Source organism: Sarcophilus harrisii, chromosome 3 (assembly GCF_902635505.1).
Source record: "Sarcophilus harrisii chromosome 3, mSarHar1.11, whole genome shotgun sequence".
NCBI classification, from domain to species: Eukaryota; Metazoa; Chordata; class Mammalia; order Dasyuromorphia; family Dasyuridae; genus Sarcophilus; species Sarcophilus harrisii.
In genome coordinates this window covers 15,734,931-16,023,288 of record NC_045428.1, presented here as the reverse complement: position 1 = coordinate 16,023,288, position 288,358 = coordinate 15,734,931, and the positions used below count along the sequence as shown (strand labels likewise).

At 38.3% G+C, this 288,358-nt stretch overlaps 2 protein-coding genes across 4 annotated transcripts; one reads left to right on the top strand and one right to left on the bottom strand.

Annotated features, from left to right (window-relative positions):
• The first annotated feature begins 72,895 nt into the window (after window positions 1–72,895).
• Window positions 72,896–278,846, top strand: VEPH1 (ventricular zone expressed PH domain containing 1). Of its 3 annotated transcripts, none has more exons than XM_031957564.1 (14): window positions 72,896–73,019; window positions 83,426–83,721; window positions 94,893–95,108; window positions 115,785–115,959; window positions 138,767–138,933; window positions 145,581–145,790; window positions 167,418–167,638; window positions 183,143–183,355; window positions 184,713–185,110; window positions 217,834–217,973; window positions 225,894–226,028; window positions 254,285–254,402; window positions 270,062–270,198; window positions 273,822–278,846. In XM_031957564.1, the coding sequence occupies exons 2-14, from the start codon at window positions 83,584–83,586 to the stop codon at window positions 274,056–274,058; spliced, it is 2,505 nt and encodes an 834-aa protein (XP_031813424.1). In that variant the 5' UTR covers window positions 72,896–73,019; window positions 83,426–83,583; the 3' UTR covers window positions 274,059–278,846. The 3 variants fall into 3 exon arrangements, with proteins under 3 accessions (XP_031813424.1, XP_031813425.1, XP_003766243.1); XM_003766195.2 differs by lacking the exon at window positions 72,896–73,019 and adding an exon at window positions 78,136–78,585; XM_031957565.1 differs by lacking the exons at window positions 72,896–73,019; window positions 217,834–217,973; window positions 225,894–226,028; ... (1 more) ...; window positions 270,062–270,198; window positions 273,822–278,846 and adding exons at window positions 78,132–78,585; window positions 195,809–196,531.
• Window positions 125,962–134,399, bottom strand: PTX3 (pentraxin 3). Its single transcript, XM_031957566.1, has 3 exons — window positions 134,109–134,399; window positions 132,898–133,254; window positions 125,962–127,187 (listed from the first exon to the last, which is right to left on the bottom strand). The coding sequence occupies exons 1-3, from the start codon at window positions 134,239–134,241 to the stop codon at window positions 126,574–126,576; spliced, it is 1,104 nt and encodes a 367-aa protein (XP_031813426.1). The 5' UTR covers window positions 134,242–134,399; the 3' UTR covers window positions 125,962–126,573.
• Window positions 278,847–288,358: the final 9,512 nt, after the last annotated feature.

Genomic DNA, 288,358 nt, shown 5'->3' with positions numbered 1-288,358 from the left:
AGGAGCTGTCACCAGCATCAGTTTATTTTTCTGGAAAAAAAAAGTAGCTGATGCTATTTCTTCTTCTGAAAGTGAATGCCTTATACCACTCAAAAAAGCCATAATCTACACTCTCTTGTTCCCATTACTCTGGAGGTCCTGGCTCATGGAAATCACATGTATGAAGTAGTATTAATAACTTCTATAACATGTTTTTTTGAAGTCTTGAGGTAAAGTATCAAATAATCATTTATTTTTGTTTCTTTTTTCTGTTTTTTTTTATTATAGTAACTTTTTATTGACAGAATCCATGCCAGGGTAATTTTTTTACAACATCATCCCTTGCACTCACTTCTGTTCCGATTTTTCCCCTCCCTCCCTCCACCCCCTCCCCTAGATGGCAAGCAGTCCTATTCATGTTGAATATGTCCTAGTATATCCTAGATACAATGTATGTGTGCAGATCCAAACAGTTCTCTTGTTGCACAGGGAGAATTGGATTCAGAAGGTAGAAATAACCCGGGAAGAAAAACAAAAATGCAAACAGTTTACATTCATTTCCCAGTGTTTTTTTTTCTTTGGGTGTAGCTGCTTCTGTCCGTCATTGATCACTTCTATAACATGTTAAGGAATTAAGAAGAGATAAACAGAGACAGAGAAAGAGACAGAGAAACAGAGACGGAAAGACAGATGGAGAGTTTGAAAGAGACAGAGAAAGACACAGTCAGACACAGAGATAATTAGAGAGACAGAGACAGAAACATCTGTCTCAGATGGAGAGAAACAGATAGAGAGATAGAAAGACAAAGATAGATGGAGAGAGACAGAGATAAAGAAAGGGAGGAAGAAGAGAGAATCACAAAGAGATTATTGGCTTCAAATTCCTTGGAGGAGGATGGTTTGTCTTTCTCCTCTTAAATTTGATCACTATCATCTTTACATTGGGTGCTTTAATCAAATCCTCTGATATCTCTATTCTGTTGCTCATCCCCTTGTCATTTTTTATTAAGGCTGCCATGGAATTAGGTAATTGCGTTCTCTCTTCCCCAGCTCTCATGTTGCAAGCTTTCTTGGAAGGCTGAGCTCATGGCTCTTGCTTCATTAATATAAGAGTGATTTTCTGAACTCATAAATACTTGACACATCCCTACTTCATCCCCATATAGGATTAAATGACTTAATGGTCACTTGCAGAATTTGGTTTTGAATCATGTTAGAAACTCTTTATTTTAGTTTTTGAGGATGTTTCCCCAAAATAACTACAGCAAATCCCCTAATTCAATTCAATGCTTATCGGTGAGATACTAGGACAGTTATTAGAGGATAAAATTGTCTTGATTGGTGAGAGGGCCAATTCCACTATTCTATTCTATAGAGATAGCCCCAGAGCACAAGACCAGACTGTGCTTTCCTTCCCATGGGAGCTCTCTCCTGGGGCCATCTTGCCATCTGCCCTTTCACAGATGCCCCGTTTGTCTTTCCAACCCTTAACTCTGGCCTCAGGAACCAAATCAATTCTACCTACCCCATTACCAATGTTTCTAGAAAAAGACATGTAAATTGATGGCTTTATGCATAAAATCAATGTATTCCTGTAACTTCTCTACCTGACCATCCCTCCTATATGTTATCTCCTCACCCTTTGCCATTATTATATAGATTCCTTGAGGAGAGGGGCTCTCCTTTTTGTCTCCAAAGCATAATTCAGTGCCTGGCACATAGGAAGCACTTTATAAACATATTCTAATTCAGTCATTAATATAGAGATTTTTAAAATATAGTCTCGGCCCTTAGAGAACTTATATTCTACTTACAGACATAATAGCCAATATCAGTATATATGACTGAACTCTGCCAGGTTTATCTTCTCTGATGTCAATTCTTTTGATTCTGATTAACTTTTGGCTAATAGGATCCAACCACAAATGGTGAGGAAGCTGGAGCTGCTCAATAAAGTCCTGAAATGGCGAGCCATCTCCCTCAAGTTCCCCTGGACTCCCTCGCTACCAAAGCTCCCTACTCCCTGGTCAGGGTAGCTCCCTAGCTACCTTATTCCACTGGATCCCTCACAGTAAACCCTTCATGTTCAATGGAAGTTGTTGCTTTGAGAGCTTTCAAGGCTTTCTACTTTTCCCACTCCTCTCTACCCCCATCATAGGAGCACCCATGTCCCTTGGAGTTCATGGAGCCCCTTTACCTTCCACCCCACCGTGAGAACTTTATGAAAGGCTCCTCCTTCCTGTCTACTGTACTCCCTTTCACTCATGTCTCCTTACAGAGACCTCAGAAAGTGGGATGAATAATGGCCACACTGGAAAATACATACTTTTTTCTGTAGATCAGGGTGGGGCTCTTGATACTGGTTTGGGACTGGAGGAAGCATTCCTGTCCCCCTTGGAAATTTAAATGCATTTACCTATAACAGTCATGGGAGCCAGGACGGTGAAGTGGATAAAGATCCTCCCTTGGAGGGAGGCTCTAGGCCAGAGATGTCAAGTACACAGGGACCTACAATTCATTACAGACCCTCATTTTCCAACTGCTGGAATATATCCTTGGCTAGCAGAGCCTTTTAAATGACCCTCCGTGCCATATTAGAACTTCAGAGAATGACTCTGGTGGACAGTAGCTAAGCTTCCTCATGGGTTATTTGGACTTTCGGAGGTTGAAAACACAATGGCGTGAGGGATCTCGGTCCAAACTGCAAACACTAACAAAAGAACTCTTGGTGTGAGACTCGTATCCAAAGTGGCCGTGATGTGAAGCTTGTTGCATGTCTTGGTAGAATTTAAGGCTCATAATGCCATATTTTGGACCAATTTGGGGATTTTATTAGTGTACAGTAGGATCAAGGAATCACAGTTTTAGAAATGGAGAGAGCCATAGAACTCGGTTAGTCTATAATCCCCTCATTTTATTGATAAAGAAACTGGGGCTTAAGGTCATACAAGTCATTAGTGTCAGGAGTGAATTCTGAGACCAAATCCTCTGGCCGGAAGTGGTAAATGATTGTTAACTGTATAAATGATCGTTAACTGCATAAACAAATAACTCAGAACCTTACCAAGACCGCCAAGATGTTAACTTTGATGAAAGAGACTGGACCCTCACTGTGTTCTTTTTCTCTCTCCTGCCAAACCAACACAACTTCCGAACCAGATTGTCTTTTTTTCCACCAGCTTCATGCAGATCGTTGAGAGTGGTACTGCCAGACCACTCACGATGATTAATCAGATGTCAGGTTGATGTAATAAGAAGTACTGGATGGCAAAAATTTTCAGTAATCCGTGGAAGATTCAAAGCTGAAAAGCCTCTTCCCCATTACCAGCCTCCTGAGCAATCTCAGCTTCTATCAATAAGTAAAAGTTAACAAAATCATCTCGGGAGCTTCCCCAGCTCCCAGGGTAACAAAGGCAGCCAAGGATGTAATTAGGAGTCTTAATAGACTGGACTTTTGGATTCCATTAAGCTATCAAGTAGAAAGCAGGAGCCCATTAGAGTTCAAGCAGGGGCTATTTGAAGAAGAGTGGGCAGGCGTGTCCCAGGATAGTAAGTAGGTAGATAGATAGATAGATAGATAGATGATAGGTAGATATATCAATGGATGGATGGAGGGAAGAATGGAGGGAGGGAGGGAGGAAGGAAGGGGTAGATAAACAGATAGATGATGGAGGAAGGATGGATGGATAGATGGTTAGAGACAAAGATGGATAGATAGATAGATAGATAGATGGATTGATGAATATATATATATATATATATATAGAGAGAGAGAGAGAGAGAGATGATAGGTAGATATATCAATGGATGGATGGAGGGAGGGATGGAAGAATGGAGGGGGGAAGGAAGGGATAGATAGACAGATAGATGATGGAGGGAGGGAGGGAGGAAAGGGAGGAAGAGAGAGAGATAGAGGAAGGGAAGGAGGAAGAGAGGGGAGGAAGGAAGAAAGGATAGATAGATAGATGGATTGATGAACAGATAGATAGATAGATAGATAGAGTTAGATGGATGGATGGGTGGATGGATAGATATATATATATAGACAGATGGATGCATTTATGGACCCTGGACAAGTCACTTAGCCTCTGTCTGCATCTATGCTTTGTAAATCTTAAAGTGCTCCATAAATGACATTTAGCTACCAATGGAGTTTGCACTAGTCCTGCAAAGTGAAGGATTCTTAGGGATAAGTGAGTTAGTCAAGTTTACATAACCACAATGTAGAAAAGACAAGATTTGAATCCCCATCATCCTGCCTTGCTGGTCAGATCTTGTTCACTGATCTATGCTGCCTATTATTGTTGTTGTTGTTGTTATCCCAGATAGATGTATATCAGAGATGCACATTCTTTAAGGGGTTGTCCAACTCCATGGCATGATGGGTAAGGCTGAGTCAGGAGGGGATTTTCCTCAACTAGGGAAAGGCCATCAAATGGTGATTAGGCAGTGATTAGATCAGGGGGAAAGAAAAAAGCAAATGGGCAACCATGCCTCGAGGATAAAAGTGGGCATGACTTAGGAGCAAATGCAACTCCAAAGCCCAGATCCTAGTGCTTCTGGGGCTCCTGGAGAAGGCTGAAATACAAGGAGCTGGAACCAGTTAATGCCTAAAGAGGAGATTTAGGCCAAAATGTCAGGAGGCAGGTCAGAGCAGGAGGCAAAATATGGGAAAGGGGACAGAATCTGGTCATTCATTTGGCTGGAGAACATCCTCAAACTTCAGTCTTTGTTGGGGACTGTGGACTTCCTTCAAAATTTAGCTCAAAGCTCATCTTGTACAGTTTCCTCTTTGCTTATCTTTCTCTTCCAGGGTACCTTCCTTCCCTCTGACATCACCTTCCATTTACTAGATAGATAGTAATTAATTATATATACATATATATATATATATTTGGATATATATTCAACTTTGGATATCATATATCCAATTCTCTCATTGGCAAATGAAGTCCCAGGGAGGTCAAGGGATTTGTCCATACTCATCCTGCTAACCATCCTGCATACAGAGTCAGAATTTGAACTCAGGTCTTGTAATGTCAGATTCATTGGTCTTTCCACGACATATCCCCTAATGCATTCTCTCATTTTCTCCAGTCTTGCCCTTCTTAACTCAAGTCCCTTGTCCTCTGTGAAGCCTTCTCTTGTAATGCCTTTTCCCACCCTCCTGGCTTTATTTTAATTTTTTAATTTTATTTTTTAAATATATGCATGGATAATTTTTCAACATTGACCCTTGTGTCCTGAATTTTCCTCCCTTCCACCCACCCTATCCTCCCAGATGGTAAATAATCCAAAATGTGTTAAATATGCGCGCAATTCTTCTATCCATATTTCCACAATTACTATGATGCACAAGGAAAACCAGATCAAAAAGGGAAAAAATGAGAAAGAAAACACCATACAAGCAAACAGCAACAAAAAGAATAAAAATGCTATGTTGTCAGTTTCCACAGTCCTCTCTCTGGGTGCAGATGGCTCTCTCCATCACAATACCATGGGAACTGGTCTGAATCATCTCATTGTTGAAGAGACCCACGTCCATCAGAATTGATCATCATATAGTATTGTTGTTGAAGTATATAATGATCTCCTGGTCCTGCTCATTTCACTCAGCATCAGTTCATGCAAGTCTCTCCAGGCCTCTCTGAAATCATCCTACTGGTCATTTCTTACAGAATAATAATATTCCATAACATTCATATACCACAATTTATTCAGCCATTCTCCAACTGATGGGCATCCACTCAGTTTCTAGTTTCTGGCCACAACAAACAGGGCTGCCACAAACATTCTTTCACATACAGGTCCCTTTCCCTACTTTAAAATGTCCTTGGGATATAAGCCCAGTAGTAACACTGCTGGATCAAAGGGTATGCACAGTTTGATAACTTTTTGGGCATAGTTCCAAATTGCTCTCCAGAATGGCTGGATGTATTCACAATTCCACCAACAATGCATCAGTGTCCCAGTTTTCCCACATCCCCTCCAACATTCCTCATTATCTTTCCCTGTCATTCTAGCCAGTCTGACAGGTCTGTAGTGGTATCTCAGAGTTCTCTTAATCTGCATTTCTCTGATTAGTAATGACTTGAAGCATCTTTTCGTATGTCTAGAAATAGTTACAATTTCTTCATCTGAAAATTGTCTGTTCATATCCTTTGACCATTTATCAATTGGAGAACGCCTTGAAGTCTTATAAATTAGAGTCAGTTCTCTATATGTTTTCAAAATGAAGCCTTTATCAGAACCCTTGAATGTAAAAAATTTTCCCAGTTTATTACTCCCCTTCTAATCTTGTCTGCATTGGTTTTGTTTATACAAAACTTTTTAACTTAATATAATCAAAATTATCTATTTTGTGATCAATAATGATCTCCAGTTCTTCTTTGGCTGCCTTCATTTTTAGCAGTCTTTGTGTGGACTCCTTGCATTTGGGGCCTGCTGCTCCAGTACTTCTGCTCCCCAGCAAACCCCCCGGGCCACAAAGGAAGCCACTGGCCCACCACCAGGTATACAGTAGGCGACTTAAGAAACATCTGTCATGTGAACTCCACATTCGACGTCTCGTTCTCTGTGCTCTGCTGGCTTTTCCACCAGCACGCTATTAATAAAACAGAGCAGCCCGGCTGCCTGGGATTTCTCGAACATGCAATCAGCCCCCCAAATTGCCTGTCCGATTGTGGCGGGCCAGCCAGCCTGCGGGAGATGTTTAGGAAATTCAGACTTGAAAGGAACATGGTGTGAAGCCCTGCTAGCTTAGCCACACTCCTTCCAAAATTAGGCCTTTCCTCCACTCCATCATTACGCGGCGAGGCAGTCAGAGCACTTCCTGAACACGAACCACACATCACAAGTGATTTATAGAAGCAGCCAAACGTTCGGAGGGGCCTCCAAGGGAAAGAGGTCCAGAGCTGGCTCCCGGGCGGCCGCAGACAGCCCAGGCTTCTGCCTCCTGAAACGGGGAAGGGCCCTGGGCTTGGGGGGAGCCGGGATTCTTCTGGTTCTGGGGCAAAAGCCTCCTTGGTCAGGTCAAGCTGAAGTGGATAAACTGAGACAGACCAAGTTCCAATCTGGCCTCCGATACTTAGCAGCTGGGTGACCCTGGGCCCGTCACTTCATGCAGCCCATCACCTTATACATCGCATTTAGAGAATGAGCCAGAGAAGGAAATGGCAAACCACTTGGATGTCTTTGCCAAGAAAAGCCAAATGGACTCATGAAGAATCAGACATGACTGGAATAAGCCAATAGCAACAACAAAATCTCAGGATGTAGCACAGTGCTGGCCACATTGAAAGTATTAATTAAGAACTTACTCTTTCTCTTTTTCTGTCTCTGTTTCTGTGTGTGTGTGTGTGTCTGTCTGTCTGTCTCTATGTCTCTTTTGTCTTTCTCTGTCTCTGTCTACCTCTCTCTGTGTGTCTTTCTGTCTCTCTCTCTCTCTCTGTCTCTCTCTCTCTCTCTTTCTCTCTTTGTGTGTCTCTCTCTTGTTTCTCTCTCTCCTTTCCTACCTATCAGTCACATCTAGCTGGCTATCTGATACTTAGGGTTAGCCAAAAGGAGCCCAGGTGGTTTTAGGAGGTTCAGAGCCCCTCATCCTTGTGTGGCTGAAGGATGTCCTTTGGGGAGCCCACAGTGTGTATGTGGGGGATTGCCCTAGGTCTCCTCCGAGAGGCCTTCCGGCTGGCAAAGGCCATTCAGGCCCCTTTTAGTGTTGAATTTTTGAAATAGAAGTTTCTTGAGGGATTCCAGTCTGCTCACTTCTTTGGATCCCCTCCCACGGGCCTTTAACTAGTGCTGGTATTAATCACTCTCTGCAGAAAGTGGGACCCCGGGTCAGGCCGGGACCAGTGAGGCACAGCAAGGGCCTCCCTGGCTCTCCCCACCGGCCCTGGGGTTTGCCTCCAAAAGCAGCTTGTCCGGGGGATGCCGCCCTCCGGGGCTGCCGGCTCTTGCTGCCCACCCTGCCAAGAGCAGATTAAATGGTTACACGGATGGAACCCCGCAGGCCGCTCAGAGACAGATGGTTGGCTGCACTAAGTCAGCAACAACAACTTGCCAAGTCCTGGCCTGGCGGCCACATCGATGGAAATCCTGACAGAGCTGGATTTTCACCCGGGCACAATGGTGTCTACCTGGGCCCGGTGGGAGCCCAAGCGAAAGCCTTTACCTGCCACTTATCGATCCATTATCATTTCACGATTCAGCTGTTTCCCCGCTTTGATTTACAATGCGCGCTGCTGTCTGTCTCATTCTGGACTCATCTAAGAATGGGAAAGTTGCCTTATTGGGGTTGCTAAATGTCACCCCCAGAGTGACAGGTAAGGGTCTGAGAACCCGAATGACTATTACAAATAGTTCTTTATTTTCAATCCAACTGAATCAAATTCTTTCCGATTGTGCTTATTAAAAAAATTATTATAAACTTGATGCACTAAAAAAATAAATAAACTTAATGCACTAAAAAAAATACAAATAAATAAACTTAATGCATGCAACTAAGCAAAACATCGATGGTATTCTCAGCTTAGGTAATTCTGAATCAAATTCTTTCCTACTGTGATTATAAAAAAATTCTTTATTATAAACTTAATGCATTAAAAAAATAAAATTAAAACATGAACTTAATGCAGGCAACTAAACAAAATATCAACAATATTCTCAGCTTAGGGAACTCCTGGCATGGGAACCTCCTCACCCAAGACAGATGGTTCCCAGATATGACTTATTGTCAGAATACATTAAGTTTGAGTAACTTGATGGGCTCATGGGAGCCAAGGGGACCTTACTGAGTATCTGATTCAACACCCTCATCTTACAGATGAGGAAACTGAGACCCGGAGGATTTTCACACCTCATGCTATTATTAAACAAGAGATTCTTGTTCAGATGTGAGTGGGACTGAAAGGTCTCCTTTCCAACTCTGAGATTCAGAGAAATCCACCATTAAACTAGACAAACTAGGTAAATGGAACATGGTGTGAAAGCCAGACGTAACCTTAGAAACAAGCTTTCCCGTTCATCTCACTAAAGAATGAAACTGCAGCCAGAGAGAGAAGACTAGTTCAAAACCATGGACCAGGAGCAGAATGGGAATGAGAAGAGATGCTAAATCTGAAGTCCAGTCCTTTCTTGGTTCCTCCCTGGCTAAGGGCCTAGGCTAGGGCCTAAAGGATGTCAGACATTAAATCTAAAAATATTGACTCGTTCTCTCCTTGAGTTAAATAGATTCTCTGTATGTACCTATTTACATACATGTTGGCTTCCCAATGAGAGTGTAAAGCTTTTGAAGGTTTGAATTTTATTTTTTCTTTGTCTCCTTAGGGTTTCGCTTAGAATCATCTCAGCAGGTGTTTATTAAATTATCGTATAGTTGATTGATTGATGTACTCTGTCTCTGCCTCCTATATCCATTTTCTTTTGCTTTCATGAGAATTTGGACTGGGAGGAGGTTGAGGAGACAGAGCTAGGAGAGGCCACGAACCAATCTCCATGAATTAATCCAATCACACTCTCTGGCCCCTCAACCCTTCCAAATTTCAGTCTCTTCCTCTGGAAAGTGAAGCGATTGGAATGATTGACCTCTAAAATCACTTCCAGCTAGAAATCCATGAGCCATTCTTTATCTTGGGATTTTTTTCAGCAGTGGACAACATTTAATTTTGCTTGAGAGAGCTATAAAGATAGAAATTAAACAAGGTTCCACACAAATGTGGGAAATTTCTAGATCAGTAATAATCATCTATAAACTCATTAATGACTCCTATAAATTGTGAATATCATTCTTAGTAGCACCTGCCAGAATGCAGGACAAGACAACATTTAGGATGGCGGGGGTACCATGGATGCTCTCCCTTGGGTTCAGTTGGACCCATCTTTGGAGGTCTGCAAGAAGAGGCTTTTCAAAGAAGAAACCAATTTGGAATTAAATAAATCCCATCTTATGAATGACACAAAGTTGTTTTCTCAGTCTGGGCAAGGAACTCCTTAACAACAGGATTGGTTAGTTGGAGAGGACCAGCTTCTTTTTTTTTTTTTTTTTTTTAAGAACAGGTCTATTGTGAATCAAGGAAATCTACTCCTTTGAATAAAGGATTCATTTTCTCGACTGAGAAATATGACTCAGGGCCCACTTTGCTGAGACTTTCTTGTTTTGGTTGAATTTAAATGGGGGGATCCTTGAAGAGAGTAATTCTACCTCCATTACAAACAGCTAGATGGTCCCTTGGTTATCAATTGTAACAGTGACATTATTGGGGATGGCGAAACAGGCAGAAGCCCAACAATACTCTTAAACTTGCATTAAGCAGTAGACTCATTTGCAAATGTCCTGCTTACTTCAACTTGGGTTTATTTTCCATATTATTTGTCCTGAAGCTTACTGTCATCTTTCTCTGACAGCATTAAAACAGTTGGTGAGAGAGACTCAAGGAACTCCAATGGAAAGGAAAATCCAACAGTCATTTCTATAATGAGGCCTCCAAATAAAGTATTGGTTTCTGGTAATGAAATAGGATAGCAAATTCTTGGAAATCTGACGATGGCTTTTTAAAAAATCCCAGAATTCACCTGCCAGTTTTGGTGACAGTTATTATTTTTATATTAATACAAAAGCAAAACAGATGAGGGAAGCAATAGGAAGCATAAATTTATTGTTACCTTTGTCAACAGTTGGTGGAGCTAAAAAAAACCTCAACCAAAGATGCAATGATTTGATCAGCCAAATCATTACAGGGCATCAGATGAGGTAATTACCAATTATTACAGCACCCCCTGCACAGGCCCTGTCATTAAGGGACTGCTGGAGCTTCTTCCTTAACTTGCTGTCTTTGGAAAATTCCAACTGACTTAGCTAAGACGCTCTAGTGGTGAACAAGTCCTTTTATCTCTTTATAAATAAATCAGAGCGCAACTCTTGATCCAGATCGCATGCACAGAATACTTGGGAACTTGAGGGGCTGGAATCAAGTAGATTTTGCTTCTGATGAAATATTTACCTAAAATCAGATGGAGCTTGAATTCCAAATTAGAAATATGCTGATAAAAATCATGACAATTTAGTAACTTTAAATGATGCATTTTTAAATTCCAAAATAAAACAAATCTGCTGTGTTCTTCTCCTTTTTTTTCCATGCCCTCTTCTGCCAAGGCCTTGCTGAGCTGTGATGACCATGTTTTTAAAATGTCAGGAGCCAGACATTCCAAAAAAGTAAATACAATTCAGTTCAACAATCAATCACCAAGTAGACCTCCTATGTACCAGGTACTGCACTATAACCAGGTACGACCAAGCAAAAAAATAATAATAATAATAACAAATTCAACAGCCCCAACTAATGGATTGTCTTCACTTCCCTACCCAGAAGAATGTGAATTTTTGAAGGGTTTCAATTTGCCTGAAACATAGTAAATCCACAAAAACACTTGCTGATTGACAACGAGGCATTAATAGAGTATCCAGGACCTGACACATAGTAGGCACTTTATAAATGTTTATTGATTGATTGATTCCAAAGAGAGAGAAAATGTGCATTTTGATGAGTGAAGATGATGTTATTTTATAGAAGACACGGTCCTTGTGGCTGCTGGCCAGTCCCTCTCTATCTGTATCACTCCAGCCTAAGTCTGTGTCCTGTTTTCCTAAAGCCCCTACTTAGCCAATCAACAGCTAAATGGGCTCTTGATCATTCTATTAAAAGTGAACTTCTCACACTTCCTAACTGTGTGACCCTAGGCAAATCACATAATCCCAATTACCTCAGCAAACAAATGAACTCTCTCGCCATGCTTTGGAAAATAATAATAAGGAATAGGTCGTCTTTGCAATTCCATTCTCATTTCCTTGATTTTATTAATTTTGCTGGGGGAGGGGGAGATTGAAAGGAAATAAATTAATCAAGTAAAGCATGTGAATGCAAAAGAATCACAGAGTGGGCTGTGGTCCATATAACAAAATTTTCTGCCTTTTTGTAAGTGATTTATATTATAACAAACAAAAGAAACCTTCAAACAAAAACAATGAAAATGAAATTATGATTAGAACTGTAAATTCCAAACTACTTACCATTTTTTAAAAAATATGTATGTTTTAAAGCTAGTGTGGGAGGGGGTTGGTCTGTCTGGAAGAAGCTGGGTTCAAGTCTTCCCTCTAACATTCATTGACTATGAGCCCCTGTGCTGAACACAAGTCTCTAAGACTCCGGATAGTAATGGGAGCCCATCTGTTCTGTGGGATATATTTTCCTCACTTAACTCCATTAGAGTTTATCCATTTCTCCAGCCCCAAATGTTATTTTTAACAAAACATATTTTCAGATTTCTTGGGACACTTCCCAATCCTTCTGCCTCGACCCTAAAAGTCTATGACCCATGATGGGAATGGTGGTACCAATGCTTTGGAGGATAACTAAAGGACTGCTTGTAAAAACCATCGGTTTTCATGTAATATTAATAGATTACAAGATCTCCAAAATAAGGACTGATTCATTCTAGATGATTTCTGGAAAACTATATTTTCTTAGGATAAGCAGCCAAACAGGGGTTGCCATTTATTTTCATGAAAGAAAATTGCAGATTCTTTATTATTTTTCTCCCTAACCACTTGAGAACAGGGAAGGTCAGTGGATAGGGCACTGGAGACTTGAAATCAGGAAAACTCATCTTCATGAGTTCAAATCTGGCCTTGGACACTTACTGGCTGTATGACCTTGGGCAAATCATTTAACCTTATTTGCATCAGTGTCCTCATCTGCAAAATAAACTAGAAAATGAAATGGCAAACTGCTTCAGTGTCTTTGCCAAGAAAACCCCAAATGGAGCTACAAAGAATCAGACAAAATCGAAACGACTCAATAACAACAATTGAGAATAACTTCCAAATTTCTTCTGCTCTTGACACAGAACAGATGCTTAATAAATGCACGTTACCTTAACTGGACTTGAATAAATATTTAGATTTTAAAAATCCACATTTTTCCACATAAAAAATAACAAAACTCTTAGTGTCTATACTTTACTTGGAAAAGCCACCCAACTTTTTGAAGGTGTATTTTCCTAATCAACAAAATGGGGATTTAAGGGTTGGGATTATCTCTAAATTTCAAGAAAATAGGTCAGAGAAGCAGTTGCCACTGCATTCTGGCCAATCACAACCATTAATTAATAATCATCAATTCAATAATCATTAAAGACAACTGGTAAATAAGTGATTAAGCAAGAATGGAGAGAAGAGGACGTCTTTCTGATAATGGCTACGCTAGATAAGTGAGGCCGGACCAAACTTAAAGACGCAATGTGGATAATCAAAATATTAACCAATGTTTACTTTTCCATTTCATGGAAACTTTGTTTCTGTCACCATGAAAAGCACCAACTATAGAAATCAAACCAAGATTTCATGGAAAAAAAAAGATGGGCTGTATTCTTTTAAATTCAAAATTCTATGACCTTTTAGTAAATTTCCTTAGAGGTTGACATCAGAATTGGATCTCCAAAAGGAAAAAATGAAGGAATTCAGCATGCAGCTGTCTCCAACTGTTTCTGAGTAAATGACCAATTGGAAGAGACAAGATATGTCACTTGAACATCATAATTTGGGGCCTAGATAGCTTTTGGTATATTGCTGATGGAAATTTGATTCACGAAAATAAAACTGAACAGCCAATTATTTCTGAAGACTGACAGATATCATGATAACCAAATCAAGAGTCAATACCTGCACCATAAATAGTGATATTAAAGATAAATCTAGATCAGTAAATTAAATAAATGAAATGTTGGCCACAAAAATTTAAGCACTTTTGATTTTACTTGAGGGTCAAGTGCAGAACTAAAATTTCATACTCAATCAGAAAAAAAGATGAAATCCTCTACTGGATAGAGCTCTTTAAATTTTCCAAGTTAGTTTATTTAGCAAAAGGAAATGTACTTTTAAAAATCAGAGCACTAATGGCCCAGTGGATAGAGTGCTGGCCCTGAAGTCAGGAGGATCTGAGTTCAAAATCCGAACTCAAAGATTTAACACTTCCTAGCTGTGTGACCCTAGGCAAGTCATTTAACCCCAATTTCCCCAGCAAAAACAAACAAATAAATAAATAATCAGAGCATTATAGAGCACTGGCTGTTTCAGGAAAAGGGTTCTAGCTTTATAGCTCTTCAGAAAGTTTTGTTTTCTGTTTTTTTTAATTACCCTCAAATGTCACATGCAATAATAACTTTCAATTCACCCAGCTACAGTGAGAGGGCTTATATCTTGATTTGTATTTTTTGGTATATTCCTTACATTTTGTTTTAAGGAAATCACTCTTTTGCAGTTCTATGATGTGTCCTTAATTCTGATTGGTCAAAGGAAGGCAAGATAGGATTGTCTTATTATACTCCCCCCCCAAAAAAAATGAAAGCAGAAGCTAATCTTCAGAATATAAGCTTGAAAATTTCATAGAGAGCTCTGAAGGACCAAAAGGGCCATGTTTCTCAATATTTTTCTATTCTGATTTGGGGATGGTGTGACCCTCTCCATATATGTATATAAATTTAGAGACATGGATAGAAAAATAGCTAGATCATGATTGTGATTTAGGATTTGTATAAGTACAAATACAACCCTTCTTTTATGACTGTGAACAAATGAGCCAAATGTACTAGACAATATATACTTGCATATTGACACTTGTCATTGACTAATGGTCTATATCTTGGTTGGCAAGCTTGGTCATGGGTTAAATCTGGCCCACCATCTGTTGAGTGATGGAAAAAGAAGGGAGAAAGAAATAAACAAAGAGAAAGAGTCATAGGAAAAAAGAAAGGGAAAGAAGAGGAAAGGAAGATGGAAAGAAGAGAAAAAGGAGGGAGGAAAGAAGAAAGGGAGGGAGGGAGGAAAATATGGAGGGAAAGAGGAGGATGGGAAAGAGATAGGAGGAAATGAAGGATAGGAGGAAGGAAGGGAGGAAAGAAAAGAGGAAGGGAGGGAGGGAGGGAGGAGAGAAGAAAGGGAGGAAAATGAAAGAAAGAAGGAAGAAAAGAAAGCAAGGGGAAAAGAAGGAGTGAAAGAAAGAAGGAAAAAGAAAGAAAAAGGAAAGATAGGAGGAAGGGAAGAAGAGAGAGTGACAGAAGAAAAAGCATCATTTATTAAACATTGGGGATACATCCTGTACAATTCCACTAGCAGACAGGAAAACAGAGGTGACAAATGACATCCTATTCCCACAAGAATTTGAGTTCCTCTGCCATGTTACTGTATTTTGAAAAGTTTATATTCCATACAGCTTGAAGATTATAGTCCTTGTTAGGGTGACATTTATGAAAAAACTTGTTCTAAGTGTTTACGGATCAATGTATGCCATCATTCTATCTGTGATAATCTTCTAATTCTAGCTTATTGGCCAATTCCTCTAAGATTTTTTGAACTTTAAATTTGTAGTTCAGAGATCTGTTGTGTCAAGCCATGAAATATAGAGACCTTCAGATGTCTAATTCTAGCTCCCGGGTTATGTCTTACTCAGGGTTTCATAAATGCTAAATATTTTTGTGACATTGCACAGTTTCTACTTTTTCTTTGCATAATTTGCATTGATCACAAGAATGAAATTACCATATATTTTATTGATTTCACTTACATCAAATATATTCTGTAATTTATAATGATCTGGCCCCGAATTATCATCATCAATCTCTCTGTTGCCACAAACAAATCAGCATGAGCCAACCGTATATTTGATGATTCTCTCTCAACTTAATGCTCTTGGATTTCATGTGAATGTTGTCCATGGAAGGCCCTTTGTTTCTGTTCTTGGCTCTTAACTGTTTAATGGCCTCCATCTCGAAGTAAATCACTTTACTAAATCACTTCTAGTTGATAGAACTGAATCAATTGGCATCTACCTGTTATTAGTCTTTCCTATATTTCTGTGAAGTGGTGACCATTTGGTCCAAAAGCATTTCTGTAGGGTTTTTTAATCAGTTTACCTCATGATGATGATGATGATGATGAAGATGTTTACTGAATGACTAATCAACTGTCAAAGCATTTTTAAGCATCCACATTCTGCCAGGCTCTGTACTAGGCCCTGGGGATAGCTACAAAGACACAAATGAAGACTCTGCCCTCCGAGAGCTTCCGTTGTATTTGTAGAGACAATATGCTCAGATATAAGGACCTATACAACAAATTCCTACAAATTTCAGAGATAAGTTAGAAGAATCTCGAACTGTTCATCTCAAAAAGGTCCAAATCTTTCTTAAGCTAGAAAACACTTGAACTCAAGGAATCATGTCCTAAAATGTCCGTCTGATTTTTCTTAGTTTATAGAGGACACAGTAAGGTTCTTTTTTCTACCTGACATTTTCTGAGCTAGCAATAAAAAGGGAAAGAGAAATAAATACAATATTTTCTAGAAGCTCACAGGCTAATTGTACAATATTTCAGAGTCCGATTCTTTTTGTACAGCAAAATAACGGTTTGGTCATGTATACTTATTGTGTATCTAATTTATATTTTAATATATTTAACATCTACTGGTCATCCTGCCATCTGGGGGAGAGGGTGGAGGGAAGGAGAGGAAAAATTGGAACAAGAGGTTTGGCAATTATCAAAGCTGTAAAGTTACCCATACATATAACCTGTAAATAAAAGGCTATTAAAATTAAAAAAAAAAAAAAGAAAAGAAAAGAAAAAGAAAAAAATAAAAATAAAATACAATACAATATTTTCTAGAAGCAAGCTTTTTGAGAGCTGAGATGGGGTGTGTTATCATTGCAATTGTTGTCATCCTCTTTGTATTCATGGCACTGCGTCCAGCACATAGTAGGTGCTCTTGATATGTTTGTTGATGGATTGATTGATTGATGTGGCTTCCTTCTACAGCTTGCAGATTCCTCCCAGGAAGAAGGTCCAACTTTCTTTCACTCTTGAACTGATTACAAATACTTAGAGGTTTCTACCGGAGAGACTTGGTTTGTGGGAAGCATATTTCTTTCGCAGCCTCTCCAAGACTGCCTGGAGACATCTGTTTTCAATCGAATTTGAGTTTGAGAACTAATTTCTGGTGAGATTAGATTCAGTCTCTAATCAAGTCTGAACTGGGAGCTTCCTGCTTATAGACAGATACTGAAATTTAGAAGTCTGTCGTCCAATGAGAATGAGAGTCCTGACTTAAGCAGCTGGCGGGGATATTGACAAAAACAATGGGAACTGTCATCTTTTTCAAGGACGGATTCCTCAGGACAGATAATTTGCTGATTTAGATTACAGGTTCTCCACTTGGAGAAGGCTGAGTGAGGGACAATAGCTTGACACAGGCAGCTAAATGGTTCAGTGGGTAAAGAGCTGGCAATGGAGTTAGGAAGATCCCGCTCCAGTTCAGCCTCAGATACTTAGTCACTTCATGACCTGGACAAGCCACTTAACTTTAATCTGCCTCAGTTTCCTCATCTGTAAAATTGGGATGATAATAGGATCTGTATCCCAGAATTCTCGCATGAATAAAATGAGATATTTGTAAAGTGCTCTGGAAACCTTAAAGTGCTACACAAATGTTGCTATTAAAGATGAGGGTTCTAGACTCAGCATTCCCAAGAACTCCGTTCAAGACCCAGCTCTGTCATCTCCTAGGTGTGGAAATGATCCTAGCGAGCAGCCTTCTTCACTGGGTTGGGAGGAGGATCAAGTGAGCTACAGCACTTAGGTAAGAACTTTGGGAAAATAGAGTGTCATGAAAATTGATGTTATGGATATTTTAATTCATTTTAGCAGATTGGGCAAGTAGTGGAGAATCCAATTTCACAGAATAAAGCCAACTTCCAATCTGTAATTCTGGTAAACAGAAATTCTAAGATTCCCCAAATGGATGAGAGATTCTCAATCAAAACTCACTGATCTCCATTCAACTGTGAGGGGGAAGAAGATATTTCTTTGGCACAGTCTATTGATTTTTTTTTAATTCACAATAGGAGGACGATGAAGCATAAGGAAAAATACTGGAGTTTCAGATCAACTAATCTCTTCTATTTACCAGAGGAGCGCTTCTGGGAAAGTGATTTAGTTTTGTCTGAACCTCAGTTTGACCATCTGTAAAATGGAGGAAATACAGTAACTACCTTATAGAACTTTGGGGAATCTCAAATGAAATAACGTCTATAAAGTGTTTTGTGAAACTGAATATGTTATATCCTGTATCATATTATATTATTATTAATAATTATAAGAAAGCACTGGGGCATACTAAAGGTTTGACAATTACCACTCACATAGAATCTGTTCTAGTTGCTGCAACAATTACTTTTTAGGTCTATGGTGCTTTAATACTTACAAAGCATTTTCCCCCAGAATAATTCATTCTACAAATAAGTAAACTGAGTCTCAGAGAGATGAGGTGGTTGGATCAGAGTAACAAAGCTCTGGAATACAATTTGCTACATGAAACTAAAGGAGTTTCCTTGTGTCGGGGCTTTGCCTCAATATATCAATTTGTAAAATGATAAATCCATGTTCCTCCTTCCCCCAAGATCTCAGTCCCCCCCCCCAGTTAAAAATCCTTTTGATTTTCCTCTTATTTCTACATTTACTGCTGCTGCCATAGGAGGGCAAGGAATTGTGGGAAGGCTACTAGATTGCCATTTATTATGAAATCTATGAAAACTATGATTTATTTGTTTCTCTGGGCTTCCATTTAGTCATCTGTGAAATGGGGGTGGGAGAGGGCGAGACTGAGCACTCGCTCCTAAAATCTCTTATAGCTCTAATTGGTATAGTCCAAGAGATCTGATTCTAGAGTCAGGGGATCTGGATTCAAATCCTGCCTCTTTCCTTTATTTTTTTTTTGTGACCTTGGGTAAGCCTTTAACCTTTCTCAGACTCAGTTTCTTTACTTGTAAAATGAAGGTTTTAAGATCTTAGACCAAAAAAGAAGGGAAAAAATCCCCAAACTTTAAAAAGACTTAACAAGAGGCAGCTAGGTGGTGTAGTAGATAGAGCACCAGCCCTGAAGTCAGGAAGACGTGAGTTCAAATCTAATCACAGAAACTTAACACTTGACCCTGGGCCAGTCACTTAACTAACCCCAATTGCCTCAGAAAAAAAAAGACAACAAATTCTTATAAATGGAGCTTTTGAAGTTCTTTAGAGTCTAAATTTCCCCCATGAAAATCATTTCTTGCAATAGGGGCGACTGCAGCCATTCCCATCAGTAGCACTATTCTGGTTCACATGCTACTGGAGGAGTCGGGGTGGGGAGGGAGAGGTCCAGGCACCCCCCTGTGACTTTTAGAAAAACATTTCATTTCTCTGTGTATAAACACATTCGAAATATCTAAGATCTCTGTCCAGCTTGAAAGCATCATTTAATAGTGAGTTGAATCTAGAGTCAGAAAGAATTGAGTTCCAATCCTGCCTAAAATATATATGATTAAGGGCAAGTTGCTTAATTTCCCCCAACCTCAATTTCTTCTTCAGCAAAATGTGGGTCACAATAACACCTTCTTTCCAGAGTTGTTTGAGGATAAAATGAGCTAATATTTGTAAAGGGCTTTGTAACCCTGAAAGGGCTATGTAAATGTGATTACAATTATTATTGTTATAATTCTGACTCTATGAGTCTATGAATTTGGGCTTTCTAATGCCAATTTCCAATCTTGAATGCACTAATGACTAACTTACATAGTGAACGCCAGACCTTGGATTTGAACTCGGATCATTTTTAAGAGGAGCAAGTGGGCTACAGATGAAACGGATTCTCTGCGATGGAACATGCAATGTGAAACTAAAGGAATTTCCTTGGGCCAGGAATTTACTTGCCTCAATGTATTCATTTGGAAAATGAGAAATCCACGTTCCCCCTTCGCCCAAATACTTTTGGAACAATTCATTAATGATCTCTGACAACTGTAAAATATTAAGCATTCCTCCATGCAAGATGTCATTAGCAAGGGCCCCGCTGCCAAAAGGCACTTAGTAACTTATTATTTGACGCTAGAGATGGTTTTCTTATTTGTTTGCCCTCATTTTTGTCAATGGTTAACACCTGAGTCCAGGAAATCAAAGAAAACTAGCATTTATGCCAAAATACGCTTTTCCAAGTCTACAACATCCTTAAAAATTCTGAAGTCACCCATTGACGTTTTGTTTGGCGTTCCAGGAAATTCATTTGGAACGGAGCGGAACACAGTAACTTCCCGCTGATCGCTTCTACTTTCGACAGAGAGAATTGCGGAACGGAGCTCCCCGATACTCAGATGTTCTGGTTTACTAGATCCTGAGCCCATGCATCCTCTCAAGGAGAAAACTGGAGTGAAACAAGGACGTATTTAAATAGAACTATCTCAATCTGTTCTTGGTAAGCTAACGCACGGAGAGCGGGACAGCCTTGTACAGTGGGATGACTGACTGTGGGATTTGAAATGAGAGAACCTGACTTTGGCCCCTGAAACTTGTATGACCTTGGGAGTCTACTTCATTGACCATGGGCATTCAAGTTCCCTTTTCTTCCTACTCTGTAAAGAGTAGGAACTGTATGGCCTCCAAGTTCCTTTCCAGCTCTACAATTTTTTTTATCTCTGCTTAAGTGACTTTCCACACAGCCAGGGTATATTAGAGACAAGATTTGAATGGAGGTCCACCTGACTCTGAAGCCAGCTCTCTCTCTCTCTCCCTCTTTTTTTTTTCCTGAGGTAATTGGGGTTAAGTGACTTGCCCTGGGTCATACAGCTAGGAAGTGTTAAATGTCTCAAGCCAGATTTGATTGGCTTCAGGGGTGGTGCTCTATCCACTGAGCCACCTAGCTGCCCCCTCCTCACTTTTTTTAGATCACAGTGCCTTATTCTTAGCAATGGTATAGATAATATCTATCCTATGTTTTTGCTCATCTAATTAACCACTCAAAAGTGGCCAGGTCTCTTTCCTTAGCCAATGTGTGAAAAATCATGGGGAACTTTAGTTCCTAACCGATGTGAAGTGAATTAAACTTTTAACTGTTCTTGATGATTTTTTTTTACTCAAAGGGTTAAATGTTCGTGATGTCCTTGTACTCAAAGGATTAAATGTTCTTGATGCCCTGGTACTCAAAGGGTCGTTTTCCCCTCCTTCTCAAATGCAAATTCTGCAACTTTGTTCTACATTTAATTCCTTCCTAGGACACTGACATGATAGTTCTAGAACAAGAATAGACATTTAAGGTTCCTAGTCCAACCCCTCATTTTTCAGATGAAGGCCTAGAGAGGATAATGACTTCTCCAAGAGCAAGCAGAAAATAAATGGCAGGACCTTGGAATTGGACTAGTTCATTGCTGTTGCCGTTGATGTTGTTGTTTGTCTTTCGGTCTCAAAGAGGTCCATGACATCAGAGAGGTGAGCCAGGGCATGCTAGTGAATTGTATTAGAGGGAGGGAGGCTGGGCAAGGTCACCTGCCTCACTTTCCTCTCCAGAGCCATCTGAGTCCAGGTGCAAGATATAGATCAATGGGAGATGGCAATGGGAGACCTTGGCTTTTTTTTTAAGTTAAGTTCTTCAATAGGTCTCAGTTTCACCGAGATGGAACCCACTCAGTGATAATTTAGAGGAATTAAAATGCAGATGTTGCCAAACACCTTTGGTTTCAGAATCCAGCATATACTGCTAATAGCAGCAAGGTTTTAGCCATTTCACATTCTCAACTGATGCAATATTAAGACTCCAGGATTCCCCCTTTACTCTGATCCTTATAATGGATACCAAAAAATTCAGGAATAAGACTCCCAAAAATCCAGTAACCAAAGAAAGTGATATAGAAAGTAGATTTTTCTGTAATTGTTGACAGAACCTTTAAAAACAAGGCTAAACCCGTAAGTGCAATTCCTTATTGTGACCAAAGTATATATTAATAAGAGCTTTGTGGATCTTCTTTGGAACTGGAAATACAAGAAACTATAATTATTTTAGCAACATATGAAATATTATTTCACAGATACATTATAAAGCTCTTTAAATATAATGTTATATTCCAATCAAAGCACGGCCTAATAAACCTCATGCTCGCAACATCAGGTTAGAACAACATTAAGTTTTGACTCAGGAGTCAGAAGATGAAAGATTTAGTGCTGAATGGTTCTCAGAAGTCATTCAACCCAAGCACTACAGATGGGGAAGCTGAGATGCAGAAAAATACAATAATTTGGCTCAAGTCAGAGGATCATAGATCTAACACTGAAAGGGATGGCAGAAGTGGTTCTAGTTTAACCCAGTCATTTTTCAAATTAAAAAAAACTAAAGCCCCCAAAGGTTAAAAGTTGTGATTCCCTAAAGTACACAGAATAAACATCAGAAGTGGGATTTGAACCTGGGTTCCATGTTAGGTGCCAATGATTTTCTCATTGGATCACATGGTCTCTCATGAGAAATAGCAAAGAGTCATATAATGCATTAGAATTATTGTTACCCTGGTGATCTGCACTGCAATTAAAGTTTAATAGTGGATATTTTGTTAGAATATCTTGATTAGGTCAAAACTTCCTTTGTAATCCAATTCAGTTCCATAAATCTTTATTAAGCATCTATGAATATACTGTGTTGGGCTTAAGGGAAAGGTGAAATTTAGTTTAATATGAATAGATGATCTATTGTCTTTAGGAACAAAGGGATTCCCTGTAAGCCCATGCTCTGGATTAATCATGAATAAAACAGGCACTCACAAGCAGGGTCAGACAATATGCAAGAAACTAGGTACAAAGAAGACATATTGAAGATAATATTAAAGGGGAGTCACCTGCATGTAAGGGAGACTGAGAAAGGCTTGTAGAAAATAGCATTGAGCTGAGACTTGAAGGAAACCAGAAATGGAAAGGGTGAAGAGGAAAAGGAAGAACATAAGTTCTAGGCACTGGAGATATCAAGAAAGGCACAACCCCTCGAGGAGCTCACATAATAATAAGGAAGTCAATATACTAGAGAACAGTTCATTCTGTATGCACCAAAACTAACAATACGGCTTATGTGGAAGCCTTTCAGTAATTAAATTTCATTTTCACAAATATTTATCAATTATCAATTCTGTGAGAAATCCATAGTCTTGGCCTTTACAAAGATTAAATAATCTCATTATTCCAACATTATGACATATGTGTTTAAGAATTCCTCCCATAAAGAGAAAGATCGCTCAGTCAAGTAAATAGGTGGTACAGTGGACAGAGTGGTGAACTTGGAGTCAGAAAAATTTGAATTCAAATCTGATCTTATTTATTTATTAAGTGTGATACCCTGAGCAAGCCTATCTCAGTTTCCTCATCTGTAAAATGGGGCTAGTGATACTGACTGCATTGGTTGCCATGGGGATTAAAGTGATAACATGTGGAAAGTGCTTTGCTAACCATAGAGTGTGATGTAAATGCGAGCTACTAGAATTATTTTTTGTGGATGGAGAAAATGAAGATATTGAAAAGCAATGAATACTGTGAAAATCATCTGTATTTGGAATAATCAAGGGAGACAGAGGCAAAAACGTCTTTTCTAATATTTCCATCATCCAACTTATAAAGTGCCCGGGAAATTGAGAAAATTTAGAGAAAATCTAAGTCATCACTTTTTTTTCCGTACTAGAATTCCCTCAGATATTACTCCAATTTCTAAATCAGTTTCCAAAGGAAGATACAAAGAGAAAACAAGAGCTATTCTGTGATTGATCAGAACGTGAAAAATTAATAATATACTTACCTTTTTATACAGTTTGGGGCACAGAGATCCCAAGTAAAATATACAAGCTATGTAGCCACAAATAAAGCCTGACATTTCAATTACATCAAATGTATCATGAGAGTGGCAGCACAAACAAAATAAATTTTCTGTTCTGTAGATAGCTGAACGTTTGGATTTAAATGTTTTAGGAAGAACAGGATGAACTCACTAACCACAAAAATATTATGATAAAGGAAAATCTGAGACTAATTTTGCTTCTGTAATGTTTAAGAGATGAATAAACTTCAGTGTGTATGGTACCGTGCTTAACTCCCATAAGGAATGAAAGATATTTTCCAACCAGTTAAAATCAAAATCATAACGATGTTTAGAATAAAACTAATCTGAGATATTCTCTATGGAAAGATATGTTTCCTTTACATGACTTCAAAGTATGTTTTGAAGTATGTATGTATGTTTTTTTAAATCCTTATGATTGTATAGTGCAAGAGCACATGTATTATTGAAGAGGGGACCTCAAAACCCTAAAAATCCTCAAAGGAGAAAATCTCCTATTTCAGGACTGAGCCGACCCCACCCAGATAACAAGGATGAAACTGTTTGTCCTTTGGGGCAGGGTCCCTCACTGAGGCAGAGTTGGAGGAGATTTTTAGAGTTTTGGGGTCCCCTCTTCATTATTATATGAGAAACTAAGCTAAATCACAGAAGGGGATGTCTTCATGCTTCGCCACTAGAGTAAGGTGCTTAAGGCTTTCTGCAGAATCTTGTATGTATCAAATAATGTTTTGGTCATGTATACTTATTGTGTATCTAATTTATATTTTAATGTATTTAACATCTACTGGTCATCCTGCCATCTAGGGGAGGGGGTGGGGGGTAAGAGGTGAAAAATTGGAACAAGAGGTTTGGCAATTGTTAATGCTGTAAAGTTACCCATGCATATAACCTGTAGATAAAAGGCTATTAAATAAAAAAAAAAAGAATAAACTGATACCTTTTTTCTAGTACATTAAGCTGTGCTAAAAAGAGTTTTAAATAGATCATTACGAAATTAAATCCATGGTTACATGGAAAACTAAGTTAAATGGGGAATTACTAATCAAAACCATCATATAAGTGTTTTATCTAATGGCAATAACTATGTATAAAAATTATTATTATAATTTTGATTGCTATAACTACTATAGATTAACTTTCACTGAATAGCAACTCTCATGATTATTCCTGATGTAGAGGTGACCTTTGAATTTTTGAAGGGCATTATCTTTGGTAGGTTGTACCAAAATATATATGTTTCAAATGAACCAAATGAGAACTATCTTCTCATATTCTCATATGAATATAAGGCCTCTACCTGATGACCAATCTAGTACAATATCACCATAGTTGCTATGAGATGAAGATTTTTATCAGCCATAATAAATATCTTTATTTTAAAAATCTTAAAAAAAAAAAAAAGAATCTTGTATGTATCACTATTCCCCGTGAGATGGCTCCTTTTGGTATCATTCAGTAGAAAAATTATGGATCCTTTAAATCATCTGGAATCACAGAAGCCTAGAATTCCAGAGTTAGAAGAGAAGAAACTCCCATCTCCTTAAACAGTCCATGTCAGTTGTGGTCAGCACTGATTATCAGTTTTTCCTGATATCAAGCCTTTATTTGTCTCTTTTTTATTTTCCTCTGTGACTTCTAGTTAATATTAGCTAGTTTTGAGGTTTGAAAAGTACTTTACATACATCATTTTATTTAATTCTCACAGCAATTCCTAGGAAGTAGGTATTATTATCCCATTTTACATATGAGGAAACTGAGACAAATAGTGACTTGTTTATGGTTACACAGATAGTATTTGTCTGAAGCTGGATTGGAAGAGGTCTTTCTGACTTCAGATCTAGTGCTCCGTCCACTGAGCTCCCTGTAGTAGTAAACAAAATAAGTCTAATGCATCTTTCATGTCATAGACTCTCAAGTTTTTGAAGACATCTACCCTGTCCTATTACCATCTCAAACAGTCCAATACCTTAACTTTGTAGGTGAGAAAAAGGAAATCTAAGGGGCCAAAGCAATTAGCTAAAGGTAATATAGATAGTAAGTGGAAGAGTAAGGATAATGCATCTCATCTGAGAAACTTGACAAATCCTTGAAATATGATATGGGGGCTTTTTGTTGATCATGGCTTTCAGGTAGTTTAATAAATCTTACGTCTCGATCTATTTTCTAGGCTCATTGGTGTTAATTTTTTCAATGAGGTAATTCACATTTTTCTTCTTTTTTCATTCTTTTGGTTTTGTTTTACTGTTTTTTGATGCTTCATAAAATCATTAGCTTCCACTTGCCCAATTCTAATTTTTAAAGAATTGTTTACTTCGGTGAGCTTTTGTACCTCCTTTCCCATTTGACCAATTGTACTTTTTGAGGCGTTCTTGTCTTCTGTGGATTTCTGTACTTCTTTTACATTTGGCCTATTCTGTTTTTAATGTTTTTTTTCTTCAGTATTCTTGTGCCTCTTTTACCAACTTGCTGAGTTTTTTTCCCTATGATTATCTTGCCTCTCTCATTACTTTTTCCTATTTTTTCCCTTTGTCTTTCTTATTTGAGATTTAAAGTCTTTTAAAGTTCTCCCAGGAATTTTTTTTTTGTCTTACCCTATCTTTTTATTGGTTCTGCTGTTCCAGAATTACTTTTGAAACATTGTTTTAATATTGTTTGGAAGTGAATTTGGGAGAACTCAGATGAGTCCCTGTCTTTGCACCACTACTTGGCTATCCCCCATGGAGAGTGTTGATGAGACTTTGTCATGGGCAGTTTGTATTTCAGTGGATAGAGTGCCAAGCCTGAAGTCAAGAAGACGAGTTCAAATCCGGTCTTTTACCAGCTTCTAGGGAAGCCATTAACCTCTGTTTGTTTCAATCTCTTTCCCTGTAAAATGGGGATAATAATAGCATCTACCTTCTAAGATTGTTGTGAGAGAATCAGTTGAAATAATATTTGTAAAACATTCCTGACACAGTAAAAAAAAAAATTATTGAGGACTTTTATTTAAAGAGGGAGATCTGAATATTTTCTCCCCATTTCCCATGAGCAATACAGCTTTTAGAGTTCTCCAGAACTTTTTAACAAGCCTCTGAGTTAAGTACATCCCCCCATCTCTTTTCAGTTTCCTTTTGTGTATTATCTTCCTCTATTGGATTATAAACTCTTTGAAAACAGATCTGTATTTTTTTATTAGTTCAAATTAGTAGTAATAGTACTTATTTAGTATTAATAGTGTCTAGTATTAATTAGTACAAATTAATATTTATTAGTACATTAGTATTTTTTAATAGTATCCCTAGCACTTAGTACAGTGTCTGACCCTAGTACTTGATACTTGATAAGTGTTTATTGACTGACAGCATTGCTGACCTTTATCAATTCATATCTAGAAGGTAGCCCTGTATGTACAAATTCATAGATAGGAGTTTGCACTGATGGAGAATCAGAGTTCTAGATCTTTAAAGATGAATAGAACCTTGGCCAAGCTTGAAGAGAACATTGCAAGAGACTTATTTAAATGTGTTTTAAGGATATGGAAGAATTCATAGAGTAGTGGGTAGAGATCTAGCTTTGAGGATTGGGGTTCAGATACTTCTTCTGCCACCCATTGGTTTTATGACCCCAGAAAAACATTTAACCCTTTCAGCTCTTTAAGATTATAGGTGGTCACGAAGCTTCCAGCCTTCATGATAGAGGGAGTTTCCTTGCCCAGAAGTTGAAATCCCAAGTCTACTCTCTCTGTCCTTTTAAAGGAAGAATAAAAGCCTGGTCCTTTTCTAATTGTTTCCCACCAACAACAACATAGTGTCATTTGTGGATTAAAAATAATTATTTTTATGCCAAATAATAAATATCAAAATAAAATTATCATTTCAATTTTAACACTTTTTTTGCTATTTTTTTTGGAAGTCTGAGTACAAGCAACAAAGACAACCAGAAATTCCAAAAAAGACCATTGAGAGGTTCATGGTCTTAGAAAAAGAAAGTGCCTTCTGGTGAGCTCTTAGCAGAAAACCAGCTGGGTACCGTCACTGACAGCACATCCCACACCAAGATCTAGGTCCCACAAAAGCGGTTTGAGCTTCCATTCCCTAACAACAGAAAGCAAAGCCCCTGGAAAACCGCTGCTGGCTCTTGAAACAATACGCATCTGACGGATTAAAAGAAAGCTTGCCAGGAAAGCCGAGCCAGCTAGCCAGCCAGTCTTCTGGAACTCTCAGCCGCAGAAACTTGCTCCAGACCCAGAAGCCATTAAAAAAATATCCCTAGCACCGAGCAACTGAGGACCCCGGGATTAGCACTGATGAACTGTGATTACTGAACCGGCCATAAGGGAAGAGGAGTGCTCCGACTGAATGGCAATGTCCATTATAAGATCAACCTTTTTGAAGCCATGGTTTGCTTTTTTGCATCAATGGAATGGAGTCAGCCTGGTATTGTGCAATAAGCCCTGGATTTGGAATCAGAGACCCTGAGTTTGAATTTCAACTGAATTTCAGAAAATTGAATTTCAGTACAAATTCAGTTGAAATTCAGAGTCAGAATTTCATGCTATTATTATCTGAGTGGTCTTGGTAAGTCACTTAAACTCAGCTTAAATGGAAAGGTTAGGCTAGATTACATTCAACGTACCTTTCCACTCTAAATGCGATGATTCTATGACGTGACAACAGATGCAAGGGAAGAGAAAAGGAAATCTCAGAAGCAAAAGAAGGTGATGGAAAGAAGCATCAATGGCCAATGGGGAGTAGAAGAAGCAATGAAGGAAGTCAGTTTGAGATAGTGTGAAAACCAAAAAGATAGACAAAAGATACAGGTCTGGGATCTGAAGAGCCAACCATCACCGGCAGAGCAATTTCCCATTGAGATTTCAGTGTGCAAAGCTCATGAAAAACTCCCTCGATAATTCAGGAATTATTACATTCAAGGGTGAGGGGCAAGACCAGTCACCCAGCCTGTACCTTTGGTACTGTTAAATAATTTAGCCACGTTAGAATACATCGAGTCCGGTTTAGAAATCCATGCAAAACCCATGCCATCAAAAAAAAAAAAATCAAAATCATACATCTTAAGAAGGACATGAGCTGGAGAGCCCAGAGAAGGGTTTCCAAGATGATGAAGAGCCTCGAGCTCATATGTCAACTATTTGAAAGAATCGGGGGTACTGATTTAGCTTGGAAAGAGAAGGCTTAGAGGGGATGTGAAAACTGTCTCCAAGTGTTGGAAGAGCTGACCGACACAAGATCAATGAGAATTGTGCCGGTTTGTCTCACGGCCAGAGCTAAAAGAAATAGGTAGAAATTGCAGAACCAAAGTTAGGCTTGATTCTGGCAGGACAAAAGAGAGAAAACCCAAAATAAGCTTCCTAGTGGCAAGAGCTGGGCTGAAGTGGATGAATGGTTGTTCTCCATTCATCCACTGGGCAGAAGTGAGCTCCGCCTCCCTGGAGGTCTTAGGCAAAGGCTGGACAACCGCTTTTTTGGAATGTTGTAGAAAAAGAATCTTATTCAGCTGTGGTTGGGACAAGATGGCCTCGACTCAGCGGGAAGGTATAAAGCATGGCTCAGAAGCGCCCAGCTATCTGCGACTCTGCCCGGCTCAGAATGCCTCGTTTCCCTTGGGTTCATAGGAGACACGATTGATGTTTATTGGATTGTAGTGGACAGCTGGGCCTCCGTACTAAGATGAACTTACAGCAACTAATCGATGAATCAATTAATCAACAAGCTTTTGTTAAGCTCCTACTAGGTTCCAGGCCCTGTGCTGGGTTCTGGGGATTAACAATAGAAAAATCAAAGAAAAGTCCAAAGCAACTTACGCCACCATCATATGCATAATACATTTATCAAAAATACATGATGGTAACCTTGAGGGAGAGGACACTAGTGGCTGGGGAGAACGGGAAAGTTTGCATGAAAAAGATGGCATTTAAGCTGAGAAATAGACCAGAGATTTTCCAGAGGCTAATATGAGAAGAAAAGGGAACAAATATCTATTAAACAACCTACTATGTGCCAGGTGCCATGCTAAGGGCTTTGCAAATATGATCTGGATTGATCCTAACAGCCCTTTGCTTTTTATTATTTTTTGTTTGAGAAGTAAGTAAAGGATAAACCCAAAGGAAAAAGGAAGTTATTTAGGGAGAGAGGCACAAACAAATCAGGGAATAAGAAATATTTGGGAAAGTGGGGAGGAGGAAGGGGGAAGAGGAAAACATTGAGAGAGACAGCGACAGAGATAATAAAAATAAAGCAATTTCTTCTTAACAACCACAAGTGCACCACCATCTTCACTGCATTAATGGAGGAACTCAGATTCGGAAAGCCGAGTTGATTTGCCAAAGCCACCCAGATGGTGAACAGCAAAGCTGAGATTTCATGGAATCCTTCAATGTCAGAATTAGAAATGGCTTTTGAAGTCCGTTATTCCAACTGCCTTCATGGGTATGGAAACATAAACAGAAATGGTGTGATGTGTTCTCAAGGCAGAAGCAGAGTTTGAAGCCTGGTCTTCTGATTCCAGACTCAACACTCTTTCAATTATACTACGACAAATGAAATAAAAACAAAAATACAGGAGCTAGAAAGAGTGAAAATGGTCAACAGGACTCCAAAAGGCAGTATAATTTAGAGGGAATAAATAATATAACAATGATCATACCATTTTTATTTTTCCTCTTCTCCTTTTATTATTTGGCAGGGGTAGGGGATTGGCTGGTATTGACTAGGAAATGACTTATCAAATATGAAACACCAAAGTCTCACTATTTACAACCAATCCAAAGAATGTTCCTCCATTAATGCAGTGATGATGGTGCACTTGTGGTTGTTAAGAAGAAATTGCTTTATTTTAATATTTCTGTCTCTGTCTCAATGTTTTTCTCTTCCCCCTTCCTCCAACCCATTTTCCTAAATATTTCTTTTTCCCTGATTTGTTTGTGCCCCTCTCCCTAAATCACTTCCTCTTTCCTTTGGGTTTATCCTTTACTTACTTCTCAAACAAAAAGTAGTACAAAGCATAGGGCTGTTAGGATCAATCCAGATCATTTATAAAGCACTTAACATGGCACCTGGCACATAGTAGGTGCTTAATAGATGCTTGTTCCCTTTCCTTCTCACATTAGCCTCTTAAAATCCCCAGTCTATTGCAAGACTTAACATAAATGTCATTTACAACCAACCCAAAGGACCTCAATGCAGATGAAACAATCATGTCTAAAGAGATCTCTGGAATCCTAATCTCAATAGTAACTATAGTTTCAATCCATTGATCAATCAATAGTTTCCAGCCTAAAGCACTGCATGTTCTGAACCATCCTGGTGAGACAAAGGAACAAAAATCACCTTAATCAGAAAATAAACTTGAAATATCATTTTTACATTGGATGTTTTACTAGCTTCCTCCTAGGACCATGTTGAATTCATAAGCAATTGAACACACGTTACTGAAGCAAACTAAATATTAGGCTCTGCACTGACCTTAAATGCAACAACACTCAAAATTAAGCCCATGTCACCGTCACAAGATACCGCGGTTAAATATAGCCCTCCACTGGAGGACACAGACTGGCAAGGAATGTCATAAACCAGCTGAGCAGCCCAAGATGGGGTCCAAGGAAGAAGGTCAAGGGCAGGATGTTTTCCAAGGGCTTCTGCCTTATTTGGCCCTGCTTGTTGCCTTTTGGGATTTGAGACTTGCTCCAGAAGTGCAGAAGGCCTGACGGCCCAGTCTCCTCTTACTCTAAGCAGCTGTTCAGAAATGGTTGTCCTCCTTTACATCTTGACAGTATCTTATTTGTGAAAAGCAGAAAATGTTGCACAGAACTTCCAGATCAGTTAACTACCTCCCCATCTCCATAGTTTTTAACTACTTGAGCAAGCAGTTTTCTTTTCCATAAAATGGAAATAATAATAACATTGACCTCATAGGTTTGTTCTGAGAATCAGATGAGATTAATATATGTAAAACACTTCTACAAATGCTATATGAGTATTAACTACAGTGATAAACCTATGCTAACTAGTGTTATTATTTAATTTTATGTGTGTGTGTGTGTGTGTGTGTGATAAACCTCATGATGGAACTAATAGAAAGCTTATTTCATTCTTTTTTAAAAAAAAATATTCAATAATAAGGATTAGATCCCTAGGAAAGGAAGAGTCTAGGTTACAGAGGGAAATCCAGGTGATATAAAGACAATGTCAGTAAAACTCTTTCAAAATGACTTGTTGCATCGGATTATATTGAACTGGACTGGAATGAATCGGATTGGGTTGGGATGGATTGTGTGTAGGTTGTCTGTTATTGAACAAATCAGCAAGCTTATACTATTTTGTATTGAAAGCAAAGTAACAGATTGGCCTAATGTCAATATGGAAGTTCAACTCTTGCCCTTTTTATTTTCTCAAAAATAAGTAAAGGAGCTTGAATTTTCATCATTCCCTAATTTTGCAAATTCATTTTATTAACGAATACTTCAGGCAAGAAGAGTTGGGTATCATTCTAAGGTGGAACTGAATGGGAAAGGTAGACCTTAGATATTTTCTCATGCTGTACAGCCCAGTCAAACTGACATTTCTTCCTGTTATTCATGCATGCTATTCTCTCTCCTTCCTTCCCTTCCTTCCCCTCTCTCTGTCTCTGTCTCTATCTCTCTATGCTTCTCTGCGTCTCTGTATCTCTGTGTCTTTGTTTCTCTGTTTTATGTCTTTGTGTTTCTGTCTGTCTGATTCTCTCTTTCTGTGTCTTTGTCTCTGTCTCTGTCTCTGTTTCTATCTCTCTCTTTCATTTATAAGGATGATGGAAGAAATCCTGAACTTCTTTCACATATTGTGTTTTCGTATTTTATAGACACACACCAGCACCACTACCACCAGTAGACTTCTGTACTCAAAAGGTTAAATTAAACAAAAACACTGGATAAGGTTCTTGTAAAAGAAGCGCTTGTGCTCTCTATTATTCATCTACAAAAATATTCCCACCCAGACTTCCATGCAAACCATCAACATATCCTGTAATAATGATTTCATTGACTTTAATCTTTCAAATATTAGAAATTTGTCATGCAAAAGAAAATGGGATAAAAGACAAATCCACTTTTTGACCCTCCTCTTCACAGTAGGGATGCATCTGAGGCTCAAAGAATTTCCTCTTCTAGACCATGAAGAGAAACAATTGAAAGCTTAATTGATGAAATTAACTGAAGCAGTTTTCTAAGAGGCATAAATTTATCTCTAACATGCAAATACAACCAAGTCTGCTTGTTAGAACAAAGTTTTAAAATGCTAAATTCCTGGCTATATTTAGGTATTCACTGAATACTGATTTTGTTATAGGCTTCATACATTGGTATAATTAGGCAATGGGAGGAGCCTGAGTTCTCATTTTCATTGCTTTTAATTATCAATTCAAATTACTTTGCAAATGAAGGAACTGCAAATATAAAGGAACTCGAGAACTGCTTCAACCCTTTTTTTTTTTATTAAAGCATGTGCATGGACAATTCGTCAACATTAGCCCTTGCAAACACCCCTTCCTCACGCCCTCCCCAGATGGCAAGTAGTCCAATATATGTTAAACATGGTAGAAATATATGTTAAATGCAGTATGTATATACCTATTTATACTATTATTGTGCTGCACAAGAAAAAAAAAGAGAAGCAAAATAAAATGCAAGAAGAGTGAAAATGCAATTTGTGTTCCACACTCTGTTCCCATGATTCTCTCTCTGAACTCTTCATCACTGAACAACTGGAACTGGTTAGAATCATCTCATTGTTGAAGAGAGCCATGGCCACCAGAATTTAAACCCACCCTTTTGGAGAGCAATTTGGAACCTACCCCCAAAAGACTATAAAACTGTGCATACCTTTTGATCCAGCAATTCCAGTACTGGGACTGTATCCCGAAGAGATCATTAAAAATGGAAAAGGACCCACATGTACAAAAAATGTTCTTAGCAGCTTTTTTTTTCTTTGATGGTAAGAAACTGGAAATTGAGAGAGAGGACTGTGGCAACTGAGTGGGGATCACCACTGCTTGCATTTTGCTTTCTTTCTCATTTTTTTTTTCCTTTTTGATCTGACTTTTCTTGTGCAACAAGATAATTATATAAATATGTATACATATATTGGATTTAACATATTTTAACATGTTTAACACATATTGGTTTACTTGCTATTTAGGGGAGAGGTTATGGAAAGGGGGGAAATTTGGAACACAAGGTTATGCAAGGGTCAATGTTGAAAAATTATCCATGCATATATTTTGAAAATAAAAAACTTTGATTTTAAAAATTGCTTTACAAACCTTTAAAAAAGTTCTTGTTGATTGATTGATAAGTTCTATTCAGTACATAATACATACTGCATAGAGCTATATTGCCTAATACTAATTAAGGCCTCTGGAATTAAATTATACTCTTTGTAATTTATAATATTATATAATATGTAAAATATATAATAATAATAATATAAAAACTCTCTATAAGAACTAAAAAAAGTTAGATGATGTGGTGGAGAGCACTGGATTTGAAACTAGAAAACCCAGATTCAAATCCTGGCTCTGTTACTTTCTACCTGTGTCATCTTGAAGAAATTGTTTCACTTCTCAATCTCTCCCTCCCCCAAAGTCCTTTCCAGCTCTAAACTCTTTGAACTCTAGTAGAATGCTAATAGTCAGTCTCCCTTGTGTTTAACTTGAACCTCGAATCATAGAATGGCATTTCCACAACTGAGGGTGTTCTTTTCTTCTCTATTTGGACTTCAAATATAATTGTCTTCCCTTCTCCGGAAGAATAATTGGCCATTTACTTGTTCGTTGGACGGTAACCCAAGGCATTAAAACACAAAGAAAGAGAAGGACCAAAAGGGCAAGACAATTTAGGAGATTACTTGGGAGTTGCATTAGGGCATTAACAGGAAAGATAGAAGATGACAGAAAGGAAAGACGCCATCACTCTGAATGGTCACTTGGAAATCCGCCATCCTGAAATATCTTTCGCTATCGTTCCATTTGGTGGATGCTTCCCTGGGCTGACTTCTTGTGTTTTATGCTAATTAGTCTAAGCCAACATTCCTTTTACCTTTGAAATTAATAGGCAGCCTAATAGATGCAAGGTTAATGGAAGATCTTCTCCACCTTCGATTTGGGACTTGGCAACCCTCCTCCGACCCTACTTTTGTCGGCAGAGACAATCGTGTTTCCGAAGTTTCCTGAAATGGGCGTGATGTCTCTTCCTATCAACCAATTTGTGAAATCTCCTTACCGGCCATAATTTCATTGTCATTGCAGAAACTGTATGCGTCTTTGTAAGTGCCTCTGTAGCCATCAGGTTCACTTCTCTCTTAGCGCTAAACGAGAGAAAGATGAATATGAGCATGAGTCAAGTGCTCTTCCTCAGTCGCTACTGCAAGCCATCCTTAAACTCCTCCATCTTATACACACACACACACACACACACACACACACACACTGTGTCAATTGGGGATATAGAGGAAATGAGATTATATCACATTTATTTGAGTGCCTACTTCCATCTTGCACTTGTTTCTGGCTCTGACATGTCCTAAAATGATACTTTTACCCAATTTCCCCTCTTTCTTTTAATATTCCCACAAATATCATAATTCTTCTATTGAGAACAAAAAGACAGAGGCTCTGTATCTTTCCTTAATGTTATGAAAGACTCTCTCTTAGAAAATGACCTCCTTTTCTTGGTAATCAGAATAACATGTTTTCTTTAGTCTTGGGTCCCTTAAGCTCAGCCCACTTTTGTTCTTGCTATGTTGATAAAACAGAGTCTGGTTTCTAACACTTATAAAGTTCTGCATCAAGGATGAAATTCAGATGAACCTACCTGCATGCTAATAGAAGCCAGCTACTCTTCCTGAGGATATAAAAAACTCCCATCACCAAAAAGTAAGCTGCTTTCTTAGAGCATTCCTCCAAGAGCTGTGTGTGTGTGGGGGTGTATTTTCAGTGTTCCAAAAATAAAACTTCTACTGACCTCACTTTAAATTGCAAGATGTGGTCCCCTTTGGCCAAGACAACCCTTTGCCCTTACTTCCATCACTATATATTAGGAGTGCAATTATAGTACATGGCAAGTAACCATCTGGTTAAGATAGCAGCAGAGAATGCAAGTTTAATTGTGGAACCACAGCTCAAGATAAAGGGATGATGGAGTTGTGGTCATGGGTGGAGTGCATTGAGCAAAATCCTGAAGAACTGAGACTCTGACAAGCAGATTTTAAAAAGAGAAAGGGAAGAACTGCTGATATACATGAAATCGGATACAAAAGGGTAGATCCAGCATAGGAAGAAGACTGTCAAAGGAACAGCTCAGTAATTCTTAGGAAACAAAAATAAGGAAAAGAAATAAATACCTCTTCGATGTTTCCATCCCAATCCACAAAGTGTTGGCAATAAATAACTTGAACTAAAGGCTACGATTCAAAGATATACATTCAACCGTCCAGGGCTCACGAATTCTATCAAAGATGGTGGAAAGATGGGGCTTTGCATCAGTTTACCAAATTCAGAGCCAATTTTTTGCCAAACTTCAGCAGCATAAAAATGTCTATCAAGTTGAATCAACATTAGTACCAACTATGGGTTAGGCACTGTATTAAGTATTGGGAAAACAAAGAAAGGCAAAAACCAATCTCTTGTCTCAAGGAACTCATAATCTATTAAGGGAAATAATATTTAAACATGTTTACTCAAACAAGCTATACATAGATTAAATCAGAGAAGATCAACAGAGGCAAAGCACCAGCATTAGGAGGGACTGGGAAAAGGCTTCTTGCCAAATTTAATGCCCTTTCCCCTGTACTAGGCTATACCTTTCAGGGTCTCAATATCCTCAACTGTACAATGGGAGGTTATACTCTAAGCCTCCAAAGGTCTCTTTTATCTGTAAAATTATGAGCCTCTGAGGTCACTTAATGAGGTTTATACATTGGAAACAAGAGATTGAAAGAGATGGAATACTGACTTTCAGGGTCATTAAATAATGAGTTCGGATTTGAGTCCAGTTCCCTTACATAAAAACCTATATCCTTGCTGCTACCATATAATGTCTAAGGATCTAGAAATATAGTCTTTCCCACAAAAGTAGGTATCAGGGCCAGCTGAATTCCCAATTTAAAGTCTTTGGATAACACAGTTAAGTGATTTATGCTTGCTCACCCCAGAAGGCAGGGCTAAGGGTGGGTGGCTGGGGAAATCAGGGAGAGAACCCACTTTTCCTGGATGTTGTCCAAATCTTTGTTTAACAGATCTTTCTGTGCAGAAGATATTCCCAAAATAAAGTATGAATGAAGGGCCTGTATTTTAAGTGATCAGAATGATAACTGGCATTTCTATTGTGACTTAAGGTCGTCCTTTGGTCCTTACAGTAATGCTATGAGGTAGAGGTATGATAGTCCCATTTTATAAGTAAAATGATTGAGGTCCAGGGATCTGTCCATGGTCACACAGCTGGTGAATTTCACAAGTGGGATTGAAATTCAAAGCTTTCCTGACTTCAAGTTCAGAAGCTTTTATGGCTTAGAGACTAAAGTCTTAGAAAAATCAAGTGACTTGTTCAAAATGGCAAAACTCATTATAATTTATATTAATTTTGTTTTGTTTTCCTTCCTCCTCCTCCTTAATTAATGAAAACAGCACCAGATGAAGATTTAGGAAAACAAAGCAGAAAGTGTCAGGCTTGACATTCCCACTAGCTCAGGTGCCTATATTGAGCCTTTCCCAGTTCCCATAGTGGCTAGTGCCTTGTTCCCAGATTGCTGTGTCTGTGTGTGTGTGTGTGTGTGTGTGTGTGTGTGTACATATAATCTAGTCTCACTCTCCCAGAGCTAACTAGCCATCTGTGTCTTCCTCTTAGAATCCAGGGTTAGGGAGCACTTTGAGAGACTGGAGACTATATTTTCTTTTATGCCATCAGTTCTAGCCCCCATGATTTTGTTCCTCTCCCTATCATCTTGCTAGTGACTAGTTCCTCAATTCCATTTAACCACTCAGAATCAATTAACTTGGACAAGGGGATAAAGTAATAGCTATATTATGTATACTATTGTGGACTATATATAACACTGATGATATAGTAATAACAAGATTGTAGGAGCAAATTGCTCTCCCACTTGATCTCTGGTGAGAGTGGTCTCACTTTTAGGACAATTTTTATGTGTTATTGGTCCCCTTAACTTCATCAAATATAGCCCTTGTCTTAGTAGATGGACTGGGCCACTCCTAAAAGTCATTCCTTGATCCTCAGGATGTTGACACTGAGCTGGCTGCAAAACCCAGGATCCTAGGACACGACTCTTGATCTTATGAAATTTACAAAATAAGAGTCTCCAACTCTTTAACTAAAACAGAAAAAAAAATACATGAAAGGTGAAAGGACTGAGACTTATTCGCAGAGAACCACAGGACATCAGCAAGTAGAAGACCCAAGAGTTCTCTCCTTTGAATGTTGTTTTTCACCACAGGCCATCATCAAAGCAGTCAAATCAAGACAAGCAAAAAGGGACTGAAGTAAAAGTAGACAATAGTCTGATTGCCAGAGCTTTTTAAAAGCACCCCCACATCTGAGTGGGCAGCCATGCACCATAATTCCTGGAGTCAGGAATACTCATCATCCTGAGTTCAAATCTGACCTTAGACATACTAGCTGTGTGACCCTGGGCAAATCATTTCACTGTTTGCTTCAGTTTATCATCTGTAAAATAAGCTGGAAAAGGAAATAAATCCCTCCAGTAACTTTGCTAAGAAAACCCAAATGGGGTCACAAAGAGTCAGACATGAGTGAAAACAACTGAAAAACATATAGCAACTGCCATATTTGACTATATTACCTATGGAAAAAGGCTTCATCTACTATTTAATTAGCAGACCAAAAGCTAACTACAGAATGTTTATAAATGCTTAGTTCTCTCCATGGCCATGTTATATATATAGTATTAGCATAATTACATTTATGTAATAATGTATAATGTATTTTTAATTTTATGCATAATATTAAATATTAATATGTATAATATTAAGTATTATATATTTACATGTCTACCTTTGTAGCATATAAGACTTCCTCTTTGTTCCTTAGCACCTTAGCTATGTTTCTTAGCACCTAACTGAATGAATGAATGATTGAAAAGACTTTAAGTTTTTTCATTGCACAAGGAAAAGCAATTTTGTTTTCCCCGTGATCTTGGAGACATGGTCCCTGAGTTTGAATCCCAGCTCTGCTGCGTACTACCTGCATAGCCTCTGGCAAGTGACAATTTCTCAGAGCCAGTTTTTCCATATATCCCATGAAAGATTTGTGCTAAACAGACTCTAAAGTCATTTCCAAAGCTATGATTTTATTTATTGTATTTATCCTTCTCAATTGTACTTATCTTCTTCAATCTAGAATTGACTGATTAATTAACCCAAAGTAGATACCGTGATAGTTGGCCCCCAACCCAGATTAGAATGTCCTTATTGTTACAGAAAGGATTATAGAAACTGCTGCAACTTTCCTCACAAAATTCAGGTGGCAAATGAATTAGATACATATTTTCCTGATAGAATCAAGCCCAAGGATATTGCAAAATACATTCTTTAAACATGATCCATTTTCATTCTAAAGTAAGAGTTCTTAACCTTTGGGAGCTCATGGAACCTTCTGACAATCCAGTGAAGTCTATGCCCCCTTCTCAGAATGAGATCTTTTAATTTTATTTTCATCATATTTTCATTTTCAAACTGTCTCCCCACCCCTCACTAAAGAAGACCACCATTTAACATACACATGTGTGTATATGTATATATACATATAATATACATATATATGTATTATATGCATATACAATTATCCCATCCATCATGATTTTTCCTGTCATGGTTTTGGTTTATCATGAGCCAGCATAAAAAGTTAAATGGGAATTTTTTAGGTGTTGACACATGAAGACCAGCAGACAACACAAAACTCAGAAATGCAAGATTGTTATTGTTTTAAAAGGCAACCAGTAGTTTCTGGTATCATATGAAAAAAAGCTAATTCCTTATATGATCTCCAAAAAGAAAATAAAGGTGAAAGTTCTACCCCTATGGATTTCTACCCCTGCAGATTTTCCAGATCATGGGGTCCCCACATTCCTAACCCCTGTGATAAGTATGGGATCACTATATATGTATCTATATATTATATTTTATTACTATATTAATTATATTATATTAAATATAGAATTATGTATTATAAATATATTATATTAAATATTATACATATTTCTATTTATTAGTTCTTTCTCTAGGTATAAAAAGCATTTTCTTTTATAGGTCATTTGAAGGTGGTTTGAGTATTTATAATACTCATAATATTGTTGTTTTGTTTGAGCTTCATTTCCATAGAGGACCAGAGATGAGACTATGACATGCAAGTTAATTGAATTTAAGTGAGGGAGGGTTGTGTAAGGTCACGTGTCTCACTTTTCCCTTCAGAGCCATTTGGTTCCAGTGGTCAGATACAGATCGAGATGATTGGAGATGGCATGCAGTGAGAGATCTTGGCTTTTTTTTTTTTTTCTGAGGCAGTTGAAGTTAAGTGACTTGCTCAGGGTCACATAACTAGAAAATGCTAAGTGTTAAATGTCTGAGGCTGGATTTGAACTCAGCTCCTCTTGACTTCAGAGCTGGTGCTCTGTCCACTGCGCCACCGAACTGCCCCTAATCTTGCCCGTTTTAAGCTAAGATTGTCAATTGATCTCAGTTTGACTGAGGCCGTTTAGTGGTTCAGGGTAGATAGAAATTGAGACAAAGAATGAACTTTTTCCCCTATCAGAAAGAAAAAACAAAACAAAAAACCACAACTGAATATAAATAAATAAATCTGGGAGGGGAAGACCCTCAGGATTTCTGGCCAAAACAGAAATGACTGCTATTGGCATTCATTCTGAGTCAACTGGGACTCCAACAATGACTACTTGGGGCTTGGCCTGGGACTTATAGTTGGCCAATCTATGAGAGTCAGAGTGGTTTTGATTTAAGGCATAGTCCTTAAGAAAGAAATCTAGCCAGAAAATCCCAAGATATCTTGGGATACTCAAAATAACTTAGTTGTTCACAGTTGTCATTTGAACAATATTGCTGGTACTGTATCCAACATTCTCTTGGTTCTGGTCATTTCACACTTCGTTATTTCATGCAAATCTTTCCATGTTTTTCTAAAATCAACCCATTCATCATTTCTTACAGCACAATAGTATTTCTTCACAACCACACACCACAACTTGTTAGCCATTCCCCAACTGATGAGCATTCCCTCCGTTTCCAGTTCGTTACCCATCACGAAGAGCTGCTATAAACATTTTAGAACATATAGCTTCTTTTTCTTTTTTTCTGATCACTCTAAGAACAAACCTAAAAGTGGTATTGCTGGTCAAAGGATGTAAACAGTTTTATAACTCTTGGAGAATAATTCCAAATTGTTCTCCAAAATGGACGGACCAGTTTACAATTCCATACATTAGTGACAATATTTTCACATCCCTTCCATTTGCCATTTTTCCCTCTATCATTTTAGCCAATCTTATGGGTGTGACATAATATTTCAAAGTTGTTTTATTTTGTATTTATCTAATCAAAATGATTTAGATAATTTTTCCATCAGAATGATATTTTCAAATGCATAAAATAAAATACATAAGAATATAAGAGAAACTAATTATATTGAAATATTAACTTTTTTAAAAGAAACGAGTTTATAGAATCCATCCTAACTTAAGCATGCCTGCTCTAAAGAGCTTTGTCTGATTTACTACATTAAAAAAAACAAAACATGAGGAGAAAGAATGCCTGTTGTTTAGACAATTGCAAAAATTATGTGCAGATAATTGATCATATTTAGTATGTCACATTTATACAGGAGGGTATATATATTAAAGAGAGAGAGAGAGACAGAGACAGAGACAGAGACAGAGAAAGAGACAGAGAGAAGGGACAGAAATGAGAGAGAAAGGAGAGAGAGAGACAGAGAGAGAGAGAATGAGAGAGAGACATACAGAGAGAAGAGTCAGAGATGAAAGAAAAAAGAGAGAAAGAGAGAAACATACAGAGAGAAGGGACAGAGATGAGAGAGAAAGGAGAGAGAGACAGAGAGAGAATGAGAGAGACATACAGAAAGAAGGGACAGAGATAAGAGAAAGAAGAGAGAGAGAGAGAGAGAAAGAGAGAGAGAGAGAGAGAGAGAGAGAGAGAGAGAGAGAAAGAATACATATGTATAAATATATGTAGATGTGTGAGGATGGCCTTTTGGACATTTCAAGTTTCTTCTAATGACCAAAGCTTTTCCCTTAAACAAAGGATCATCTTTTAACAGCAATATTCTTTGGTATTGTGATATGGCTGGGAGTCCTAGAACTGTACAGTCTAAAGAACTGAAAATGAAACAGCCAATTGCAAATGGCTCATGGTGGTCATCAACAGGCTGCTATAGCACATATCAATAAAGAATTACTCAGGAAGAAGAATGTAGAGGGTGTCTTTAATGAAGCAAATAACAGAGAAAAAAGAACTGCTTAACTGGTAAGAAAGAGGTCCGGGGAGCCTCAGGGCTCCATTGAGGTTCTCAAGACATCAGGAGACCTCAAGAAAAAAAGCTTTAGCAATTTGCTTGAACCTCCTGTGGCAAAGCGATGGGAGATTATGGACCAGAGGATGGGCAAATGTGGAAAGTTTGATTGGTATCCCTGGCGGGCATACTACCCACGTCAAGGACCCACTGAAGTGTAAATACAAAGCTACAAATCTCTCAGGTTTTCTGAATTTAAATTCTGTCTTTGACAAAAGGCTCAGGAATGACTGTCATCCATTTGATTAACAGCAAGACATGTTTGAGCCAGGTTTTAAGATTTTTATGTCGGTTAAAAATAAAAATAGCTCATATTTATTTAATAAGAATTATGGTCTGTGTTTCCATTCGTAAGCTTCAATATCCTATTTAATTGGTTCCATACATTTCGTTGAGTTTGGGGAATGAATTATAACTGAACCACTTCACTGAAGTTACATGGTTTCCTCGGTCATTGTTTCTCCTAGCCCCACTTCATAAAATAACAATAAAGTCTCTTCCTGTAACAGGATGGATACATTAAGACTCACTGGGCAAGAGCCATAAAGACATTTTGGTCGTGCCCTGCCCCCTTGTGGAATATGGGAATAGGAACACGATAGGACTGTATCCCAGTTACTCAGGCGCATCAGAGAGAACCAGAGAAAGAGACCCAGAATGGCGCTGATAGGGATGGAGTTGGGGCTGGCCAGCTTTCATGGAAGAAAAACAATAGAGAAACTTTCTGAATAGATTTATGTATTAGGGGACAGAAAACAAAATAAAGGCTGGTAGGTAAGAGAAAATCGATGCTATGATTCATCAAATTAGCATTTGAAGCCAGATATGGAAAGAAAGCTGAATTTGCACTCAGAATAATATCAGAGATTTGTGAGGTACTTTAAGGTTTGCGAAATGCTTTATAATATAGACGTATGTAGATATTATAGATATAATAATATATAGATAGAAATGTTGATCCTTGAAACAACATTGGGAAGTAGGTGCTATTAAATACCCATTTTATAATTGAGGAAACTGCGGTAAATAGGTTAAGTGATGACTTTCCCAGGAGCACACAGCTAGTGTGTTCTGAGTTTTAAACTCGTTTTCCCAATTGCAGGTCGGAAATTCTAGTCACTGAGCTTCCTCAAAGACCTTTTTTGGGGTTCTAGACAGAATTTTCTAGCTATATCATTTATTCATTCACTCATTTGTTTGGTTGGAGGGTACGGGATGTCCGAGAAGGAATAGCACCTCTGGTGTGAAGGTTTGCTGAGCTCTCCTCAGAGCTGCTCGTCTTTCTGTTGTCCACTTGGCGCTTACCCATGTTTCCAAGAAGCAGAACCACACCCCGGTAAAAACCACCTCAGCAGATGAGCTAGACCAGATTGATGGTAACTAACAAGCCTCAAAGTCATTGGTGAGTTGGGGGGATGTCTCCCCCAAACAGGGTAGGAAAAAAATTTTTCCTCTTATCCCAAGGGCCGTGAGAGTGGCTGAAGCAGATGCTGTGGAGCTCTTAGAACTTGGTCGGGCAACAAAGATGCAAAGGTCATCCACTGCATCTAAGACCATTGCCAGTTATTTTGACATTTGTCAAGCCACTGGACTTTCATGCCTCTGAAAGAGAAAGTAAGGCTGATGACATTGTGCAATTCTGCCCCACTTAAATCCAATTCACATTCAAATCAGAACATTATCCATGATTGTATGTCATTGGTCCTCTTTGAAAATAAAGGACAAACAATATTTGTTTACTCACATTAATTCATTCATTCTTTAGTCAGGAAGGAATTAAAATTTTAAAAGAATATTTGAACAAGTAATTAGAAACATTACTTAGAGTGAAGAGATGTTGAAATAGTTTGTGACTCTCAAGTTGGACAATATCTCAGAGATCACCAAGTCTAATTTCTGCCTTTTACAGGTGAGGAAACTGAGATCTGGGGGCCCCAACATGCTCTAAATTACTAATAATCAGAGAAATGCAAATTAATACCTTTTGAAACTCTACCTCATACCCAACAGATTGGCAGAAATGACCCCCCAAAATAAACAAATGTTGGAGTGGCTCTGAAAAAATAATCATATCAATATAATGCTGATAGCTCTGTGAATGGGTACAATCATTCTGGAGAGCAATTTCAAATTATGCACAAAATATTATTAAACAGTTTGGTGCCCTCTGAACCAGTGTGAGAACATTGTTAGGCTTAGACTTCTGAAAAATCAAAGAAAGAGAAAAGGATTCTACATGCACCTGTATACACATATCTATATGTTTGTAAAAATATTTATAACGGCTCATTTTGTCATGGCAAAAAAAAAAAAAAATCCACAACCCTGCAAATGAACAGTATTACAGCTGAGCAAATTGTGGTATGTGATATATGAGCAGGCCTTTCTAAAATCAGTTTGATCATCATTTTATAGAACAATAATATTCCATTATCTTCATATAATATAACTTGTTCAGCCACTTCCCAATTGATGGGCCTCTACTCATTTTCCAATTCTTTGCCACCACACAAAGACCTGCTACAAACATTTTTGCACATGTGGGTCCTTTTCCTCTTTTATGATTTCCTTAGGATACAGACCTAGTAATGATGCTGCTGGGTCAAAGGATATGCACAGTTTTATAGCCCTGTGGACATACTTCCAAATTGTTCTCCACAATAATTGGATCATTTCGCAACTCCACCAATAATGCATTAGTGTCCCAGTTTTCCCACATCCCTTCCAATATTTATCATTATCTTTTCCTGTCATTTTACCTGGAACATGTGGTTTCAAGGAAAAAGGAAGAGAATTCACGAACTGGTGCAGAGTGAAATAAGAATAATCTATACTCTAACAGTAATATTATTAAAAAGAACAATTCTAAAAGACTTGACAACTTCAACCAAATGATCACCCATGATTTCATGGGACTGATAACAAATCCTGCTCACGTCATGATAAAATTTTATTTGTGATCAATGTGGAAATGTTTTGCTTAACAGTATTTATATGTTGTGTTTTTGTATTTCTTCTCTTTCTTTCTACCTTCCTTCCTTTCTTTCTTTTTTCTTTCTTTTTTTCTTTCCTTCTTTCTTTTCTTTCTTCCTTCCTTTTCAATGGGTTGAGGGAAGAAGGTAGGAGAAAAATATGATTGCTTGAAAGTTTTTAAAACAGATAAAATATATAATGTAAAAAAGAAACCCTTCCCTCTCGCCTTTTCCAACACTGTTTATAGACTTTAAAAGATCCTGGAGCAAGATAGGTAGAGTGTCATGACCTAAAATTATATGGGGAAAATCAACTTAAGAGCTATGGGACAATCTATAAAATGAATTTTTGAAAACAAAGAGAAACAGTTCCAATAAAGAGGGAAAGGGTGAGATGCCTAAAGAGATCTATGTGGATGTCTAGGGAACTCATTAGCTAACTTTGATTTTTAAAAGACATGTATGGAAGATAGAAGCAAGGACAGATAACAAAGGATGAATACAAAAGCATAGCAAGATTAGTGTCAGGAGTGATAAAGCTCAGAATGAACTGCTCTAGTGCTGAAAGGTAGGCTGCTACTATTTTGCTGACAAAAAGAATGATCTATGGACTGGAAAATGGAGAATTGAATCTAAAATTAAGGAAGATAACAAGAGAACTTCCTAGTCAACCTTGATGAGAACAAGTCATGGTAGTTTAGATGCTATTTAATCCAATCCCTTCATCATATGGATGAAAAAAACTTTCTCCAAAGGGTTGGGTGACATAGCCAAAGCCTTAACAAAGCACAGGATGGATTTGCAGAGCTGCGATTGGAACATTGTCTTCCAATTCATGGTTCTTTCTACTGTATCACACTGCCTTTCAAGCCTGATGAAATGCATCAAAATATACTGAAATAATCGTCATGTGTGATTGTTGGGTTATTGTTGTTGATGTTTGAAAGATCATGGAAAAAAAGAAAGGTCCAACAGGAGCATGTTAATGGTCCCTCCCCAAGTTTTCAGTCTTTTTAACTTCTATGGCCTACTTCGTCATCTCCATCTTAAATACCAGAATGGCCATTTCTTCGAGTTTGTCATCACCTTTGCTCCCATATTAAAGAACTCCTTTGTCCAATAATATTTTTAATTATTCCATCTCTCCTAAAGTCTTACCAAGCCTCAATCTGTTCATTGTCCTCATCATGACCTCCAAACAATCCAAATCTCAGTTCTTTTCCAAGTTTTATACCCAAGCTGTATTCTCTTCCCTTATTTACAACCCATTCCTATATCCTCTACCATCAAACCACCTGTTCTTCACTCATAACACTTCATATCCTATCTTTGTAATATTATATGACCGACTTTCTTCTGCGCTCAGAATGCTCCCTTTCCTTAACTCAGCCTCTCACAATCTCTGACATTTTTCAGTGTTCACCTCAAAATCCACCTTGTGGCCATCCCAAGCTTACCTCCTTCTGCCCTGACTCTGAGTGTTTCTCCCTCAAAGATTCCATCTATTTCATGTGTATCTTGTGTGAATAGCTAGCATATATATAAAATGCCTACTATGTGCCAGTCACTGTCCTAAATGTTTTATGAATATTCTCATTTGATTATTATAACAGCCCTAGGAGGGGTTATTATCACCCTCATTTTGCAATGGAGAAAGCTGAGCTAAACAGATGTTAATGCCTCCAAGTTATGACTTAGGCTGGATTTGAATTCAGGTCTCCCTGACTCTGGGCCCAGCACTCTATCCACTGCATCATCTCCCATCTCTTCCTTTAGAATGTTAGATCCTTTGTGACTCTTTCCAACAATGAGATAATTGAGGCCAGTTCCAATGATCTTGTGATGGAGAGAGCCATTTACACCTAGAGAGGACAGTGGAAACGGAGTATGGACCACAACATAACATTTTCACTATGTTGTTTGTTTGCTGGCATTTTCTTTTCTTACTCATTTTTTTCCTTTTTGATCTGATTTTTCTTGCGCATCAAGATAATCATATAAATATGTTTACATATGTTGGATTTAACATATATTTTAACATGTATAATATATATTGGATTACTTGCCATCTAGGGGAAGGGTGGGGGAAGAAGGGAAAAATTTGAAACACAAGGCTATGCAAGGTTCAGTGTTGAAAAATGATCAGTCCATATGTTTTGAAAATAAAAAGCTTTAATTAAAAAAAAAAAGAAGAAGAAGAATGTTAGATCCTTGCCAATTCCAGTGGACTTGTAATGGAGAGAGCCATCTGCACACAGAGCGGGGACTGTCAGGACTGAATGTGGAGCACAACATGGTGTTTGCACCTTTTTGTTATTGTTTTCTTGCTTTTTGTTTTCTTTCTCATTTTTTCCTCCTTTTTGATCTGATTTTTTCTTGCACAGATAATAAAGGTAGAAATATGTGTGGAGAAACTACATGTTTAACCTATATAGGATTGCTTGCTGTCTAGTGGAGGGGAGAGAGAAAAAAATCGGAACACAAGGTTTTGAAAGGGTAAATGCTGAAAACTATCTTTGCATATGTTTTGAAAATGAAAATCTATTATCTAAAAAAAGAATGTCAGATCCTTGAGAAAAAGAACAATTTTTACTTTTGCTTTTTTGATATCTCCAGCACTTGTTATGACTCTTGGTACAGTGTAAATACAGAATAAATACTGATCGAGTGAGTAGATGATTTGAGAAGGACAAATATCCCAATTTCCAAGAATGGGAAGAAGGCAAATCTTCAAAATACAGACAAGGGAGCTTGACTTTGATTCCTGGCAAAAATTCTTGAATATATTATTAAAAGGGCGGTTAATGAATATTCAGGAAAGGAAATAGAGATCCCAAAGAAGCAGCATGGTTCAATAAGACCAGGTCATGCAAGACTTACCTCTTTCCTTTTTTGGTTATATGGGAAAAAAAGAGGCAGATCAAGGAAAGCTGTAGTTTACCTACCTACATTTTCCACACATTCATACATATGTATGTATATATATATATATATATATATATATATATATATGTTTTGTTAATGCCATTTGTTTTTAACACTAGTAAGTTCCAACGTCCATCCACCCTTCATTGATCTTTCGTACAATAACAGTCATATAATACACATCTGTTATCTGTTGATTTCAAGTTTTTAATGTCTGGTGTCTCCCCACTGTTCTATTCTCAGTCGTATTGAGTAGACATGATGTGGTGCCTCAGAAGACTCTATCTCAGAACAGCATCTTTGAGATAATCAGACCGCTAACCAAAGATCATAGATATGTCAATAATGTCCCAAGTACTGTCTACTAAAGATACAAGAATTCCAGTGACTCCCACTTACCTACAGGATCAAATACAAAATCCTCCACTGAGTTTAAGTCCTGTCTGACCTGGCTCCTTCCTGCCCTTCCAGCCTTTTTACATCTTATACCCTTCCCCCATGCTATTTTGAGATCTGTTAACATTTGTCTCCTATTTAATGTTCCTTGTAAAAGGATGTTCCATCTCCCAACTGTCTCCCACGCTTAGAATATCTTCTTTCTCATCTTTACCTCCTCGTTTCCTGGCATCTCCTTCAAGTCTCAACTAATCTTCTGCAAGAAGCCTTTCCTGATCCCTTTTAATGCTGTCATCTTCCCTCTGTTGATTATCTTCAATTTATCCTATCTGTCCATAAGCATTTGCATGTTACATTATGTAAAAGCTCCTTGAAAGCAGGAATTACCTTTGCTCTTTCTTTGTATCCCCATCACTTAACCCAGTGCCTGACTGAATAGTATGTGCTTAATAAATGTCACTTGACTATGTGAATGACATTTTATTGAAAGAGACCACAAGTACATATAGAAATATAAAATAAGAAGTTTGGCACATGCACAGACCCTAATAGCTCGCTGGGTTGATAGAACTTCTCTAGACACTAGGGCTTATTGTGATGGTGTGTAAGAGGGGTGAATCTGAGAAAAGGATGTTTAACCATGTATAATTTGTTTTTTCTTCCACATATTTGCTATAACAAATCTGAAGTTCATAAGTTTCTTTCATTCATGTAGTCACCACCCTAGTTTAGACCTCTCTCACTTGGACCATTGCAAAAGTCTCTCCGTTGGATTTCTAGCTTTCACAATTTCCCCCTTTCATTCATTCCCCACATGGCTGCCATTTTTAGTTTCCATAACATACAAGTTTGACTATGAGAGCCAGAGTCACTTCAGTGACTGTTGTTCAATCATTTTTTCAGTCATGTTCAAATCTTCATGACTCCATTTGTGGTTTCTTGGCCACTGATGGAGTTTGCCATTGCCTTCTCCAGATCATTTTTATAAATGAGAAACTGAGGCAAGTAGGCTTAAGTAATTTGCCCAGGGTGACACAGTCAGTAAATGTCTGAAACCAGATTTGAAGACTCATAAAACGAGTCTTTCTGACTCCAGCCTGGCACAATGTACACTATGGTGTCACTTAGTTACCCTACAGCTCTCTATTGTCTCTACAATAAAATGCAAACTCTTCAGTTGAAAGCTCCTCACAACCCAGTTGCAGCCAACCTCCCCAGTTTTTTTTTTCCTTTGGTCCATTAATCCCCTTTACATGCTCTACAATTTGGTCACATTCGCCTTCTTATTGTTCTTTGCATTTGACATTCCACCTCATTCCTGTTCCTTTTTGCTGACATTCTTCCTCACTCTTCCCTATTTCAATCCTTAGTGTCCCTCAGAGCTCAGCTTAGATACAGGCTCCTACAGGAAGCCTTTGATAATTGGAGTCTTCTCACCTTTCCTGAAAAAAGAAAGGTGGAACCTCAGAAGGCTATATCCCAAAGAGAGGAGAAGAAGTCATCATTTTATGATTGTGCCTATTACATAGCAGGCACTGGGCTAGCCCCGGAATACAAGAGCTCTCTTCCAGGTTTATCTCAAGAGCTTCCTTCTATGGTCAGCATTTCTTGACCTTCTAGCCCCCATATTCTCTCCCTCCTTAAATATATCCATGTATATCCATGCATGTATGTATATCCATATCTTTTTAAGTGCTATAATTGCTCTAGTCAGAAAAAAGTTTTGCAAAGACACTCTCAAGGTCTCTCCCTCTCTTTTAATAAAACTTTTTTATTTTCAAAACACTTGCATAGATAATTTTCAACATTCATCCTTGCAAAATCCTGTATTCCAATTTTTCACTCCCTTTCCCCCCAATCTCTTCACTAGACAAGTTATCCAATATATGTTATATATGTGCAATTTGTCTATACATATTTATATAATTATCTTGCTGCACAAGAAAAAATCAGATGAAAAAGGGAAAAAAGGGGAAAAAAACAAAATACAAATAAACAACAAAAACAGTGAAGATACTTCATTGTGATCCATACTCAATTCCCACAATCCTCTCTCTGGGTACAGATGGTTCTCTCCATCACAAGACCATTGGAACTGGCCTGAATCACCTCGCCGGTGAAAAAAGCCATGTTCAAGGTCTCTTAAGAACTTTGGAATTGATTGTGCACCATGGAAGACACTTGCACAAGACCATTCAAGAAGGCTGAATGTGCCCTCATCAGAAAAGGTGCTGTGCTCTATGAGAAAAGTAGAATTGAAGTAATTCAAAAGAAATACGAAAGATACAAATTTTGAGAATCCATGGACTATTTCTGCCCAACCAGGAGCAGAGTCTTCTGAGTTCAGATTGGTCTGATCAGCCACAGTCAGACACACTGGAACTTGACTCTAACATAGTGATGTCATTTTGGTTCTCTTTGAGAATAAAGGAAAACAAACAACTAACCAATAATCTCCCCAAGAGAATAGAAATTCCTTGAGGGTGAGAACTATTTTTCCTTCCATGTTTGCATCCCAGGTTGAACATGTTGCCCCACATACAGCCAAATGCTTAATGAGTGCCTTGAGTTGGATTGGATAACTCTGGGCAACACTCAAACCCCAGCCCTAAGCTCTTGTTTCTCCTGCCCAGATGCTAGGAAATTATTTCATTTATCTTGAGGATATTTTGCGTAGACCTGTACATATGTACATGTGTTTCTCCCTAAGTAACATAAGATTCTTGAGGGTAGAAAATGTTTTATTTTTACCAATGTACCCTCAAAGCACAATGTCTGATGCATGATACATCCCAATTGAATGTTTTTAAAGTTTATTTAAAGGCCTTTTGCATGTAAGCAAAAAGGTATCCTTGGGGCAGCTAGTTGGGGCAATGGATAGAGCACCAGCTCTGAAGTCAGGAGGACCTGAGTTCAAATCTGGATTCAGACACTTAACACTTCCTAGCTGTGTGACCCTGGGCAAGTCACTTAACCTCAATTGCCTCAGGAAATAAATAAATAAATATTAAAAAAGTATCCTCCCCCAAAATGCTATTTGTAATTTTTTGTGAAATAAGCAATTAATAAATAGTGGATGAAAGAATGAATGAAACTTCCGCCCTTTGGAGAAAACATAGTTCTTTAAAAAGACACTTTGGATTTGAAATAAGGAAAATATTGCCATTTCCCACCTAACAAAATTAGTGATCGTGTTTCTATCACTCAAAGCGTTATTGCAATAGTTAATCCATGGAAATTTAAATATTCCTTATTCTCTCTTTCTGCTGCCAGGTTTGTGGCCAGGGTCATCTCTGGTCCCTTGATGAATTTGAGATTGTAACTCTGTATAAATGAGAATGATGCAAAAAATCATTAAATTAAATGAGAATGGTGCAAAGAATCACAGCTGATCTGTGGCACAACCAGGAACCGGATACTGGTCTCTTAACTTACTACCTCAGGAAATATTCTTCTATACCCCATCACAAATCTATTAACAAACATTTACTGAAAGCCGACTTGTTTGGATGGGGCTGCGAGTCAAGTCTCATAGAGCCCAGAATAAAAGGCATGATCGATTCATCTGGTCCTCAAGGTATGTTTATAGTGAAGTGTTGGGCGTCTCTCAGGAAGCCATGTGACATATTGGAACGAGTGCTGAATTTGGAGTCAGAGTCTCTTGATTTGAGTAACAGCTTCGACTTACTGTACTTCTTGGGCAAGTAATTTAACTTTTCTAGTCCTTAAGATCTTCCCACATTTTTTTCCACCCCTACATTTTTGATCCAAAGACTGTACATAACACCGTGCACACAGTTTTCTGTTTTTATGGATACCTGCAAAGAAATATGTTCCACGGCCATTTGGGCCTAGTAAGGGGGAGATTTGTCTGTCTTTGGTCCAACAAGTTTATTTCCAGGTCCTGGATTGATGTAGTTAAATGATGACATATCACACCAATGAACAGAGGTAGAGACAAATTGAATTGTCTTTTTCTTCTCTTGTGTGTGACTAGAGAGAAAAATATATTCCTTAGAGCTCATTATATTTAATTCTTCTGAGTTGAGATCTCTGTTCTTTCTTTGCTCTTTGACTTTTGCCTTGAGTTTCTTAACATTATAACTAGAGAGCAGATAAGCTGCCCTTTCTCTTTCATTCTCTTGGTTTCTTTGCTTTAAGGTCATTCAGACATTTCATTGGTCATAGTTGTGGAATGATTCTTTAATATATAACCTATTTCTACATGACCTTGACAAAACAAAATGCTTAATGATTGAAGCCATCTAGAGTGGAAAGGGCAGACTCTGGAGGTAAGGATATCTTCGAGCAAAATCTGAACATCTCCTTGTTGAGTATATTATAAGGTAGAGGAGTGATTGATATGTAGGATGATGTTTTTGAAAGATCTCCCAAAATCTTGACACATTAGAACATTGAGACGAGTCTATTAAGGTGAATTGGATTTTAACAATGCAAAATCTTATTCTTAGGTACAGAAAAATCAATCCTACAAGCACAAATAAGATAGATATAACTATGTAGAAATTTTATTTAAAAAATATATCATGGTTTTAATGAATTGTAAGCTGATGGTAGACACAGAAAACCTAATGCAGTCTTATATTGCTTTAAGAGATGCATAATGTCTAGAACTAGGGAAGTAATGGTATTGTTCAATTCTACCTTGGTCAGGGATATATGGAATATTCTCTTGAGTTTTAGGAAGCACATTTTAGGAAGACTATTGATAACCAAAGAACATTAAGAGGTGGGTAATTAGAATGATAAACTTATGAAGAATGGACAGGAATATTTAGTCTGGATAAGAGAATAGTTAGGGAAAGGGAATGATAACTGTCAGCAAGTATTTGAAGAGCTGCCATATGGACAGATCTTATCCCGAGAAACTGGTACTTAACTATCATTCTGAAGAGCTAAAAATGAAATGTAGCAAGATGGGGGATGACAAAAACTTTTTCTCCTGGCAAATTGTTTTAACTCTTACCTTGTGAAGAAATAATCTGAAAAGAATTCTTCAGTAACAATGGCAGATATCCTGAAAGCTGAATGGTAGGCCTGTAGTTTAGAAGTAAGAAGTCAAGAATATTCACAATCGTTAAAGGTGGTTGGTTGTGATCTTTCTCACAGCTGAAGTTTGTCTATTATTCATGTCTTTACTTTATTGTTTGTTACACCGGTAACTTTGATGTTTAATTTAAGCCTAGGAGACTATGGATTTTGAAATATATACAAATATATTTATATAAACATAATTTTATAAATATGCACAGCTGCTTATAGGAAAAGGTATTTCTCTAGTTCATTAAATGTTTAATAAACTGGGTGAGAGCTCAGAGTGAATTAATTAATTAATGAAACAGATGTTGCAATTTTAATAATTAATAATAAAAAGTCCAACATACTCCTGGATTATGCTAGATTTTAGGATAATGAGAATAAATACACTAATGAAGCAAATAATAAGCTGTGGGGTGGCCATTCCATGTAGGCTACATATAAGTATGGTCATTCCTAAATTCTGCTCATGTACTTAAGAAGAGCAAATTTTTTTCTGATCCAAAAAGAAAATAAAGTATTACTCTGTACATATATGGGGAGAGGGTCTATTATAGGGGAACTTTCCAATGCAAATAACCCCATCTCTTTTCTAGAAGATCCAAGTAATGATAGATGTCTGAAGTGCTGCTAGAAAAGTTTATCATATGGTGTTAAACATATACTTTATATGTAGATCAAAGTTCAGGACAATGGTAGTTATCTGGAAAGGTTTAAAGTCACATTGAGACCCTCTGACTTACTTTTTTAAAAAGCCAAAAATTCAGCAATCTCACTTAAATCCAGATGAATCATGAAAGTCACTCAGAGAAAGGCAGGACTCAAAATATCAGGGATAGGTTGGCAAGAAAATAGATGGAGAATTTGAATCAATGAACGAGTTGCAATGAATTATCTTGGAGGACTTGTGGGAAATAGTTCCAAATAATGTCACTAAGTCACTAAGTGACCTGGAGAACAATGGTAGAGGAGATATACAACCACATTTCTAGTGTACTCATTTATACACTGACAATTTTAGATAAAAACAAGGATCTGACTATGGGCATGGATGAAATTCTCTTTCCTTGATCTTTCTATTTTATCTTGGCCAGGCAAACCAAATTTGAGATAGTCTGGATAGAGAAGTTTCTGATGGTCAAAATGGAGCTCCCAGATCTGGGCACCATGGACAGAGACAGTCACAAATACATGGTAAAGACTAATCTAAATTGGAATTGTCCTCTGCACCAAAAAAAAAAAAAAAAAAAAAAAATGGGGGGAGGGTGGATATTGGCAGACAAGACAGGCAGGACAGAAAAGTCTTGGAATTAGTCTGTCAAGTATCATCTTTTAGTAGAGTAAGTATGATAGTGATGTACCAAGAGGTTTTTTTTCTTCTTTTTTTATTAAAGCTTTTTATTTTTCAAAATATATGCACGGACAATTCTTTAACATTAACCCTTGCAAAACCTTGCGTTCCAGTTTCCTCTCCTTTTCCCACTCCCCTCTCCTAGATGGTAAATAGTCCAATATATGTTAAACATGGTATAAATATATGTTAAATCCAATATACGCAGACATATTTATACAATTATTGTGCTGCACAAGAAAAATCAGAGCAAATCAGTAAATAAAAAAGAAGCAAAATAAAATGCAGGCAAGCAATAATGAAAAGAGTGAGAATGCTATAATTGTGAACCCCATTCTGTTCCCATGGCTCTCTCTCTGGGTGCAGATGGCTCTCTTCATCACTGAACAACTGGAAATGGCTTGAATCATCTCACTGTTGAAGAGAGTCACGTCCATCAGAATTGATCACTGTATAATCTACCAAGAGGTTTTAATTATAGAAAAAGCATATGGGAGAAGTAGAGGGAAATGGTGAAGACATAGTAGACTAAAAAGAAAAAAATTAGTAACTCTAAAAAGCCCAAAATAACAGATTCTGACATTTAAAGATGTCACAACATCTAGTCTGGTAACATTTCTTTAAATATATTGAGTAGATGGGCTAGGGAAGCAGATTGTCCTGGGCAGGAAATTGTTGTTTTAGACGGCTCAACCCTGTGAAATGTTTCTAAATCAAAAAATGGCAAATACCTTTCCATTCCATTGCCCAATGATGTATTGTTCAACATCTCCCTCTAAGGAAAATAATAATAGCTGACAATTATATGGGGATATAAGGTTTGTTTAATTTTCCTTAATAATTTTTAAAATAATTTAATAATTTTTCCTTAATAATTTTTTAATTTTCCTTAATAATTCTGTAATAATTTTAAATTATTTAATTTTGAATATCATATTCAATATGCAAGCTAAGCAACCTACATGAATAACTCCAATTTATGGATGAGAGAATTGAAGCACAGAGATGAAATGGCTTGCCTCAGGTCACATAGCTAGTATGTGCTTAAAGTAGGATTGGTACATGGATCTTTTTCATTCCATGTCCTACACTGTATGCATTAGGACTTCCTGTCTCTGCTGCCAGGCACTTAAGGAAGAAAACATGAGTCTTGCTCAGAAAGAGATTATTTAACATGTACTGGTCTACCTGCCATCTAGGGGAGGGGAGTGGAGGGAAGGAGGGGAAAAGGTGGAACAGAAGGTTTTGCAAGGGTCAATACTGAAAAATTACTCATGCATATAACTTGTAAATAAAAAGCTATAATAAAAAAAAAAAAGAAAAAAGAAAGAGATTGTGACTCACTGGGGAAAAAACCCTGGCTTTGTAGTACAAACCCTGACTTTGGAGCCAGAAGACCTATATTCAATTCTTGTCCCTGGTACTTATTACTTATATGTGATCTTGGGAAGATCATTAAGTTCTGTGGGTCTCAATCTTCTCAATATAAAAAAAAAAATTCCAGTTGTGTGCTGGTGCTAGTTCTCACCAGCTCTTGCCAATGGTTAAATTTTCAGTGTGAACATTTCCACCTGGGAAATCAGCAAAAGCTTCAAACTGGGGCTTGATTTATGGTTTCGTTGATTGCACAGACTTAAGAAAGTGATTGATAAAATATTTGTAATGCAGATTAAGCCTCAAAGAATGCCAGACTTTTTTTTCTGGAGGGTCAATTGTTAAATATTTACAAGCACACCTCTAGTTTCTTCTAATTGGAAAAAAAAAATCGGTGATCATGTAAGCTCTGTTAGAATGTCATAAGTAGGTAAGTAGAAACGAAGTGCTCTGTGAGTTAAGAAATAAGAGGTAGCGATGGGATGAGGGAAGCCTTCCTACTTGAGCTGGCATTGAAACAGAGCTTTGAAGGATTCTAACAGACAGAGAGAAGGGGATTGGGGTTTGTACTGGACATCGCAGTCATAACATCCATTTTGAGGAGCCGTAAGGACTGCTCTCTACTTTGATTGGGACGTTGTGTACTTAGAAAGAGCTCTAGACTCAGGAATCATGGGTTGAGTCTTGATTCTTTCACTATGCATATGAGCTTTCCTATTACTTCATTTCCTCACCTGTAATATAAGAACACTAGACTAATTAATCTATGATGCTTTCCCAAACTACCATTTAACCAGTTTCTGTGATTCAATTCTAAGTCCTGTAAAGTAGTATAGATCACGGAAGATACCATTTGACAAAGGAAAAGCTCATTGTTGAATGTGGAGTGTCAACAATTATTTTTTCCAATTATGACTTGCAAATCAACAGGCAACTTATCAATTTATTCATCAATATAGATGTCTTAGATAGGTCCTGAATATGGATAATGAGCTGAATGCTGAGTTGAATTGTAGAAGGAGCCACAATGAGTTGCATTCAAGAAAGTCCAGTGTTCTTTTTAATCCCCAATTACCATCTAGAACAATGGTCCATCTCTTTAACATTTATATCTTCCCAATGATACTATATGATGGTGAATTTTGGAACATGGCAACTGCAAAAGAAATAAAATTATAAATACCCTCCCCCAAAGTAAAAGACTCAGGTCACAAAGCAAATTCCAGTATATTTGTAATGCTGGCTAATATATGAAAGGCCAAATATCAATGAAAATGTAGATGAAAAAATTAATGAATAAATGAATGAACAAAACCATTTATTATATTTTTACTATTTGTCGAACAATGTAAGCTCTAGGAATACATGGGAAAAAATGAGGCAGGTCTTACTCCCAAAGGGCACACATTCTTTTTGGAGAATGCAACAAAATAGGATGATTCAACAGCAGGGCTAATGGCAAGATTCAGAGACTTTAAATTGAAAGAAAAATAAAGGAAAAGGTATTATCAAGGATATGTATGACACAAAGGGGAAGTGGACCGATGATGTAGCAATGATAAAGGGTGACATATGAGTAGCTTGAGTGATTATATAATATTAATAAGAAATAGTTAACATTTATGCAGGACTTACTATGTGACAGGTATTGTGTTAAGTGCTTTACACTATTCGATCCACCCAACAACCATGGGAATTAGCTATTATTATCCTCATTTCATAGACAAGGAAATTGAGACAGACGGAGAGGTGAATTGACCAGGTTCACACAGTAAGGATCTGAGCCCGGATCATGTCTTCCTGATTCTATGCCCAGTGCTCTCTTCACAAGTCACCTAGATACCCTGAGTTACTAAAAGAACATGCCGGCCTTCAGTACTTTTGGCAGGGCCTCTATGGAGAATTTAAGATAAAACAGGCCTGATAATCATAGAGGAAGAGGAGGTGCATATGGGGCTTTGATTTGCCTTGCTGAAAGGAACACTTACAGCAATCAAATCCCTGGTCCATCTATCAGAGCAAAAAGAATGACCAGAGGTCATCTACTTTCCGTTGCTGAAGCACTCCTTGTACATTCAAAGACTATAAATACACGGCTTAAGCACTTTCTGACATTCTGTATAAATAATATTGCTCATGAAATTTTTAAAAATCCTTCGTAAAAGAGTACAGTAGTTAATTTTTGACAAGTAAGTCTCAATAGTCTAGCATAGCTGTCACTACAGCCATTAGAAAGATTAAAAGTCAATGGGCAAAAGTCTCCAAGTACAAAAACTTCCTCTGCAGTTAGAGATGACACGATTCTTTTTAAGCCACGGGGACTTGACTTTAATATTCCGATGGATTTATGGCTTAATCCATCTGAGCATCACCTCTCATGAGAGAGCTGTGACTCATCTGTCCTTCCTAATTCCATGGACTCTTACCCATACAAGGGGTCCACCCAAAATTAAGTATCTTGATATCATCTCAGCAGTAACAAATACAGCAAGCAGACTGTCTACTTTGATCTTAATAAACAATGAACCCGCTTCCTTTGCCAGCCATACATCTCGTCAATGATACTGTTTGCTCTGCTTCATGTGATTGTTATGATGTAGACATGAAATGTGTCCTGAAAGCCTTAACTGATGAGTTGGGAATAAACTTCACTTCACATCAAAACCCCGTTTTGCGTGATAGATCTCCTTTCTTGGCTGCCATATAAAGATAATAGACATTTAAGCTTTGTGTGCATCAGGGTGGTTGTTTTGGATTCTGAGTATCTGGAGGATAGGAATCATGTCTGTTTAACCCACTTGGCACAAATCTTAGAACTCTGTCAACCACATTTTGGATAATAAAATGATATAATTATAATATGGAGTTCATAATATTTCATATGATCTAAAGTGAATTTCTAGGTAGTAACAGGCCATTCCCACTGGAGAAAAGAGAGCTCAACATAAACAATTTATATATCTCTGATACTTTGAGGTTTATAATCTGTTTTCTACCATTTCAGCTTTATTGTTGAAATAGCCAATGAAAGTTTTACTATCCTGATTTTGAAGATGAGGGAAGGAACTGAAGCTCAGAGAGGTTATTACTTATTACTTTTTTTTTATTTGCTCAAGACCACATAGAATCACATAACATTCAGAGTTAGGAAGAATTTCAACATTCATATAATTCAAAACATTACTTAAAGGAATCTCTTCTGTAATATAGCTAATAAGCAAAACAGTGATAGTGAAAACTGAATACCTTTGACTCCAAGATCACTGTTTTGCAAAAATTTACTTTTGTCTAAGTAAATCCTCCTTAAGGGGCAACCTTTTAACATTTAAAATAATTTGAGTTGGAAATTCTAACCTTCACTCTCTGTGTCCCCTCCCTCCTTCCTGAGATGGTAAATAATCTGATATGTTTTATACAAATGCAATCATGTAAAACATTTCCATATTAGCCATTTCATATAAGAATATTCAAACAAAAAAAAAAAAGGATGAAAGAAAGAGAGTGAAAAATAGCATGCTGCAGTCTCCATTAGACAGGGTCAGTTTTTTCTCTGGAAATGGATAGTATTCTTCCATTGGGAGTCCTTCGGGATTGTCTTAGGGATTGTATTGCTGAAAAAAGCTAAGTTATTCAAGATTCATCATCATACAACATTGCTGTTACTGTATACAAGATTCTCCTGGTTCTGTTTACTTCACTATGCATCAGTTCATGTAAGTCTCTTCTGAAATCATCCTGCTTGTCATTTCTGATAGCATAATAATAATCTGCCACAATCATATATCACAACTTATTTAGTCATTCTCTAACTGATGGGCGTCCTCTCGATCTCCAATTCTTAATCACCACAAAAAGAGATGCTATAAATATTTAGGTCATTTCCCCCTTTATTTGATGTCTCTGAGTTACAGACCAGATAGTGGTTTTGGTGGATCAAAGGATCTGTATTGTTTTATTGCTCTTTGGGTATAGTGATAAACAATATTTTTAAAAATATATTTCAATTTATTCAGTAGTACAACATCTTTTTGTATCACCAAAATGTATTATTAATAACAGTGTGTAATAATAATAACTAGCATTTTAAGATTTGAAAACCACTTCATATGCTCCCTCATTTGATTTTCACAATAATCCCATGGCCGAGGTGCTATTATTGTCACCATTTTTCAGGAGAGGAAATTGAGATTGAGTAGGGCTAAAATCTATCAGAGACCTGTGTGAAATCTCAACCAATATGACAAGCCTCCCTAAAGAGGAAGAGGGACATCAGAAAGCTTAAGGAGGGGGTGAACTTACTTAAGTCATAGAGAAGGGCAAAAAGGAGAAGGAGGAGGAGAGAAGAGAAGGGGAGTGGAGGGGAGGAGAAGGGGAAGGGGAAAAGAAGAGAAGAGAAGAGAAGAGAAGAGAAGAGAAGAGAAGAGAAGAGAAGAGAAGAGAAGAGAAGAGAAGAGAGGAGAGGAGAGGAGAGGAGAGGAGAGGAGAGGAGAGAGCGCGCACTATACCTTTGTAAGATATTATGAATAAGAAAAATTCAAGAAAACTTGGGAAAACTCATGAAATAATACAGTTCAAAATAAGAATGAGAACAATTTGTATGTTAAACACAATAGAATAGAAAAGAACCACGTTCATTGAAAAATCCAGAATTCATATGAATCCATCTACCAATGCTGACTGCAGAGGACTAACAACAAACACTGACCCCTCTGTCTTGGTGGAGAGGTGATGGACTGGAGGGGTCGAAGGAAGGAAGTCTACATACATGGCCTGAGTTTTTTTTGTTTGCTTTATTGTACTTTGTTATAACAGAGGGCTCCAGTGAGGTGAAAGGATCAATGGAAGGTGATAGTGATATTTTATTTTAAAAAAAGCATCAATAAAACATTTTTAAAAACCTGTTTCAAAAAGGTAAATCTTCAGGAGTTCAGATCAAGCAGCTTCCAGAACATCAAAGGGAAAACTTCTGGAAAGCATCCTTGACCTCCCTATCTTTTCTCCATTAGAAAGTTGATTGGTAAATGCAGGGAAATAATTCTGGGCAGGGTAGAAATGAAACAATACATTTGCAATGTCCAGAAGTCACCCAAGCTGAGCAGGTTTCTGAATTTATTACTGTAAGTTTTTTCTGAATTCAAAGCCCATTTACTTTAGGTGAAGTAGGAATTCATAATTCAAATTTGAAAGATCTCTAATGTATGTTGCAAAAAGGGGAAAGCCCTCAGATGCAACAAAATATCAACAAAATGAGACACATAGACGAGTTTTCTTTTAGAATCCACATGGGAATAAAATGGATTTGACAAAATGCATTTAGGCTTTTGCCAAATGCAAACTATTTGAAAATCCCCCCCCCCCCCGATATTCCCAAACCCTAGGATGTCTCTGACTTTGTCTCCTGCTAACCCCATATTACTTTAATTTGAATTCTCATTATTTTATACTTGTCTTTTTATTGCCAACACCTAGCTCAATGGTTGGCATATGGTGCTTAATAAATATTTGATGATTGATTAAACTAGAGAGGGAAGAACCACTATATATTATCTTTATAATACGATAAATGATAATATTATGTGGGGGTAGGAATGGATCTAAATCTGTGATCTCGTTGGCATAACAAACTCCTCGTGGAAACCAATGAAAATTAATAATTATTCTGCATTAATCATAGAGCTCATTTAGCATATGAAAAGTTACTTGTCCAGGTTCCTATGGCCAGTGTATATCAGAAGCAGGCCTTGAATCTGACTCTAAGGCCAGGTCTTCTCTATTCACTAATATTGGTACAAAAAGGAGAATATAAGTATCAAGCCAAAGGAAGGATCTCTCTCTCTCTCTCTCTCTCTCTTTCTCTTTCTCTTTCTCTCTCGCTCTCATTCTTTCTCTCTCTCTGGCCATGGGACAGAGAGACAGAGACACACACAGAGAGAAAGAGACACACAGAGAGACAGAGACAAGGAGAGGGAGGAGAAAAGGAAGAGAAAAGACCAAGAAAGATAATGATCACAATTATGAAGGTGAATTTTAAGCAAGAATATAGAAATGGTTCAATTCTAGTCAAACTATGAATATAAGCAACTATATCGGTGATAAAAACAATAAAAATTGCTTGATTTGTTAAGTGATACACCAAAGGCCTTTGAAAAAATATAGAAATTATGTGTATTAAAATACTAAAAAATATAGAAATAAACATACCTTTCATTAATATGATAAATATCAACTTAAAACTTAAAGTTAACATTATTTATAATGAAGAGATATTGAAAAATTTGCCAAGAAAATCAGAAGTAAAGCAAGAATATCCTTTGTCAGAATTAGGATTTTATTTGATTCTAGAAATTCTAGCTATGGCATTAAATTAAAAGAAAAAAGATGGAAAAAGCACAGACAAAATTATCTCTCGTTGTAGTTTATAAAATGATTTAGAGAATACAAAAAATTCAAAGAAAAATTGTTCAAAACAACTAATAAATTCCATTAAAAAGCAGGACATAAAATACTCCCCTAAATAAAATCCCAGACTTTCTTGTATACTAGTAACAAAGTTCAGCTGGACAAAGAAACTTCATTCAAAATAATTGTAAAATCCATAAAATATTTGAGAATTAAATCTATCAAAGCATATTCAATATATATGTGGCTAAAGGCATATCAATATCAATAATATCAATAATCAATAACTGATTTGTGATTTTTCAACAGTAACATATTAAAAAAATCAGCAGATGTTAAATATATTAAAATATAAATTAGATACACAATAAGTATACCTGACCAAAATGTTATTTTGCTGTACAAAAAGAATCAGACTCAGGGGAGGGGGTGGGGGGGTAAGAGGTGAAAAATTGGAACAAGAGGTATGGCAATTGTTAATGCTGTAAAGTTACCCATGCATATAACCTGTAAATAAAAGGCTATTAAATAAAAAAAAAAAAAAAAATTTGAAAAAAAAAATCAGCAAATGATAAAAATCAGGGCTTGATTTATTATTTTATTGCTTTTTAGACTTTAAGAAAGTGATAATCATGCAGATTAAGTGTAGAGAGCTGGAACACCAGAGAAGCATACTTGAAACAAGATGGTAACTCAGTGGAACTGATGAGATGATTGTTCTCTAGTTCATATATGTACTTAGTACTTAGTATGGTGATGTCATGGTTCTCTAAGTTCACACATAATCAGTGTGCTGTAATGATGTAATTACAATAAGGTATATAAGGGCTAAGAAGGACTGGAAGAGACACATTCTATCTTTGACCCTCCTCCTGGTGGCTCTCCTGCCTCCTGCACTCCTGCATTAAGATCAAGGCTGGACCTTGGGACCAAGGTCCTCCAGAAAGCTAGTCTGAACATTACAATTAAGCTTTAAAATGTATGTATATCTTCTCCTACCCCCAGCCCAGCCTGGTTGTTAAACATTTACCAGCATTCCCTTCTATATGATTATGGTTACAAACCATTCTTCTTGAAAATTAAGTCTTGAATAAATGGAGAGAGATTCATTTTTAGGCTATTCCAGTGTAATAAAGAAAGATGATATCCAAATTAATTGACAGAAAGTCTTATATCAATCAAAATACTAAGGGGTCACTTCAGAGAAGTAGATAAAGAATAATAGAATTCATTTAGATGAACAAAAGTTCTCAAGGCAAATGTTGGGAGAAGAAAGTAAAAATGAAGAGGGATTAATCTTAGAAAATCGCAAACTATATAGTCTAAATCATGGAAATTATTTGGTGCTGGTTTAAAAAAGATGAAAGTTTTGATCACTAGAATAGGTTAGATAAACGAGATTCAGAAGCAATTAAAAATAGTAGTTTAATGTTCAATAAATCCAACTACATCAACTACCAGGATAAGAATGGCTGGTAAATTGTAAAAGCAGTTTGGCAGAAATCAGTGAAACCAACGTCTTCCACTAAAAACCACATTACACTTTAAGTAGCTGTGTGACCAGAATATAAATGGGCATACAATTAAAAAAATAGAAAATGGAAAGTAGTGCTGTGCATAACTATGGCTAAAGGGAAAATTCTTAGCTAAACAAGGAATTGAGGTGATCATGAAAGTTTAAATTTCTTTCTCTTTTTTTCCCTTTTTGAGCTGATTTTTCTTGTACAGTCCAATAAATGTGAAGAATCGCACATGTTTAACATATATTGGCTTACTCGCTGTCTAAGGGAGTAAATGTGGGGAAGAGAGGGAGAAAAATCTGGAATACAAGATTTTGCAGGAGTAAATGTTGAAAATTATCTTTGCATATATTTTGAAAATAAAAAGCTATTATTTTTTTAAAAAGATAGTTTTGATTTGATGGCAGTTCTCAAAGTTAGAATTAGAAAGAGGAAGTAGGGAAGGAGATGAAAAATGGAAAGGAAGCAAGCATTTATTAAGTATCTATTAGGTGCTGGCCACTGTTTTGAGAGCTTTACAAATATTTTGTAATGATTTGTAGTCAAAATTATTTGATTCTCACACAAATCCTGGGAAACAGGTATTATTATCTTCATTTTACAGTTGAGGAAACTGAGACAGAAAGGTGCCTTATCCAGGTTCACATATATAGTAAATATCTGAGGTTGAATTTGAACTCAGATGTTCCTGACTCCAGACCAATTGCTCTACCCTCTATATATCTGTCTCTGAAGTGGGAAGACAATTGGAGTCATGGAATAATCCAAGTACTTATTAATGATCCAAGTACTTTTAAATAATAAATGAAAATGAAAACAATTGAGGTTCCACCTCACACCCATCAGATTAGAAAAGCTGACAAAAAATAAAGGAAATGGCATTTCTTAGTCTGTGGAAGGAAAAGCATATTAATAAACTACTGGGGAAATCTATGAATTGGTTCAACCATCTTGGAAAACAATTTGAAACAACACTGGAAAAATGACTAAACTATAAATATTTTTGCCCCTGTATTATAAGCGTCTGGGAAAGAATAAAGACAAAGGGAAAGGAATATATACAAAATGGCAGCAAATAATTAGAAGCAATGTTTATCAGAGAAGAGCTGAAAAAAATGATGGCAAATTAATATAATGGAAACATTGCAGCCTAAGAAATTGGGAATAAGGAATCTAAGAACCATAGAATGACCTCTTTGTACTGGTGCAGAGCGATTTAAGCAGAACAAAGAAAACTTCAGAATGAAATAATCTAAAAGGAAACAATTTAAAAAGCTATCAAATCAATGATGAATCGTACTTCAGAATTCTAGTGGTAAGGCAAGCTTCCTTACTCTCAGCAGAGAAATAACAGATTGATAGTACAGAATTAGATTCACGGTTTAAAATATAAGAAATTTGTTTGTTTAGCTTTTTTCTCACAAAGAAGGATTATGGGAGAAGGATAAATAGGATTAAAGGGAAGTATCCACGATGCTCAAAAAATAGCAATAATCCTTTTAAAAACATGTCTTCATTTCATGTATTCTAACTATAGATCACAAATATTTTTAGGTATCTTTTTTGGTGTCTTAGCATAGAGTCCTATTTTCTTTGTTTTACCTAGGATTTTTTCTGCATCTAATGATAAAAAGTTATATAATAATATTTTCTTAATGGTATGATACATCATACTAGTTGTTTTCTTATTAAATAATTCTTGAATCTTTTATTTTTATATGTTATATTTTTAAAACAATGAATATTTTAAAAAAACATATTGTTGTATTTTATATCTTTTTAAAATCTTGAAACTAGGCTGACCTAGGTTGGTTGACTTCTCTTTAGGCAATCTAGTATTTCCCACCCTGGGGCCTCATCATATTGGTATAGATTTGGGATATAAATAGGCACTTAACCCTGCTAAAATTCTGAATTCCTGAACTTAGACAATGTCATATCTTATCTTTCCAATCTACCACTATGTTATCTTTCTCTGCTTTATCTGTATCTGGTTTGGAGATTATGAAAGTATTTGCCTTATAGAAAAAGAGTCCTTAGTCTAATTTTGGAAATGGTTTGTATATTTTAGAGATTTTTTTGTTCTTTGTTGGCTTTGAGATCATTCATTCCATCCTGATTATATGTTTCTTTTCTCCTTTTCAGTAATTTTTGAGTTCAGATCTATGATTTCATACTAAAATCTCCAGGTGAGGAAAGTCTATCTATTAAGTCTAGGTAGTCATTAACTTGATGTCTTAGAGAGATTCCTGGTGGCATTGAGAATTTGAGTGACTTTATGGAGAAACACATCCAATATGTGTAAAAAACAGGATTTAGATGAAGGTCTCTTTCAAACCAGGGCTATCTTTAATGACCATACCATTCTTCTCTATATATGTGTATGTAGATATATATATATATATATATATATATATATATATATATATACGCATATACAACACATTATATGTGTTATAGTTTTATAAATATTTCCTTTCTATTCTCAGATTTATTGGAAGATGTACATATATATGTGTGTGTAATAAATGTAATAGTGTTTATTTCCTCTGTCATTTGTTGTTATTTCTCATTTCAGCAATTTGACTTTTTTTTCTCTTGCTAAATTTATTAATGGTTAATCAGTTGTATTGTTCTTTAAAATAACAATTTCATGTCAATTCAATTGTTCTTTATTTCAAATTTTCTGTTGTGACAATATACTACTACACTGTAAGAAATGATGAGTAGCTTGATTTAAAAAAAAAAAAAAGCAGGAAAAAACTTGCTTGAAATAATGAAAAGTGAAATGAACAAAACCAAGAGAACCTTTGCTAAAGTAACAGCTATATTGTTCAAAGTGAGCAACTAAGTTATTGTGAGTATTACAAATATGCAAATCAACTACAAAGGACCCCTGAAGGAAAATGCTATCCACCATTCAGAGAAAGAACTGATAAATAGAGGTATGCATAGTATGGTGTTTTACATAGATTTAGATCTATATATAATATGTGTCAAATGATGACCTTCTCTAGTGTGGAATAGAGAGAATATAAAATGTAACAAAAAACAAATACAAGTAAATTTTAAAATTTTTATATTTTTCCTATTTTGTTTTTCCTTGTGTATCAGTTTATTAACGTTCTAATTTCTTTAACAGCAAAAGAATTATATTGTTTTTCTCCTTTTGTCTCATGTTGAGCAAACAATAGTCTTGGTGACTTCTAAGATTCTTATAAGATCTGGCTTTATCAGTACTCTTTTAATGATTTCTATCATTGCTTTTCATTTGAATAAATTCACTATGAAACAAGGCAATTAATTCACCATATACTGGAGTATGGAAATCCCAGTCAAGTATAAAAGTGGAAGAAGAATTTTTAAATGTTATAGTCTCATGTAGGAATATCAGTGAACTTTTCCTTTCCTTAATATGATAGATAATATTTCTAAAACCAAAAGCCAGAATTATGGATAAAGAGAATAAACTAGAGGACTTTCTATTAAAATCAAGAGTAAAGCAACGATGTCCATCATCACACCAATTATTGGTAGAAGTGCTTGAAATGGCAGCTATACTAATAAGACCCCAAAATTAAGTTTAGGCAAAAGAGAAAACAAAAATCTTTCTCTTTTGTAGATGACATAATGTTTTACTTGGAGCATTCTAGAGAATCTACTAAAATTAATTTTAAAAAACTACAGCAAAGTTACGAAACATGAAATAAGTCCACCCAAATAATTAGCATTTCTGTATATTACCACCTTCTCCTCTCAAATGCAAGAAAAAGAGAAATCTCATTAAAAATATCTACAGGATGCATAAAATCTTTGATAATCTATTTCCTAAGACACATACAGAAACTACGTGAATTCATTCACGAAACATTCTTTGAACAAATGAGATGGACCTCAATTATTGGGGGAATATTAATTGGTCAAGAGTAAGCCAAGTAAATTTAATAAAAAGGACAATGCTACAAAAATTAATTTACTCATTCAATTTCATAACACACAAGCAACCAAAGGATATTTTTATAGAGCTAGCAAACGTGAGAGAGAAAATCTGAAGAAATAAAAGATCAAGAATCTCGTGGGACATAATAAAAAAAAAATGGGAAGGAAGGGGATCTAGAGCTCTAATTATACTACAAATAATAATTGCTAAGCAACAGAAAAATCAATCATGTTAAAGAGAAGCAAAAGAACTTGACAACCTAGTGTTCGATAAATCCAGAGAGCACTACTGGAATATGAGCTTAATAGGAAGCAAAAATTTCTGGGAAAACTGGAAAGCACTCTAGCAGAAATTAAATATATCTCAACATTTCACCCTTTGTAGGGAGGCAGCTAGGGGGCACTGGAGATAAAGGCCTAGACCTGAAGTTAGGATGAACCAAGTTCAAATCTAGCTCCAGTCTTATGGACATGTTAATTATGATTATACCAAGATAAGATCTGAGTAGATACATGACTTAGACCTAAAAGGTAATGTCATTAACAAATTAGAGAAGCAAGGAAAAAAGTATTTTTTGAACTATAAGATAAATGTTCAAGACCAAAGAAGGGATAGAAAGGACCACAGGTGGAAAAATGACTAATTTTTATTAGATAAAATTTTAAATGTTTTGCAAAAACCAAACCAACATAGCTAAAAACAGAACAGAAATAGGTGATCAGAAAAAAAAAAACTCAAAACCAGAAAAATCTGTTTATTTGATAAAGACACCATTTCCAACATAATAAGAAACCTGTTCAAATTAATAAGAATAAGAACCATTTCCCAACTGAAAATGGTCAAAAGATTTTTTGAGAGAAATCTAATTTAACCATAGTATATAAAAAAAAAACCCCTCTAAATCATTCATAATTAGAGAAATGCAAATTAAAGCAAATCTGTTTTTCTACCTTATGCTCATCAGATTAACAATATTGATCCCCCCCCCCCCAAAAAAAAAATAGAGGAAAAATACAAACATTGGAGGAGTTGTAGAAAAATAGCCACACTGATGTATCCTTTGTAGAATTGTGAATTGGCCCTGCCAGGCCAGAAAATCATTTGGAATTGGGGCCCTAACGCTCTAAACGAGACATATTATTTGACCCACTACTTTTACTTTACAGCAATGACAAAGACAGAGGGAAAGGACTCACATGTACAAAAATATTTATATATATATATATTTTTATAGTAGCAAAGTTCTAAAACTAAAAAAACCAAGGGAACTTACTTTCAGGAACTTATTTACAGTAATGGCTGAACAATTATGGAATATGAATATAATGGAAAACTGCAAAAGTGTAAGAAATTATGAGATGATTTCAGAGAAATCTGGGAAGAGTCATATTGCTGATGTAGAGTGAAATAAGCAGAAGCAGAACAATTTCTTTAGTAACAAAAACATTTTAAAGATAAACAGCTTGGAAATATTTATAAAATCTGGTCAATATAATGACTGACTATGATTCTGGAGGAGTCATGATGAAACATGGAACCCATTTCCTGGTTGATGGTTGATGCACTCAGGGTGAAAACTAAGTAATATATGTATTTGAATATTTTTTGAAAATGCAGAAATTGAATTTATTTGACTATGCATATTTAATGCAAGGATTTTCTTTTTCTTTCTGTTTTTCCTACCATGGGTAGAGATGGGTAGGAAGAAAGATGGACAATTTTTTGTTCATTGAAATAAAAGAAATTAAAATAACAAATATTATAGTGTCTTTTTACTAATTATTTAATATCATTTGTAACTTAAAAAGATAAATTTAACTATTTTAAGAGCTTATGAAATGACACCCAGGCTTTCTATGCCTTCTATGTTCTTCCATGTTATCACTTCTTGTTCTACTTTCGCTTGCTTTCTTTCACAATCTTGACCTTGAAGTCCACCAAGTCAATGTTTCCTTGGAGTCTCCTTCCCCTCTTGCCTTTGATAAAGCACCTCCTTCTTCTATCATTCCCAGCAGATGCCTTCTCAGCTCTTTCAGCTCTACAGGAAGTCCCACAACCAGGCTGACAAGGTCTACCACCGATCAGTCTATTACCTCATCCCCGCTGGGCTCCCACTGGACCCAGGTCATCTTTTTACTCTTCCTTAATTTAATGTCTCTCAAGTAAGACATCAATGGTTTCATGTTTGTATTTGTGTCTCCGGTACCTAACCCAGTGTGCAGCATATGGTGGCTGCTGAGAGAACAAATACAAACTCAAGGCGCTGTTTTAAAGAAAATTCTCCTTGAAATAGGTGTGTGTGTGTGTGTGTGTGTGTGTGTGTGTGTGTGTGAGAGAGAGAGAGAGAGAGAGACAGACAGACAGACAGACAGATAGACAAACAGAGAGAGACAGACAGAGAAACAGAAAGACAGAGACAGACAGAGACAAAAAAAAAAGAGAGAAACAGAGAGAGAGAGAGAGAGAGAGGAGGGAAGGAGGGAGGGAAAGAGAGACAAAGAGACAGAGAGAGGGAGGGAGGGAGAAGAGGGAGAGGGAGAGAGAGACCGAAATATGATATAAATGGAATGCACAATAGGATTGGTATGTGCCCCAAATGTCTTTCCTGCTGTTTCCCACACAGGAGAATCCGGGGATTCTGCTACCAGAAGCCAGTTAATGGTATGTGATGGAAATTTGGTAGAGACTTTGAAACATGTGTAGACCTGCAATAACAAGTTTTGGTTTCTTAATCCTATGGTTAGGAAAAGTTTTTTGATTGATCATAGAGTCAGAACCGAGGATGCTTTTCAGTCAATCAATAAACACATATTAAGTGCCTACTGCATACAAACACACACAAAATATAAACCTTGCATGCAAGAAACTTGCCATCTACTAGGGAAGCTAAAAAATCGAGGGGGAAATAGCCTTCATGGATAAGTCCAAAGGAGTGCAGTCACTTGGGAGATGGAAAAAACGGCTGGACGCTCTTCTTCAATTAAGATTCTGGGAGTCTACGAACTTTTAAAAAATTATATTTTGAGATCTAACTTAGTTTCAATTGATCAAGGATGGACAGAAGCAGCTACACCCAAAGAAAGAACACTAGGAAATGAATGTAAACTGCTTGCATTTTTGTTCTTCTCCCCAGGTTATTTATATCTTCTAAATCCAATTCTCCCTGAGCAACAAGAAAACTGTTCGGTTCTGCACACATATACTGTATCCAAGATCTGTAATCTATTTAACATGTATAGGACTGCTTGCCATCTTTGGGGAGAGGGTGGAGGGAGGGAGGGAGGGGAAAAATCGGAACAGAAGTGAGTGCAAGGGATAATGTTGTAAAAAATTACCCTGGCATAGGTTCTGTCAATAAAAAGTTATTTAATTAAAGAAAACCAAACAAAAAAAATTATATTTTGAGAACTGTATAGACCAATTGGTCTAATTGCAGTCCCATATTTTTATTCATTATGTATAGAAACCAGATTCTGAAAAGGGGTCTCCATCAATATTTATTAAGCACCTACTACGTACCAGGCACTAAACTGAGCGCTGGGACACAAAAAGATAGTCTCTGCCCTCAAGGAACTTACAATCTAATGGGGGATACCCTGTGCCAACAAAAGTATGCAAAGCAGGATTAATGAAAAAAATTGAGGGGGAGGGCAGTAAAATTAAAGGGGGTGAGGGAAGGCTTTCTATAGAAAGAGGGATCTTAGTTGGGACATAAAGGAGAAGTCAGTGGTCAGAGCCGAGGAGAAGCCCCTTGGGCGACCAGAGCTGACAGGTGAGCATCCTCTTTGGGGCAGGAGGCCAGAGTCACTGGAGGGAGTGTGTTGGGGAGTGAGGTGTGAGAAGGGTGGGAGGAGGCAGGTCGGGAAGAGCTTCACCAGCGGGCCTTGCCCAAGGGCTCCGGGATACAAGAAAAGCTTAAGAATTCCTGAATTCGATCATCTCTAAGATCCCCTTGAGCTCTGATCCTGTGATCTCTTCACCTTAACTGCCTATTTCAGATTGAGCCAGATGTCTGCACCGCCAATCTTTTGGTCCTATAGCCTGTGAATAAAGCCAGGAGGGGAGACTCCGTCTTCTCATCTGTAAAATGGGGGTTGTTCTGCAGAAAATACCACGTTTTGTTGTTTCCAGTAGCTTTGTATTCCAGCCTTAGAAAACTATCTGTCTCAGGTGAGAGAAGTGAGAGGGTACAGTGGACGGTAATGTCAAAAAGGACTGTGAACTTGAGAAACCATTACCTCCATGTAAAGGACAGGAATCTCTCATTCTGCTTTCCTGTCTCGAGGATCAGTTTATCCCAAGGAGAAAATAATAGCTGTGAATTTCAGAATTCTGGGGGCTTCATTGCCTGCCCTGCATTGGGCCCTGCAGCTTTGGCTCCTCTTCCCACCCAAGACTGGCCATTTTTCTTCTTTCCTTTCCCAGCTTCCTTCCTCTTTCCCCCTTCTGGCTCTCTATCCTGCCTGCAGCTCTCCTATTCCCCCCGCCCCCCTTCCATCCTTTCCTGCCTCTCTCCCCCCCTCACCGCAAAAACAACTTCGCCTTTTCACTGATTTCTGATAAGAGTCCCCAATCTGATATTAACTTAAAACTTCCTTGATTCCTTAAAGTAGGTTATTCATTAACAGGGCTTAAACCACGGGTTGTTGGACAAATCTGACCCATTCATCCCGGGGATCTCCCCGGAGAACTTTCCACCAGGCTGTGGCCCCAGCAGTGCTGCGGATCAGAAGGGGGGGAAAGTGGAGCAAAGATTATCCGGCCGCTTGCTTCTGCGGGACAAGTCCATGGTGAGTGAACCCAGGAGGTTTGACAGGCCCCAGAGCGAGTCAGCTGCCTCCACATACATAGCACAGAGGCAGGGGCCAGAACCTCCCCCCCACCCCCACTCCCCAGAATGGGCTGGAGAAGAATTGCTATAAAGACCAAGAATTGTGCTTTTTCATTGTTTCTGACGTCCAGGGCTCCCTGCCCTCAGAGGTATGACTGAAAGGCTGTGTTCCTGTCCATTAGTCTCCCAAAAACCAATAATGAAGGGGCTGGGGGCAGGGGGTCGAGGCAACCTGAATTCCCCAGCTACTTGGCAGATTCTACAAAAAGCTTTGCTCGGGCATTGTGGGAAGCCCCTGATGCATGCATTTAAATCATGACTGTGAAAGAGAGACTTTTGTCCATGGCCAGGTTATGGTAGACTTGCTTCCTTGCTTCAGAATTAATAAGCTCTCCTTCTGGTGATCCGCATGTGCATTTTCCTTTGGTCCTCCCCCTACCCCACCCCCAACCAAAAAAAAAAAAAATCCCAACAATCACTCGGTTTCTCCAAGAAACTTTGTGAACTAGAGGCCTTGACCTTGTTCCAGAGTTCTAGAAGAAAAATGAAAGGGCATCTCTGTAGGCATTGGGGATACTAGAGACCACAAACTCTTATTTAGAAATTGCAATCTTGCTCTCTTTCGGTGGGAATTTTCTAAATTACTGTTCAGGCACTCCTCCTCTCTCTCCCCCCCACCCCCAATTTGGGTTGTGTACTTAAACCACTCCTGTGATCAGGCAAGATCCCTTACATTACACAATTTCGTCTTGCCTCAAGAATCCCCTTATATAATTGTTTAATTAAAGAAAGGTTTGCTTAACTTGGAAATTTCTTTATACTGCAAAAAAATGAAAAGTCAGCATCATTGCTCTAGAAATGGAAGCAATGGTCTTTTAAGTCAGATTTTTAAGCAAGGTTCCTTCCCCTCTTTCAAGGCTAATTTGAGTGTCAATCAATGATGGCAAGTGAAATTGGATGCTGGGTATGTTTGGGATAAGCAGAATCTATTAATCTGGGGGTTTTAAATATTTACTGGCTACAAAGGTACAATTTCAGAGATTCTTAACTCTCTTTGAGGAAAAAAAAAAGGTTTCCATTTGTATTTCAGTCAAGTTTGTGATAGGATATTGATATGTTGGGGGGAGATCAGTTGTAATCGTTAAAATGTAATTATTAATTTGTATGTGATTATGAAAATTAGCCTGTAATTAAAAAAAAAAAAATAGGGACCAAGTGTCCAGCTCTTTCGGTTCCATTGAAATAGCTCAACATCCACAGGCTTTGGGGAGAAATTCAGAGCAGAAACATGCCATGACAGGAGAAACTGAGAGGGGTGCAGGGAACAATAGGCGTCTTGTGGGAGGCTTGAAATGTATGCGGCCGATTCCCATGGGAACTCCTGGAGGCCATTCATGCGGTGTGAAAAAGATGCTCTTTCAAAATAATCTTTAATCCTTCCTTTCAAGGGGAAAAAAAAAAAAATCTGTGAACTTTAGCAAAAGATTTCGCCACCCAAATTATTCAATGGACCGGTTTTCAACCAGTATTTTTTTTTTTTAAGGAAAAATTGAAGTTATTGATGGTGTTTGGGAGACTCTGTGACTCTTGTAAATATTACTTTCAAAGGATGATGGTGCTTGGGAGACTTTGGGAGACTTTGTGCCTCTTGTAAACTTTACTCTCAAAGGATGATGGTGTTTAGGAGCATTTGTGCTTCTTGTAAATTTTACTCTCAACGGATGATGGTGTTTGGGAGCATTTGTGCTTTTTGCAAACTTTACTCTCAATGGATGATGGTGTTTGGGAACCTTTGTGCTTTTTGTAAACTACTCTCAAAGAATATGGTGTTTGGGAGCCTTTGGGAGACTCTTTGCCTCTTGTAAACTTTACTCTCAAAGAATGATGTTTGGATCAACTGGGCTTTTCTTAGTGTAGATGTGCCCACATTGCTCACGGCCAGATGGCTTGCTGTTTCTGTTTCTTGCATTTATTCCTGACTCGTGGTAAGAGATGGGATGAGCCAAGGGCTGGGAAGTTGGGCTCAAATAGAAGTTAAGTGCCTCATCCAAAGGTACATGAGTAGTAATAGCCAAGTCAGAATTTGAACCCAATACTCTTCACTATATCTTGTTGCCTCTCAGAATCGTGCATGGAATTGAGCACGGCAGAGGAAAAGAGCCAGGGGAGAAAGAAAAGAGCACCTCACCTGGCTGGGGGAGATCGGATCACCATTGAAACATTGGCTTAGATAAGGATGAGATACTGGGTGGGAGGTATTCATTCCTAGGACAAGCCTTTAGCATTGTACCCAAGGGGCCCCAGGCTTGGCCCTGACCTTAGAAAAACCAGAGGAAAGGTGACCTAGCCCCTAGTCTGGGAGCCTTGAAGTGTGGCCTATATGAAAGTGTGTTCAGCTTTTGCCAGCATTTTTCAAAGAATATGATGACTAGAAGAAGGCTTGAAGTCAGGAAGATTCTTTCCTCCAAGTTCAAATCCTGTCTTATTTTCCAGTTCTATTATTCTGGACAAATCACTTCACCCTGTTTGCCTCAGTTTCTCCTTCTATAAAATAAGCTGGAGAAGGAAATGGTCACCCACTCCAGGATCTTTATCAAGAAAACCCCAAATGGGGTCAAGGAGAATCAAACAGGACTAAATAACCACGATAAAGATTGAATCTAGAAGATTAAAAAACAACTTTTTTATAGGCAGCATTTAATGCTTAGTAGACCTTAAAGTACTTGACATTCATTATCTCCTTGAATCCTCACAATAACACTGGAAAGCAAGTGTTATTATCTCCATTTTACAGAGAGGGAAATTGAGGTTGAAGAGGCTAAGAGATGTGCCCAAGATCACACAACTAGTAAATATCTGAAACAGGATCGGGGATCGATACTGCTTGTCTCAAGGTCTTGCTCTCTACCCACTGTGTCTGGCTGCCTAGAATGATTAAAAAATGAACAATGACACTGAGAGGATAAATAAAGTTTTGTTGTAGTTATTTTGATAAGTGGCTTTGTGGTTTTCAGTCACTTTTCAATTGTGTCCAACAATTTGTGACCTCATTCGGAATTTTCTTAGTAAAGACACTGGAATGGTTTCCCATTTCCTTCTCCAGCTCATTTTGCAGATGAGGAAACTGAGGTAAACAGAGTTAAGTGACTTGCATAGAGCCACACAGCTAGGAAATGCCTTAGGCTGGATTTGAACTCAGGAAGATGAATCTTCTGACTTCAGTCCCAGCATTCTATCACTATAGCACCACCTAGCTCCCCTAATAAGAATGACTAAAGGGTGACAAGTATGCATTCATATATGAAAGATTTTAAGATGGCCTTCCCTAACTAGTTTTCCAACTTGGTTTGGACATTTAGATGGTTATGTAGTCTTGATCAAGCAATTAATTGGGGGGGAGGGACTTAGTTTCCTTATCTATAAAATGTGAATTATAATACTCAGAAAATAAGAAATATAATATCTATTCCCATCTGGGCTATTGTGAGGAAGGTGCTTTATAAATGGAAGTTGTTGTTATAATTGACGCTGATGATATAACTTTTTTTTAATTAAAGCCTTTTATTTTCAAAACATGCATGGATAATTTTTCAACATTGAGCCTTGGAAAACCTTGTGTTCCAAATTTTTTCCTCTTCCCCCACCTCCTCCCCTAAAAGGCAAGTAATCCAATATATGTTAAACATGTTTAAAATATGTTAAATCCAATATATGTTTACATATTTATACAATTATCTTGCAGCTCAAGAAAAATCAAATCAAAAAGGGAGAAAAATGAGAAAGAAAACACAATGCAAACAACAAAAAGTGAAAATTAGCTGTGTGACTCAGGACAAGTCACTTAACCCCAATTGCCTCAGGAAAAAAAAAAAGAAAATACTATGTTGTGATCCACATTCAGTTCCCACAGTCCTCTCTGGTTGTCGATGGTCTCTCCATCACAAGATCATTGGAACTAGCTTCAAGGTGAGATAAGTTCTTCAGGCTACCAGTGAAGGTACTGGATACTCCATCATCAGAGGTGGGGTAGGACTTCAAGGTCCTTGGATTGTACTGGGAATGGATCTCAAGCCCTTGAGTCTCCCCCTGCTCTTTATAGATGAGGAACCTGAACTCTGGCTAGGCTAAAGAGCTTGCCCCAAATCACAAAGATAGTTAGAGATGGGAAATTAAACAGGTCCTCCCACTTCTCTTTCTGGAGAAGCATTTGCCTCTGGAGCATTAGACTGCAGGCAGATCCCACATGCCACAGCCAAGGGACCCACCTTTGCTCCCTGCACCCGCCGTGGGATTGGATTCACTAAGACTTCATTGGTATAGGGTATGATACAGAATCAGCAGCTGAAGCTTCCCCAGGGCTGCCCACCCACTGGAACAGAGGGCCCTTAAGATGGCTGATCAGAGGGGCTGTGGATCAGGGGGAGAATATTTGCAAGCGCCATGCTGAAAAACATGAATCTTGAGCTCTTTGGATGAGATGCTCTCTTGGCATCTCTTGAAGGTTTTTTTTTTTTTTTTGGCTTTTTTTTTTTTAAACCAACTGGTTTTAGATGAAAGATTTAATCTCCTCCTCTGAGAATTACTGAGAAGTAATTCAGAGGCACCTCGTCCAACCCTCCCATTTTTCAGATGAAAAAACTGGGGCTTAAGGAGGTCAGTGACCCGGCAGAGGTCACGCTGGGAATAAGCAATGGGGTCTCAGGAACATCGCATTTTAGCTATTTAGACTCTGAGGTCCCTTCCAGGACCGATTCTATGCTCCCACAATCCCTTGTTTGAGAGAGGAGCAGACGGAAAAATGGCCTGCCTGAAACTCCTGACACGAGTTGTGAAATGGGTCCCAAATAAAGCATCATTAACCCTCCCCCCCTTTCTGATCCTTGAGTTCCGTGACTGTATCCCCCGAGATCTGTATCCCCCGAGTCTCCATCCTTAAACAGTCCCCACGCGTGGCCCACCCACGGGCCCAGGGGCTGGGATTACCCGAGGTCCTTTCTGGGCCCGTTCCCCCGAGTTCCAGGTGCTTTCTGCAAGCCCCGGGAGGGAGGAAGCGCCCATCGGCCCTTGGCGCTCCGGCTCTCCCCGGCTTTAGAAAGGGCACCCAGGACTCTTTCCTTCGCGGCCCGGCTGGCTCTGAACACCGCCCCTGTTCTTGGGCGCTTCCCCCTCCCCAGCCCTCCCGGGGAAAGGCTAGTTTTTCATGCGCACAGGGAGGCCTGTGTTCTCGGTTGAAAAAAACCCCGCAGCGGCCGCCACGGGCTTTGTGTTTCGTCCCGGGAAACATTTCCCCGGGAGATAAGGTTGCCCCCGCGGAGGCTCAGCCCGCCACTGCCCGGCCCGGCCCGCGTTAGGCCGCCTGGATTCCCGACCCTTGGCGCTGCCAGGGACGAGCGGAGGCCGCCCGGGCCCCCCGGACTCCAGCGGCCCGGCCCGCGGGGCGCTGCCTCCCGGGCCGCCGAGGCTGGCTCAGACGCCGGCCCCGCCTCCCGACGGGCGATGCGGAGGCCGGGGAGCATCTGGCGCAGGTAACGAGGGCGCCCGGGGGTCTCTGGGCCCCTCGGGAGGCCGGGCCGGCGGCGGAGGCGCGAGGCTCCCCTTTGGCGCGTCTGCGCGCTTTCCGGTGGCCCGCGCCACCGAGACCCCGTCTCCGGCCCGGGGGGGAGGCCGCGGGCGTCGGGCGGGGGTAACGCGAGCACCTTAAGCCGCGGACCGCGGGGATTAGGGGGAGAGGGCGGAGGCCGGGAGGAATTTTATCGGCTCTGCCAATTAGCATCGAGCCCAAGGCCAAAATGCAAGGGTTTTTTTTTTTTGTTTGTTTGTTTGTTTTTTTTGAGCTGCTTAAGGAGAAGGAGGAGGGGCAGGAGAAAAGGGAGGAGGTAGTGAAGGAGGGGAGAGGGAGGAGGGGAGGGGGAGGAGGTAGTGAAGGAGGGGAGGGAGAGTAGATAGTGGAAGGGGAGGGGGAGGAGGTAGTGGAGGGTCGTCCTCCTCTTTCTGCACTTGTTTGCATGGGGAGGAGGGGGAGGAGAAGGAGGAGGAGAAGGAGGGGCTCCTGGGCAAGGGCTTTTGTCAACTTTCTCTTTGGAAGAGTCTAACTGGGAGGAAAAGGGCCTGATGGAGAAGGAAAGATGTCAAATCCTGGGGGCGGGTGAGGGAGACCCCTGAGCGCGTTTGGAAGGGAGGCTCGGGCTTTGGTTCTGAAATAGGAGAGGGCCGGCCCAGAGATTTTATTGGTGCCCCCAGGAGATTTCTCCCATAGACTAGTACCTGCTCTGCAATCTGTAGTTCTAATTTAGGGTCACAGTCAGTAGTGTTAGAGGCCAGGAGAATAACTGAGTCCGGAGGGGCTCTTACCTTGGGGGGCCTTGAACTTGCTTTTAGATCTGTGAAGGGGTGTGAGTATATATGTGTATGCGTGTGTGCCCGCGTATGTGAATATTCTCTCCATCTTTGTCTCTGTCTCTCCTTGTCTCTGTCTGTCTCCCTCACTTGCTCTCTCCTTTTTCTCTCTGTCTCTCCTCTCTGAGTCTCTCTGTCTCTCTCTGTCTCTCCTGAGTCTCTCTGTCTGTCTCTGTCTCTCTCTGTGTGTCTCTCTCTGTTTCTCCCTCACTCCTCCCTCCCCCCTCTGACTCCTCTATTTCCAGCCTGGGAGTGGCCTTCCAGCTAAACCTTGTTGGTTCAGGGGGAAGCCTAGCAGGCCACACCACGCTGGAACCAAGACCAGTTCGGTGAAGCTACAAGCACAAAGTGTGAGCCGAGAGCTTTGCCGCAGTGTGTCTGACCCCTCCGCACTGTCCTGGAGAGCCCACTGTATTTGACCCTCCAGAGCAGCCGCTTTTCAGGCTGGAGTCTCTTCCTGTCTCTGCCTCCATCCCTCTGTTCCTGTCCTCCTGTGGGCCTTTCTGAATGACTGAGTCTCCCCATTTCCTCCATGCACAGTGTGGGAACACAAACTCCCAAGGGAGTTTTTTGTCCCTGGTCATGTCCTCTCTATCATGGTGTCATATCCCTGTAATGAGGATCCCAAGGGAAAGATGATTTATTATGGAAAGTAGGATCCTAGAATCCTGGAGTGAGAGGGAGAATCTTAGAGGTGGAGACTTTCGAGGAGAGGGCCCGCCTCATCATTTTACAAATAATCAGCTTAAAAGGATTAGTTGCTATACATAGATACTATATCAACATTGCTGCCCCAGAAGGAAAGATAGTGTTTAAGGGAGATACTTTGTTGTTCTAACTTCCCTACTTCCCCATCTGTCAAATGGCAATGGGAGGTATCATGAGGTAAATGATTTCTAGGGTTGGACATGACTGAAAAATGGCCAAACGGCAACCAAAAAAGATCCCTTCCAGCTCTAAAGGCTTGGATCCTATATTTTCCTCCATTTAGCAACTCTAAATAGCCAGATCCACACTGTCGTTATTATTAATGGCTCAATATTGATTTAGAAGGTGGTCTTTAGAGGTGAGCTATAGGGATCAGTGCTTAGCTCTCTTCTGATTGAAACTGTTACCAAAGACTTAGATAATATCTAATAATCTAATTATAGATTATTATCTAATTATCTAATAATAATTCGATATCTAATAGCTAGCATGTTATCAGATTTTCATATAACACAAAGTTGGAAGAGAAAGTTAGACTAGACAACAGGTGACAGAGTTAGGATATGGAAACCTCAGGGTAGGCTAGAATGTTGCACCAAATCTAATATATTTAATAGTGATAACAGACAAATCTTCCAGTTGGGCTCTAAAAGTACACATTGCAAACTGGGATAATGAAGGTGTGGCCAGGTAGGAGTTTGTCCAGACAAGGTCATGAGGACTGAGTAAGGTTGCAGGCTCAATGTGACTCAGTATTTTGGAATGGCAGAAAAGTGTTTAGGATAAGAGAGAGTAACTCTGGCTTAGTCAAACATCTGGTGTTACATCGAGCTCTAGGGACCATATACTGGGATGGTCATTAATAATCTGGAGTATGGCCAAAAGAGGCCAATGATGGTCTTCAGCATGATGGCAAAGGGCAGCAATGGACTGTGGGATGAAGACTGGTTGAAGGAACTAGAGGAGTTTAGTATGGAGAAAATAAGACTTTGAAGAGGGAATTATTATTATTATTTACCACCCAAAGAGCACTTCAAGATTTGTCAAGTGCATCACATACATTAACTTATTTGGTCCTGACAACATTGTGAGATAAGTTCTGTTATTATCCTCATTTTTAGGGATGAGGAAACCAAGATTAAATGAGTTACCCAGAATCATAATCTAGTTGTTTGTCCTTCATTTTTGAAGAGATCAAACTGACATCATTATGTTATTTGAAAAGCAATAAGACTCTTGACTCCAAAGGCTCTAAAAAAGAAGGCTGAGTTGAAGTCACAAAGGGGTGAATTTAAGTTTGACATAAGAAAGATATCCCCAATAAAGTCATCAACAAGATGAAATAGCAGTAGGGGATTCTACATCCTTATGAGGGAGGAAAGGCAGAGTAAAGCCTCACTGAGCGTGCTATAGAGGGGATTCTTGATGATCTCAGCAGTCCCTAACAATCCTACAATTATGTGATTCTCATTATTGTCTAGTTGAAGAAACAGACTTTGACTATAATCATACATCTAATAAGTATCTGAGATAGAAGAGAGATAGATTGAGTTACTTAAAATTCAAAAGTCATTATAAAAACAAAATTAATGAAAATATAATAGAAAATGTAGAATGGGAAAATTATTTCTATCAAATGTCATTGATAAGTCTAATAGCCAAAATATATAGAGAATTGGCACAAATATGTTCTCAAAAAGCTACTTCAATAGTTAAACTGTTAAAGATATGAATGTTTTTCTTTTTTGTTATTGTTGTTTGGTTTATGGTTTGGGGTTTTTTTTTTGGGGGGGGGGATATTCTCTCCCTCCTTACCCTTTTCTCTTTTTTGTAACCTTAGCACTTAGCATAGTGCCTAGAATGTAGTAGATGCTTAATAAATGCTTATTCACTGACTCACAAAGAACTATGTACCCAACTGATTGGGAAATTTTAGGAAAGTGTGTGGTACCTAAATATATTATTCTGCATATGAAATGATAAATATGAAAACCTGAAACGTGGAAAATAATATGAACAAATTGAAATAAAAAGTGAAAAAGCAAAGTAAAAAAAAAAGTGCCAAGACAACAATATATATGATAACTATAACAATATACAGTAAAACTCACTAAAAGAAAGTTGAAATTGGAATGACTAAAAACTAAAGAGTGTCCTGGAGAACAGATAATAGAAGTTCTTCTACCTAATAGCAGAAAGTCAGGGAACAACAGTAAATATTGTAAATTGCCAGTCCTGGGAGAAGATTTGGGAGGGGGAAAGAGAGAAGTGACAGGGAGATGGAGGGAGAGAGGAGGGAGAAAGGGTGGGAAGGAGAGAGAGAAGGAGGGAGAGAGGAGGGAAGAGAAGAAGGATGGAGAGAAAGGGGGAGGGAAGGAGAGAAGGAAAGGGAGGAAGAGAGAGGGGAAGGGAAGAGGGTGGAGGAGAAGAACAGGGAGGGGAAAAGAGAGGGAGGGAGGGCAGGCAAGGAAGAGAAGGAGGCAGAAGGAGAGGGGGAAGGGAGAAGGGAGAAAGACAGCGAAAGAGACAGAGGAAGATAGTCAAATCTTCTTCTATGAAGAACTTTCTACTTACCCAGCAAGTACTAGGAATAAAATGAAAGGGGGAAAAAATGCCTGCCTTCATGAAGCTCACAGTTTAATGGGGGAGACAACATGCAAACAATTATGTTAAATAAGATATAGACCAGATAAATTGGAGATATTCTTACAGAAGACACTAGCATTAAAGGGAACTGGGGAAAACTTCTTTTAGAATGTGGCATTTTAGATGATGCTTGAAGGGAGCCAGAAAGTGAAGGTGAGGAGGGAGAGAATGGCAAGCATGGGGGATGGTCAGTGAAAATGCTAGGAGTCAGGCAGTGGAAAATAGGATATTAAAAATGTCTGAGATAGATAAGCGCAATTATTAAACACCTACTCTGTCGGGCAGCAATTGGGAATACAAATATAGCATATAAGACAGTCCCTGACCTCAAGGAGCTTACATGGGTTCTACCTCACCTTAGATCTTTAAGCAGAAACCAAATAGTGACTGATCAGGGAAACCAAAAAGGAGATACTTATTTGGGAATGAGTTAAATTCTAAGGTCTGTAAGATCCCATTTAACTCAAATCCTGAGACTCTCCGTTAAAAAACAAACAAACAAACAAACAACAACTTTTTAAAAGCATCTTTTCTCTGATAAGACTTTGAGTCTTTCTCCAGACCTCCTGCTATTTTACTAATTTCCATTATAAATCCTGTGTTTCCCCCTTTCAGAGTGTATCAGAAGAAATCTCCAAGTCAAAAGAAAAACTACCTTCCTAGGAAAATCACGTGCCTCCGTGGCTATGCCCTTCCAAGCTAGTAATCCTCCCCAAAGGAAGCACATGGCTGTGTATATCCAGAAGTGGAGTTGATACCTACTGGGCTTCACCATGCATCATCTGTTCAGACTGGTTTTGGGACAAAAGGACCTTTCCCGGGCTGGAGACCTCTTCTCCTTGGATGACTCAGAGATTGAAGAGAGCCTGTCAGAAGCTTTGGAGCAAATTAAAATAATTAGCTCATCTTCAGTAAGTAACACTGTTTCCTGGATGGAGTTCCTAATCTTTTCTGTCAGGTCGCCAAATCATGAGAAAAATGAAATGGAAGGGAGGTTACTTGACATAGATCAAAGCTAGGAACCTTGGGGATTGAACCTTCATTCCATTCTATTGAAGACACCCGCAGGAGGTGGAGGGAAAGTACAGGTAGGATTTTTACATCTCCGTCCTACTGGGCCATTTTAATCTGATTTTGTAGGAAAAAATTAACAAGCTAGCCAGTGACTGATGTCTCGGTATTCGGCTGTGATACCAGACAGCCTTCTGTTCATTCTTGGAGAACAGGGCTACGGGGATTATAGAACATATTTCAAATTTCCTGAACCTTCTTGGCAAAGAGCTCTTTCTGTTAAACGGAGAGACAGAGGGAGTACAGAAATGCAGGATTTTGCTGCTTTGAAGACTAGTTTTCTCAGCCTAACAAAATCAGTTAGAAAGGCATTTGGGCTGAGGTCTAAATATTGAATAGAGATAAAGGGACAGGAGTAAAAAAATCATAATTTTGTAAAAGTGCAATAGATAATTAGCATTCATTAACACCTGCTGTGTCAGGCACTAGAAATGGAGATTTGAAGAAAGGGGGAAACTCCTCTCAAGGAGCTCATAGTCTGCAAATAATGATGTATAAACAATATTTTTAAAGGAAAAATTATGGGTAATTTTAAAAGGAAAAGCATTAAGATTAAGGAGGCCTGGGAAAGGCCAAGATTTTAGCTAAGATTTAAAGGAAGACTGGGAAATCAGAAGGTGATGGAAGGAAAGGGAGAGGAGATGAGAGAAAATTCCAGGTCTGGGGGGCAGCAGTGAAAATGCAAGATTTGGGGTCAGTGACATCTTGTGTTCATGGAACAGCAAATAAGCCAGAATTTTTTTTTTTTTTTTTAATCAGTGTTCATGAAGGGAAATAAGGTATAAAGAGACTAAAAAGCCATGAGGAGACCATGCTATAAAGGACTTTTTAGGATTTTGATCCTGGAATTAAGAGGGAGATAGTGGATTTCATCAAATTGGTGGGGGGATGATATAGTCAGACCTAAGTTTTAGGAATGTTATTTGACAACTGAGAAGATGGATTGAAGTGTGGAGAGACTTGAGACAGGTGTTGAGAGTGAGAGAGAGACAGAAAGAAAAAGGGGGGAGGGAGACAGAGAAGAGTTAAGGATGATACCTAGGTTACAATTAGAAGAATTAGAAAGAGGAGAACGTTTGGGCAGAAAGATAATGAGTTCAGTTTTGGACATGTTGGGTTTAAAATGGTTCTAGGAAATCCAGTAATCTTCTCATCACCCAAAGTGGTAGCTACACACTGTGCTTAGGGACTGGAATTCTCTCCTTCCCTTTTTCTTCTTTATTGAGCTCCTGCTATGTGCTGAGCATCATATAACACTCATTTCTGAGCACAAGTGAAATTCCTTTAAGAAAACTTAGGGTCTATCTGTCTTGCTTTATTTTGCTATTTCCCTCATTGCTTTATATAATGCCTCATGCAGTAAGACAAGTTTATTTCTAAGTCTATTTTTTAAAAAATGAATACATGGTAGTCTGAGGCAGGACATCTGCTGCTGGGTTTGCTGTTCCTCTTTCCTTCTCATTCCCTCCCATCCTGTTTAATTCTTTCATTCTTAGTACTTAACTTCATTTACATATATTTAAAATTAACTCAGGAAGAGAGAAGTTAACAGCTTTTCACTAATCTGCCTCACTTAAATCCAATTCACATGCAAGTTATTTCATCCTGTGATGTTACCGGTTCTCTTCCAAAAGGACAAACATCAACTATAAAGTTAGCTAAATTTACTCATCATCCTTCTTCCTATTCCAAGATAAACAAAATATACTTCTTTCTAAAGGGAATGACTAACAACCTTGTTGAAAAAAAAAAAAACAATATTTAAAGCCATTAGAATGTTAATTAATGTAGTGACATCAGGACTTCAGGGGACAAATAGAGAAGTCAATCAGCCTCTTGGTAGAGAAGTAAGTGGTGGATTACAGGTGGTGAATGAGACATGCTTTGTCATCAGATACATATTAGTTTTATTTTGCCGAACTATTTCATAGATTTAGGAATCAAAGGTACTTCAAGACGCCATCTGGCTTTGGAATCACAGAATTTAAACCTGAATCATGAGAGGTCATCATGATCTCATTTTGATAGGTAAGGAAACAGATCTAGAGAGATGAGGTCACTTCCCAGGGTCTTAAAGGGGGTAAGTGGCTGAGCAAGGATTTCAACTCAGGTCCTCAGCCTTAAAATCCATTACTCTTTCCATTGGTGATAATGCTTCTCAGTTTTCCACATGAGAAAAGTGAGATCCAAAGACATAAAGAAAATTATTCAGGAACAAGCAGGAAGACTGAGGATTTGAACCCAGGCACTAGAGCCTCGGTTTCCCAATCTAGTAAGCTTTCCACTTGGTATAAGCAGATGGGAGGGTAGGGAAGAAGTTGCTGAAAAATAAGTGGCTATTTTAAGGACATTGAAAAAAACATTTATTTAATGAAAAGAAAAATGAAGTAGTTCCGAGCTCCCATGATTGATGTTAGCTTTTTAGCTGTGTCTGGAGCCTCCCATCGTGGTACTTCAAAAGCAAGATGGCTGAAACCAGCTGGCATCCTCTTAGCGCAACAGCATTTGCCAGCACTCCGCAGACATGCCAGCTAGGCAAAGGGTGGGAGCTGAAAGCAAACCAGGACGCCCAGGTCTGGCATGTGTGCATCTTTCCCCAAGGTAACAGCTCTGGCTTATGCTGCAGTGAAGAGTCCTTTATTTTATTTTATTTTATTTTTTAATTTAATAGCCTTTTATTTACAGGATTTATACATGGGTAACTTTACAGCATTAACAATTGCCAAACCGAAGAGTCCTTTAAAAAGGAGATTGGCAACCAGTGGTCCAACCTCTCCAAGTTCCCTCACTGGCTGCCACGAACGCTCTCAGTCGCCAATTAGGGAAGCCATGGCCCAGATGCTCTCCCTTTCCCAGGTAATGTCTTGACAGGAATTACATGGCCACATCTCTTCCCACAATATTAATTGAGTTAATTTGGCTTGAGATCTCTGCTCTTTCCAGTCACTGAATATTGCTGATTTCTAGGCATCTTATCCTTCCTGCTCCACTGAGAACAAGTTGGCTGGAGGTGCTTTTGATTTTCCGGCTCCAGAATGGATGAAACTGCTAATCAGGACGCCTCAACAAAATGACAGTGGACCAGAGTGAGGGGGGGAGTAGGAGGTGTATTTACTTTTCCCATTGAAATTCTGGAAAACCTAGCAGCCCCACTAGAGGGCGCTGGATGGCAGGACCTGTTTTGGTGATATCCCCTAAAGCCTAGCAGTCCCACTAGAGATCGCTAGTTCTAGACCTAGAGCCCACTAGAGGGCGCTGGGTGGCAGGACCTGTTTTGGTGGTATTCCCTAAAGCCCAGCGGCCCCACTAGAGATCCTTAGATGGCAGGACCTCTAGTGGGACTGTTCCCTAAAGTCCAGCGGCCCCACTAGAAGTCGCTAGTTGGCAAGCCTGGCTAAGCCTAGAATCCCACTAGAGGGCGCTACTTGGCAGGACCTGCTAAGCCCAGCAGCTCCACTAGATGGCAGGACTTGCTTCGGTGAGTTACTGTGTACATGTCAGAAGCGGCCATGTCGGTGTTCCCAGTCCAGGTGAAGTGCTGGGCCGAGGAGGAGCTGCGTGGTCATCTCCCAGCAGCAAGACCACCTTACGTCCCAGTGCTGCCATCTGCTGTCGTCCCCCGGTATGACAACTCTCTAGATCAGCGCCTATTCTGTTTCACCACGTGGAGCTCGTTGCCCGGGGTGACTCCACAGCTTTAGTTCCACTTCCGGTATCGTCCGGGACACCCATTCCGGGTGACTCTTATTCAAGGTCCTCGCTGGGCCAGCACTAGTTCAAATCCAGAGCTCCCCAAAGAAAGTCCTTCAGGGCCAAGCCAGACGCTTCATGAGTTCGGCGTGAAAAAGCGTCTGATTGAACAGAATGTCAGAGTGGTAACAAAGAATCGGAACAGGAAGCTGGGACCCGTCCCTCGCACGTGGCCTGCACGTGGCCTGCACGTGGCCCGCACGTGGCCCGCACGTGGCCAGCTCCCGGCCTCCGCATGAGTCAGCTCATGAACATCCGAGAGTCAGCAACATTCTGGAAACTGGAAGTAGGTGTGGCTTAAGCTCAGTGACCTCCCTCGGGTCAGGGACTGTTTCCGGTTTGTCTTCGTTTGCTGTACCCGGCGCGGGGCTTGGAACGTTGTCGTGTTGGGTCATTTTAATTGTATCCAACGCTTTGGCGTGTTTTGGTTGTTGTTGTTGTTGTTTTGCGAGGAAACTTTCCTTCTCCGTTTCCTTCTCCGTTTCCTGTTGAGGCGGACAGGGCGAAGTGACTTTCCGGGGGCCACAGTGTCCCAGACCGGATCTGGCTCGGGGAGACGAGTCTGGCTGACTCTGGGTCGGCCGCCCCTCCCCCCCTCCCTCCCCTCTCTCCCCCCTTTTAGTTTCCCAGCGTGGTCCATGGTGCTTGTTGCAGCCGATGCTTATTGGAGCGAGTTGTACTGATGCATCTAACAGTTCCGCCAGCGACCCTGAAGATCCCAGGTCCAGGGGACCGGGCAGGGAAATGTCTGACCCGGGGAGCAACGGGATCCCAAACCGAAGGGCTCACAGAGGGACGAGGAAAGCAATACGGAGGCAATGGTACCTTGAGGGCCCCAATATATTTTTTAGTCCCCACTCAGGCACACTAATAGAATTAGAGCGTCAGGAATTTAGAAGCTGATCCCCGTCTTTTACAAAAGAGGAAACTTAGCTCCAAGAAGGTGAAATGACTGTATAGCATTAGATTTAGAGCAGGAAGAAGCCTTGAAGGCCCTCGATCACAATACCCTAATTTTATAGACAAGAAACATAAGTTTTCTGAAGTCACAGGTAGCAAGTGTCCAAAGTGGGATTTGAACTCGGGCCCTTTGACTTTGGAACCAGAGTGACGGCGTTTTACAGAAGACAAGTCAGTTATGGGCTCAGCCATGAGATGGGAGGAGACCATGGGAGAGGAATGGGAGTCTGCAATTCTAGGGCCAGCTCTCCCGACTTCCTTTCCTTCACACACACACAAAAAATCCATCCATCCCTGCAATCTTCATATGAAATCTCTGGTGTGGGCCCCATGTGTCTCCTGCCTTTGTTATATTAGCCCCTTTCCCAACTGTCACATTTCTGGCTCTTTTCTACGCCAGTTGGTACCAAAAAAATAGCCATTTTTTCTGAGGGTGTTGTGACTTTCTTTTGAGGACGCTCCTGCCCTTCAGATTCTTCCCCCGATTTCCACTTTCCTTCTCTTCCTTTTTGTTCTTTCACAATCCACTTTTTCTTATTCCTTTTTCATTCTTGAGCTCTGCTTTTCCAGCTGCCCATTCATTTACTCTGACCAAGTGACCTCGCCTCGGTGTTCATGTAGGCTACTCCTTCCTCACCCAATTTTCACCTTCTCCTGTGTTGCTTCTTCTTGTTTCTCACTAGTCTCCATTAATATCATCATGACTAGTCGCTCTTTGGAAAACTTTCCCCTATTCCCAGGCAGGGAGCATTTCCTATGGAACAGTTCCATTTCCTGTTAGGACTAAAAAATCCAGCTGGAACAGTAGAGAGAGGACCAGCCTTGCGGTCAGTGTCTTGTGCCTTTAACTCTTACCTCTGACCCATTTTGCTGGGGCCACCCTGGGCCATCAACTTGACATCTCAGGGTCTTAAACAGTTCTCTAAGTCCCTGAGTGACTGACTCAATAATGCCAATTTTCATTAGTAGAGAGTTTCCTCCTTGGGAGCTCCTATATCAATAGAATTACCAGTACCCCCCTCACCTTCAAAATAAAAAAATAAAAAAAATAGATTTAGAACTGGAAGTAACCTAAGAAGTGATCGAGTCCAATCTGCCCATTTTACAATTTGGGGAAACAAATCCAGTGGGGTAAGGTAAATTGATTTGTCTAAGATTGCCTAAGAGAATAAGTGATGGAGTTTGGATTCAAATGCAGGATTTCAAACTTCATACCCTGTACAAGTGGGTCAGGAGCAGAAACAATGCTATAAATAAACAAATGGTTAGTCTGTTGATCAAAATCCAAGGAATTTCAATGTGATTTATGACTCTCCCTTCCCCATTCTTAGCACATCTATTTAGTAGGGCATATAACCCATTTGTTCTGCAGTCAGCCTTCTATCTCTTGTCTCCTTGCTTAGCCTTTCCTCCCCACCCCCCCATATCCTGGCATCCTAACCTTCCTTAAAGTTTTATTTAGGGGCTGTCTTCTCTGGACATCATCTCTCCCTGCCCTAGCCCAACTGTTCATGTTCTCCCCCTTCTCAAATTATTTTGTATTTATTTATCCGTTCACATATGTTTTCTTCCCCAAGCTCCTAAAATTAAGTTTCTTGGAAACAGAGACTGTTTTGATCTTGGTCTTTATACACAAGGTGCTTTCCACATAATAATCATGTAATAAAGTTGGCCAAATTGAATTGAACTGAAAATTGAATGTGGTAACTACCTTTAAACATGCTATGTTATTATGTATATGGGTGCGTCCTTTGTATGTTTGAGTATGTGTTTTTTGAGCCAGATGTCTGGTGACTTCCAGGGAATCTGGATTCATGTTATGCAGATGCCAAAACATGAGTATAGCATAGTAATAAAACTAATTTTAATAAAGATGATAGAAAAAGGTGAACTATAAGAGCAGCAGGAGGAAGCCCTGAAAAAGATTCCTGAAAAGCATCCACTCTACCTGGAAGCTTTCAACATCCCAGGTTCCAGTCAATTACACTCTTCATTTACCAAGCCACCTAGATCAGTCCCTATATATGAAATTGGTTTAGATCATCCTTAGGGATGCAATCCAGAGTCCATAGTTCATGTGGATAGTTGCTTGGGGATTGGCCATTGGACAATGTGCCATTTCTTATTTCCATCCAATTAGATTCTTCATTTACCAGCTTATCATTTACATATTTATTTATTACAAATTTATTACATATTTATTTATTACAAATAAATTTACCATTTATTTAGAGCAGTCCCCTTTATATGTAATTGGTTTAGACTCTCCTTGGGTATACAGTCTAGAGAGTCCATAGTTCATGTGGATAATTCTTGGGAATTGGTCATTGGACAATGTGCCGTTTATCATTTTTCAGTTTTATCCAATTCTTCGTGACTCATTTGGGGTTTTCTTGGCAAAGATAACAGAGTGTTTTGCCATTCCTTCTCAAGCTCATTTTACCAAGGAGGAAACTGAAGCAAACAGACTTAAGGGATTTGCCAAGGATACATAGGTAGTAAATATCTGTGGCTGTATTTGAATGCAGGAAAATGAGTCTTCTTGACTCAGGCCTCATACCCTGCTCTTTTTTCCTTCTCTCTTACTGCCTGTATGACCTTAAACAATCCATTTGATCTCTCTTGCACTCAGTTTCCCTGCCTGTATAATAAGGGCATAGGACTATATATGACCTCTAACTCTAGAACTATGATCACATGATCTCTCTCCCTATTCTTCTCTTTTCCTTTCTCTAATGAAAGGATGTATCTTGAAATGTTCATCTGGAAAGCCCTCATTGCAAAGTCAAGTGTGTGGGCTATGTTGACCAACTCACTCCAAAGCTTTCAACTCTTCATTTAAGACTTCACTTAAGATTCTTTCTCTTTATCTTGAGTAAATTGTTTGATGAAAAAAGCATTTCCTCCTTCAGCACATTTTACAGATGAGGAAACTGAGGCAAACTGGGATTGATATAGTGCATTTTCCTTTTTAACCAACATCTGGGTAAAGTCCGACAAAATTTGTGTTATTTTGATTTGGTAAAAATCCAAGTTGGAACCAGATTAGAATTCTGAGTGACGATTCTCCAACAATCGCAACTCTTCGGTCAAATGACTTAAGGGGGGGAACAAAGGGGGAAAAAAGCTCTCCTTCCACAAATGATCACTATTACCTGTGAATACTTTGTTCCCCATAGGTAATAGTGATCATTTGTGGAAGAAGAGCATTAAAACTTGGGGATTAGGAAAGGCTTCCAGAAAAGGTAACCAAAGAGCTGAGCCATAAAGAAAGCTAAGGGATCCTAAGAGGAGGACTGGAGGAAGCAGTGTATTCTAAGAGGGAGGAACCATCCTATGCAAAGGTATGGTGGCAGGAGATGCAGGTCCCAGTTCATGTTTGGTAGCAGTAAGTAATATGGCTGGCAGTAATGTAGAAGGTCAGTAGTGTGTAATAAATCACAGGTGGGAACCATATTATGAATGGCTTTGCATACTGCACTGAAGAATTTGCATTTTGTCTTAAAGTTCTTGATTGGAGGAATCACATAGACTTGCACCTTAGGAAAATTATTTTAGTGACTGTGTAGGAGGGATGGAAGAGAGAAGGAGAAACTCAAAAGTCAAGAATTCCTCTCACCCCAACATTATGTGAACCCCCAGAATAGACAGAAGTTCCAAAGGCAATATGTTATCATTGACCTACCTCCTTCAAAGTTATCAGACAATGAAAGATATGGCAATTTATGTATTTACTTAGGATTCTTGCCCCAGGTACTTGAGGAAGAACTTGAGGTAGTACTGGATAAAGGGGATTTCCCAGACCTTTATAGACTAATGCCTTAAAACAAACAATCCCTCAGCAGAATGTGCCCTTCTTGAGCTCAGGGACTGTTTGGGTTTTGTCACAGAGAATTTTCAGTATCTTGTTGTTGTTTAGTTATTTTGATCGTGTCCAACTCTTCATGATCCCTTTTGGGATTTTCTTCGCAAAGATACTAGAATCATTTGCCATTTCCTCCTCCAGCACATTTTACAGAGGAGGAAAATGAAGCAAACCAGGTTAAATGAGTTGGCCAGGATCACGCAGTAAGAGTCTTAAGACCTAGATTTGAACTCAGGTAGGTAAGTGAGCTTTCTCTGAGTCCAAGTCCTACTCCAGCTCTTAGGTATCCCAGTCAGCATTTAGCACAACGTTGTATAACTATAATAGCCAAGATTGGCTCCAGGGAGAAGGTGACAAAAATGCATCTTCTTCTTCCCTTTGTGGACACAGGAGACAAGAAGTACTTAGTTAGACAAAGTCAATGTGGAGATTACTTTTTGCACAATCACTTATTTGCTCTTTTTCTCTCCATCTTGCTACTAAGGCTTGAATAGGCAGGTTGAAGAAGGATGTATTCCTCAAGCATTTAAATGTCTACTTTGCCCATTGTAGAAGGTGGAACTTTAGCTGAGCCTTGAAGAAAGCATGGGAAAACCAGAGGGATAAATGAGGAGGAAGACATGTCCAGGAATGGGGCGAGAGGTGGGGGGAGGGAGAGAGCCAGAGAAAATGTCAGGATGTGGATTATACTATTATAGCATGTTCACCACACATAGGGACTTTAAATACAAAAGCAACATAATTAACTTCTCTTACAGTGTTGTACAGTTATAGCCATTAGTTTATTTTGTTTGAATCATTAAGAATTCCCATGTAAGGTAGACTCAAAGCCCAGTGGTTTTGTTAGGTAAATATACATAATGAAGGTGTGTATCTAGGAAGTAGGAGAAAAAGATCCACCCCCAACTCCAGCTTTAGTAGTCAGGCATTTTGCTTTTATTTTTGATCATGATATTTTTTTTTGTAAATTTTTTTTAAAATTTTATTTTATGGAAGGAAAGAAGGGGAGATATTAGGGAAGGGAATTAACCTAGGTCTCATCAGAATTGACTCAGAGGGAATAATATGCATACTGCAGTGGGTATAAAAATCTGGTAATGAATAGTGGGAGGGGAAGGAAATTAGAGAAGAGGGAATTATAGAAGGGAGAGGAGATGGGAAGAGTGTTAATCAGAAGCAAAAAACTTTTGAGAAGGGACAAGATGAAAGCAGAAAGAATAGAATAAAGGGGGAGAAATAGGATGTAGGAAAATACAATTAATAAAAGTAACTGTGAAAAAAAAAAATTTGAATCAAGTTTCTCTGATAAAAGCCTCATTTCTCAAACATAGAGAACTGAGTCAAATTTTTGCAAAGAGCCATTATAAAAAGAAGCCCTTTCCCAATTGAGAAATGATCAAAAGATGAACAGTTTTCAGATGAAATAATCAAAGCTCCCTGTAGCCGTATTAAAAAATTACTCTAAATCACTATCAATTGGAGAAGTGCTAAATAAAACTATTCTGAGGTACTATCTCATACCTATTAGGTTATTAATAGGACAGAAATGAAAAATGACAAATGTTGGGTGGGGGAGTGGGGAAAATGAAACATTAATGCATTGTTAGTGGAGTTGCGAACTGATTAAACCATTCTGTAGAGTAATTTGGAACTATGCCCAAAGAGCTACAAAACGATACATATGGTTCTGCTAAGCCTCCTTTGTTTATATTTTTCCCCATTACTTGCTTCAATGTTTACTTTTTTCCTTTCAAATGAATTTTTTTTTCTAATTCAGTAGAATAATTTCTGATCTTAGTTGGGATGGCATTGAATATATAAATTAGTTTAGATAAAATTGCTACTTTCATTATATTGGCCCTGCCTACTCATAAAAAATGAATGTTTCTCCAATTATTTAAATCTGAATTTATTTGCATAAAAATGGCTTTTTAAAAATAATTTTATTCATATAGTCCTAGGTCCTAGCTTTAGTTTTGTCTCTGTTTCTCTACCACTAGAATATACAGAATAGGCTTTGGAGTTAGGAGTCCTGAAGACTCGAAGACAATTTCTTTGGGAAGACAGTTATTAGAGTGAAGATTGAGTAGGATTTGATATGATCTACTTTTAGTTTCCGTTACATTGTGAAAAGTTCACAGACTGAAGAATCCTAAAGAAATCTGGAGCTGCATTCCATCAGGGCTCATCTTCAGATTCCTTCCATTGTTTCTGACTTGGACCTCACTAATTTCATCAGAGAGCACATGCTTTTGCAAAACTAGCTGAACCCACCCACTGGCTTGAGCTTGATTCCAGGGAATAAATCCCAAATGTGCTACAAAAGGCATGAATGGTGGCTAATGGGGGGGATTTACTAGAAATCTCAGGCATTCCCTGGCAACCAGTGGGGTTAAAGAGCACAATTTATAGATTCTCCGTTTTCTTTACCAATAGGACTATTCGTTCAATGGCAATGATCAAGCTGTGGTGGAGATCTGTATCACTCGCATCACGACAGCCATCAGGGAGACTGAGTCCATCGAGAAGCACGGCAAGGCCCTTGTGGCTCTCTGGGAATCCTGCTTGGAGCACAATCTCAGCCCTTCCGGAAAAGATGAGGACACGCCCCATGCAAAAATTGCTTCTGATATCATGAGTTGTATTTTGCAGGTGAGTTGTCTTGTCACTGTCATATTAACCAATAAACATTTATTAAGCAACTACTATGTGCAGGCACTGTGTTGAGCTCTGAGGATATAGTCCCTGCCCTCAGGAAGTTTACAGTCTCTTCATGACTTTCACTCCTTAGAAAAACTGTCCTTCTCTGCGTCCTTCCCACATAACTCTTCATCTTTCATGTTTGTCTTTGCTCTGTCTCTCTGCCATGCCCACAATGTACTTCCACTTCAGACCAGCCTCATAGAATCCTTCATTTCCTTCAAGACTTATTAGCTTGAGCATCACTTTTCTTTTTTTTTTTTTTTTTTTTTAATTTAATAGCCTTTTATTTACAGGATTTATACATGGGTAACTTTACAGCATTAACAATTGCCAAACCTCTTGTTCCAATTTTTCACCTCTTACCCCCCCCACCCCCTCCCCTAGATGGCAGGATGACCAGTAGATGTTAAATATATTAAAATAGAACTTAGATACACAATAAGTATACATGACCAAAACATTATTTTGCTGTACAAAAAGAATCAGACTCTGAATTATTGTACAATTAGCTTGTGAAGGAAATCAAAGATGCAGGTGTGCATAAATATAGGGATTGGGAATTTAATGTAATGGTTTTTAGTCATCTCCCAGAGTTATTTTTCTGGGCATAGCTAGCTCAGTTCATTACTGCTCCATTAGAAATGATTTGGTTGATCTCGTTGCTGAGGATGGCCTGATCCATCAGAACTGGTCATCATCTAGTATTGTTGTTGAAGTATATAATGATCTCCTGGTCCTGCTCATTTCACTCAGCATCAGTTCGTGTAAGTCTCTCCAGGCCTTTCTGAAATCATCCTGTTGGTCATTTCTTACAGAACAGTAATATTCCATAATTTTCATATACCACAATTTATTCAGCCATTCTCCAACTGATGGACATCCATTCAGTTTCCAGTTTCTAGCCACTACAAAAGGGCTGCCACAAACATTCGTGCACATACAGGTCCCTTTCCTTCTTGATAATCTCTTTGGGATATAATCCCAGTAGTAACACTGCTGGATCAAAGGGTATGCACAGTTTGATAACTTTTGAGCATAGTTCCAAACTACTCTCCAAAATGGTTGGACTCGTTCACAACTCCACCAACAATGCATCAATGTCCCAGTTTTCCGCATCCCTCCAACAATCATCGTTATTTTTCCTGTCATCTTAGCCAATCTGACAGGTGTGTAGTGGTATCTTAGAGTTGTCTTAATTTGCATTTCTCTGATTAATAATGACTTGGAGCATCTTTTCAATGACTAGAAATAGTTTCAATTTCTTCATCTGAGAATTGTCTGTTCATATCCTTTGACCATTTTTCAATTGGAGAATGGCTTGATTTTTATAAATTAGAGTTAATTCTCTATATATTTTGGAAATGAGGCCTTTATCAGAACCTTTGACTGTAAAAATATTTTCCCAGTTTATTGCTTCCCTTCTAATCTTGTCTGCATTAGTTTTGTTTGTACAAAAACTTTTCAGTTTGGTATAATCGAAATTTTCTATTTTGTGATCAGTAATGATCTCTAGTTCTGCTTTGGTCATAAAGACCTTCCCCTTCCACAGGTCTGAGAGGTAAACTATCCTGTGTTCCTCTAATTTATTAATAATTTCATTCTTTATGCCTAGGTCATGAACCCATTTTGACCTTATCTTGGTGTACGGCGTTAAGTATGGATCAATGCCTAGTTTCTGCCATATTAGTTTCCAATTTTCCCAGCAATTTTATCAAACAGTAAGTTCTTATCCCAAAAGCTGGGATCTTTGGGTTTGTCAAAGACTAGGTTGCTATATTTGTTGACTGTTTTGTCCCTTGAACCCAATCTATTCCACTGATCAACTAATCTATTCCTTAGCCAATACCAAATAGTTTTGGTAACTGCTGCTCTATAATATAGTTTTAGATCTGGTACAGCTAAGCCACCATCATTTGATTTTTTTTTCATTAATTCCCTTGAAATTCTTGACCTTTTGTTTTTCCATATGAACTTTGTTGTTATTTTTTCTAGGTCATTAAAATAGTTTTTTGGGAGTCTGATTGGTATAGCGTTGAGCATCACTTTTCACATGAAACATTTCATGCTCCTCCCAGCCTCCTCCCAGTCCTTACTCCCTAACTACCTGATATTTAACTACTATGCATTTGAGGTGTCCTAAAAGGCTTAGGGAAATTTTTGTGCCTCCAGTAACTTAAAATCATTCTGATTTCATGGGAGGCACAACTAAGTTTTACTAATTTAAAACTGTTCTAAGCTTTGGGGATATACTGCTTACCTTATATTTAATCTGTACGTACTTCGATGTATATATTTTGTGTCCTCTGATAAAACAGAAGCTCTCTGAGGGCAGGGACTGTTAAAAAATTTTTTTTTTGTCTTTGTCTTTGACTCCCCAGTGCTTGGACCAAGGTTGATTAAGAAAGATGCACATTAGATTTTCCTCCAGCTTCCTTTTCCGAAGATTCTATTTTCACTGACTTGGACGTTGGAAAAAAGGCCTCTTCATGGTTTTAATAGCTAAGCTAGTCCTTATATAAAATAACAGTTAGTGCTTTGCTAATACTGTTAAAGATTCTAATTTTATTCCTAAGAGTACTCTCTTAGTGAATGCAGATTTCTGCCATTTCAGGCCTTCCTGGCCTGCATGTATATCACCTACTTTTTAGTATTTTCCTTCTCATCCCATTTAACTCTACTCTAAGTTTAACTCCTCCAGTGGTGATGGGATCATAATTTAAATAGGAATGGGCCTTGGGGGCTGCCTTGTTCAGCTTGCTCATTTTACAGAAGAGGAAATTGAGAATTGAAGTAGGTAAATGATTTGTCCAAGGTCACACATATCACAGGCAGGACTTGAACCTGATTCCCTGACATAAAATCCAGTAGACTTAGATGATCTGAACATCTCTCTCAGACACATAAAGGCAACTCAACCATATGATTGACTAAGGAACAAAAAATGGTTGAGTGGAGGAAAAAACCAATGAATTTGCATGGAATCCTTGGATTTCATTTGGGATTCCATTATTTACTACTTGCAGATTTTCATCTGAAAACAAAGAGATGAGACTAAATGACCTCTGAGGCCCCTTCTAGCTAGGAATCCCTCCATCACTATGGTGAGCACTGTGGGTGAATACAGAGAAGAGTAGCCTATGGTCTCTGCCCTACTGGAACTTATAATCTAGTTGGGGTGATGACAATGTGTGCCTGAAAATCTATTACCATAAGTAATGCTGATATAGTTGATATAGTCAGTACCAAATGAGGAGTAAAACAACAAACATTTAAATTGAATATGAATAGAGAGGTCACAGAGAGCTTTTGGTGGGAGGGGAAATTTGAGCTGGTCCTTAAAAAATGAGAAGATCTGGCTGGAAGGGAAGGAGGAGGGGAAACCGTTTTGACTACGGGAGAGGTGTGACTGATCGTGATACTCCCACATGTGGATGGCCCCTCTCTTCCCTTTTGCTTTCTTGGTCTCTGTGAAGATCCCACCTGTTCCGATGTCGGCTGGTGAGGGTACATTCCTAGTCAATCTTTTTTTATTTGTTGACCCACTTTTACTAAATTCTTAGGGCTGAGCCAATCTTTGGCATCCTGAGATATTTACGTAACCCGCTCTTAAGCTCTTCCTGTGAGCATTTCAACAATGACTCACATACCTTCTAACACACCTGTTCCTCCTTTGAGAACTGACACACAAACAAATCCCAGCATTCCTCACTTGAATGAAAAGAAAGTTGCTGTTTTTGATGAGATACCAGTGGGTGGAGAGCCAGTTTTTATTAACTGGTGTTTAGTTTATAGAAGCAACATGGCACAATGATTAGAGAGCTGACCTCAAAACATGGAAGGCTTGCGTTCAAATCCTACCATATACTAACTTTGTGGCCCTGGGTGAATCACTTTAATTTCTTGGCTAAATCTCTAAGGCTATAACTTGCATAGATGGAGGCAATTTCCTTATCTAAGATTTCCCTGTATTAATAGAATCGTACGTCCAGCTCCTCTTCCCTTTTAATTCATACCAGCAGCTCTGCTTGATTTTGACTCCATGAATATCATCCCTCCTTTCCAGCTTCATTTTGTGGGTAGTGTTTTTCCCCAGGAGATTGTAAGCTCCTTGAGGTCAGCAACTATCTTTCTATTTTTTACTTGTAACACCAGCACTTAGCATAGTATCTTGCACATAGTAAATACTTAATAGATGCTTATTGACTAAAAATAATAAATACAGAACTCCTGTTACAAGCGTTAGGAAAAAAAAAAATATAAACTCAAGACAAATTACCTAGAGGATAATTTTCAATTGCCCTCCCCAGACACATTTTGGTGGCCATTGTCCTAATCTACTTCTACAAGAAGAGACCTAGCTTACTTAGTTGCCTGAATCCTAAGGGGAGGCAGGAGGTAGAAGTGCTAACTTGAACATATCAGTAGGATAATGGATTACCTACAGGATGTGATTTGATAATTGCCTAGAGAATCTTTCAGTCAATCCAATTCTATTCATTGTTTTTTTGTTTTGTTCTGTTTTTGTTTTTGTTTTTTCGTTGAGGCAATTGGGGATAAGTGACTTGCTCAGGATCACACAGCTAGTCAATCCAATTCTATTCAACAACCATTTATTCAGTGCCTACTATGTGCCAAGTACTGTGCTAAGTGCCAAAAGTATAGAAACCAAAAATGAAACAGTCTCCAACCTCAAAGTGCTAATATTCCATTAAGAATTATCTTACCCATTGGCTTTTCAGGATACCTGAAATCTATCATTAGAACTTAACTCATCCTGGCAACTTGCACCTAAGAGTAACGGTTGGCAGTGTGCGGACAGTAGGATTAGATTTGATTCCCAACTCTGCCAGTTATTAATTGTATGATTATCCAAGTCACTTAAAACTTTTCATTCTCTCTGATTTCATCTGCAAATTGAAGATGATAATACAGAAAACCTCATTGAGTTGTCTAACAGATGCACTTTTACTTTCTTTGTGAGCTAAAACTTGGAGTGCGTTCATGATTTTGATTTTATCAGTGTGAACAAATCCACTCAATCTGTCCATGCCCATTGTGGGAATCTCATCCATGTAGTTCCATAATTCCTTCACAGAGAATGGACCCAACATGGCTGAAACTTTCTTCTAGGTCTTTGTCATTCTGTGGATACCGTTTCTTGTGACAAGACTGCTGTTGATCACCCTAAACTCAGGAATTTGTTTGGTGTGAATGAGTGACCTGGCACAAGCAAAGGGGTTATAGAAAAAAGAGGTTTAGAGAAATGTAGAGTTATCCCATGTGAAATCAGGAGAATCCACCAAATCTGAGAAGGTGGGAATCATCTTGTGAGAGATTTTTGCAGGGTCATTGGAAGTACCAGAGATAATATCTCCAATGTAAGGCTTTCCATTAATGCACAAGAGAAAAAAATGTGTTGTTTTTTTTCGTTTCCTACAAAGAAGGAGCTACTGTCCATTAGCATTCTCCCATATCCAGTGTCTTGTAATCTTATCTACTCTGTAGCATAGGCATTTCCCCTTACAGTTTTATCTCCTCACCTGGGTCTGCTCCTTCCTTTGAAATATATTTCAGTCTAGGCCTAACACATGCACAGCAGGGTAGACTGAATTGTCTCCCTGCTATCCCTTGCTTGCTATAATGAAGAAAGCAGTCTACATCAAGCTATTAAGAGACATGCTTTTCTTTTCTTTTCTTTTTTAGGAGATGATTCAGAATTTATTATACTTCAGGTGAACTCAAAAAAGTAAGGATGGCGATTATTTTAGAATTTAGAAAAGCCAACAGAAAAAGTAGACATGGGAGATAAACGGGGAAATAACACCATACCTAAAAACAGCAAAGACAACAAAATAATATAAATATTAACACATATCCACATGCTTTTCTGATCATAACCATTCTTAATGATTTCTTGCTTCTTTGAAAACAAATCATTCTTGATTGCATGAGGCTCCCTGCTCACTCCTGATTGTTGGGTCACTCAGTATTTTCCTTCTTCTGAGATTTTGATGTTTTGCAATTCACAACTATTCTGGCAATGGCTGAAATTCTCCAAGTGGGATTTGGTCTCCTCTCTTTCTCCTATTTAAGGAGCTACTGACTGGGAGGCTTCTCCAGAAAAGAAGCTGTAATCATTCTTATATCAAACGTGAAGTACTCCTGGGAAAGAGAAGGTAGATTAAATAGATATTCACTATTAATATCTAACAACAAATAAGTGTAGGATCAAAGTTTTAATCTGCGCTCCTAAGACTTAATGGGACAGGAAAATATGGATAAGAGAGAGGATGATAGATATGACCTTGCTGGGAAAGAAAGACCAAATGCTTCACTTCAGTGTGGGGCTACAGGTAGGAGAGGGACAGGGTAAAGATACTGCATGCTTAGCAAGGAAAAAACAAGACTCTTCAGAGAAGTACATAGAAGGGCCAGAAACAGATTTTGCTGACTTTGAAGTTTGGTGCAAGGCTGGCCCAGAATTTGTGGTCATTTTGAGCTGGTGAAGATGATACAAGGGTCCTTTGTAAGGGTAACATTTATATTTAGCTCTCCCTAGATTCCAGTGAAGTTTTGGGGTTTTTTCCTTACCCTAAATACCAAGGAAGTGACTCTCTCCCACTTCTAATTTAATGTTGTGGGAAAGGAGTTTGGGAATACTACAAGAAGACTCCTGCAAAAGATTCATTCCTTTCAATTTTTCAATAAAATAAACCAACTGGTCCATTTTCAAGAGTGGGACACTCAGCATTTTCTACTTGTTTCAGTAGGGGTGAGAGAAGGGCAGTTAGTTTTTTCCATAAACTCTTCCCAAACACAAAAAAAACTAAGTGGAAAAAAGGTCAAATTTTTCTTCCCATATCTTTGTCTCTCTAGCTTTCTTTCCTTTTCCATTTGGGAATAGGGATAACAAGGAGCAACCCCTATGAGAAAGACAAATTCATTTTGATGGTGTAATTATTGCTGCTTCTGCTGATGAGAAGGAGGAGGACGAGGAGAAGGACATTTCTATAGTGCTTACTATGTGCCGGGTACTTTACAATTATTATCTCATTTGATCTTCATGATAATACATGAAAGCTGTGATTATGCCCATTTTTACAGATAAGGAACTTGAGGAAAACAGAAGTATAGTGATTTGTATCATATCACACAGCTGATAAATGTCAGACTAGATTTGCACTAAGGTCTTCCCAACTCCAGGTCCAGTGTTTTCCACTGAGTCACCATGTTGCCCCTTTCATGCTCCTTTAGGAAACATCTGCATGAGTCACATTGTCAAATAATAATAACATTATTATTATTTTAATTATATAGAATTATATATTATAGATCATTACAATTTTATAATAATAAGCAATTAAGCTCTTATTATGTTCCAAGAACAGTATTAAATCCTAAAATAAGAAGAAAGGCCAATCAACAGTCATACTCACAGAATATCCACAGATTTTTAGGGTTAAGTTCTTCTTGAAGTCTCTAGAAAAATGCAAAAAATAAGACTGTGTCTCCTCAAAGCCACAAATGGCTTCAAGTGCTAAGTTCAACACTGGGGAGAGTCAGGACATAAACATGACCAATAGGCTGTACATTTGCTAATGCAGGTGATAGGAAAGCTAGACTGAAACTCTATACAGACCATGGTTGTCATTTCATGAAAAATAAGACCAAGCAAAGTATTTAAACTCATCCTGGGCATCGTTTTCAAACTCCCCCATCAAGCTTCCCTCCAGAACTGTCTAAATGAGGCTTGAAGTCAGATTATTTTCTTCTTCCCAGTTCTTCACTTGTCTCTCCCGGTCTCTTTGTTGCTCACCTTTCCATCTCTACAGACTTATATCTTACATCTCTTATTAGAACTGGAGGAACTGCATTGTGAAGTAGTTGAATGCATTCGAATCATTGAACGTGTTCAAGCAGAGAGTGTATGAGACAATCCAATACAATGGAAAGAGCACTAAACTTGGCTTTAGAAGACATGGTGCTCCTTGTCTGAACCTGAGTAAATCACTTGACCTTTCTTTTTTTGTTGTTGTTCAGGTTTTCAATCATGTGCAATACTTGGTGACCCAAGAGACTGTAACATCCCAGGTCTTTCCATCCTCCACCGTCTCTCAAAGTGTGTCCATGTTCATGATCATTGTTTCCATGATACTATCTATCCAACTCATCCTCTGCAGACCCATTTCTCCTTTTGCCTTCAATCTTTTTCGGCATCCTGTGGCCAATTTATTTAAACTTGAGCTTCAGTCTTTGACCTACTAGTGAATAGCCTGAATTAATTTCTTTAAGTATTGACCGATTTAATTTCCTTACTGCCCAAGGGACTGACAGAAGTCTTCTCCAGCACCACAGTTTGAAAGTTGATTCTGCAGTGCTATTTTCCTTATATTCCAACTCTCAAAGTCATTTGTTCTGACTAGAAAGACCACAACTTTGACTACATAGACTTATCAGTAAGATGCTGTCTCTAGTTTGCTGTCCAGATTTGCCATAAGTTTTCCTTCCAAGTTTTGAGCATCTTTTGATTTCATTGCTGGAGTTGCCATCTACCGTGATCTTTGAGCCCAAGAATATAAAAACCAGCAGTGCTTCAATTTTGTTCCTCTTTATTTGCCAGGAAGTGATGGAACCAGTTGCCAAGATCTTAGTTTTTTTTTGTTTTTTTTTTTAATGTTAAGCTTCCAACCAGCTTTTACACTCTCCTCTTTCACCCTTATCAAAAGACTTCTTAAATCTTCATCACTTTCTGCCATAAGAGTAGTATTATATACATGTCTGAGATTGTTGATATTTCTCCTGGCAACTTTAATTCTGGCTTTTGATTCATCCAGTCTGCATTACAGATGATGTACTCTACATGTTAAATAAATAAAGCTTTGTTGTATTCCTTTTCCAATCTTAAATTGATCATCTGTTCCGTGTTCGGTTCTAACTGTTGCTTCTTGGCCTGTGTACAGGTCTCTGAGGAGACAAGTAAGATGATCTGGTACTCCCAGCTTTAATATAGTCAGAGAAGCAAAAGTATACATATATTTTTGAACTCCTTTGCTTTCTCCATAATTTAGCAAATGTTGGCAATTTGATCTCTAGTTTCTGTCTCTTCAAAAACCAGCCTACTTTACTGGTAATTCTGAGTTCACATATTACTGAAGCTTAAAGGCTTGTAGACTCTTTAGCATAACCTTGTTAACATATGAAATAAGTGCAATTACTCAATAACTTGAACATTCCTTGGCATTGGCCTTCTTTAGGATTGGGACCCAAAATAATCTTTTCCAACCCAGTGGCCACTGTTGAGCTTTCCAAATTTACTGGCGTAGTGACTACAGCACTTTAACAGAATCATATTTTAGGATTTTAAATAACTCAGCTGCAATTCCATCAAATCCACTAGCTTATTTTTAGCAGTGCTTCCCAGAATCCACTTGACTTAATTCTCCAGGGTGTCCAGCTCTACATCAATAACAACACCATCTTGATTATCAGTGAGGTTAAGCTCATTTTTGTGTAGGTCTTTTGTGTATTTTTGTTAATCTCTTCTGTTTCTGTTAAGTTTCTGCCATTTTTGTCATGCCCACTTTTGTATAAAACAGACCCTTGATATCTCCAATTTTCTTGAATCTCTTGTCTTTCCCATTCTATTGTTTTCTTCTACTTCTTTACATTGCTCAATTAAGAAACCTTCTCGGGCCTTGCTATACTGGAATTTTGCATTCAGTTAGGTATGTAATTCCTTTTCTCCTTTCCCTTTTGCTTTCCTTTTTTCCTTATTTTGTAAAATTTCATCAAATGGCCCTTTTGTTTTATTACTCTTCTTTTCTCTTTGGGATGTTCTTTATTGTTGTTGCTGCTGCCTCCAGTACAATATTGAAAACCTCTGTCCATAGTTTTCAGGCATTCTATCTACCAGATTCAACCTCTTAAATCTATTCATCAACGTCATTTCATATTCATAAACAATGTTATTTAGGTTATATCTATTCAGTCACATGGCTTTCCCTAGTTTCTTCAACTTAAGTCTGAATTTTGCATTAAGAAGCTCAGAATCTGAGCCATAGTCCACTCTAGGTCTTCTTTTAGCTGTTTTAACTTGTCTTGACTCCAGGTCTCCATCTTTGACTGCAAAATACACAATCAATCTGATTTCTAGATTTACCATCTATCAATGTCCTTGTATAGACTCCCCTTTCATTTTGTACTCCAAGGCCAAACTTGGTATTATTACAATTATCTTTTGATTTCCTATTTAGCGTTCCAATCCCCTACAATGAATGTGCCTTTTGGGGGATATTACTTCTAGAAAATGTTATAGTTCTTCACAGAACTGATCAGCCTTGACTCTTCAGCATCAGTGGTTGAAGCATAGTGTGATGTGGAATAGTTTGAACCTAAACAGAAAAGTGGGATATAATCTCAAAAAAAAAAAAAAAAATCATAGAAGGATACCTGTTCAAATTCAAAGCAAACCATTCAACACTTGACCTCTCTCTGAACTTCGAACCTTGTAGTACCGACATCCCAGAGGTATTATGAGTAGGACACATTAAATTATAATGTTTTATAATAACACGGACTGGGAAATGACCTTTTTTGTAGAGTAGATCCAGCATAGAAGAAGAGGTCGAATGAGATGACCTCCAAAGTACCCTCCAACACTAATATGCTATGTATGATTCTCTGGGACCATAAAGAGTATAGGTGAGCCTGATTCAGCAAATCTCTTAATACAAAAACAAATACTATATAGAATCACAGGACTCTCAGTACTCTCCACCAAAGCCAGTTAACTTAGAGAACTCATTTTCTCAGAGGTAGTGACAATTCAAAACAGCGTCTAGTTTAAGATAAATTTCTGGGTAGTAGGATAAAAGAATTTCCTGGAAAGAACACCTGGAATCAGAGGCCCTGCATTCAAATCCTGCCTTTATTACCTGTATGGCCTTGGAAAAGTCACTGGGCACAGTTCCTGGAACATAGTAAGCATAATAAATGTTTATTAATTCAATTTGGTCTAGCCTTCTTAGCTTTTGCTCAACTATAAAAGTAGAGGAGGTGATTGACCTAGATTAGATAAATTATTAGAGGTCCTTTCTACTTCAATCATATTACCATTAGATCAAGGATCTGCCACATATGGCACCGAACAACCTTAACTTAACCCCATTAGAGCTGTTTCCTTGTCTATGAAATCAGAAGACTGAATTAAGTAGGCTGTAAGGTTCATTCTGGTTCTAAATCTGTGATCTTTAAATTCAGCAGCTGTACTTTTGTCCTCATCAACCTGTTCACTTTTGGGGGAAAATGGGAGGGAGGGTCTTATTGACAAATCTGATAAACAGGTCCTAAAGAATCACAAATTATCTGCACAATTTCAGATAGCAAGAAGAGAGCTTCCAATCCCTTTCCCCCACCTATCCCTTTGTTAGGGCATGGAGTCAGGGGGATTTTTCTTCCTGAGTTCAAATCTGTCCTCAACCACTCCCTAGCTGTGTGACCCTGTGTGACCTGTGTGCCTCAGTTTCCTCATCTGTAAAATGAACTGGAGAAGGAAATGGCAAACCATGACATTATTTTTGCCAAGAAAACCCTAAATTGGGTCACAGAGAGTCAGACGTAAATGGAAAGCGACTGAACAACAATGCTAATGAAGGCCCTAGGAGGCTTCACATTCCCAGGGTTTGGGGGCCTGCTGACTTTCGATCCTGGGACTGGCTTAATTATTTTTCTTGTATTTCTTCATCATGAATTAGAGTTGATGTTATGGGTATAACTGATCTAGATTTGAGGCTTATCTTCTTAAATGAAATTGTAGGAGCAGAAGGTCTTGGACTTGGAAGTGTAGGTGTTGTAACCCTGTGGTTTTTTTTTTAAATTTAATAGCCTTTTATTTACAGGATATATACATGGGTAACTTTACAGCATTAACAATTGCCAAACCTCTTGTTCCAATTTTTCACCTCTTACCCCCCCACCCCCTCCCCTAAATGGCAGGATGACCAGTAGATGTTAAATATATTAAAATATAACTTAGATACATAATAAGTATACATGACCAAAACATTATTTTGCTGTACAAAAAGAATCAGACTCTGAATTATTGTACAATTAGCTTGTGAAGGAAATCAAAAATGCAGGTGTGCATAAATATAGGGATTAGAATTCAATGTAATGGTTTTAGTCATCCCCCAGAGTTCTTTTCTGGGTATAGCTGGTTCAGTTCATTACTGCTCCATTAGAAATGATTTGGTTGATCTTGTTGCTGAGGATGGCCTGATCCATCAGAACTGGTCATCATCTAGTATTGTTGTTGAAGTATATAATGATCTCCTGGTCCTGCTCATTTCACTCAGCATCAGTTCGTGTAAGTCTCCTCAGGCCTTTCTGAAATCATCCTGTTGGTCATTTCTTACAGAACAGTAATATTCCATAATTTTCATATACCACAATTTATTCAGCCATTCTCCAACTGATGGACATCCATTCAGTTTCCAGTTTCTAGCCACTACAAAAGGGCTGCCACAAACATTCGTGCACATACGGTCCCTTTCCTTCTTTATAATCTCTTTGGGATATAATCCCAGTAGTAACACTGCTGGATCAAAGGGTATGCACAGTTTGATAACTTTTTGAGCATAGTTCCAAACTACTCTCCAAAATGGTTGGATTCGTTCACAACTCCACCAACAATGAATCAATGTCCCAGTTTTCCCACATCCCCTCCAACAATCATCATTATTTTTCCTGTCATTTTAGCCAATCTGACAGGTGTGTGTAGTATCTTAGAGTTGTCTTAATTTGCATTTCTCTGATTAATAATGACTTGGAGCATCTTTTCATATGACTAGAAATAGTTTCAATTTCTTCATCTGAGAATTGTCTGTTCATATCCTTTGACCATTTTTCAATTGGAGAATGGCTTGATTTTTTATAAATTAGAGTTAATTCTCTCTATATTTTGGAAATGAGGCCTTTATCAGAACCTTTGACTGTAAAAATATTTTCCCAGTTTATTGCTTCCCTTCTAATCTTGTCTGCATTAGATTTGTTTGTACAAAAACTTTTCAGTTTGGTATAATCAAAATTTTCTATTTTGAGGTCAGTAATGATCTCTAGTTCTGCTTTGGTCATAAAGACCTTCCCCTTCCACAGGTCTGAGATGTAAACTATCCTATGTTCCTCTAATTTATTAATGATTTCATTCTTTATGCCTAGGTCATGAACCCATTTTGACCTTATCTTGGTGTCTGGCGTTAAGTATGGATCAATGCCTAGTTTCTGCCATATTAGTTTCCAATTTTCCCAGCAATTTTTATCAAACAGTAAGTTCTTATCCCAAAAGCTGGGATCTTTGGGTTTGTCAAAGACTAGGTTGCTATATTTGTTGACTGTTTTATCCCTTGAACCTACTCTATTCCACTGATCAACTAATCTATTCCTTAGCCAATACCAAATAGTTTTGGTAACTGCTGCTCTATAATATAATTTTAGATCTGGTACAGCTAAGCCACCATCATTTGATTTTTTCATTAATTCCTTGAAATTCTTGACCTTTTGTTTTTCCATATGAACTTTGTTGTTATTTTTCTAGGTCATTAAAATAGTTTTTGGGAGTCTGATTGGTATAGCGCTAAATAAATAGATTAGTTTAGGTAATATTGTCATCTTTATTATATTTGCTCGCCCTATCCAAGAGCATTTAATATTTTCAATTGGTTAGATCAGACTTAATTTGTGTGAAAAGTGGTCTGTAATTTTGCTCATAAAGTTTCTGATTTTCCTTGGCAGATAGATTCCTAAATATTTTATATTATCAGTAGTTACTTTAAATGGAATTTCTCTTTGTAACTCTGACTGTTGGATTTTGTTAGTGATATATAAGAATGCTGATGACTTATGTGGGTTTATTTTATAACCAACAACTTTGCTAAAGTTGTGGATTATTTCTAATAACTTTTAGTAGAATCTCTGGGGTTCTCTAAGTATACCATCATGTCATCAGCAAAGAGTGATAATTTGGCTTCCTCATTGCCTATTCTTATTCCTTTAATCTCTTTTCAGCTCTTATTGCTATAGCTAGCGTTTCTAATACAATATTAAATAGTAACGGTGATAGTGGGCAACCTTGTTTCACTCCAGATCTTATTGGGAATGGTTGCAGTTTGTCTCCATTACATATGATGCTTACTGATGGTTTTAAATAGATGCTGCTGATTATTTTAAGGAAAAATCCATTTATTCCTATACTCTCAAGTGTTTTTAATAGGAATGGATGTTGGATTTTATCAAATGCTTTTCTGCATCTATTGAGATGATCATATGGTTTTTGTTAATTTGGTTATTAACATGGCCAATTATATTGATAGTTTTTTTCTAATATTGAACCAGCCCTGCATTCCTGGTATAAATCCTACTTGATCATAGTGTATTATCTTGGAGATGATTTTCTGTAGTCTTTTTGCTAATATCTTATTTAAGATTTTAGCATCAATATTCATTAGGGAGATTGGTCTATAATTTTCTTTCTCTGTTTTCAGCCTACCTGGTTTAGGTATCAGTACCATGTCTGTGTCATAGAAGGAATTTGGTAGGACTCCTTCATTCCCTATTTTATCAAATAATTTATATAGCATTGGGGCCAATTGTTCTTTAAATGTTTGGTAAAATTCACATGTAAATCCATCTGGTCCTGGGTATTTTTTCTTAGGGAGTTGTTTAATTGCCTGTTCTATTTCTTTTCTGAAATGGGACTATTCAAGCAATTTACTTCCTCCTCTGTTAGTCTGGGAAGTCTATATTTTTGGAGGTAGTCATCCACTTCACTTAGGTTATCAAATTTATTGGCATAAAGTTGAGCAAAATAACTCCTTATTATTTCTCTAATTTCCTCTTCCTTGGTGGAAAGTTCTCCCTTTTCATTTTTAAGACTACTAATTTCATTTTCCTCCCTCCTTTTTCTAATCAGATTTACCAAAGGCTTATCTATTTTATTGGTTTTTCATAGAACCAACTCTTAGTTTTATTAATTAGTTCAATAGTTTTTTTACTTTCAATATTTTTAATTTCTCCTTTTAATTTTAGAATTTCCAATTTAGTATTTGATTAGGGGTTTTAATTTGGTCTTTTTAGTTTTTTTAGTTGCAAGCCCAATTCATTAATCTTTTCTTTCTCTGTTTTATTCAAGTAAGCCTCTAAGGATATAAAATTCCTCTTATTACCCTTTGGCTGCATCCCCTAAATTTTGGTATGATGTCTCATCATTGTCATTATCTTGAGTGAAATTATTAATTGTATCTATAATTTGCTGCTTCACCCAATCATTCTTTAAGATGAGATTGTTTAGTTTCCAATTACTTTTGGTCTATTTCCCCTAATTTTTTGTTGAATGTAGTTTTATTGCATCATGATCTGAAAGAAAGCATTTACTATTTCTGCTTTCTTGCATTTAATTTGAGGTCTTTATGTCCTAATATATGGTCAATTTTTGAATAGGTTCCATGAACTGCTGAGAAGAAAGTATATTCCCTTCTATCTCCATTCAATTTTCTCCAAAGATCCAACATACCTAATTTTTCTAATATTCTGTTTACTTCTTTAATTTCTTTCTTATTTGTTTTGTGGTTTGATTTGTCTAATTCTGAGAGTGCAAGGTTGAGATCTCCTACTATTACAGTTTTGTTGTCTATTTCTTCTTGCAACTCTCTTAACTTCTCCTTTAGGAAGCTGAGTGCCATACCACTTGGTGCATATATGTTTAATATTGATATTGCTTCGTTGTTTATGCTACCCTTTAGCAGGATGTAGTTTCCTTCCTTATCTCTTTTAATTAGATCAATTTTACTTTTGCTTGATCTGAGATAAGGATGGCTACCCCTGCTTTTTTGACTTCACCTGAAGCATAATAGATTTTGCTCCAGCCTTTTACCTTTACTCTATATGTATCCCCCTGCTTTAAATGTGTTTCTTGTAAACAACATATTGTAGGGTTCTGACTTTTGATCCAGTCTGCTATCTGCCTCCTCTTTATGGGGAGTTCATCCCATTCACATTTACGGTTAGAATTACTAAATCTGTATTTCCTGCCATCCTAATAACCCCAGATTGTGCTTTACTTATTCTTGCCTCCCCAACCCTCTTTCCCCTTTTAAACTTATGTTCCCCTCTTGTGTCACGATACTTATCCTCTTATAATCCCTCCCTCCCCCCTTTGAGTCTTTCCCCTTCCTTCCCTTATTACTCTTTTTTTTCCCTTTTCCTCTCCCCGTTTTAATGAGAGCGAGAGAAATTTTCTCTAAAACAAATGTCAATTATTTTTCCTTTGAGCTAACTCTGATGAGAGTAAGATTCACACAATGTTCCTCCCCCTCTCTAAATTCCCTCAGATATGATAAGTTTCCTTAGCCTCTTTGTGGGATGTGGTTTCCCTCTTTTTATCCCTCCTTCCCACCTTATTCTGCCATCATCCCTTTTCCATATCTACTTCCCTTTTTTATGTTATATCAGTACTATCAAATTTTACATGTATTTTTTTTGTATATCCACAACAGAAATACAATTCTCAAGAGTTATTTTTACCTTTTCTGCATCTCTTGAGTTCTATTCTTGGAGATCAAATTTTTTGTTTAATTCTGGTTTTTTCTTCAGAAACAAATGGAATTCATTTGTTTCATTAAATGTCCATCTTCTTCCCTGGAAGAAAATGCTCAGCTTAGCTGGGTAGTTTATTCTTGGCTGCATCCCAAGTTCTTGTGCCTTTCGGAATATCATATTCCAGGCCCTTCTTTCCTTTAATGTAGAGGCAGCCAGATCCTGGGTGATCCTTATTGTGGCACCTCGGTATTTAAATGGTTTTTGGCTGCTTGTAAAATTTTTCCTTTATCTGATAGTTCTGAAATTTTGCCACAATATTCCTTGGTGTTTTTATTTTAGGGTTTCTTTCAGAAGGTGTTCGATGAATTCTTTCAATGCCTATTTTACCTTCTGATTCTATTACATCTGGCAGTTCTCTTTGATGATTTCTTGTAAAATAGTATCTAGGCTCTTTTTCATCATAGTTTTCGGAAAGTCCAATAATCCTCAGATTATCTCTCCTAGATCTATTTTCCAAGTCTGTCATTTTAGCAAGTAGATAATTCATGGTTTTTCCAGTTTGTCATTTTTTGGTTTTGCTTGACTGATTCTTGCTGTCTCAATGCATCATTAGTTTCAATTTGTTCAGTTCTAATTTTTAAAGAATTATTTTCTTCATTAGCTTTTTTACTTCTTTCTGTATATGTCCAATTGAGTTTTTGAATGTATTGTTTTGGTCTGTGGAATTTTTTCCATTTCACTAATTTTTTTAGTGAATTATTTTCTTTTTCCAGTTCACGGATCCTACTTTCTTGCGTGTTCTTTGTCTTTTCCAATTCACGGATCCTACTTTCTAGTGAATTCTTTATTTTTTCCAATTCACAATTCTTACTTTCCTGTGATTTTTTTATTTTTTCCAATTCACCAATTTGCACTTCCTGGGAATTTTTTAACTTTTCCAATTCGTATTTCAGGAAGTTGTTGCTCTCTTGTAAGGCTTCTCTTTCCTTTCCCCATTTATCTTCTAACTCTCTTTTGAGACTTTTAATGGTCTCTTCTATGAGAGCATTATGTAAAGGAGGATAGTCTGATGCATTTTTGCTGTTTGAGGTCTCTTCAGGTTTGCTGACCTGCTCTTTTTCTGCATAGAAGCTGTCGATTGTTCTTTTCATCTTTTTATTCATGTTTTAAAGCCTTTAGGGTAGGTCTCCTAGGCAAGGGGGTTACCAGCTTCCTCTGCAGAGCAGGGAAAGATGTAAACCGATTTCCGGCTCCGAGGTATGGGAGTGCTCTGGGTGAGAGTTTTCCCTTCCCCCAACAGGAAGTGGATTCAGCACTGGCCGAGCTATCAAACTGCTTAGTAGGGCTGAGTGGATTATCGATTGCCCTCGGCTAGAGACTAAGTGGTGAAAGTGTCACTGCCCCAGGCCGGAGCCTCTTGTGGGACTGTGAGTATTAGCAGCTGAGCGCAGACCGCAGACTGCCCGGAACTCTGCCCCAGTGTCTCTGCCCAATGCAAATCGGCCCTGGAAAAGCTCTATGGCCCCAAGCCGAGCTCCCCCCTGTGCAGATTGGAGGCTAACCCGGGCTGCGTCCTCCTGCCGTGCAGGATCACAACTGCCCCAAGGAAAAGCCCCTTATTGCGGGTTGGGGCTGCGGGCTTGTGCTGAGATCTGTGCCTTCACCCTCGGTTTGAGACTCTCCTCGGAACCTAATTTCTCTCCCAGTCTGCGCCGATCTCCCCCCTGGCCCCGGAACCAACCTTTTTTGGCGAGACTGCAGATTTTCTTTGGCAGGTGAGTTGTTCTACTTCTTATCTTTCCGAATTGTAGCAGTCAAGACTATTTTTGAGGCTCGATATAATATTGGTAACGAGGGTAAGAGAAGAGCTTAGAAAGTCGCGTGTGTCTTCTCCGCCATCTTGGCTCCGCCCCCAACCCTGTGGTTTTTTATAACTATTATAACTATTAATTGAGCAGGAGTGAATATAACTGAGTGACATGGTCTCTTTATAATGGGCTCTAAATGTAGTAGGAAAAAATTCACTACAGTAAAAGTAATCTGAAACATACTTATCTCTGTAGATAAGTCTTTGGGGTCGGAGTTGTTTCTGGGATTGATGGCCTAGAGGCCATAAACTAAACCAAAGACTCAATTGAACATCTTTAATTGGGCTAGTGGAGCACATGTAAAGCTGTATTCTTCTGTCCATTCCCATAAAGTACATTTAGTAGAAATCTACTTTCTTGACTTAAGAAGTTACTTCAAAAAGACTTTTCACTGATTTTAGTGAGTGTTTTATTTTATTTACTAGATCCGAATGTCATCTCTCATTTCCTAGTGGGAAGTGTGTTGGATTTGGAGTAGACTGGCCTGGATTCAAAACCTAACTCTGTTACTTAGTAGCTGTGGAGGAAGATCCTTCCTCTGGGGTCATTTTCCTTACTTGGAAAAGGAGAAGGTGATTTTCATTCTGTGACTTTTTGGGTTCCATCCAGTTCCAAGTAGAGATCTTTAATTTCTTCACTAAATGCCGGATCTATCTATCTGCTTCATTAAAACATGGAACATCTCCAAGAATAAAACCACTGAAAGAACAAAATTCTTTTGTATTTAATGTATATTTAAAAGTGAGGAAGATGAAGAGAGGATTTGAGGGTCAGGAAGACCTCAGATCAAATCTAGTGTCAGACATTACTAGCTGGGTAAGTCATTTCACCTTATTTGCCTCAGTTTCCTTATCTGTAAAATGTGCTAGAGAAGGACATGACAGACCCCTCCAGTTACTTTGCCAATATATCCCCAAATGGGATTGCGAAGAGTTGGACACAATTGAAGTGGCTGAACAACAAGAATTAGAAAATTCAGTTTCACACTAAGGCCCCATGTGTGCCATGGTGACTGCTTACTGGCACTCCCCTCAACTCATCTTATTCCTATTCTTGTTTCTGAAGCTTCTGTGCTTCTGTCACAGCCTAACCTTGTTTCTCCTAGTCCTGCTTGCCTACCCCCTTCCCGCCAATTATTTAGCCAGACATGGAAAATTCTTTAGGAAGTTCTTTCTTTATATACACATATGTACACACACATATGTATATATCTACACATATATACAGATATATTTGTGTATATACACACACAGCTTTTCAAAAGGAAGCTAATTCTTAGCTCTCCATTCAACTTTCCATTTTAGCGCTGTCTCCCAGAGCCATAACTAGGACTTGATAATTAGGGCCTTGTCCCAGGGCATCAAAATTTAGAGGGCTCTAAAATTGAACACTTTCAATCCTTTAGAAACTACTGATAGACTCAAGGTAGCAAGAACAAAAAAAAAAAAAAAAATTAAATTAGGAAGCTACCTGTGTCTTCTTATACTTTAAGAATATCCACTTGTGAACCATTGTGGTGACTGATTTTCTCCACATCCACAGCCCATACACTTTCAGTTGAAATTGGCTTAATTATTTTTCTTTTATTTTTTCATCATGAATCAGAGTTGACTCAAGGATTTGCTCACCAAAATCATTAGTTCCAGTCTTGATTCATTCCTGTCCTGTTGGCAGCACCTTAATTCAATTAGTGTTCCAGTCTTTAGTCATTTTGTAGTTCTTTACATTTACAAAGTGCTTTAAATTGGTGGAGTAGTTCTGACTTTGTGATCTAAGAAGCCTGTCCTGGAATAAGGAAATCTCCTTCTGGAGATTTCTGATAAAACCTGAGAAACAAAAGTATTGGATTTGGAGTCAGAGACCTCAGAAGACCTCGCTTCTGATCCTTTCTTGCTCCTTGAAATCTGTGTGATCTTGGGCAAACCAGTCTCCCACTCTGGGCTTCAGGGTCTCATCTGAAGGGGTCTGGCTCTTAAGGTCTACATTAGGGTGGAGAATCCCAAGCTAGGTCCTTCCAGTCCCATCAATGGTCTTGCCTCCACCTTGTTCATCTGTTTTCTTCTAGGTTTCATTGATTCAAATTTAATGCATACAGTATCGTCAAAGAACAATTTCTCGAATGGTCCTTTAGTTGCTCATCATCTGTTGCTCGCTTACATTTCCCCAGAATTACAATCGACCTCCTGTGATGGCATTGGCAGTCCCAGTGGCAGTGAAATTCCTCCAGAGGGGCAACAAGGAGCTCTGCAGAAATATGTCCAGTTACCTGTCCCTGGCTGCAATCACCAATCCAGATCTCCTGGCTGAGTACACTGATGCAATAGTAAAGAGCATCCTGCAAGGTACAGTGGCAACCCTGACCCTCAGATCATCTTCTTGCGTGATTTTTCAATAACTGAGTTCTCTGTGCTTAAAAATAATCTGGTCAAAGTTGGACACAATTTTATGAAAAGAAGCTTTTTATATTGATTAAGTATTGTTGGAAGGGAAGCTGTAGGTTCAAGTCCTGACACTGGCACAAAGCAGCTGTGTTACTGGCAGGTAGATGGTGCAGTAGAGAGAGCCTTAAACCAAGGGTTAGGAAGATCTGAATTCAAATCCAATCTCAGATACTATCTGTGTGACCCTGAGCCAATCATTTAATCTCTGTCAGTCTCAGTTTAGTCATCTGTAAAATGTATCTATATATTTATAATAGTATCTATCTCTTAGAATTGTTGTGAGGATCAGATGAAAAAACATTTGTAAAGTTCTTTGCAAACCTTAAAGTATTATGTAAATTCTAGCCAATAATAATAATAACATTTATAATGAGGAGCAAGAACTTATTTCTTAGTTTCCTCAAAAGCCTCTCTGAGACTGTAGATTTCCAGTGGTGAAGGGTTCTGTCCCTCCTAAATATGTCCCATCAACACGAGGAGTGGCTCAGAACTGCAGAAATCACTGGCCTTACCTCCCCTCATATGCACAATACTTCAGTTGCTCTTTGTATTCCAGATGCTTTATCAAATCTTTCTTTCTTTCTTTCTTTCTTCCTTTCCTTCCTTCCTTTCCTTCCTTTCTTCTTTCCCTCCCTCCTTCCTTCCTTCCTTCCTTCCTTCCTTCCTTCCTTCCTTCCTTCCTTCCTTCCTTCCTTCCTTTTTTCTTTCTTTCTTCCTTTCTTTCTTTCTTTCTTTCTTTCTTTCTTTCTTTCTTTCTTTCTTTCTTTCTTTCTTTCTTTCTTCCTTTCTTCCTTTCTTCCTTTCTTCCTTTCTTCCTTTCTTCCTTTCTTCCTTTCTTCCTTTCTTCCTTTTTCTTCCTTTCTTCCTTCTTTCTTTCTTTCCTGAGACATTTGGGGTTAGGTTTCTTGCCCAGGGTCATACTATCCACTGAGCCACTTAGCTGCCCCGAATATTTGATTTCCAAAGGAAGGGAGGAATCTCTTAGACTGATAGAATCAAAATACGTCACTGAGAAGTTATTCAGGATCTTCAATTTTAATGTTTTCAATGATGATTTACTCTTTCCTAAAATTCTAGTTCACTCTTCTTTAAACTCTTAATTGTAATAATTTTCCCCTGAGGTTATCTTTAATTAATCCTGAATATATCTTATATGTAAATAGCTATTTGCATGTTGTCTACCTTTTTATGTAGTGAGCTCTTTGAAGGCAGGGAATTTTTTGGCCTTTCTTTGGACTCTTAAGTGTTCAGCATGCTGTCAGACACATAGTAGGTGCTTTAGAAATGAGTGCTGGCTGATTGACTTCCGTTAAAGTTTAATCATCGTATCTCTGTTCTTTGACATTGTCATTAAAATGTGAGGCAGCCTGTGTAGGGTTGTGTGCTGGACAGAGCTTCAGGAGAGACTGGGATTTGAATCCTGCCTCCTTATGGCTTTGGGAAAATTACCTCATGTTTCCAATTTTCAATTTCCTCATATATAAAATGGGGGAGAATGTTAGCTGTAGTCCCTACCTCAGAATGGGATTCCAATGGGGCAATGGGTGCAAAGTTGAGGAAGTGTGTGATCCAATGGAAAAACTCTGGAGTCAGAGGTCTGCTATTCTGACACTTATTGTCTGTGTAACCCGAGGTAAGCCCCTTCTCTCTGGCCCTCAGTTTCCTCGTCTGTAAATTCACTGTCCTCCAGGACTTCTAGCTGCTCTGAGTACCTTAAAGAGCTATTTAATGGTCATTTCTTATTAAAGTTCCCCAGTTCGAATGGGATATCAGAAGAGAAAAGGTGACTATCTTGGTCTTTGCTGGAAAATCAGCCTCCTTGATATGATTCAGTGTGGTCCAGTGGGAAGGTTTGCCAGAAAGCAGCATCACAGGACCTGAATTAAAATCTCTGCTGCTCCACCACATTTGGGCAAACCACTTCCCATGTCTAAGGCATCTATTATATGTCATTCATATTGTAATTATCTCTTTGTCTTCCTTTGTTGTTCAGTTCTTTCAGTTGTGTCCAACCCTTTGTGGCCCCCTCTTTGTGGTCTGGTTGGGGTTTCCTTTGTAAAGAAATTGAAGAGGTTTGCCATCTCCTTCTCCAGTTCATTTGATAGATGAGGAAACTGAGGCACACAAGGTTAAGTGACTTTCCCAGAGTCACAAGCTAGTATCAGAGGTCAGATTTGAACTCAGGAAGATGTGTTTCCCTGCCTTCCAGACCTGGTGCTCTTTCCACTATGCTACCTAGCTTCCTTCTGTCTTCCTTACCTATCTATTGGATTCTTAAGCTCTAAGAGAAGAGGAACCCAATTTTTCTCATCTTTGCATCTCTCCTGCTGTCTAGCATACTTAATAAATATTTATTATTTAATTCAATATCATCGAAAGACTCAAGGCCCCTTGTATGTATATTAATATGTATGTTGTATGTATAATATGAATGTATAGTAATATACATATTAATATTATGTGATATAATACACATAATGTGATATACTATAATACACATATTATATTATTAGTACATGACATGTGTTACACATGTTAATAGTTACCTTTGATTTTCTTGAGTTAAAACTCTGAACTCTTTGAAGCCCAAAACTATCTCATATGTTTTCTGAATTCCCCATAGAGTCCAGCATGGTTTCAGAGCAATAGGAGGTGCCCCATAATAGATTCTTATTGAATGAGTGAAATAAATTCCGTTCAATTTAAGAAGAAAAATTTTTAATACCGACTAGTCAAATGGAAAAAGCAAAAGATGATGTCCAAGTACTCAATTAACATCTCAATATCATGAGAAAGCAAGGAAAGTCCTTCTCAAGAGTAAATGGGAGAACTAACAGAAGAATCATATAGGATATACAGGTATCACTGGGATTCAATGTGATCATTAGAAGGAACATCTAAATTTATGAATTCAGAGATCCATTGGAATATTGAATATTTGCGGGCTATATACTATGTATATAGCATGGCCAAGACAAAAATGTTGCACCTCTGTCCTTGAGGAGTTTACTCATATATAAATAAATAAATAAAATGAAATCAAAATAATCAATCCATTAGAAGGCACTTTTTAAATATGGAGACTCTGAAGTAGTTTTCTGATCTTTTGTAAAGAGGCAAGAGAATTCATTCCGCTATTTCCAACATGGCTTAGGATTTTTCTTGTATTATTTTCCATGAGAAAGGCAACATAGTATGGTGGGGAGAGATCTGGCCTTGAAGTCAGGAAGCCTTGCTTAAAGTCCTATCTGTGCCACATATTACCTGTGGGACTCCAGGTAAATAACCTTTTAGTTTTCCTAGCAACTCTCTTGGAATAGAAGTTAAAGAGGTTTGCTGATAATATTTATTGACTAAATATACCTGAGAAGGGAGTCACCCTACTGGGAGTTTCTCATACTAATAAATCATAGACCTGGACTCCTCATAAAAAGGAGTCTAGCTTTAATCATTGCTAACTTGATGTTTTTAGGAATATCAGACCCTTTGGATATTGTATTGAGGCTACAAATGGTTTTTAATGGTCCTAAATTGTTCCGCAAACTTGAGCAGTGCGCCTCCCAACCAGGTAATCATTGACACAACCATTAGCAAGGGAAAGATTTCTGAATATGAGCCACCCTCGATTTTTGTTATTTTAAGGGCTTCATTGATTTGCTGGTCAATGTAATGAATGTCATATATGGTAATGAAGAGTCCATAACCCCCCAAAAACTTACTAAAGTGTAGGAGTCACATTATACAAAGACCCCAAGATAGAATTAAAGGCACATCTGGATGGTATATGAGAAATCCTTTATATTTGGGGTCTTGAAACAAAAATGTACGCAATTGCTGGTACCTCAAGAATAGCTCTATGATGCCCTCCTTCAGGTGCCAAGGAAGAAATGTACTCTTTGAAGCTCTAAAAATCCAAAGTCCTTTCTGATTTAACATCAGTCCCAGTCAAGTGTACGTACCCAATTCTTTGTGATAAATTTGGCTCCTTTCTCTTGCTCCATAAGGCAAAACTCCAAATTACTGGAGGATTCTCACTAATTTTGAGATTGGGAAAGATCCCTCTATTAAAATTCTGGTGACAACTATTAATTAATTGTCGAAAGGAAAAGCTGAAAGAAAAAGATCAATATTCAGTACCTTAAATATTTTTGCTCTGTACTGTCTTGCTAAACTTTTAATCAGTAGGATAAGAATAACTATGTGATCTACAGTTGGAACATAGTCCAGATTAAAAAAACAAACAAACCTATGTGTAACCAAACTATGATATCATCCCATGAAAATCCCTGTATTAGATAACCTTAGATAACCTTCAATCATTCTAAAGTGTATGTCTTAAGTTGTGTGACCATGATATATATTAATGTTTATATTGAAATGATAATGCAAGAAAGGCCTACAGAGGGCTGATTGAATCATTTTAGGGCTAATTGAGACTTCATGGAAAGTACAAAGTTAAAAACAAAGACCTGCAAAATAAAATCTTACATGAATCAGCTTCTAGAGAAATTGTGCTATATGTGAATCAAGAGACCTATAAAAAATCTGTGAATTCTGTACCTCAGGGTCTCAGACAGTACTGTGTGGATTGTAGACACTATCTTTGTTTCTCTCAATAAAGATTGGGTTCCTTTGCCTAGCAAGGCTTCCCATTTTCTTTTTTTTACAAAGTTTAATTTGTCTTAGAGAAAAGATGCTATTTAAAGTTAGGAACAGGTCACTAAATAATTTCAGCACTTAAAAAATGCAGCTAAAGGTGAAATTAAAAAGGTATAGTGAGCGTCTGGGAAAAGCAATAATTAAACCTAGGTTTAAATCCCATCTTTACCCTTTATTACATCAAGATCTTGGCCAAATTATTCAGTTTCCCTGGATCTCAGTCACTTCATCTGTAAAACTCTAGGATGTTGTATTGTATGGCTTCTGGGGTCCCTTCCCATTCTAAAGTCATGACCCTGTATTATTATTCAAATGTAAGAAAGTAAAAAAATAGATCAAAACTTCATCGTGACAGACAGAAAGCAGTTTTGAGACTGCATTCACCATGGAGAAGTGGTCAGCTTCTGGAGCAACTCAGATGTGCACCATCTTTGTTCTACCAGCAGATGTTGCTATAAAGTAGAACAAAGCAAGAACGCTGGTAAAAGGGACAGCTCTGTATCCTTGGACCTTTGCTCATGTAACCTAAGAAATGTCCCTGGAACTGATCTATTCATTTGCATTAAACAGAGTTTTAGCTAGCCACACTTTATTTGTGATACGCTTTCACTGGGTTTTTGTTTTTGTCATGGAAAGGATCTTATTTTAATGTACAAAAATGATCTGGAGAAGGAAATGGCAAGTCACTGAGTATCTGCTAAAAAATAAGAATTTTAGCTAGCCACACTTTATTTATGGTAGCCTTTCACTCTGTATTTTTGTTTTCGTCATGGAAAGGACATGGTTTTAATATACAAAAATGAGCTGGTGAAGGAAATGGCAAAGCATTCCAGTATCTACTAAGAAAATACCAAAAAGTCACAGAAAGTTAGACACAAATGAACTGATTAAACAATAACAAAAAACAATAAATTGGAAACCTGTTAGAATACTGTGTGTAGCTGACAACAGCCTGAGCTATTAAGTTCACTGCCCACTTAAGCGAAGGAAAATAAGATTGTTACCTTATGACCAAGCCCTTAACTCTGTTGACAAATGGGTGAAAGAGAAAGATGAAAGCATTTTATCATAGACCTCTCAAATAGTCATTTCTTTAAGTAGCACTTGATGACAAATGAATGGAAATAAGATATACTTATCCAGACATTTCAAAGTCCAGTGGTACGATCAAATTCCTTAGGAAAGCAGCTTAATTTAGTAAGGAGGAAAAAATAGTGTCCTGTGCCATGAAATTATTGAGTCTTAACAATGATGGAGATAGTGTTAGATAAACTTGGGAAGATTTGCACGAACTGATGCAGAAAGAAGTAAAATAGAATCAGAACACTGTATATGATAATGGCAACATTGTAAAGACAAAACAATTTTGAAAAGCGTAAGAACTTTCATCATAACCAGTCATGATTTGAAAGCACTGATTGTGAAACATACTACCTAACTCCTTAGTGGAAAGTGATGGAAGCAGGATAGAGCCATTGGACTAGGTCATTGTGGGAATATTTTTCTTTATGCCTCATTATGCAGATTTCTTTCAAGGGCTTTATATTTTTTCCTCATTTCTCATTTGTTAGGGAGAAGAGAAAATAAATTATTATTACTTGAAAATATATTTATTTTCTAAAATATTGTCAAATCTCTGTTCTAACACTTATTAGCTTAGTCAATTAGGCTCTTTAAATTTCAGCTTCTTCATCTGTAACATGAAGTAAATAATATTTTAACTACTCCCTTTATAAATTATTTTATCAAACCTGTGATTTCATAATTGTGAAGAGCTTTCTTTTCTTAATCAGCTCAATTTCTTTTTTCCAATTTAGAATTTAGAAAATAGCCTGGGGGCACTGAGAAGTTAAGGGACTTATCCAAGATCACATAGCTAGGATGTGGTGACAAAGGAGGAAATTGAACCCAGGGCCAGTTCCCTAGTCACTATGCCATGCTTAGATAAGATATTTTAATAACTGTTTAAATATAAACATATATGTATAAATATGATACAACCATATATCTATTTTCTAATACATTTGAATTAGTATTTCTTTTGTATGACTTAACATGTAGCACCTCCACACATTCAGTCATTCTGTGATATCTAGACTGCAAAGCATAATGCATAGGAAATTTTGGTGTTGAGAAGACATATTTTCTTATCTCATCTCTGACATTTTCTAGCTAGATGATCCTCAACAAATCTTTTAACTTCCATGTGCCCCAGGCAACTCCCTAGATGGATTATAATCTGCTCTGTAGTTGGTGGGGGACAATTCCCACACCCAGCATTCCCTGCATTGTTCATCATAGATCTTTTATCTAGGTGGTAGAAGGGATAGAACACTGAGTTTGCAGTTAGGAAGACTTGATTTTAAATTCAGCCTTAGATACAAGCTTGGGTGACCCTGGCCAAGTTCTTTTGTTTTTAATTTGTTTGCCTCAATTTCCTCAACTGTAAAATGGGGATATTAACAGCACATACTCACAAGGTTGTGAAGATAAAATATTCGTAAGCACTTAGCACATAGTAAGTACTTTCTTTATAAATGCTTATTCCTTTCCCTCCTCCTTTTCTCTTCATTTATTCCCTTGAATAAATCTATCTACATACATTTTATTTGTAAATTGTTTTACTTTTAAATTTGCTTATACAAATGTGAACGTATACTGTGAGAATCCTTATCCAGATCCATTGATGTGTTCAATTCATTCTGGGACATTTAAATCCACACCCTTTGCTAGTTATGGGATTTATTTTCCCTTCTGCCTAGTGACGACAGCCATTATGTTTGGATCTATAATCATATTATTCCAACAGGAGTCTGAGCTTTACACTTGATAGTGACTTTAATTAGGAAACACAGTATGGATGCAAGATTTTCCTACAACCTGACTCAGGTGTCCATCAACCTGACTCTGTGTGTAGCACAAATGAAGTAATTGAAGTAATTGTGTATCCAAAACATGTAGTAATGCTCTAAACATCTCTGTACGTCCTGATGACTGTTTAGCAGCTCTATGCCCGTGTCTCTTCTAAGCCTCAAAGGATAAAGATGGAGTGTAGTCTAAGATGTGTCAACGTGTGGCCACATTCCAGCTGGGATTTGGCCATTTTTCCAGAGCGTTCTTGTAAAGATGCTTCCTAATGGCTCCTTGAACTTCCTCGTTTGTCAACAGCTTCCTAGAATACACAAAGGAGGTGGAGAAAGAACACATGGGAAGAAAGCCAAATGTAACTACTATTAAGGGAAAGTGTCTCCACCATTAGTGGGCTACTAGGTCAAAGACGTAAAATAGTAGCCAAGACCATTGGCCTGCAATGAGAAAGGCACAGTGTCCAGAATGGGAAGAGTGTTAGGGCCTTCATAATTTACCCTGCTCCTACTGCATCTAGAATGTTGTCTTTGGGTTTCATAAGGACATTAATAAGTTAGAGAACATTCAGAGGTGGGAAACCAGAATGCAGAAGGATCTCAGTCATAGTTAAGAATCAGAATTCGGGATACTAAATTTAGAGAAGATTTGATGGAATAAAATAAATTGTCTTCAAATATCGGAAGGGCTGTGGGTCTTTAGATTTATTTTGTTTCCAGAGGGCCAAGGTAGAGATACTGGGTAGTAATTGTATTGGCAGAGTTGGTTTGATGTAAGGACAAATTCTTAATAATTAGAGTTGTGCAAACATAGAATGCCTTTCCTCAGGGGATTGTGGGCTCCTCCTCTCTGAAGATCTTCAGTCCAGGATTAGATGAATTTCTTATAAGGATTTAGCAGAAGGAAATCTTGTTCAGAATTGCTTGGACTAGTTGGATTCTGAAGTACTTGCCAATTGTGAGATTCTATTAGTTCCTCAAGTTAAGTAAAAAGGAACATCTGAGACCAGACCTCCAGAGGAACTTCCGCTCTGGAATCTTGCTCTCCGATTGTCAAGTCTCTTCTGAAATGCTGTTTTGGAAAAATCCTAGCCATGTTTCACTTCGTCCCTCTTCTTAAGTCTACTTCCTTTATAGCCTTAATCAATTGACAAGTATTTATTAAGCACCAACTATATTCCAGACACTCTGCTAGACAGTAAGATATAAATAAAATAAATAAATTAACTCCTACTTAAAAGAAACTTGCATTTTAATGAAGGGGACAAAGCACCTGATTGCCCACTACTTCTTTTGAAACCATGAACCATGATCAGATGACCTGGATCATGGTCCCTGGATTCGATGTGCCCATCTACTTCCCACTTGCCATCCTTGTAACTTCCTGAATTAAAGTGCCTGGCTGTCACTCCCCATTTGCTTTGTATTCTTTAGTTGAATATAAGCTTCTTGAGTACAAGGACTCCTTACTTGGTATTTTTTCTCAGTAATCGGTATAATAAGTGCTTATTAATGCTCTTTCATTAATTTTTTATCCATCTATTTTAGTGATGGTGATTATTGGAAATGTTTTTTCAATCTCCTAGAGTCCTCTATTAACTATTCTAACTTGTTACCTGTTAGTTATACATTTTTTGATGCTTTGTCCTGGTGGCCTTTGTAAAAAGAAATGTACATTTATGTCCATGTTATACAGCATAAGAAGACTTATAGAACTATAGGATTTAGACCTGAATAGAGCATTAGAGATGATCTAGTCCACAGGTGTCAACCATGTCCAATAGACTACATGCCCTCAACACCCCTGAGTGCAGCCAGAACCAGATTAAAATGCAATTGGGAAATTAACAAAAATTAAAATATAGATAATGTTAATATGTGGATTTCTGAGATCTCAAGGAACCTTATATACAGTGGTCCCTGTTTTTACTGGAGATTGACAACACTGATATATATATATGTTACTGATAAAGTGACATGTCCAAGATGGTGTTATACAGATCAATCATAGATTTATAACTGAAAGGTAATTTAGAGATTATCTAGTCCTCTCCCTTTCACTTTACAGATGAAGAAACAGAGATACAGGGAAGCAAAGAGACTTGTCCAGTATCACACAATGAGTAAGTGGCCAAGTCATAGCTCTGTCCTTGTTTTCTGACTCCAAACCCAGCCCTCCTTTATTCTTGCCTCTTTTTCTTGCTTAATGGAAAATGAGATTTTCAAGCAAGAATCTCATATTCCTTGGCAATTAGCACAATTGAATATTTAAATTATATCTTAAGATCTAAAAATCTACTTTTGTTGAAAAACAAAAGTGTGAGTTGGCTTGGCTTCTATAGCTAATCTCACATTTTACCTTTAGAAAATGACAAGCTAGGTAGATGAAATATTTTTTTAATTTATAGTAGAAATTTACAAAAATAGTTTTAATAAAATTATTACAAAATCAATTTACAATATAACTTATACAACCATCTCCTCAAAATACGACATTGGATTATACCAAGTAAACTACATTTGCTTTTGTTAAGTCACATCATAGTATAAATAATGCTTCTTCATCATATTTTTACAAGTGTATATACCAATAATGATGAATAATAAACAGCACATGTTATTTTTATGACTTTCAATAAAAAATTCATTTTTGGCTAAAATAAAGCCACCCATAGGAAAACAGAGAACATAGTTTTGTTTTGCTTTGCTTTGTTTTTCTGTTGAACAAAAGTCCTATTTAATTATGTTGGAGTGTACAGTATTCAGTTTGAAAGCACCAAATACACACACACACACACACACACACACACACACACACACACACACACCACCCCTCTTCATCTTATTCCTTATTTTGCCAAGATAATGGCTCCTTCAAGGGTGAGCCCCAAACCCCTCAGCCTCAGTTCTGCCCTTCATTGGTCTCAGGTTTCCATCATGCACTGAGGCTGGATGTATTCTTCTTTGGCTTCCAATTGAGATATTTCAAAGCTTAGGAAATATACTGAGCTCCTCCATGTGGCTGAATCTCTGTAACTCCCCATCCAACAACATTGCCTCTGATATGACAGGAATCATCTCCTCTTGTTTGCCTGATCTCATCGCTGCTGAGCACTCGGTCCCAGAGGTTAAAGCCAGTGAGCCTTCCAGAGAAAGCCAGTGTTTCATCAAAGCCCCCACCCACACAGCAGCCATTCTTTTCTTGGCCTATCTGCAGAATTCCCCCCTCTGGGACGATGTGACCTGTGGCCATCCCAGAGCCGGTGGCTGCCAGTTCTCCATTGAGCCACAGGGATGCCGTCCCTTCCTCGGAGCTCCACGTACCGCACAGATAGGTCCACTTTCCTAGGGGGACCACAGCGTTGGCGACGAGTTTGTTCTGGTCCCCGCCCACCACGAGCACAGTGGACCACGAGTTGAGGTAGAGCTGGATTTCATATGGATTCCTCTTCGTGCCATAGGAGAACAAAATGGTTTTATTTAACACATCGGTTGCCCTGACCCAGATGCAGGCACTAAAAGACCGAAGTTGCATTTCGGTTACTGGGTGAACGCTGCCAAAAATCTTCTTGGAACGCATTGGGAATAAAAGTGCTGTTTCACAACCTATAATAGAAATAGCAGAAAAGATAGACACTGAGCAGCCATTGAAATTCATTCAGAATGAGTCATGGAAGGGGAATGGGGACACAAATCGAGGCTTTTTAAGGATCACATAGGAAAACGCCGTGCAGTTAGGTGATGTCCCCCATAATCTATCTCTAGTTAACATCTATTTCACACCGTTGCCTTTCGTGCCCTCTAGTTCCCAGACAAATTGGTGTGCTGGCTCTTCCAAACTCTCAGCGTCCCATCTGCTACCTCTGTAACTTTGTAAAGGCCACCCCCTGACCTGGAACGCCATTCTGCCTTACTCTGGGGACCTTTAGATTCCTTTGAGGTTCAGTTCATGTATCACCTCCTATAAAAAGCCTTTCTCCCCTCCCAATCCCCAGTGTTCTCAGATGATTGCGTTATCCGTTTATCTCTCTAATTAAAGTGCAGGGATTGCCCATTCATGTAGCCACCACCCCGACACGGGCCCTCATTGCCTTCCCTTGGAAAAGTGCATTTGCTCTCCAATCGGGCCCCTCACTGAGCACCGTCTCCACTCCAATCTATCCTCCACTCAGCTGCCAAAATGATTTTCTTTACTCCCAGATTCAAACTTCAGTGGCTCCCTATCATCTTCAGGATCATATATAAAATGCTCTACTTGGCATTTAATGCCCTTCACACCCTGATCCTTTCTACTACTTCAGTCTTCTTCTACCTTCTTCTCCTCCATCTAGTCTCTGATCCAGCCACACTGTCCTTGCTGTCTTGATCACAGTCCACTTCTAGGTTCCATGTTTTTTTATGGCCATCCTCACCTCTTCCTTCTGGCTTCCCTGGCTCAATTTCCATCCTGTTCGGGAAGCCTTTCCTGGCCAGCTTCCCTCTGAGGTTCCCTTCTAGCTCCTCTGATTATAGCTTGTATGTCCTAAGTCATTTGCCTTGCTGCCTCTTCCACCAGACAATGAGTTCTTCGGGGGCAAAAACAATACACTGGCCTTTACAGCACCAACACTTAGTATAGCATCTGGCCCGTAGTTAATGCTTAACTGTTACTTGTTGACTTAACCCAGGATTCAAAGTACTCCTCATGCACTTCAAGTATTCAATCTTACATGTAATTTTCTATAAACACCCGCCATGTAAAGTGAAATATTCTTCCCAATGGCTCTCCCACTGGGATTAGAGTAGAAAAGACTCATAGAGATCAGTTCTTCAGCCCCTTTGAATTTATAAATAAGAATCAGAGACAGTGAAGTGAAATGGCTTGCCCATGGTCACAGAGGTAGTAAGAATCAGAGACAGGATTTGAACACAAGTTTTCTGCCTCCCACCTAGCACTCTTTGGACAGTATCCCATGTAATCAAGCAAACACAGGAGCAAACAGGCATGGTGTGAAGGATGTTAAACAAGGACACCCTTCTGTTAGCCCTGGAATTCTGAAATAAGGCAGTCTAGGCCAGTTATTTCAGGATAAAGGCATTCAACTAAATCTGTCCCAATTTTCTGTGCTTTCTTTCCATCTACGTTTAATGAGACATCAATTCTTTTTTTTTAAGATTCACTTGATCGTGGTATTTTCTCCAATGATCACACTGAATTCAGTCCACTTAAGATCAAGGAGCTTAAAAATCCTCCAAACAAACCATTAGCACTTTGGACATTTACTTTACCCCATGCTGTAGGTAATCCAAAGAATGAGAGCTAAGTGGTACACTGGGAATTGAAGTTTAAAAGACCTGAGTTCAAACCTTACCTGAGACATTTACTAAATGTGTGATTCTGGAAAGTCATTTCCATTCTCCCAGAATCAGTTTCCTCATGCATAGAACAGGGATAACATATCACCTACTTCACAAGGTTATTATGAAGATGAAGTGATATTATTGATGTAAAATAGTGAATCTTAAAGGACCGCAGAAATGCTAGCAATTTTTGTTGTTACTTATGTGAGGAGGGATTTCAGGAGAAAGCAGGTTCATCCAAGCTATTATATAGAATAAGAGTCCTCCCTCCCACAGTCTGATCACTCATCTGCAAGAGAAGCCTTTTATCTCCTGAGGGAATAGAGTCCACTTTGGGTGATAAATTATCAGGGAGGATGTCCCCCCTTACAGGAAGCCTGCGTCAATGCCAGTGGGAAACTTCCACTCATTCTGGCAAATCTGCTTTTGAAATGTAGGGGCATTCTTATTAAATGATTACTTCATTGATAGATTTTTCTGCTTCTTTCATCTAAAGCCAGAGCAAATGGAAACCAGTTCTTCGGAAGACTAATAACAGTATGATTAGGAAGTCCGGGAAGAGCTGGGCTGGCAATAGACCAGGATGTAAGAAATCAAAGCCTGTTGCTAAAAATGTTATTTTGAGTCTTCCTGAGGGGAAGATTCCTAAAGAAGTAGTAAGCATGACACAGACAAATTTTGGAAACTGTAATCAAATTTGGCTTAGTCTTTCTGATTACGCTAATTCATTTTACAGTTCAGAAATGCATAGGTTTAGGCAATGATTTCCAGCACACACGGAATCACAGGATTTAGAGAAAGAAGAGACCCCAGACATCATTTTATGATATCTCCTTATTTTACAAATGAGGTAATTGAGGCCTAGAGAGAATAAGAGCTTTTTCTTCAAAGCCACACAGCTAGTTCGTGATGGCGCCTTCGTTGGAAACCAGATCTTCTTACGGCTAACCTAATGCCCTCTCTACTCTATGTGTATGAGAATTAACTTTTTTAAAGTGGGTAGTTCTCCAGATATTCTATTATTCAGTATTACATTCAATATTATGAACACAATTAAGACAATGTCATAATTCCTATTCTATTAAGGTAGCAAAAATCGCCATCTGTCTTCATACCCATCTGTACTTAATTTCATGTTGCTCAGTGGAAGACCTAGATTTAGATGCCCTTTTAATACTACTTGTATGACCATAGGCAAGTCAATAAACCTTTTTGAGCCTTAGTTTCCTTATCTGTAAAATGGAGATAATAACATCTCTATGAATAGTACCTACCTACAGGGTTTGGGCGAAGCTCAAATGGACTAATATTTATAAAACACTTTGTGAACTCTAAGACACGAAATATGTCTTGGTGAAGTTTTAATCTTATTAAAGTTACAAAGTTTGATTGTAATAAAGGCAATTCTTGTCATTTTCCATCTCTTTCCCCTGTGGTATCATTAAACATTTCTTATTCTATGACCCAAGCTAATACTTTGTCATTATAGGTTGTCTTTGTGATATAGTAACAAACAAAATTGAAGAAATATTGGAATAAATCTTCAAAGTGTAATGAAGATTCATATTTCAGTGTGACAATTTTATTTTTAAAATAAAATAGCAAATGTGTCTTGAATTTTTCCCCCATCAGTGGTCCAACCACTGGGGAAGCATTTCACTGAGTAATAGGGGTGGTCAGAGGAATCTACTAGATGGGGTTAGTTCCCATAGAACCAGACACATAGTGGGCTTCTCATGAATTCCTGTTAAAATAGGAAAAATCGGGATCGTAAGATTTAAAGCTAATCCAATCCCTTTATTTTAAAATAAGTAAACTGAGGAAGATAGAGTTTAAGTGACTTTCCCAATGTGACAAAGGTACTAAATAGAAAATAAATTTCTTAAGGGTAGGGACCATGCCATTTCTTTATATTTCTTGTTATTAGTGCAGGGCTTGATACATAGCATGTGCTAACTCAAGCTTCTTGAATTGAAGCTAGTGGGGCTGGGATTTAAAAAAACATTGAACATCATGAACATCTGAACATATGCTTTTCCTATTTCTGATGTTCTGTTTGGTCTTTTGTAAGATGGGATGCTATTGTATATTTGGTACCCAAAACATCAGGAAATGAATTGCAGAAATTACATTTCCCATAAAGCCCTCCTAGTATATAGACACAGCATGCCTTGGAGCTATAACTAACTAATCTGCAAGAGTTGATCTTTTAGTATTACATTTCAGAAATTGGCAAATGGCTATAGATCAGAACTTAATTTACTTTAGAATTTTACTGATTGTCTAGACTTAAGGTGATGGAAAAAAATGTCAATAATGGCAATTCAACATAAAAGTGGACAGTGTGTACACATCTGGCTCTCCACCTCCTAGATCTGGTTGTTAAATATTTATCAGTACAGTAGTCCCCTGTAAAGTGAAGGACCTGGTGACCTCTCAAAGTCTGTGACTATTGCCTGGTTTCTGGAGCACTAAATGAGATGATTTTGTCTAATTTGATAGTCACTTATCTAGACTGTCTCTCTACTCCTTTAAGAAAACAAAAGTTAAACAAACAACAACAACAACAAAAAAAAGCTGAAACATAAATTGCTTATTCCTGAGGAGATTTTTTTCTGATTAGCAGCTTATTCCTGGTAATTGCCTCTCTCCATGACCCTTCCAGAGATTCCCACTCCATCAAGCTCGTTTTATTACAGCGCTAGAGAGGGGGAGAATTCCTCTGGCCCCTCAGAAGATCAGTTTACCATTAGAGCATGGGATTTGATCAATCCTGGTTGATATTATCAGTCAGGACTTTCCCTAAAGACAAGCAACCAAGCTGGAAAAAAGTCCTATAACTTTAGAGTTCAGACATTCCTCTCTCTAGATACCAGAGATTACATTTACAATAAAAATAAGAGGTGGTGCAACGAGTGGATAGGGCACTGGGCTTGGAGTCAGGAAGGCCTAAATTCAAATCTGGTTTCCGACAATTACTAGCCATGTGATCCCGGGCAAGTCACTTAACTCTGTTTGCCTCAGTTTCCTCATCTGTAAAATGAGCTGGAAAAGGAAATGGCAAAACCCCAAATGGGGTTTTGAAGAACTAGCCATGACTGAAAAAACTCAACAAGACCTAAATTGAGGCCCAGCTTCTGATCAATTTGCAGCTGAGGAAGGGAAACTGAGAAGACTTTTTTTTTTTGTCAATAATTTAAACTGTTGGGTTGATTCCAGGGTGGGATATTATAAATGTTTTAAGGTCAAAGCTGCTACCACTTTAGCTCTCTCTCTGTGTGTGTGTGTGTGTGTTTGAATTCTGTAGAACAAACTCCTTTGAAAGGCAGTTTGACATAGGGACACAAGGCTGCATTTGGGGTTGAGTGACTTGGAGTCAAATCTCATATCTGCCTTTTAATTTCTGGACACCCTTAGACTAGTTCTCGAACTCTCTGGTGCCCGGTTTGTAAATCCCATATACCTAAAAGGTGAGACTCGATGTTCCCTAAATTCCCAGTTAGTAGAATCTCTCTACCCAGACCTAGGATCTCATACTGGAGAATAACTCATTGATATTATAACTCATTTGACCCTCATAATCCCCTGGGAGGGCAGACTGTGCTATTATGTTCCCATTTTATGGAGAAGGATACTAAAACTCGCTCCATCTGAGTTGCCTCATAAGATCCTGGACCCGGATGGAGGGGATAACTGCGGAGGTCCCTCCCAGCCTTAGCTCTGTGCTCTGGCTAGTCTATTATGGGTATTAATGAGGGCTTTCTTCAAGAAAAGCCAAAGGCTGGGTCGGGGCTGGAGGCAGGGACCGCGAACATTGTCGGTTCTTTGGACTCGAGTGTGTCTCTGGCTATGGGACTTCCCGGCCCCCCAGTGGGAAGCTGGGGCTTCTGGCGTCAGCCCATCGGGCGCAGGCAGCCAGACCGGGGGGGGGGGGGGGGGGGGGGGGGGGGGGGACGGGGCAGAAGGCGTCTCTTACCCGCAGGTAGCGATCGCTGTCCGGCCCACCTGCGCAGGGCGCGCAGCTCCTGGGAGAGCGGCAGCAGCTCGGGGCCCGCGGCGTCCAGCGCCCTCTGCCAGGCGCTCTCCAGCTTGGCCAGGCGGTGCGTCAGGCCGCGGCTGGCCAGCAGCACCTCGTCCAGCGTCTGGGCCAGCCGGCCGGGCTCCGGGGCCGGGGCGCACGTGCGGGCCACGTCCGAGCGCAGGCTGCGCAGCTCGGCGGTCAGCACCTCCTCGGCCGCCTGCAGCAGCCTGTTCTCGCGCATCTGCGAGTTCTCCAGCATGATGAAGAGCCGGTCCCACGTCGTGCGCTCCTTGCGACACTCGCACACTGAGCCTGGGGGAAGTACGAGAGGCTGCGGTCAGGGGCCCACCTGCTCGGCCCCGGGGCCAAGGAGGTGGGCAGAGGCCACGGACCAAGCCTCCTTCTCCGCCTGCCCCGGCGCTCCCGGGAGGTCTAGGTCAAGTCTAGCCGGATTTCTGCAAGCCCCACCTCCCTTCCGCCGGAGGCATTCAGAAAAGTAGTCCTAGACCCTCAGAAAGTGCATTTCACCCGTGTGGGAGCGCTCTGCGGCCGGTACTTCTTTCTATACTAAACCGCTTTTTCTCGGGGAGGGGGAGAAGCGCCTGACATGGCTCTGTGATTCATAGCGCGCGAGCGACGGGATCCCTCCCCCGGACGGGCTTCCCCAACTTTCCTGCGCTTCACCCTCTTGGCTCGTTACCTGGGAGCTGAGAGGCCGGGATTTAGCGCAGGTGAGACAGTCAGAGGCAGAAGGTGAAGCCTGGTGGTCCGGCCGTAGGACCATAGATTTGGGAGCGGGAGGGTCGTGAGGGGTCACCTACTCCAGTCTCATCATTTTACACCCAGAAATTGAGCCGCAGCAGTTACACGTGACTTGCTCACAGATAAGTGCCAGTGGTGCCATTAGAACTCCCCCTGACCCGGAGCCCACCTTTCCAGGCGCTCAATGTGTCCAGTCGCCTCTCAAACTACTTCAGCTCCCTCCCCTCCTTTCGAGTCCTATATTAAATTACTTCTTAAAGTTCTCTCTGCTCCAAAGAGCTCCCTCTTTGCAAAGGACATTTCTTGAAATAAAGTGTCCTTGCTCCGACGTGACCTGCCCCCAGGGCTCGCAGAGCGGGCTGTGAACAATGAGGGGAGCAGGGAAACAGTTAACAGCCACTTACTTTCGTCAGTGGGACGCAGCCCGTTCTCGATCTCGTTATCCAAGTTCACGTACAGGAGGTTGTAGTCATGGTTGTTCTCGGCCGCCAGGGCGGAACAGAGGGCGCAGACCAGGATCACCGGGAGATGCTGCATTTCGCTAGCGCTGGGCCAGAGCTCCCTGAAAGTCGCAGGGGACAGAGTCGGCCTGGAGCGGAAGGGGACTGAGAGCTGGAGGCTGGGGAGCCTCCTAATAAAGGTCCGAGGCTGCGGAGAGTGAATGAATGGGGAAGGCTGGGGGCACCGGGGGTTGGGGGCTGGGATAGAAATGCCTCTGGTTATTGGAGGAAGAGGAGGAGGAGGAGGGGGCGAGGAGCTAGCGGAGGCGGGGAAGTTAGGCAACACCAACCCCCCAAGGTTTGTTCTGTGGTCAGGTTAATTGAGGGAGGGGAAAGAAGGGGGTCGCTGAGAGCCGGGGTAAAACCCTTCTTGCGAGACTTGTCCCTGGAGAATTAGATGTTGTAATGTGAATTTGTAACCCTAATTGGGGAGGAGCTGCTAGCGGGGGTTAGGAAGAAAAATCCATCAGAGCAGGAAGAAAAGACAGAAAAGAGATAATATGGGGGGGGGGGGGGAGGAAAATATGGGAGTATTTTTTCTCATTCCTTTTAGTCCCCAAACTTTCTCTTTTCTTTCTTTCTTTCTTTCTTTCTTTCTTTCTTTCTTTCTTTCTTTCTTTCTTTCTTTCTTTTTCTTTCTTTCTTTCTTTCTTTCTTTCTTTCTTTCTTTCTTTCTTTCTTTCTTTCTTTCTTTCTTTCTTTCTTTCTTTCTTTCTTTCTTTCTCTCTTTCTTTCTTTCTTTCTTTCTTTCTTCTTTCCTTCCTTCCTTCCTTCCTTCCTTCCTTCCTTCCTTCCTTCCTTCCTTTCTTTTTTCTTTCTCTCTCTCTTTCTTTCTTTCTCTCTCTTTCTTTCTTTCTCTCTCTCTTTCCTTCTTTCTCTCTCTCTTTCCTTCTTTCTTTCTCTCTTTCTTTCTTTCTTTCTCTCTTTCTTTCTTTCTTTGTTTCTTTCTTTCTTTCTCTCTTTCTTTCTTTCTTTCTTTCTTTCTTTCTTTCTTTCTTTCTTTCTTTCTTTTCTTTTCTTTCTTTTCTTTCTTTCTTGTTGTTCTTTTACTCTTCCTTCCCAGTAGCCTAGATTTATATGCCTCAGTTGCCCAGAGCTATAGATGAATTTCAGTATAAAACAAGAATGAAATCCCAGAAATGTCCAATCTATTAGGAATCTATCTTCTTTCCAGCTAGTGTCTAATTATACTTCCCACTATTCGTGTTAAAGCAAGTTTGTAAAGTTCTAAACAAAGCCTTGAGAGCTTCACAAACCCAGTAAGGGGGGAATGGGGAGGGTAAGGAGAAGGGAGAACTAGAAGAGACAAATACGTAAATCTTAGAGGTGTTTGTTTTCCTCTTCCAGTAGCAAATCTCTGCGAATATAGAGCTTACTTTGCTGTGATTGGAGACTAAGATCATTTTTCAAGAGTAAATTTAGATTGTGACTATTTGTCATTTCTAGACTGAAGTGTGTTTATGAGTTTGTAGCATAAATTGGCTCACACTTTTATTGAAGTTATTCTTGGTCTTTTGTTCAATTCAATTGAAAAGTGAAAAAGTGTGTCCACACACACATATTAAATTTCTAACATTAAACATCTTTTTAGAATTATATATCAGCTTTTATTATTTACTATATATTTTATATAGCCATACATACCTTAAATTTTAGCTCTCTTAAAATTCATATTTTGAATAAGTGAGTAATGTGTCTCTAACTGACACAGAGTGACTCTTTATTGTAAACTTTTAATATTCTTGATCCTTATTTCTGGAAGAGATGGGAGAAATCAAAGCAAATGTGAACTCTAGATTGGTGATCTACCACCAGAATATACTGTGCCTTGATGCCTGTTACCAGAGGGCCATTTACCTATTCAAGATCTCTTGACACTTTCTCCAAGATTCTGGGATCAAACTATGTATTTGAGCTTCCTGAATCTCTCCTGCTAATTCTAAAGTACTTCTGCTTTACTTTAATTTGTAGGTGTCTAATTTGAGTGTGAAGACCACTTCTAGGGAAGTGAATATATATGTGTGTTAGAAAGAAGGATGCAGAGTTGAGACCCAGATCTTCTCAGGGGAAGTCCATAATCTCTGGAGGAAGTGATGGTACATATTTGGTCAAATTCCTAGCAAATTCCAGTCCCAGGTGAACAAACCACGATCCTAGGACTGGATCTTTTTCAGGAAATAGGAAACCGTTGCTGTATCTCTCTAGAGCTCCAGACTGTTTGATTAAGAAACCAGATTCCATGAAGCTAAATTTCACGAGCTCTGTTTTTAGTACCTCATGCCAGAGATTCAAAAGGACAAATTCAAGAGTTGTGACTACTGCTAGAATGCTTCTTGGCCAGCCTCTTTAGAAAGATGTCAAACATGAAGAGAATTATCTGGTAGAAGAGCTGGCTTTCTATATTACCCATTGGACTGTGAGCTCTTTGAGAGCTTTGGCCTTTTCCTGTAATCCTAGAGTTTAACAAATGCTAGTTGATTTGGTTTGATTTGGCCCAAATAAAAGGAATCCTACTTTCTGAGGAATCTGCACTGGTCTCCAGAGTGAGGTAGGAGTCTCACCTATGTTTCCGATAGCCTAACAATTAACGCTGTTAGAGAATATGGCTTTGAACTTCACTTGGGAGAGATGTAGAGACTTGGACCATACTCCTAGGGATTTCTACAGGGATGGGATTCTAAAGAACTCCAGGAATGTGACTTCCCAGGGCTTTCAGGATGCAAGCTAGATCTCCCATGTGGAGAGAGAGAACACACTATGAATATTGAAGAAAGAAATCTAAACCAGTATCTTTCCAGTTGAGGAGGTTAAATTTGCAGTCATAGAGTCAGTTCCAGAGTGAGACATTTCTATCAGAGAATCATTTCAAGATTCACAAGGAATGGTCCAGCATAGCTGGGAAACCTGGTGGCAGATTTCATAGACAGCACAGTGATCCAATTATAAAGTTAAAACAAGTCATGATCACTCACAAGAAATGAATAGTAAGGTCCATTTAAGTGCCATTTCTTCTCGAAACTTTCCCTGACTATGTTGTTGTTAATGCTTTTTTATGTTCTCAAATTGCTTTGCATTATTTATGCATCTATTCTATTCAACCATAACTCTCCCACCACCATTCCCCCCCCATTCTCTCCCTTTAGGGATAATATATATCCCTTGAAATCCAGGATATTCTACTGTTTTCCAAGTGATTTCAAAATTCCTAAGTATTGAGTTTTCCCAGTTCCCTATGCCTTATGAATACCCAAAGCAATGAAGTTTAATAGTGCCAGATCAAGAGCTATCTATTATCCCTCTGTCACTGAGACATAATATGGTGTAGTGGGAAAGATCTGTGGCTTTGAAGTAAGATCTGGCTTCAGATCCTGACTCTTCTTATTAATAACTATGTAATCTTAGATGTTGATCAACAGCTCTGGGGCTCAGTTTCCTTCTCTGTAATTGGTTCTGGATTGGTTTTAATGATGCTAAACTCTTCTAGCTACGACATCTCACGGCTCTAGATGTTACAAGTAAAAAGTAGTGACACTAATTTTTATTTTGTGAAATGTCTCCTAACTTTGCAGTTTCAGTTCTTATGTTGCTGCCTCCGAAAGACATCACCCGGGATTTTGGTTTCTTCTAGAGTCAAACTTTTATCATTCTGAGTCTTAACACTTTGGAGGTTTTAAACTGATGCTTTCTTTGCTCACTTCTTAAAATATCCTGCATAAGCCTGACAGTGAAACACATGAATGCATGTGTATTTGCATGCAATCCCTGCTCTTTGGATTCTTGTATTTTTTTCCTATACACAAATCTCCATTTCAGAGTTTGAGTATAGTGCTCCTCATTCAAGGGATCTCTAAAAAAGAGTTGCTTTGGGACTTGGAACTATTCTGAGAGAAAGGCTGGTCTCTGCAGTGATAAACAGATTTTCCCATGTGTTCTTTGCTTGACGAACACCTGAAGCTTATGTAATACGTCTTCTTGATGCTTGTGTTTACAGAAAATCATGAGTGACAATTAAGCCATACCCTGGCAGCCCTTAAATGCTGCTAGAATTTGGGAGTCTGAACCATCTTTGTTCATTGTAAAAAGCAAAGCATCGTTTCCAGATGTCTGTTCTCTTCCTCTGTGAAGGAGAACATAAATGCATTCTATTGGTTTCTTTGGTTTCATTTCCTCTCATATTTATGATAAAGCTTGGTTTTCAATTAAAGGCTGTGCAAGACTCATATCTGTCAGCCTCTGTCTGGACCGATTCCTTCCCAAGGTTGGGACTCTCTCACTGCCAAATTCTTCCATTTGTCCCACATTGCTTCCCTCCATAGAAACAATCATTAGGTATTAATCGGCATCGGTTGCCTCACTCGCAGAATAAGCTCTGACAAGAGTCGTGCCAGTGATTTGTGGGAATTGGGGTCACCATTGTTATTACTTGGCGCAGGAGAAGAGTGAGTCTTCACCAAGTCTCATAGATGCTTCTTAGTTCAATCCTGACATGATTAAGGTCTCACATGAGCCGGGAAAGGTGTGGAACCCCAGTGAATGAACTGATTTTATTATCCTTTTAACAGGCAACTCCATGTTGTTACGTGTCTTGCCTTCTGTGTATGAAAAGCAACCCCAACCAATTAACAGTCATGTGACAGAGCTGGTGACCCTGATGTGTCAGCTGGAGTCAACAGAACAACACCATCTTCTCAGGCTGTTGCAGATAGTTGCAAGAAGGAAACGGCCCATGGTAAAGGCATATTTTATATAGGCATATTGGTAATCAAAACAACAGATTGTTTATATGTATAAAATCTCAACTGAGCTTCCCAACAAAGCTGTGACATAAATATTATGGTTACAACCTTCCTGCTTTGTGGAGGAGGAAACTGAGTCTTGAAGAAATTAAATGACTTGCCCATCCTTACATGGCTAGTAAGTATCAGAGATGGGAGCCAAGCATAGGATTTTCTGTCCTAAGTCCAGGATACACTACACTAGCATAGGATTTTCTGACTCTTATACTATACCACACTGCCTCTCAAAGACAGATATATACCAAATATATATACCATATATATAGTACCTTATATATACTAAATATATATATATACCAAAGTGTACAAGGCGATCTTGTGTACTTGGATATAGGTCACAAACACAAATGTACCCGTCTCAAAATAAAATGAACCAGTCACTCACCGAGTATTTTCTCAGTCCCTACCGGGCTTCTCTGTGCCAGTCACTGGGGATATACAGATAACCATTGAAACTGTCCCTGCCCTCCAGGAGCTTATGTTCTATTAGGAGATAGGCATCTATACTAACGAGTAAACCCAAAACACTCATCTCTTCTTTCTGGACCCATGTAAATGGGGAAGCCATAGTCAGAGGCTGGAACCGGTAACTGGAGAGAATGAGTGACCCACAAATCTCTGGTCAATCGTTATGGTTCCGTCTGAAGGTCAGTGACAACACTTGAGGTGATTCCCAGAAGCTATGGCTTCCCATATAGGTAGCTGGAGTGAATAAGTTCCCACATAAACGACCTGAGTCATGGGATAGTCTGTTTCTACTACCAACAGGGACTTTAGTCCTTTGTCTTAGTAGCAATCATTTATTTCCATCATGGTTCATGAACAAACAAGGGCTTGGCCACCATTTAGTTGTTTCTCGGTTAAATCTATTGATGACAATGAGAATAAACAGCCAGCAAATCTTGCCTGAGTGTATCTGTGGCTCAGTGACTGTCATCAGCATGTCTCGGCTCCTACCGAGCTAATTCAATCTGCTGCCTGCTGCTGGCCTCGCATTTATTGCCACAAGTATATGCCAGTTCTGGCCCCCTATTTATTGCCATAACTATATCCCAGTTCTGGCCCCGCATTTATTGCCACAAGTATATGCCAGTTCTGGCCCCCTATTTATTGCCATAACTATATGCCAGTTCTGGCCCCGCATTTATTGCCACAAGTACATGCCAGTTCATTCTAAATGTCCTGGAAGTGATTCCTGGCTATTCCTCATGTGTAATTACCCTTCTACACTCATATGATGATGTTGGACCCAGTCCACCTGTGGCCAGTTACGAGGGTCTGGGACCTGGTTGCTCAGCTGTGTGATTTCAATGCCTCCACCTTTTTTTTCATATATTTACTGCTTCTTTGATAAGTAAAACACACACACACAATAGGAGAGATTCGGACAGTAAATAAAAGTGAAAATCATCTGTCCATTTGGCTAATAATATATAAAGCTAGTTAAAGGGTTTATTGAGAGAGAAAGTTGAAACAGATGTCTAAACAACACTTTTTAGAAGTACTAAATAGTTTCAGACACTTAACACTTCTTAGCTGTGTGACCCTGGGCAAGTCACTTAACCCCAATTGCCTCAGCAGAAAAAAAAAAGTACTAAAGAACTGGAAACCAAATAGATGCTCATTGATCAGGGGATGATTAAACACACTGTAGCCAAGGCATAGAATCAAAGCGAATGCACCTGTTCTTTTCTGATTTTAAAACCAATCCCCATGATCCCCATGATTATTGCATATTAAATTCCCATTTCTGATGACTTCTGCATCAGATCAGACACTCGAGGTTTTTCCCCCTTATTTTTCCCTCCCTTCCCTCCATTTTTCTTATTCCTTCCATGTTCTCTTAGCTGGCATCTCCTTTCATCCAATCACATGCAAAGCTGAAGTGGCTTTCCTGAGTTAGCAGGTCTCCTTATAATCACTTTTCAGCAATCAAAATAATTGACCTGGGCTCAAATGTTAAAATGTATCTGTGTCCATATTTCCTTCAATTTTCTTCAACTACCAGTATTATACTATGCTTGTCCATGTCCTCCCACAATTTTAACACATAGGATCCTCCTAATATGTTAGTTCCTTTCTTGCTCTATCTTGACATTATAAGGGCTCCAATGGAATATATTGGTTCATTAATTAGTCCTCACTTTTACTTTATGACCAGTCAGTGTTTCTTTTGGCTCTGATTTTTTTTTTCTATTCTATTTCCACTGATAGTTCTCCTTTGTAATTTCTTGTTTTTATTTCCCAGTCTACTTACATCTGCCATCATCTGTCCATTGACCTCTAGAGACTGAAGTGATCTGTACTGAGAAGTCATTCACAGGAATCAAAGCGATGTTATTAGCTTCAATATCACTCTACCCTGATCAGCTGAGTTATCAGAATGAAATAATTCATGTACATGTAAATATTCTGTAATTACTCCCTCCTCGGAGTTCTTGGTATTAACCTCATGACATTAAAAAAAGATACTAATAAATATAGAAGAAAGGAAACTGTTATTTTCCTCTGGTAGGTAAATAAGCACAGGAAACACCATGCTTATAAGGTGAAAACTAATTTCTTGGCCATCCTCTATCACTACAAGGAACACCACCATAGCACAGTTGAAAGTGTTGACTCAAGAGTCAGAATTACTTCAGTCAGATCTTGGTTCAGCCATTTATCTCCTGTATGGACTTGAACCAGTCATTTATATTCTGTGGAATTTGGGTTTTCTTCTATAAAAATCAGGGAATGATCTAGAAGAAATGACAGCTAAGATTCTTTCCACATCAGAATCTGTGGGCTATATCTAATAAGGAGTCAATGATAGGGAGTAAAAAGAAAAACTCTCTCCAGAAGACCGAGGCTGTAATCCTGATTGTACTACTAGCACCATGGGCATGGCACTCTACTTCACAGGATCATAGACTTAGAACTAGCAGGGATTGTAGAGACCATCAAGTGTAGATCCTTCCTTTCATAGATGAAGAAACTGAGGCACAGTGAAGGTGACATACCCACACAGCTAGCAAGGATCTGAGACATGATCTGAACCCATTTCTTATCCATTGCACTATGCTGCCTTCTAGACTTTAGTTTCCTTTTCTCTAAAGAAGGGAAGTATAAATTGTTTGAAGTACAAAGCAAAAGGCTTCCTATTATATTATTGATCAACCTGGAGAAAATAAATGTTCTATTGCTAAGAGTAGTAATGGAAATCATCCTTCCGGTTCATATTTTAAGAAAGCTTTACCAAAGACATCTCTCATTTGTATCTGATCCTCACAAATCGAATGAGAAATTGGGAGAATATAAATCATTACACAAGCTGAGAAAGTTGATGCTCACAAATTTTAAATGACTTGCTCAAGACCACGATAGTAGATCCAGGACTCAAAAGCCAATCTTCTGGCTCAATCACCATTAGCCATGGACAAACCCTAAGATAGTTTTTCATTGTAGTTTACATTTTGCTTCTATTAGTCAATGCTCTTACCTCAGATTTAATGATCCTACTCTATGTTTATCTATATTCCCCTGATAGAATATAAGCTTCTTGAGGGCAAGGAATGTTTCTTTCCTTTTTGTCTTTGTATCATCATTGCCTAACATAGAGCCTGACACTTGCAGTTGTATAATAAATGATTTTTGATTGATCAGTTGCATTTGATTAATTCAACAAAACTCAGCCATTTACTTGGGATCTGGGCCTTGATTTAAACAAGAAAGTTAGGTCCACCAAGACCTAGAAACATATGACAGAGGAAGGCTGGTATTTACATGAATGGAGCATGAAGAGCAAGGTCTATAAAACGGCATATTGTGGAATAGGTCAGGAAATGTGCAAGCAGTTTCCCCTTTTGACAGCCTCGTGTCAAGCATGTTCACTTGACCTAAGCAGCTGGCTGACACTTCCACTATCTATTGCCAGGGATGTTTCTTGGCTTCCTATTAGGACATATAATTGCTGTCCAACTCCGAACTAGGAGTATTTATAGTCCTGCTCATTCATATATTCCATTTACCCAAATTCAACTTTGCAAAGATCTTCTGGCAATCATACATATTCAGCCATGGGTACACTTTTCAGAGGTTGTTGATATAATGAGTTTAGCTATTCCAAACTCTCCTATATCTAAGATATAATGTATGTATTATATATGATGATATAATTAGTCAGCTACTGTAAAGGATGATTAGACAAATACTAATATAAATAAATCATTTGCATTACATCTGCTATTTGCCTTCACTTAGGATGCACCAATGTAAGCCCCAAAGTGCAGTAAGAGACAGTGTGGTATAGTAGATAGAAAACCAGACTCAAAATGAATAAGCCCTAATTTGAAGAGATGTGTAACTTGAAACAAGTTACTCAACAGTGAGAATCCTGGTGTAAGCAACTTTCTCAGATTGTATCCCCAGGAAGTTGCTCATCTACATTGAGAGAAAGGACTTTCTGCACTGGGAGTTCCCTATATTAATGAAATTATAGCCGTTTCAGACAGCCCTAAAATTTCATACCAAATGCAAAGTCAAAAAGGGTTTTATTGGACACATATAAATAGCCTCGAGTCACAAAGCATTTCAGTGGCTTTCTGAACCCTAATAGGCAGGAGACTTTCTTGTAGTCTCAGTTACCCGGCTTCCAACTCCTGTGAATTCAAATATTTCAAAATTCTCTGGGTCTCATCAGGTGAGGGAGGACATTGAACCAGATGCCATCTAATATGATCTCTTCCAACTCTTTTAAGAGAGTCTTTCTAGAGAATTAAAGTCAAAAATCTAAAATAAGAGCAGGAAATCATTTGGCCCCATCCCATTTTATAGATGAAGTAACTTACTAAGGTCATACTGGTAGTTAGTATGTAGGAGCAGGGTTCTATTTATATGGAGATTTTATATATATATGTGGGCAGCTAGACAGAATACTGGACCTGGATTAAAAAAGACGCATCTCCCTGAATTCAAATCCAGCCTAAGACACTTACTAGCTGTGTGAGCCTATGGCAAGTTACTTAATCCTGTTTCCTTCAATTCCTCATCTATAAAATGAATTGGAAAAGAAAATAATAAACTGCTCTAGCATCTGCCAAAAATATCCCAAATGGGGTCATGAACTGAAATGACTAAACATCATGTATTTGTGTCTAGATGTCTATACATGCACATTCATATACGTGTGTATACATCTGTATAGTGTTATGTACACATATATCTGTGTACATATATTGAAAAAAATTGTCTTTATATATATGTATTACATATATAATATGCATTACTTATGTAACAAAATATACATTATAAATACATAATGTATTTGTATATATACATACATATATACATGTACATGAATGTATGCATAGATATAAACATCAGAACTTTGAGGATTTCAAACCAAGTCTTCCACCTCCAAACAGAGCAATATTACCCTTGTATTCTCATGTTTTCCTAGCCTTTCACAAAGATGATGGATGATTTTTGCCATCTATTGCTATGTTCTTTAGCAGGAGGTTCCCCCACTTCTTGGTTCTTTTCCTTTAAAGGGGAGTAAACAAAAGGGTTGGGACTTTGGGAACTAAAAATGGCTTGACATAGACAAAATGAGGCAAATTTGGTTCAGCATTTTCTATCTTATGAATTGTATGTTTTGTCCTCAGTTTCTTTATCAGGAAAGTTAGCTATTGATTAGTTTAATACTCATATCTGATTAGTTTGCCATTGAGGTCCTTTTCACTTCCAGATCTCTGACTTAAGTATCTGTAAACTATCAGGATTTGGGGATAATAGGAAGGCTCCCTTGGATTTTTGAATATTCATCATTTCAAGTCACATTTTCCCAATTTGAGAGCGTTGGTTAAAGTATTTGAGAAGCCAGCACTTTTTAATATCTATTTTCCTTTCAATTTTAATACCCTCCCCATTATGGTTTAAAGGAATGCCAATATTCCAAAGGAACCCCTAATTCATCAGGATATTATTTACAAGGGATTAGTGGTAGCAGAGGCTTTTGTAAACATTCTTCCTTCTTTCTTTATGAGTTCTGTCCAGTCTTTACAAAAAGCAAGTCAATTGGAGCCACCAAGACTTTGATTTGAAATTCCAAACTGGTGAAGTTTGAGTGGATTCCAGACATGGCAAAGTGTATTTTCCTCATCTCTCCCTAGCAAGTGTGTTTCTTAGTCCTTGTCATCAGCAGTGGGACTTGAGAGGGGGCTTCATTTTTTAAAAGTAAATAAAAAGCAATGACTTGCCTCCAGGACTGCTGGCTTCAGAAGAGAGTCTAAGTCTGGGCCAGTCATTACATGATTCATTTCTTTTTCAAGAGGCAGCGGTATTGTGTTGGAAACGTTGACGAACTGGGGGGTGGGGGACATGGTTGTGTTTGAACCCTTTCTCCTGAATCTTGGCTTTGACTCACTGACTTTGGGCAGGTCATTTCATCATTGTGAACCTTCAATTCTTCTATGAACTGGAAATAATAATGCTTATTCTACTCGAGTTATCATGGGGGAAATGCTTTGAAAACTTATAAGGGCCCCTACACATCAGGGTAATCCCAATGACTCCTTTCCCTCTCCTGCTTAATTTCTAGGTGCTTCAGGAATGTATTCCTCTCTTAATTGGTCATTTAAAGAACCCTACTCACAGTGATGTTATCCTAAATATACTCACAGAAATATCTAGCTATGAACCAGCAGCTCTGAGTCATTTTCTTCCAACACTAAAGGATATTGGGATGAGCTTTCCCAGCCTGATTGGACAAATGGCAAGAATCTATGGAGCAGTTGGGCATGTGAATGAAGTAAGTACTTGTATTTTTAACCCATAAATTCTGCTGATATTTAAACCATTCTCTAAACTACTCTGGTCTAAGAAACTAGAAAATAGGGTTTTGAAGAATGATGGCAGATGTTGAGGCTCATCTTGGCAAGGTTCTCTGAGGAGACTGAAAAGAGAAATGATGAGGGGGGTGCCAGTTTTACTAGTGTATATTTTTTATTAAGCATTTACTTTACTATGTTTTAAAAGAGGATTTTGTGAATGTAATTACCATAGTCAGAATGGAAGGACATTTGATTTCTAGAGAAGGAAGGTAATTCTGCTAATAACTGTGATAAGAGAATCTCTGTCTCTCTGACTTTGTCTCTTTCTCTCTCCCTCTCTCTCCATCTGCCTTTCCTTCTTTTACTTCTTTCTCTTTCTCCCCCTCATCTTTTGCTCCCTTCCTTCCTTTTCTCCCTCTTCTTCTTTCCCTTCCCATCCTACCAACATGTTTGTTGCTTACCTATAAAAACAGAGTGTTTCAAAGTGACCTGTGATTTCAGGAAGGTAAATAAATAATCAGTCAAAAGTGTCTACTCAGCACTTACTCTCTTCTAGACACTGTCCTAAATAAGCACTGGAGATTCAAAGGAAGGTTCCCTGACTTCAAGGAGCCTCTATTTGAACAAGGAAATCCACACATGCAAAAGAAGGCAGTTTTAGATCAATCCAGAACAGATGAAAAAATCACCTTAGAGGGAAATGCAGTAGCAGCTGTTGGAGGAATGGAGAGATGGGTGGGGATGGAGCAGGAAAGGCCTTAGGAAGTTTGGATTTGAGATGAGCATCAAGAAAAGCCAAAAGTCCTAAGAGGTGATGAGGAGGAAGAGCATTCCTGGCATCCTGGAGATCCAGAGAAAAGGGGAAGAGGAAGAATGATATATCTGAACAGCAAACTGACAAAATGGCCTACAGAGCACATGGAGACTGGCTTTCTGCTGACCGATTGTCTCCATAACTGGAGGGCTCTCCTCTCCTCACATCCACCTCTTGACTTCTGTGGCTTCCTTCAAGGGTTAGCTCATAACCTATTTTCCATTAAAGGTACCTTTTGTCCACCTCCCATTCCTGACAGTGTCTGTGGGGGATTATCTGTCATTTATAATGTACATACACACACACACACACACACACACACACACAAACACACACATATTTTTCACCAGAAAGAGATTTAGTCATTTATGCAGGACACCCAGCTAGCTAAGCAGCCAGTTCTCGATAGGATTGAGGACTCAGGTACCTTCAGCTTTGACTTCAAATACCCATCATATTGGGAGAATTCAGAACTCGATTCTCTACTAGTCATACTTTATAGATTGTGGAGATAAGAGAGTTAATAGATTTTTTTATTTTTTTTTATAGATTGTGGAGATAAGACAGTGGAGATAAGTAGTTCTAGGTATAGCTTCAATTAGAAAAACAAAGCTTAAAGTAGCATTAGATCTTTCTTCTGTCCCAGTAGAAAGCACAGGGCTCAATATTAGTCCTATTTGCTCAGATTTACCCAAAAAAAGGGTGAGATTAAGTATGGGGATAAGGGAGGGACATATATTTGGTCTTAAATCACACTGCCATTCTCTCTGGACTTCACCTAGTTGCTAATAAGTTCTTCTAAGAAACTAAGAAACTATCTATTCCCTGACAAGTCTGTTTACTGTTGCCTGGTATTCCAACAATAACATGGATTTCTTCTTTCCTTTGAGCTCAGGAATAAGCTACAAACATCAGTGGATTACTGTTTAAATCTTAACCAAGTTCATAAAATCCATTCTTTGACATTGCTATGTTGGCTTCTTAGTTATCAGGTTGATAGAAGTGATAGCATCAATACCTTTACCCAACAGTCTATGGGGAGGGCAGTGCTGTTTGTAGGCTCATATAGTTCCAAAGATCAATGAGCTTATCAATCAGAACAACTTTTTGATTCCTCCAACATCTTTTAACAATAATAAAAACAATAGATTATAAATCCCCACGGTAATTTAATTTATACTTTTAAGCTTCGTTTATTAGTAGGTACCATAACTAAAATGATAAATTTTTGTCTCCTAAAAGCTCCAAAATTAAAATTAAATTAAAAACTCCAAATAAAAAATTAAAAATCAAATAAGCATAATTTTTAAATTAAAATTTTGTTCTACCTATTATTATAAAAGTTACATTTTTGTTGGACATTCTGTCCAATAAATAAAATATTACTAATATCTTCAATATTTCATATTAATTTTTTTTACTTTACAAACATTTTAGAGAAATAAGTTACAACTTAAGATGTTTAACATAGTCTAATAAGGATTTCAACAAAACTTTGCTCTATATTTCAAAAAATAGTCTTAAATCTGGTTCTGAATTGAGTTTTTATATTTTATTTTGAAACAAAAATAAGGTAAAAATATTATACTGCAGAAATGTAGTGAGATCTAACCAATCAACAAAAGTCAATAGCTAATTATAAAGTATTGACTTCTCTCTTGGTTGACCAATGCTATATTAAATGACAGATAAACTTAAAGTTCAATTTATATATTGCTTCATATTTAAACAATGTTTGCATATAGAGTGTTCCAAAAGTCTTAGTTACTTAAGCTTAAAACTGCACTAAGACTTCTGGAGTACCTTTCTAGGTTTGTGTACTTCATGTTGTATATATCCTTTGTAAGAATTTTTTGGGCTGATCTATTTGTTGTTGGAGTCCAGATAGTGAAATAGGAAGTCAAGAGCTCGAATATCAATGGCATAAATTAGCCTTTGTAAGAGAAGAATCTCTAGAGATTTGACTTTTTTCTTTTTTCTCACTGGTGCACTGGCTGGACTCTCAGAAAATTGAATAATTTATTAATGTTGCTAAGAAGTTTATGTGGAAATCTGTCAGACTGAAGAATAGTGACATAAGCAAACAATAAGTTTTAATTGGAAAACAGTCAATAATTTAACAAGAAGCAATTTAGAGTTTGTTTCTTGGAACATTTGGTATTGTCATTGATGGTTTCAAGATGGCTTGTAATGTGCGTGCCCAACAGTCATGATTTTCAAAGACTTTGACATTTGCACTGCAAAATGCAAACGTTCATAACATTTTGATCATATTACACAGTTGATAAGTTATAATTAAAAGGTAATGAGGGAAAAGGAAGCTACTCTGTTTCAGTTTACAAAAGACAAATAGAAGTATGCATACGGGTCTAACTATCGATTGGGAATTAGTCCATGTTCCAATGTTGAACCTTGTAGGGAGGGATTTGGAAACAATTTGAATAATTGCAAGAATACACTGTACTTGAAGGTGGTCAAAATTTGATGCAATGGCTTTATGAATACCAAAATCATTGTGTACGTGATGTTAGTGATTTTGAGTTACTCATATAATGCATCAAACATGTCCATGCCTGTCGGTCACACACATAGACTTGTAACATGATCAGAAAAATATTTTTGCAACAATTATTGCTTAAGGTGCCATGGAAGAATCGTTAGGGTAAACCCCTTAGACCATTGTCATTTCATGAACCACTAAATGGCAACAACTGAATTAGTGTTTTGCCTGCAGAGATGCGGATCGGCACACTCTCTCGCCTGCCCATCCTGTGTGACTTCTGCCCGTGTTCTCCCATACCAGTGGCTAAGTTAATGCCAAGTCAATCCAAGAAGCATTTATTATTTGCTATGTGTCAGGTACTATGTAAAGTGCTCAAGGCTCAAAAAAGGTGAAAGAGAGTATTTTATTTCAAGATACTCACAGAGAATGGCGGAGACAACATGCAAACAACTATATACAATGAAAGGTAATCTCAGAGGGAAGGCAGTGGTGAGGGAAGGGGAGGAGTATTAGTAAAGAACTCTGACAGAAGATGAGATTTGAGCTGAGTCTTGAAAGAATCAAGGAATCCAGAAGGCAGAAGTGACAAGGATAAGTATTCCAGTGAAGGGGAAAGTCAAAGGTGTAGAGTCAGAGGATGGAGTGTTTTGTAGGGGAAATAGAGAAAAAGTCAGTGTCTTTGTGTCATCTGATACAAAGAGGTGAAAGAAGTAAAACTAAAGAAAGTTAGAAAGGATCTGGGTTGTGGAGGACTTCAAAAACCAAATATGATTTTACATTTGATTCTAGAGGTGACAGAAAACCACCGGAATTTACTAGAGAGGAGAATGATATGATCAGATCCATGTTTTAAGAACATCAGTTTGGCGGCTGAATGGAGAGTATATGAAGTGGGGAGAGACTTGGGGCAGGGAGAGCAATGAGAAGGTTATCACAACAGCCCAGGCATGGGGCGATGAGAGCCTGCTTTAAGATTTTTACAACCCCCTGCTTTTTCTTCTAGGTACAGTGGACATCAATTTCTTCAGTTGTAAAGTGGGGATAATGACAGCATGGTTGTTGTGAGGATCAAATGAGATAATATTTGTAAAAACACAGTACAATGTCTGGCACATTGTAGGCACTAAATAAATACTTTCTCCTTTCTCCCCCTCTTTCACTTCTCTGCTACCATCACTATAGAAATAGAAGAGGTACCCCATAAAGCTGAGGGTCGTTTTGTGCTTTTAGTTATTTTATGGTTGCCATGAACCTCTACAGGCTGAGCTAAGCCAGTCCTTGAATATCCAACGTACTTTGTACTGGGACCATACCGAAAGCCTTTCTAGCATGATGGAACCTGCCAGAAGTAATGTTCCATTAGAGAACCAAGGGTTAACACCAGGTCAGATGAGACCTTGGAGCAGGGTCTTGTGAAGGTGCTGTGTCCTTGAGTATAAATAATCCATCTTTGGTTGATGATGGCTGCAGGGGATCTGCTGATCTTGCTCTGGCACCAAGAAATACAAGCCCTGATGTGACAGAAACCAGAAACTAACTGAGCAGAAATAATTTGATACCCATGATTCCCTTTAAGAACCTGGCTAAAATGAACACATTAATGAATCCATTCATTTACATAGTACCTGCCATGTAGTGTTTATAAAATGCTTTTTAATTAATTTGACACTTATAGTCATGAAGGTTTTATTTGAAAAATACTGACTGTATACTCTCACTCTGGGAAAAATTTCATTACCTAGAAATATTTATAACATATAAGGGAAAAAAAAGGTCGTACACTAAAAAAAGTTCGTCATATACATTCCTTTGGATTAAGGAATACTACAATTCCCAGGTTGAACAGCTATTAACATTTTAGGGAATTTGTTACTCAAACCCATTTAAGAAAGGATGGCAGCGAATAGTTCCAAGCCAGGGTTTACTTAACAGCAGCAGGACTGAGCAGGGGAGGGCTCTGGGAGCCCTATCAGACAGCATAAAGGCACCAGATGGCCCCAGAAAGCATCTTTCCCCCCCTTCTTGGATTTCAGTGTTGGCTCCCTCACAATATGAAGACCGATGAGATATATGAGAAGCCAGGCTCACATTGGATCAATTCAGCCAACAGTTATTAAGCATCCTGCTCTGTGGAAGGCAAGAGGGAGTCAGACATGGTTGATAGAAAGCCAGCATCAGATTTGGAAGGGCTCGAGTTCAAATGCTGTCCTTTACATATACTAGTTGTGTGGCTCCAAGCAAGTCATTCAACCTCTAGGTGACTCAAGGTGACTAAGAGTATAATGTGCAAAGTGGCTGCCAATCAGACTAGTTCTGCTGAACCTCAGAGGAGAGAACCAGGTGCAATGGGGAGAAATTACACAGGAACAGAATTGGGTCTGGGGTTAAGAAAATCTTCCTTAAGAATTGCTCATATTTAATCTCTATTGGATGACTTGCTATCTAGAGGAAAGGGAAGAGAGGAGGGAGGGAGAAAAATTTGGAACACCAGTTTTGCAAAATACATGCAAGGATGGTTTTCAGCATTTACCTTTGTAAAACCTTGTGTTCCAAATTTTTCTCCCTCCTTTCCCCCTCCCCCCTCCCTTAGACAGCAAGTCATCCAATAGGGGTTAAATATGTGCAATTCTTCTATACATATTTCCACGTTTGTCATCTTTGCATGTATTTTGAAAACAAAGAGCTATTATTTTAAAAACGAAAAACAAAAACTTCCTAAATATGAGCAGTGTCAAGACATAGAAGGGATTTCCTTGGGAAGTGAGTTGCTCATTGCTGCCAGTTTTCCGGAGAAGACTGGGTAGTCCCAGTCTCTGATTCTTGATCAAGTACATCTTAAAGTCAACAGCCTTATAGATTCCTCCCAACTCGATGCCTTTACTCTCCTGGTTCTCCTCCTGCATTGCCGACTGACTTGTTTTATTTTGCTAGATCTTCATCTATCTTCCAAAAGGGATTTTCTCTTACTATTGGTCTTCTTTTCTGTTGTCCCTATACTCTTTTCCTTGGTTAATTCATTTGTTCCCAAGCTTTCAATTACCACTTCTTTCATATGACTCCCAACCTTTTTTTTTTTTTTTTTTTTTTTTTTTTGCTGAGGCTATTGGGGTTAAGTGACTTGCCCAAGTTACACAGCCAAGAAGTGTCTGAGGCTAGATTTGAACTAAGATTCTCCTGACTTCAGGGCTGGTGCTCTATCCACTGCGTCACCTTGCTGCCCCCTGATTCCCAATCTTTGTATCTATCACCTTAAGAGAAATGACTATTAATAACCAATAATTTGGGGGGATCTAGCGGTTTCCTCTTCTTCCAAAGTTCATTCTCTTGAAGGACATTACTGATAATTAGTGAATTAACTCTGCTTAATCTTGGTCAGATCCCATCCAGTCTTCCAAGGAATTTAATGTAAGGTGGGGAAGCCCTACTGTGGTCTACTCAAGCTTAAGTAGAAACAGATCCTTTTGTCTAGATAGCCCAAAGCTGTGGGTGGTCTGAGTATAGCCATAGCATCTCCGTCCAAGGGTAACATGATGTCACTCTCGGTGCTTCATTTTAATATTACTCATCTTGTAATGTATTATCCAATCAGAGTTAATTGCCATCCCTCAGGAACATATTCTCTTTGAAAACTGAGCTCACACCTGATTGTCTTTGATCTAAGAGAGATGACCAAATGACCATCCGATTCCTGCCATAATGATTTTATTAATAAAATGAATTACCCAGAAAACATGTTTCTCAAAATTACTTTGATCATCACATCCTGAGCTCTGCCTTGACCCTATCAAACCTGGATATTTTACAAACTCAACATGTTCAAGACTGAATCCATGATCTTTCTCCCTAAAAAGCTGCCCTTTATTCTTTTTTTTAGGAGGGCACAAAGAGTTCCCAGCTCTAAAAACAATTCGGTCACTATGTCTTCCTTAAAAAAAACCCAAACACTAACTGAATCTACAAATCTATATCTATATATTTATAAACATATATATATTACATATAAATCTATTTAAAAAACTAAATCTATAAATCCAGACAGAATCAATTTTTGTTGTTCTCAAAGGATTGTGATGGGATTCCGGAAGGTTTGTTTGTTAATGATTGTTTTCATTCACCTGGACTTTCTAGTCCTGCCTGTGGTACATGGACTGGACCTTGCCTGCTGAGCCTTTGCTGGGGTTACTCGGACCATTAAAGATGTCTTCCTTGTATCCTTCTTGACACTGGCTAGATATGAACAGGAGAACTCCTCAGGAATTCTTTGGCTCTCCTTGGAGAAACTGAATCAAATCAGTTTGACCTCCACACCAAAGGAAACCAAAGCCATTTCATTTTAAATAGTCTAATTCCCACCAGGATATGGTCTCATTAGCAGTAATGGCCAGACCAAGTAAATCAGGGCAGCTCTGGAGGGGTTTTTTCCATTTATTAAATTTCCTGGGCAGCCACTTCAAAGTGCTGAAAACAAGGGAGAAAATGTCTTGAAATATTATTGTTCCGTGTTACCCTATAGTATTCGACATTGTCACCGCCACGAGAGTTTAGGTAGTGTCTCACCTCATGTCCGTATCGTGGGCCCGTGGGCAACAAGGCAGCCCCTCTTGTCACTCATCATCACACCTGACGCTTTCCCAGCGCTTTAAAAGTTCACAAGGCGTTTTGTCAGCATGATCTCATTTGGTCCTTTGGCAACTGATCATTTGGCATTTCTTCCTATTTTTTCTGCTGTCAGGGGGAAATGAGCGTTAGGTCCTGTGTACTTGGTCTCATTTTCCCAACTGGCCAAAATGCCAACTAAGCAGCTAGAGGATTTATGTCCTCGCTGCTCTTGGAGACCTAGACACTTCTCATTCAGAGAAATGGATTGCATTTAGCCAGGTCAGGTTTCAGGGATGTCCGGAAGACCTTTCACAAAGTCAGGAAGAAGAGGAAAAACAGAACAAAAGCAGCTGAGGATCATACCTGTCATGCTTATCTGGCTTTTTAAAAACTTCCTGACAAATGGAGAACCGAAGCAGGGGGCGAGAGATAGGATGCTGTAGGAAACACCAGTTGGGGATGGATTGACTCCTCCTTTAACTTATTAAACCATGACTTAATTAAAATCATTCAATGGAAATTGCCATTTCCACGAGATTTGCGACCTTGGGCAAAATTTTGAGAGTGTATGTGTGCTTGTGCATGTGTATATGTGATAAAATATACTTTTATTTAGCTGTCCTGAATATCAACTATATGGCACTTCTGTCCTTCCCCATTTCCCTTTTACTCTGTTGGAGCTGACTTATATCCACTTCCTGTTTTCTCCCCTTCTCCCATTCCACCAGCTGCCAATGCCTACCTGATGGTAGGACAGGATTTCCCTTTGGGGAAATTGAATCATTCATCCCCTTCTTTCAGTAATCTACAGGAATGATGGTATAGATATACAATTATAGCACTTTTCTTTTGAGGATTCCCTGAGGGACTGATAAAGTATATATTTGAGAAAAATGATCCTGTGATTAAAACTTTCCACATAAATAAGCTCTTCATAAGGGTGGACAACTCCATCAACAAATGTTAATTATTCTATGATTTCTTAACAAACATATTATAATTGATATCCATAGTCCAGGAATCTCAATGAAGTGATGAAATTCACCTAATCCCAGGTTTTCTTAAACAAAAATCCCCCTGAATAGTAACCATTCAGATTTCACTTCTAGTGAGAGACAACCCAGTCCCTCCGAGATAATCCATTTCACTTTATTATAGCTCTAATTGTTGAGACATTTTTCATTATATCAAACTCAGTCTGCCTTTTTGCAGCTCCTATTTTTGCCTTCTAATTCTATCCTGAAGGATAACAATAACCACCATTTACATAGTATTTAAAGTTTTGTAAAGTGTTTTACGAATATTATTTTAAACTCAACAACAATTTTAGGAATTAGGTGCTATTATCCCATTTTATAGATGAGAAAACCCAAGCAGACAGGATAAGTGACTGTCCAGGATCACATGACAAATTAGTTTCTGAGACAGGTTAGGAACTCATGTCCTCCAGAATCTCAGTCCAATACTCCACTCAAAATATCATGTCTCTGGAAGTATAAGGCGAATCTCTTTTTCACATGATAGCCCTTTACTCCTGAAGACAAGTATAATATCCCGTCTGTCTTAGTTTTCCCCAGCTAAACATCCCTCACTTTTCATCTTAAATTTCATCTGAAATAGCTTCCATTTACTCATGATTCCAATCACCCTTCTCTAGAATCTCCCAGCTTGCCATCATTATTAATAAAATGTAGTGTGCAGACTGCCCCTAATATATTCTATATGGAGTCTAAACAAGACAGAATACAGCAAGAATACCATATTCCTAATTCTGAGGCTGCTGCTCTGCTAATTCAGTGTCCTGGAACATATCTCTCTAGACCTCCTCTAAGATGTCCCCAGGGAATTTTTTTAAAATTAGATCATGAAACTACATCCAAATCCACCCAAATGTTCTTTAACTTGCACTTATCTATTGCTGTCTTGTCCACAAAAATGGTACAAAGTTGTCAGTTGCTTTTTTGACATCTGGGTAACTTGCTGTCTTTAATAATCCTTTAATCAGTTGATGGACTGTCCATATGTCTAATGAGAGACTTGTTGAACCTTTTAAAATTATTATTAAATAGCATTTAATTTTTCTAATTACTTATAAAAACAATTTTAACAGTAATTTTTTTTAAAAAACTGAGTTCCAAATTTTCTCCCTTCCATATCCTCTAAGATGGTAAGCAATTAAATATGTTATACATTTGCAATCATGTAAAATGTATTTCCATCTTAAGTCGTGTTGTAAATGAAGAAATAGACCAAAAGAAAAAAAAAAAGGAAAAAATAGAGGATGAAAAATAGCTCAAAAAACTCTGATCTGCATTCATACTCCATCAGTTCTTTCTCTGGATGTGGATATCATTTATCAGTCTTTAGAAATTGTCTCAGATCATTGTATTGTCAAGAAGAGTAAATCATTCATAGCTGATTATCCTAGAGCACTGCTGTTAATGTGTATAATGTTCTACTGGTTCTACTCACTTCACTTGTACTCAGTTCACCTAAGTCTTTCCCAGCTTTTCTAAAAACAGCGTGCTCATTATTCTTTATGGCACAATAATTTTCCATCACAATCACAACTTGTTCAGTTATTCCCCAGCTGATGGACTTTACCTCAATTTCTAGTTCTTTGCCACCACAAAAAGAGCTATTATAAAAATTTTTTGTGCATGTACTTGCTTTTCCATTTTTTAATTATTTCTTTGGGATATAAACCTAGTCATGGAATTGTGAGGTCAAGAGATATGCACAGTTTGTCTTTTGGGAATAGTTCCAAATTTCTCTCTAGAATAGTTGTATCCATTGAAAGCTCCACCAACAATGAATGCATTAGTGTCCCCATTTTCCCACATTCTCTCCAAAATTTATCATTTTCCTTTTCTGCCATATTAGCCAATCTAATAGGTATGAGGTAATACTTAAGAGTTGTTAATTTGCAATTCTCTAATCCATAGTGACTTAATTGCTGAACCCACCTATGGTGTCTACATGTTACCTAACTCTCACCTGTGGCTCCAAGAAGCTGTGACCACATTCTGGTAAATCATCTTGGCAGATGGGCTAAACCAGGTTGAGAGTAACTCATCGATGAGTTACAGGGATGTCTACTCTAACCTTGTAAAGACTTCGCTGGCCGAATAGGTGATATAAACAGTTTATTTTAATAGGACATGAAGTTTGTGGAAAGAAGTACTATGGAGAGCTTAGAACTTAATCAGACATCAGAGAACTCCACTGTGTCCTAAGTGATCACCAGCAATTCTGACTTTTGTCCTGAGAGAGTGGGGCTGATGACTTCATGTAGTTCTGCCTCATTTAAATCCAATTGACATGCAAGTCAAGATGTCACTCATTCATAATGTTGACCTGCTTAGAAAATGTAGGATGAACAACAAACATCTAATCTGCGTCTTATTGTTCTGAATTAGCTTTATACTTCAGTCTTTTTTCATTGTTTATGGATGGAATTAAATAAGCATTAGAGTTTTAGGAATACAAATCAGGGATTTGGTCCTACTTAATTTAAAGTAAAGGAAAAACCCAAAGAGAGGGATGATAATTTGGTCCATAGGCTTCAAACTCCCATCATAATTTGTTTAACTTTATTCCATTAACCAGTATGATTGCTATATTTATGTAGGTAGACCATCAATGTTCAAAAATTCCACTTATCCATAGTGTTTTCAACATCAGTTAATTTCCTGCTAAGTAATAAATGAAGTTAAAATAAATACAGAAACATCTGGTGTTCCTCAAAGAGATTTGAAGTGACTAGAAAATAAGAATTCCTAGAATTTGGAATCAATGTTGATGGCAGTCCTGGCAGTACATTCTGAGACATTTGAATAGTAAATATATGCCTGCAGTTTCAGTTTTCTAATTGCAGAAGACTTTTAACAGGGAGTATAAGCAGCCATCAGCTTCCCTTGTAAGGAGTCGCACTTAGAGTAACTGAAGTTTTTGCTCAGCTCTTGTAGGTGGAGATGAACACTTGCATGTAATAAATATAATGTAATCATAAACAGGATCTAGGGAGCTAAGACCCAGTAAGGAGATCTCATTGGAGATAGCCAGCTAATTCTTGACACTTCTCCATGGGAGACTCATACTACCTAGGCTCGAATTTCCCTTAAGAACTTGTTAGTTTAATATTTGTGTACCAGTTCTTATGATTCTCTGGGAAATTTAAATTATTTGCTTAGAGAAATTACTATGGGATACGTTTTTTGAATATTGAAAAATTTTGAAAAGAGGATGATTGTCTACACTTGCTTAGAATCTCTGTGGACACTGAAGTAGGAGTGATACTGCAGGTTCCTATGTGTCAGGGGTTCTTAATCTTTTTATTTGTCATAGATCCCTTTGTCAGTTTGGTTAAGGTAACAATCAATGTTTTAAAATGCACAAAGCATAATAAAGATTACAAATATTTTTATACAAATAAAGCCAGATGTAAAAATTGGAAAAATATCAAGTGTTTATGGGAAAGTTGAGCTAATAGAATGAAAATGACAGTTATACCTAAATTAGTTTACTTTTTCAGTGCCATATCAAACTGCCAAATATTTATTTTATAGAACTAGAAAAAATAATAAAATTCATCTGAAAGAGCAAAAGGTCATTAATATCAAAGGAATTAATTAAAAAATATAAAGGAAAGTGAGCTATACCATATCTAAAACCACATTATAAAGCGGCAATAATTTGATTCTGGTTAAAAAATAGAGTGGTGGATCAGTGGAATGGGTTGAGTAGCCAAGTCACAGAAGTAAATGACAATAGTCACTTGATAAACTCAAAGATTCCAACTTCTGGGATAAGAACTCAATCTTTGACAAAAAAAAAGTGCTGGGAAAACAGTATGGCAGAAACCGGGTATATAACAATATCCTCATATCATGTATGAACATAAGATCAACATCGGTACATGATTTAGACATAAAGGGTGATCCTATAAGCAAATCAGGGGAGCAAGGAACAGTTTACCTGTCACACCTATAGAGAAGGGAAGAATATGTGACCAAACAGGAGATGGAGAACATGAAATACAAAATGGATAATTTTGATTATGATAAATTAAAAAATAATTGGTTGCTAATGCAGCCAAGATTAGAAGGAAAGCAGAAGACGACAAAAAAAGATAATGAAGTGATGGAGGGAAAGTGGGAAAACTGGGACACATACATTGTTGATGGAGTTGTGAACTGATTCGACCATTGTGGAGTACAATTTGGAACTATGATGAAAGGACTATCAAACTGTGCATGCTCTTTGATCCAGCAGTGTTTCTACTGGGCTTATATCCCAAAGAGACATTAAAGAAGGGAAAGGGACCTGTATGCACAAAATTGCAAGATGATTTCAAAAGGCCTGGAGAGACTTACATGAACTGATGCAGAGTGAAATGAGCAAAACCAGAAGATCATGATAGGCAGCAACAACAAGATTATACGAGGATCAATTCTGATGGACGTGGCTCTTTTCAACAATGAGATGATTCAGGCCAGTTCCAGTGGTCTTGTGATAAAGAGATAAAGAGAATCAATTGTACCCAGAGAAAGGACTTAGAGAACTAAATGTGGATCACAACATAGTATTTTCACTCTTTTTGTGGTGTTTGCTTCCATTTTGTTTTCTTTCTCATTTTTTTTCTTTTTTGATTTGATTTTTCTTGTGCAGTATGATATTTGTAGAAATATGTATAGAAGAATTGCACATGTTTAACATATGGATTACTTGCCATCTAGAGAAGAGGGTGAAGGGAGGGAAAGGAAAAAAATTGGAACACAAGGTTTTGCAAGGGTGAATATTGAAAATTATCCATGCATATATTTTTTTAAAAAATTTTTTAAAAGTAAAGCAGAAAAAATGGGAAACAATTATTACAGCCAATGGGTCTGGTGAAGGCCTCATGTCTCAAATATGTAGAGAACTAAATCACATTTATAAGAATACAAGTCATTCCCCAGTTAATGATAAATGAGATATAAATAGTAAAAGGATATGAACAGGGAGTTTTCAAATGAAGAAATTAAAGTTATCTATAGTCATATGAAAAAATGCTCTAAATCATTATTGATAAGAGAAATGCAAATTAAAGCAACTCTGAGGTACCACCTCACAAATAATATAAGAGAAAAGGAAAGAAGATGTGGGCAAATTGGGACACTAATACATTGTTGATGGAGTTGAGAACTGATCCAGTCATGCTGGAGAGTGATTTGGAACTATGCCCAAAGGGCTATAAACTTATGCATATCTTTTGATCCAGCAAATACCACTACAAGGTTTATATCCCAAAGAGATGATAAAAAGTGGAAAAGAACCACCTGTACAAGAATATCTATAGTATTTCTTTTTATGGTGGCAAAGAATTGGCAATTGAGGGAATGCCCGTAAATTAGGGAATGGTTGAATAAATGGCATGTGAACTTAATGGAATATGTCTGTGCTATAAAAATTTTTGAGCAGGCAGATTTCAGAAAAAACTTGGAAAGACTTACATTAATTGATGATGCTGAGTGAAGCCAGAAGAACAGCATACACAGTAACAGTAACATTGTGTGATGATCAGCTATAAGTAACTTAGATTTTCTCAGCAATACCTTGACCTAAGATAATCCCAAAAGACTTATGATTGAAAATGCTATCCACACCAGAGAAAGAACTATCAAGTTTAACTGCAGATCAAAGCATCCTATTTTCACTTTTTTGTTTTGTTTCTTTTCCTCTCATTTTTTCCCTTTTATTATGTTTCTTTCACAACATGACTAATGTAGAATTATGTTTAATATGATTGTCAATGTATAACCTATATCAGATTGCTGTCTTGGGGATGGAAGGAGAAAAAACTCAGAACTCAAAATCTTAAAAAAAGTGAATGTAGAAAACTATCTTTACATGTAATTGGAAAAAATGAAATGCTATTAAGTAGAAAAAATATATAAAGGAAGTTACTTTATAGTTATAGCCACATTTCCAATACAAAACCTAATCTTAATTGTCACAGAACCCATTTCTCATAGACTGTAAAATAAGGGGGATAAATGGGATAAATCACCAAAAACTGCCCACATGTGGCTAACTTGAAGCTTTACTCCAGCTGAGATGTTGGAATGTTTGTTATAAAGAGCCAAAACAAAAAAAAAAAGTACAGATATATTGTTTTTAGAAGATTTGGCCATGGCTCAGCTATTCCCTAGAAGCAGATCTTCTTTCTACCGACACCTTTCCCCTCCCTCTCCTCCTCCATATAATAAACAGCTCCTTCATCAAGTCTCCTGAAGGGGCTTGATACCAGATTCTAGAACTCTTGACAACTTTCTTACGTCTTCCCTCTGTGAATATTCCACTTTCCACAAAGAGACATTCGTTCCACATTACAGACTGGGTTCTTCAAATTATTGAGATTTTTAAAATTAACCCTAAAGTCCCTACTGGATTGAACTGAATCAAACATTTTTATTAGACCCTTACTACATTTCAAGCAATGTGCTAAACACTGAAGTTACAAAGACAGAATTGAGATCTTCCCAAGGAACACATGTTCTTTGACATCTATCATCACTGATTACTGTGTACAATAAGGGGGCAATATACATAAGATGGGAACAAGAGTCTGATTCAATATAATGAATTCAGAGTCCCCTGAAAGGAAACATAAGGTCTTGCTCACTCAAAAATAGTTATCCTTTTGAAGTCTAAGTTCCCAGTTTTTCCTAAGTTAATTAGAGGGGCATCTAAGTGGTACAATAGATAGATCATAGCCCGTAAATCAAAAAGTCTTCAGTTGCAAATATAGTCTCAGACACTTACTAGTTCTGTGGCAAGTCACTTAACCGTTATTTCTTTTTTTTTCTTTTTTAAATTACAATTTTTTTATTGACAGCACCTATGCATGGGTAATTTTTCAACACTGACCCTTGCAATCAATTCTGTTCCAATTTTTCCGTCTTCCCTCTACCTTGTGCCCTAGATGGCAGGCAGTCTCATATATGTTAAACATGAGTTAACTTTGATTTCAATCAGTAACTGGAATCTCTAGAACATTTTGGCAATATTTAAATCGGGGGCGGTGTTCCAAAATCTCAAATCTAGGTTAGATCACAGATGAAGAAGGGAAATTTGGGTTTTCCTAAAGATATCAGTAATATCTATTTAGGAAAATGGATTTTGAATTTCAGGAAGTACTGAGACATCATTCTCTAATTTTCTATTGCTTTAAATATTAACAAAATCTTTTATTTTTAGATGCGATAACACAAGTCTTATCAAATAACGTAGTGAACAGGAAATTTCCCTTTGAAATCTTGGAAATTCCATGTCTCATCCTACATCTATTCTTAAGCTCTTCCAGCTTTCTAAGGTGGCTGTGTGGAGCCCATCATTGAGAAAAACTTGAGTCACATGGCTGGTGTCCGAACATAAATATCTTCCCTGTCATCTATGGGAGGGTGAAGTTTAATGACATCATTCTTGGCTAGATCTCTAGAGCTGATCAGAATCCAATGTAGCCTTAATGTCTGCCATGTTCTTCAATTTGTACTTGAATCAGAACAAAGGATACATCTGCTTTCAGCATCTGGTGTTTTTTATAACTTCTATTGCTATTATAGTTCTTAAATGTTTATTATTTAGAAAGCATGACTTTGCTATTCTTTATTTAATATCTCTGCTATTTCATAAAATAAGCAATATTCTTCTCCAGTGGCTCACAAAGTTGGTTTATTTTGTTTGAATCCCAGCAACTGGATCCAAATAATGAGAAAAGTGTGAAAATTGTCATTTTTTTTCTAATTTACATTGACACTAATTGTTTAGGAATATGTAAATATCATCTAATTTTAATTGAGCTCTTTTTCTTAATCCACCAAAAGAGAAATCTTCTACAAATAGCCTTTTACATTCATACTAACAAATTGAGATTTCATCAGAGAAGTGAGAACAAAGAATGTGATTTTGGAACACAATGGCATTCTAAAAGGCATCTTGTATAAAACCTGTGCCCTTGCAAATAGGTCTTGCAAATTGGTCCTTTCCTTGCTACAGTGAAGGTCACTTGGTTGATCATATCTGTTATATCCAAGATGAGAAACAGCATAGAGCAGTGACTCAAAGACTTCCCTCAGAGTCAGGAAAAAATGGCTTCAAATCCCTCTTATATATCTTGGTTGTGTGTCCCTGGGCAGTCATTGAATCCCTCTATACTCCCCAAACTCTGTAGATTTACAAGTTACTGATCACTAAGAGCAAAGGGAGTTCTTCAACTATTGAAACTGTGTGATTTTTTTAATTGAGAAAAAGATAATAGACAAAGCATCTCCCAAAAAACTTAGTACAGTTTAAAAATACAAAGATAAAAACAAAACTTGTTAAATCTATTAAAGGTTAAAATCACAGAAAGATTTTTAGGAACCCCATATTTTTGTAGAAGGAGTTTTTATGAGAAGAATTAGCTCCCCTGATGATAACACAAGTCTGGACACCACCATCACCATCACTCCCCCACACATACACCAGAAATGTAAAATCATACAATCATAAATAAAATTGGAACTTTAGAGAGTATGTAACCCAGGGCCTTCATTTTATAGATAAGGAAACTAAGGCACAATGTGACTTTTTAGGAAGTCTGTTTTGTTTAGAAATTCCTTCTTTGTCTATTCATATGACCATTTTGCAGAATAGCACAGGCTTGCTTGCTTGAATATTTCAGATACATTTTTTTAAAGTTAATTAAATAAGCAATTACTCTCAGAACTGAGTAGCTTGATTTTTTGCTGCCCTGACCATTTCACTAAGGTCTATGGGTTTAGTCTGGCAAAAGAGGTAAATATTCTTGTAAAAAGTAAAAGCAAAAGGAGGATAAAAGATAAATGTGCTTAAGGTTGTTATAATTTCTATAGATTTCTATGGGTTGTATGGATATATATATTTTTTCTATGTATAAATATATAATTTGATCTACTTCAAAATCCAAAAGAGACCAAGAAATATGTCAAGGAAGGTGAGCGATTGAAAAATGGAAGAGTAAAATATTTAAAGGTACTAGTAAATGACAAGCTAAATTTCAGTACTTAGAGGGTCATCCACTCATAGCCAAAAGGAGTTCTTATAGGAAAGCTGATCATAATATAGTAATGATAACAATTACCATGATGATGATAATAAAAATGACTCATATTTCCATGTCACTTAAAGATTTTCAAAACAATTTCTGTTGGAATCTTTACAAAGTGTTAAGCCATTGGAGTTGATAGAGACAATAATTATCTAATTTGGCATGGTTCAATATGATTGATTTGATCTTAGAAAGAGATATTTTGGGCCAGAACTTGAAACAAGGTACTAAGTACAACTGATAGAAACGATCCTTGTGTTCACACTTTTAGAGAGCTCATAAGTATCTAAGTACTCAATGGAGTTCACACGTTTGGGAGATTTCAGGGATTAATATGAGATATCCAAATTCACACCTCCCTGAGGGCCAGAGAGCACTCTGGGAGATAACCCAGAATCCCTCTCCCTCCAGAAGGAGGAGTTAAGCTTTGGGAGATCATATATATACAGGAAGCTCTTAGAGCTTGGGAGAGTTACTTGGGAACATTCCCAGGGGTCAGAAAGGAGCACTCTGGAGGAAGCCTACAAGCTCTATCTCCGAGGCAAGAGAGATTCATTGTATCTTCTACCTTGGTGCTGGCTGGAGTCGGAAGGACAAACCTTTGGATTTGGAAACATTCTGGCAGAGCTCTTAGAACCAAGCGGAGAGATAGGACTCTGAGCTAACCGGGCTATATTGAAGGACACAATAAAAGATCTGAACTTTTATCACCTGGCTGTGTTTTGGAAAAAGAACACCACAAATTTCTTCATAGCACCCTTGTGAGGTCAGTGGTGCAAGTAACATACCCCTTTTGTAGATGAGGAAACTGAGGCTTGGAATGGTTGAATATGAAGTTACACAGCTTGTAAATATTGAAGTTGGATCCCAACTTCATTCCCTGACTGTGGGGCCAGTGCTCTTCTCATGTCATAATGATTGAATAAAGGGTTTGCCAACTATGCCCCGATCATGACAGACTGAGTCACTGCTAAGTTTCGTATTTTGCCCTCCCATAAGCTGCTTGCTAACAAGTGTCCTCCCGGGGACTTTGGTAACTCACTTCTGCACCTCAGACCTTGATATCGCTTCTTTTAAAAATCTATCACAAAATGTAGCTTGAAGGATACGAGGGCAGCCTCAAAGTCAGGAAGACTTTGACACATTGACTGTGGGATCTTGAGCAAGTCAACTTTTTGGTTCTTTAGGCAACTTTCTATTTATTGCAGAAAAGCTGCAATCTGCACTGGAAAAGCTCATACTGAGTTCTCTACACAAAAGCACTCATAGCTCATAACCATTGTACCGGGGTAAATTGGAGGCCATGGCAAGCCACGAAACAAACAAACCAAAATGCTCAGTGACTCAGTTCTGACATCCTTCTTCCACTTGGGCAGTGACTGGTTGGCAAAGGTCCAGAAAAGGGTGGGGTCAAAGGAGCTCAGAGTGATACAGTTTCCAAACCATCTGTGTTCATTAATTTAACTGTTGGCATTCTAAATGTGAGCTTCTTGCCCAACAACTGATGAAATGATGTATTGGTGGAGAAACTATATCATGCGCTTGACAGTCTTGCTACAAATGAAATCTGCAGCAAAAAAAGTACATTTCAGAGACACATGGTGGAAAACCCAGCAAACTTGGAGTTGTGAAGCCCTGGGTTCTAATTCTGCCTGATAAACTTGCCAGCTTCCTATTTTGTATCTTTGGTTTTTGTATAATGGAGTCTATTAAATGGTGTTTGTGGAATACTTATCAACACCTACGTTGTACTAAGTATCATAAAGGACAAAATAAGAATATAAGGAAATGATTTCTCTGGTCTCTGACCATTGGAAGCTTCCCATCAAGTTGGAAGAGCAGAATTTAGACTAGCGGTTAGAAAACAAGAGACCAATGTGTATAATCTAGTTGTATGTGAAAGTTCTGTTGTGTGAAATCTTATAAATGCCATGCAAAAGTAGATGGATGGAACTAATAAGGCTATTTATACTAAAGAAGTGAAGATTTGGGGGAATGTGTAATAACTGCCTTCAAATATTTGAAGGACCATCACATGAAAGAGAGATTAGATTTGCCTTGCTCACTCCCCAAGGGCAGAAAAGAAAGTAATGGGTACAAGGAGATACATTCATTCATGCATGGGTTCATTCCACAAGAATTTGTTCAAGTTGCAAAGAGACAAATTTAACCTTTATGAAAATAAGCATTTCATAGTAGAACCATATCAAAGGGAAGTAGATGACCTTAAGAGGGGATCATTCCTCCCTCTACACTTTCAGAGGTCTCAGACACACACACACACACACACACACACACACACACACACAAAACACATACACACAACACACACACACACACACTCACACACACACTTGTATCTTAAGACAATGACTGAATGACAACTCATCAATCTTATTGTAGAGAAGGTCTTTCGGACTAATTTGTTCTAGATAAGTCTCCAAAGTATCTTTGACTTCTCAGATTCTGTGATTCTATAGCAGGTGAAAGAAAAGATGGCTCCCTGGAGAAGGGTTCCTTAACTTTAGTTAGACCTTGAAAGACTCCTTTAAATAGGGAGGTCAATATGGGTAAAGGTATGAAGTGGGAGTTAGCTTGACAGTCGTACGCTGCTTGTATAAGGGAGGAGTAATTTTAATAGAAAAGATATACATGTACAATATATAGATTCATACATATATATGTATACACATATGGTGTGCATACATGTAGACACACATATATATATATATATCCATGCTCATATATATATGGATATGTGTGTATATATATGTGTGTGTGTGCGCGCGTGTGTGTGTGTGTGTGTGCTGGAGAGAATCAGATCTAAAGGAATCTAAAAATCCACAGAGCTTTTGATTTTATGTAGTAGGAAATTGAGAATGTTTGATTATTATTAATAGAAGAACATGATCAGCCAATTCAATAAGCATATATAAAACTCATTCTGTCCTCTGATCAGCTATAATAACTACAAAGAAAATTTAAAAATATGATGGATTATTTTATTAGAATAAAATTGTATTGATATATTTTCCTATCACCTTAATTTCCTATTTTCCTCTTCTTCCCCTCTTTCCACCAGAAAACCGTTCTTTATTCCAAAGAATTGAAAGTGTTGTTTTTTTTAAGAAAATGTCTAAGCATGATATAAGGATGGTTTGCAAGGATATAGAGGAAGAAATGGAGACAGCAATTTCTGTCCAACCAGAAAACAAATAATTTGAGATGACTTGTAACTTGAGATGATTTAGCCTCCTCTTTTCTTTTTCTTTTTTTTTTTTTTTTTTTTTTTTTTTTTTTTTTTTTTTTTTTTTTTTTTTTTTTTTGCTGAGGCAATTGAGGTTGGTGACTTGCCCAGGGTCACACAGCCAGGAAGTATTAAGTATCTGAGGTCATATTTGAACTCAGGTCCTCCTGACTTTAGGTGCTTTATACACTGAGCCACCTAGCTGCCCCTTCCTCTTTTCATCATACTTCTCAGTCCACATGGGTCTAATTCCACAAGGAAGGTGCCATGTGTTAGTTCTGGGGCTCTGTGAATGAACAAAATATGGATTTGTCCCTGTTATGCTTGGCAGGAGAGTGCAAGGACCTGTCTGACTTACCTGGTAGAGCAGCTGGCTAACATGGAACATTCCTCTCATCATCTCCTTTTGTTGGAGATTAAGAATCTCACCGACACCTTCTCTACTATCCTGGGGACCCAAAGCAGAGATATCTACCGGATGAGCAATAGTTTCTCCGCCATTGCCAAGCTTCTCATTCAACACCTGGATGGCAACAATCACCATAGAAGGAGGTAAATGGATGTTATTGTCCCATTTGGGGTTCTGTGTCCATGACCATGTTTGCCTTTGAATGGGGAGTGAGCCCAACAAAAAGCACCTCGTCTATGCAGACGTACTTTGCCTTAAAACATCCTCCAAAACTGGAAGAGATGCCCTTGTGTTGCGGAATGATTGCAGAATGACAGCTTCTCCGCAGTGTTGCAATGGCTAAAATAAAAGCCCTGCGGTGTCCATTCCCATCCTCCCCTGTGAGGATGATGATACGAGCATCCCCTCTCAACTTCATCTTCTTTGGTTGGAAAATGATGCGGATACTCCATTTCTTTGTTCATCTTTATCTCGACTGAGCACATGAACATTTAAACGATTATTTCTTTCTTCCCTAGAGCGTGTAGAAAGACATTTTAAGTCTTTCATTCTAAACTACTCATGACCTGGGTAGAAATATCTGCAGGGGGAAGGCCTCCCAGGGATACAAGAATAACTTTTGGGAGGATCGATCCCTCCAGCACGTGCTCTTAGGAAGTCAAGTATACCCCCTAAGCTTTTACACAATTTCCTTGATGCTGCTTTTCAGGGAGCCGATTAGAACTCCCACTGCAGCCTCCCGTGGGATTGTGAGCGGCCCATTATTAGGAAGGTCACTTGGCATTCTGTGCACAGCTTGCGGGCTGATCGTTCCGTCCCGGTGACTGGCATGTGCACCAGAGGGAAAAAAAAAGATTAAGCTTCATTCATGACTATGTCTAATTCTCTCAGCTTCCTCTGCTAAAGCCCTGCAGTCAGGAGGCTAAGAGACAGAACCTGTTTTGCCCAAGTTTGTGAGATAATACATGAGAAAGTGCTTTGGAGAAGTATTAAATGCTGTACAAACTCGCCCTGTTTCTGTGAGCTAAGAAAAGTGCCACTGTTTTGCCATCCCTCAAATGGAGTGAGGGCGCTTTCATAACATGAATCAGTCCCAGGGATAAGGGCTTAACAGAGATACTCCACAGGCAAATTCTGAGAGAGAAGAAGAAGAAATGACTTTTAAAAGAACACTTTATATACACGGTCTTGTTTGAATACCACAAAAACCTTCTTAGTTTTAAGCCAGAGGAGCCCTTCCTAAACTTGTCACTTTATCCCATCACCCCCCAATTTGCCCTTTGAGGGAGCTGCTGCTCAGATTAGCATTGGGAAGCTAAGGCTATCAAGGGTTAGAAAGATTGATTAATTTTAGTTAGTTACAGGTAAGTGTCTAAAATGGTATTTGAACTCGGGTCCTTCTTTTAGAGCACTAATCTATCCACTACACCATGCAGTTTCACGGAGAGGAAGAAAGGAAAGGAGAAGAGAAGAGAGGGGAAGAAAGGAGAGAAGAGAAAGGAGGAGAGGAGAAAGGGAAAAAAGAGAGAAGGGGAATGAGAGGACAACAGAGGAGAAATGAGGAAAGGAGAGGAGGAGAAAGAGAAAAAAAGAGAAAGAAATGAAGAAATAAAAGAAGGAAAGAGCAAATCTCACCAACAAGGCTACACACATGAGAAAAAGTCTTAGTTTCTGTTCCCATTGCTATTCCATGCACCCCCGCCCCCTGCCCAAGTAACCTAAAGAAAGGCAAGCAAAAGGCAGAGAGAAAAGACTATGAGAACATAGATTCCTGAGCCCTTTTTCCTTCCCCAGAAGTGATTTCAGTTAGCTCAGTCCTTTCTCCTTATTCTCATTGTTCTTCTGACCCATTGAGAGCCTGTGGTGGGAACCCCCCAATATAAGTGCAGGCAGACAAGCCACAGTAAGTCTCTCTTATTAACTGCTCATCTTTATCTGTATCGGTTGCTATGGCTCCTGGAGGAGCATCTTCTCTCTGAATGGCCGTTATTGTCAACTTTTGGCTTCCCTAATTTCTCTGTCCCCCAAACTAAGAGTTCTCTAGGTTATTGTCTGAAATATGCAGCAAGAGGTCAGGGCCACACAATTAAAGTGAAAATTAATAAGTGAAGAGGGCATGAGAGAAAATGAAAGATGATCAGATTCAAAACAGATGTCACCCAATTTACAAATCTAACACACAGATCAGCAGGCAAGATTGGAAAGCAGAGACCAAAGCTCCAAGAGTATTGAAAGAAAAAATAATTAGCATCTGAGAGAGAATGAAAAACTGAAGCAGACAAGAGCCCCAGTGTGCCAAATCATTATGAGTAAATTGAACAGTTTTTGTTCAATGCATCCAAAGAATGAACTTGTATTTTGTTCTCTTTAATTTTGGAAATCATTTAGGAAGGCTAGACAACAAATGAACAAAGACTAAATATTGGGAAAAACTAACAGAGTGCATTAGATTTCGACATCTATTCAGGAGGAACTGAAAGGCCCTAGCCGTCGTTCTGGGTTAAAAGTAGAGAACGTGCCAGGGATTGAGAATGCCATCCGTGTATTATGGCACTCTGGCCACGGCGACTCTATTAACGACTGGTCCAATCAAAGCTGGAAGGGGCAGCTGAGACCCTGGCAATCACTCAGGAGGACTGAGCCAACAGAGGGAGGATATTCAAAGCATCTTTGCCAAGTCCATCACGTTGTCAAAAAGGCTGACATAAATAGCTGCAGGTGAAATAGTCATCAATTTGTGACAAGATGTGCCAAGTCTCTATCAGAACAGTGGAGAGGGAAATCATGAGGAGCAAACAGGAATAAAAAGGAGGAAAAGATGGAGAAAGGGAAAAGGAAAAAAGACAAAAGAGAAGAAAGTCTTAAATTTCTTGTCTTTTAAGACATAGGTACCCAGCCTGAGTTTTAAATTCTACTCTCTTCCCTGCCAAGATGAGAAGTCCATTCTTTTTAGGCCCAGTCCCAAAGCCTTAGGCAGAAGCTTTCAACTGTAAGAAAGAAAGCTGATTGGGGATGAAGATGATTAAATATTCAGTGGTAGATTCAAAGCCAAATAACATGAATGAGGGAAGGCTAATTAAATCTTCAACCAGATCAGACATTTTTTATTAAAGCTTTTTATTTTCAAAACTTACACATAGATAATTTTCAACATTCACTCTTGCAAAATCTTGTGTTCCAATTTTTTCCTTTCCTTCTCCCTACTCCCTCCCCTAAATAGCAAGTAAACCAATATATGTTAAACATGTGCCTTTTAAACATATATACACACATATATTTTTTTCACAATTATATTGCTGCATAAGAAAAATCAGATCAAAAAGAAGAAATAATGAGAAAGAAAACAAAATGCAAGCAAATACCACCAAAAAAATGAAAGTTGTGATCCACACTCAGTCCCCACAGTCCACTCTCTGAGTGCAGATGGCTTTCTCTATCACAAGACTATTGGGAATGGCCTGAATCATCTCATTATTGAAAAGAGCCACGTCCATCAGAATTAATCCTTGTATAGTCTTGTTGTTGCCATATGTAATGATCTTCTGGCTCTGCTCACTTCATTTAGCGTCAGTTCATCTAAGTCTCTCCAGGCCTCTGTGAAATAATTCTGAAATCAGCATTTTTAGCCAATCCCAAAAGAATGAAAAATCAAATCATAATCATAACATTACAAGGTAAGAAGTTAATTGGGGGAGAAATGAATGGAGACAGAGAGTGGTTGTTCATTTTTTCAGGCACACCCAACTCTTTGTGACCCACGGACTATCTCGTGTCAGGCACTTCTGTCCTCCACTACCTCCCAAAGTCTATCCAAGGTCATTATTTCCACAACACTTTTATTTATCTCATCCTCCGCCATTCCCTTCTTCTTTTTACTTTCAGTCTTTCCCAACATCAGGGTTTTCTTCACTGATTTCCATCTTCTCATTATGTGGCCAAGCTTCAGCTTCAGTATTTTCCTTCCAATGTCTTACTTTGTTGTTTGTTTTCCTTCATTCTCAAAGAGGACCAAAGTACAGTCTGTCCGACTGGCTGATCAGACCGACATGACTTCAAGAGGCTCAACCATGGGTCAGATACAAATAATCCACATGATCATTTGTAGTGGGCAGATCCCTAAATATGGAAGCATTTCTTTGTCAGTCTCCTCCTGTCTCACAGTCGATTCCAAAGTTTTTCAGAGAGACCTTGACAGTCTCCTTGCATCTTCTGACCTCCGTGTGAGCACTTGCCCTACAGGAGATCTCCATAAAATCGTCTTTTAGGTAAATACATTTGGCATTTGGACAAGATGGCCGGCCCTCTGGAGCTGCGCTCTCTGCAGTGAGCAGGAACTCTTGGCAGGGTCTGGGACCTTCTCTTGCCAGGTGTCTTCAGAACCTTCCTAAGACGATCCAAATGGAAGCAATTCTGTTTTCTGGCATGGGAGAGTGTGCCGTCCAGGTCAGCACAACAGCATTGTAAATCTTCAGCTGTGTAAGCAGCCTGATTGCTCTCCTTTCCCACGTGTCATCTCAGAGCCTCCCCGACACTGAGCTGGCTCCCACAATGCCTGGGTCAGCCTGAGCATCATGTGTACCCACTGTCCATAAAGATAATATAATTTTGTGAAATATTGGCAAAGCATGGAGTGATGAAAGGAAGAGTTAGCAACAGAATCTGAGTCTTAAAATATTTGGGCCCTATTCTTACTAAAAGCTATGAGTTTGAGACGATCACATTTGAAGCAGCTCCACAATAGCTTAGGGGGGACCTGGACATCTTGCTAAAAAATTCATCAGTGGATATTGGGTCACTTCTGGACCTGATCTATACTTGGTTCCGCCATAGACTAGAAGCAGGAAGTAGATTTAATCTGTGACCTTTGAATTTCCTCTTTGGTGCAGTTATTCAATCCTTCAAACTTATGACTGGTCCCTTCTCCTCCTTTCCCCATATTTGGGGAATTTCTTCTTCTTCAAGACCTCCCTCCATAACCATTTCTTCTGTGAAACCTTCACTGATCAATCCAGTTCATGTCACCCTTGCTCCTTAGCACTTCTGTTCCATAAATACTCAGTGCTTATCTATCATAGCATAGAAATGATTTCTTAAAAGTGTTGTGGAAAATTCACTCTTTCTTCTGGGAGGTTTTACAAAGAACAAAATATTCTCTTAGAACAATTATTGGTGTAAGAAACTTTACATGAGCTTGCTAAGAATTAAAAACATGTGACATTCCCTTAGTGTTTCCCCCCACTTTTGACAGATTATCTTCCTACCAAGAAAATGTTTAAGAATGAAACCAGAGTTTTAAGAAGAAATAAGTTTTCATTTTTATCCAGAGGGCTCTAATCTAGTCATTTGTACATAAAAAAACAAACAAAAAAACCCAAAACAAAACAACATTTACAAGGCTGAATTGTATCTCACTTTTGTATTTGGAGCTATGGACATCATTCAACATTCGTGAACAGTGTCAGAATAGTATCACAACACTTTTGTTTCTTTCTCTCCTAAAGAGGTTAAAGCTGACATATGGCACCATTTATGTCCCATCTGCTGTTAATTTACTCAACTATTTTTTTCTCCTTTTAAGCAACATTTATGATGATCTGAAGAGCTGTAAAGGTATCTTAGGAATTCATTTAGCAGCAAGAAATGGAGGAGTGAGACACTCTACCCAGCCAGAAAAACAACCAGATCCCACCACATTAAATGACCCAAAATGAGCCATTTTTGTTCCATACTGAGCAATGGTAGGATCGCAACACTAACATGAAATATGAGCAGGCAAATGGTAGTGTTGTCAGGATGTTTTGGTTATGATTTGTCCTATGAAATAAAAACATCCTGATAATTCAAAGCTACAATACTTAATACAAATAACATTTACCTTATCGCCTTTAGTTTTGGTCTAAATTCCAAGATAATGCCAATGGTTCGACAGAGTTCCAGAATCTCAGTGGCTATTTGGTTCAGTCTGTACCTGACCAAGGGTCTACAGTTTGACTAATAAGGGGTCATTCAGCCTTTACTTAAAGACCTCCAGTAAGGCCTCCAGAGCCTCCCACCTCTTGAGTCAGCTCATTCAACTTGGAAATCACTTTCATTTTTGTAAGTTCTTTCCTTATATCAAGAAAAAATTATATTTTTTGCAATTTTTATCACTTGCTCCTAATTTTGCTCTCTAAGATGAAGCAGACCCATCTGTTCAAATACTTCAAAAGAAAATGATGGTGTCCTGATAAACCATTCAGCATAATGGCTGACATATAGTAGGTACTACATAAATGCTCATTCCCTTCCTCCTACTCTTCTCTTCCCTAAAGTTCTCTTTTCTTGGCAAAATCTCAGGTTCCTTCATTCAATACTCATACTGTCTGTGTTCAAGAATTTTACCTATTCTGGCCCTTCTCTGCTGGCCACTCCCCAGCTTATCAATATTCTTCTTGAACTATAGCCCAGAACTGAACACAAAGCCATAGATGTAGTCAAACCAGGGGACCATAAGAGAGTCCAAGTTGCTATCCAAGAGGGTAAGACTATAAGACCTCTAAGGCTTCTTTCTGTGTTTTGAAATTATAATTCCATGAAACACATTCTCAAAAACTGTAAATGAAGTTTTTTTTTTTTTAATAGCCTTTTATTTACAGGATATATACATGGGTAACTTTACAGCATTAACAATTGCCAAACCTCTTGTTCCAATTTTTCACCTCTTACCCCCCCACCCCCTCCCCCAGATGGCAGGATGACCAGTAGATGTTAAATATATTAAAATATAAATTAGATACACAATAAGTATACATGACCAAAACGTTATTTTGCTGTACAAAAAGAATCAGACTCTGAAATATTGTACAATTAGCTTGTGAAGGAAATCAAAAATGCAGGTATGCATAAATATAGGGATTGGAAATTCAATGTAATGGTTTTTAGTCATCTCCCAGAGTTCTTTCTCTGGGCATAGCTGGTTCAGTTCATTCCTGCTACATTAGAACTGATTTGGCTGATCTCCTTGCTGAGGATGGCCAGGTCCATCAGAACTGGTCATCATCTAGTATTGTTGTTGAAGTATATAATGATCTCCTGGTCCTGCTCATTTCACTCAGCATCAGTTCGTGTAAGTCTCTCCAGGCCTTTCTGAAATCATCCTGTTGGTTTTCTTACAGAACAGTAATATTCCATAATATTCATATACCACAATTTATTCAGCCATTCTCCAACTGATGGACATCCATTCAGTTTCCAGTTTTTAGCCACTACAAAAAGGGCTGCCACAAACATTCGTGCACATACAGGTCCCTTTCCCTGTAAATGAAGTTTGCGGTATAAATTGTTAATTAGTCATTTAGGGGTCAATCAATGAATCAACAAGCATTTTCATGTCATTGTCAACAAATGGCCATCCAGTCAACGAATTCCCTTATAGAATTCTATATTCTATATTCTCCCTATTCTATATTCTGCCCATTCTAGTCTTGGGCAGATCTAATCATTACAAAGATAGCATTGGGATTAAACTGAAATACGTCCCTCTATGACCTCTATTTGTTGAGGTTCAAAAATGAGCCATCCCCTCTTCTACTTGAATATCTTCAGATATTTGAGCATGGTTCTCATCTTTCCTGGGTTCCTTTTTGAAAATAAAATGCCTATAACTCCTTCAGTGGATCTTCAAATATCATGATTTCCAGTCTGCTCGTTATTCTGATTACCTGCTGCTGGGATGCTCCAATAATCAATGTCCCTTCTCACCTCAAAGGTGGCTGCTGCTTCAGAAGCAGTCTGTCTAGGAGCGAGTCCAATGGTACTCTTCCCTTCCATTCTTTAGATGATATACCTTCACTAGACACAATCTATTCATCAGCCTAAGAAAGAAGTAGACTCCCAAATGACACTGCTAACCCCAGTGGACCTCACAATCTATTTGAACTCCCCAATATTTTCCATGTAAACTACTTTCTCACCCATATTTTTTTCTTTGGCTAATGATTTTTTGAGCCTAAGGGCTGAATTTGATCTTTGATTCTAGTCAATCAGACAGTTGTCTAAAAGACAACTAAAAACCAACTCTTGTCATCTAGTCTAGAAGTTCTTAAATCTTTTGGTTTCAGAACCCCTTCATACTATTAAAAATTACTGAGAAATCTCCAAAACCCTTTTATTTATGTGGTTTATAATCTACCAATTTACTATATTAGACATTAAAATGTATTATTGTTTGGAAATATTTTTAACCATGCAAAGTCCCTAAGAGAATCAACTGTGGGGCTTAGATGTCCTGGGACCATTGGGAATTGCTGATATAATTCATAGCTCCTCACTCTAGTTATAAGAATATTGCAAAGGGACAGTCAGGTAGTGCAGTGGATAGAGCACCAGCCCTGAAGGCAGGAGGACCCGAGTTCAAATCTGGTCTCAGACATGTAACACTTCCTAGTTGTGTGACCCTGGGCAAGTCACTTAATCCCAATTACCTCAGCAAAAAAAAAGAAAAAAAAAAAAGAATATTGCAAGAGATCTTCAATATCATGGAATTCCAGTCATCTACTAGTCTAGCAATCTCTAAAAAGGAGAGCATGAAATTTGCTTTCCATGATTTGTTCTAAAGGAACGTCTTCCTTTATAAGAGTACACAGTGGGTCTTCTTCCTCACTTAGTCCTGAGTATTTTACAATTTATTCAAAATTAAATTCCTATTACAGGCATAGTAACTTTGCATTAATAATAATATTTGGGTATTGCATAAATATTTAAATAAAAATTTGAATATGTAATAAAAAGATTATAGCTTATTAGATTTTCATGTTAACAAATTTAGCAGGCATTCACCCACAAAGGTTAATCCTGAAGACTTTAGAGTTGTATGAGAGATAGTATTGAGACATAATATATGTGAACACACTTTGTTAGCTAAAAAACACTTCCTAAATATGAGTATTATTCTGTTTTTCTCAAAGTTTAATAGTACCATATTTTGAGATCTGTTCCAGATAGTTTCCAAATATTAACTAATTTTTTTTTAATTTAAGGATCCTTTAAGACATACTGTCAATCTTCTGACCCCCTATGAGGTTTATAGTCTCATCTTCCTTACATAGTGAGATGTGCTTCTTGCCAATAGGACAATTTGTTATTAAGGAGAGCCTCGGCTTACCCAAGTGGGAGGTAATGAAGCCTCCCCCTGGGCATCCCTAGAGAAGCTTTTAAAAACTTGCCTTTGGCAGCAAAGACCAGAAACCATTCAGCCTGGAAATGATATGGGCCTCCCCTAATGTGATTTGCTGAGCTGAAGCCAAGTTAATATTTCGGGGATTACAGAGTACTGGCAAACATCTCTGTAAAGTTACCTCTGGACTGAAGTCTGACAAATGGAAAAAAAATACCAACACCCAACATCCCTTCATTGCTTCTTCTTCCTTCCAGTGATCACCCCCAATCCTTCACGTTAAGATCTATCTATCTATCTATCTATCTATCCACCCATCCATCCATCCATCCATATATATATACACACATACTAGAAAAGTAGGGTTGGATTTCCTTTTGGAGAACGTTACTTCAAAAAGATGCTGCTGTTTCCCAGAGCCACAACCTTATTTTCAAGAGAGAACAAAGAGGAATTGGAGAGGGGGCTGTGATTAGGACCAGTCTGCATCTTCCATTTACCTTTCCTAGTCCCCCAGCTCTTCTCCGGCGAGCCTCGGTTCTCCAGTTCTCCAGTTGGGAGTGTTTGGTGACAAATCAAGTCCCATCTCTTTTTCTCTTGTGTCAGCTTCTCAGTGCCTGAACTTTATGTTTTGATTGTTTCAAAGACTGGTCCTCAATCCCCCATTACTGCCATACTTAACTGTCACTTAGCCTTTAAGGCAAGGATAGGAGTGTGTCAGGAATAAAAAGCAAACCAATAAGGTTAAAATAGTTCAAGTAGTTTTGGTGAGAAAACTGGTATAGGAAAAAACACTCATTAGCATCATCGCCTGGGGTAAAAGCCAATGGGAGAAGAGTGTCCGTTTTAAAAAGTGAAGAATCTTATCTTTTCATGTTGTTTATAACACCAGTGTTTTAAAGTAATCAGATAAAAGAAGGAAAATTGGGTCAAATGGAAATATGACTGACAGGTTCTCTTTGGAAAAGTAAAGTAAGAAATCAAGAAAGTTGGTTTTATCAAAAAGAAAATGAAATACATGATTTCATGGGACATTTGGTCATCTTGTACTACAAAGCTATTACAAATAATTGCAAGAAGACTACTATGAAATCATTTCAGAGGGTCAAATGGTAATGAAATTTTGACAAGCACTTTGATAAGAGGCACCAAATAAAATAAAATTATATCTTGATATTTAAGAAATTATATGCCATGGCAGAAAGTGTTGAAGGTAGTAAGAAATGTGCTAGGAAAGATTGAACATTCATGGAATCAGAGTTGAAACACTGATAAACTACACACATGAATGCTTTCTTCAAGAAAGGATTAGTAGATACCAATGACATATCACCAAAAAAAAAGGAAATGAGTCATTTGTAACAAATAGGAAAAAAATCATCGATGAGTTTTCCCCAAATCAATCTGTGTAATCAGACAACAAACTTGTGGTAAGAAGACCAGAATTACTACCATAAAGCTAGAAAAAATTTTAAGCTAGAAGATATGCAATTGAAATCACTTGATCCTGACCTATTGAAACAAGCTGCTGATAATAAAAAATGAGTAATAGATAATAGAAATGATTATAATTTTATACAAAAGCTTAAGTGATATAAAAATTAAGTTATGAGCATAAGAAGGAAACAAAAAGTTTAAAAATCATCTTAGCAAAAACGGCTTATTTGCCAAGTAGAAACTGCTGGTAGTTTCATTACCATCAACATAAATTATAATATAAATTCATTTGTAAAATCTTATAAAGAAGGATGATAATGATTAAAAGCAGTATTACTTCATGATTCAGAGAGAAAAATGGATATTAAAACCAATTTAAAGCAAGTTTGGCAAAGGAGTAGATGAAAATGAAAGGACAACAAGCAAAAATGATAATGGAAACCATCTGCAAAGATTTTGGTAGCAATTTGTTTTCACAATCAAGGATGGTATAGCCACTGGACTTGAGCACTACCATCTGAATTCCTAGTGGTAATAAAGGGGATGGAAACAAAAAGAGAACAAAAAGGAGAATAAGTTTATAAAAAGAAGATTAATTTCATGCTGAAAGTGATATACTTATGAACAATGTTGAGGAATTGGTATCTGAAGGAAGAGAAGATATTAAAGGCATGAAAAAATTCTGTAAAAAGTTAAAACATCATTACTAAGAAAACATCAACAACTAATGACCTTTATGCCAACTTTTATTAGGGTCAATGTCTTTAAATTATTTTTGTAAGGATATTAGTGGAAAACAGACTTATTGGCAAGTCAATTAAAGGACATCACAGAATGTTTTCTATCTCTGATTCTGTTTTTATCTTTCTCTATCATCTACCTATCATGTATCCATCCATCCATCTACTATCTATGTACGTACTTATGTTATCCATCCTATCAACCTACTTACTATTTATTGATTCTATCCTTTAGCTAGCAAACTACCATCAATCTGTCTACATAATTATTATTATCTATCCTATTTTCTACCCCCCTCTCTCTCTCTCTTCTTTTTTCTCTTTTTTTCCCTCTCTCTTTTCTCTTTCTCCTTCCCTCCTTCTCTGCCTCTGTCTCTATAGAGAGTACTCTATACCCTTGGCAATATATTGCCTCATGACTAAACAAAACTCTCTTTTTTCCTAGAGTTATTCATCCTCTATTTGAAAACTAGGAAGTTGACCACCTCCTAAGACTAAAGTAACTGAATAAGAAATGCAGCAATGGGTTCTCTCTTAAATCTCTCTTGACTTCTTTTGCTGTATCAGTGTTGACTATGCTGGTCTCCTTTTCTCTGGAATGGGCTGTTTTCTGGTGAAACCAGGGAATATCAGGAAAGGTGATTAGAAGGACATTGCTTTTACACAAAATTTGTTTCCTTTTGCATTCTTGTGGGGAACAAAGGGAGCTTAGAGATCTTGAGTTGTCTGTCTGCATCTCTTTGCCCTATTCCTACAAAATATAGGATGGATAAAGCTTTTTAATGTGCTCTTTGAGACCCAGAAAAATATAAATACTATGAACAATAAATAAGAAAAATTTAAAACTAACCATTTTCTAAAAACATGGATTAGCATCTGTCCCAATGAAGGTATGTGATGATAAGACAAAATTAGTAGCTTGAAATTCTGTAGAAGAAGAATGTTCTCTTCAGCTTTAATATTCCTGTCATTGTTATTATAGCCTGGAGCTTAACAGAAAAAAAAAAGTCAACAAATTTAAAATCCATCCCACTTATAAGAAGAACTTCTTGTTCTGACTCCCCAGCTCATGTTTGAAGATTTAAAACTTCACGTAATATCTAACATCTGACATATGGAGGAATGGAGATAGTACTTTTTTTTTTTTACTTTCTATAAGTTAGAAAATCCTGGATGTAGTCATTTGAAGGACAGATTTGAAAAACAAGGATTCAATTAAGAACATTACTGAAATATTTTGGTCACTTATGAGTGCCATAGTTTAAGAAGGTTATAGATAAGTGAAAAGCCAGCATGGTGTAAGGACAGAATAGTCAGCTTCCAGGGAAGAAAGACTGTCCAGCATCTGACACATACTGGCTTGGTGACCCTGGTGGAATCACTTAAGTCCTCAATCCTTTAGACATCTCTCATATTATAAATCACAAAGAAGGTGTCTATCTATGTTCACGTAGAGAGTTTCCTCATTGGGAGCTCTCCATGTTAATGAGATCAAAGTTCCAATCCTAATCTCATAAATCAATTGGGATGTATCTAGAATGAGATCCCAGAGGAACAGTTGAAAGAATTAATGATGTTTGTACTGGAGAAAAGGAGATTTAATGAAAACCCTCACAAGAAAGGGATGGTATATAAACTTAAAAACATCCCCTAGAGTAGTAAGAGAAAACATTAAGGTTATATATCTATAACTACTTCTGCTCCTGCTATTACCGGTATTATTGTGAATATACCCAGGACATCATTGTGAAATCCATCACAAATAGGAGTTCATTTCTTTGGGAGTTCTGGTCCTTCTATAGGTAACTATTCACTCTTGTGAACAATTGTTTGTGAGTTTTTCTTTAATTACTTGTCTGCTGTCCCTCCAATAGAACATAAACTCCTTGAGGTGTCAAACATAATGTCCAGCACATGATACTCAAATATAACATGAAACAAGGAATTCCATGAGAGACGCCCAAAGGAAACAAATCCTCCCAAGGGACATTGCTTCAAGTGAATGTCTGCCAACCCCCAAAGAGTGGATCAACTCTGGATCAACGTTCAAACATACACACTGTGAGAACACTCTGCCTACAGGTGATATGGAACCTACCTACTGCTGGCTGTGGACATTTCTGTCTTTGTCACCTTAGCAGGAAAATGTATCAGCATTGTAGACAGCCTGCCAAACAGGAAACAGCTTCCAGAATGCTTGGCCAGCTTTGCTGGGAAGTTCATGCTCTATGGATGTTGTAGTTGTGTCTTAGGAAACTTAAAAGCCCCTTAACCCCTAGCCCAAGGCCTTGGATTTAGTAGGTATGAGATATTGAAGAAATAAACGGATGAATTAATAAATGATCCAATCCACACTTGAGATTGGCTTGCTTTGAATAACAATATGTGTCCTAGGGCAACTCATAAGGTTGTGTGTGACTTGCAATCCAGAATACCTGACTTTGAATCCTGCCTCCCACACTTAGTGTGATTCTGGGCAAGTCATTTCACATCTGTTTCAGGTTCCTCCTCAGTAAAATGGGGATCTTAATAGTACCTGCCTTCCAGGGATATTGTGGGGCTTGGACAAGTTGACACAAATGCTTCGTAAACCTTTAAGCTCTACATAAATGTCAGCTACTACTTATTAGTTATATCCTCTTTCAGGAAGTTAGTGTGTTCTTTCCTTATCTCTTTTGCCTCTGACACGTAAAGCTGTCCCTCTCCTAAAATCATAAAATCCCATCCACTCTTTCCAACTAGGGATTTTTTCATTCCCTCTCTATGTTGCTCTAGTGTCCCTCCTGGTGCTTTGTGTTCAGGAGATGCTTAATAAATACTTGTTCACTGATTTCTTCAAAACGCAGCTCATGGAGATTAACTGGTTCTCTCCCTTAAACTCCATTTGATTATTTTGGAAATACTTTATTATAGTTATTTTAATGTATGTTTTGTCCCCTGCAACCCAGACAATAAAGTCCTAGAGAGTAATGACAGGTTTGTTTTTGCCTTCTTATTGTCTGGATTTAGCATTTAGGGTTCTGGTATCCAGAAGACCTTTAACAAATGTGTTTTTAAATCAAGCCATTCTCCAATTGAAAAATGGTCAAAGGATATGAACAGACAATTCTCAGATGAAGAAATTGAAACTATTTCTAGTCATATGAAAAGATGCTCCAAGTCATTATTAATCAGAGAAATGCAAATTAAGACAACTCCAAGATACCACTACACACCTGTCAGATTGGCTAAGATGACAGGAAAAAATAATGATGATTGTTGGAGGGGATGCGGGAAAACTGGTACATTGATGCATTGTTGGTGGAGTTGTGAACGAATCCAACCATTCTGGAGAGTAGTTTGGAACTAGGCTCAAAAAGTTATCAAACTGTGCATACCCTTTGATCCAGCAGTGTTATACTGGGCTTATATCCCAAAGAGATCATAAAGAAGGGAAAGGGACCTGTATGTGCACGAATGTTTATGGCAGCCCTCTTTGTAGTGGCTAGAAACTAGAAACTGAGTGGATGCCCATCAGTTGGAGAATGGTTGAATAAATTGTGGTATATGAATATTATGGAATATTATTGTTTTGTAAGAAATGACCAACAGGATGATTTCAGAAAGGCCTGGAGAGACTTACATGAACTGATGCTGAGTGAAACGAGCAGGACCAGGAGATCATTATATACTTCAACAACAATACTATATGATGACCAGTTCTGATGGACCTGGCCATCCTCAGCAACGAAATCAACCAAATTATTTCCAATGGAGCAGTAATGAACTGAACCAGCTACGATCAGAGAAAGAACTCTGGGAGATGACTAAAAACCATTACATTGAATTCCCAATCCCTATATTTATGCCCACCTGCATTTTTTATTTCCTTCACAGGCTAATTGTACAATATTTCAGAGTCTGATTCCTTTTGTACAACAAAATAACGTTTTGGTCATGTATACTTATTGTGTATCTAATTTATATTTTAATATATTTAACATCTACTGGTCATCCTGCCATCTGGGGGAGGGGGTGGGGGGTAAGAGATGAAAAATTGGAACAAGAGGTTTGGCAATTGTTAACGCTGTAAAGTTACCCATACATATAACCTGTAAATAAAAGGCTATTAAATAAAATAAAATAAAAATTAAAAACAAAAAACAACCAAAAAAATGTGTTTTTAAAATTGAATTGAATTTAAATTAATCAACATGCTTTAAAAACTTCATTAGACAGAGTTTGTCATTCAATATGAAAGGCAGTTAAAAAGACAATGTCAATACTCCCAAAGGATAAAGGGACAGTTTTTAATTCAATCGTTTGTATTTCTTTAGGATGGAAAGAGAACCTGAAAAGAAAACTTCAGAACCACTGGAAGATCTCAAATCTGCTGCAACTAATGGAAGTGAAGAAAATGAAAAGCTGCAAGTTAAGATACAGGCTTTTGAAGAAAAAATAAATGAAGAGAGCAGTCCTCCTGGCTCTGCTCGGAGATCTAGTCTAAGCCAAGTTTCAAAGGAAGAAAGGAAAGATCTGAGATTTAACAGGTAGGTTTCCCATGTTTGGAATAAAGATTTTTCTCAGTGTTATAGGGGATACCTTAAATAGCTATATTTGTGACTATCCAAAATTTAATTTCTTAATTACTTGGTATCTTTCTTGATGGTGATGGTGATTACCAACTACTTACATCTAAGATTTACAAAGAATACTCAGTATGCATTGTTTTATTGGTAAGAAAAAAAAAAGAAATGAAAATTCAATTTAATCTTTAAGCTTTAAAATGAAAAGTTTGAGCTAAATGGTCTCTGAGGTCTTTTCTTGCTCCAGATCTGTGATCTTACAATCAGTGAACATTTATTAAAGTCTATGTATTCTATATGGAAGCACTACCTAAATCCATAAAAATATTAAGAACAGAGATGCCCAACTATTGTTTTCAGAGGCAGAAGACTATAGGAATGCGTCTTTGCATACAATGTCAACTTTTTCGAACCATTTTCCTCCCTTTTTAAAAAATTCTTTGTTTTTAAAGAATTATTTTCTGGGAGAATAAAACTTTTAGTGTGCTGGAATTTCAATAAACTTTTATTTTATTTTTAAATTAGAGGTGACAGTACTGACAATCAAAATTCAAAAGTCTCGATAAATCATCTTTGAGGAAAAACCCATAAGATTCACTTGCATATACATATATGTCTGTAGATATATTTGTACATACACATATATGTATATGTATATACATGTGTATAGATAAATAGGTATTTATATAATGTCTCCACTCTTCTTCCATTAGTTTATAGAGGTGTGAAGGTGACCCCTGAGTTGATGAAAATTTGCCAGCAGAGAATGAATTTCACAAGGACTCATCATGGGGGAATTTCTTAGAGAATAGAGCTGGTAATGGGCTGTTGCCTTCCCAGCAGCCTGAGCTAAGTTAAGGGAGACTTATCGCCAGCTTGGTTACAGGGAGGATGGATTTAATGGCCCCAGCAACCCTTAAAGCTCAAATAAGTTACAGAGTGGCGCTGACCCACATCTGCCGAGGGGGCATTCAAACAGATAAAATTACAGATTCTGAAAATGTGGAAATATTTTAGGACTCTTCTTGGCAATGCAAGTTCATTTTAACTCTGAACTCTTTTGATTTTCAACTTTGAATAAACCCCCAGATTGTTAATGATCCAAATCTTCACATCGGTCAAGTATATTGGATGATTTTTCTATGTCTCATTTGGTGACTTTATTGAGTTGTTCAGTAAATTACTTTGAAAGCAACTTGTTGTACAATCTAGGTCCCCGAGATCACTCCAGAAGCTGCATTCTTATTGCCTTTCTCTCACTTAGAATCCTCTAATGATTTTTTAAAATCCTGTTTTAATTTTTCCTTTGTTTACATCATAGGTCAAAAAGTTTAGCTTTGCATGCAGTCCACCTAAACCATACAAATTCAGAGGACGAACGAGATGTTAAGAATGGAGATGTAATGGCCAGCATCTCTTTTTCCAAAATAGATGGGCTTAGCCAAGAAAATTATAAGTCACCATTTAAAGCAGATACTGAAGAATCGCAGCTGGAAGTTTCTTCAATTTCACACCCAAGTAGTAAATGGACAGAATCTGAGAACTTGCCAGAAACAGTTAAAGAAAATGGTCATGAAAAAACACCAGAGACTACACGAAGTCATGTGGAATACCAAGATAAGCTCTACTTGCACTTAAAGGAAAATCTCAGCAAAGTGAAAGCATATGTCATGGAAATTGGGAGGAGTATTCCAGTCCCAGATCAGTGCACCGTTGAAGGTAAGCATTTGGAACTTTTCAAATTCACAAAACTTTAAAGGACTTTGGATTCGCAATACTTCTATCATCACACAAATAGTCACCTTGTCTCTTTTCAGATATTGGGATATGATAGATTGAAAGAATTCCTTTATCATTTTTTAGCTTTTATTCCATCTTTTTCGGAGTAGCTCATCTCCCAGTGTCCTATATCAGTGGCCGTAAGATCATGATATTCTGATGATTTTTACCCAGACTTCATAGTTTATCGACTGTTCATTCAGCAAGTTACTTCCATAATCAGATTCTCCTCTTCAGGCATAGAGGAATGCTAATTATGTGCTATTTGAATATATGAAATAATAACTCAATATTAAGAGTAATGAGTAACAATTTTGATACCTTTGATACCAAAGTATATAAAATATGACCTCAAATAAACTTTTAAAAAGATAGATGCAGAATAATTAGGAGCTATTTTGCCCAACTATGTGCCAATAAATCTCATAATCTACTTGAAATGGATAAATACTTACAAAAATAACTTGCCGAGATTAACCGAGGAGGAAGTTAATTACTTAAATAGTCCTATTTTAGAGAAAAGAAATCCTGATCTAAATACAAATTCACAAAGCCTCTGTGAAATCACTAAGGTGAGGGATACCCCATGGGGACACTCTTTCTACAAATGGAAAATTGGAAACCCCATGACTAATCCCTTGAGTTAGAGATAGGGAATCTGGGACTGAGTCGCCCAGACTACATTTTGGGAAGCCATGGAACCCTATTGTCTTCTATGTACTAGAAATGTTTGCCATCAGGTAGCTTCTTGTTTTGATTAGTTGTTTGCACTAACATGTTGCTAACATCAGCTATTTCAATGCTACTGAAAACCATACCCTTAAATTTTGATAGTCTGGGTCAAAGTTCTGGCTGTCCTATCCTAATCCTAGTACTGATTGTACATAAAGAAGAGTCTACATATTCTTGAGAAGTGCTGCCCATTTCCATGGTTTATTGACCTATTTATTGTAGTCCTATGATTATGAGATTTTCCGTAGTCAGGGTCCTGTACTATTCCATAGTCGGGGTCACACAGCTAGAATATTATGCTCTATACTGATAGATCACTTTCTGTTTTCATTATCTTTGACCATGATCTCTTTCTAAGATATCATTCAGCCCTCCTATTTTTACCTGTTATCTGCTACTAGTTAAAACAAAAAAGATTATATCCTTACCATGGTTTGCTCCTGAGCCCATAAAGAAAGAATAGAGCTAAGTAGCTACTCAAGAACTTGGGAATAACATCCATTCTTGTTTAGCATGGCTAAGTGGAATAGTATATTTCCTAAGAGATTTCTAACAAATTTTTATAACTGTTAAAGTTAGGTAAATAAAAGCAACATTGCTCATTTTTAAAGAGAATTTGGAATATTTAGGAAAGAGCTGGAATAATTACCTTCAATATAAAATACATTTTTATCTTGTTTCCTCAACTGCTGAACTAATAAACAAATGAAGAGTTGATTTTGTGGGGGGGGAAAAAACCAGATGAACTTTTAATTTAATTAGAAAAAGAAAATCAAATTGCTAGCTTCAGAAATGAAAAGGGTGAACTTTCCATCAATGAATAGGAAATTAGAGCAATAATTAGGAGCTATTTTGCCCACTTATGTGCCAATAAATCTGATAATCTATGTGAAATGGATGAATACTTACAAAAATATAGCTTGCCCAGATTAACAGAGAAGGAAGTTACTTAAATAGTCCTATTTTAGAGAAAAGAAATCCTGATCTAAATACAAATTCACAAAGCACCTGTGAGATCACTAAGGTGAGGGATACCCCATGTGGACACTGTTTCTGCAAATGGGAAAATAGTTCATCTATGCTGCATCCTAAGGAGTTCCCTGAATTTCAGGAGATTGAGGTCCCTTGCCAATAGTTTTGTAGTTAGGGTAGGATTTGAATTTAATTCTTCTTGAATTGAAACTTAGTCATCTATACACTGTGCCATGTAGTTTCTAATTTAAAAAACATTAGTCTAAACCTGTCATTTCATTCCTTAATGCAGAGCAACACCTGCTTTGCTGTGTGGTGATTACATTTCCCCCAGAAATTGTGACTTGTCCAAGATCATGAAGCCAGGATATCTATGAGTCAGGGGCAGGACCTGAGGCCAAATCACCTTCATTTTAAGGCAGCCTGCCTATCCACAATGCCTCTATATGTACATATATGTAAAAATATACATATAGACTAATTTTTAATTCCAAGAATAGACGCAAAGAATCAAAAGCATGTCTGCTACACAGGAAGGTATGCTTCTTGTGGGAATTTGTGAAAAATCCTGAGAAGCTGTTTCTAACACCTACTTGTCAAAATGGATGAGATTTCTTCCCACTTCTGTGAATTATGTTGAGAGTTTGAGAGTCAACTAGAAGTCTGGGGGATTTGCCTGAAATATTGAATGAATCCATCATCTTTTTTTCCTTAAAAAAAGCATGGCATTTTCTTTTGATACGAAATATTTCCTGTCAAACAAAAACTGAAAACTTAGTAAGTATTTTTAGCCATTATTTCAGAATTCATTCATTGTATTGTAATTTCCTGAAAGTTCTTTCTCAAATAAGTCACTGGGAAATTCCTCAAATAGGACATGTGCAGGGAAAAGGAGATTGATGTGACTCATTGTAAATCTCGCTACAAAAAGAACTCGTGCTGATTGCACATGGGACAAGCTGTTAATATTTCATAGATTACACAAGGTCCTCTGTCCAAAAGCCAGTGAACAGTCTCTTGGCTGTTGCAGCTTCTCTTATAATTATGTGATCATTCAATGGTTTCCCTTCTTTCCTTCAAAAGAAATTGAAATTTTTTGTTAGGAATATTTTTATTTAATATTTTCCCCAGTTACATTTAAAACATTTTTTACATTTGTTTTTAAAACTTTTGTGTTCCAGATTCTCTCCCTTATCTCTCTCCCAAGCCGCCCATTAAGAAAGCACATGTAAATTTATGCAAAACATTTCCATAAAAGTCATGTTACAGAAAACATAGATCTCCCTTTTTAGAGAGAGAGAGAGAGAGAGAGAGAGAGAGAGAGAGAGAGAGAGAGAGAGAGAGGAAGAGGAGAGAGAAACAGAGACAGAGAGAGAGAGAGAGAGACAAAGAGACAGAGACAGAGATAGAGAGAGACAGAGAAAGAAGAGAAGGGAAGAATAAAGGGAGTAGTAATGGATCAGTGTACTGCTGAGAGTAGCAAAGTCATTCCCAGCTGATCATCCCAGATCATTACTTTTACTTTGTACATAATACATTTCACTTTTCTTGATTTCATGGAGGACTTTCCAGATTCCTCTGAGAGCATCCCCCGCATCATCTCCCACAGAACAACAATCTTCCATCACAATCACGTACCGCAATTCATTCAGTCACTCCTTGACTGACGGGATCCCCTCAACCTCCACTAAAGAACTGAAATTTACTCCAAAGAACTGTAAAGTTATTAAGAAAAGACACCAATTGAGAAATTCAATTTAGTGTAATTTGATGCTCAGCAAGTGGAAACTGATATGCCCAATCATGCCAAGCTATCTAGAAACAGATTACAACCATATGAATGATTTAGTCAAAATCATTAGTAACAAGAGAAATGCAAATTGTATTTAACTAAATAAATTAGAAAGTAAGGAAAAAAAGTTGCAAAAAAAGATGTCACAGATGTACCAAATGAAAGTGTGAATGGACATAAACCTAATAACAACTACAGGTTTTGCCTCGTACTGAGAAACTTGTCAGAGATGAAAAAGCTGGGAATAGTTGATATTGGAGGGGCCGTGGGAAAATGGGCAGACTAATGTATTACTGACGGAGTTGTAAATTGGCTCTACTATTTTCACAATAATTTGCAATCATCCAGTTAAATGGGAGAAGGCTCGGGAGGAGGGGTAATACTTATAACAGTGCTTTTGTGGCAGCAGAATTGACAATAACTGGATACCAATTGGCTGATATATGGCCAAATAATTTGTAACACAAGAATGTCATGGGATATTATTGCTTAGTAAGAAATTATGACAATGAAATATAGTAAAACATAGAAAGCCATGCATCTAAATAAGCAGAACCGGGAAAATATGCACAATGACTTCAATAATGTAAGCAGAATAATAAGAATAAAACTTTAAGTTGTATAATTATAATCACACACAAACGTCTAAAGCATGACTACAACATTTTAGAAAGAAATAGAATTTATAGGGTGTCTCAGAAGTCTTGATACAGAGTTAAGCTTTTTAATACCTTAAAACTGCACTAAAACTTTTGGAGCTTTGGGGATTACAATTTGTTAAGATGTTTCAAATTTACTGGAACCCTGCTTTAACTGTGGCTTTATTATCCGAATTGGAACTTTGTTTTTGTTGTACACGGAGTAGGATTCACACAGGGCAGGTTCCTTTCATGTCCTGGCAAAGTAAGTTTTAACCGTTTGTATTTCTGAATGAGTTTGTAGCCCTGACCAAATCAATTAATGCTACTATTTTCTCTTCTTCCATAACTAGTCCCTCCTTTAAATTGGAGGATTCAATCATATTAATTTACTTAGTCTACTTAGTTATTGTTTTTATTCTCTAATTTCACTTAGAGAGTTCTCAGAACATGACTCTCAAGAACTCTGTTGAAAGGACTGAATTGAATCTTCATACTTGAGGGTAAAGGAAAGTCTGTACTGTTAGCTATGCTGGGAAGATTTGGAGTAGTGACTGCATTAAATGGATCTAAGAATTTAGGTCTCAGAGGTCCCCCTCATTTTTTAAAAAATAATAGCTTTTTATTTTCAAAATACATGCAAAGATAGTTTTCAACATGCACCCTTGCAAAATCTTATATCTCAGATTTTTCTACTTCCCTTCCCCTTATTACACCTTCCCCTAGATAGCAAGTAATTCAATACAGGTTAAACATGTGCAATTCCTCTTTACATATTTCCACAAATATCATGCTGCACAAAAAAAAAAAAAAAAAATCAGATCAAAAAGGAAAAATAAGAGAGAAAAAAAGAGCAAGCATACAACAACAAAAAGGTGAAAATACTATGTTGTGATCCACATTCACTCCCCATAGTTCTCTCTGGGTGTAGATGGCCCTCTCTATCACAAGTCTATTAGAATCACCTCATTGTTGAAAAGAGCCACAATAAGAATTGATCATCATATAATCTTGCTGTTGCGGTGTACCATGTTCTCTTGGTTCTACTCACTTCACTTAGCCTCAGTTCATGCAAGTCTCTCTGGGCTTCTCCGAAATCCTCCTGCTGATCGTTTCTTATAGAACAATAATATCCCATAACATTTACATCCATATCTTATTCAGCCATTCTCCAGTTGATGGGCATCTACTCAGTTTCCAGTTTCTTGACACTACAAAAAAGGGGGCACAAACATTTTTGCACATGTGGGTCCCTTTCCCTTCTTTATGATCTCTTTGGGATACAGGCCCAGTAGAAATATTCCTGGATCAAAGGGTATGTACAGTTTTATAGCCCTTTGGGCATAGTTCTAGATTGCTCTCCAGAATGGTTTGATCATTTCACAATTTCCCCAAAATGCATTAGTGTCCTAGTTTTCTCACATCCCCTCCAACATTTATTATTATCTTTTCCTGTAATTTTAGCCATGTGAGGTGGTACAGAAATCCCCTCATTTGGTAGGGGGCGGAGGATCAGCAAACTTGGGTGACACAATTAGTAAGGGTTCCAGGTGGGATCAAATAAGATGCTGAAAAATGTTATTCCAACTGATGATGAAACATATTTCCTCCTTCTAAAGTATATAGTGGGAATAGGCTGTGGTCACCAAATGTTTCATACTGAAACTGGAAGGTACAGCCTCTTTCTTTTGGTTCTATTTAGCTATTTCACTATGTACATGGAAGAATGCTGGGTATGGGGGTTAAGGGAGTAGAATGGGAAGTTACTGATAAAAAAATAAAAGGTATCAATAAAAATTAAGCTGTCAAAAGCAAATCTTAGACCTGCACATTCAAAAGAGCGGATCGAGCAAGGCAGTATTGAGAACCATGATCCAGTGCCTGGAATGTGGGTTGGTCAAGCAATGGCAGGCTTTCCTTTCAGATGGATTATTGCTTCATTTCTTGCCACAACAGACAGATACATCTTTTACACAGATGCTTTTGTGATAGCTGAGCCCACACAAAGACAACATCATCATCACAATGCTCTGTTCTTTTGAAAAAAAAATTTTGGTAACATCTTTCTTTACTTGGCATTTTCATCTTTCTTGTATAAATGTTATAAAAAATATTTTAGACTTAGGATCTTGGACAGGACCATAATGGTTCTCTCTTCCAATCTCCCTCTCTTTATCTATAAATAAGAGAATCAGAATGAATGAAGAATATAGGAAAATGGCCTAGATTTAGAGATGTAAGGAGCCTAATAGGTCACTTCATCCTTCTCCCATCAGTTCATGGGTGGGGAAACTGAGACCCAAAGAGACTGAATGATTTGCCAAGGATGGCCCAGTCAATCAGAAAACTAAAATTTATTAAATAGTTACTATTTAATAATAATAGTATTTAATAGTAAATCTGCTAAGTGCTGAGGAGACAACAAAAAGGCAAAAAAAAAAACCAAAAAACCAGACTCTACTCTCTAGAACTCACCCTCTAAAGGCAAATAAACACCTGTATAAAAAAAAAAAAAAAAGAATCAATTGCAGATTATATAGAAAAGACTTCTTGCAAAAGGGGGGACTTTGGCTGAGACTTATGAGAAATCAGAGAAGCCGGGAGTCAGGCAGGAGGACAGGCAATAATAATGTTCAGTAAGGAGATAGGGAGTCCTCTGTAAAAAATGGCAAGGTCAGAGTCCCATGGAGGGGAGTAAGGCATAAGAAGAATGGAAAGGTAGGAAGGGGCCAGACTATGCAGGGCTTTAAATGCTGAACCCAGGATTCTCTAGTTGATCCTAGAGGCAGCAGGGAGCCACTGGAATTCATTAAATAGTGGAGGGCAGATCTGCACTTTAGGAAGAAAAATTTGACAGTTGACTGGAGGATTGATTAGAATGGGGAGAGAGTTGAGGCAAGGCTATTCCAATTGCCTCTGCCTGAGGTGAGCGGAGTGCTTGTGGTTCCGAGAAGAAAAGGGATTTTACAAATAAAAACAGATTCTTGAGAACCGGTTGTATGTGGGGAGTGAGAGGGAGCGAGAGGTCATGGTTGACACCAAAGCTGCAAGCTGGGGTGACTGGGAGAAGGTGGTTCCCCAAGTAGTAATTTAGGTAACTTTATTGCCATCATCAATCAAGCTGAGAGAGGTGGAGCCCTAAGCCGAGGTCCGGCAGAGCCATTTGATAACCAAGGGCTATCGTGGGGTTTCTCTAGATTGTACCTTTCACAGTTGTTATTACCTTTTTCAAGCCCTAGCACACAATAGGTTGGATTTTTTTTTAACTTTCCCCCCATTTTCATGTACATAAGGGACTTTCTCTGGGGAAGTGTGGCTAGAATCATAGCTCTAGACTGAACTAGAAAGGAGCTAGAAGCCATCTTGTCCAATCTTCCTATTTTAGAGAGGAAGAGACTGAAGCCCAAAGAGATTAAATACTTGCCCATGGATGCATAGACAATAATTGTTAGAATTGTGATTTCAACCCACTTCCTCTGACTCGAGTGTCTCACAGTGCCGAGCTAACGCCAGCATGCGCATCATTGCCTGAAAATGCTTAATAAAGGCGGCCACAGAATCCCAGACTCTAAGGGACTTCAGAGAGCATGGGTACAGCCCATACCTAATGAAGAACCCCTTCTGCTTATGCAGCCATTGCTCAGAAATCCCCAGTTCAGGAGAATCTCCCAGGGCAGGCCATTCCCTTCACGGACGGCTCTAATTATTAGAAAGTTGGTTCTTATGTGGAGCTCAGAATTTCTCATCCATTCTTCCTACTTCTTGTGCTCTACTGATTGGCGAGTCGCTAGTCTGGTCCTCCACATCATGAGGAGCCCCAACTAGTCTCAGTTAACGCCTGACTCAATGCCTCTCTGGACTTCCTCCTCTCCTTGATTCACCCCCTTCCACTTTAAATTCTCTCTTAAGGGTTTCTTCTCCCCGTCCATTAGAATATAAGCTTCTGGAGGGTTGGCACTAACTTGTTTCTTTGTATTTATAACCCCAGCAATGAGCCCAGTGCCTGGCAGATAACAAGCAATAAATAAACGTTCTTTGTTTTTGAGTGTGCTCTTTGGGGCTGACCAGAACAGCTCCAATCAGACCCACAGATTCTTGAAGATCACTCTTATGTTCCCTGCCCTGTCTTCTGTCCCCAAAACTAAACGTCCACAGTTCTTTCGTCCAATCCTCTCCCTTTGGAATAAGGTACAACCTTTCCAGATACATATTCCAACGGAGAGTTAATTTCAGTGTCACCTAAAAAATCAAATGTCCTTCCTTGCATTAGGATTTTAATTCATCTTGTTAGTACCTGCCCTACTATTTAGCAAGGAGGATTGGTCACCTTTCCCTGGATTCTCTCTAGCTCATCAAGATCCTCCTTAAATTGTATTACCCATAATTAAATGCTGTTGCTCAGTCATTTCAATCACATCTCACACTGACCTTACTTGGGATTTTTTGGGCAAAGATACTGGAGTGATTTGTAGTTTTCTCCTCTAGCTCATTTTACAGAGGAGAAAACTGAGGCAAACAGGGTTAAGTACTTGCCCAGGGTCACACAGCAGATAAAGAGTCTGAGACCAGATTTGAAGTCAGAAAATGAGTCTTCTTGACTCTGGGCCCAGCACTCTATGCACTGTACCACCTAGCTGCCCCCTACAACTTAGTACAACTCCTCAGATGTGATCTGACTAAGATAACTCCTTCCTAGGTGCTTTAATTCTCTTAATTAACCAAGATTACATTTGATGACTTCCTAAACACACTGTCAATAAATAGCTTAATCTTTTTAGACATACTCTTGTCCAGCAATACTTTCCCCTCCACATTAGTTTGATTATTTGAATCCCTGTGTAAAATTTTGCATTTATCCTGATAAAAATCCACTTAATTCACTTCAACCAAATGTTCTACTTTATCAAAAACAATTTGAATCCTGCCTGTCATTCAGCATGTTAGCTAAACTTGCCATCTGGGCTTTACCTCTAAATTAGATAAGAACGCCATCTACGTCTCTAGCTAAATCATTGATTTTTAAAATAAAATTCAATGTCTTCTGCTTTTACATTATCCGTTTTCCCCAATATATCTACTACCCCTCAAAACATTTAGTGTTGAGGACAGAAGACTGGTCAGGGAACATAAGAGTAATCTTCAAGAATCTCTAGGGATGATTTGAGTTGTTCTAATGGAGGTGGTTGGGGAAGGGGGAAGTTTCAGGAGTGCTCATGCATGGAGTCTTATGGCAGTCAAATGGTACCTTTTCCAGAAAAACTAGATTGGTCCAATTGGTGTTCCCAGAGAAGGAGATAGAAGCAGTCCATTGCTAGGGTACACAAGCAGTACCATGATGGGAGTGAGGTGTCCAGAACCAGATAGTTGAAGTGAGCTCCCACCTATCAGCAGGACTCAGGGCTGGAGCCACAGCATGAGTTGGGAGCTGCATTGAGGGTAGCATAGCAGGAAGATGGATGCAGGAAGAAAGACCCAAGAGTAACACTGAGTCACTGACTGTCCTTTCCAGGGCCACAGGGGGTACAAATGTTTGTTGCCAAAAGTCTAGAAGTTATATTCTCTCTATGTATATATTTACATATATCAAATAATACTTAGTAATGACTTATCCATCCTCAATCAAACATGACAGCCCTGTCAATCAATAAACATTTATTAAGCACCCCTACTGTGTGCCTCTCTATGTGATCTCGGCCAAATCCTTTACCTGCTCTAGGTCTTAGTCTCATCTCTAAAATAAAGGGATAAAGAAGATGGTGATGATATAAATAATAACTAGCATTTGTGTGTGTGTGTGTGTGTGTATATATATATGTGTATATATATATATATATACATATATATATATATAAAATCACATACACACACAGAGTATAGCTTTAAGGCTTATAAAGAAGAAGGTGGTAATATAAATAATTACAATTAGCATTTGTATATATATATATATATATAGAGAGAGAGAGAGAGAGAGAGAGAGAGAGAGAGAGAGAATAGCTTTAAGATTTATAAAACACTACATAAATGTGTATAAAATAAATACTGATATATAATATGTATAAAGATATATAATGAAGATGGTGATGATATAAATAGTAATAATTAGCATTTACTTGATATATGTATATTTATATACATAAAGAGAGAATATAACTTCTAGAACACTAACTATATATGTGTAAATACTGATAGATATTACTACATATGTAGACATAATTATACATACATGTGCACATACATGCATTGTGTATACATATGTATATATATTCTTGTGTATATTATATGCATAGACATATACACACACACACACATACATATATACAGTTATATAGAGATATAGATATATATTTATATCCTTGCTCGGTCCTCACGATTCTGGAAAGTAGTGCCACGATTACACACATTTCACAATTGGGTCCCACAAAGTTAAATAACTTGCTTGCAGACTCACTAGAAAGTGTCCAAGGCTGTGTATGAACTTGGGTCTTCCTTTGCGTCTTCTTCCAGCTCTAAATCTACGATCCTATGTACTCCGGAGTTCCTATGACGCCCTTCTATCCCCAAGACAGAAGCCTGGCTCTCTTGAATATCACGCTGAGAGAAATCTTCTTTCTCCATTTTGGGAACCCAAGACAACATAAATCACAAATCTATCACATTTCTATTCTAGGTCCTGGTGCTGAGCTCCAGGAACTATAGCTTGTTCGATTCCATACTCTAGTGTCCCCTTAAATAGATCTGAACAGTAAAAAAGAAGAAACTGTTGATTTTTTTTTACATGTAAAAATTTTCTGGAACTTTGTATTAGAAAAATTGGCAGGAAAATATTTCATAAAATCCTAAAATTAGAGCTGGAAAGGACCTCCCAAGATATCATGGCCAAATCCTGCCATGAGCAAGTATTCCTTCTCATAAAACCACTGGCACACAGCCAACCTCTCACTGGAGCTGTCAGTGACAAGGAGTTTCCTCATTCTGGAGGCAGGCCATGTCACTAAACACCGTAAAAAAAAAAAAGTGCGAAATCTTCCACTTTCTAGAGCAAGGACTACTTTCATTTTTTTTCTGTTTCTCTTCAGTGCCTACTACAGTGTCTGGTATAGAGTAGACACTTGAAAGTATATTTAATTTGGTAATATCTAGCTTAGCCGAGATGTATATTTAACAGATTAAAATAACGAGCTTATGGCATTTAAAATATATTTCAAATTGTGACTCACTTTTTCTTTGGTTCTGTGGGTTTTTTTTTTTTTTTTGGTTTTGTTTTGAAGAGTGACTACACAAGCCTTGTCTCATTCTGTTTGGTGAGGAAACTTTGACCTGCTCCATTTCTGAAGTGGGTCACTTTGATCTTCCTGGTGGTCCCCCACTCCCAGGGATTCACCACATTAATGCTGAATTTAGTGCAGATTCTCCTCAGTCTAACCATTGTGACACAGAGCTCACAAGATCCACTAGCCTCAGCTTCCCAGGTAGCTGGACATACAGATGGGCACTGCCCTTCCATAGGTGTTTTTAAAAGGAAACTCTGCGTTATTGTCCCCTGCCTTGTAGGATTAGATTTCGCAGGAGGGATCATTCCCCCTGAATTTATGATGATGATTATTTTAAAATATTTTTACTTTCCCCCAGTAACATTTAAGACAAGTTTTTACATCTGCTTTTAAAACTTTGAGTTCCAGATTCTCTCCCATATTCCCACTTCCAGCTCCCAGTAAGAAAGCACATGTTAAGTTATGCAAAACATTTCCATAAAAGTCCCCCCCAAAAAAAACCCTCAAGAAAAATAAAGTTTAAAAAAATAAAGATGCTTCAATCTGAATTCAGACATAATCAGTTCTTTCTTTAAGATAGCAATTTTCAGATGATTATTTCTTATTTAAGAACTTAACAGAATATGCCAGTCACAGTTTTAAACTGAAAGTTGGCTTTAAACTTCCTAAGAGATCCATTATATAAATTATCTATACTAGTCTTTTCCTGATAATACTTCCCTTCACAGAACAAAGGGAGCAGGAATTTTTGGGGGGGTTAGGGTTAGACAAGATGGCCCCAGTAATCCCTTCCAATTCTGAGATTCTGTGGTGATACATCCCAACAAAATTCCCTTAGGTAAAGATAAACCCTAAATACCTTCTGGTCATAATAAAATAAAGATTCACGAACATGTGATACTACTATGAACAGAACGCCAGACTTAGAGACTGAACGATCTAAATTCAAATCCAGCTTCAGACACTTATGAGTCATGTGACTGTGGACAAGTCACTCAACCTTAGTTTCCTTATAATAACAAATATTTATATCATGCTAATAACTGTGTGTCAGACTCTGTGCTAAGCACTTTACTGAATTCTACCATGGGAGGTAGGTACTATTATAATCCCCAAATTATAGGTGAGAAAACTGAGTCAAACAGAGTTAAAGGGCCTCAACAGAGCTCAGCGTCCTCCAATCAGTCATCCTTTAAGTGGGCTTCTGGGCAAAGGATGGGCAAAGGGACCAACTGGTCGGGAGTTTCAAGAAGCCATGAGCTTTAAGGAAGCTTTGAGAATGTACTGGAGACCGGCAGATGTTAATTTGGAGGATTCCATGTGTGATCTTTGGACCTTCCTGAAATATGACTTTCAATTTTTTTCATGGAAAATAATTTTAAAGGGCTCGAAATGCCTCTTGGACATCAAGTGTGTCTTCAACAATCCTTTGCTGAGTGGTGTAAACGAATTAGAACCATATGGGTTACATTTCCTTTCAAATATGTGGAGAGTTAGAAATTAAGTAAAATTCAGCCAGAGGCAAAATGTGCCTTGCTGAACCTGAAACATTGGGGAGATGGTTTAAAACAATCAAGGAATCCCAGAACTATATATTCATTTACCAATCCTTGATTTATAAAATTTAATCCAATTGACCCTTATTTCCTTTTGGTACAGGGAACTGACATCCTGATCCTCCTAGACTTGCATTTCTCTACTAAAGTTAAACAATGACTTTTCTAAATTATTGGTAAAAGTTACCTGCTTTTAAATGTAAATTCATCAAATCATCCTAGATTTGAAAGTCTGACTTTGAAGCTTTACTTGAACACCTATCTGAGTGGAAACAATACATTTGTTTGGTATCGGACTGTGGATATTCCCAGAATCCCCAACATCTTTGTACTAAATTTCTTTTTTTACATTCACACCAGTTCATAAATTCAAGACTCATACCTATGTTTTTATGGCCTTCCTTTGGATATTCCTATGGCGGATAGATGCATGCAGGGGGTTCACTTTAAAGGAAGTGCAGACAGTCATAAACGCACTTCATTTTTCTTGTAACTTAGAACCAGAGCATTCCTCCACCAGGATCTTTCTGCCATCCAAACTTGCAAATATCCATTGGCACATTTCCAAAGGTGCATTTTGTGCAATGTGACAGTGGAGAAGCACTCTGCATTCAGAGTCCAACAGTCCCTTCACCTCTCTGGACCTCAGTTCAAGTGTAAAATTTGCAAAATGAGGATTTTGAGTGGCCATAACTATCCCTTTTCGTGCTAGATTTATGATCTTATAATTTCATGGCTTTTTTTCCAGGCACTTCTAAGTTTATATTCCATAAGCTGATCTTAGAGGATCATAGGATTCAAAATGAAGAGACCTTGGAGTTCACATGATCTACCCCACTCCTTTTTTTTGTTTTGTTTGTATGGTGATTTTTTTCCTCAACAATGATAAAAGTGGAACCACCATGTTTGACCTTGAATATTTCAATACTTAATGTGTTATAGGAGGAAGAATAGATGGCACTTTAAAAAGATATAATCAGGGAAAACAGATTTAACCAAGAAGAAAAACTACACATTAGAGAAACCCATGTTGAAGGTGATACAATTTGGAAAACACTCAAAGGATTGTTTTGTTTTTGTTTTTTTTTCTGTTTTTCTCTTGGTTCTTTACTTCTTTTAACAAAATACATTTATTTATTTTATAAGCATTTATTTTCTCTCCTCTAGTAATCTCCAAATTGAACATGCAAAAAGAAAATTCATGATAATTATGCATGGTCCATGAAACAAAGTCCTACCCTAGTCATGTACAAAGATCTCTCGAACCCCCTTATTTTTTTTAATTATAGCTTTTTATTTACAAGTTATATGCATGGGTGATTTTTCGGCACTGACAATTGCCAAACCTTTTGTTCCAATTTTTCCCCTCCTTCCCCCCATCCTCTCCCCCAGATGGCAGGTTGACCTATACATGTTAAATATGTTAAAGTATAAATTAGATACAATATAAGTATACATGTCCAAACAGTTATTTTGCTGCACAAAAAGAATCGGACTTTGAAATGGTGTACAATTAGCCTGTGAAGGAAATCAAAAATGCAGGTGGACAAAAATAGAGGAATTGGAACCCCCTTATTTTTTAAAAAGGGAAACTTGAGTTTTAAGTGACTTGTTCAATGTAGCACGGTTTGCAAGCAGGCTAGCTCTTTCTATATACTACAATACTTCCCACATTACAATATTTTGATTTTATGCTCCACAATGAAGATTATTCTGACTTTGATTTTTGGTCCAGTAGGTCATGGGTTCAGGTAAGAACAGAGGCACACGAACATTAGGGAGTTTCCAAGGCTGCCAACTGCCACCTGCCTTGTTTGTGCAAAGAATTTTCTAATTAGTGTGTCGGATGCAAATTACAATGTCATAATATTAAGAGTGGGAGAACTCATTTTAAATTCTGCTTGCATGCTGCCTTTCAAACATTCAGAGCGGAAGAAATCCCCAAGTGCTATAAGCCAAAAGCCAAAACATTGCCCTTCCCCTCCTTTTTGAACCTAAACACCCTTTAAGATCAATTTAAATCCATGTGTTTCAAATTCATTTCCATTTAATTCATCAAAATCGGCCTTGGTAAGATCTACAATGACTCATACATGATGTATGAAAACTTACAGTTTTTAAAGGGATTCTTCATTAATATCTTCCTTTGATACTTCAATGTGGGATGAAGGTCACTCTGAATTGCTGAAGACTATGACAGCAAATTATCCATTCTGGCTGGTACTTCTTTAAAAAATAGTCTTTTATCAGCCCTGAAGTCAGGAGGACCTGAGTTCAAATCTGGTCTCAGACCCTTAACACTTCCTAGCTATGTGACTCTGGGAAAGTCACTTAACCCCAATTGCCTCAGCAAAAAATAAAAATAAAAAAGTCTTTTTGTTCCTGCTCTGTGATGGACTATGGCTCCAAGACCGGCCAAGTTAGATACCAAAAGATTCATAACAAGAACTTGTAGATAGTTAATTTTTTAAAGCCAATGAAATTCCTACTCTCCACCAAGATTCCCAGGGTTATCATCTGAAAGAAGCACATATACTGATGAAATTGTGGATCTTTGAAGGATTGTTGAAGGTCTTTCATGGAATCTCACCAAGAAAATGCCCCTGGAAAACAGAAAATCCAAACCGTGGCTTCCATGTAACTTTCCAGGGTAGGGTAGTCTATGGACCCTTTCCCAGAATTATATTTTTAAATGTATAAAATAAGAAATTACAAAGGAAGTCAATTATATTTAAATGAAGTTATCAAATGGAAAACAACTCCAATAACAAGCTCATGGGCCCTGTTAAGAAACTGTAAAGGATACCTCTACTTACCCCGCCCCAAACAAGAAAGAACAAAAAGAAATCTATTAGTTTCCTCTGGTTTTTGTTTCCTGCCATCACAGATAATCGACAACCATTTTTTAAGTACTTACTATCCACCACTTTGCTAAACATTGGGGATATAAAGGAAAAGCAAACAAACAGAAAGTGCCTCCCCTCAAGGAGCTTACTTTCTAATGAGGGAGGTAATAAGTACATATGGAACAGAAAGAAATCAGCCTTAGATGGAAAGATGAAAACATACTTTGTACAAAGTCCACAGAAATCTTAGGTCAGATTTGTGCTCTGTACAAGTGGCTTACAGGCAGCTAGGTGGCTCTTAGCCACCAAATCTAGCCTCAGACCCTTAGTAGTTGTGTGACCCTGGACAGGTCACTTAACTTTGTTTTCCTCAGTTTCCTCATCTATAAAATGAGCTGGAGAAGAAAATGACAAACTGCTCCAGTATCTTTGTCAAGAAAATCCTAAATGGGGTCACGAAGAATCAGACATGATTGAAAAGTCAAGAAGTGATTTATGACTATGTTGGCTGTTTGTCTTATAGAATTCTATAAGTCTATCTGACAAGTCAGTAGAATAGGTAACAAGATCTAAGCATCATTTATGATCCAATCAAGGATTATTGGGAATCTTGCCCCTGAATCTCTCCCCTGCCTAGCCTGTTCCTCAAACTTGGGATTCTCCCAGTAGTTGATTCCTTCGTGCAATTGTCTTTGCCCTTGTCATTTTTTTTTAAATGGAAACGTTAGAGTCCCTAACACCTCAATGAGGAGTGGGTCGGTTATATTCCAGGAAAAAATTAAGCAGGAGCTATTGTTGGGCTGCTAGGAAAAGAAAGCACAGAAGTTAGGATTTGGGGATAGGATAGAAGAAAAAAATTCCCCTTTTTGTTTCCTATTCTTTACTACTATAAAAATGGTGTTTTGTGGATTTGTTATATGTGGGACCTTTCTTTATGCTTTCCTCCAACTCAAGAAACAAACATCGTGTTTGTGAGCACCTGTCCGCAGAGCTAAGTAATGGTCTTGTGACTAAGACAGTGGATGGCATGATGGAGAAGGGCACTGGGTTTTCTGCCCCAATCCATCCCCTCCTGCTTGGCTCCTTGGGGCCCCAAGCAGCTCATAGGTAAAAACAGGATCAATTAGGCAGGTATTTCAGTGATACAGAGTTGTCGTTCTTGGTGGAATGGACTTTCGCAGCCAAAAGGCAAGAGATGGAAAGATCCAGATTAAAAAGGCAGGTTCCATTGTGAGTTTACCTTCTTTCTTCCTTCCATCTCTTAATAAGTCCCAAGAGAGGCAACAATCAATATTTACCATCTATCTTGGAGAGCCCTTGGATTCATTCAGTAAGCATTAAGTGCTTTACTATGTGACGCAAGGATAAAAGTGAACCCTCCTTCACATTCTCAAGGAACATACATTTTATGGAGGAAACTCCTTTCACTTTAGCAAATTGTAACTTCAGCATTATCTTCCACCCTTCCTTCTCCTCACTGCACATTTCCAACCAATGGCCAAATCTTGCCATTTCTACCTCCGTAACGCTTCTCACATTGACTCTTGCTCACAGGCAGATAGCACTTTAGTCCAGATCCTTGGCCTCTTTCGTCCAGATGGTTGCAATGAGCCCAGTTTGCTAGCTCTCTCTCATCTCTCCTCAATCTGTTTCATCTTCCCCAAGCTGCCAAAGTGACTTTCCTTCTGCCCAGACCTGACCATGTTATTCTCCTATTCAATCAACTCTCTTCCCACTATAATTCCTGCCTGATATTTAAAGCCCTTAACAACTTGATCCCAACCTATCTTTCCAGTGTCAATATACATCTCCCTCCTCACATTCTCTGGTCTTTTCTCTGTTGTTTAAATGACACCAGATCTCCCATCTGTGTCCCTTTGTACCTGCCATTCGCCATACCAGATATATTTCCTCCTCACACCCACCTCATAGAATTCCTATCTTCCAACTAGATGAAGCTCAACTCCCATTTCCTTCTCCATGATCTCTTTCCTCAAGTCTGCCCCAACTTCTAGTCCACTTTCCCCTCTTCTTGTATTTAACCCATTTGTATATTTTCTCATTTGTTTATATTTATTCTCTATATAGGTAGATGGAAAGATAGATATTTCTTGACTTTCCTATTACATGGCAAGCTCCTTCTGAGGAGAGATTGCTTCATTTTTTTTCCTACTTGTATTTTCAGCATTTAAGGGTCTGGCGCCTAGTAGTTGAAATGTTTGATGACTGATCAGTTGATAAATGTTGTGTATAAATATGACAAATCCAAAAAACAACTTTGATGAGGAAGGCACTGGAGCAGGAGTGGGAGATGCAGGGCAGTGATATGGTGAGGCTACAGACAATAGAAAATAGGAGACATAATCACATTTTCTAGAAAACGCATTTTGCATTTCGATCTTTCCACAGGAGAAAATATCATGTATGGAGACATTGTTCATGTCTCACTGACCAGAAGTATCAAATTCTTTGCCTGCAAAACTCTTGAGTGCCTTGTGAACAGATTAAAATATAATTGGGAAATATTTAACAGAATAAGTAAAAATGCAATACATCATAGGTAATGCTAATTTGTAGTATTCTAAGTCAATCTACAGCCTTACAGGATTTCATTTCTATTTGAGTTGGACACCACTGGGGTAAACTAGGCCGATGCTCTGCCATTCTACAATTCTCATTGGGGCAGAGTAGTTAATGTGTTGGAATGAGCAGATTTCATGGAGTGTGCTCTTCTGTGACTGATATGAACCTCAAGGGATAATATAAGTTACATATAATAGGTTTCACAGACTCTGAGCCAGTAACGCTGACTCTTTCTTTCCCTGATAACATATCTGTAGAATTTATAAATTTGTAGAATTTGTAGAATAATAAGAATTAATAATAAATATATAAAGAAAATGTGAATTTATGTAAGGTAGCAATATGTAGACCTACTTGATTTCATTTAGAGGAGGATGGCGCTCCCTGAGTTCTTACACACCCTGTTGTGATTGTTATTCCTCTGTATTTTCTTGCTTTCTTCTTATTTTTCATTCATTCATTTGGAGGCATCAGTTTATTTCCCTCTCCCCATCCCATGCAAGTTACCTTTATCTTGCAACTCCCCTGCCTTCCAGAACCCATTTTATATTGTTTTCCCTCAGTAGATCGGGAGCAGGGAGACGGTTTTCCTTGCTTTTATAAATACAGCTCCTGGCACTAAGTAAATGATAAATGTAATCTAATCATCATCTACTATTATATCCTATGTACCAAACAGTGTCCCTGGTGTTAGAAATTCAAAGACAAAAAGCAAACAATCCTAAAGGAGGGTTTTCCATTTGGGAGGAAATGCCACAGGGAAGAATCTATAACATAGCAAGCATGGTATAGATGGATGAGAGGGGGGATAGAGGAGGAGAAGGAGGAAGAGGAGGAGGAAGGAGGGAAGGAGAGAAAAGACAGACAGGATAGATAGACACATAGATATATAGACAAGATAGATAGACAGACAGATAGACACATAGCTACATAGACAAGATAGATAGACAGACAGACAGACAAGATAGACAGATAGGATAGATACATAGCTACATAGACAAGATAGACGGACAGACAGGATAAATACATACATATATACATACATGGATATATAGATAAATACATAGATAGATATAGATGTATGTGTTTGTGCAAATTAAATTCACCATTTCTGGTGATGCTTTGTGCTGAGCCTTGAAAGACACCTTCCTATTTCCCCAGTCTCTTGAGAGTTTGTGCTCTTCCTTGTGCCCCTATTTTGTAGGTCACTCAAACACTCTCTGCCCTTCGGTTTCATCTTTTCCCGGGACCCACATTTTAAAAAGCCAACACGTGGAGTTCTGTGCCCACTTATTCTGAACCCTCACCCAGCTGTAAATCTGCAAAGGTGGTGAAGGAATTATTGACTTTCAGTTTTCTGGGGTAGATTAATATTAAAATGAAATTAAACTTATGCATTGTAACCCCACTATGCACTGAATTAAGAGTGAAAAAGAGTGCTGGGGTATCTAACCACCCCAGCAAGACCTAAATCATCTAGACCCTGACCATAAGGAATCCCAACTGCCATAATTCATCTGAAAAAATATGTTTGCTTTTGGTGACATCTGGTTTTCTGACCCAGTGGATTTTCAGTCATGTTGACGTTGAAGACTCCCAGATCCACGGGTCGGTCTGAAGGGCCATCTGCCAACAGTTTCTTTCTCTGTGCTCCTTTGTTTATGGAATTGCATTGTGTTTACAAAAATGCTGATTCTGTGGGATGCGAAAGAGGTCAAAGAATGGAGATTCATGGACATTACACAAGTCATAAAATTTTCCCAAGGGATGTAAGTCAGAATGTTTTACCTGAGACTAAGACAATTGGAGGGAGAGAAGACGCATCCCAGAAAATGGTACAACTTGGGTTACAATTGTGTCAGGTCAGAATATCTCCAAAAACTCTACACAAGAGAGTGGGCAGAAGAAAACGGGCCTGAAAGAGGAGGATCATAGCTATGGGACTTTAAGGGGAAGGTAATAAACATAGATAACTGGATTATGCAGTGATGAGAACCAGCAAGTACAATGGGAACATTAGTTTCTATGAGGAGGAAATATGCCTATCCTGTCCTCCAATGTGAGCACCCTGGGACAAAATCCCACTTGTCTCATGCTAGTTTTGGCTCTAGTTATTATCCCTCATAATCATCCATGTCTTATGTCCTCAGTAACCACATGCTGCCCTCCATCCCCACTCATTCTCTTCTCAATATCTCAGCTTTTATGTTACACAAAGATGTTCTGTGAGATTCTATTTCAACAACAGATTTTATTCTTCCTCTTCTGTCTTTTCTCCCTCCCCATTTAAATTCTCTTAACCCATCTAATTCTAACAAATGCTCAGTCCCTCAACGACAATACTAACTCATCTAATGCTAGTTCTCTGCCCAAACTGCTCCTTTCCCATGTCCATCCTCCAACAAGCTACGTGCTGGTCCTAAGGCACCTTCCCGATGCCTTAGGAGAGGGCCCCACAATGATCGGAAGCTGGGAGCCCCGTCCCATCTTTCCCACTTAACCTAAAAACCATGACTCAAATGTACAACTTATTGCCATGGAACCCAAACAAATGAAATGGTCCCAACTTCTGTCAATCAATCAATCACCACTCAACACTATTAGATTAATATTATGAGGTAATTCCCGGTGATTCATGACTATGATTTCAGTTTCCTTTTTAGGAGGCTAGTCCTTTTAAAGGTATATGTACTTTATGGGTCTTTTGTAAATCATTTTTACAGCCATCTGGATAAAGGCTCTTTAAATTAGAAACTACTTCAAAAATTTCATGGATGCAGATGGAGCTTTATAAAATTGAAAGGAACAATAATGGTTATCTAATCATAGATTTAGAAGGGAGAGAGACCTTCCAGATCAACAAATACAATGCCCTCATTTTACAAAGGAGCACCTGAGAATGAGCTGAGCTAACAAAGAGAGAGTTTTAGTATGGCGACAGCATGATTAAACTTGGGAGTCAGGAAAGATTTGTGTCCAAATCCATGTCTGACAATTAGTGACTATGACTCTGAGCAAGATCCTCCCCCTTTGTGTGCCTCAAAGTATTTCCTAAAGTTTAGTTTATGGGTTGCAATCTACATCAGTGAAGAGACTTCCACACTGGGAGCTGCCTGCAGGACAGAACCACACAGATGCTTCCTTATTTGCACATTGATCCATATCCAGAGAGGAACAGTGGATGGGCATTGCCAGCTTTCTCTGTGTGGGACTGAAAAAGTTGACTGGCGGCCATCAGCGTGTCCTCAGCGGGTGAATCCAGGCCCTGTATGTGGGACTTGGCTCCGCCAGGATTCCGCCTGATGGCTTTTCCAGGAAACTCGTTATCTGATTACCATAGCCCGGCCCGGCTGCTAGCAGCTGGGACTTCCCTGCAGAACGAATTCAGCTTGCTGCTTCTTTTGAAATTGCCCTTCATTGTGTCTTTAAAGAAAGGATTCAGCCCACCCACATCCAGTGACCATGGGTCAGCCCCCCCCAGAAGCAGCTGTTGGGGCAGACTCTGGTCCAAGCCAGTGCTTTTCGGTTGGCTACCTCAGGCGTTGCTGGGAGATTGGCTGTGCTCCAGAACTTTGTTGTGTGGAATATTCTGGGATCATGAAATGCAGAGTAGCGCTGATGGATGGCATGAGAACAATCAGACTCACCTAGACGCTTGTGATAGCATCCTAAAGGATCTCCCCTTCCAGACTTTTCCTTCTGATCCTTCCCCCAGACAGCTGCCAGATTGAGATCTCTAAATCATAGATCTGCTGTGTTACTGCTACAATTAAAAATATTCACTGGCTGCCCCATTGCTGCTGAGATCCAAAACAAAATGCTGGGACTGACATTCAAAACCCTTCACTCTGTGGCTCCCATCTACCCCTCTAAACTCACTTCATCTAAGTCCTTTTTCACCCACTCTGTTTCAGTCAAACTGGTCCAACTAACTATTCCCCATCAAGAATTTTCCATCTCACTTCCAGATTTCACCAAGTCTTCATCTTTAAATCCCTGACTTCTTTCCAAGAACCACTTAGATGATCTTCCTACATAACAGCTTTTTACCCCATGCTTTCTTTGCAAATTTACGTGCTCATGTCCATGTTGGGTTCCATATTTAGAACCTTGAGATTCAGGGACACTGATTTTGGCTGTCTTTGGTCCCCCAGTACTCAGCCCATAGAAGGCTTTCCATAGGTATCTGTTGAATTGTTTAATCAAATAACTCCAGCAATCTAGGTATTACAGCCCTGGGTAGGGATGATATTCTTATTATTAGGATGCATCTGGTACATAGTGAGTGCTGAATAAGGACCTGCTGATTAACGACCTGATTTCTTTGTTTCACACTCCAGTTAGAGCTAGAATTTGAGGTTAAACGGTTCCACAATCTGGCTTTCAGTCTCTCAAAGGACATACTGTCAATTGAAAGGAATTTTCTCTATATTTGCCTGTCTAACAGAACTTGATGACAGCTTCAGACTCTGTATCAAAGATGAAAATACGTGCAGTTATCCTTTTTCTTCCCTTTTCTCTGCTTGATTCTTCACAAGTCCTGTTCAGAATCAAATAGTCTTCACAAGTCTATTTCTTCAACACCAACTTAATCCATCCTTTATAAGCTGACTTCCACCACCACTACTAGATGGAATCTTATCCCTCTAAAACTACAGTAACATGTGAAAACCTAATCCAGTAGCCTGACCTCATTATGACTGACCCCTCTTCAGAATTTAGCAGAATTCACCTCTTTGGTTCTCTTGGAACTCTTGGTTTCAACTAAATGACACTGTCTTGGTCATTCCCTTAACTCTCTATTCCTTCACTGTATTCCCTTTTGCATTTTATCCACTTCCCTAAATGAAGGGACCACAAGGCTCAGTCGTAGGGAGGTAATCTCTCCCTAAGAGAGTTAGCTTATTCACACTCGTGTTCTCACCTAGTAGCTATCTGCAAATGACCCCCAGATTCTACATCACCAATCTCCTATGTCCTGGGCTTTAGTCCCACAAATCTAACCTCTCGTTAGACGTGGCCACCATGTCTTATCATTGCCTGAAACTCTACATGTATGAAAACAAACTCACTATCTTCCAATTGAATTGCTTTACAGACTGTAAAGAGCTGTTCACATTTATAGCAAACATTGATATTGGGTGGTAGAGTGGACAGAATGCCTGGTTTGGAGTTAGGAAGACCTCAAGTCAAATCCAGCCTGAGACACTAGCTATGTGACCCTGGGCAAATCATTAAACCCAGTTTGCCTCAGTTTATTTAACTGTAAAATGAGCTGGAGAAGGAAATTGCAAACCTATTATCTTTGTAAAAAAAAAAAAAAACCCACAAAGAGTCAGATCCAAACTGAAACAAATGAATAACATTTATACAGTGTTCTGAGTTGTTCCAGAGAACCAAAAAGATCTGACTTCCCTATTTCTTCAAGAAAAGGCCTTTCTACTTACACAACTCTCAGCCCTCCAAAAAAGTGCTATGAACTATGGTGTTATGGACCAAAACCAGTCACCCTGTGGCCAACCCAGTGGTAAGACTCTCAAACTTAGCCAGGGAGGTCCTTAAACGACAGATATAATGAACCACTGGGCCTATAATAAAAACCATTCTGCCTTGGTAGTTCCCAGTTGGGGAGATAAATTTTGAGAAGCCAAGGTCACCTCCAGGTCATAATGAGACATCAGAAGAAGACTTCCATGGAATTAATTCAGTCCCCAAACTCTGGTTTTATAGATATTAAATGACTCTAATTTTCTTCTGCCTTAATTGATCCCAGGAAATTCTACTAACTGCAGGGCACTCCATGATCAATATTTAGAATGTCTTCTTGTGTATGTCCAGCAATGCAATAATAGTCAACAGCCTACAATGGCTGCCCCGTCTGCTTTATACCCAGAGAAATTTGATGTCCTTGAGAGGTGAATCATTATAGTGGAAGAGCCCTGGACTTAGAGTCTAGAAAAACCTGAGTTTGAATCTCATCTCTAGCATTTACTCGCTGGATGATCATCAACCAGATATTAAAGCTGGCTGAATCTCAGTTCCCTCATCTTTAAAGTGGGGTTCATAGTTTCTGCAGCAAGCACCCTTCTCATGTAGCTTTCATGGGAAGCAAGTAAGATCATATATGGAAAACTGAATTTAAATGTCAGCTTTATTAAGACTAAAGACTGCCTCCAAATTGCTGTTGCTTCCTTGATCATGGGTAAATGATATTAATCAAACTATGTTCCATATATAAGCCCACTACATTCCATTATTGACAAAACTAAGCATTTTGAAGTACCTACTGTGTGCAGAGCACCATGATAGACCCAAGAGAAGGGGTAGAGTTTATATGTCATCATTGTTGGCATTGTGGAGCTGACAGACAAGAGGGAGATATAGCACATATACATATATAATATATATATATATATATAATATATGTATGTGTATATATATGTATGGATGCATAAATCCTATAATGAATGAATAAGTACTTATTTAGCACTTGCTATGTGCCAGGCACAAAACTAAGCTAGAATCCTTGCTCTTACGGATCTGACATCCTAATAATGAAAAATAATCCAGAATCGTCAAATTTCAAAGTTAGTGATCCAAAGAAGCTGTTTGGAAAATACGCATCCAGAAAATAATTTTCTCTGTCTTATAAAACATAGGAGTTTCACTCAAAGGCCTTCAGAGACAGAAAGCCCAAACTTCTAAGGGCAGCCCAGCTCCCTTTGGGAGATAGATGGCTTCTGGGCGGTTGCAATTGTTAGGAAGCTTTACCTCCCATCAAGCCATTACCCAAACGTTTGCCTTTTGGGGCCAACTAGAATAACTCTAAGTCCTTTTTTACATGACAAAACTAAAGTTAAGATTTGGTGCCTCCCCAATTTTTCTCTTCTTTAGACTATACAATCCCCACTGCCTTTACCCAGTCCTTTTGGATCATAAATTCAAAGTCCTTCACCAACCTTTTGGGGGACTTTTTGTACCCAAGCTGTGGCAGAGCATTCTAAGCGCATATTGCTCTGCTCAGCCACACTTGGATACACTGTAAGTTGACTTTAACATAGTGGTGTCATTTTGATCCACGAAGGACAATAATCAGCTTAGAAATGACCTTTCTAATATACATTGCCCAGAACTGAACAAGGTCCCAGATAATGTCTGATTGATGCAGAATATGGAAGGGTTATCATCTCACCAATCCTCAACACACACCTGTTTTAATGTGCCTAATCTTTATCTTTTGTTACTGTCATTATCACAATATTGACTGACATTGAATTTAAAGTCCATTAAGACTCCATGTCTTTTTTCAGATGAAGAATTGATGAGCTAAGTCTCCCCATCTTTTCTTTAAGAAGTTGATTGTTGGGGGCAGCTAATTTGTGTAGTGGATAGGGCACCAGCCCTGAAATCAGGAGGACCTGAATTCAAATTTGGCCTCAATGTACTTAACACTTCTTAGTTGTGTGACCTTTGGCAAGCCATTTAACCCCAATTGACTCAACAAAAAAAAAAAAAAAAAAAAAAAAAAGGAAGAAGTTGCTTGTTTGAGCCCAAGTGTTAGACTTTATATTTATCCCAGTTTGATTTTATGTTTTCAATATAATCTATAATATAGTCAATATAATATAATATATAAGTGCCTAAAAGAGATGTAAAGGTGATAGTTCACCACATGAATCAGACCAGATAGCTTTCATTTTGACATACCCACAATATCACGAAATAATAATATCCCACAATCTGATAATGTATCAAGGTTTACACAATTCACAAAGGTTAGCAACAATGCAGGGCTTACAATCCAGAGAATCTCATATACTTCCCTCTCCATCCCCAGATCTCTACCTTTCAGGGAACAGTAACCAAAATAATACTACCATTGCTTCTGGAAAGGGCATGATGATCAATGGTCCAGAGGCTCTGCTTATTACACTGGAACTTCTTAAACCAAAATGCCCTTCCCTGGCCACCATTCCCTTCTATTGATTGTGTCCCCATATTAGAATTGAAGCTCCATGTGAAAGTTATTACTATCCATAGCTATTCTCATCTAATAGTTAATTATTATTTCCAGTACTTGCACAGTGCTGGGCACAAAGTAAAAACTTAATTATTGTCTTTTATTCATTAATTCAATCTTATTTGTGAAGAAGAAACAGGTAAATTAAGGTGAAGTTCATAGGCTACTGCATATAGAACTAGAAGGGAACTGAAGAGTCTAATGCCCTCATTCTACAAATAAGGAAACAGTTTCAGGGAGGTTGTGACTTGCCCAGAGTCATGAGCCAGATGCAAGTCCAACATTCTCCCCACTAAATCATGCTGCCTCCAGGGAAAGCGGCTTTGTATCCTGGCAGATTTCTTCAGGGAACCAAGCTCCCTTAGCAGCTGTCTCACCCCCATTCTTCAGAGAACTTGGAAACCTTGGGGAGGTCAGTGACTGCACTGGGAGAATTGTATTGTCTCCTTCAAGTCTCCTCGACTTGTATATGAGATCAATACTGGGACATCATCTGTCACATTCTCCTAGGACATCACAAATAAGGGGTTGTCTAGAAAAATCCTGGGAATACCAACAAGGGAGAGCAAGGGATGTTGCGTGATGGGTTGCCCCCTGCTAGACAGCCCAAGAGCGTTCATTCCTTCATTGGAAGAAATGTAAGCAAAGCGCATCCCGGTGGCGTCAGATAGAATTTCCTAGAGTTCTCCCTGTCCTGTCTCTGGCTGCTCGTTTTGCAAGAGTGTGTAGTAATTGGTAGCATATGGAATGGGCTTCCTGCTGGGTCCTAACTTTTGATACATCTCAGCTTGCTTCAAGCCATATGCTTATTGATAACATATGGGATTCTCCCGATTCGGTGTGATCAAAAAGTGATTCAGAGAGAATTTCCAGAAACCAACCATGTTTCTACCGTGTAAAATAAATAAGTAAAGATGCATTTGATTCTGGGTTCTTAAGGAATTCCCCAGCTTTTATGCTAGCACCTGAGAACACCTCCCTAGCTGATATCTAAATTTACTTTGGATTCTTCTCCATCGTTTTGCTTCTAAGACATATAGCTCGCATCTCTTGGGTGAGGTTTAGGGATCGTGTCTACAAAAAGAAAGAGATCATCCAAACTGGTATGGCCCTGGTGGGCTGTACCATAGAATGGTGCTTAACTGAGTGAAAATATCCCAAATCTTTAAGCCAATACTTTTAATTATCTTTTGATGTCATTTAAAGAATGGAATTCAAAATGCAGCCAAGGAACAGATAAATAATTGTATCATTTAATTGAGCAAATTTAAATTAGATAAGTAAAGGGATAAAACGTAACTCTAGACATTTAGTTGATGATCACTTTTATGAATGAAATAAAATAAAGCTTTATTCTAAATGTCAGTCATAAATGTCGTCTTCAAAAAACTATACAATATTCTTAGAACATTTGTCTTCTTCTGGGGGTTGAAGTTAAGCATTAAGAAGTTGAGTGAAAACTCCAGCTTTTTAATTTTGGGATTCAGACCTATAATTGTATTAATATAATAAATTGCAGTGTTTTGACAATGCAGATCCATAACTGTTCTATCTATGCTTTAGAGACTTAGAACAGCACTGAGAGCTAACACAACCAATATTGCCAAGCAGAACTTTAAGCCAAGTTTTCTGAGCCATCTCTAAGTACATCTCCATGGAAACAAGTCTCATCTTATCATAATTTTTTTTTTACTTTAATGAAATCTTGGAGATAATTTGTTCTACCTCATTTTACAGGAAAAAAACAAACTTGTTAATTGACACTCTGAATCCTGTAGCTAGTCAGTGGAAGAGCTGAGTTGAGAGCCTAAGCTCTTGAATTCCCTATTTCATGATTTTGTCTATTATATTTTGTTGCCTCTTTTGCCATCCTTGTGTACTCTTTCATTACTGCCTCTGGAAATGATAATCAAATCAACATTACCTTTCCAGGAAAGGTCCCCATAATCAATTACTCCATGATGGACTTCTCATATCTCTGATTTCCCTCATCAAAACACCTTACCCTTATTACCATTTCTAAATGTATGTGTTGATTTCCTCTAAACTATCTTTTTTTTTCCTATTTGTATTCTAAGTGCATGGTATATAGCAAGAACTTAATATTCACGTCTTCATTCAATGGGGACATGAATGTGACCCTCAGACTTATAAGCTATAGTAGGCTCCTGTTCTTGTGGGAGAAAGATAATTTCTTGATTATTTGTAAACTATGCCACGTAAGACTTTGATATTGAATAAGTAAACATTGAACATGCTTTTATGGGTGTTAAATAACTAAGCCCTGGGCAGAATTTGTCAGTTCCAAGACAGGATCCAATTAGTTGGTGAATTGGTAGCTCAGCCAGTCTCAGAACAATTGTAGAGTGAGAACCCTAGAGGAAGAGAAGGAAAGGATTTTTCTCTTTTTCTGTCCTGGCCATAAAGTAGTAGTGATTTGCCCAGAGGGAGAAATCTCCCAGCTTCTTGATGGTTCATTGGTTCTGGAAAGATCAAGACATAATTGAGGAAGCAGAGACATACCCTCCGAACAGATATGGATAAAGAAGGGTAGTCATTTGTGTCTATAAGGAAATCTCTGGACAAGAAACCCAAGCAGCAAAGAGAGACCGCTGTGGACTCAAAAGAGAGCTAACCTTGGCATTTGAAAATTGAGCTGTGGAGCAGTGTTTCTACTGGGCTTATACCCCAAGGAGATACTAAAGAAGGGAAAGGGACCAGTATGTGCCAAAATGTTTGTGGCAGCCCTGTTTGTAATGGCCAGAAGCTGGAAACTGAGTGGATGCCCATCAATTGGAGAATGGTTGAGTAAATTGTGGTATATGAATGTTATGGAATATTATATATATATACATACACACACACAAATGACCAGCAGGATGAATACAGAGAGGCTTGGAGAGAATTACATGAACTGATGCTGAGTGAAATGAGCAGGACCAGGAGATCATTATATACGTCAACAACGATACTGTATGAAGATGTATTCTGATGGAAGTGGATTCCTTTGACAAAGAGACCTAATTTCAATTGATCAATGATGGACAGAAGCAGCTACACCCAAAGAAACACTGGGAAATGAATGTAAACTGTTTGCATTTTTGTTTTTCTTCCCGGGTTATTTTTACCTTCTGAATCCAATTCTCCCTATGCAACAAGAAAACTGTTTGGATCTGCACACATACATTGTATCTAGGATATACTAGGACATATTTAACATATATAGGACTGCTTGCCATCTAGGGGAGGGGGTGGAGGGTGGGAGGGAAAAATTGGAACAGAAGTGAGTGCAAGGGATAATGTTGTAAAAAAAATTACCCAGGCATGGATTCTGTTAATAAAAAATTACTATAATAATAATAAAAAAAAAAAAGAAAGAAAATTGAGCTGTGGAGAAGAGAGACCGTGGAAACCTAACTCAGCAACCTGCCCAGCAAAGACATTGCTTGTCAGGGGACCTATGTGAGGAAGAGAAAATATATAGTTAAGAGAATATATATGCAAAGAGAAAAAATATAGCTAAACCCCACATAACCAGGAGTTGTACATCATCACTCTGGCTATATGTGATGCTTATGTGTATTGCCTCGTTATTTCTGTTTTCCAACTTACTATCTGCTCTTCCCATGGACATGGTGTATATTTGTGAGACAGTTTTTTGAGTTTATGGGAAAAGGAGAATATTTTGTAGCCACTCAAATCTTAGTAAATGCTAATAAAAACATGGTAAGAGTAATTTCCTTTGAGTGATTGTTTAGATTAATCTAAAGTACAAAGGTAAGGGCCTATCAGCTATAGTTGAACCCTAATCCTACAGAATAGACCATTGAACCATGAGTAGTTACCCACTCGTAGAACCTAAGGAAGGAAGGAACTACTCCCTGGGGACCCAATCTAAGAGAGTGAGTGCAAGCTAAGAGAGTAACTCAGAAGTGGTGTTACATATGAATGTGCTTTGCAAACACAAGCATCCTAAACCATGTGTACTCAATTCTGGCATCAGAATAAATAATGACTTTTGTTCATTTGGTACTTCTTGATTCTAAAGGTTCATGTTTCCAAGCCTGTGGTCTATAGGGAAAAAGGTCCAAGAGAAAAATGCCATTAGCGTAGAGAGTAGCAATGTTAGCCCCCATGTTTCCCAGTGGTAATGACAGGTTACTTTAACCCCGAAGTTCTGTAGAATGGAATGGAGGTTATGAATGATATCTCTTACAGAAAGAGAGAAACAAAGGTTTCCTTATTAATCAGTATCTTCTGTATATTAGTATACAGAATATTGAAAGAATGGGGCCATGGTCAAATATGTATATGATTGATTTCTTATAAGACAGAACAAGTTGGCTTATGTTCATAATTCTCAGCCTGACATCCTGGCTTCAGGGTATCATTTTATGGTTCATTTTTTATTTTATTTAATAGTATTTTTCCCAATTGCACATAAAGATAATTTTCAACATTAATCTCTATAAGATTTTGAGTCCAGATTTTTCTCCATTCCTCCTTTGACTTCTTTCTCCCCAAGACAACAAGCAATCTGATATAGGTTACACATGTGCCGTCAAGTTAATGTACCACATTAGTCATGTAAAAGGAGACTCATTGTTAGGAAGATATTGGTTCAGGTTTTCCTTCCAGGTTCTTCCCAAATGAATATTGGTTGTGTTTATTTTATTTGGCCGACTCTCCTGACTGTCTTGAGCAAAGCATATTTGAATAGAATTCCCTGGAAATGGGGAAACAGGAAGGGTTCACTGACTTCAAGGAACTTACAGAGGTAGATTACTTTAAGGATACAAACTAAGTATTCCTAACTCCCAAAATGTAGATAAATTGGTGAACAGGAACATTGGTGTCCATCTTTCATTCTTGAAGATGACCAAGGACATCATAAGGACATAAGGGCCTGAGTTGGATTTGAGTGAGGCTGTGGAGATCCCAGCTAAGCACCCTGCTCTGCAGAGACACTGCACCCCAGGGGAGATGTGGGAGGATTCATGAAAAAAAGACTTGGCAAATTTTAAAGCACTGCACACCTACTAATTTGGGTGGTGATATCAGTAGGAACAGTGGCCACATAAACTCCCTCGTTGCCTTTGTGCTGCAGTCTGTGCCCATTCTGTCCATTGGAGCTATCTGTATTTGCAGGACAGTGTACCTTGGTTGGGGGGGAAGGAAGTATTGGTTGGCCACTGTTTTTATTATGACATCTGAGTAAATGCCTTTGCTAAGAGTTAATGAGGCCCACTGGCTGATTGTTAATGGGAAACACATTGGAAGGGATGTCTTAAGGGTTGTGTTAGGAGTGTTGACCCAAAATGGGCATAAATCCAACGTTTAAATGCAACTGCAAGTTAGAGAGTGGCTCAAAAGAGGAAGCACACAGGTAAAGTCTTTTGTAAACTGCAACGTACTATATAACTATGAATGCCATCTACTACCTCAATAGAATATAAATTCCTCGAGCATAAAGATTTATATTTTTATATTATCTAGCTAAGTGCCTGGCACATAGTAGGTGCAAATAAACACATGTGATTGATGATTGAATTAGGTTGTATCTTCACCCCCTCTTTGGTTTTGTCTATATGCGTTCTACAAAGTAGACACTTAGTAAATGTTTGTGGCATTGACAATTATAATGATCAGGAAGTTTTTCCTTTAAGACATCAGGAAGACTTGTAGTCCTTCTGTCAATTACAAAACCTAATGGACAATGTAAATTAGCCTCTTTTTCTTCCTTTTTTCTTTCCTTTTCTTTCTTTTCTCCCTCCCTCCCTTCCTTCCCCTTCTTTCTTTTTTCTCCTCTTTCTTTTCTTCCTTTCTTCCCCTTCCTTCCTTCTTCCTTTCCTTCCTTCCTTTTTTCCTTCCCCCTGCCTTCCGTTCTTCCTTCCTTTTCTTATTTTTTCCTTCTTCCTTTTATTTTTTCATTCTTTCTTTCCTTTAGAAACTTTAAATCAGCTACGCTTAAAACCAAATGACAACACATAAGCTCAGCCAGTCATTTTTTGTTCAACCTTCGACAAGCCACTGGTGCTTTCCACCTTAATTTCCTTCCACAAAAAAAAGGTGTCTTTCATTTGGACGCCATGGTTGCTGAGGCAGCACCAGCACTGAGAGCCTGTAGTCTGCCCCATGATTTGCCTCAGAGTTAGCTCCTGGGGAGCCGCTTTTGCTGTGAAAGGAGCGAGGCCATCCTGCTGGAGGTGGGAGGTGGAGGCTCCTCTGTAACTCTTTGTGTCTTTGTTTCCAGATGCAGTGGGAAGTTATGTGGCCAAGTTGTCCTTCAGCTGCACCTTGAAGGGTCATTACTGCCTATACAGTAAGTCCAGCTTTACCCTCGTCAGCCGCCAGCCTCAGCTCTGGATTCATATCATGTTTCTGTTTCAGCAGGTGAGGTGTGTGCCATGCACGTGAAAGGCAGCCCCTTAATGAGCCATGAGGTTGGGGGGGAGGGGAGGAAGCAGAAAGGAGGCCGCTGGCTGGCACAGCGGGGAGGGGGTGGGGCTTGGAGGCCGGAAGACCCCAGTTTGAGTTTTGCCTCAGACATGTATTAGCCATAAAACCCTGAGCCAGTCACTAACCACTTTGGACCTCAGTTGGCTCATCTACAAAATGAAAGAATTGGATCTAATAACTCTAAGGGCTCCCCCAGCTCTAAAGTTATAATTGGTGACCCCAAGAGCCTAGCAACATGCTGACAATTTAAAAAGTCATGGGGGAAACACCAATCAACAAGTTCATTGACTACTTTATATGAATAAAAGGATAAATGAGTCAGTGAATGAAAAGGCCTTTATTAAGCATTTACTGTATGCAAAGCAACAGCCTTACGTGCATATGTTTGGGTATATTTAGAAACGTACACATATACAAATGTATATATACATATTTGTGCACATGTACATATGTATCCCTATAAATATGGGCATTAGTTTCAACAAAGTGTTCTTTAAAATGATCCCTTAAAAGAGGGTCTTCCACAATTTTGAGCAACACCTACACAAAAGTCTCTTGGTTAATTCCAACGAGTCACCTCAATACTTCCCCATCTTCTCTCATCTTTTAAATACTAATTTCTTTGGTTTAACATTAGAGAATGAAGGAGGGAAGGAGAAAATAATTTGCAATAGAAAAATGCTTCTTAATAGCTTATTATGTGCCTTGCACCATGCTAAATACCGAAGATACAAATAGAAAATCAAAGCACTCCTTGGTCTCCGGGAATTTGCATTATAATTAAGGGAGACAACATAGAAAGGAGGGATCATATTTACGCTCAGTTCATGGCATATAGAAAGACCTATATTATTTGAGCAGGGACTGTGCAAGCCCCAGAGGATCTTGGGAAACAGTAACAAGGAAGGCAGACCCCAATAAGAGTAGAGTTGGTCAAGGGTTCGAAGTAAGTCTTTCAGGCTCCAGCCTGAGAGCACATACATGCTGTGAGGATAAAGCACCCTTAGCTCTGCTTGACTAACCAATCATGCAGGAGCAATTCTACCTCATAGCCAGACTCAGGAGTAATCAGATGGGAAACAAAGAAACAGAACTGGGAAACTGAGTCAGAAGAGGAGAGAGAAAAGTTCTTGTATTTCTCCATTAGAGGTGGTAATCTCAGGATCAGTATCCATCTGCACCTAGTGGGAGGGAACTTGGCAGTGGGGCAAACAACAGAATACAGTTAGACCAAGTTTTCCTCCTGTAGTAATGTTTTTGCTTCCTTTTGAGTTTTCATTTTGTTATATGTATGAATATATATAATACATATAAATATATCATACATATGCACGGAGAGTAAGCAAGAGGGAAAGAAAGAGAAACAGAAAGACAGAAATAGAGATGGAGATAAAGACAGAGAGAGAGACAGAGACAGAAAGAGAGTGTGAGAGAGAGAGAGAGAGAGAGAGAGAGAGAGAGAAGGAGGGAGGCAGGGAGGAAGGAAAGGAGGGAGGGAGAGAAAGAGACAAAGAGACAGAGAGAGAGAGAGAGATGCTGCATTTTACTAAGTCATGCATTTCTGGTTCTTGGTTATATATTTATAAATTTATAACTCAATTTATAAATTTATAACTCTATCATGTCCCAAAGAAGTTTCCAATACAGGTAATCCAATATATATTAAATGTTTTTTTTTAATGTTAAATCCAATATATCTATAGATATTTATTCAATTATCTTGCTGCACAAGAAAAATCAGATCAAAAGGGGAAAAAATGAGAAAGAAAACAAAATGCAAGCAAACAACAAAAAAGAGTGAAAATACTATTTGTGATCTACATTCAATTCCCACAGTTCTCTCTCTAGGTGCAATTTCAACCATTTGTTAAATGAATGAATAGGTAAATGACATGCTGAATCTGAATTATAAAAAAGAACCTTCAGAAAAAAATAAGAATGCAAGTCTAGAAATTGTACCATTGTAAAATAAGGTATTTTCTTAACTTTTACTGAGATTATGTCTAAATTGATAAAATAAAATACTAAATTAATTTTCAATGATGGGACCAAATCCTCAGTTTCTGCATTATAGTTTTAAGGTGAAAGTGCAATAACAGACTATAGAAGGATGGCACATTTTGTTCATATAGCATTTAATCAAGTACATAGAATGACATTATAAGAACAACTCACATCAGAGTGATAGGTAAAGGTTCTTTGGTCTGAAAAAACATGATTTCATTGGCAAAGAAAACTCCCAGCATTATTATTCCATCCTCTGATAAAGATCAGCCATTCCTCTGTAACTTAGCTTTAGAAAGTTCTGACGTGAACTGAAAGAATGCTTAAGTGACTTGTCTATGTCACCTCGGCAGAACTTGGATCCAGATCTTTCTGGATCTAAGACCATCCTTTTATACCATACTTCCTCTCAGGTTAAGTTTACACCAAACAAAAATCTCAGGGGAAAATACAACCATTGATTTCTACACCTTGCCTTACAGTAACAATCAAGATTATTCTTCTGTTTAACTTGGGGTAGTTTTTTAACTTAATGCCCCCTTTTTTTTTTTTTGCTCCATCCCTTCTTTATTCTGCTTATTTGTCAATTTTCCAAAAATAAACCAAGAAAAATCCATTTTGATTCCTCCTAGCAATGTTTAATTGATGGTCTGTGGTTTTGTTTTGTTCTTTGAGACCAGATAATAGAAAGCAACAACAGAGACTCCTTTTCTACTCTTTTTATTTCATTGTAAATTCTTCTGCTTCTCTCACTTTTGGTCCTTCCTCATCTTCCTAATGAGCTCTGTTTCTGATGGAAATAAAAACCAGAGCTTTGATTTCTTAATCCCTATTCTTTAATAACCTCTTAGAGTTGGTCCAAGCCTTTTTCCCTTGAGTCTCCACACCACTGATTTGTTCAAATGTGCATATACCCTCCAGGGTTGGACGATCAACAAATTGTTCATTGCACTCCACAGTCAAATCCTTCTCTTTGTGTTGTCATGCATGTAACTGGTATTTCAAAATGGCCTATTGAAAAGAATTATATGAGACTTTAGTTTTTTCTATACTAATGCACAACACCGATGACAAAATCTACATCCATCTAATATCTTCATTCATCACAAGTTTCAAATTCAAGTTTGTCTTAACCATGGTTCCACTTTTTTGATTTGAGTTTCACTCTAGTGGGGCCAAGGATCTTAGAGACTCACTCCCATTTGCCATTGCAAAAGGAGAAGAATGGTGCTGTCTTTGGTGATGCACTAATAAGTCAATATTGATGCTTTATTAAAATTAGTTATTGATTCATGGTGGAGAAAAAAGTAGAAATATTGTAATATTATAGTCACAGATGCCCTGAATGACCCACCAACTGCCAAGCAAATTTGCCCCCATCTTTTGATATAAAAAACAAGAACACAAACTGAGTGAATTCCAAGACCACACCCTTCTCATCAATCTCATGATTTTATAATTATATTTCATTCATCAAAGCAAAATCTATAGCAGAAAATACACATTAACTCAGTCATTACACTTTGCTTTAATTTTTAGCAAATTTACATTTATAATAGGTTTTTTTAAGGCTTGTGAAAATCATTTTATAAGTGACAAGTTGATAAGTCATTTAATTTCTCAATCAATCAACCATTTGTTTAAGTCTTTATGATGTCCCTGTCTCTGAGGGCAAGTATATTTTTGTATATACTTTGAAATAACAAGAAGAGCAAACATTTCTATAGTATTTTAAAGTTCTAAGGTGCTGTAGAGACATTATCTTATTGATGTTCCCGTATTGCAAATGAGAAAAGTTAAAGCTGAGAGAGCTCAAGTGATTTGCCCACAGTGACACATCTAATAAATGTCTGAGGAGGAATTGAACCCATTTTCCTGATTCTTGTCCAGGCCTCTGTCATTGTGCCATCTGGCTTCTTCAAGTATCAAATATGTCCATGGTTTTGGGGAGCCTACTGTAATCTTTTTGGCAAAATGAGATCCACAGAACCCCCAAAATGTGAAGCCCCTTAGAAGTCCTTCATTGGAGCCCCACATTTTACAGCTGAAGAAAGCCATCTCAGAGAGTAAAATTCACCCTGTCTTCGTGCTAGAGACAAAAGGAGGAGCCGGGCTTCTGACGCCACAATAACAACGCAAGCCAGTATAAGAGGAGCATCTTAAGGGCATGGCTTACTAAGTTTCTGTTGTGCTGTTCAATCATTTTAGTCCCACTCTTTATGAGCCCATTTAGGGTATTTTTTTGGCAGAGATAATAGAGTACTTTGCCATTTCCTTCTCTGGTTCATGGCACTCTATCTCCTGCCCCATGTAGTTGCTCTAGTGTTATTATAGCATTTAATAAAAAGAATGATCTCAAAGCAGCTGGGTTGGTCATATTACAAGGATGAGGGGCGACAGGGAGGCAGTTTTCACCTGGATAGAGAATTTTTTTTTTTTTTTTTTTTTTTTTTTAGTTCAAGAGCAATAATCTTTTATTGCAAACTTTTTTTATTCTATAAATTAAAAATAAAATAATTTTTTTTATTTAATAGCCTTTTATTTACAGGATATATACATGGGTATCTTTACAGCATTAACAATTGCCAAACCTCTTGTTCCAATTTTTCACCTCTTACCCCCCCCACCCCCTCCCCTAGATGGCAGGATGACCAGTAGATGTTAAATATATTAAAATATAACTTAGATACACAATAAGTATACATGACCAAAACATTATTTTGCTGTACAAAAAGAATCAGACTCTGAATTATTGTACAATTAGCTTGTGAAGGAAATCAAAAATGCATGTGTGCATAAATATAGGGATTGGGAATTTAATGTAATGGTTTTTAGTCATCTCCCAGAGTTATTTTTCTGGGCATAGCTAGTTCAGTTCATTACTGCTCCATTAGAAATGATTTGGTTGATCTCGTTGCTGAGGATGGCCTGATCCATCAGAACTGGTCATCATCTAGTATTGTTGTTGAAGTATATAATGATCTCCTGGTCCTGCTCATTTCACTCAGCATCAGTTCGTGTAAGTCTCTCCAGGCCTTTCTGAAATTATCCTGTTGGTCATTTCTTACAGAACAGTAATATCTGGATAGAGAATATTAAGAAACTTAGCGGAAGTCTGTGTCATATGGGCTATCAGATTTACATCAGCACGGTATGGTCAGGTATCAAGGGTCTGCAAACTTTGAAGGCTGTTTCAGTGCAAATGAGCTTATTGATATACTGAATTATTTGGAGTATGGAATGAAAAGAAGCAAAATTTGTGACTAGGAACAAAACAGGATCATACTAGATGGTAAGCACCTTAAAGGCAAACTCTGTTCATTTTTATCACCCCTTCAATTGCTAAGCACTTACTTGATGGAACTTTGTTGATTGAATGGCACGTCAGCATGAGCGACACAGTTTACTTGTCTGTTGTTTAGTTGTGCCTTTCTCTTGTGACCCCATTTAGGGTTCTGTGGGCAAAAATACTGATGAGGTTTGCTATTTCCTTCTCCAGCATTCTATTTTATAATTTTATTTTATGATCTATTTTACTTCTCTATTTTACAAGTGAGGAAACTAAAGCAGAATTCAGTGACTTGACCAGGGCAAGTGTCTAAAGAGGTTAGATTTGAACCCAGGAATCTTCCTCAGTCCAGGCCTGGTGCTCTACCCATGCACCATACCCTCATTCATTTGAGGGTCCCATCTCCACTTATCACGCAGAAGCATCTGCAGATCCAGAATGGCACATTGGGAAAAATCCTGATTTTGGAGTGCAAGGATGTGGGTTCAAATCCCAGCTCTGCCATTTATTATGTATATGATCTGGGACAAACGAGGTAGGGAATGGTGGGGGGAAGAGAGAGCAGAGAATTAGCATATATATAGCACCTACTATGTGTTGGGCACTTTTTATAGCAGCATCTCCTTTGAGCTTCACAACAACCTTGGGAGGGAGGTACTTTTATTATCCCCATTTTACAGTTGAAGAAATTGAGGCAAAATGAGGTAAACTGACTTGCCCAACATCACACAGGTGTGTGTGTGAAGGCCTGGCTTTTAGCTCAGATCTTCCTGATACTAAGTTTTGCACTCTATCCTCTGGGGTTACCTTGCTGCCTCATTTAACCATTCTGGTAAATCCTCGCCCAAGTCATTTAACTTCTGTGGGCCTCAATTTCCTCATCTGTAAAATGAAGGAAGGTCCCTTTCAGCTCATAGATCCCCTTACACTTTCCAGAAGTATATGATTCAAAGACATAGTTTTTCTGTTCCAATTTCTATGTACGAACTGTTATTTATTTAACCTGATGTGTTTAGTTATGATCATACTCTTCATGAGGCTTATTAAAACTCCTTTCATTGTATCTTTTAGTTTTCTCTTGATTGTTATGTTTTTGAAGAAATAAGTAGAAATATTCTTTATATGACATTAATTCTTTTTTTAATTTATCTATTCAAAATTTATTAACATAGAAACATAAGATTTGTAATGGGCTGAGGCTTGAGTTGATGCACTGAGATCCTAGTGAGGCTAAATAGTAATTGGACCATACTCTATTAATATGTATGCTTGGAGAAAGAATGGCCCCCACCCACTCTCTGTGCAAGTCCTGATGTGTTGTATAGGAAATGACAATTTTGGTGGGTGGAGGCAGAGGGGCAGGAAGAGAGGCGGAGAGGGACTGTTGGCTGGCTTCTGGTCTCCTGGCTTCTGGTCTGGCTGGCTTCTTGATGCAGCTGCTGACATTGCTAATCTCCCTTTACCTCCGATCCCCCTTTACCTCCGATCCTTCTTCACCTCTACTGAGAATAAAGATTGAAAATTTTCCCTTAACCTGAATTCCTGACTCAGGCTGATTTTAAAATACACGGTCATCACAAAGATTGATACTTTATCACTTTTCAACTCATAGAATCTCCTATTTGGAAACTATCTCAGGGCTTCTTAAACTTTTTCCACTTGTGGCCTTTTTTTGTCTGAGAAATGTTTATGGGACCTGGGTATATAGGTATATAAAATAAGTCAAACATTTACTAATAATAAATCATAATTTTGCAAAAAAAAAAAAAAACAACAACCCACATTCAGTTACACAACCCACAGTTTAAGGAGCTTTAATCTAGCATGACATTAATTCTTTTTTTTTCCTTTTTTTTTTATTATACAAGATATATGCATGGGTAATTTTTCAGCATTGACTCTTGCAAAACCTTTTGTTCCAACTTTTCCCCTCCTTCCCCCCACCCCCCTCCCCTAGATGGCAGGTAGTCCTATATGTTAAAGTATATGTTAAGTACAATATATGTACACCTATTTATGCAGTTAATCTTGCTACACAAGAAAAATCGAATTTAGAAATAAGGGAAAAATAACCTGAGAAGGAAAACAAAAATGGAAGCAGACAATAACAGAAGGAGTGGAAATGCTATGTTGTGGTCCACACTCATTTCCCAGAGTTCTTTCACTAGGTGTAGCTGGTTCTCTTCATTACTGAACAATGGGAACTGATTATTGTCATCTCATTGTTGAAGAGAGCCACAGCATGACATTAATTCTTCACAAGACGTATTCTTAGGAAATGAGTTGAGTGAAAAACGCATGACCAAGATTAGGAATATTGATAAGGATTTCTCTTAATTGCACTGAAAATTCTTTTAAATGGTTTTCATATTATTTTCTCAGTTTGAAAAATAAAAAAAGCCTCACCAAATGTAAACTAGACTTGCCCTGCTATTGATGTCCTTATTTCATTTAATTCACATTTAAACTCAAAGTCTTTCTAAGGCTGAGAGCCCATTGAATGTCATTATTGTGACCTTGGGGAAATGTGCTCCATTTTTTCTCATGAATTTTCTCTTCAGGGCTCATTTCTGGAGCCGCTGTCCACACAAAGCCTGTCGGTGCAAGCTCTCAGATCCTTGTGGGAAAAGGCCCAGATAAAAGGAACCCACAGTTTTGAAACCGCGATGATACAGTCTCCATTTCCCCATAAGAAGGTAAGCATGTTCCCAGAAATGATCTTTTAAGTTGTAAATATTTTGTTGTAAGAGGTTTTGTTTCTGTGTTTTCCTTTATTTTATATATGTAGAATCAAAAACAATACCTGACATTTTTGTTGCACATCAGACATTTTAAATTATCCCACTCCTCATGATCTCATTTGGGGTTTTCTTGATAAAAATACTAGAGTACTTTGCCATTTCCTTCTATATTTCACTTTACAGATGAAAAAACTGAAGCAGAGTTCGATGGCTTGTCCAGAGTCACACTAGTATCTAAGGCCAGATTTGAACTCAGGGAGATGAATCTTCTTGACTCTAGGCTGATCTGTGCTCTGTCCAAAGCACCGCTACACATAGTAGGCATTTTATGAATATACCTGATTGGATGATTAATAGTGTCATCCTTTCTTCTCTTCCATTCAGAATTCCCACCAGGCCAGGAACCTTGGGACTCTCCCCAAGGTGCCAAAATTAATGGAATGGGGAGAATATTTGCACTTTTTTTGGCAGCATAGAAAATTGAGCTTAGCACCTTTTTAGAAATTTAGCAAATTTAGCAAAAAGGAGCCCAGCAGATGGCCAGTTTCTTCTCCTCCATTACTCCCTGATGAGCTTCTTTGTTCTGCTCGTCCCCTCAGTCATTGCCAGGGCCCAGATTCCTGGCTGTGGTTATGCTTCCATTACTTTTCATCATTGTGCTCAGTGCCTATTTGCATATGATAACGTAGTGGACTAGACAGATTTGGAAAATAGGCTGGTCAGTTTGGAACTAGAAGGAATCTCCTTCAACCCTTCCCAAATGAGGAAAAGAAGATGATAGAAAGTAAGGGGTCTAACTAAGTGGTACAATGGACAGAGCACTGGTCTCGGAGTCAGAAAGATCTTTCTCATACCCTTACTAACTATGTGTACTGGGACAGATCACCTGCTCTCTGTCTGCCTCAGTTTCTTCATCTGTAAAATAGGGTTAATAATCACACCTACCTCCCAGGGTTGTTGTGAGAGTCAAATGAGATAATAAGGATAAAACTCCTAGCCCAGTGCCCGGCATAGAGTAAACACTCTATAAGTGTTCACCTGTTGGGGAGTTGGGGGGCTTTCTACCCCACACATGAGAAGGTTTCCCCAGAAGAACAGGTAGGTGTGAACCATTTTTCCCAATGGGATATGAAGGCAGAAAGCAGACGCTGTGGCGTGCTGAGAGCTTAGTCAGACTTGGAAGAGCCAAGCCCTTCCACCGCATCTCGGGCCATCGCTGGCCCTGGTGACTTGTCTCAGCACTGGACTTAGGTGACTCTCTGGGAGACAGAGAAGCTGACAGCTTTGAGCAATTCCTACATCCAGTTCCATAGTGAGTCAAGATATCACAAGTAATTTCACTGATCCTGAAGGACAAATAACGATGGTAAGAGTTCAAATCAGATACCTTATTGTCAGTTGACAACTCAACAAACGTTTATTGAGTTCTTTAAACGTTCCAGACCCTGCCAGAGGTGCTATTAGATACTCTGAGGATTAGCAAGTGAAAGGCACCACATTGTGTGTTAAAGTCCTTCCCCTGCCACATCCTGGCTGTATGACATTAGCCTGTTCCACAACTTCTCCGAGCCCCGGGCAATGATCTGGGGTGCTAAGGGACAAAGAAGGACCTGACTGGGATTGCTAAAGGCATCTTCTTCATCTGGGAATTCCTATTATAAGTAAAAGCACAAGTCCAATATCTGTCCCTAACATACAAGAAGCAGTTTTGTGCTATGATGGAAGACTTGTCATGAAGGCTTGAGTTCAGGATCACTTCTGACTGTGATCTTAGCAGAGTCCCCCCACTCTCTCTACACCCCTAGTGGCAAAACTTCACGAGTCCCCTTACCTGGAAGTCACTGTAACAATAAAATCAGAGACCAACTCCCATCTGAGAAAATAGAAAAGCAGTTCTTCCCCAAGAGAGCTAGCCTGTTGAGCAACACCTGCATTCATCTTGAACAAAGGGCACTTGGCTGGCGTGTATGTCTCATCTTCAGCGGAACAGCTATTTGGTGGTTATGGACCATTAACACTGACTTTCCTTCCTGAACATCTGTCACTGTTGGCTGCTGGAAACAGAGAGTGATGCTGTGTTCACCTATAACTTGTGACCCATCTCGAGGAAGTGAGCCCCAAACCAGGCTTACAGCCCCACTTGAGCTGCATCCTCCATTCAACCTGTCTTTCCACAGAATCGGTTGACACTGGGAAAGGAGACAAACCCATGATAAAGGGGACATTATATTCTTTCTGTTTTCTAACAGGTTATACCTAAGCCCCTCAAGGAAGTGCCCCCAATGTACAAAGACAGATACGAAGCAAACTCTGAAAAGATCATGTATAGATATTTGTGGAAACATATAGCAGAATTGAACGGGATTAATATATATTGAATTACTTGCCATTTAGGGAAGGAAATGGGGAGAAAGGGAGGGGAAAAATTTGGAACACAAGGTTTTGCAAGCGTGAGTGTTGAAAATTTTTCATGCAGATATCTTGAAAATAAAAAGCTTTAATTAAAAAAAAGAATATTAAAATATTTTATTAAAAAAAAAAAAAAAAAGAAAGCTCATGCACATAAAGCATGAGCTCCTTGAGGGCAGGAACTGTCCTTTGCCTCTCTTTGTTTCCCCAGCACTTAGCACAGTGCTTGGAACATAGCAGGTGCTTAATAAATGCTTTTTGATGATTTTGCAAACCTTTAAGCATTATATAAATGCTGTTATTTTATTATTCATTCATTAGTTCTATAACTTCTTATAAATTTATTATTTCCCATAAATTTATTTATTTTCTGTAAATTAAAGTATATTATTACTAATTTAATTATTAATTATGATATATAATAATAATTAAATATTATTCTACTGATTAAAGAAGCAATGTGACATGGGAGATATTGAGACTAGCTTGCAGTCAATTATAATAGATCATTAAGAGCATTTCTAGAGCTCTTTGATGTTGATAGAGCACGCTATCTTATTTGCACCTGAAAAAAAACCTGGGAAGTGGAGAGGGAAAGAAATAAACATTTAAATACTCCTGCTATGTACCAGATAGTGTGTCAATATTTTCCACAAAATGTTATCTCATTTGATCCTCACCACAACATTGCAAAGTACTGTTATTTTCCCCATTTTACAGTTGAGGACACAGGCAACTGGATGTTAATGTCCTGCCTAGGACCATATAGCTCACATATGAGGAAACTGAGGCAGAGGAGTTTTAGTGTTTTGGCTAAATGTCCCACAGATAGTAAGCACCTGAGTTAGAACCTAAACTCACATCTTCCTGCCTCCAAGTCTCACACTCCACCTACTGAACGATGAGGGGCCCCAGACCTAGGAAAACCCAGTTTGGGTCTTCCTTTGACCCCTGCCCGCTGTGGGACCATGGACAAGCCTCAAACTCCCGGGGCTCTAGGCAGCTGTCCGAGATCTTGAGTGCTGACCTCCCCTGGAAGATCCTGATGACGTTGAGTCACTGGTCCAAACCCCGTCCCAATTCTCAAAATGCAATGACCTTTTGGAAAGACTAGCAGGAGCCCATCCACACCTGCATTATACCGCCCTAAATTGTCCTGCCCATATCTCTTTGGCCAGGGACTCCCCAAACCCCCTTCTCCTTTCCTCCTCTCAGTCTGGGATTCCCATGTCTACCTCCTGCCCCCAAATCAGTGTGGCCCAGAATACCAGCTGAGCTCCCTTTTAGTTTCTCCTTCCCTGTGGCTTATTCTCCTCTGATCTCTGGAAAATCCCATCCTGGGCCTTTTGCCCTTCTCCCCCACACTAAGCTAACAGCATGGGCACACTTCCACGTGTGGGCTGAGAATCAGAATGGAGGCAGTCCCCTCTACCCCTGTCGAGCACATCCCATCCCATCCCTCCTTTTCCTAGTTGCCGTCTGACTGGAACCATGTCAGGCTCCGGGGCATTCAGGAAAGGAGACCCTCTGGGGCGCCAGCCTCTTCTTCCAGCTTCCTTCTGACAGGAGAATCACCTTCACTCCGAGCAGCAGTGTATAAACATTTCACAAGCTCTGGCCAAGTTCCTCTATTCCCTGAAGCACATTAAAGAGTGTTTCATGTCCTTGAGTTCTGGGCCGCAAATTTCTCTTTTATGACTATCAGCTTCCTTCCTAGCTTCTCACACTTCATTCTCCCACATTCTTTGAAGGTTGCCCTCTCTTTATTTTTTTAAACCATCTTTTCTTTAGCAGCACACTCCCTTCCTTCCAGCTTTTCCACACAAGCAGGTGAGATTTGAAACTCGGTCTATGACTTGTATTATTTGTCTTTGTAGTGTTGAAGCCTAAGAATGACAGACTATAAATTACTTCTGCATTGGGCAGGCCTGGCCTGCCTTTCTCTAGGGCATGGATTAATTTTGGGTCCATGAACTCATTTTTTAAAAATGCTGACAATTACATTTCGATAGAATCGACTTCCTTTGTAATCCTATGGATTTTATTTTATGTAATTAAAAATATGATTAGAAAGGGTCCGTAAGCTTCACCAAATTAACTGCTACTTCTACTGTTAGTAGACATATTGTTTTTAATATTACTATTAGTAGAAGGATCCAGACCACACACAAAAAAAGTTAATATCCACTGTTCTAGTAAGAGATGTAGGAATTGCCTTTTGAATTATTTTTGGTTTTGGGAGGGTTATAAATAGGTCCCCACCAATGAAATCTTATATTCTGCTGAGGAAAAGGGAGAATGTGTATGTACATATGTATATGTATCACATACATATATATGCACATGTGCATTGTCTGGATGTTTCTGTATCAATTGATGCATTACATGGATGCACATGTATTTTCTTATATTTTCTATGTATTTACACATGTTGTACACATGTGCACTTATGTGTGCATACATATATGTGTATGTATATACAACTAAGCTGTTAGCTTAGTGTGGGGGAGAAGGGCAAAAGGCCAGGATGGGATTTTCCAGAGATCAGAGGATAATAAGCCACAGGGAAGGATGTATATATATATATATATATATATATATGTATGTATGTATGTATGTATCTTAATCACCAACTACTGCCCTGAATACAGAACTCGCCCACTGAGAAGGTCAGAGGGAGAGATCAGCATGTGCACATGCAGGGGAATTACGTTACGTATACGTAGGTTGTGGTTTGGTTATTGAAAGTCCATTGGTCTGAAGGGTCAGAGTTGAGGAGTGTTGAGCTGCTATGAATGAAGCAAATATCAGTATATAAGAAACAGAGGCCTGAGGGGTTACCATGGGGAGATGTGACTCATCTTCTCTCCCGTTTTTTGATCACACACTGACTGAGTTCCCGTGGTATTCCCTATGAAGGTGACGAGTCATAGAATTGGGGTCTGCATGAACCCAGCAGTTGAAGCAAAGGGCATGAATAAGATTGTCATCCAGGACTGTTGAGGCAGCAAGTCCAGTGAAGTGGAAATCGGAGTGGAAGAAATTGCAAAGGGGCAAGGAGAAGTGGAGGTAATGGGGACAGGAACTTTTTCTAGAAGTTGAGCAGTGACAGGGAAGGTTGAGACAGGGAAACTATAAGTCAGATAGAGTTGAAGTAGCAAAGGAAGCTTTATTATCTTGGCTAATTCTGAGAGTGTTCAGAAAGTGATTGGAGAGAATAAGGGGAAAGAGGGATGAAAACGGATAGAGGCTTGCTGGTTACCCTGGATCCTTACGCAGCCCTTGGCCCTTGCTTTTATGATCTACTTGGAAGTGGCCATAAACATGCATAAAATTAAGTAAGAACAAGGACTAGTTTGAACCATACTAGGGCAGGTCCGATTCATTGCTGCTACCCAGATAAAGGAGAGATAGTGAGAAAGTCACACCGCACCATCCATTTATTATTTTTTTCCATTTGGCTTTTGTTCCTAAATGCTGACAAACCAGAGAGGTTCATAAGGAAGCCAGACCTACAGCGGAGTCACTGTGGAGCATAACTTCTGGCCCAATTTCATTCTGACTTCCAAACTGGAAATGTCCCAGTTAAAGGCGGCCACATGATACTCCAGTGAGTCTTCAACGGTTGCGAAATGTTTGTTCTTTTAAATCATCCAGCTAAAACTTAAGGGAACATGTTGAGTACGTGCTCTTGCATATATTTATGGCATCCCTCATTGTACTCTTATTTTAAACCATTAATTGTTCTAACTCAAAGAAGATTAACCATACATTCAATTTTGGGGATGTGTTAAAAGTTGAACTCTATGAGAATAGCCTGGGTCACCACAGCTTAAGAATTCATCACCCAGCAGCACCCCTATGGGCAATGAGCTCCTCTATCTTTCATGATCCTAATCCCAGAGAGCCCCACCCACCCAGGAGATGGACAGTGTATGCCCCCCAAGCACAAGCTCCAGCAAGACCTAGCTGGCCAGAAAGACTTCAAGGATAATCCTACCTTCTGAGGACCAGATTAGCCACTCATCATCAACAATGACAACAGTAATGATACATAGCATTTATATGAGTACTTAAAAGTTTGCAAAGCATTTAAAATATATTATTATATTTGAACTTCATAATATATGAAAAAAAAATTCCAACTTATTTCTTGACACAATAACCTGTATATGTTCTCCCAGTGATTATACGACTACACAATCTTAAAAGTGTCTAAATTATAAGTAATCCAAAGATTAATGGAAAGATACCCTGTAGTCACATATGGCCTGTAGATTATTGCCAACGATGACTTGTGTACCAAAGGTGGGAGAAAACAAAAACATCTCCAGGAAACATATGCTGAGGAAAGGAGCTGAACCAGTCGGGCAGAAAGCAAAAGTAAGGGATATCAGTTGGGTAACTCAAGTGCTCTACTTAGGCTCCATGAAATATTAAAAGGCTTAAGTTTCCAGTTCCTTGGGGAAAGCTTTTATGGGGCATGAATTGTGGAAGAATTTCAGAGGATGAAAAGGAACGAATGACTCATGACCCACAATGTTGGAGGGAGTGCCCATGTTGTTAAGAACACGAATCCACTGAACCATTAGGGACATAAGATCAGGAACTTGTGCTGAGTAAATCCCATTCTCATTAGGGCAGCAATTTCAGGTTTTTCATTTCTTTATTCAGTTCAACACATTATATTAGCAGTGATTAATTACCTCCATGAATGAACTCCTTTCCTAGCTGAGTGAGTCGTTCTGACCCTGACTCCTCAAAGACTATGCCAGCAGAAAACAAACTCAAATAGGTCCTGCCATGCTGGAAAGGCTTCAGGAATGACCCCAACAACAGAATATCACTTAAACATAAGTTTAGCTAAATTCAAAGTTCCTTATAGAAGGTTGGCAACTAAGTAATGAACAAAATGAAGTCATTTCAAACTATGAAGTCCACTAAGACGTCATAGAAGGTTTGTAATTTGCATTGTTGGAAGTAGTAGCCACATCAATGAAATCAGAGCTTTTAAAGTATCAAACACAAAGTATTTTTGTGTTTAGGACTGTGAAGGTATCAAAAACTCCACAAGTTATCTATCCTAAAGGAGTCTGGAATCTGGTTGAGGAAATAAATGAGATAGTTCAATAAAGAGAAAAGTTATCTTGGGTTAAATGCCAGCATAAAGTGGTACAATTTTAAATAGAATAGGAGGGCAGAATTAAGAGCGATTGGTAGCAGTTGAGGAAAAGCTTTACAGCAAAGGAAGGCCTTGAAGCAAACATTGAAGGAGAGATCAGATTTGGGAAGGGGGAGAAAGAGAAGTAATAGATTCTCTGCAGCTAACAGGATGGACAGAGGTCCAAAAGAGCATGGAATTGTTCATTGGGTAATGAGACTGGCTGAGCTGGTCTAGAGGGGATATATCTGAGAAGGAACAGAAGATAAGGTTTGTTCGGGAGGATAGAGCCAGATTATAAGTTCTCATTTTGCCCTGTGGACTGTGATGAAATATTTTTGGGAGGTGGGAAGGTGGGAAGAAATCAAAAGCAAAAAGAAAGTCATTGGATGTGAAGAATAGCTGAAAGGGAAAGATCAATGACTATTCTATAATTATGCTCCTATGAGAAGAGAGGAGCCATTGACAGAATGAGAGAAGTTGAAGAAGAGATTGGCTTGGGAAAAAGTGGAGTTTAATTGAAGATAGACATTGAGTTTGAAATGAGTGCAGGACACTAAAGCAAGAATGCTGAGATAGAAGCAAGTGTGGACTAAGCAATAAAGAAATGACCCTGTGCAGAGATTAAACATATAATCTGAATTTCATCAGCACTGTGCTTTCTGGAGAGGTTTTGGAACTCTAGTTAGCATTAGGAATGTTTGAGGGTTATATTATTTAAACACAGGTTTATTTTAGCATCATTTACATAGTATTTAAATCTCACACAACTCGGTGTATTCAAGTTAGGTGGTCTGGGTGTAATTTAAGAGCAGAAATTGAAAACTGCACTAGTCCCTCAGAGAGCTGACCCAACTTTAAGTCTCTTGGTCAAATGTTCCAACCCTCTAGGGCCTTTTTATAAGTGTGACTTTTGGGGTGTGTTAACTTCATAATTTCAGAGTTCCAGTTCATGTCTAATCTCTTCTGTCCCTTAATTTTTGTCTGTATTTCATTTGGATTCAATGGTTCTATTTTCTTTTCTTCTTCTTTTTTTTTTTTTTTTTTTTGTCCTGAGGCAATTGGAGTTAAAATTGCCCAGGGTCACAGAGCTAGGAAGTATTAAATGTCTGAAGCCTGATTTGAACTCAGGTTCTCCTGACTTCAGGGCTGGTGCTTTATCTACTGCGCCATCTAGCTGTCCCTATTTTTTTCTTAATGGCTACAAACCTGCACTCATCCATAAGTGACTTTGTTCATTCCCATATAATTTATTGAGGTCAGATAATTTGGGAAGCTTTTTGGACCTGACTAGAAATGAGATTCAGTTCATTAAGAACAAGAACAAGATTTGATTCTCACGTTATAGAGTCTCTTTGGTTTACAGTCATGGTTCTGGAAGTTACAATTAGGAAAGGGAAAAAGAAAACTGATTTTACATGGAACTAAAAGGCATTTATTCATAATATATTTTAGCATTTTATATATAACTGATTCAATCCTATAAGCATTGTATGGACTGCATGTAAGGCTCTATACTAGCCACTAGAAAAATACAAAGACAAAGAGAAAAAAGCAATCCCTCCCTCGAGAAGCTTCAATTAAACTGAATCAGAGAAGTGGAGAAATGTTGTCTTAATTTTTCTCCTATCTTAGTTTTTCATAATAAATTGTGTTTTCTAAACCAGACCATTCTGCAATGACATGTCTATTTTACTACTGTTCTGTACATTCCAGCATAACCATCCAGATGTTACATATCAGCATGATACAGAAAAACACATTTATTCTGTAGTTTCAGAAAATAGTTGAAATTACTCTATTATCCAGGGAATGCAGGAATGGAAACATTCTGAAATGTTATGGGGCTTTTCCTCTTAATCCAATAATGGTTTGGAATTTCTTTGTAAATAATAAATCATTGATATTTATATTAGACAAAAAATTTTCAACCCCTCTATCATGATTTTAATAATAATAGCTCAGATTTTTGTAACATTTTAGGTTTGCAAATTATCCTATGTAGATTATACCTCTGGACTCAGGACAAGTCACCTCTGACTTCTGATGTCTGATCACTTAGCAAATAATAATCACTAATGATCACTAAAGAATAAAACCCACACCCCTATCAGGTGGGTGCTATTATTATCACCATTTTATAAGTAAGGCTTAGAGAATTTAAATGATCTGCTTAGGGTCACAAAGATAATAATTGCCTGAGACAGGAATTGAACCCAGATTTTTTACTCTATAAGTAGAGTTCTATCTATTCTGCCCCATTGAGAGTTCCAGACTTGGCTGTGACATTAGCTGTCTGTTGTTAGATAAGTCACTTAGCCTGTTTCAGCCTCAATGTCTTCATCTGAAAATTAGGGGTATCTTTCTTGTCTGACTCACAGGAGATAATATAGATGAAAGTGCTTTGAATGATGTAAAATGCTTTATCAATGATTAATTATGATAGTTAACATTTATAGTTAGCATTTTAAGCACTTCATAAATGTTGTCTTATTTTAATCCTTACAATAACTCCTGTGAGTTAAGTGTTATTATTCCAGACTCCAGATTAGCACAATGCCACAGGTATGCCTCCTAAAAAAGAAGGAAGAATGGGTTTATTCTTTAGTGATCATTAGTGGTTATTATTTGCTAGTGATCAGACATCAGAAGTCAGAGATGACTTGTCCAGAGTCATACAGCCGGTATATACAAGGCAAGATTTGAATTCAGATCCTCCTGATTACAGCACAAAGGGCCAGGAGAGATAAGAAACAAAGAGAAAAGAACATTGGTTATGATTCAACAAAGAGACAGAAAAGAGAGGTAGATTGTTGTTTGTCATGAGATGGTGCCATTGTGCAAGTGAATTGCATTTAAATGAGGGAGGGCTATGAAAAGTCACCAGATTCACTTTCTCCTCCAGAACCATCTGGGTTCAGGGACAAAATGGAGATCAGGATGACTGGAGATGGCCCTCCAAGAGGTAGAAAAACCAGGAACAAATAGAGTCACCTGAACTGCTGAGAGAGGGGAGGAGAGGCAGTGCATTTCCTGAGTTCACACTCTGTTATTTACTCTGAGTTCCATCCACTGTGTCACCAGATAGGCTCAAAGGACTATGTGACTGCTAGTAGCTGGAGAGCTTCATGTAGGGGGTAAGCTTGAGAAAAGACTAGGGATTGGTTTTTTAAAAAATATCAAAGTTTCTTTGTCATCCAATTTCAAGCAATTGCTTTTGGGAGGCTGGATATTTGTCCTAAAGAGAGATTCCTTCCTCACTTCCTCACAGCCCATGGGGGAAGAGGAAGTACTCCTCTTTTGAAACTACTCTTAAGAAATAGCATTGCCCAACTAGAACTAAACAATTAGGTCCAGACAACTCACAATTTATTATACTCACAAATTGTAATTGTCTTTTGTTCTCCCTGAAGACTAATGATATCAGGAAGGTGATAACTTGTTATAACTTCCAAGTGAGTTTGATTTAACTTGCAAAAAGGCAATCCCATTGCTACAATATCACAGATCACAAGAGACCCCAAATGGCATTCTGATCCAGTTTGATAAGCTGCTCCCTTCACTGGTATGGTTTGATTTGAGCCATTAAAAAACAAACAAACAAACAAACAAACAAAAAAACAAGTTTACTCTCAAAGGATAGCCATAGAGACTATACAAAACAATGGCTCAGTTTCTAAAAATAATTTCCCTAAAGTTCCAATGATATTTTGAAACCTAACAATTTCACTGGTTAGGTGTAGAATTTCCCAAGGTTACTACTTTGAATAGTCAATCCTCATATGACTATATGTTCTAATATATCTGCTTAAAAAGTCAAATTGGTTTTCCGGTCACATAATTCTTAAAAGCTTCTTCTTCCTCTAACATTCTATAGTTTTCTAGTAGTTTAGACTAAGGCAGAGGATGACAAGAGTTGATCAGTGACATTATAGACCGTGAACAACTTGCAGTCAAGAACTTTCTTTTGACTAACACTTTTGACTAGTTACTTAGTAAACGCTTGTGAACTTGATATGGCTTTTCCTTAAGGAAGCCACCAGCTAAATACTATTCTATATGTTTTCTGTTAAGGACAGATTATGTACTCTTCATATTAGAATAAAAGTTTTTTTCAGAAAGTCTTCTTCAGCTGTTTGGTCCTTTTAATCCATAGATTTCTCCAATAGTATGATGTTTCCTCTAAAATCACAAATGTATATTTTTCTCAAAGACCATTTTAAAACCTAGTATAATCTATCCTAGTTTTCACACTCTCAAGAGGAAATGTCATAAATTCACATAACAACCGATCCACTGTCCGGCAATCGGATATTTTTTTTATTCTTGCATCTGCCCTAAATTCCTCATGTTCCCTTTTAAGTTCATTTATTCTTATTATTTTCTCAAAGGTGATAGAGAACATCTGGTCACCATCCCCTAGCAAGTCATGCTTCATGGATGCCAAGCTAAAAACTCTCTAAGTTTTCTCCTTTCCAAGCTAAATAATCCTAGCTCCTTTAAGGTTTTCTTTGTAAATTGTATTCCCTTAGCCTTTAATCATTTTGTGTCTCTGCTCTAAATCAACTAGAATTGCCTTTACATCCTTCCGAGGCTCAGAACTGAAGGGAAAAGTCTGAGTGTTTATGCCTCTCATTATATGCACTCCCTTTCCTTTTGTGCATCTCATTACGCCTTAAATATGTGCATCTCATTTGACACCCTTTAATTTCAGCATCTCATTAGAGCCTTCCATTTTCCATCTCATTATCCCCATCTTTTTACTGCTGATTTTTTTTTTCCATTCCTTCCTTCTGTTCTCACATCTTCTTAAGTCAATCTCTTTATCCATATCCTTCAATCCTTCCCTTTATGCATCTCATTACTTCCCTCATTTTGCTCAGGTCATTACACCCTCCCATCTGTGCTCTTCATTATCCCCTTCCATTTCTTTTTGTCTCTTTACATCCCAAACATGTGCATATCACTACCTTGTCCGTTCTCCCACACTGTTCCCTCCTTTCTCTCTGCTTCCTATCACTCCCTGCTGCCCTTTGCCCCTCCCATTCCATGCTTGCATTTCCAAATCACATCACACCCCCTTGCACACATGCAACTCTACACCCACCCCATTATGAACCTCCTCGTATCTTTGTACATACAGTTTGTCCCATTTGTTCCTCTCATGATGGACCTGTCCTGCACACATGGGTTATTACGCCTTCCCGTGTTCTCATGTCATTGCAATCTTGTTGCGTCTTTTCAAAAACTTAGAAGTTTGGCAGCAAATTAGCAAATTCCCAAAGACAGAACACATGCTATGTGCAAAGCTAACTATGGGCCCCATCAGCTTGGAACAGTTTCCCAAATGAGCCACTGATTCACTTTTCGGGGAATACAATACGATATCGAGCTACCTTAGGGAGAAAAAAAAGATTGGCTTCAGTCACAGAAAAATTGTCTTGCTTTAGGCTTGACAGGGAAATCAATAATGAGAGGCAAAAACACCCCCTTTCTTCCTAAGATTACTTCACCAGTTCTGTAAACACCTCCCCACATCAGGAAGTTTCTGTCATAATTGACAGCAAACCTTCCTTTATTTTTATCATGTACATATTTAAATGTACATATCATGTACATACATTTGTCAAGAAGAGACTTCAGCTAGTGCATTCTCTCCTATTAGGAAAGTCTTTGCTGAGAGATGGTTCAATTTTTAGGGTCAGAGTTTATCTAAGTCAATAGGCTGCAGAGAAAGTGCCTACCATGTATCGCTAAGCACTTTCCAAATATGATTTCATTTGATCCTCACAGCCATCCTATGAGGTAGGTGTTATGATTTCCATTTCATACTCGAGGAAAGAAGGCAAACACAGGTTAAGGGACTTGCCCAGGGTCCCCACAGCTAGTAAGTGTCTGAGGCTAGATTTGAATCCAGGTCTTCCTGATTCCAGACCAGACCCAGCACTCTCTTCTTTATTACCTAGCTGCCTTTAATCTTAATTAATCTTTAATCTTTAATCTCATTCTGAGATCCTTTTATAGTTCTGCCCAAAGCAACCAACTCCATATATATAGATATAGATATGATAAAAATTTAGTGAGATTTTAAGTATAATGTTATTTTTTAAATACAACCCCTGATCCACTCCCTCAAAAAAAAAAAAAAAAAAACCTTCTTATTGATACCTTAAATCCCATGCAGAGATTCATTTTTGTTTGCCTTTAAACAATCTACATCTCAGCCAAGATGACCACTTCCTTTTCCATGTGCATAGTATTCCATTTCCTCCAGATTGTCCTGCGTGACTGAGACGCTCTCACTCTTCACCTCCATTCACTACCTCCCATTAAGAATCCTTATGTCCCGCCCTTCCTGAAAGAGTTTTTTCCTCATCTCTCTAGCTGTTGGTGTCCCAAAGAATAAAAGCCCCTTGAGGACAGGGACTATTTCATAATTGCCTTTCTATCCTTAGTGCCGCAGCCCTGTGCCTGACACCAAAAAGCATTTGAGTAAAAGCTGCTAGAAAGGCCAGAATAGACTAAAATAGATTAGCCTAGAATTTTTAATCTGGAAAGACTCTGAGCATGAGACATATGATAAGTGAGGTGAATTGCCATATTAAAAACCAATCCAGCTAAATGTATAGGTGCTGATCACCGCGCTGGCCACAAACTAGTGAATTTTTCAACCTCAGTAAATCATGAAGGTGTGAAAGGGTTTTGTGTTAGCATTAAACACTCTCTACATTAATCTAAAGAGTCTCCATACCAACACAACTATTAATCCTTGCTATATTGGAGCAATAAAGTTTTAAATGTAGTACCTTTATTGTGTAAAAAAATTATATATAGAACATTTTCCAATTCTCAGATCGTCTACATTGACAAAATAAAACAGTAATTAAAAGGTATATGTCACTAAATACAATGTTTCCATGTTGAAAAGGTTGATTTTTTTCCCAACCCGATTAAGTTTTAAAGATCTAGCAGAGGCTGTTGTGAGCTTTTACTGTGATCTATCAAGTTTCTTAATGGTAGCCAAGGAATTCTTGTCTTCCAGTTGTGAAAAGATCAAGCAGAATATGTTCTAGTTGATAAAGGAGTTTAGAAAAGGACTATAACAAATTGATCATCAGTTCACCATCTTCTCTGTAGGAAATATGTGATAGGAATTGGAAAGAGCTGACCAGAACGTTTTGCTTTCTGGTACTGGGGAGAAGAGTACCATGATGGCTTTCATTGAAGCTTAAATCACATCCAATTCCTTTTTTGTTGTTGTTCCTTTTTTTTTTAAATTATAGCTTTTTATTTACAAGATATATGCATGGGTAATTTTTTAGCATTGATAATTGCAAAACCTTTTGTTCCAACTTTTCCCCTCCTTCCCCCCAACCCCTCCCCCAGATGGCAGGTTGACCAATACATGTTAAATATGTTAAAGCATAAGTTAAATACAATATATGTATACATGTCCGTACAGTTATTTTGCTGTATAAAAAGAATCGGACTTTGGAATAGTGTACAATTAGCCTGTGAAGGAAATAAAAAATGCAGATGGACAAAAATAGAGGGATTGGGAATTCTATGTAGTGGTTCATAGTCATCTCCCAGAGTTCTTTCGTTGGGAGTAACTGGTTCAGTTCATTATTGCTCTATTGGAACTGATTTGGTTCATCTCATTGTTGAAGATGGCCACGTCCATCAGAAATGATCCTCATATAGTATTGTTGTTGAAGTATATACTGATCTCCTGGTCCTGCTCATTTCATTCAGCATCAGTTCATGTAAATCTCTCCAGGCCTTTCTGGAATCCTCCTGCTGGTCATTTCTTATGGAACAATAATATTCCCTAATTTTCAAAAAGCACAATTTATTCAGCCATTCTCCAATTGAGGGGCATCCACTCAGTTTCCAGTTTCTGGCTGCCACAAACATTCTTGCACATGTGGGTCCCTTTCCCTTATTTAAAATCTCTTTGGGATATAAACCCAATAGAAACCCTGCTGGATCAAAAGGTATGCACAGTTGGATAACTTTTTGAGCATAGTTCCAAATCGCTCCCCAGAATGGCTCACAACCCAGCCTCCTAAAGAACAACATTCCCAGTCTCACAAATGGTTAGCACCTTCTCTCCCTCCAGGTATCATGTATATATTTATTTGCATGTGTGTTGTGTTCCCCTATAGAATATAAACACTTCGAGGCCAGGAATGAGTTTTCCATTCTGTCTTTGTTTCAGCACCTAGAACAGTGCCTTGTTCATAGAACTAAATGCTTGTTAGATGGGATTAGTACCTTTCACTTCTAGTGCTACCTTTAGAATAAAGTTCTAAATTTCCTTGATGCTGATCCTTCACAGTAATTTGTCCTTGATCCATATGGCCCAGATTCAGCTGATAGCTCACTATAATGGATTTAGACGTGAAGGAAACTGATTTGCAAAGAAATTAAACATAACTTGGAATTTTTGTTTTTTATATCCTACACTCCCCATGTTTGATTTTTAAACTCAATCTCCTCTGTTCTCCCCCTTCCCCGTTGCTTTTTACTGATTCCATATGTCTGCAAGTTAGATCTTTAATAGACTTCCATAGTTAAACTCTCTCAATTTTTACTGCCAACTTTCCACATTCTGTTATATTTCTCTTTTTATTATTATTAGGTGAGTAAGAAAAATGAGCTTTTCAAACTAAATGAAACATTTTAGCATATTCACCAAGTCATACTTGAAAAAACAACTCAGTACTTATTTCCAAGAACAAACAAAGTAGAGGGCTCAGTTTTGAGACTCCAGGTACATACGAAGGTACCTTTCAATTCTCAAGGCAAGACTTCACCCCATCACTAAGGAGAAGGAAGTAGCTTAAAATTAATAAGGTTCCTTTGTCCAAAATTTTGAGATATTAAAGAATTAAGTAACCCATCTGTCCAAGCAGATGAAAGTTTATCTTTCTGCAGTTGCATCCATCCATGGTTTCTTCATTTCATGTGGGACAGAAAAAGAGAAGGAATTGCTTATCATATACTGGAATGTGGATTCATAATCCCTGAGTCAGTGAGGCACAAAGGAAAGAAAAATAACTGTGTAGTCAGTGGGCTTGGGTTCAAATCCTCTTAGTGTTACTCCTTGTATAACCTTGGGTAATTTTCTAAAACTCTCTGAACTGTTACCTCATCTACAAAATACGAAGATTAAGTGACCTCAAAGGTCCTTTCTAACTCTCAATTTGTAATCTTACCACCAGTTAAGAAAGACTTCCTTTTCAGGCTTTTGTTTCTCCCTCTCCCCTTTGCTTATTTCAATCCAATGAACATTTACTAAGTGTATACAAAGCACTAAGGCAGAAACTGGATGAGAGTTTGGTTAAGGGTAGCCCTGTCCTTGGAGTCATTACAGTACTGTGGGATCATCTGAGCAAGCACCAATAGCTATAGCAGGGGCTGCTTCCTGTAAGATATATACTGCTGTCCTTGGTTGCTCATATCTTTTATTTACATATATATTAATGTTCTCCCTAATAGTATATAGGTTCCTTTTTCATTTTTGACTCTAAATAGTGTCTGACACCAATAAAGTAATTAATGAATGCTTATTGAATAAGTGAAAAAGCATATGAATAACGTGATGGAGGAAATCAAAGAAACCTTCCTGGATGAGGTGAAATTTGAGTTAGAACTTAAAGACTTAGGAACTCAACAGAGAGAGGAAGAGAAAACAGTATACTTAGGGGAACAGTTTAAATGAAAGTGCCCAGAATATATAGTAAAGAATAAATCAAGTGGTAGAGTTTGGCTAGAGCACAGAATACATAAAATTGTGTCATATGAGACAGATCTGGACAGATAGAAAGGGCAATGCCTGCAGTTTGAATGCTAAGGTTTGAATTTTCTCAGTGGGTAAATCCTGGGGAACCAGTGAAAAATTTTGATCAGAGTAGTCACATAATCAGACTGATTAACATAAAGATTCTATCTGGAATTAGCATGAAGGATGGTCTATTAGGAAGTAAGAAATAGATGGCGGAGAAGACACACGCGACTTTCTAAGCTCTTCTCTTACCCTCTTTATCAATATTATATCGAGCCTCAAAAATAGTCTTGACTGCTACAATTCGTAAAGATAAGAAGTAGAACAACTCACCGGCCGAAGAAAATCTGCAGTCTCGGCAAAAAAGGTTGGTTCCGGGGCCAGGGGGGAGATCGGCGCAGACGGGGAGAGAAATTAGGTTCCGAGAAGAGTCTCAAACCGAGGGTGAAGGCACAGATCTCAGCACAAGCCCGCAGCCCCAACCCGCAGTAGGGCTTTTCCTTGGGGCAGTTGTGATCCTGCACCACAGGAGGACGCAGCCCGGGTTAGCCTCCAATCTGCGCAGTGGGGGGCTCGGCTTGGGGCCACAGAGCTTTTCCAGGGCCGATTTGCATCAGGCAGAGACGCTGGGCAGAGTTTGCAGGGGTCTGCGGTCTGCCGTTTGCGGTCAGCTGCTAATACTCACAGTCCCACAAGAGGCTCCGGCCTGGGGCGGTGACACTTTCACCACTTAGTCTCTAGCCGAGGGCAATCGATAATCCACTCAGCCCTACTAAGCCGTTTGATAGCTCGGCCAGTGCTGAATCCACTTCCTGTTGGGGGAAGGGAAAACTCTCACTCAGAGCACTCCCATACCTCGGAGCCGGAAATCGCTTAAATCTTTCCCTGCTCTGCAGAGGAAGCTGGTAACCCCCTTGCCTAGGAGACCTACCCTAAAGGCTTTAAAACATGAATAAAAAGATGAAAAGAACGATCAACAGCTTCTATGCAGAAAAAGAGCAGGTCAGCAAACCTGAAGAGACCTCAAACAGCAAAAATGCATCAGACTGTCCTCCTTTACATAATGCTCTCATAGAAGAGACCATTAAAAGTCTCAAAAGAGAGTTAGAAGATAAATGGGGAAAGGAAAGAGAAGCCTTACAAGAGAGCAACAACTTCCTGAAATACGAATTGGAAAAAATAAAGAATTCACTAGAAAGTAGGATTTGTGAATGGGAAAAGACAAAGAACTCGCAAGAAAGTAGGATCTGTGAATTGGAAAAAGAAAATAATTCACTAAAAAAAAATTAGTGAAATGGAAAAAAATTCCACAGACCAAAACAATACATGCAAAACTCAATTGGACATATACAGAAAGAAGTAAAAAAAGCTAATGAAGAAAATAATTCTTTAAAAATTAGAACTGAACAAATTGAAACTAATGATTCATTGAGACAGCAAGAATCAGTCAAGCAAAACAAAAAATGACAAACTGGAAAAAACCACGAATTATCTACTTGCAAAACCACAGACTTGGAAAATAGATCTAGGAGAGATAATCTGAGGATTATTGGACTTTCCAAAATTATGATGAAAAAAGAGCCTAGATACTATTTTACAAGAAATCATCAAAGAGAACTTCCCAGATGTAATAGAATCAGAAGGTAAAATAGGCATTGAAAGAATTCATCGAACACCTTCTGAAAGAAACCCTAAAATAAAACCCTAAGGAATATTGTGGCAAAATTTCAGAACTATCAGATTAAGGAAAAATTTTACAAGCAGCCAAAAACCATTTAAATACCGAGGTGCCACAATAAGGATCACCCAAGATCTGGCTGCCTCTACATTAAAGGAAAGAAGGGCCTGGAATATGATATTCCGAAAGGCACAAGAACTTGAGATGCAGCCAAGAATAAACTACCCAGCTAAGCTGAGCATTTTCTTCCAGGGAAGAAGATGGACATTTAATGAAACAAATGAATTCCATTTGTTTCTGAAGAAAACCAGAACTAAACAAAAATTTGATCTCCAAGAATAGAACTCAAGAGATGCAGAAAAGGTAAAAATAACTCTTGAGAATTGTATTTCTGTTGTGGATATACAAAAAGAATACATGTATAATTTGATTGTACTGATATAACATAAAAAAGGGAAGTAGATATGGAAAAGGGATGATGGCAGAACAAGGTGGGAAGGAGGGATAAAAAGAGGGAAACCACATCCCACAAAGAGGCCAAGGAAACTTATCATATCTGAGGGAATTTAGAGAGGGGGAGGAACATTGTGTGAATCTTACTCTCATCAGAGTTGGCTCAAAGAAAAATAATTGACATTTGTTTTAGAGAAAATTTCTCCATTCATTAAAAACGGGGAGAGGAAAAGGGAAAAGAAAAAGAGTAATAAGGGAAGGAAGGGGGAAAGACTCAAAGCGGGGGAGGGAGGGATTATAAAGAGGATAAGTATCGTGATACAAGAGGGGTACATAAGTTTAAAAGGGGGAAAGAGGGTTGGGGGAGGCAAGAATAAGTAAAGGAAGTAAGAAATAGAAGCAGGAATCCTTACAAGAAGGCTACTGTTGATTTGTTTTTTTGCACTTAATGATAATTCCCTCCCAATTATATATAAAGATAATCTTCCACATTCACTTTTATAAAATTTTAAGTTACAAATTTTTCTCTTCCTTATTCCCCTCCCCAAGAAAACAAGCAATCCAGTATGTTATGTTATGTACAATCATATTAAATATTTCCACATTAATCATATTGTGGAGGAAAAAAAGAATCAGAACAAAGGGGAGAAACAAAAAAAGTGAAAATAGTACACTTCAGTTTGCATTCAAACTCCATTGTTCTTTCTCTAGATGTGGTGAGCATTTTCTTTCATGTGTCCCTTGTCATTTTCTTGTATTCATTGTGTTGCTGAGAAAAGATAAGAATATTCTAGTTGATCATCGCACAATATTGCTGTTACTCCTGGTTCTACTCACTTCACTAGCATCAGTTCATGTAAGTCTTCTCAGGTTTTTCTGAAATCATCCTGTTCATCACTTCTTATAGCACAAGAGTAATTCGTTATATTCAAATACCACAACTTGTTCAGCCATTCCCGGTTGATGGACATTTCCTTGATTTCCAATTCTTTGTGACCACAAAAAGAGCCGCTACAAATATTTTTATAAATGTGGGTACTTTTCCCTTTTTACTGATCTCTTTGGGATATAGACTTAATAATGGCATTGTTGGATCAAAGGAAATGCATAGTTTTATAATCCTTTAAGCATAGTTCCAAACTGTGGTCCATAATGATTGGATCAGTCACAGCTCTACCCACAATGCATTATTGTTCCAATTTTCCCATATCTTCTCCAACATTTATCATTTTCTTTTTCTGTCACATTAGCCATTTTCCACTTATAATGAGTCCCTGTGCTAAAGTGGTGTCGTGGAACTCAAAAGCAAGAAACAGATATAAGAGAAATGCTATGATAAAATTCACCCAATTTGGTAACTACTATGCAAAACGAAGGAGTAGGAAGACTCAAAGTAACTTTATAGAGGAACAGGTTTGGGTGTGGGAATTTAAGAAGTTCAGTTTTAGAATGAATTTGAGGTGCCCAGGTAAATCCCAACTCTAGAGCTCCAGAGTAAGATATAGATATCGTTATCACCTTCAAAGAAATTACGGTTGAAGTCATGGGCATGAATGATAATATTAATAAAGAGAGATAGAGAATACAAGAGAGCTGAGGACAAAACTTAAGGGAACATCAAAAGAAATAGCCAAAAAAAGACTGAGATGAAAAAGAAAACAAAAGACAAAAGAGCAAAACAAGTTAAGTAGAGCCTGGGAGGTGGAGGGGAGGAAGGAGTAAGAGTATTCAGGAGATAGTAGTCAACAATGTCAAGAAAGATTAAAGAGGCAGGCCAGGCCAGCCTGGTGATATTTAGCAACTAAAATATTGATGACTTTTGAGAATGCCATTTTAGTAGACTGATGAGGTTGGATGCTATATTGTAAACAATTGAGAGAGAAGTGGATAGTAGGAAAGAGGCAGACGTTGGATTTTAGCTACTTTTCTCAGTCTCATTATCTTCTTATTCCTTTCCCCATTTCATTGCACCACAATAAACTAGTAGCAAATGAGCTTTGGCCTGTCTTCTAATAGGTCAAATCTATAAGTTCAGAGAAGTGTTTTTTTTTTCCTTTAGGATATTGACATTTTACACACACACAAATTATAAATAATGATGGTAATATTTATATGATGCAGCTAGGTGGTGCAGTGCATAGACCTAAGAAATCCAGTTTCCCATTCATTTTTCTTCTTTTGCTTTTAGCATAATTTTTCATGATCAACATTTCCTATTTATTTGAAGAGGAGTCTTTACTGTGAAGGTCAAACCTGTTTCTGTGTGTGTGTGTGTCTGATTGATTGTCTTTCTATCTCTCTCTCTCCCGCTCTGTCTTTTTCTCCCTTCCTCTTGGTCTCTCTATTTATCTTTGTGTGTTTCTATCTCTACATACGTATATTATATATGTGTGCTTATATATTGTTATATAGATATATTATAGATATATGTAGTTATACAAATACATACAAATATACTTATATTTCTCTTTGCTTCTCTGGTTATTGCTGTTATCTGGTTATTGCTGAGGTATTGGCCAAATACCTCAAATTCCCATGAATGAATGTGATCATCTCTTCTGTACGCTCATAACTTTGGTTGCTTAAAAATATGAAATGCTTTCCCTGAATGCAAATGAGCTTTGGCCTGTCTTCTAATAGGTCAAATCTATAAGTTCAGTGAAGTTTCTTTTCTTAGGATATTGACATTTTACACACACACAAATTATAAATAATAATGATAATGTTTATATGATGCAGCTAGGTAATACAGTGCAGAGAGCAAGCCTGAAGTCTTCTTAACTCAGGATTCAAATGACTATGTGACTCTGGACAAGTCACTTCACCCTGTTTGCCTCAGTTTCCTCATCTATAAAATGAATTGAACAGGAAATGGTAAACCACTCCAGTATCTTTTTTTTTCCTCAATAGTATTTTATTTTTCCAAATACATGTAAAGATAGTTTACAACATTCATTTTTGAAAGACTTTGTTTTCCACATTTTTCTCCTTCTTTCCCTTACCTGCCCCATTCCCAAGACAGCAAGAAAATTTTTATGTTGTGCAAGAAAAATCAGACCAGAAAGGGAAAAACCAAGAGAAAGAAAAAACAAAAAGTTGAAAACAGCATGCTTTGATTCATATTCAGTCTCCATAGTTCTCTCTGTGGATGAGGATGGCATTTTCTATCCCAAGTCTATCATCATTCCAGTATCTTTGCTGAGACAATCTCCAATGGGGGTCATGGAGACTCAGGCATGACTGAAAATGACTGAATAATAACAACAATAGTATTTTAAGCTTGCAAATTGCCTGACGTGCATTATTTCATTTGATCCTTACTGAAGCACTGAAGTAAGTGAATGTTACTATTATCCCATTTTACTGATGAGGAAATCAAGGAGATTAAAAGGCTTGTGGCAGCATTGACATCTAGCCCTCTCCTGATAGCTATTCCAGCAGTCTAACCAAAAGACCATGCTTCCTCTCTGTAGCCACATCTACATAGTGATAGTTCTCGATAGGTTATTCCAATGGATTCAGAGAAACATGATTTATTAAGCTTTATATAAAATTGTTTACTTTAAAAAAGATCAAAGCAGAACAGATAGTAAAAGAACAAACCTAAAAGGAGTTTTTTAGAAACACTTCATGGTTTTTAATTATATAGAGCATAAAATGGTAACTAGGAGAGCTAAGATGAACGTAGACTTATAATAAAAAGAGTATCGACTCGGGACGTAAAAGGCCTGGGTTTAAATCTTGCCTCTGACACTCTTTGGATGACCTTGGTCATACCACTTTCCTTGCTGGACTTCAGTTTTTTCCTTTAGAATATGAGGGGGGAATTGGACCTCCTTGGCTTCTGTGGTTCCTGGAAGGGATCAGATTGAAATCACATTCTTATAATCAACATCTATAAACATAATTTCAACACCTTTGACAGTGAGAATTAATTAAGCGCTCACTGTGTGCAAAACACTCTACAAGGCACTACAGAGAGACTCCACCAAGATACTTCCTGCCACGAAGAAGATGCTGCCCATTGGAGGAGCAAACCACTCTCGATGAGAATGATAGTTACGTGAAAATGATGAAACTGATAAATGATGACCGGTGCAAGTGTGTTCCTATTGCCCAAAGGAGATAATGTACATAAATTACTTTGAAAACCTCCAAGTGCTATAAAAATGAGTGACTGCTATTAGGGTTACTATTATTATTCTTTGTGAGGAGGAGCTCTGAGAACCCAATGAGTGATTTCTTTCATTTCCATGGTAACATGCTTCAGAAGTTTGAAAACCCCAAATGTTTTAGAAACCAGGCCACGGAGAGTTTAGAAATGTCCTTTCCTCTTGCATCCATCCATAGTATTTTGCCTTCATATCCCATAGAATAGGAATGTAGTCACATAGTAATAACTCTGGAAGCATGAAGTTCTTACTCCTGGGTGAATAAATTGGGGATTAAATAAATAAAGGAAAAACCCTCTCTTGTTTGTGTTACTCAAACTGGCCGGGAAATATGTGCCTGTGTCGAACGTGCTCAATACATGGCACATTAGCCAATCCTATAGCCTACCTCCACTCACAAATCACTTTGGAACAGAATTTAAATTTGCCAGAACTTAAAGTCCTTCCAGATGTTAGCCATTCTCACTGATTTCTGGAAAATTGCATCAGAGTTCTATTTCAGCAGACATTGGTGATGTTAGAAGAACCAGAGACTCTCTCCCCTTTCAGGCTCCACTGTGTTGACTCATGCTGTCATTTGTTAGCCAAATAATGCTTGTGAATATCTTCTCCCCTTTCTAGACTTCCCAGATTGTTTTTTTAAGACACATCACAAGAAGATTATTCCATTTCCCAATTCCTCTTCCCATTAATATTCTTTTGTGAAAAGAGATAAAAATGCTCATTTAATCAAATGTTCAGAAAAGAACTTTTTGTTTTTTCTCCCCAACACATTATACTTCTTTTTAGTTTAACCCTTGTCTTCATGTAAAAGAAATCATTTTACGTGCGAAAAAGTTTCTTTCTTTCAGTGGGTACAGAGATAATTTGAACTGTTTTGGGGATCGATTTATGACTGAAGTGACTCCACAACAACAACAAAAATTCATTTGTAGAAGGAACTCCTAATTAGGGAACTCCTTTTGCCAAAGAGTATAGCATCAGCTATATTGAATGTACTTTTAAAGAATAACTCAGGGATGCTGAAAAGTCAAGTGACTTTCCAGGGTCATATCTTCCAAATTCAGCTCAAATCCCACCTTTTGTAAAAAGGTCTTTCCTACCATACCTTAGCTCCTAATGTCTTCTTTCTCATATTATCTTCCATTGACCATGTAGAGCTAACTTGCATAGTTTTTTTGGCGTTTTCTCCATTAGAAGGTAAACATTTTGAGGGTAGAATATGTTTTTGCCTTCTTCCCATCCTCACTATTACTTTTTGACCAGTTTGGGGAAATAAATCCAAGAACATTTAATTCTGAGAGTATTTTGCTCCGTGAGGACTATACCATGTTGCCTCTTTAGGGGCCTAAAACATTTTCTGTTTTGAAAAGCTGGTTTGGAGGGAAATCAGATGAATGTAAATATCAAAGGAGAGTTATCTTTCCCCTCAAGGACTGCCTGCCAAGCCAATGGTTTAATCTCCTGCTTATTATACAATACACGTTTCAGCAAAAATACCTGGAAATGATTTCGACTCAGGAGGCTCCCACTTGGAGTGCAAAGATGCTGAGTTTGTGACCCTTGGGATGTCTCCAGTTAGCTCAAAGGGCACTTGGAGATAACATTGAAAATTAAATTAATGTTGACTCTCATTAATGTTTAAGAAATGGCATATGGTAACATTTTGGAGGGGGAAGGAGGGGAATTGTTAGAATTGGCTGGTGGGGAGGGAAGGAGGAGGACAAGGCTAAAGGGAAAAATGAATGGCAAGAAACAAATGGGAGAGTTGTTGGAGTTTCAAAGGTAGCAAATCAGCCTTCAAGTCAAGAAGATCTGGTTCAAGGCCTACCTCTGACACAAACTAATTGGGGGACTTTGAGTAAATCACTTAACTCTCAGTGCGCTCATCAAAGACCATAGTGCAAAGGAACTGGAAAGTGAGTGGGTGCCCTTCAGCTGGAGAATGGCTGAATAAGTTATGATATATAAATGTGATGGAATATTGTTTTTTTATAAGAAGTGATGAGCAGGCTGATTTCAGAAAAGCCTGGAAAGACTTACACGAACTGATGCTGAGTGAAGTGAACAGAACTAGGAGAATATCGCACACAGGAACAACAAGATTATGTGATGATCAACTATGATGGACTTGGCTCTTCTCAGCAATGCAGCGATTCAAAATGCCATCTGCCTCCAGAGAGGAAACTATGGAGACTGAATGTGGATCAAAGCATAGGATTTTCATCATTTTTGTTTCTTTGGTTGTTTTTTTCTTTCTCATAGTTTTTCCCCTTTTGGTCTGATTTTTCTTGCACAACATTACAAATATGGAACTATGTTTAAAAGGATTGTACGTGTTTAAACTTAAAAAAACAAAAAGACTAATATGTAAATTGAAAGATTACTGCAAACCAGAGCTTTGCCCTATGAAACCTAGATGTAGAAGGCAGCGACAATACTTGTCTTCCACAGATAGAAATGACTTAATCTTAACACCTTGTTAGCAAGAAAAGTAGGGAAATTAGGGAGGTCTTAAGAGCTCACAAGCTGTCATGTGAATCAGTGTCCTCAAGTCTCTCCTTCCACAGAAATGTTTACCCATCCAAATTCAATTTGTCTTAAAAAGCTCATCTGAGGAGCTTTTCATGGGACTCCAATCCTGAATCCATGGTGATAGCTTGGAAGATTCCATCCTTAAAACTTCTGATCACCAATTTTAAAAACCTCATCTTGTCTCCCCTTTCCTGAAACACTGTCCCTCAATGCTCCTTGGTACTAATCCTGCTTTAGGGTTCCAATAAGGCAGGATAACTTCTGAAGTATCTTATTTGCTCCAGAAAGTGACTAATACACAAAGGCAATAACCTTAGGAACCTGTATTCTGAGATCAGGGGGAAAAAAATGAAGCCTGAGATATAATTTTATTTTGTTTTGTCAATAGACAATTTCTATGTCCTAATTAAAGAAATGTCAATATGTGGGGAAATAGAAAAGTACTATATAAATAGTCAAATAAAAGATTCACAGATTTAGTAGCCTTAGAACAGAAATGATGATGAATATCTCTTTTGCCACCATAATAATCAAATAAATTTCATATTTTGAAACTCCCAAAACCTTGAAATATACTATCTTAGGGAATATTATTCAAAAAATGATATATATTCACATACATATATAATTTCAGAATAAATGCTTTCTAAATTACTGAGATCCTGGATTTAACTATTAATAAGGCATCATACCTTGTCCTTACCAGCATTAGTATGTTTTCACATGGATCTGGTCCTCAAACTTTGGACCTTGAAGTTCAACTATCATCCACTGAGCTGAGGCCTGGAAATCTCACTTCCTGAAAGCAAGCTGGCAAAGTTGCTGTTGTTGTTCAGTCCTTTTAGCTATGTCCAAATATCTGTGACCCCTTTCAAAGTTTTCTTAGCAAAAATATTAGAATAGTTTTTCTTTTTCTTTTCCAGAAGAGGGAACCAAAGCAGATAGAGCTAAGTGACTTGCTCAAGTTAATAAACGTCTAAGGCAGATTTGAACTCAGGAAGATGAGTCTTCCTGACTCAAGACTTGGCAAGTTTTCAATATTCAGAAATCTCCAGAAATTCCTTTCAAATTCTGGTATTCTTGTCAAAATGATTCTTGGTTAGTTGAATGAGGCAAAGAGAGACAATAGGAGGTGAATTAGATTAGAAGTCAGAAGTCCCTGCTGGACTATTTATCACCTGAGTAATCTTGGACAATCTATTTAACCTTCTCTAAATTTCTGTTTCCTCCTCTATAAGAACATTGAGATTGAACTCAGAGGAGTCAAACTCATAACCTCCTAGGTACAAAACTCCAGAGCTTGCCCTGGTCAGATGAGAATGAAACTGGGGAAAGTTTAGCAAAACAAATATCACGCAATACAACATAGATAATGTTCATTTGTGGTTTTCTAAATCAACACAGGACCCCAGAGATCCCTTTCTACTTGAGTTTGACACTGACATCTCTGCTCCTCCTAAAGCTCTATAAGTACAATTCCAAAATTGCTGGAGAACTTTGGAGCTGTGGTCTGTGTAGAGAAAGACACTAAGTCTACACACCTGTGAAAGGAAGGAAAAAATAGGAAATTGGTGCTCCAGAATTCGGATCCTGGCTGTGCCCCAGCTTTAAACAAAAATACTAAGATTACTGCTCCAAGCCTTTGTATTCCTTCCATCTTAAAGTTGGGAAACAAAGCTTGCCAACCATGAGAGGTGTGGTTTATCAAGCACTTGGAAATCCTGAGAAAGCTGTGATTGCAGATCTCACCAGGGTCCTGTTCCATTGGCGCAGCCTCTGAGAACTCTGAGAGCACAGGATACGGTCTGGGAGTCAGACACTCCTGGTGTTTATTTGTGTGATTTGGAGCTGACCACAGGGTGTCAATCAAAGTCTTTGATATAGTAGGCACTCGGCAACTATTTACCAAGTGACTGTATGAATGAAGGCATCCATTTTCCGGTTTCCCAGTGTCCCATGGCATGCAGCAATCAGAGAAGTTGTTATTATTTGTGTTTTTCTTTGCTGAATTAGGACCTGGACCAGGTGCAGCAACATCTGGAGGAAGTGAGGTTCTTTGATTTGTTTGGCTTCAGTGAGGAAGCAGGCGCGTGGCAGTGCTTCATGTGCAATAATCCAGAAAAGGCAACAGGTAAGGGTCCTGTGGCTCTCCCGAAGCCAGTGTGTGGTGGGGCGCAGTTTTGCAAGAACCCGCAGATGCTCTCCATTGTCTGGCACTGCGCAGGTTCCATGAGTGATGCTGACAAGCAGAGGCAGGAATATGGCCAGGTTTTTGATAACAAGGAGGAGACAATAATGGCACCCACCTTCCAGAGATGTCATGAGAATCAAATGAGATAATGTGCACCCAATTCCCCACAAACTTTAGAGCAGTATAGAAATACAAGAGACTGTTTTATTAATGAAGTTCATCCTCCCAAGTGACACCTGGAAGATGGAGTGGAGAAATCTGGACAAAATAATGGAAGGAAGAAGGGATGGATCAGTTCAAAGAAAACGAAAAAACCCTATCTTACAACCCTCTCTTCTAATTCCTTTTAATTCACTATATATACAATATATATATATATATGTGCTTACTTTATAGATATCATATTATATATACATATATATTATATATGTACTTACTTTATAGACATAAATATCTGCATATATATAAAACAATGCATACATTGTATTGATATAAACTACATTGTATACATTGTATATGTATATATATATATATATATATATAGATGTAACCGTGTATGTGTAATATTTACTTTTCTATTTTCAAATTCTTTCCCCACGATTGAATTTAAGACCCATAAGAGTAGAGACTACTTCGTTTGCATTTTGTTATCAAGCCCTCAATTAGCACAGAGGCAGCCAGGTGGTACAATGGATGGAGGTAGGACCTGCAGTCAGGGAGATCTGCGTTTAAATCCAGATTTAAATACTTAGTAGCTATGTAACAAGTCACTTATAACCTCTATCTGCTTCAGTTTCTTCCTCTGTAAAAGGCGAATAGTAATATAGAACCCCTTGAAGAATATTTGTTGAATAAAGTATTTGCCACTTCCCATCAAGAAGATACTGTTGATCATTTTTAATGAGCTATTTCTCATTTCAGTGCAAATGATCTTAATTAGGTTGAGTTCATTTGGAGGGGGAGCAGAGCTGTGATCTCATACATACAGGGAACTTTTAGTGAAACTCTTTCCACCAATGTTGATATCTACAACACCCAGCCCTGCAATATAGACATATATATTAATGTGTGTGTGTGTGTGTGTGTGTGTGTGTGTGTGTGTGTGTGTATGACTAGAATTTAAGAAATTCTCTAAGGACCAAGCAGAGTAATTTGACATCTGGAAGTTATATGTAGAAAAATTATGATTTTTAAAAAATTATTTGAAAAGTTTTTAGAATGTTAAGAAATGGTTGATAACTATAGAAAAATCATAAAGTGTGAAATAGAAATATGTAAGACTTATTGAGTTTCAAGTGTGTAAAAAAAATGTATCAACTGATATCCCTGGTCTTACTGCAGATGTCTGACTCTTCATGAGACCATTAAGGATTTTCTTAGCTAAGATACTAGAGTGGTTGGCCACTTTCTTCTCCAGCTCAGTTTTATAGGTGAAAAATTGAAGCAAGCAGGGTTAAGTGACTTGCCCAGAGTCACACAGCTAGTGAGTGTCCAAGGCCAGGTTTGGACGCATAAAGATGAGTCTTCATGACTCTAAGCTTGGGGCTCTCTCCAGCTGCCCTTTTTAGTGTTACTCAGGACATTCTCAACAATCTCCATTTCCTTTCTTCTTACTCTTCTTAACTCTCTAAAGTCACACAACTTCAGCATTCAACCAAAATTGCTATCCCCAGAGTTACCAGAGAGCTTGTTTGCCAAATCCAAAAGCCTTTTCTCAACCTTCATCCTTCCTGAGCTCTCTGTGGCCTTTGGCATCGTCCATCACCCCTTTTCTTCCTGATAATCTCTTTGCTGTATGTTTCTCCAAGTTCTCCCCCGACCTTTCTGCTCACTCCTCCATCTGCTTTGCCAAATCTGCATTTAAGTCATGCTCACTAAGCATGCTTATCCCACAAGGCTCTGCCTTCTCTTCTCTGTATAAAACATAGATATTTCCTTGTAGCCTTCTCAGCTCCAGTGGATTCAATTGTAATCTCTGTGCTGATAGCCTGTCCCCATCCAAAAAGCCCCACTGTCTCTTCTTCTCCCATCCCAGTCATAAGCCTCACTGACCCATTCCTCATCCCCAAACTTCTTTTACCTCTTCCTCCTGCCCCTCTCTATATGCACCCCCCTGACCTTAGTATCAGGGGAAGTCTGTGGTTTTATTTTTACCCACAATCTTTAACTATAATATTATGCCTCAAAAGTTTCATTTGTCACCAGCCCTGAAGTCAGGAGGACCTGAGTTCAAATCTGGCCTCAGACACTTAACACTTCCCTAACTAATCCTAGGCAAGTTACTTAACCCCAATTGCCTCAGAAAACAAATTTTCATTCGTCTTGAAAACAGAAAAATTCAAAAAAAAAAAAAAAAAAAAAAAAAAAAAAAAAAAAAGAAAAGAAAAAAAGAAAACAGAAAAATTCCCGCTTGGGCTTCTGAAAGACTTCTGAATCCTTGAGCTTGTTGTTACCAGTCTGTGATTGTGGGTAAAGTGAGTGGTGCAAAATTACCCTAGACTCACAAAAAGGGCAGAGCATAGAGATGTTTTTTACCATATGCACCTTTAGGGATTCCATTAATGGCAATTCCTACATTCACCCCATTCGTTCTAATATTTTTTTTTTGCATCTTCAAAATTATCCATTATGACAGATTCCTATTGTTCTTCGCCAAGATGTTGAGGCTGAGTTGGAAAAGTTTGTTTATTTCACCAGATGGAGCTAAGAGAAAAGGGCCTGTTCAAATGCTTTCCCCTACAGAGAAGGGAGCTGACTGTATGAAGGAACAATTAAGGACCCGAGCCCTTTAGTCAAGCACAGATTGCTGGCTGATTAAGAAATCCAAATTGACCTAAGATTAAGTAGAGGGGAGGAGAGGAAGAAAAAGGAGAGTGTTGTAAAAGTAATTCAAAAGAACAAGAAGTTGAAGAAAAGAGTTGCCTCCATTACAAAACTTTTTAATTAGTCATTATTTCCTCAACCAAAAAAGAAAAAGACATAAAAGGAACTTGATTGGAGAGCGGAAAGGAAGTGAGGTGCTTATCTTTGGGAAAGGCCCTCAAGAGTGAGCTTACCCAGTACAGTACATGAAGTCTTTAGCTTCATGAATATTTAACTATAGTTGTTTGAGGGTATTCTTCGAACAGATCTGGAGAATGAGTTAAACCCACAAAAAGTTCCTAATGTAGTCGTTCTTTCTGACTATGTTACCCAGCACTCCCAGACCCTATTGAATGGGTCTAGCCTTTTCTATTTGCATTATTTCTCTTTGAGCTAAATATAACCTGAGAATGTACTTAGGCTAAAAGTGCCAACAGAGACCAAGGATGTGGAAAAAACACAGTAAAACCAATGTTTTATGCCCAAAATATCACTGAGTTTGAATTTCTTGCTTTCATATGAATAACCTATATCTCCAGCTATCAGTCCTCAAGTTTGCATTAATTATTTGTATTTGGTACTTTACACAATTGGGTAAATTTATTGAAAATGGACCCATGATTGTGATACTCAGTAGACATATTGTCTCAATACGCATTCCATTTTAAGTTCTAAATTTAAAATGCAATGGGGTCACTTGGGGAACTATCTAGCTATTAGTCAGGTATGGCTAAAATGTGTGCTTTGTGACTGACAGCATATAAGAGAAGAGATAATGGTAGAGAAAGGTAATGGTAGTAAAAGTAATGGTAGAGAAAGAAGTCTAGAAGTATAATTGCATTGGTCACTTTCCTTAAAGTCAAGGCCCTAAGAAGTATGGACTAATAATAAGTCTAATTATTATTACTAATAAGAGGAGCTGCTGGAAAAGTGATGTCCCAGGCTTGTTGGACTATGGTAGAGAAAGAAGCACAGAGAAACAGGAGCAAACCAAAGAGAAATGAAGGGCTGGCCATGGGTGGGCTAGACCTTGTTCTCTGCTGCGATAGCCTTGGAGAATGCAAAACTACTTCTCTTCTTGGGGGAAGTGGCTAATGTCACGATGGAGCAATGGAATAGTCTTTTTATATGAGACGCAGGATAAAGGAACTGGAGAGTGACAAATGAAGGATTGTGAGCTAATATAGAACTTTTCCTTGTTTCCTAATAGCACGACACCTACAAAAGTCAGAAAACCCAGGTTCAAATCCTACCTCCACCACTTATTACTCATGTGGTCTTGGACAATCCATTAACCTTCGAAGGGCTGAGCTTCCTCCTCAGCTTCCTACTCTGTTATGGGAAAAGACTGGGCTAGCAGCCTCAGAAGCCTTTTCTTGAGCTATGTTTTTATGATACTACAGGGAGTATAATTAAACAACTGAAAGTGCATAAAAAATGCTTTGTCTCTTTGATTAGTTCGGGTCCTTTTCTTGGAAACAAGTTGAACCAACTGACCTCTTGATTTTCCTTAAAAGAAACTTTTGTGAATTTTTGAACTCCAGATGTTATAAAAAGCTTCAATATGTAGATTTTTTTCCTAAACTTCTGTCATTTTTCATTTTTACCCAACTGAACTGAGATAAAGACAGAGGAAATGCAACACTAGGAAAAGTAAGTTAGGACTCTACCATGATAAATAGATGAGGAAACTGAAATAGAAGAGACCAGAACCTTACCTTAATAGATAACATCGGAAATTCCAAAGGAAATTCCTCTCTCCAGCTAAAATATATCAGAAAGTCACAAAGAAACAAATCAAAATTTCTCAAAATATACTCCCTCTCCCCAGTGATTTCTGCTGCCCGGATAACAGTAGATTCCTCCCTCGTTTAACATGTGGGAAATGATTACAGTAGAAATTATTTTCATTCTTTCCAAATGCTGATTCATTTTCCTTTATTCACTTTTTAAGATAGAGTGCGGAGAGAATAGCCATAAAATAAACAAAGACCCCTCCGAGAATAGGCTGGGCTGGTGGTGTTTATCACTGATGCCGTTAGTCCACAAGAATGAGGACATAGAGATTACCCAACTGGACTCGGCACAACTGAGATTATTTCTGCAGAACAAGGCCAGTCTCTTGTGTTTGTGGCTCCTGCCTTGTGGAAGCGTGCGGCGCATCCTGCCTGGAGCATTCATTAGTCAGTCAGCTGAGTCATGTTGGAACCGTCCAGTGAGTTGCTTTCAGAAAATGGAAGAGATAGTTGCACTCCTTTTACTTAAAGTCACGTAGTTCTCACACTCACCTAAGACATCTGGAAGGCGAAAGGTTAGGCTTCCATTCATTGCCTTCATGGTCATATCAGAGATTCACCAGGGTGGGATTTATGTTCCTGGTCTCTAGGAAATCATAATGTAAAAGATTTTGGGGAAAGAGGCTTTTAGGATTCTGAGTTCTAATATCCTAGAATTGAGAGGTCCCTCCTATATGAAGTCTTCCTTGCTTTCCTCCCCCAGTTAGTACTCTCATTCATATACAATCATGCTGAAAAACTATCTGATATCAACTTTGTGTGTATTTTATATTTATAATCTGTGTTCATGGACCGTTTTTCTAGTAGAATAGAAGATCCTTTGGGGAAAGGACTGTTTTTGTTGTTGTTGTTGTTTGTTTGTTTGTTTTTGTTTTTTGCTGAGGCAATTGGAGTTAAGTGACTTGCTCAGAATTACACAGCTAGGAAGTGTTAAGTATCTGAGAGCAGATTTGAACTCAGGTCCTCCTGACTTCAGAGCTGGTGCTCTATCCACTGTGCCATCCAGCTGCCCCAAAGGGACTGTTTTTGCAGGCAGCATCTTAGAGTTGTACAGGACCTCTGACTTTCCCATTTAACCTATAGCTAATAAAGAATGGCTATTACCAAAGACTAGCCAGTCTTTGTTTGAAAACCTCCAGTGGAGATCATTCTCCTTTTGGCTGGATCCAATTGTTGAGAATTGCTGAATCACCAGATATGGCCAGGATTCACAACGAATGGGCAGACCTGGGTAGGTTGCCATCTGCTTTATTGAAGGGAATCCTCACATTGGTAAGGGCAGAGTCTACCAAAGCCTCCAAACAAGGATGTAAATATCTAGGAATAACCTGCTCAAAAGGAAGTCTTATGTTCAATACTCGGTAGTTTAAATTGTTTTTCTTCCTTATATCCCAATGAAATCTAGCCCTCTTTTACTTAAAGTCATTCAAATTAGAGTGTGTATTAGTATATCACTGAACATTTGTCAATGTTGTTTAGCCATTTCATTCATGTCTGAGTCTTTGTGATCCCATTTGGGATTTTTTTGACAAGGATGCTGAAGTGATTTGCCATTTGCTTCTCCAGCTCGTTTTACAGAAAAGAAAACTGAGGCAAGCAGGATTAAGGGTCACACAACTAGTAACTAGTATCTGAGGCCAGACTTGAACATATAAAGATGAATCTTTCAGATTCTAAGCTTCATGTTCTACCCACTGTGCTACTAATGACCATCAGTGATTATATAATGAGGAAGCAATTCGGTCAAGAAGCAGTATCCCCATTCACCAGGCTACAGACTTTTAATCTACTCTTAGGATTCCATTTTCCTTTGATAGAAAGTTGAGCAACAACTGGATTTGTTCAAAAGTAAGAGGGATTTAATAGTTTAAAACTACATCGAGATTCTTGAAACACTCTGTATTAGGGGACATTGTGAGGAAATGCAAACAGATGACCAAAATGGATGATGTTTTTCCAGATTCTGATTTCAAAATCCACAGGTTTGTAATTTTAAAAAAATAATCAGGAGAAACAACATTTTATGACATAAAGTCCAACATTAACAAAAGCATGATTTGGCTTTTTCAGGGACCAGATTTTCATGAGGGAAAGCTTTGTTTTCTGGACATATTCATTATAACTTGGGTAGCTTCAACACTTTGTGAAAAGAAACAAGATTTGTGAAGATAGTACTAACATTTCATTGTACTAAAAAAAAAAAAATCATAAGTATGATAAACATGGCATCCAATAACTTATGAGCCTTAATGAAAATCAAGCTAAGATCAGTGACCCAAGCTCTCTGTGATTAATTTTCATTTTCCTTTAGGGATCAATTTCTAATCCTAGCATATTTCTACATTGGGCCACATGGTTTAAGGTTAAAAAAGGAAAAAAAAAAAAAGAAAAAGAAAAAGAAAAATTCCTGACAGGCTCGTGACTTTCAGCACAGCAATTCTGAGGTTATCCACAAAAGAACTCATAAAATGTGTTTTAAATATTGAATGTATTCTGCATGAAGAACACACTAAATCATACATCAGTATATTTTAGGGAAGAAACATCTGACTTTACAATATGGAGCCAAAGTGAATAAATCAATGTCCAATTACCCCTAGACAGGTGTAAGAATTGAAAGGTGAAATCACTTAGGAAATTGTAAGCCTACTTTATGACCCAAGATACCAGATTGTGACTAGATGTGTGATATCCCACATGGGAAACTCCTGGGGCAAAAGCTCTTTCCCACTGTAGGTCAGTCTTTCAGAGTTGCTTAGAGAAGAGGTTGAATGATTTGCCCAAGGTCACATGGCTTGAGACTTTAGGACTTTGAAGACAGTCCTCTATCCACCCATAACCCACTTTGTGACCCAAGAGTTAGGTGATTCCAATTCCAATTCAAAGCAAGCCACAATCAGTAGATTAGGGGAATGTTATAGACATAGTTTAGGTAGCCAAATATTTGCTAAGCAAAGCATTTGGCAAATATCATTATTATTCATGTTATTCTTTTGGACAAGATGTAGAAATGTTAAAGTCAATAGTAGCTTGGTTAAGTGAGTTCAAAAGTGGCCAAATGGTCAGACCTCTAGACAAGTCATTAATGGTCTAATCTCAACCTGAAAGTTAAACATTGCAGTGCCTTGGGAATCTATCTTTGCCTCGTGCCTTTTAGCATCTTCATCAGTGATTTTGGATAAAGGGACGATGGCATGTTTATCACATTTTCAGGTGACATGAAGTTAAAAAGAACAAAAGGGTCAGGATCAAAAAGGATCCCGATGAGCTGAAGAATTTGGCTAGATCCTTTTATTTTTATCTCCTTTAGGATCAGATTTTGTAAGGATAGCTATGTAGAATGTAGAATATCAACTGCACAAATACAAGATGGCAGGAACCTAACTAGACACTAGTTGGTTTTCAAAGACCTGTATATTTTTAAGGTACTGAAAGCTCTATATGTTGAGAACTCCATGAAATCTTTGCAACCCTAGTATGTAACCCTAGTGCCTTGATGTACCTTATTAAGTACCTTAAGTAGGTATTTAATAAGATGCTTCTTGCATTAAGTTCCAATTTATTCACTAAATATTATCTTTGGTACTTGAAAGGATTAATAGGTCTTAATAAGGTGCTTGTTGCATTGAGTTCCAATTAGTTCACTAAATGTTCTGTTTGGTACTTTGGACTTTTGATAGGTATTAATAATATGCTTGTTGTATTGAGTTCTAACTTACTCACTAAGTATTCTCTTTGGTACTTTGGAGTATTTAAATATGTAATGTAATGAATGATATTTTGAAGATAGGATTCTTTATTCCAGATTGGGTGGAAAGAAGTTAGAAAAATTGGGGTGTTTTGAGAGAATTGGCCAATCAGTTGGCAAATTAATCTATGCTTAGTAATCAGGTGTGTTTTATTTAGAGATTCCCAGAATTTTCACGTAAAAGGTCAGACCTATAAAATGTAAAGTGGTGACCTCATTGCAGAAATTAAATAATAGAAGCATTGCTTAGTACAACCTTATATATTGTTCTTTAAAATGAATACAGTAATCCTTACAGAAAATTAGATCCTGCTTTGTAAATCAAGTGATCGTGACATCACAAGGGGATTATTTTCCCATAGGAATAAGCCACAGTCATTGACGTATTTTAAGAACAGCCATGTACTGCACACATCTGAACAGCTTAATTGCAATGGAAACATGAGAAAGAGCCTGGAAAAACATTTCAAGTCATGCCTCATTTTTGCTCTTTACAAATTCTTTAAAATCGATCCTGCAGACGCAAAGTTCTTGCTTGTACCAAGTGGGTTGAGGTCCCTACAGTTGGTCCTGGGGCTAGCCTCCAACTACTCTGGAGAGAGGCTAGCATTTCTCTCCTGACTTGATTCTCTCTCAGACTTCTTTCTCATTATCTTTTTCTTTATTCGTTTCTCATTTCATGGCAGATAAGGTTTGGGCTCTGGTGAAAATTCACTGGAGACCTTCATCCTCCGGCGCTTTTTGTTAAGTCTCTATTATCTTGTCTCGGGCCTCTTATCATGGTGCTCTGAGATTGTGGACACTGGATATTTGTCCACATCATGTCGCTCTCATTTCCTTGAGCCATATCCTATCTGGCCTTCCTTTGAGACTCTGAGACACATATTCTTTGAATAAAACACTTTAGTCTGCACTGGGGAAAGATTTGTTACGTCTAATTGTCTATGTAATCCTCAGAATGAGTCTAAGGACCTCAGAGCCAGAATGTTGTTATTTTGCATATCTTTTAGGAATAAGTCTGGGATGATAAAGTTAATAAGCACCCCATTATATTAAAAGGATGAAGATGCAGTTCAGAAATTAAAACTATGCTCGAAAGCTTAGTGATTGCATCCCTCCAAATGAAATAGGTGTCTGGTCCACATTCGTGCATGTGTTTCCAGGTTAGAATTGAAAATCTCAGCACCTAAAGCTGCTTTGATGGTTGCCAAACATCGAAGTGAACATACATCATGAGGTCATAAGCTCATGGGATTCTGAATCTGCAAGAGCTTGTGATGGAACATTATTGAATGGAAAGGTGATTGATTGTTTGATGCAGAAACTTTCTGCCAAAATTCATTCAGAGGCTTCAGGCAAGTTGCTTTGTGTGACTTGGTGGAGACATTGATACAGAATAAGAATGGCCTTTACCCTCAAAACAACACACACACACATGTACAAGTACATACACGATACACATAAATAAATACACAAACGTGTGTATGCATATATACCCACAAGCACACATACACACATGCATGAGCACATGCATATACATAAATATAAAATGGGTTCCAAGAATTGCCCCTCTTCAGGAAGGTTTGTATTTCTGTCAAAGCCTACCTCATGGTTAAATAAAAGAACTATCACTGAACCAATTAGCTGTGGATAGAGCATAAGCCCTGAAGTCAGGAGAATCTGAATTCAAATCTGGTCTCAAACACTTAAAATTTCTTGGCTGTGTGACCCTGGGCAAGTCACTTAACCCCAATTATAAAAGAAATAAAGGAAGGAAGAAAAAGAAAGAAAGAAAGAGGAAGAAGGGGAGGGAAGAAAAAAGAAAGAGGAAGAGGGGGAGGGAGGAATAAAGAAAGAAAATCTATCAAGTCTTCCTCAGCCAGATCTAGATTAATCAATCAATAAGTCAGGGATTGTGAAGGTATTGCATATATGGAATAGTCCTTGCTCTCAACAAGTTTACATTCTATTAGGAGACAACACTTATATCCATCTGAGTGTATCCAAATGAATATATGATAATGAGAGAGGGCAGGGAGATATTAGCCAATAAGAAATTGGAAGTAGCTTCATGGTGGAGGCTGCATTTGAGCAGAGTTTGGAAGGACCTGAGGCATTCTAAGAATTCTATACCCATAGTCAACTAGGATTTATTTACTACACACTGAGTGCCAGCCAACTGTGTTAAGAAAGCACTGGAGATATGAAGGCAAAAGAAAGTACCATCTCTAAAGACCATGTTTCCTACAGTCTAAAGGGGGAAACAACCTGCAAACAACTATCAACAAACAATATATAGATATAAATATGCACACATACACATAAATATATACATATATTGTGTGTTTTGTATATATGTGCACACACACACACACACACACACACACACTCTTGGTAGCCTGAGAGGAAAGGCAATAGAATTAAGAGGAATCTGAAAAGCCTTCTTGTAGATGGCCGCCATTAGCCAATATTTGAAGGAAGGCAGAAGAACTAGAAAGTAGCAATAAGAAGACAGATTATTCTGGGCATGGGAGGCAGCCAGTGAAAATGCCTAGAGGTGGGAGATAAAGAATCTTATTCAAGGAACAGCAAGAAGACTAATGTCACTGGAGCAAAGAGCATATTTAGGGGAGGGGAGAGTAAGGAGGTAATAAAGATTAAAGACTCTAGAAAAATAAAAAGAAGCAGGCCGGGGAGAGCTTTGAAAGCCAAAGAGAGGATTTTATATCTGAACCAGGAAATGCTATGGAGCCACTGGAGTTAATTAAGTGGAGGTGTGTGAACAAGGTCAGACCTGAGCTTTGGGAATGTCTTTAAGGAAGAGCTTAAAGAAAATGAGTGAGAGAAGGACTAGATTTGAAACGGGAGATGCACCAAATGACTACTGTCATCCAGCCTTCACTTAATGATCTCCAGTGATAAAGAAGACATTCTCTTATGGGGCAAGCAATTCCACTTTTGGATAGCTCCAATATTTAGAGCCTATATCAGGCTCTGCAACTCCTATTTGTTGCTTTTAGTTCTGTCCTATGGAGGGTTAAGAGCAGCAGATATAATCCCCCTTCTGCCTAAGAAATCTTCAGGTTCTTGAAGAGAGCTCTCATGCTTGCTTCACCACCACCACCCTGACCCCAAGAAAAGTCTTTCCTTCTTTGAGCTAAATCTATCTAGGACCTTCTACTGATCCAGCTTTGTCTTTGTCACTTGCTATGTTTTCCAGCCTTGTCTCTGAAATATACCTCAGATTGTCAAAGTGTTCCCCAAAGGGTAGTATCTAGGACTGAACATAATATCCAGAATATGGTCTAATGAAGTATAGAATGAGATTATCACCTTCCTTGTTTTGGGTATTGTGATTTGATTACTACTCCCTAGTGAAATCAAAGTAAGTTTAAAATCTAAAAGAAGGGGAAAAAACCAAAAAACAAGTACATGTAAGAGTATATGCAATATAAATTTGAAGTTACTAAGTCAAGGCAAGTGAAGTAAACAGATTATTGGTTATGGAAATATGTTTTAAATGATTGTACATATAGAACTTACATCAGATTACTTGCTATTTTGAAAAGGAGGGGGAGAAAAAATTAGAATTCAAAATCTTACAAAAGTAAATGTTGAAAACTATCTTTACATGTAATTGGACCAATAAAATACAACTGAGAAAAAAATACTCCCTAGTGAGCAGAGGGCAATCCAGAAAGAAGGAACAGCTTGTGCAATGGTATAGTGACAGGAGATGGAATGCTATGGGTGAGGAACAGCAAAGAGGCCAAATTGAGAAATAGTGAGGACGCAGATAATATTTAACAAGGCTGGAAAAGTAGATCGGGAGCAAAGAGCTTTGAATGCCATATGTGTGTGTATATATGCAAACATACATATATTCATTCCTAAAAGCAATAGGGAGTTAGGGGAGTTCATTGAGTAAAGGAGTGACACAGTCCTGACATGTCACTTTTGTGGTTCTGTGGAGGATGAATTAGAGAAGAAAGAGACTGAAAGCAGGGATGCCAATCCGAAGTCTATTACAATAGCCCAAATGAGAGATGCTGAGAACCTTAACTAGGGGCAGGGTACTGAGCATGGGAGCGAAGAGTAAAGTAGTGACATGAGAAATGTTATAGAGGTAGAAATATAAAAGATTTGGCCACTGAGTACATACGTGTGGGGGAGGGTGATTAGTAGTTTACAAACTGGTGACTGACACACAATAAGAACTTAATAATTGCCTGTTGACTGAACGAGGGATTAAGTGGAAAGATGATGGTACCCCAACAGCCATAGAAAGTTCAGAAAATGCGTGGCTAAAAGATCACAAGCTCCAGTTTGGATATGTTAAGTCTGAGATACCTGTAACCTATCCATTTCAGCATCATTCTCACCCAAGAAGATCCCTCTACCCTTTCAATCTTCTCCTGCAATTCAGGGAATTTCCCTAAACTCTCCATTTTGAGGTTGGCCCAAGGCCAACCATGCTAATTCCTAATTCCTCTCCTTACACCATTCCCAACGCTGGACTTCTCCATGTACCTTATTTCTTCCTCCATGCCCTCCACTTTTTTATCTTCCTTTTATGTTCTGATCCCCTGTTAGAATGTGAGCTTCTTGAAGGCAGGGTTTGTCTTTCTTTTCATTTCCATTTATATTCCTAGAGTCCACCACCAAACTCAACACATAATAAGTCCTTAATATTATTTCCTAGGGTACTTAGTATTTAACAGTAATAGTAATACTAGTTGTAATAATACTAGCTTATTGTTTTGTTGCACAGGCAGAAGTAGAAATGTAGATTAGCATGTGCTAATTTAATAAAGGGTGCTATATTTAGATTTAAAGTTAGATTTGCTTTTAAAGTTACAGGACCTTAGATATGATAAAAATCAACAACTCCAATTTACAGTTGAGGGACCTGAAATCGCAGAAGGACTTGAACTCAATCACATAAATAGTAACTGATCAAAGAACAATTTCTCTGACAAAAAGAGCCAGCCTCAAAACCTACCTCAAGAACTCACTAGTTGTGTCCCAGGGGCAAATCCCTCAACCTTCCCCATCCCCAGAGTGTCTATTTTACTTGTTTTGAAGAGGCTCAAATTCATGAAAAGGTCTATATTTTGCATTTGTCCTTCTCTTCCCACCACATGCCATTATCCCCTCAAACTGTGGAGCAATGAAGTATTAGACTCAAGATTAAATGAACAAACAGTCCTAGAATAAAGCTTTGAATCTCTTAAACGTCACATGCTATTTATCTCACCAACTCAGAGGACATTCCTTCTTCTCCTAAGAAATCCCGCCCTCCAATAAAATCTGAAACTTGCACAAGAAGTGACTAATACAATGACTTCTTGTTTCTTTGGCTGCCAAAGGGAGGGATTTGGTTTCTCCAAGGGTTTTTGTGCCCTGAGAAATGCCAGTAGAAAGAATGACAGGTAAATTAGATCTATCTTTGAGTCTGTAACCCCGGCAACAGGACTGCTAATGGGTATTCACTTTGGAAAGAAGATTGGTTTGTGGAAATCTGCCACCTTTTTTAGCTTTTTAAAAAGGGGATGGGGGGCAAGAAGTAAAGATTAAGGTTTCTAAGTATTTAAATTCAGTCTATTTTAGATGGTTTTTTGCCATTAGGTTTTCATTTAGCCTAAAAATTCCAAACAATTGGTCCAAAAATCAAAAACAGTGCATTTGTTGAAAATTATAAAAGTTGAACATGAGATAGTATCTTCATATAGAGTGAGCCTCTATTATAATCCTGGTGTGGGAGGAGGAAGATAACACATAATACTCCTGGTGTGTTTAAGTGAAAAAGAAGCCCCATATGCTTTAGCCTGAACTATAATTAAATTTGTGAACTCTGAAAAGCTTGCCAACACTTCATTTTTAACATAGGTCACTTTTACATTAGGGAGAGCACGTGATCCAGCGGAGAGAGGGCTGGACACACATTCAGGAAGGATTAGATTCAGATCCTCTTGTCAATATTTATTGCTGTGGAATAAATTTGACCTATCATCACAAGGTAAAAGTTGGCAATAATCCACACCTCCCTAAGGAGGAGCAATTTTTTGTATACGTCATGTGTTTACATGTGTGTGTGCATGTGGAGGGGACAATATTATATAGATAAAGCATTTCAACATTAAGCAAAGGATTTCAATTGTTTTCTCCATTTAAGTAACCAATTTCCTTACTCCTTTTAGGACCACTCAGAAATACGCTACAATTATATATGTGGAAAATTCAATGACAATTGTATGGATTTGCTTCAGCAGCTTCATTATATAGCTTTAGGGGGAATGTGGAGGGGGGGGGCAGCATGTACTTTGTGAAACTGTTTTCATGATTGCTTAAAATGTTCTGAATTATTGACCATTTAGAGTTTCATTTGGTGGATCACAACATGATATTTTCTCCTTTTTGTTGTTGTTTGCTTGCTTTTTCTTTCTCATTTTTCCCCCCTTTGATCTGATTTTTCTTGTGGAGCATGGTAATTGTGGAAATATGTACAGAAGAATTGCACATGTTTAACCTATATTGGATTACTTGCTGTCTAAGAGAGAAGGTGAGGGCAAAGAAGGAAGAAAAAGTTGGAACACAAGGTTTTGCTAGGGTGAATGATGAAAACTATCTTTGTGTATTTTTTGAAAATAAAAAGCTATTATTTAAAAAAATAAATATATAAAATGAAAGAGGGAGAAAAAAGGAAAACAAAACAAAACAAACAAAAAAAGAATTTCATTCCTAAACTGTGACTAGGTCACAAATCATGGTCAACCTTCTTTAAAATAAATTACTAATGGCATAATGTCAGAGACTTGAATTTAAGATATATAGAATAGTTTTCAGAAGCTTTTAGATCTTTTTTTTCTAAGTCAGTATTAATTAGCTGCCTCTCTGGGCCTTGAACTTTAAACTCATAACTCCTCTGATGTCCAGTACTATTTTAGAACCATAAAACAGCCATGTCAATGAAGGGTTTTCAATGCTTGCTTATAATCATGTCCAAATTGTTGAGTTTGGGGGAGAAATTTAATTGATTTCATAATTTACAGAGCAACTCTCTAAATCTGTTTTTGTTTTTGTTATTTTGAGTTTCAGGTTCACTGAACATTGCTAAGACATTTGATTTCCTGCCAAAATAAATAAAGGGAAGTGAACATCTTGATAATCTTTTTTGTTTCCACCTTTTCCAGTTGTAAATCAAGATGGCCAGCCTCTCATAGAAGGAAAACTGAAAGAGAAACAAGTTAGATGGAAGTTCATTAAGAGGTGGAAAACCCGTTACTTTACCCTGGCCGGTAATCAACTGCTGTTTAGGAAAGGAAAGTCTGTAAGTTTCTAAATCTTTCATTATTTCTGTACTCTTGGACTGACACTCTTAATACCATTGGCTGGCAAGACATTTTGTCTGGAGCGGGATCAAAATTGTTGCTTTTCTCTTTCCTATTGAATGTTCTTTTAATCAATGTGCCTCTCTAGGATGTTGGTGGGGTAGTAGACTGACTTCCTTCTGTTCTGATTAAGTCAATAGCATTACTTAAGCTCCTATGGTATGTCAAGTGCTCCTATAATCTATCTTTATAATTTGTATATCTTGAGGAGTAATAATTTTTTGAGAAGTTGATACCCCCCAGTTCCTCTTCACCTTAGTGGATGGACTATATGACTAAGAAAAATTCATCACTTTGTGACCAATTAATTTGCCTCAGTTTCCTCAACTATAAAATGGAGGAAATAATAGCATCTACCTAAAGTAGCTCATATATGAAAAAATCACAAATTCTGTACTTGAATAGCTTGAATTAATACACCATAGCAATGTCAGTCTTTTAAAGTAAAGGAGTTATCTGTGTGACTTGATCTGAACTTTTCAACTTTCATCCTTCTTAGAAACTTGCTATTATGTTTGATTCCCTGTTCTTAGGGTCTAAAGGTCCCTTTAAAGAGAAGCTTTGATGGCAACTTGATTTGGTCCCTAGAGCTATCTTAGAAACTTTAATGTAATCCCTTTTTTAAAGGAACATATCTAGTCATTGAAACATTTTTAAAAGGCTTCTAAAATGGTCATCTGATAAATATGAATTATCCAGAAAAACACGGAAGGAAAGAAAGAAGCATTTATTAAGATGCTAAGGACTTTACAAATAATTTCTCATTTGATCCTCACAACAATTGTGGGAGTATTACTGATGAAGAAAATGAGACAGCCATTAGTTAAGGGACTTGCCCACAGTCACCAGCTAGTGAATGTATGAGATCAAATGAACTCAGCTTTTCCTAAATCAAAGCCTGGTGTTCTATGCACCGTGATGCCCTCTGGTGACCTCCAAACCAGATTTGTGTGAATTGATGCAGAGAAAAGTAAGCAAAACCAAGAATACAATATGCTGCAGCAATGTAAAGGGACAGCACAATAATAATAGCAATAAAAACTCTCAGCACCTTATAATTATAATACCAAACTTAGTCCCAGGAAAAAAAATATGAGAAAACACACATCCCTCCTTTTTTGCCAAGGCAGGGGCCATGGACATGCTGTCGGGTTGGCTGTTTTTTTGATTCTTTGAGAAATGAGCTGTCTTGGAACAAAGAAAGGGAAGGAAAACACTACAGACCTAGTTGAGAAAATATAAAAATAAAAGATATTAGTCAAAAATTATTTTTAATCAAATGGCTATCAGGACACCAAAATGAAATTCAATGATAAGCACCCACAAAGACTAATCATTGGGTTGGAAAAAAGAAAGGGAAATTCACCTCCTTCCTTTCCTTGGAACAGCAGGTATTATAGGTGCAGAATGGGGCATTTGTCATCAGTTGTGGTTACTGGTTGGTTTTGCTTAATTGTGGCTTTTTTTTTCCCCTTTTGTTACCAGGGACCCAAACATGAGGGGATGGGATGGGGGAATGAGACAACAGAGCATCAGTGTGTTCAGAAATGACTGTGATGGGGCAGCTAGATGATGCAATGGATAGAGCCCCAGCCCTGAAGTCAGGAGGACCTGAGTTCAAATCTGACTCAGACACTTAACACCTCCTGGCTTTGTGACCCTGGGCAAGTCATTTAACCCTCATTGCCTCAGCAAAAGAAAAAAAAGAAAAAAAGAAATGGCTGTGATATAAAAACCAAAGGAATCAGTTAAATTTTGTTTTTAAAAAGTAAAAATGGCCACTGAAATCCTTGAAGGAATCACTCATGAGGTTGTAATTCTTTATAGCCCATAAGAAAAAGAAATTCAATTCATAAAAGTTATCTTCCTAATCTCTAACAAAGTCTAGGATTTTCCTAGATTTATCTCTAACAAAGTCTAGGAAAATCCTTTTAAAAAAATCTTCCATTGCTATTTTATGGATCATATTTTACAATTGGCTAATTAATTTCAAGCCTTATCATAAAATAATGGTTTGACATTGCAATAATCTAATAGAACATATGGCTGATATTTTAGAAAATGATATTGGGTTACATAAGGACCACAGCAAAATACTTCTACTCTCAAGGGGCCCGCTAATCTAACAATCAGCAGACCCACTCTTCCTTTATTAGCAATATAAAAGACCCTCGCTTGTGATGGGGAAGAATGTTCAGGTCTGAAAGAAAGCTGAAACTGGGGACCAAGATGCCAAACTGAATAGTTGCTCAACCACGTGATTCAGTGATTCTGATTAACCTTTTCTTTAAAAACTAAAGAATTTAGAGCATCTCTTAATGCTGTCTCTTTTTCCTTCTCCTTTCTCTTTCAGTTTCTTTCTATATTCGCCAAAAAAAAAAATCAAATCAGAGAGTATTTTCAAAGAAATGGAGTTTTGTTGCTTTTAAATGCATAATGAAGCTGGAACATTAATAAACCATTGCTTAGTAGAGATACTTAATGGGATTCTTTAATAAACAGATCGGAAGAAACTTGTTGATACTGTGTATACATTGTTTAGATTGAAATAGATGGCACTAAAGTTCTTAGTTTCTTCTGAAGAATTCTCCCTGTTTATATGAATATTTTCCATAACATCCCTTTCTTCTATATGATACAAAAGAAAACTTTAGCCTTGCTGCATGTGGTTTATGACACATCCTTAAGTTATAAAATCTGAAATGATGAGATTTTATTGTGTTGTTGTAGTGATGACATTTGACAATCAATATAAAATATTAGAGCAAGTATAGTATAGTAGATAGAGAACAACCTGGGCTCAAATCCTGCCTTTGACACCCATTGGCTGTGTGATCTTGGACAAGTCACTTGATGTCTGTGCCTTTAGATAACTCTCCAAGACTAAGCTGTAGAGAAGAGCCCCGTCTACACAGATAAAGGGCATCTCCTCGGCCAACATCACAAGTCTGATCTTTTTTTCTACTAATGTCATATAGAATTTGATAGAAGTAGACTTTTCTTTCCCTCTGTTCCTCAAAGTCCCTTATTTTCTAGCTTTATACTTTCCTACCCTATTCCTGCCTTATTATTATAAAAAGTTTAAGACCCAAGAATCAGGGGGCTGATGTAAAAGCTTTCCTCTCAATAACACCATAATAATCGTCAAAAGGCTGTTTATTTTATTGGTAGGAAACGTAGCTTTTGGAGTACCAATATGGATATCTATATATCCATATTGCCTGCCCCGGGTTATACCTTACCCTGATAGGACACTGTGATGGGAGTTACGGGGTGTCGAGAGAAATGGCTTTGGACTTAGAGGGCCTAGATATGAATCCTGATGAAATTCTCTGGATTTCAGATTTTTCCTCTCTACAATGAGTGGACTGGACTAGGTAATCTCTGAGAGTCCTTGTAGCAGGAGAGCTGTGACCAGATGCCCTTAATTATGACGTCCACAGGGAAAGGGAAGCGCCAGCCTCTCTGACCCTTCTCAGAAATTCACTCACACCTGACTTCTCTCTTTACCTTGGCAATTGCCTAACATCCTCCCTCCTTCCTCCCATCCTATGTATTTCAGAAAGATGATTCGGACGACTGCCCCATCGAACTGAGCAAAGTCCAGAGCGTCAAGATTGTGGCCAAGAAGCGCCGGGACAGGAGTCTCCCCCGGGCCTTTGAAATTTTTACTGATAATAAGACTTACGTCTTCAAGGCCAAAGATGAGAAAAATGCTGAAGAGTGGCTTCAGTGCATTAACGTGGCGGTGGCTCAGGCCAAGGAAAGGGAAAGCACAGAAGCCACCACCTATCTGTAGCCAGCACTGCCGGAGACAGCTCAGCGAGGCTTCTGTCAAACCGGGCAGGGACAGACTCGCCCATCCTGGAGGCTCACTCCTAACTCTCGGAGGGTCTGTCGTTTCTAAGAAGCAGGTCCTCGGGTGGAGAGGCTGGGATCTTTGACCAAGGCTGGAGATGGCCACAGAGAAAAGGGGGGTTTGAAATAAACTCTTGTTTGGTGTGGGGCAGGAAATGGCCGTGATCAGTGATCCAAGGACTTTTTGGACAACACTGAATTCTTTAAAAAATACACCTAAAGTGGATTACAGTTAATTATCATGAATTCAATTCAGCAAATATGTATTGAACATCTACAATGTGCAAGGTGCTGTTCTATGCACTGAGGATGATAAGAACCCTCAATAAATTTAGGGTATATAGTGATGGGGGCAAGGGGAGTATGAAACATGAACATACTTATTTTTTAAGTATGTCGCAGTTGGAATCCTTTCTGCCCTTTGTGCTTAGCTTAAACATCACCTCCTAGGAGAAGGTCTTTTCTGAACTCTCCAGTTATCAAGTATACTCCTCTGAGTATACAGAAATTATTTTGTATTTACTTACTCGTTAGTCTATATGGTTTATATTTACTATCTATAAGGTAGTCCCCTCCCATTGGAATATAATTTCCTTTATTTAATTAACTCTGATTTATAGCTTCCCTACCACAGAAAAGAACTTATAAAGGCCACCTTCTAATCATCAATCATTCAAGAAATGGAGTAACAGAATTAGTGGACACTAGAGCAAAAGCTACTGCTTAAAATGTTATTTCTGAACTTATTGATGTTCTTTTCTCCCTTTGCACCAATGTGGCTAATGCAGTATTAACCAGTCATCACCCTAAACCAGTTATATAATTAAACATTCATCATTCAGAGATTTTTCTCCAATTACTTTAAGTTTATATGATACAGGTAATGCTTTATAGGATTGAATCTCTTTTCTTGCAGAAGCAGCAAATGGATTCAACAAAGCCAGACCATTCCAGCCCATTCGATTCAGTGACTCCTAATTTCAATCAGAAACAAATACAAAATCCTCTGTTTAGATTTTTTAAGTCCCCTCCACTACTCAGTTCCCCTCCACATACTCAGTGATACACTGACTGGCCTTCTCACAGTTCCTTGCATGGGATATTTCATCATTTGACTTCATTCATTTCCAGTTATTGTTCCCCAAGCCTGGAATTGTTCACCTCCTCATTTCTCCCTCCTGAATCTTCCAGATTCAGATTGAGGTCAAACCCCATCTTCTTCATCTTTGTCATCTAGTTCTTTACCTATAATAGTGCCTTCCATTTACCTTGTGTGCACTATTTTTTATCATGTCATCTCCTCTAATAGAATGTGAACTACTCTAGAGCAAGGACTGTTTTTGTTTTTCTTTATATCTCCAGTGCCTGAAATTTAAGGAAGTACTTAATCCCTGCTTGTTGACTGATTGTCCCCTGGCATGTACAAGGCAGAGAGAGTACGAGAAAGTATACCCACAGTAACATTAATGGCCCCAGTTCTCTTTAGAGATACTATCTCATTAAAAATGTCCAATTCGGAGGAATCCTTTACTCTCTTGCCTTCATCTTCTTTCACCCATAAAACTATAGAAATCTGAGCCAAAAATAATTTGCTGTTTAGATATTTTAAAGAATTCTTCCCCGAAAAGTACAAAGACCTTTGAGGTTTTATTTGGAAATCTATGAAAATTAACCAAGCCATCCTAATCGTTCCTAGATGTTGGAACTGATTATTAAAACTAGGATCATAATAAATATTAAGATAGTGTTAAGTGACATTGCATGCATTATTTATAATTCCAGTGCCAACAGAATGCCTTGACAAGGCAGGAAAACAGCAATGAAATCCTAACAGTTTACTGATTTATAGGGAGAGAGACAGAGACACAGAGAGAGGGAGAGAGAAATAGAGAGACAGAGACAGAGAAACAGAGACAGAGAGAGGGAAATTGAAACATTAAATCACACAGAAAGAAGACAATAGTTTTTGTTGATTGAGAACATGAGAGAATGGATTCTTTCTGTGACTTGTTACCAAGGATCTGTGATTTCATCACCTGACATTTGGGGCCCACACTAATCTCCTTGCCTTTAAACCAGATCTAGTGGGGAATACACGGGCAAAGTCTAAGTGAGTGAGAGTTCTGGTTTCACTCTGGTAGACAGCATTTCCAAGCATCCGCTGGCTCCCCAGACTGCAGAATCTAACTATGGATCTCCAAATAATCAGCTCCCCTGTGGTATTTTTTACTGGAATTCCTACTGCTGTGGCTGGCCAGGCTCAACTTGAGATCGGTCCGCATCCCAAGAGGAGGGTTGCCATTCTTGATCCTGATCTGGGCAGAGACTGCTTTTGTAAACATTTCTGAACCTTAAAACAAAATGTTTTGAATTAAGTTAGAACAGAGATTCAAATGGTTCTCATTTTTATTCTCATTTTGATGTTGTTTTCCACAGAAAGCCTGGGGCAACTTGCTTTATGTAAGTGAGACCTGAGCCCCAAATCCCTTCAAAGCTAGATTCAAATGTCAGATCCATGAAGTCCTTCCTGATCCTCCTCCATCATTTATCTTGTATTCCCTTATCTGTGTGTACCGACTGTGTCCTTGCCCCAATAGAATGTAAGCTTTTCGAAGGCAAGAATGATTGAAAGCAGTGCTCTACTTCCAAATTATTTTACAATTCTTTATCTGCGTACATATTGTCCCACTTGATTATTCTTACCATGAGAAAATCTTCGAGTATAATTATGTCCAATGCAGGCTTTCCCTAGATGAGAACACAATAGCAGGTTCCACAGATGAAGACAAAAAGGAAGATACATGGGGAACACTAGATTTCTGCATTAATTAAAGTGATTTTCTGTGTGCAAGACCCCGCAGTGTAACCAGTAACTCATTATCATTGCACCCAGCTCTCGGAGATCAAGGTCAGCTTTGGAAACCTCTCACTAAATTGCTCTTTTAACTCCAACCCCTTCCTCCCCTAGGAATGAAAGAATTGGAGCCATCACAAAGAAAAAAAATTCCAGCTCCTTTTCAAGAACACAGGGTACCATAATGTCAATGAAAGGACAGACTTCATTGTTCCCAGCAGTCAATAAAGGCAAAGGCATTATGCTAAAACCCATAAATGGTCAAATTCACTCTCCTTTGGTGAGCTTCCCCTTACCCAGAGACCTATTCACTTGTTTCAAATGTCCAGTATCTCCGTAAATGTGAGGATTCCTTCTTAAAGAAAAAAATAGCCTGGGGTTCTAAATTGTCTTGTGGGATTTTTGGTAAATATTCAGGCAGCTGGGTTTTAGTATGATTGCTTTCTTTTTAATTTTGTGAATTTTATTTTATACTTTATAAAATATTGATTTGGAGTCCCTAGGCTTCACCACTGGGCCAAAAAGTATAATGACTTCTATTCTAAAGAGACAAGCCCCTCTTCCAGACTTTCACCATCCATGTGGCTCACAGTACCCCTTGAAGGGTCTCCAGTCTTCTCACTTCTCCATGATTATTCTTTCTATGGGCAGAATCATGCAACCAAACTGAGACCACCACCATCAGTTCTTATCCTCACCTTAAACCCCTGCATAGATTACACAGCCTCCCTTTCCTAGTAAGGAGCACAAGTGCCTTTCTAAAATCTGTTTCCCTTTCTTACTGAGCTTTTCCTAATCCTTCTAAAAAGAAACAAACAAATGGGAAATCATACAATTATTCAAACTTTTCCCCAGGACTAGACCTTTCCTGATGGAAAGATATTGACAAAAATGTCCAGATTTGGCCCTTCCTAAAAGGTGTGAATGAGACGAGTCAAATTATGGATGATATTCCCATCATCACCAGTGGAAAATGGTATTCCAAGAAAAGTCTGCCCGAGTCTTTGTTGCACTGAGTAGACCTTGTTACAGAATGACTTTAGACCTGGACAAAATGTGTCTTTTGTGCTCTTCCTTTCTCCTTTTCCTTGCTGTGTTACTTTATGTGAGTTCCCCAAGCTCAGGAGGTCCAGTTCTATTAGCCTTCCCCCCCCACAATGGCTTCCCACCTGAGATTAGCCTTTTGGCCAGATTTTTCCCGCCCCTCTTTCCTCCCTCAATTAAAGTTTATTTCCTTGGTCCCATTCATTCAAGGATCTGCAAAGTGATTCTCTCTACTGGGCTATAGGTGATAATACCTTACAGCATGTGCACCTTTAACAGGCACCTGCAATAGCTTAAGCCAAAGTATTGAGTAGTTTCAGAATTTTGGTGCCATGAAGGGTGAATGGCAGTAGCTTTGGGGGAACAGAAACTCTAGGATTCTAGTTAGGAATAAAGCCAGAGCCCCAGGAATTTGTCCCATCCATAAATACCCCAGGGGATTGAGCTAAATGAGATTTTGCTTCCAATTTCCACATATTGGGTATAAAAACAAAAAGTAAACAAAATTTGGGAAACACAATTTCTATGAAATTTTACTTTTCTTGAGCATTTTTCCATAAAATGCTACCCAGGACATATTGTACTCATTAATGTAGTTTCTTTCTGTTAGGAAACTGCCTCTTGAACTTTATAATGCTTAGAACAAAAACAAAATTTTACTGCCCTTTAACCAACAAAATCATTTGAGTTCCACTGAAAACTAAGGGTTTAAATGAATTCATAACTTAGCAAAAAATATTTGTGTGTGTATATATAGGAAGGAGGGAAAGAGGAAAAGAGAGACAGAAACAGAGATAGAGACAGAGAGAGAGGCTTAAGGTTTGCAAAGCACTTTACATATATTATCTCATTTGATCCTCAAAACAATCCAGAGTGCAGGTGCTATTATTTTTGCAGATTGGGGAAACTAAGGCACACTGAGGTCAACTTACCACCTCTAAGTGACCGAGACAGGATTTGAACTCACAACTTCCTGACATTGGCAATATATCCATGTGTCACTTAACTTCCTTTTACAAAAGGAGGGAGGTGTTAAATAAAAATTTCTTTAGAAGGTCATCCAGAGGAGTAATGTGGGGTGGGATGGAGTGGGTGAAAAACTTGAATAAAAAAGATTAGTTAAAGTAGCTTGTTTTGCTTGGGTAAGAGTTGTTGTTGAGTAAATATAATAAGTTTTTTGGTTGTTTTTATTGTGCTTAATAAACTAATTTAAAACCAATTTTTAAAAAAGTAATATTTATATGCATATTTCATGGAGCTATATGCATCCACAGTCTAGATCTAGACATAGATTATACATCTATATTTTTGGTTCACTTTGGAAATTTTTACTGAAACATTGGAAAAAAATAAAGTACGATGCAAAAATATGTAAGGCTTTTGAAATTTGAAGTGCCTTCATAAATAGACTTGATGAAATCAGAATATAGATTATGTTCTATGTTTATGTCCATATCCATGGAGAATATCCACCTCAAAGAACAAAGGTGGATTGTCCTGTGCAGAGACATGTACAGGGCCATATATGGGAATTTTAAAATGAGGCAACCCTAGAAATGGTCTTGGGAGGCACTGGGGCACTTCCACCTGAAGCTCATGCACCACCAGCTGCAGCAGTGTCTCTGCCGTGGTCCTGAATTTGTGGCCCTCAGACTTTTCTTGTCACCCGCCTCTTGTTTATATAAAGAGTGTATCTGCACATGCATATATATGTGGATAACAAGGGCCCAATTGTGGCCCATTCTTTACGTGAGAATTTGTGTCCTTCCTCAGTGGACTTATTTGTCCTTTCCCCAAACCAGGCTCAGAAGGGAAGGTTGAAGAATCCTTCCCCTCAAAGGATCACAGTTGTAGGGATTTCAGGCCCCTCTAAGCCTGATGTTCTTGACATGGGGACCATGATTAGTTTTTTATAAAGTATTTTGGTGATTGATTTTCAACACAATTGGTTTCCTTTGTAAACATGTATTTTATTTTATTCAATGAAGAACATTATTCTAAGAAGGGGTCCGTAGGCTTCAACAGACTGCCAAAGGGCTCCTTAAGATACAAAACACATTTTTACAAAGAAAGAAACTGAGGCACCAAAATACAAAAAATGATAAGTAGTAGAGACGAGTTTTGAACCTCCAACTGTCAATTCTTTCCATTTTATCATATTCCTTTCCCTTCTTTATTCCCTGTTCTTCTCAAGTTTGGAACCTTTACTTCAAGAAAGCAGAGAGTGAAGGAGATTTTGTCTCTGCTCTTGTTCTGTTTTAAAGAATATTGTGTGTGTGTTGAGGAGAACAGCCAAAGGGCCCCAGATCCAGTGAGCAGACCATTTTGAAAACAGTCTTGACTTTGTTTTCTTCGATCACTAATGAGATGGAAGCACAGCCAGCTTGTTTTGAGTTTCAAGCCTCTGGAAGGGGCAGACTCAGGGGAGATGTGTGGAAATGAAGAGGTTGCTCAAGCTTCAGACGTGGCAACATAGTAAGAGAAGGGGGCTTTGGTTTAACAGTTCAAAAGGTAAAGGGGAGATCTGAAGACAGGATGAAAATTGCCTCGGGACAGAGCATCCTGTGAAATGGGGCTGCCTGCAGGTACCAAGAAACCAAACCAAGAAGCTAGAAAATACACTGAGATTTTAGCCCCAAGGAGACAGAAATTGAAAATGGTCTGTTTGGTCCAAATCAAAATGTCACTTCAGTGAACGCATAATGTGGATGTCCCTTTTCATCGATGCATCGTGAGAATTCGTCTGTATCCTAGAATCTTAGCGATTGCCGGGGGCATTGGGAGACCAGAGGATCTGCCCACAATCAGACAACTATGGCAGAGGTAAAATTTAAACCTAGGTCTAGCCTGACCTCAAGATCAGCTACTTAGTCACTGTGTTATATTTTCTCGGTCTTCTATGAGCATCATTTTCACTTCCCCAAGCAATGAGAGCATGATAATGATGGTGATGGAGATATGTTTATGAGAGATGGAAAGACAGAGACAGAGGCACACACATAAACCTAAATATCTATGATACATTTTGTAAAGGAGAAAAAAACTATGAATTTACTCCATAATTCTGTATTTTGATGGTCAAGACTCCACACTGGTATTCTTGCCACATCATTAAGAATAAGCCACTGAAAACTGAAATGAGATCATAAATTTGGGCACAGGGTAAAAATTACCCACAGAGGCTATCTTCTGGTCTTTATCTGTGTCTGTCCCTGCCCACCCCATTCATACTCATTGAATTTCATCTAATTCAGCCATGTTATTCCGTCCTTACTATCTGCAAGACATCCTGCTTTGTGATAAGGAAAGAGACTCTGGCCCATTAGAGCTTAATTCTTCAAACTCCTCCCTCTCTGTCAACAGTACCACCAACAATCTTTGACCTAAGTTAACAGCCTCAGAGCCATTTATAACTCCTCATCCTCCACTCTCCCTTCCCCAATCCCAGCGTTCAGCTCTCAAATCCTTTCATTTCTACCTTCGTTGTAGCTCTGACATCCGTCCCCTTCTTTCTTGTCATCACTGTCATCACTGTAGTTGAAGATCCCATCTCCTCTCACCTGGACAATTACAATGGCCTCCTCAAGTCTCTCTCTCCAAGATCCCTTTTGTCCATATTCCTAAACACAGGGATGATCACTCTCATCCCAGCTCAATAAACACTAGTGATTCCCTTTTGCTTCTAGGATTAAATATCAATGTCAGACATTTAAAACCCTCTGCAAACTGGTCCCAGGCGACCTTCCCAGTTGTGCATAACTGCCTTTCACCCACTCTCCAATTCAACCAAGGGGGCCTTCTTTGTTGTTTTTTTCCCTCATAACATTCTGTCTATAGTTATCACTTCCTGTTCTGGGCCCAGAAGGACATTTTGGACCAGCTTCATTCCTAAAAGAGTCTTTTCTAGTAAGAGAGTTTGTGCTTTTTTTCTATTACCTTCATAGTTCCTTAAACTCTTCCCCTCATACCCCAAGGACAAATGTATTAATATATCTGCTTAATATTTAATATTTAATATCTCAGTTTAATAATATTATGTATTGGTCTACCTGCCGTCTGGGGGAGGGGGGAGGGGGAAGGAGGAAAAAGTTGGAACAGAAGGTTTTGCAAGAGTCAGTGCTGAAAAATTACCCCTGCAAATGTTTTGTAAATAAAAAGCTATAATAAAAAAAATTTTATCTCAGTTTATTAGATCACACCTAATGTTTCTTCAAAAAAGGCGAGGGGGAAAAAAAGGCACTCTATACACAATATGAATGAGACATGGATAAATCATTTGTTCCTATACACACACACAAATGCTAAATGTAAAATACCCACAGGGTTCATTAAAAGAATTACTTTAAAAACTGAATTCAGTAAGTTAACTTCTAACTGCTGTTGCAATCTGTTTGGAAGTTCCTACTCAGACTTCCATCATAAGTCAATTTTCAGAAGTTCCTTACCAAATGAAATCACAGGGCCAAGTGGAGAGAAGGGGGAGAGCTCCTAACTAAGGCACTGATGTGATATTGAGGCAGCTGAATGGTCCAGTGGATAGAGCTCTGAATCTAGAATCAAGAAGACCCGAGTTCAAATGCAGCTTAAATTTTTGGGCAATTCATTTGTTGTACACCTCAGTTTCCTAAATTGTAAAATGAGGATAATAACAGTACTTATATGCCAGATTGCTGTGAGGGTGGAATAATGGGATATTTGTAAAGCACTTGTATATAGCACTTAAAGAGCTATATCAAAGGGAACTCCTCAGGACTCAAAGACAAAATTGAAACAAGCCCTTTGTTCAAGGAGCTTATAATCTACCTGGAGAAAGGAGTGAGATATACACACACACACAAGCACATACACAGTCATATACATACACATATGTGTGCACACTGGCAAATACACACACATACTCCCTCTTTCTGTCTCTCTGTCTTTGTCTCTCTCTCTTTCTCTCTCTCTTTCTCTCTTTCTCTTTCTCTGTCTCTCTGTCTCTGTTTCTCTCTCTCTCTCTCTCTCGCTCGCTCTCTCTCTCTCTCTCTCTCTCCCTCCCTCCTTCCCTCCCTCTCTCTCTTTCTCTCTTTCTCTCTCTCTGGGTCTCCATTTATCTGCCAGGCCCTGTGTTTTTATTTGTACAAGGGGAGTTCTTTCATAATGAAAATAATGACTATTCTACAAAGTATGGGTTTTAGAGAATTGCCTAGAGCCCCAAGAGATAAATGATTCTCCTAGAATTGTACAACCACAAAGTATTAGATGAGGCTGGCCTTGAATTCAATTCCTCCTGATTGTCAGAAAGTCTTTCAGTCTTTCATTCTGCTTTCTGTCTCCACCAGACACATCTAACACAGCCAATGCTCCAAGTATGACCTGAATCTGATTGAAAAGTAGTTGGGAAATACCTAACAAAAATAAATAAAAATACAACAAAACATAGAGGAAAACAATATATGGTATTCTAAGTCAGGTTCTACTTGAGTTTGACACCAGCATACTACACCATAGTATGGACAGAAAATCCTCAGATTATTTCCTTACTTTTTAATACATTAATATGACTTCCTAAAACTTCTATCCAAATCTAAAAATTTTTAAAGTAAATAGCAGATGCCAATTGAAAAGAAAAACTTGACAATTCCTTAAATGGCAAGGATTTTCTCAGTACTTCAAGCCCATGCAAAATTAGAGCAAAATTTCAAAACCTTAGCAATTCAAAGGATCAAACCCTTTATGTATGGACTTCTGAGTTATCACAGTTCTACAAGTTCTTCCATAGTGAAAAACGCCCCTACTCTGACCTCCTACTGCTGTGCACAATAGATGCTGGTCAAAAGCTCAACATCTTAATCCAAGGTCTTTTACTAAATGGCAAATGAAGAAACAAATATAAGAAAATCATTGACAAATGGTTTGATAATGAGCCCCTTGAAGTCTACTCAGAAAATGAATGAGATCAAACTACTCACTGCAGAATCATGGGAGGGGAAGTCAGGAGGCTTTCCTGATGGAGAGGAAATGAGTCCTGGAGAGGGTTAAAGACTCCGATTTAAGCAGTCACCTGAAGAGCAGGATGGAACGAAAGGAGGGTGAGATGGAAGCATAGCCTTGACCCATTGCAGAATGGACCCCAGCCACAGTCAACAAGAAATTACAACCAACCTTTTGAATGTATTTCAGCACTGAGGCTCTGGCCTTTAAAAATTTCATCAAATAAACAAAGTTTGGATGGAAGGTCTCCCTGTTCTTTCTGGGTAACACCCTATCCCGCTTTGGTGCTCCTGCCAAGGACACATGGGCTACGGTGCCCCCGTGGGATCTGTCCTTGCAGAGTACCCCATGATGAAAACCCTTCATTTTTCTGCCTCTGCCCACCATGGGCCACCTGGCTCATGTCCCACTTCCTGAAACAGATGACAAGCTCACTTAGTGAATTAAATCTAGAATATTTATAGGAGAAAACGTCTTAATATCTTCTCCCAGATAACAGATGTGAATTTTAACAGGGATCTTTGGAGCCTGAACCCCTAGTAATGGCTGATGACAGAAACCAAAGAGACCACATTAAACAAATGGGAGAAAGAGGATCACTATTCAGTTGTCAGCAATCAGCCTCCTAAACTTTCAAATCAGGAGGCTGGATAGGATGGCTTCTAAGTGGCCTTCCAGTGTCAAATATTATGATATATGACATAATATCCCAGAAGTCACACTGGCAGGTAGGTCCCTAATCTATAAGCATCTCTATCACTGTCTGAAAATAAGCCATAGAATCTGACTTTCCAGAAAGTCTCTGAAATCAAAGAACAATGTCATAAAGATAACCTAGCGTGGTGGACCAGAGTTCAAACTCTTCCACCATTATTTACCACTTCTATGGCTTATAGCTTCTTATGGCCTCAGTTTCCTTCCTTGTAAAAGGAAGATACTGGACTCACTGACTTCCAGCATTCTTTTGAATTTCAAATCTAGGATACCTAAATTCAAATTTTGTTTCATACACTTGCCAGCTATGACCTTAAACAAGTTACTTCACTTGAGTTTTCACATCTGAAAAAATGTTGATAATCCTAACACGTATTGAGGAATAAATGAAATAAATCTGTGATTTATTTAACAAACTCTGGAGTGCTAGATATGTGTGCTTTCTTAGCTATTATGCTGTGATATAATTGTTCAAATGGAATAATAACTCACACTTAGATGATGCTTAAGATTTGCTATATATTTCCTCCTAATGAACCTGTGAGATAAGTAATGCAAACATTATTTATCCTATTTTCCAGATGAGGAAAGCAAGACAGTGATAGGTTGTATTACATGCTCAGAATGTCAGTTGGTGTTAAGGGAAAAATTTGAATCTGGTTCTTCTGACTCCAGTTAAGTCGTTCTCTTCCCTAATTCACTATTATCTTTTATTAGTATAAGACGGCAGAATTAATTTAGCAAGTGCATTTAGGGAGTATTCACTATGTTCAAGGGAATATATTAAGTGCCATGGATATTTCACAGAATTAGACAGCACTAGTCATCTCACCATAATCCCAGCGAGAGAGGATGAGAGCCTGAGTTAGGGTTGTGGCCATGGGATTGGAAAGGAGGAGATGTATTTGAGATACGTAAAGAAATAACAAGCTATGATAACTGGGTCAGGCATTTAAAAAGATTGATGGATTGGAATTAAAGGTTCTAAGTTCAGATTCTTGCTACCTGTGCAAATTTGGGTGAGATGTGAATCTCTGTGGGCCAATCTCTCCTCCATAAAATAAGTGGATGGAACAAGATGATCACTCGAGTCCCTTTTGTTTCGAATTTTATGATCCTGTGATGTGCTCCATCTGTATATTTCCTAATCTGTTTATTAGCTGCATCATTGTTGACTCTCAAATGACTCCAAAGTCTATCTCCCTGGGAAGTATAAATCTGTTCCATATCCACATAAGGTCGGATGCTTACAAATTATTTTTCACTAAGTCCTTTTACAGATGGCTTACTCCCTTAATTCCACACCAGTGAATTCTACAGATTAATGACCATATGCGATGGACATCCATTGGAGGAATTTGAGCAGAATGATGCCATTCAGTAGGATTTCAGAAAGATGAACCTGAGGACTGTGGGTCACATTGATTGGATCTCGCTCTCAATAAGTTTGTTGCCTTTGTTTGATTCGGCGTAAGACATAAGGTAAGAGGAAGATTCCAAGAAAGCAAAGATTTTTGAGTTGCGCAGCTGGCATAATGATGGTGTTAGTGAAAGAAATAGAAGAGTTCTAAGGAGGGGCCATTCACAGGGCAGTGTGACAAAGAGATGAAAAATATGGTATTAACAATCTTGTATTTGAGGGGATGGCAGACAGATGGGAGGGTCTGATCAGGCAGTCAAAAGTATATAATTCAGCAAAGAAGCTTCAGATTCCTTTCAGCTGGGGTGACCAGTTCAATTTTTCCCCCTTGATGGCCTTGCCTCCTTTGTCTTACTGCTGTTTATACCCTGTCAGTTCTGTGGGTCAATCCATCCCACCAAAACCAACCTCATCACCATCTCCCACCTTCTCTATACTACTTTATAGGACCATTAGGTCCACTAACAATTCATTTCATCAAATCCCAGCAGGTTCCTCACTGATTGCTTAACTCTGTAGCCCATTCCCCTCAATGAGCATCCAAATCTCTCCCCTAAGTCCCCAACATCTCCTCCTCTCTCCTCTCCACAGATATCCTGGTCTTCTACTTTATTAAATATATATATATATATATATATATATATATATATATATATATATATATATATATCTCAAAATCCCACTATATATTTATCCATCCTCTCCTCTTCCCATTTTTCTGGGGGAAAATGATGGTCCTTCTAACACAAATAAATAACTCATCCTCAATCCCCACTCGCTCATATTCTCCAGGAGCCTGGCTCATGGATGGCTCCCTCTTTCTTCTTCAATTGCCTCCTGTCTACTTGCTTTCCTGAGAGTCAACAAAATAAGTTTAATTCATTCTTTAAAAAAATTATACTCAACCGTGCCATCCTAACATTGTAGCCTTATACCTTGCCTCCCTCTTGCTGCTAAAGTCCAAGAAAAATCATTACACTCACTGCCTTTACTTCCTCAATTTCCCCACATGTCTCAGTCCTGAGAATCTTACTTCTAATCCCACCATACCACCAGCCCTGCTCTGTTCAAGGTTGCCAGTGATCTCGACTGCTAACTTTTCCCTGACCTCTCTATAACTTATGGAACCATTGGCATTCTTACAAACATAATCCCCCCTTAGATATTCTACCGTAGCTCTCTTCTGATTTCATTCATTCATTCATTCAGGGATGTAGTTTTCAATTTAGGAGTTCCTTACGTTCATATGTACAGGAGGGTATGGATTCCCCATGAAAGGTATACATAATGCTATCTCTTCCCCTCAGTCAAAAGAATATTCCCGTACACACAGAGACCCTCTGAAGTAGAAAGAAGGGTAAATACAGGAATTCTTGCCAATGGCAACCTCAGGCTGCCTTGTTCATAGGTGTTAATGGGTTGTTTTTGTTTTTTTTAATTTGATTAAAACTGTCAGGAAAATCAAATGTGTGACCATGTTCAGAGAGTTGTGGGAGAAAGGCAGGTAAGGTCTGGACCTTAAAAGGGGAAGAGTTCCTACTCTAGCTATTGTGAAAAGGAGAGGGGAAAGGGAAGAATAAAGACACAGAAATTAGACAGCAGGAAAGTGGAACAAGCCAAGTTGGTGCTTCCTGGAGTCCCTAACCCTGGGGTCACAGGGTTCTGACTCCTTCTGCTATCCAACTGAAGGTTCCCTGCTGTTTTAGCAAAAAGGATATAATACAAATCCACTTGTGCTCAGAAATATGCTGATACAAAGAGTTAAACGACTCATCCAACCTCACTCCCTGGTTCAAGTCAATGGAGGCCAGAAGTCCCGAGACTTAAAAATAAAACTCCCCCAAAGAAAACAATAAGCAAACTGGTTCAAAGCCAGACTGGAAAAACACACAAAAATAAAGATGAACCTAATTTTCTTCTTTTCCCCCTAAAACGTATATCTTGGATTTTTTTTTTAATGTTCTGTTTATAGCACATATAGGACAGTGTTCTGTTCCTTTGCAATTCTCTTATGAATTTCCAAAGGATCTTGATGTTCCTCACGTTTTTGGACAAAGACAAGTATGTTGCTCAAGCCCAGACTTGGTGAAAGCTTTTGAAGAAGCTCTGGGACATCCCCTTCCACATTTTCCTCCCTGATTTTCATACTGTTACTACTTGGCTTCCTTCTGCATTTACAACCTAAACATTCTTCTGATTCTTTCTCTACACTGTGATTGTTTGGACTGTAAGTAAG

Bases quoted from the DNA above. Each gene is read 5' to 3' on its own strand.
- PTX3 (XM_031957566.1), bottom strand. From the start codon at position 134,241: ATGCAGCATCTCCCGGTGATCCTGGTCTGCGCCCTCTGTTCCGCCCTG. The intron at 133,255-134,108 runs GTAAGTGGCTGT...TACTTCCCCCAG, and splicing joins GCTGCGTCCCACTGACGAAA to GCTCAGTGTGCGAGTGTCGC. The intron at 127,188-132,897 runs GTAAGAGACGCC...TTTCTATTATAG, and splicing joins ACAGCGATCGCTACCTGCGG to GTTGTGAAACAGCACTTTTA.
- VEPH1 (XM_031957564.1), top strand. From the start codon at position 83,584: ATGCATCATCTGTTCAGACTGGTTTTGGGACAAAAGGACCTTTCCCGG. The intron at 183,356-184,712 runs GTAGGTTTCCCA...TTTACATCATAG, and splicing joins AAAGATCTGAGATTTAACAG to GTCAAAAAGTTTAGCTTTGC. The intron at 270,199-273,821 runs GTAAGTTTCTAA...TATGTATTTCAG, and splicing joins TGTTTAGGAAAGGAAAGTCT to AAAGATGATTCGGACGACTG.